General features: G+C 27.4%; 9 protein-coding genes and 3 non-coding genes across 20 annotated transcripts; 6 read left to right on the top strand and 6 right to left on the bottom strand.

Annotated features, from left to right (window-relative positions):
- Positions 1-1,790: 1,790 nt before the first annotated feature.
- LOC119681176 (transcription initiation factor TFIID subunit 9) lies at positions 1,791-2,796 on the top strand. Its single transcript, XM_038094288.1, has 3 exons — positions 1,791-2,034; positions 2,088-2,224; positions 2,283-2,796. The coding sequence occupies exons 1-3, from the start codon at positions 1,881-1,883 to the stop codon at positions 2,754-2,756; spliced, it is 765 nt and encodes a 254-aa protein (XP_037950216.1). The 5' UTR covers positions 1,791-1,880; the 3' UTR covers positions 2,757-2,796.
- A 38-nt stretch (positions 2,797-2,834) lies between these two features.
- LOC119681175 (replication factor C subunit 4) lies at positions 2,835-4,237 on the bottom strand. Its single transcript, XM_038094287.1, has 3 exons — positions 4,032-4,237; positions 3,050-3,917; positions 2,835-2,988 (listed from the first exon to the last, which is right to left on the bottom strand). The coding sequence occupies exons 1-3, from the start codon at positions 4,142-4,144 to the stop codon at positions 2,896-2,898; spliced, it is 1,074 nt and encodes a 357-aa protein (XP_037950215.1). The 5' UTR covers positions 4,145-4,237; the 3' UTR covers positions 2,835-2,895.
- Positions 4,238-5,112: 875 nt separating this feature from the next.
- LOC119684097 (syntaxin-18) lies at positions 5,113-6,530 on the top strand. Its single transcript, XM_038098046.1, has 2 exons — positions 5,113-6,156; positions 6,223-6,530. Exons 1-2 carry the CDS (start codon positions 5,227-5,229, stop codon positions 6,409-6,411), a joined length of 1,119 nt encoding a protein of 372 aa, XP_037953974.1. The 5' UTR covers positions 5,113-5,226; the 3' UTR covers positions 6,412-6,530.
- Positions 6,531-9,867: 3,337 nt separating this feature from the next.
- On the bottom strand, positions 9,868-133,493 carry LOC119684113 (serine-rich adhesin for platelets). 4 transcript variants are annotated; one of them, XM_038098067.1, is made up of 6 exons: positions 132,393-133,492; positions 23,613-29,994; positions 19,335-19,439; positions 18,752-19,245; positions 18,613-18,691; positions 9,868-10,194 (listed from the first exon to the last, which is right to left on the bottom strand). In XM_038098067.1, the coding sequence occupies exons 1-6, from the start codon at positions 133,113-133,115 to the stop codon at positions 9,965-9,967; spliced, it is 8,013 nt and encodes a 2,670-aa protein (XP_037953995.1). In that variant the 5' UTR covers positions 133,116-133,492; the 3' UTR covers positions 9,868-9,964. The 4 variants fall into 4 exon arrangements, with proteins under 4 accessions (XP_037953995.1, XP_037953994.1, XP_037953996.1 ...); XM_038098066.1 differs by having other exon boundaries at positions 18,613-19,245; XM_038098068.1 differs by lacking the exon at positions 19,335-19,439 and having other exon boundaries at positions 18,613-19,245.
- Positions 133,494-141,903: 8,410 nt separating this feature from the next.
- LOC119680485 (BUD13 homolog) lies at positions 141,904-144,685 on the top strand. The gene is made up of 2 exons (XM_038093308.1): positions 141,904-144,392; positions 144,456-144,685. Exon 1 carries the CDS (start codon positions 141,997-141,999, stop codon positions 144,379-144,381), a length of 2,385 nt encoding a protein of 794 aa, XP_037949236.1. The 5' UTR covers positions 141,904-141,996; the 3' UTR covers positions 144,382-144,392; positions 144,456-144,685.
- Positions 144,686-150,102: 5,417 nt separating this feature from the next.
- LOC119685791 lies at positions 150,103-152,713 on the top strand. Its single transcript, XM_038100171.1, has 7 exons — positions 150,103-150,181; positions 150,252-150,457; positions 150,518-150,647; positions 151,212-151,274; positions 151,344-151,549; positions 151,613-151,742; positions 151,802-152,713. The coding sequence occupies exons 1-7, from the start codon at positions 150,179-150,181 to the stop codon at positions 152,375-152,377; spliced, it is 1,314 nt and encodes a 437-aa protein (XP_037956099.1). The 5' UTR covers positions 150,103-150,178; the 3' UTR covers positions 152,378-152,713.
- A 1,394-nt stretch (positions 152,714-154,107) lies between these two features.
- On the top strand, positions 154,108-222,137 carry LOC119678466 (protein CREBRF homolog). 3 transcript variants are annotated; one of them, XM_038090304.1, is made up of 8 exons: positions 154,108-154,219; positions 178,758-178,802; positions 218,148-219,535; positions 219,597-220,134; positions 220,189-220,409; positions 220,530-220,785; positions 221,650-221,775; positions 221,845-222,137. In XM_038090304.1, exons 3-8 carry the CDS (start codon positions 218,270-218,272, stop codon positions 221,949-221,951), a joined length of 2,514 nt encoding a protein of 837 aa, XP_037946232.1. In that variant the 5' UTR covers positions 154,108-154,219; positions 178,758-178,802; positions 218,148-218,269; the 3' UTR covers positions 221,952-222,137. The 3 variants fall into 3 exon arrangements, with proteins under 3 accessions (XP_037946232.1, XP_037946231.1, XP_037946234.1); XM_038090303.1 differs by lacking the exons at positions 154,108-154,219; positions 178,758-178,802 and adding an exon at positions 192,723-192,934; XM_038090306.1 differs by lacking the exons at positions 154,108-154,219; positions 178,758-178,802 and adding an exon at positions 192,723-192,934 and having other exon boundaries at positions 220,189-220,400.
- Positions 222,138-231,890: 9,753 nt separating this feature from the next.
- Positions 231,891-231,997, bottom strand: LOC119686609. Its single transcript, XR_005253013.1, has one exon. It is a non-coding gene; the product is annotated as a U6 spliceosomal RNA (small nuclear RNA).
- Positions 231,998-233,133: 1,136 nt separating this feature from the next.
- LOC119686610 lies at positions 233,134-233,240 on the top strand. The gene has a single exon (XR_005253014.1). It is a non-coding gene; the product is annotated as a U6 spliceosomal RNA (small nuclear RNA).
- A 1,215-nt stretch (positions 233,241-234,455) lies between these two features.
- Positions 234,456-273,454, bottom strand: LOC119678120 (extended synaptotagmin-2). 4 transcript variants are annotated; one of them, XM_038089787.1, is made up of 12 exons: positions 258,714-258,747; positions 258,562-258,645; positions 254,446-254,878; positions 249,972-250,013; positions 249,351-249,902; positions 249,109-249,279; positions 248,285-248,376; positions 241,480-241,528; positions 241,153-241,329; positions 239,820-240,284; positions 239,241-239,753; positions 234,457-234,921 (listed from the first exon to the last, which is right to left on the bottom strand). In XM_038089787.1, the coding sequence occupies exons 2-12, from the start codon at positions 258,564-258,566 to the stop codon at positions 234,835-234,837; spliced, it is 2,586 nt and encodes an 861-aa protein (XP_037945715.1). In that variant the 5' UTR covers positions 258,567-258,645; positions 258,714-258,747; the 3' UTR covers positions 234,457-234,834. The 4 variants fall into 4 exon arrangements, with proteins under 4 accessions (XP_037945717.1, XP_037945715.1, XP_037945714.1 ...); XM_038089789.1 differs by lacking the exons at positions 258,562-258,645; positions 258,714-258,747 and adding an exon at positions 273,421-273,454 and having other exon boundaries at positions 234,456-234,921; XM_038089786.1 differs by lacking the exon at positions 258,714-258,747 and having other exon boundaries at positions 258,562-258,700.
- Positions 235,054-235,160, bottom strand: LOC119686611. The gene has a single exon (XR_005253015.1). It is a non-coding gene; the product is annotated as a U6 spliceosomal RNA (small nuclear RNA).
- Positions 273,455-280,418: 6,964 nt separating the features above from the next.
- On the bottom strand, positions 280,419-281,348 carry LOC119676005. The gene has a single exon (XM_038087227.1). The coding sequence runs from the start codon at positions 281,346-281,348 to the stop codon at positions 280,419-280,421; it is 930 nt and encodes a 309-aa protein (XP_037943155.1).
- Between the last annotated feature and the right edge of the window lie 7,010 nt (positions 281,349-288,358).

Below are 288,358 nucleotides of genomic sequence, written 5' to 3' on the forward strand. Positions count from 1 at the left end.
ACATATAAATATAGAAATAAATAAAAGTTCTTTTATAAGTAAATTAATCAGTTTTATATAATCTATAATATGTAAACATGAAATCAATGTATTACAATATTAAAAATTTATTTAATGTTAATAAAAACAAAAATATTTTATATATTGATTTTAATTTAAATAAACTAGTCATTAAAATATAATTATTTAAAATTTTGTTTGAAATTCGCCATGCTTAACGGAACTAGGCGATTTAGATTTGTATTCGCATTGATTTAGATTTGTATTCGCAAATTGAAAAATATATAATACTCTCTCTGTCTCTCTCTCTCTCTCTCTCTCTCTCTCTCTCTCTCTCTCTCTCTCTCTCTCTCTCTCTCCTCTCCTCTCTCTCTTCTCTCTCCTCTCTCTTTCCCCTCTCTCTCTCTCTCTCTCTCTCTCTCTCTCTCTCTCTCTCTCTCTCTCTCTCTCTCTCTTACCCTCATCTCCCAGGAACAAAGGGCTTGAAATATAAATATGTAATTACTAATTAGTCTTTTTAATTGTTTAGTTACTTTGTTCTAATGCTTAGTAAGCCGTTTTTAATAAAAAAAAAATAAGAAAGTAGCGTAAACACGTCATTAAATCAATTCTAGCAGTTAAAATGTTTTAAACCAAGATGTTTTGAAGTGTTTTTAGTACACAAATAAATAGTTCCTTAAAAGTATCTAGTTACTTAATACTGATGTTTATTTAGCTTTAAATAAGAAAATAAGTGTAATGTTGACCAGTCTTTAGAAGAATTCTAACTGTTAAAAAGTTTTAAACTAATACTTTGTTCAGACACACCTTAATTTCGCAAATATCTTATTTTTATCTTCGTTCAACGAAATTAAATTGTTTTTTTCCATACAAATTCAGTTTTAAAGTCATACTATGTTCAGACAGTCAAATTTCCTTAAATTCGAAAGTGTTATTACTGCCCCAAATTAAGGAAATCATATGTTTTTTGTTTACAAATCGAATGTTAAAAATTACATGCTCCAAACACCATTTGTAAAGGATGGCATTAAGTAGTTTTATTAGCTTTAGTAGATTTCAGGTATGTGAACTATTGTTTTAACTATATTTTAAATAAATAACAGTTACAGTTTTTCTATGTATTCGAATCTAAAAATTTGCACTGCTATCACAATATTTCCCGGTTTTATTAAACTTAACTCAATGACATTTATTTTTAAAAAAATATCCCTTTTATCTTATTTATTTTACGCATAGTTGCATTCGAAATGTCCCTTAATTTCAGCCTAAAGAATGCCACAAGCCTAAAGAATGTTTTAATAATTAAAATATAAGAATATTCCGCATAAGATACAAGAACTATAATTATGGCATTATGTGCTATAGTTTATTTAAAAACAACTTTTAATAAAATTTATTTTATTAAATTTTAATTTAGTAAATTTATTATTTAGTCACAATAAGCTTATAAGCTTCATAAGCTACTGCTTCATTTAATAATTCAATAAATTAAGGCCATTAATTCTTAAAGATCATTAAAAAACCAAATATTAGAAACTGTTAAGATAAAATCTTAATTTGCAATGTAAACATATCTTCATCGAAACGAGAAGAACATGCAAAATAACAATCAAATTTATGCTTACTTGTTCTGTCTGAGTAGAATAAAAGCATTTTTTTAAAATTTTATTTATTAAACATTTTTTGCGCAACACTTTTACTTGAAGAAACTGTCGTATCTAGTCAAACTGTAGTTGAATATACATTATAATATTTCGCAACACTAACATTTGACAGTTGTCAATCCTTGATTTACGAATTGTATTTCATATACATGCACTTCACAGTCGGTATACAATCGTTAGCTTGAAGAGTTGTTTGTTGTGAAGATATTGACCAATATGGCTGAAAAAGAAAAGGGAGTAGAAAGAGTAAAAAATACCCAAGTAAAACATGTTCCGAAAGATGCTCAGGTAATAATGTCTATGTTAAAAGAAGTCGGTATACAGGACTACGAGCCGCGGGTCATAAATCAGTTGTTGGAATTTACTTATCGTAAGTATTATTATTGATACTGGTTATGCACTTAAAAGACGCAATTTTGACAGGTTACGTTACTTGCATTCTGGACGATGCAAAAGCTTTTGCCAATCATGCACGTAAGAAGACAATTGATTTGGATGATGTTAACTTGGCAGTTGAAATGGTTAATGACAAATCATTCACAAGTCCTCCACCCAGACATGTAAGTTATTTTTGTATCTACAATTTGATGACGCATTACTTACATATTTTTTATTTAGATTTTAGCTAAATTAGCTGAAGCTCGCAATTCAATGCCTTTGCCACCTGTTAAGCCACATTGCGGTTTGCGCTTACCCCCCGACCGCTACTGTTTGTCTGGTTGTAACTATAAAGTACGCGCTGCTTGTGTTCCTAAGAAAATGACTAAATCTGCATTAGAAGGACGTTCAACTATTAAAACACAAATAAAAGCTTCAGGTTCCGGTGCCGGTGGTGGTTTAAAACGCCAACCTATGGCACCACCAAAAACGCAAGTAGTTACAATACCAAAGCCAGTAATTAAGTTCACAACTACATCTAAGACTGGTGTGCCAATTGAGAAAAAGGAAGAACTTAAGGTTGAACCTGAAGTGAAGATGGAAATTGATGATGCCGCAACTAGCGCTTCGGCTGTGGTAACAATTGGTGGCTTGGCCAGCGGTGGGCCTTTAAAGCGTGAGCGTGAAGAAGATGAGTTTGAAATGGTCCCATAATAAAACTTTTTCCATTTATAACATAATTCATTTCACCAAGTCTTTAATGATTACATTTTAAGTATTTATAAGAATTCATTTAATTTTAAAAGATTATATATTAAAAACATGTAATAAACATAAAAACAAATATTTCAAGTTACTTTTCCTTAAGTGCTAATATAATAGAACAGCCAAGGTCCATAATTTGCAAATATTCTGAACCGCCATCTTGTAGACGAAAAGAGCTTTCCTGTAAAAAAATGTATATAAAATTAAAAGGTGACTTGGCATTGTTTTTAAAGTTAACTTACACCGAGTTTATCGCAAATCAAAGCCTTTTGCATGTTTGTTAAAGTTGGACATCGTAAGACGTACTCATTAAATTGCTCCAGCATTTGACCAATACTGTAAGCTTCAAAGCCAATTTCACGTACAAAGTCCTCCAGCTTCCCGTAATTGCCAGAACGACATACCTCTAAGTAGTCTACGAGATACTTTTCTGGTATAATGCCAGACATTTCAAGCAAGTCCTCTGTAGATATTGGTTTGGACGCCCCCTTCAGACGGTAGCATGACTGTAAAGTAGTGATGGCTCTACGCATATCACCACCAGATATATCAACAATTGAATTATAAGCACTATCTTCAATTTGAACGCCTTCTATCTCACATATATGCCGCAAGCGTGCTGTAATCTGCTCTGCTCCCAATGACTTGAAGCGAAATTTGGTGCAACGTGAGGTTATGGGTTCAATTATACGTGATACATAGTTGCACACTAGACAAAAACGTGTGCTGCGGCTTTCTTTTTCCATGGTACGACGTAGAGCCGCCTGTGCAGCATGTGTCATTGAATCTGCTTCATCCAGTATTATAATTTTAAAAGGTGGACATGGACGTCCATCCGGTCGAGTGCTACTAGCTGTTAATTGCGCAAAGTTCTTAATTTTAGTACGCACAACGTTAATGCCGCGTTCGTCAGAGGCATTCAGCTCAAGTATACGTTCACGATATAGGTCTCCAAATATTTGTCTGGCAGCAGCAAGTATTGTACTGGTCTTACCTGTACCTGGTGGGCCGTATAAAAGCATGTTTGGCAAGTCTGAGCCCTCAACGCACTTGCGTAGCACGGCTACTACTTCAGACTGTTCCACCACATCATCAACGCTTTTCGGGCGGCTAAAATGGCGAAAAAATGTAAATTTTAGCTAAAGTGTAATCACTACTTAAACTTAATTTTATTTAACTTTAAATAGGAAATCAAATATAATGTATTAATAATGCATTTCTTACTATTTTTCAACCCATGGTGCTGGTGGCTTACGGCGTTCACCTGTATGCGCACCACTGGACGTGCTCTGTTGAGATTTGTCTGTTGTTTTACCAGTTTTTAAGAAAGCTTGCATTATATATTTATTAAAATTTAATCATATAAAGTTATAAACAATCATGAACTGCAGAACAAAATAACGCGCGTAATTTGACAGTTTTACAGTGTAGCATAAAAGTTTATTCACAATAGTTAAATTTGAATGAAAATTCAGAATAGTATGTAGCGAACATATTTTATGACAGGTACATATATGTTTTTTTTTGCAAAATATTCAAAACAAATTATATTTTTGTATTGTTATACCTACACAATATCTTTTTAAGTTTAATTGAATTTTTGCAGTATACTTAACAGCAACAGTTCTATGGCTTAATTATATTGTTCCAGATTATGGTAATATTGTAATGACCCAATTCTGTTTAAATGAACATAATTTTTTTCACATTAATATCCTGAAAACATAATATCGATGTCCATATCTCGTGATGAATGGTTTGCCTTGCTATTTTAACATAGATGGTAAGTAATATACCATCTAGGTTGTTATCCCACGTTTCTATAAACCGTATATTAAGCATTGTTAATTGTTAATATATGTCTATATCACGTAAAAACTAATCATATCTTGCTATATGATAGGAATCGACATGTGTGTATTCGTTACAGCTTATTAGTCCATATCTTCACAGAGCATAAATTTTTTTTTTGTTTTCCATCAATCCATGTCCAGTCGAGCCTGGTCATATCTTGCCACATTTTCTTGTTCTACCATATGTGATGTGGTTCGATATGCATGACATACCATGAAATTCACTGATTTGTTATTCAGCACTGTTATTGAGGTTTTAATAATTTTTTTTATCTTAATTTTGCATAGTTGTGATATGACTGACTACTGCTTATGTCGGTAATATAATATAAAAATTGTTAATGGAAATATGAAGCTTCAAGAAACTAATCACTTATTTGCGAATTTCCAACCGCTGTCAAACTGTCAACAAAGCAAATACATTGATGATGTTTTTATTTTCTCCGTTGTTCAACACTCATGAACAGCTGGTTTTAAATTTGTAATGATGTGTCAATAAAGTGCCGATAAATGTTTTTTTTTGCAAAGTTGTTATTAAAGTACACTTTGAGTAAACAAAATTAAATATGGATATAACCCAAAGATTCAAGGCTGGTGTTATGGCAGTAAAAGTTCATCTTAAAGGTGAATTGGATAAAAATCGCATTTTACCGAAAAAAACGGCGACGTCAGCTCCACGCGATGAATTCACCAGGCAAGCCAAAGATGTTTGCAACAAAGTAACCACATTAAAAAACGTTCTTTTAGAAAATCGATCTGCTTACATGAGAATCGGGCAGCATTTAAAAAGTGCAACACATATGAGTGACGAGCAAAGGGATTTGATTGATCGTGAGTCAGAGAAATTTGTAACGTATTATACCCAACATCTGGCAAAAATGCGTTCCGACTGGAAAGGTGCGAAGCGAAAGCACCAGGAAAATATTCACATTGAAGCAGTGTTAGAGTTGCTAGAAGAATACTTGAGGAACGTACAGCAAATATATTTGGAGCAAAAGAAGTACCGCGTGCAGCACGAGCTGGAAACGTACCGCCTTTTAAAACTGGCTGCTGATAAAAACAAAATTCCAGTACGTCCTTCAGGTGAAAGTAAAAGCAAAAAGGAAAATATAAAATCAAGTAACGCCGCAGCAGTAATTTCGAGTGATGAGGATAATTGGGACTTTGAACCTAATTGGGATAGCGATGACGAAAATAATGTGCAATTTCCTGCAACACAAGCCACAGCTACTGATTCCAATGATTCCACTAGCAGTGTAACACTTAATACAAGTGCTAAAAAAGTAGCTTTAGATGAGGATATTCAAAAATCGCAACAATTAGTTGACGAGGAAGAAGAAAATGCTGCTAAAGAACTGAGCCCAGAAGACGTGCAAGTATTTGAGCAGGAAAATATGCAGTTGTATCATGAACTTCAGGGTGTTGCGGAAGAAGTTGAACAAATAGAGAAAAATGTCGTCGATATTGCACAATTGCAGGATATTTTCACTGAAAAAGTAAGTCATTAATTATTAGTTGCTTATAGAAATTGTTCGCTATTAATACATATGTTTATCGTCTAGGTATCCTTACAACAGCACAATATAGAACGTATTACCAATGCTGTTATTGGTACTACAGAGAATGTCAAAGACGCTAACGAACAGATCAAGCAGGCGATACAACGAAATGCGGGCTTACGTGTTGGCTCCTTATTCTTCTTACTTGTTATGTCTTTTGCTTTGCTGTTTTTGGATTGGTACTACGATTAGAAACTAATATTTAAAACGCCGAACTTTTTTATACTCTAGATGGAATACAACTTTATCAAATGTTGCTTTATTTAAATGATTGTATTTTAAAAAACTTTTTGCATACTCCATATAAACAAAAATTGTTGGTAAATTTGTTTGAAATTAATTTATAAATTTTAATAGGTATTGGATGACAATAAGCGTGGTCAGGTATTTAATTTGTTGACCACTAGTGATGCCGACGATAGTGTATTTCTTGACCTCTAGTAGTGATATGTTGACTTTCTTGATCAGAAACGATGCAGTCGGTGGCGTGAAGTAAATGCTCTCTTGCGATGCAGTTGGTAGTGTAATTACCTATTTTTTTCATCCTAAGTAAATCATGGTTCAGATGCCAAACGTACATATTGTGGTTAAACTTGTAACATCAATAACAATTCAATGCTAAATTCAACAATTGATAACGTTGAAATATATTAGTGCAGTGTGTTTAATTCCCGAAACCTTAAATTTTATGCATCTTGGAGAAGCGTTAGAAGGCTTGTGTTGCCGTTGACGTAATATTGAAGAATAAAATTAATTTTTTCACAAATAAATTCTGATGGTAGTTACGAATTTTAGTAACGAGCTTGGTAACAGTAGTACCAACAGTAGTAATGATGTAAAACAGTACCTTATTCCTAAGAAGTAGTATTAGTGGGTTCAAGTCTCACACTGTGGCTTTCGATGCTTTCCACCACTGTAAAAAAAATGAAATGAGTGAAACAAAAATGTTTCTAATACAGGATTAAAATCAGCTACTGTCAACAATTTTTTTGTTCCATATAAATAAACATAACAATAGGTCGAGCTTTTCTTGAATATATCGACCTTCACCACAATGGAGATAGTATCAGTAAGGTCTAACATAGAGTAAGAATTTTTGTTCCTTTTAACCATCCCCATACGGAAACCAACTTACTCTTAATAAAGTAGTGCAATCAAATCAAGTTGATTTCTGTTTTTGTGCCATATAGCTAGACACCTAAGTGGAGCCACAATGAGTATAGCATTTTTTTCACTTTAATTACGTTGACACTTTTCCACGTATCGTCAATATATCGATCCTTACCGCAATAGATACAACATACGTAAGGTCGAATATAGACAATATCTTCTTCGAGAGCATATTTATCTCATTACGAGGTTCACAGCAGGTTTTCGTCTGATATCTCTGGAGCTAAAAGTTGTCTCGTTTATTGTTTATATAGCTACATGGACAACAGTTACTAGCTGTGTTTGTAGCTCTTTATCAAATGCAAATTTTTTAAGCCCGTACTAAAATACTTATTAATCTGAAATGATTGTTATACTGTATTGTATAAGCTCATCTACTTAAAAATTCCATAAGGATACAATGACATATTCAACAGTTAATAGCTTTCTACAATAGAATCCATTAAGGTAAATATTGTATTCTTGACGCAATTCAAAGTTATTCATCCGTTTCATCGATTTACTAGCCACAATAACCACATCGAAACCAGCTGTATTTCAGTTTTGTATCTAAAGTAATAATGACTCTGTAGGTAGAATTAAGGCTCAGTTGAATTACGTGCCTTCTTTTTTTACACTCTTTCATTCCTTTACACTCGATAAACTTCTTTACATCAGGTCGCCTGTTTTATTGTTACAAGTACATCTGTTGATTGTAGATATGCAAATTTTTTGTACTTGCCATTTGATACTTTGTGTTTCTACAAAAAAATTTGTCAAATAGAAATCATAACACTCAAATGGGTATCTATTCTGGATAGAACTATCCTTATGGAAAACTAAAAGAAAAAAAACAACAATATAATTCATATATTTTGTTTACAAACTATTTTAATTGAAACTGCTTTATTTTAATATCTCTTTTCAAATTTCAATATAATGAGATTATAATTATTAAAATTAAACATTTTTAAAAAAAAATTTTTTTTCACAATTTCTTGCAAACAATAATATAATTTTTGTATTATTGCTTTCATTTTACTGAGTTACACAGTTCAGTATTGTGCCTTTTGATTTTAGATACTTAAATTAATATAATTGGTATTAAAGAATTTGTAACATGCATATTCCTAAAATAATTACATTTTGATTTTGGAGAGAGTTTGATCAGACAAAACTATATAAATTACAATTTAGAGATTTAAGTAGCTACATTAAGACTGAAAAGTTTTCGGAAATTCTCATTTAAAATTCGCGCGCTGTATATTTTTCGATATTTTAAGTTTATGTAGTTTGGCAGCACTGTCATTAATTACTATGCCAAAAATGAGCGCGATCTGTCAGACAGTTCGTTTACGGCAGCTGTTGAAACCAGTTCACCTCAGTAGTGCGTTGCGAAATGTCTTCGACCGGCGTACGACCGTCCTGAAAGGCCTTGTACCACTCATAAACTTGAGTTTTCGATAAAACTGATTCCCCATAAGCCTTTTGTAGCATTCGCAACGATTCTGCACACGAAATTTCGTTCGAAACACAAAATTTGATGCAAACTCTTTGTTCAATATTTTTTTCCATTGTTTTTTTCGCAACGCACTACTGAGGTGAACTGGTTTCAACAGCTGCCGTAAACGAACTGTCTGACAGATCGCGCTCATTTTTGGCATAGTAATTGTCCTTAATTGCTGCCAAACTACATAAACTTAAAATATCGAAAAATATACAGCGCGCGAATTTTAAATGAGAATTTCCGAAAACTTTTCGGTCTTAATGTATAAATGTATATAGAAACTTTAAAAGCTTCTTCAAAATATATATGTAAACATATATATTTATAAACATATATTTTATAATTAACAATCCGAAATATGAGATATTTAAATATTTAATAGTAAGAATTTCTTAAGTCTAAAAATATATTCGCTTTATATATTTATATATATAGTAATATGTCAAAAGAAAAATAAATATTAAATATAAATATTAGATGATTGATGGATTTTTGTATTTGTCTCGCATTGCAACTGGAAATAGAGTATATCTTTCTTAGATTGATTTAAATCAATACAAAATTTTGGAATTCTTTATATTACATGTAGTGTGAGTTGTTTTATTTATTTATTTATTTGCTAAACGAATTTTTTAAATATAAATAAATTCAAAGAGACTGAAACTGAAGCACTAGATAATTAGTTAATCTATTTATTTTTAATTAAAAATATTATTAAAGTCTTCGTTCAACGTATTATTCTTACTTATTCTTATGTCGTATATATACTCTGTATCTTATATAAATTTACTACCTTTACAAATGTTTAACTTATAACTACAAAATATTTAAAAATATAATTAAACTAAAACACAAAAAAAAACACATTTTTTTATTTTAATAAATATTTCTAATATTAGTAATATATATTAGTTAGTTTTAGTTGCGGTAAATTTAAATTGATTTGTACAGAAAATTAAAATGTGTTTTTACATGATTTTACAATTGTAATTGTAATATCTAATTTTAAAAACTTTGTTTGCATTGAAATTTAATTTTAAAATTTGCGAAAGATTATGATTTTGTCTATTTATAGATCACGTAAAAATACTAGGATGTATAGGGTGGTATTGGAGTTACAGTTGTCTCCATAATTTGGGGAAGGTGCTGTTGGTGTTGTGTTTGAATTTGAACTTCAGCTTCATTTGTTGTATTTGTTACTGTGGCTGTGGACACAAACTGTGTCTGTTGTTGTATGTGTTCTTTTTGTTGTACGTCATTTAAAATTGGTCCAGTCTCTTCCATGTACATACCAAGTGGAGCATGAGTTTTAATGTGAGCTGGAAATAAGAAAAAAGGACACATTTTATTAATTAAAATTATTTAAAAAATTATATTTAATAAAAAATTTAAATCTTGATTTATAGAAATAATTTCTATTTTTATATTAAAATTAAGTTATTTAAAATAAAATAAATTTGTTGCAAATTATTTTAAAAAAAATATAAATTTACATATTTAAGTATAATAAGAGAATTAAAATAAATTCATATTATTGAATAATATTTGTTACTAAATAAAAAATAAAAGATAAAATAAATTTGTTTCAAATTATTGTAAAAAAAAGTAATTTAATTAAATATTATTAAAATAATAAATTAAATTTGTATATGTAAATATAATAATAGAATTAAAATTAAATTCATATTATTGAATAATATTTGTTACTAAATAAAAAACTTTAAGTTTAGATTATATTGAATAAAATAAAATAAATTTGTTGCCAATTATTATAAAAAAAAAATAAATTAATTAAATATTATTAAAATAATATATTAAATGCATACATTAAAATTTAGAAATAAATTTAAAATTAAATTCATATTATTAAATAATATTTGTTATATAAAAAAATTTGGATTTAAGCTTATATTGAACAAAAAAAAATAAATCTGTTTCAAATTAAAAAAATTATAAATAATAAAATATAAATTTATGTATTTAAATTTATTAATAAATTTAAAATTGAGTTTATTAAACTATTGATTACTACAAAAATAAAAAATGTGCAGTCTCTCAGAGAAGTCTTTTTTTTTTAATTTATATAAATCAATTTACTGAAGGACATAGCGAAAAGTATTTTGATTTGATTTCATATATTAACAATTTCAATTTCAATGGCAAACACGATTTATTGCTGAATATTTGCCCATCAGAGCTAAGACAAGCTTAACAAAACAACAATTGAATTTGATCTTAAGATAAATCCATATAGTTGATAAACAGAAGAGAAGTTGTCCTTCCTCAAGACATGTCAGGGGACACTTATTGCCTGATGACTTGCTAACAATAAAATACCTTTTTTTGGGAAGTTAACATGCATTCTTGCATTCTTAGTATGTTCAGTGATAGTGTATTCGATGATTCAGTTGCTACAGAACTACAGAACAGATTGCTGTAAACTAACTGGCTAACAACAAGGTGCAGTTATGATGCCATATAGATACAAATCTTTTTTTAACAATTTGCATTTATTAAGGTCAATTTATCCAACAAAGTCGTAAAAATATTAAAAGAAGATTTAAGTAAGAACAAGGTTTGTTTGTACTGTCCAAAACAAGTAGGAGTAGTGAAATTACCATCTGTGTTAAATCAAATCATTTGAATGAAATGCATACAATGACGAAACGATCAGACAGACGCCTTCGTAAATGTTAGATGCAAGGGTGCAACAAAGGTGTGGTAAGATGGTAAGATGCATTGTATAAAGGTGTAATAAAAATTTACTAACAAATGTAAAGATCAATCATTTATCTATATTTTTAGCTTTTAATTATTTGACCAAAAATAAAACCAAAAAGAAAAAATTTTATCTAAACTTTGTGTAAAATCAAAAGTTAATTATTTATTAATTTAAAAAAAAAAGTGTTTTTAAAAATTTTAATTTACCAAATATTCAATAATATTTCATTTAATGTACAAATAATACAATTCAATGTCAATCGACATTCTTTTTAAAGAGTTAAACAAAACATAGCAGCAGTTGAGAATGTCACAAGAACTTACTTTGCAGATGACAGCCCAGGCAGGCCAGACAATAAACGTGAAGTATTTGACAAGAACGATGGGTAACGGAGACGTGAACAAGATGGTCAGTACACTAACGTTATGCTTGACTATACTATACTTGGCTTCATCGTGCGCATGAAGCAATAAATTACAAGCCGACTGTTTTGTAGCATGGCTCTATAGAGAGTAGGTGACGCTGGACGCACCTTTTTCGTATGCAAACTGCGGGCATTTCCTCTTCAATGCAAGTTTAAAAGAAAATTAAAAAAATCTAATTAATAAAACAACTGAAGCAAACCGCAATTGGCATCTGGTAACAAAACACTTTGCTTCAACCATCTTCACAGCAGAGAAATAGAATATTCTCAAGTTAAAGTAACTTAATTATACATAGCTATCTATGCACAATAAATATATATTATTTGCTACAAATTAAAAACAGCAAATGTATGATGTTACCCATGTGATATAAATTTACAATGGACTTCACCTAACATTTTATGGTAAAGCCTTGTCTAATAAATAAAATGAGTTTTCTCAGTTTATACGGGTATATAACACAAGACAAGTTTTAGATGCATTATTAAGTTTTTATTTTAATTTCAGATAACAAAATAATTAACTGAGTTAATGCTTTAAATAAAACGTTTTCAAATAAAAAATGATAACAGAACTATTAATAAAGGTTAGAACTATGGCCCCAAGTAGTTAGAATAGAACACTTGTGCCGAATAGACCATTCTGATATTTATTTGTACTTATGTTTATCAAAATTAAACTAATACGTTAATTTTCAGAAACACTTGTACAGAATAGTCCATTCTGATATTTATTTCCACATATATCAAAATTAGACCAATTCATTAATTTGTATTAAATTTTTATTTTATGTATTATAGTATTATAGTGTAATATATATATATTCAGTGGTGGAATGCTGGATGTCGGCGACATCAGAATTGCGAGGCCTCTTTTATTACTAAATTATAAAACTTATTTACATTCACTAATACGACGAAGCTTTATTCTTAATCAAATTAAAAATAAATTATGGAGGTTAGCATTAAAAATTGAAAATAAAAGTCAATTTTTTGTTCTCTCTCCTGAGGCTATCTCTTCATATTTACAAAGATATACTTAACATTTTATCGTTATTCTTTAAATAAGACAAATTAAGTTATAAGTAGTTTCCTAGGAAATTACTCAAAATACAAGTTACCTTGAATTGTCAGTCCACACATATATAGCCAGTAGTTTACTTGGTGGACATATATAGATTTAAATCTATTTGAACTGTCATTTTAATAAATAATTTATTAATACTTTTTAATAATTGTGGTATTGTAATAATTGTTATAATTTAATTTTATATGTATATTTTATATCTAAGATTACATTATAATATAGGAATATTATCAATAAAAATTAAAATTCCTGACTATGTTATTTATAAAGCATTTCATAGTGTAGATATTTCAATTTAAATACCTTAAATTGCCAATATCATTAATCTAATGATCCTATTTGGTTAATTTCATCAAATATTTTAAGATTCATAACTCTGTTTTTGATTTTGTACCCATCACTTATATCTAAAATATTATTTTAACTACAATTAATGAATAAATAAGGTAATAATATATACTTAATAATTTCTATTATGCTATAGAACTACATATCATTGTTTAAAAAGATTTCCATAAAGATCATAGGTAAATATACTTAAAAAATTTAGATATGAAATTATTTAATATGTTATTAAAATAAATAATCAATAATGTTGTTAATCCTTTAATTAATCAAAATGTACCTAAGGAAAAGTATAAGATTCATTAGGTCTCAAGTCTGTTAAGTTATTAAGCTTTCATCAATCTTTACTGAGCTACTAACTTTATTTAAAACTTTTAATAAATCAATTCCCTCCAACTTCTTTCACTAAGTAATATTATCTTTAGAAGGCTGTCTTTTTCTCCGTATGTGTATGGAGAGATTTTATTAGTGTTATTTTTCCTTGAAATATAGCCTATTGTTTGGATAGTTTCTATTTTAGATAGAAGTGATTTGTATTTAAGTAAAATTGTCAAATATTTTTTATTTTTATTTTTTTTTTAAATTATAAACACTCACAAATGAAGACTTGACTTTTAAAAGTGTGTTAAAACTTAAAAACTAAATCTTTAGATTTACCACTTAATCGCGTATAGTGAAGGAATGAACTTGGACAAAGTGCGCATTTATAAAACCGTTCCCCAGTATGAATGCGTCGATGAATCCGAAAATCTCTTAATCGAAAAAATTTTCGATTACAAATTTCGCATTCTTTACTTTTTTCTGTAATTTTAAAGAGAATTTTTTTTATATATTTTCCAATGAATATGTACGAGTATTAAATTGAAATTTCAATACAATGCAAACACATAGAAGAAACACCAATCGCAAACCAAGGGAAAAGAAATTTAATTAAATTAAGTGGTTAGAGTGATCCGCTATAATTATTTAATTAAAAATTGAATTATTGTGGGATTATGAAATAAAATTGTTGTGTAGCTTATTTAGTGAAAAGATGTCGTCTTCCATTGTGTTGTGAGTTAAGGAACATACAATGTTTTGTATATAGATCGGTTGTAATTATATATGGATTGGGTGCACGTCATTAGCAAGAGATCATTTGTTTCTGTCTCAAGTATCGATTCGGATGGAGTGTTTATGCATTTTGATGAACACGCGACTATTTTTATTTAAATTCATTTTATGAATAATAATTGTTGTGTAGGTGGTTCAATTTTGGTTCTCAAGAAAGCTTAAAAATAAACAATACAATTTTCATGGTTAATAAAACAATTTAACACAGCTTAAAATAAATTAAGTTATAATGACAACAGAGCGATACTAAATATCTATACTAAAAAAGGTGACTATAAAAATAAACTTGGGAAATAAACACCTAAATAAACTATAAACTTATGAAACAAATAAAAAAACTCATAAACATGTAAAGATCATATAATTTTCTCTTTAGAAACTAATAAAAAAAAATCTAAATATATGTTCTATTTTAGATTAAAAATATTATTCATCAAAAATTTATTTTAAACTAAATCTTCTGAATCAGAAAAAGTTATGAGCAATAATATCTAATAATTTCAGGTGTTAGAATAGAAAATTTTAGAAATGTAAAAATATCACTCAACATAAATAAGTATATAAATGTAACAACCCGTCTCTCTAAGAAGTGAACCCATTATGATTTTAGAATTAAGTTTCAAAGCGATACCTTCATTCTAAACTGGTATATCAATTTGTAGTTTTAAAGAATCGAAGATTATTTTCAGTGTTTGACTTTTATTATTTGAAATCATTAAGAAAAAATAAATAGAAACACTCCTCTAATTCAATTAGTATAGAAAATAAATATATTTAAGATATTAGTTATGAGTCTAGGGATCACATAGGAAGATATAGATGTTTTTAATCAAAAACGGCAAACGGCATTTATTTTTAAGTTTCTTTGATTATAGGAAATAAGAGAAGTTTTAAATTGTTAACTATATTAATAAAACTGAAAGAATTATCCATCAAAATTTAAAAGATTTTCTTTTAACACTAACAATATTTACAGAAGTTTTCTTCTAAATTTTTAAGCGCAATGGTATATTTATTCACCAATATGTTTTTTTCGTCGTATTTTCTTCTTGTTCTTCGTGTTTTTATTGCTGGATCACCTTAGCTGGTGCTCCTTTTATAATATATATATATATAAGTTAAATTAAGAATTGAATGCTTAAATGAAAATATAATAAAGCAATTAAAATTAAACTTTAATTATATTAATAAATAATGTTAAAGTTTTTTTTAAATTGTCAGTGCTTACACTGCTAAGATTTGGTGCAATTTCGTAGACTACTTTTCTAAACTTCACTAGCATAACCTCTATATGATACTGTAATGAAGCTAATAATTAATTTAATTTAATTTTATTTTAGTTAATTTAATTTGTTTAAAAATATTTTTTTTAAATAATGTTTCTTTGTTAATTTTTTATTACAATTATTATTATTTAATTGATGGAATTATCTAATCCGATTGTTTATTATAATTTGAAAAATATTTTTATTGTTCAGTGATTTTTATTTTTCGTTTTTATATATAATTTAATTATATTGATACGATAACGCGTAAGATCCATATAATTAATAAAATAGATTATTACTTTTTGTTTGTACGAAATGAAATAGCTAAAATTAATAGTTTTTTTATATTTTTAAAAAACTGCGTTCATGTTCACCATCGTAAACAATTAATTTTTATTTTTATTTAAATTTCATTAATAGTAAATAACATAATTTTTAATAAATAGTAATTAATTTTTTTTTCATTTATTTTTAATTAATTAAATTGTACTTTGTATTCATTACTTTTTTCATTCTAGTAACTGCATTTAATTTATTTTTAGATTAATAAAAATATCCATTGTGGTATTAACTCTACTTTAATAATTATAGTAGTAATTTTAATTAATTCCTTCATTTTTAAATGTTTGCTATTTTAATTAAATAGTAATTATAATTTTTTTGTTATTTATTTACAACTCATTTGCATTTGATTATCAATATTATCATTACTACTTACTTAACAAACATTTTTTTAATGTTTATATTTATTAATTATTACTATTAATTACTTCTAATTAAAAGTCAGTATTTTTTATATAATATATATAATCTTATAACAACCTATTAACTACTCTGTGATCCTACATTAATGTTGAAGTTATTTATGTATCAAATAGTTTATTTCTTTATCACTTTATTTACGCCATTCGATCAATCATAATCAACATTATTTTTTCATTACTTATAATGAATATCAATATTACTTATTAGCATTATTATAGTTTTTAAGTACCCAAGACAATAATCTCATTAATGAGTGTTACTGTTCTAAATTATTTTAAATAATTTAAATCTATATATCGGTTGTTTTTATTGGAAAAATCATTTCAAATAATTTCTATTATGCACCAACTTGAAAATATTGTGAAAATAAAGAGCAATTCAATGTAGTTAATTGAATTGAATGTAGAAAATAATAGGTCATTTGTAAATGACCTTTTGAGGTGTTTTAACCAGCAAGGAGATGACTAGCTCAGATCTATATGCTCATCTTAGATAAGTAAACTTACTTGTAATATTAATTAAAAAACCTCTTGTTGTTGTTCATTTAAACTCTACATTTTGTTTAAATAAAATACACAAAAAATATATATAAAAAAAGAAAAAAATTTAATCCAAATTAAGTAAAGTCAACTGGAACTCTTTACCATTATATGCAATAAAAAAGTTTATATAGCTGTCTTTAAAATATATCGTAAAATTTCGCTTAGTTAGACTGTTCTGGACGATCAAAATCTTACGACGTACACAAAAATGCGCTTCAAACGGTATTATAGTCCATTAGATTTACACAAGAGTTTTGTTTGTAATTCTAGCTGTCAAAAAATTTTCATTTTGCTATTAAGGTTGATTTAGGTCATACCCATTTAGGTCGACAGAATTCGAATAAAGATTTCAGCATTTCTAATGTCAAGGCCTTCTTAGACTTAGACAGATTCGTAGCTGTTAATAAAATGTGAAAACATATAGCATTTGCCATATTTCAAGTTCACGATTTGCCTTTTGTATTGTTTGGTCATCCCTTTTTTTTCTAACCAGATTTAACCCTCAGTAATTATTTCTTGTTTTTGAAGTTGAAAGTTTGGCTCAAAGGGTAAAAGTTCAAAAAAAGAGTGTGTCGAGTTCAGAAGAGATTATATCAAAAAATAGACAACAAAAAATTTAAAGACATTATTTTCTATGTATGATGGATGCAAATCTTTTTGAACAGCCCTCGTAGAATGTTAATTTATGTCCTATATTATTATTAATTCAATCAGTAATTCATTTGCCTTCACTATGACAATGTCAGTTAGTGAAGTATAATTAATACAATAATTAATATTCTAAAATATTGTTCCGAATCCAGTGGATCCGAACTAAGTGTAAAATATTGTTTTGTATTGCCACTACTAAGCATAAGTAAATATTATTCTAGATTGAAACATTAATTTTTAGACAGTAGTGGTTGTAATTACTAAAAAAGCGTCGGTAACGATACAAATATATTGATTAATTTTTTTTTTGTGGAAAATTAATAATTACTCCAAAAGCTTTTAGAGTTATTCAATACTGTCACTAGTAATTCCAGTAATTTTGGGCGGTCACTTATAGACAACTATGATTAAATTGTAATTGTAGTGATTTGATGAATGGTTATTGTAGATATAATTGTATTTTAATATTCACTATTTCACTAGTTCACACATTTCGCTATCGATTATTTAGTCGAGTTTTGTAATGACCTCCAAACACATTTACCAAAACCTACCTCAACACACATTAACTGACAATTATGTTAAACGGTTCAAGTGACAATTATTACACAAATTTCTTTCATTACACTTACGATTACACTACGTTACTATATTATGTGTAGTTAAAAATAACAAAAAGAAAGTCAATACCATGCAAACAAACTAATAAGTAGTAATTATATTAAAATCCAAAAAAAAAAAATTTAATAAAAGGAAAAAATATAATCGAGACGAATGCAATACTTAAAACCCAACAACCAAGAAACCATTGAAAACTTACCTCCATGGAATTTAGTGTGCGTTTTAAGCGCACTTTCAGTGGCGAATTGCTTGCCGCACTCATTACACACGTGAGGTTTCTGCAAGAAATGCACGGTTAATTTGTGCAGCGTTAGTTGTGAACGACGTGGAAAACTTACTAAGCAGAGATTACATTCATACGGACGCCCTTCACTGTCATGACTCTCCGTATGACGTTGTAGAGCGTTTCGCATGCGAAAACCTCGCTTGGATGTAGAGCACATGGGCGGCAATACAGACTGATTACTATGCGCTAGTTGATGGTGTTTTCGCAGCGCTATATCATTAGTAAATCGCTCATCGCAGTAGATACAATTATTACTACCGCGCACAATGCGTTCTTTTTGCATTTGTTCTTTTTTCGCCGAAGAGGTCGGTGGTGAATTTGTTGATGTGGTGGGTGCAGATGGAGATGGCGAATTAACAGCATGTGAAGAAGCATAAATATCATCATTGATATAATACTTCACAGATGCACGACGTTTACGATATTGTCGCAGAGTATTAGACGTAGAATCCGGTTCGGTTTGTTCAGGTGAGGGCATTGTCAAATGCATTGTTTGAGTTGTTTGTGTATTTTGGCATTGATGATTGGCATTATGATTATCTGAAGCTACATTAAACGAAAAAAAAAGAAATTATTATTAATTAAAAAAAATAGTTAATAAATCTGTTTTTTTTTAAACAAAAGCTAAGACTTACTTTCATCGCAGTCTGGACAGCAAAGTATAAGTTGCTGTTGAGGTTTTGAACTGGACGAAGTATTTATAGCTATTTGATCGTTAGTTTTCAAAGACAAATTAACATCTATCAAAACAAAAAGAATATTATTACTTTACAACACCATTGTTTATGAAAAATTTGTATTTATATACAACTACATATGTATATACATATATATATGCATAAGCATCTACATATACATCTATATCTATATATACATATACATATTCATATACATATACATCTATATGATGTCACATACATACATCACATACATATACATCATATACATATACATCATATACATATACATCATATACATATACATCATATACATATACGTGTAAATATTTATATATTTACATATATTTATTAATATACATATTTTTCTATATACAGTCAAATTTACATAATTCGAACTTCTACAACTCGAATTTTCTATAACTCGAACTAACTAGAGTGCAACAGGGTTTAGAAAGCAAATTACATATAATTACAAAAAAATTCTTTAACTCGAAGTCTCCATAAGTCGAAATTTTTTCTTTGCAAAATGATAATTCGAGTTATGGAATTTTGACTGTATACATTTTTCTACATATATATTTTTCTATATATATATTTTTCTATATATATATTTTTCTATATATATATTTTTTTCTATATATATATATTTTTCTATATATATATTTTTCTATATAAATATTTTTCTACATATATTAACATAAATACTTATATACATATATTATTACAAATTATGTATATATTAAGATTTATATATATCTTTTACATATTTTCCTATATATAAATAACAACAAATTGATTTAATACATCAATATAATCGACTACAAAGTGTCCCTTTTAAAGTGCTAAAGGCCACTTGGTCATTGAACTCAATGACTGGTTCCGGTATCCTACCTACCCCGTAATCCATTATCACTACTAACAATATATATCAACATCAATTAAACAAGCACATATATGTGAGCTACAAAAACAACAACAACAACAACAAAGTATAATACAAAATTGAATTGTCCCAAGAATGGCTGGGTCTACATCCCAGAGCCTCGGTGTCAACGACGACCAAGTGCCCTTGGACGCCTCTTAAAAGGACTTCACAAACAGGTTCCATCGGGTTACAACAACAAAATTAAATATATTTAAATGATAAACAATAGATTTCATAATCCAAAGAAATAAATCAATATTATTTAAACCTATTGTTTACTTAGTGTGTGGAGGAGTTAAACATATCATTGATTATAATAACCAATATTCATTTCAAATTGAATATAATAAGCTCTATTATTATGACAGCCTATATTGCGTAAAAAACTATAAAAAAGGGTAACAAATTTGTAATCTACTATGAAATTATTTGACAATTGGCTGTGATTTTTGATTTAAAGGGTTAAAACCAAATATATTGTATTTCCTTCCTTTACATCGCAACTTTGAACTCATTAATAAGGCATTTAACATTGGCGTAAAACATGCGTTAAAATGTTTTCACGCTTCTCCAAGTTTTTATAAGTCATGTTAGCATGACATCACATAACACATCGAACACTAAAAGGACACAAGACTGCAAAAAAAAAAAATGGTCTTTCACCCTAAAAAAACATTATATTTTGCTTGTCCTGGCTTTCAGGAATTTTACACTAGAAGACGACATTTATATCGATCTAATCACAACAGAAAATTATGAGTCCCTTGGGAAGTGCATTCTTTTTTTTTTTTGTTTTTGTTTTTTTTTCTTTGTATAATATTATTTTTCATATAATCTATTATATTTGTGACTTTAATAGCCGGAAAATCTTTTAGTAATGGAATTTTAGTTGCACAAGTTTTTGCAAAAACTAAGTATTGATTGAATTTAAATGAGCTCAGTAGATCCATTGAGTGTTATCTTGTGTATGTAAAACGTGTGTATTTTACTAAAATATTTTTATGGTATTGCAGTTTAGTAATAGGTTGGTCAAATTTACAAATAAATAAATAGATTACTATTAGAAGGCTAGTAATAGAGCATGACGTAAAAAATAAATGATGCTATAAATATAATACATATACATATATGAAACAGAGTGGCCAAGTGGAAGTTTAACCAACATCAAACTGCTATAACATTGAACTGGTGGCAGCATAACGTCTAATATTTTTCTTAATCATAGCTGATTTTATTATATCCAAGTCTGTGGACGCGTTTACGTCTCAATTTTTTAGAACGAATTTTGTTTGTGATGGAAATCAAACGCGGAAAACCACAAGCTGGCAATACTCGAAGCAGCTGCCTGGATAGCCAAAAATTCATTTAATTAAAGTAAAATAAAAAATATTTTTGTTGTGTTTTCGAAATCTCTCTATAAGTTACTAATATTAGAGCCATCGTTCGGTTCTTGAAGCATAACACGTTAAAACAAAACTGGCACTATTACTAAATGCTGTAGTGGTGGGAAAAAACTGCATTTGTGTCAGAAGTGCCTCGGAGTGCTGACTAAAATTCAATGTAATCTGCACTACAATGAAAGACAATATGCTATTCAATGGAACATTTCGAAAAGAACTATGCAATACTTTTAAAAAGGAGCTGGTACCTTACGAGTTTCAAAAAGGAATATATATTTCATGGATATAAAAAAAAAATTAGGCGCGAACGTGCCCATTTGTCAGAGAAGACAATCTTCTCTGATTTGCCAAATCGTAAAGAAATAAAATGAATAAGGTTACTAAACAAACACATTATACGAAAATTATGACATTCCAATGGACACAGGAGTCTTTGTAATTGTTATGCGTAATTGTTATATAACTGTGCTGTGTATTGATATTTTTTGATGGAGAATTATCTTGTATATATTCTGCAAGCCTATATCATTTACAGTAGACAGTAGACATTCCAATGGACACAGGAGTCTTTGTAATTGTTTTTGGTAATTGTTATATAACTATGCTGTGTATTGATATTTTTTGATGGAGAATTATCTTGTATATATTCTGCAAGCTTATATCATTTACAGTAGACAGAACACGATCAATCGAAATGATATAACTATGCTTTGTATTGATAATTCTTTATGTAGAAATATATATATTCTGCGAAATTATTCGGCAGGGTTTAAGTTTAATCGTTTGTATTTGCAGCATACGAACAATTAAATCCAGAAAATATTTTGAAAGATCATACGATTTGGATATATGTATATCCAAAAAAAATTACATAAAATTTTTATTGTAGTATTCTATTATTCATAACCATTACTTCCGTTAAGAATGTACCATATTTATGGAATGACAGGACTAAAGTTTTAATTAGTGCCATAAAGAACGGTATAGTATGATAAAGGCATTAAGGCGAGTTCGCACCTATGAAAACTTAATGATTTGTTAGATAAAAACGAAAGTTAAGAGTGAATAAGTTATATATGCTAATTAAAAAGTATAAAACTACTAAGGAATTCAATTATGAACAAAGTACTGTCCATTAATTTTAACCAAGTGTTAAAGGTTCTTTTTTATTCTTGAGACCAACAAAGAATTTTAAATTTTATGCAACAACAATGACGTCGGTGCCTTGCATTTAAGAAGAACGAACCATACAAATAAGAGGGAAGGAAATACTTTACTTAGCTAATATTTTATCTGCAGCAAGTGCACTATGAATGCAAATCGCCAAACAAACACTTTTTCGTGACGATATTTCTAAAAAGTCTTTGTATTTTCTTTATGACAACCTCAGAGGGCAAAAACTACAACGAAAATAAATTGAAAAAATATCGCACTACAACGTTTGCTAGATAAGCTCACGATAACTGGCCTCTGTTGCTTCATTCTTTTAATTCTTGCAAAAAAAAGTACGCCCACATCATTGATAGGAGATCTGTACTGTCATCGAATTAAAGATAAGAAATATACATTCTATATGCAACCGTATTAAAATTATGCCAGTAAGTAAGTAAGTATAACCAGCAGTAATGTTGGTGGTTAAGCTAAACTCTTCTTTGTCTTCTGCAGACTTTAGCAAAAAGATCCTCGCCTCTACCGAATTCATTCAGCTGGTCACTTCGTGGGAACAATTTCAATAACCAATTACTGAAGCAGATATCGTAACTACAATAAACAGCAAAGTGGCAAAATTGTGCTGATATCAAGGGTCGATTATATCGATTACTAAATTAAAAGTTTGCCAATTATTTTTATATTCAAAAACGGTAATTTCATATTTAAGGATACAAGATACAAAAATATTGTAGGTACCTTTACTCTCTTCACTGACATGCAGATGAACATCTTCCACGTGCACTAGCGACTGTTGTGAACTTGAGGTATCTTGCTGCCACGTTGCATTCTGCTGCGTTTGTTCATACAGATGTTGTTGCTGCTGTTGTTGTTGCTGGTGTTGTTGCTGGTGTTGCTGCTGCTGTTGTTGCTGGTGTTGTGGCAATGATTCTGGCGCATGATAACGTTGCAAATGCAAATCTAATTTACGTTGAGCACAAAAGCTCTCATTACACTGAGCGCATTGGAAGCGATTCGAGCCGTGCGCTTCCCGCAAATGTTGTTGCTGTTTAGCACGTCGCGTAAAATGCATAGGACAATGGGGACAATTAAATGGATTTTCAGCGGGATGCGTGTCGATGATGTGCTTGCTGTAGTCCAGATTATTAGTAAATTTTACACGCTTATGGCAAAAACGGCACGTAAGATTAACTTTCTGTTTTTGCTCGCTTTCCTCTTTTACTTGTGTTTCTTGTTGTTGCTGCTGCTGCTGCTGTTGTTGCTGCTGTTGTTGTTGTTGTGGCTCGCAACGCATCTTTGCATTCTTTCTGGTTTGACGTTGTTTTGGTTGTTGTTGCTTTTGTGCTTTTTGTTGGCGTTGTTGTTTTGATTGTTCTAGTAAATGTTCTTGTTTTTGCTGTTGTTGTTGGTGCTGGTGCTGTTGCTGTTGCTGAATTTGTTGTTGTTGCAGTTGTATTTTTATTTGTTCTTGTAACATTTGTTGCTGTTGCATTTGTTGTTGGGACAATGTTTTCTGACTGTTGTGATTGGAGGACGGTGAGTTAACAGGCGTGGTTATGAATTGTGTAGAGTTGGTATTACGTAGCGGTGATGTCTGTAGTAAAACTGTTTGTTGCGTCTGAGGTGCTAATCTTAATGTACTTAGCTCATTATTTACCGGATATAGTTGCGTTGAGTTTGTGCCTGAGGCAGCATTGGTGTGCGGTATTACAATCATAATAGGCTGATTTTGCATGCCTTCAATGTAGTTCTCATTCGCATCAACTGAACTCTTTTCCCGTTCAGACAGCACTTGAGTACGGACTGTAGTTGCAGTACTTGTGGGTGCATTTAGAGTACTACTAAGAGGATGTTGTGTTGGTTGAGTAGCAAGTGCTGGATGTGGAGATTGTAGTAAATGTGAACCTTGTGCTAGATGTGGACCATGCACTGGGTTATGTATTGTGTTTCTGGCTATTAAATTGTGTTGATATAAATTAGCATTGATATAATATGTAGTTGTGTTGTTGCCAGTTGCTTGTCTTGCGAGTGGATTCATAGTGTTGGCAACTGCAGGTGCTGCCCATTGTATGCCATGCGGAGTTAATGTTGTATAGAGATTAAGACGTGCATTACCATTTCCAATATTCAAGGCATTTGTATTTAATTGCGTATTTTGTGTAGTATTTTGTGGTATTTGTGCGATTGCTGCGGTTGTTCCGTTGGACAAAGTAATCAGTTGTATCTTAGCGTTACTGGGCAAATTTTGCCCAACTAATTCCGTTTGTGAAGGCTGTGGCATCAATACTTTGTTCATGCCACTATTAACTAGTTGAGTCATCATTGGCTTACAAATGCCTGCCATAGAATCTGCTGATGATATTGGCACATTATCCATTTGCATTCGCAACATTGGCGGCGATGGTTGCAATTGTTGCACATTCTGAAATGGTTGATGTTGAAATTGTTGTTGCGATATTTGCCGTATGTGGTGTAGCTGCTGGTGAGGTTGCTGTTGAAGTTGCTGGTGAGGTTGATGTTGGGATTGATGTTGGGGTTGATGTTGTGGTGAATGTTGTGAATGTTGGGGTTGATGTTGTGGCGAATGTTGTGAATGTTGGGGTTGTTGTTGATGAAGAAGTGGCTGTTGTTGGTACTGCTGTTGCTCAACTTGTTGAGTCACTTGAGATTCTGGAATTCGTTGATGATCAATTTGTTGCTCTTGTGCTTCTTCCTTTGTATGTACTATTGAGTTTTTATCTGGTTGGTCAAACTCATTCAATATTTGATTCACTTGTACAGATGTATTATCTAAAACGTATTCTTTTTCTGCACCTTCAATAAAACCCGTGTTTACTTCTTGCAAACCAGGTGAGAACGCTTCTGCGCTTGTAGTACAATCTTGTTCTACATCTGAGGCAATATCTGTGCAATTTAATTCACCAGTACTGTTTAAACTTATATTTCCAATGCCATTTTCGGAATGATATAATCCATTTTTATAAACTAATTCCCTTTCCGAATTGTGAACAGGTGTATTTGTTGTAGTATTTGTATTTGATGATAATTCAATATTCTCAAAACAAGGTATATCATTTTGAAAACCAATTAACTCCGATTGGGTACTATCTTCGGTGAAGCATTCATTATAGGTAGGGAAATTGCTTTCAAAAATATTTGAACTTTTATGTTCTTCATTAGGAGTTGTTACACTCTCTACAGCTTGGGAGTTTACTGCATATGTTTCTGCAGCAGTACTACCGGTCGGACTATTCGCATATGAACTATGCGCCGGCGTAACTTGTGCATCAGATAATGGTGAATATACTGATTGATTGAAGAAGTCATCCGTATGCGATGACACAGGTGTGTATATATGCTGGTCTTGCATTTCATTTAAAATGCCATTAAGTGTGTTTTCCACGTCTTGCATTTCATTCAGATTTGTGTCACTTAGGGCCGTTGGTATATCCTGTTGTATTGAATTTGAAAATGTGACATTTTCAGTTTCGTCTCCTTTTGAATCATACAAAACATGTGTACTCAATGATTGCTCAGGTGAATCAATTTCAGACGCATCAATACAATTCGTTTGGAATTCATTAATGAAATCATGAATTTTTGAGGACGCTTTTATTGCACAAGACCCATCATTGCTAGATACATTATCAAAAGATTCCATACTATCTGCAGAAGATGTATTAATGTCTGCTTTATTACTTATACTACTCTGATATGAAACTTCAAGATCGTCACTGCTACTGCAATTACCAGGACTACAGGGTAGCGGCGAGAGCAATTCATTTGATTTTGCTGACAAATTATTAGAATCATTGGATACATGGCATTCATTGTTTAGGACTCTGCTGATTGATTTCTCTGTTGTAATATGTGCTCCAGCAGTATCGGAGCAGTCTGCTGGAGCACTTATGCAAAAATTTTCTGTTGTTGTGGTCGTTGGTTTCTCATTAGCGCTGCCATTCGACTTGCTGTTTTTAAATTGAGCTTCATGTAGATATACGTAATTTCTGCTTCCCGCAAATGATTCTGATTCATCATTATCTGAATGTCTGATTGTACAACTTCGTTGAAAATCTTCTGTTAAAACACTTAATGGTACTTTTACAATAAGTTCTTTTGGCGTTTTATTTACGTTTTGGATTTTATTGGAATCATTCGCACAATTTTCTTTATATAATTCATCAAAGGCTAATGTCTTATTACTCGGTGAGTGAATTGGAGTTACTGTAACACTACTTTCTGCTGGTACCACCATACTTTTACACGGACTTAAATTAAATTTTTTTTTAGCTTCATGTGTGTAGGTTATGGACTTCTCAACGGCAACTTCACTAGGCTGTATCAAATCTTCATATAAATCAGTTTCTTGCACTTGCTTTTTGAGTTCTTGCCTTCTACTTCTGCGAACAACAGTTTCTTTTAATATTTTTGAATCTTCTTCAACAGTACTACGACATTTGTATCGAGCTCCCCGTTTTCGTTGGAGAATTAAACGAACTTTTTGTGAAACAGGCTGTGCCACAGTGTTGTTATTATTGAGAACAATTTCGTTAGAAGTAATTAGTATACTTTCTACATTACTTTTACTTTTAACTACTTCGGGTATTTCTTTTTCGATGCATTCTGTTTTATGTTTTATTAATAGAGGTGAAGTCGACTCATGTTCATTCAATGGAACTAAATTCGCCTCATGTTCATTTAGTGGAACTAAATTCGCCTCAAGTTCGTTTACTGGAATTGTTGGCGCATATTCATTTAATGAAACTGAATTCGCCTGATGTTCTTTTAATGGTGCTGTATTTGACTGTTGTTCGTTTAATAGAACTGAATTCTCTTCGTGTTTTAAAGACACTGAACATGATTCATGTTCATTCAATGTAACCATTTTTGACTCGTGTTTGTTTAATGAATTAGAATTCGTATCTTGTTTAATCAATGAAACTAGATTTGACTCGTGTTCATCTAACAGAACTGAAGTCGTTCCTTGTTCATTTAATGAAACTAAATTCGTATCATGTTTATTTAATGGAACTGAATTTGTCTCATTTCCGTTTAATGAAATTGAATAAGCCTCAGGTCCTTTTAAAGACACTGAATGTCCATCATATTCGCTTAATATAATTGTGTTCGCGTCATGTTTATTTAATCGAACTAAATTCTCGTCATACTCGTTAAACGGAATTGAATTCGCCTCAATTTCGTTAAATGAAAGTGAATTTGACTCATGTTTGTTTAACGGAGCTGAATTTAATTTATATTCGTTTATTGGAACTGAGTTCTCCTCATGCTGATTTAATGGAACTGCATTAGACTCATGTTTGTTTAGCGGAACTGCAGGTTCTTCATGTTGTTTTAGCATATTGTTAAAACATGTTTTAACAGTACTACGTTTTTCATTATTGCCATTAATTTTATTCTCATGTGTATTTACTTCTTTTGGACATTCTCCTAACTCACTATCTTCAACATCTTCAATAGACTTGTATTTTTTACTTGGACTACATTCTTCAATTAAGTCCGATTTATTATCCAATTTCAGTTTTTCAACACCATTTACAATATTTTTCTGTAAATATTCTTCTTTACATTTTATTTCAATATTTTCATTAATTCTTAAACTAGTTTCATTTTTCAAATATGTTGTGGGTTCTGACCAGGTTTCAGTTTCAGCAATAAGTATTGATTTGTTATCCGTCTTTATTTTTTGTAAGCGCACATAACAATCTCTAATCGAATTACGCTTTTTCCCAACTTCACAACTCTTTCTTTTTGCTGGTTTTTTGCAGTTCTTTCCCACGGTTAAATTCAATTCATTATAACTTCCGTAAAAATTATTGTTTTTGGTTTCATTATCTATTGTTTCAGTCACAGTTATTGGCACTAGCTTAGAGAAATCGCTCAATGAACGTTGTATCTCTAACCGTGTGGTAGATTCTAAATTAGAATTTGTTTCCTCAAACGGATGTTTACTGCCTCTCCTGGCTCTCTTTTCATTAGTCATTTTAGTTCCCCTTGTAATTTCTTCATGTACAGTTTTTCTGCGACATCTTAAATGAAGACGTGATATAGTACATTCAGGTGAGGAGTATTCTTTAAGAGCTGCTTTTGTTAGGCAGGTTAGTGTATGTACACTTTGATTTGTTTGAGTTGAGGTTCTATTAATATTTGATTCGGTGGTATGTTGTATAGTTTTTAGTATACTTAACTCTTCGGATAATTGATTAGTCATAACTTTATTTGATGTTGGAGGCATATATTCGATAATGCTATTCAATGACTTAGCATTTTTTTTGTCATCATACCTGTGATCTTTTTTATCAATATTATCATCTACTTCATGCTCTGCTTTAAAAGTGTTTTCATGTCTTTTCACTATCTTTACGTTTTGCTGAATTTCATTAAAATCAACCTGAGTTTCTTTATTTATAATACTTGCATTTTGTTCTTGTTCAATGTCATTAATTTCTTTATTAACGTTAATTGCATTGGCGTCTGCCGATGTGGACACGCATTGCTTTTCCTGTGATATTGCATTCATTATGTTAAATTCGTTAATCTTAGTTTTCGAAGATTCAAAAGTGGTGGCTGTTGTTACAATTTCAGTTATTGCTTTTGATTGGTCAGAAGTATTATCTAATGTTTTGGCATCAATAGCCTTTTGGTAAACGTTTTGAGTGTCCAGCAATGATTCTTCATCAATATTTGACTTAATGCTTAAATCAATGTTATCTTTTGGACAAGCTTTGTTCAGTCCTTCAACAACATTAAAAGTATCTAAATAGCATTCATTATTCACCGCCACCACCACTTCCGTTTTAGAGGTATCATTATCCATCAAAGATGTATCTGACGAATTCCATGGTGTTGTTTCGAAAAGTTCCACTTCAGATAATGGCTGACCGTAATTATCGTTAATTAAATCGTTACTGATATCGAGCTCGGCTGGTATATTCAGTGGCATTTCTTTTTGTTGCAACTTTATTTGTTGTTCCTTTTCATTTTTTTTTAATTTTAAGCTTTCCTTACTCTTTAAAGATTTCAGTCGAAATTTGCGTATCATAGAAAATTTACTAGCACATAGTGAACATATGGACTGTGGAAGACCGTCTTCATATTCAACCTGAAATGAGAAGATAAAACAACAATGAATATACAAATTAGTTATAATATTCAAAAATGTATTTAGTCCGATTTGAATACAGTATAATCGTTTAAAGGTGAACAGAGAGCTTCAAAACCGAACCTAAATGACTATAAAGCACATCACCTTATGTGCGTGTGCCTTAGTTTATGATTCATTCAGTTTCAACTTGGAAATGGAAGGTATTTAGATGAAGGAGAGCAAAGCAAAGAATTAATGCGATCTTATCGAAATTATAATATAACAAACATTTGTGTAAAACAAAATTTCATCTTTTTTAGCGATTATCTTTTTCCTGTCCGCACACCGAAATAATGTAGATACAGACAAGTTATTACAAAAGAAAAATAATATTAATCGTTTAAACAAAAAATTTTAATAATAATCGTAATAATAAGTGATGAATATGAATTTTTGAATTTTATAATATTAATATAATTAATATAATATTTTCTCTATAACGAATTGCCATTTTCACATTCATCGACAAAATATGCCAGTTTTCACCATTGATGTGCAACCTTCTTGACTCGTTTATGGCTAACGTTGGTTTTCCGAAATAGTGCACCCATTACAACTCCATCACAATTGAACATTTACTAAGGAAATGGTGTACATCTTCCTTTTCTCCAGTATTGCATAGCGTGCATCTTGGGTCTAAAGAGTTCTTATGGGGTATTAGGTATAGATATAAATAATATATTTTATTTAAGGTCGAACATCAAAAATAATATTAAAGTCGATAGATATAAGAGCAATACACAAAATCATGCTGTAATTTTGCTATAGAGTGAGAAGCTGATATACTCCAGTGTCAAATAACCATTTAATTTTTAAATATAAAAGAAAAGGTAGTTATAACAGTTTAGTATTATGACGATAGATGTGAAAGCTTACTCTTGAAAAGTCTATTTGCTAAATTTTAAAGAGAGGCAAGCGATGAGATTAATTTCTTATTAGGAGCATCATTATATATGCGTAAAAAATATATAGTTCCATAGTTATGCTTTAAATATATACATATATATATGAAATGCAGATATTTTAATACCCTATACAAAGAATTTAAAATTACACAGGTTTTTGTTTTTTTATTATGTCTTAATAATAATAATAAATGTGAATAGAATGAAATTTTAAGAATTTCAAATTTTTTTTCTTTCCGTTAAATCGATTAAATATAATATGCACATTATAAACATTTCATTGACAAACTTCATTTTTAATCTGCTTTCAAGCTGTCAGATTTTTTAACATCCGATATGATAATTAATACATCTCAAATTTTGCACTTTTTTTAAATGATTTCATTTTGGAATTAAAGTAGATGACATATGAATGAATTTGTTTTTGAAATGTATACAAAGACTTTCTGAAGGCTTTTAGTTAAGAGAATATGAATTTAAATTTTTTTGTTAATTTTAAAATGTCAGTATTTATAAGTTTTGATTTTTGTTATTGAACTGTTTTTATCTGATCTGATGTGAAATCTAAATTTGGTGTTTGGTATATAAAAAAAATTTTTTTTAGTATACAAATTTATATGAATACTTTATATATATATACTTTATATATATATAAAAATTCAAATGAATACTTATAATAAGTTTCGATTTTGCCAAAGCTTTATTACTTTTTACATAGATAGTTATGTTCATCACCAACTATTACGTATTTACTTACTTCTTGTTTTCAGGCACTCAAAGAGATCTATTAGCAACTAGTGTATATAACCACAGGATTAATACATAACGCGCAATCAATGCAACTTAACCTAATCTGCAATTTGTATTAACTTCATATTTACTAAAGATCGTTTTTTGACGGGATTCTCATTACATTCACATATTAATTTATCTATAAGAACGAAGGACCTAGTAGTTCACTTTATAAACGGCAATTATTTTTTAGTGGCGCTAATTGATTTGTTGATTTAACTTGGTCGAATTCGAATTTTAATTCAATAAGCCCAGAAATTAATAGAATAAACTAAAAGACAAACTGACAATGCCCAATGACTTCGTCTAGTCAAAGTGTTCAAGAATGCATATATACAACGTTTACAAGATCTCCCATGTTTTTTTTTACGGCATTACAAACATTTTGATAAATTTTTTGTTTTTTTTCTTTATAGAGTAAAGAGTATGTTAAGCTGTTTTAAAAATATTTATATAAATCTCCCTTTGATATTACTTGCAGTTCATATTATTAAAAAAATATAAAACGTATACATAAGAGGGACGCGAAAGATTTGAATATTATTTACCGTAAGATCATATACATCATATTGCACATACTAGTAGTATATCATGCAAAGTAGTTTTTGGAAAAGTACCAGGTCATGAACATGTGTTGCAACCGCTTTAAATTATTTGTTGAATTTAACTTATTTCCGTCCAGATTTGGACAGTCATACTTAGTTTGTCACTACTCAATATGCGAAGAATATGTACCAGATGTTATTTTTATTTTATTTATAGAAAAATGGATCTTGTTGAGACAAACAAAACTGGACCCTAAAACGGTTTTTTAAATATATGTATACCAAAAGCAAACTTTAATTTCATATGTATATAATTATAATTCTACAATTTATCTTTCAATGTACGCATGACATGACAGTACAATTAAATACTGATATCAACATTTTATATTGTTATTATGGATTTTAAACTGGACAGTGATGAGTTGCTCAAAATTAGTAGCAGAAAGAGAAAATAAAAATATGTTGCATAAATAAAAAAATATTTTACAAAAATGTTTTGTACTTGAACCGATTTAAATGTTTATATATTTTCACTAATGCCACAACCACAACAACATCAATTCAAAACCGTAAAGAAAAAGAAAAAAATATATATTCTAATCCGTTGTTTGTCACGTACATTAATCAGAGATTTTACATAATATTTATTTAAGGGTTCACTTCAATTAAGAGTGATAAGGAAGAAGAGTGCGTATTTTAAATGTTTCAAGCTGTGATCGGCCAGCTTCGTTTTTAAATTAAAATATAAACACTTGAGAACATAAATTTACATATGAATTTATGCGTCTGAAGACGAAAATTATGACTCTGGCACGTTTCATTACTGCTCATATTCTAAATTGTAAATGTTATAATATTGTATTCTATACATTGTGTACGCATATGAACAGCCAAAAGAAAATTGTATTCGAATGAAGAAAATGAGGTTTTTGGTACATATTTAACTAAAACTGATAAGCGTTAAATTTATACCGAAAATATGCCACACAAATAATGAAATTAATGATGAGTAAACAAAAACATAATGCAATATATATCAAAATAATTTAATCCTTGTCAGTGCAAATTTCTTAAATCAGTTAAAAAAATTTATAATAAATAGCCTCAACAAACAGTGCCGAGGGAAACAAACAAAATGTGTTTGTTCATGCCCAAAATCGGCACATTAAGATTTTTTTAAAGGGGAAAATATTAAAAAAAATGCATTGTGTTAAAAAAATTTTATATAAAAAGCGCAGGCAAATTTTGTTTTTCTTGCACATAATGCTCAATTTTTGCAGGCATATAAGTTTGTTCAAACACATAATATCTTTTATTCTCGTACTATATACTTAGCGTTGAATTTGCATACTTCATATCAGCCACTTTGCCAATTATTTCCTTCGTTTTTACAAGGAAAATGAAAATGACATGCTTTACATACTCGAAGCACTTTTGAATATTCACTTCATTTGGAACATATTTTCGAAAGATAGCCTGTAGCTTTTAAGAAATATAAGTATGTATGGTACTTATATTTTGAAGGCATGTTTTTACCACAATAACTGAGCAAGTAAGGTGAGCAAGTAACATATCTGAGTGCACTGTTAAAAAAAAAAACAAAAAACAAAAACTGAAATGGCAAACGCGTGACACACGTGTATTTTTTTGCTTTGGGAACAAAAATGCAACACTTTATCCGGAAAAAACAATTCAGTATATAAACAATAAAACAAACAAACAAATAAAAAACTGAAAGTCACTGTTGAAGTTGAAATAGGCGATAAAAAAACAGTGGAAAGCGCGTGTCAGCGAGGATAAGGGTTGAGTAGAGCATATTTTACATTATCGTAAAAGTCCCCCCCCCTCCTCTAGAAAAACAACACAATCTTGCATTTTATATGAAATTTGTACCCATAAAATGACGGTGTAGATAATCAATTACAAGTGCTTTAACAAGCGGATATAAACAAATACTCTTTAGTATGATCAACGAGATATCATGTCTCTGAAATAGGCTTTGGCGGTCAGTGATTGTTGTTAATTCATTGGTGGGCCAATTAAACTAACTGCAATTCTTAAACATTAAAAAAATTTGATATATAAAAAATATCATATGAAACAGCTGTCCTTAGATAAAATATTATTTTACCATTAATTACTCTTCATAATAATAATTGAATGAAGGTTAGATTCCGTTGTGAACTTCAAACGATATTTGATTGTAGTAACACCCGGCAATTTAACGATACTAGTGAATTTATATTTTATATAATAAAATCGTTAAATATAAATAAAAAAATAAATTTTTTTTTAAGTTTTATAGTTTTTTAAAGCAACAAATAAATAAATAATGAAATATATGTATTATATAAAATATAATATATATATTATATAAAAAATATATTATATAATACATATATATTATAAAATATATATTTATATTATATATTACATATAATATAAATTATATGATTTACAATAATTTTATTTACTAAATTCATTAAGTTTTCTTTTTCCTACATATACGGTAACACAATGGCCTAAGTGGATCCTCCAGGGACCCCCGGTATAACCTAACCTAACATACATTAAGACCGAAAAGTTTTCGGAAATTCTCATTTAAAATTCGCGCGCTGTATATTTTTCGATATTTTAAGTTTATGTAGTTTGGCAGCACTGTCCTTAATTACTATGCCAAAAATGAGCGCGATCTGTCAGACAGTTCGTTTTCGGCAGCTGTTGAAACCAGTTCACCTCAGTAGTGCGTTGCGAAAAAAACAATGGAAAAAAATATTGAACAAAGAGTTTGCATCAAATTTTGTGTTTCGAACGAAATTTCGTGTGCAGAATCGTTGCGAATGCTACAAAAGGCTTATGGGGAATCAGTTTTATCGAAAACTCAAGTTTATGAGTGGTACAAAGCCTTTCAGGACGGTCGTACGACCGTCGAAGACATTTCGCAACGCACTACTGAGGTGAACTGGTTTCAACAGCTGCCGTAAACGAACTGTCTGACAGATCGCGCTCATTTTTTGCATAGTAATTAAGGACAGTGCTGCCAAACTACATAAACTTAAAATATCGAAAAATATACAGCGCGCGAATTTTAAATGAGAATTTCCGAAAACTTTTCAGTCTTAATGTATGAAGTTTTCAAATGTTATGACTTTTAAAAAATTTTTCATTTTTTTTTTTCAATCGTTATAGTTAATAATAAATTAACTATAGTTAAGCACCCAATTAATCAAACTCTCTTTTTTGTTGTAGTCCTTCAGATATAGCTGACAATGGATCGCACATAACTTGATGGATGTTCATTTTTAAATATTAAGGGTTTAAGAATTGTCTTAAACACGATTCTCTAAGTAGTCACACAAATTGTAAGATGTTGATGGCTAATTCACATTACCAAAATGTTATATATGTTAATGTACAAATCACGCAGAAATAAAATTTCTGTTTGGCTTGTCACACCGTCCTCTTAAAACTAGTTATTTATTTAACACATCCCCATTTTTAGTTTCACTCCAAAAAATTGGTAATCATGTGCGATCAGAATTGACGATTTATGACCCGTCGTCATCATTTGTAAATAAGTACCATACAGTACACAGTAACATTCTGTGGATGTCATGGTTTTTCGAGAGTTATGTGCGCATTTATAGCACTCGAAATGAGACAATTCTGTTTGTTTAGATATTCATTAAGCGAAAATTAAGGCTTATCACTAAAGAAAATTAACTACAAAGGATCTTCACTATGTTTGTTGTAAATTTTTATAATTTTACCACATTCATCGGTTGTTAAACGATTTAAGTTGTCAAATAGTAAAACTTAGATGAAAGAAATAATGCTTTAGATGACAGTACTGTTCAACATATGTCACTAACGTCGTGCTGAGAAATCAGGGACACGAAATGGATAAACCTTTACAATATAAAACAATAAATTTGTTGTGAAAGACTTTTTGTAAATAAAATAATGTCCTCTAGGCAGGCAACGAAATAATTTTACTCGAAACAGCTGTAAAGTCAGCCAAAAATTCAATTAATTATAAAAATAATAAAATTTTATTGTTGTAATTTACTACTGTTCGAAATACCTCTCTTTTGAAAACCATAGTTTATATTAAGAATTTAGTTTTATTCATCAAAACAAACGTTAAAAATCTATTTAATTTAAAATGTATATTAAATAGTTATTACTTATTTGTATATTGCCAAAAATTAAATTAATTTTAATTTTTCTTAAATTTTGATATAATTATCGACTTAAATTAATTTTATACAATTATAAAATATTTCAGATTCATTCCATCAATTAAAAAACATCAATTATGTCCATTCGTTTAACATTTTTTTTTTGAGAAATTATACAAAATGGGAAATTGAAACCATAATAGTAAACACAATACATGAATCAGTTTGTTTTTTTTTGTCGAATATATTCTACATAATTAACGACTAAAAGTGAAGGAGGGGAATCGCAGTAATTCATTTGAAAGGAACTCAATAGTTTAAATTAATATTGATGGCATTTTTCAGAATGATCAATATTTGTTATAACTACTAGTACAATGTTCTTACTTCATGTAACTGATCTCACATATAAAAAATACATAAACAAAAGATCATTTAGAGACCGAAATATGATACTTATCTTTAACACAAAAAAGTGGTTGCTTAGGCAGGACAATGGTGTACTTAAGTGGACGCAATATTGCATATTTTTTACTGCAAGTAAATTTTTTTTTTGTAAATGAAAGGTCAGTAAAAGACAATAACGCTCATGAACAAATAAAATACTACTATAATAACGATGATAAGATTAGATATTTAAAAAGAAATATGATAGTACAATAGTTTTAATTAATAATAATGCTATATATTCATCAAGATTATCTATTTACAGTTCATTAAATATTTTTTTCTTTAAGTATTATTATGTGTGAAAGGGACTTTTTTTATATATTGTAGATTGTATCCGAGTGTGTATCTTCTGTTCACATACGATGGAAACCATTCTCTTCACAGTTTAAATGTTACACTCGATAAGTGACAAAGTAATTTGCAAAATTGAAAAATCGATTCTCATATGTTTAACCACTGTTTTGAATACTGATTTTAAATATTCTCAAGTGAAACACATGCACGCAAACGTTTGATTTTATCAGCTGCCACATGCTGTGAATGAGATTGAAATTTTCTAATACACCAAAAATTCTGTCGGCCTTAACGAAGACAGCACGTTGCAGATATTTAGATATTCAGATGTTATGCAATAACTTCTGCGCAGATAACAATACAGGACTTAAATTAAAAAGGTGTCCTTTTCCCAGAATTAGAAAATTTGCAAACAGTTATTTGCTCAACCCCATCCCTATCAGGTAGAAAAGTGAAGAGTTTTAATATTTTTTTCGGACGAATGTTTGCGGTATAAACAATGGTACTTTTTTTTTGGCTTCTATTCAAAAAAAAAGAAGTCCGTCACAGCACATAAGTAACACAACCCTAAAAAAGAAGCCCTCTATATTGAAATCATTTGTTATATCAAATGCAAATTTATGGGACATTTCAATTTCAATCACTGCACGGCTGAAACATATGTAAAATTTTTTAGGATATGACAGAATATTTTGTTTACGAAATATCTATCCGATATTCAAAATATTCGCATTCGCATTCGTATTTTTTATTGTAACTCTCGATGACAGAACTCATTTTGCCTAGCTCGATTCGATTATTAAATGCTCAACAAAATAAAAAAGAAAAACGGTCTTGTGAAAAAATGAAAATTATTCGTGAAGGTTTTCGAAGGATGATTTTTTATGATTTTAAATATGGATTAACTCAACAACAATGCTTGGAACGACTTCGTGTGGCTTTAAGTGATAAAGCGCCATCGCTAGCTACAATTTATAATTGCTTTGCATATTTCAACTGTGGTCGTGCTACATACAGTAATAAATTTTGCGAAGGCCGTACACGAACTGCTGTTGTTGCAGACAACATCGATGCTGTTCACAACATGATTGAGACTGATCGGCATGTAACTTACAGTGAGATTGAGTCATCCTTGCACACTGGTAGGAGTCGTATACAAACAATTTTGCATGCAGATTTAGCTATAAAAAAGGTTTATGCCCGCAAGATACCACACAATTCGACGGAGGTTCAAAATATGTTCATGTCAAATGGTGTATAGTGTATATAAAGCTAAAAACATAAAAAAAAAACTCGTAATCCAGGTACTTCAAACAATATCTACAGTATCGTTGCAGGTGATGAAACTGAACTAAACGCCAATCATCTGTTTGGGTGTTCTAAAATGAACCGAAACCAACAGAAGTGTTTGAAAAGAAAATTATTGCTTTTTTATTCGCTAATTTAAGTCATGTGGCTAAAGTGACTTTTGAGTCAAAAGGTCGAAGAACTCTTAATGCTGATCGGTACATAATAATTTGTTTACCGCAAGTCATTCATGAAGAAAGAAAAAACAATCTAAATTGCCGCTTTACTTTTCATTGTGACAATGCAAGCTCTCACGCAGCTATTGACTCCAATCCTATAACTTAACAAATGATTTCATTTTATGCTTGGCTCTCAATAATAAAAATATTACTTTTATTGCCTGGAGCAGTAGCTAAAGTCCACAACTTTCAAATGTTCACAATACTCGTCCGAGTATTTACTATTTCTAGACTGAAACCATAGCTTAAATATTTGAATTGAAAAAAAAAAACAAATTATATTAAAAAGTAAAGTATATTAAACATGTAAAAGGTTATATCATTAAAGTCATTTGCGTTAAAATTCGATATAATCAATGACAGCATTTTTTCTAAACTTCAAGTGTCATCCAATGATAATAAATTTATTGACATACTGTCATAGTTCTTATCAAGTATATTTTTATATTTCATAATAATTGTCATATATTCAATGATTACTTTTAAGAAGTTCGTTTATTTTTATATAATATCATTGTGATATTAACACTTTAATAGTTTTCAAATTTAGCAGGGTATAAGTTGAACACTTGGTTATTTCTTATTAAATATAAAAAATAATTTCAAGATTACTGATGATGGGTATTTATTTGACAATACTCAAAAATGCTGTATGGTGGCCAAAAATTTAATTAATTAAAAATAACATAAAAATTTTGTTTTTACAATTCACTACTGTTCTCTACCTCTTAATTTTAATGGTTAAATAATCTGGTTCAGATCACATTGTTGTTATAAGATCTATTTAATTTTTTATTTTTTTAATATATATCTACAAAGACGCGAGTTAGACAAGTTTTTGTAAGTCAAATATTTTTATATTATTATTCTAGAAGTGACAGAGATCTACCTCTACCTCTGAAATGCATTGGGAATTGGGAAGGTATTAATTGAATGTGGATTTAAATAAATGTTCTTGATACACTTAAGTTTTCAAAATGATTTGATTTTGTAAAAACACCTAAAACACAAGCAAATAAAATAGGTGAAGACTGCACTCTATTTTTGAGTGCAAAATCTCTTCTATAGTCAGCACCTTCGAAAAAATGATACCATGTAATACATGGTAATATAGTTAATAATGTCATATAGTTAATCTAAAAAGTTTTAATGTAAAAGACAGAAAAGATGTTAAACGAACCAATATAAATTAAAGAATGGTTATCGGGAAGCATTTGAGATCAATCAAAAGGAAATCATTAAACTTGCCTTGTTAACCTTTAGTAGTTCTTGTACACATTGGTCCCCATAGCTTAAACATTAAACATTAGTTTTTTTTATATTTACATAAAAGTATTATTACTACATGATCGATTTTGTCATTATAAAATATTAATATATTATATAAAAATGGATTTCGCAATGCGTTAATGCAACTTATATTTATTTAACAATTACATTTATATTTTGTTTATTACAATGACAGATTAAATCATTTAAGGACAATAGATTATAATTGCTTTAACCACGAAGTCATACGTTTGTGACTTTATTTAAAAGCATTAAAGTACAAATTTTAGTCCACCCTCATTGCAATTCAGCGCATGCAAGCAAACTGATGAAATATTAATGGAATATTTAATGACATTTGTATTTACTTTTTTTAAATTAATATATGTTCAAGCTTTTTGAAAATTCAATTTAATAATTTCCGTTTAATCAAAAAAAATATGAAATGTAACTCTATCATTGATGATTTTACACGTTAATTTAGGGTAAGTAATGCAATAAAAATAATTATTTATCTATTATTTATTGTTTTTGGGATAAATAAAACGTTTTAGCGCAAAATAGGTTATTTTAAATATTTTAAAATAATTACATATATTTATTTAGAGGGACATCCGGAATAACTGGATTCATAAATATTATTTTGAATACATAGTAAGTACAAATATTATACCTAAAATCCTTAATATCATTTACCAAAGTAATTAAACCACATTTCCAAAATGACTTTAAAATCAAAAAAATTATAAATAATTAAATAAATAATAATTTATATACTAAAAAACTAAAAATATAAGTTGCATTATTAAAGTTAACTCAATTTTTTGAAAGTAGGTATTTAAATTCTTAGTAAATAATATTAAATTAAATATAATGTATTTATTTTTCAGCAAAATTGTTGGTTATGTTCATTTATACTATGGCATAAATGCATCCATACATTATAATAATAACAATATTATTAATCAAAAATAGGATAAAAAATAAAGATCCTCAAGTGTGTTAAATAAAATACATATAGTGTTCTTTGCAGAAAAGCTCTCATAAAAGATTTTCGATAATAAAAAATTCTTATTCGAAAAAATAAGGAAATATCTAATATATAGAATAAAAATATAAATAAAAATCTTTAACAAATGCACATACTTATGTTAGAGTAATTGGCATTAGATAACAAAAGTTATAAAAAACTGAAAGCTGAAACACAGAATAAAATCCTGCTAACTTAGTTTGAGGAGTAGAATGGATATACGTTTTAGAATATGGTTTTACCAAATTAATAAATTGAAACATGATATATACTAAAAACTAAAGTGTTTAAAAGCGTGCAATTTCGTCATATATAATATTAAAGTTCACAACTCATTCTAAGATGTAAACCTGTTGGTCGCCGAGATCATTATATTAATGATGATATATTTAAACTGCAAGCAATAACGTCTAAGCCAATGGCAATTAAAACGCAGACTCACACGTTTTTTTGACGCTTCTGAAAAATATAAACCTTTGACGCTACTGTCTGGCAGAGCTTAAATTTTTACGATTTAAACGTTTTAATTAAAATACAAAAAGATGACGTCTCTTTCTTTGTGGATTCCTTAAAAGTTAAAAAAAAAACTTTTAATGGGAACTCACGTAGTTTTGGATGTGTTAATAAAGAGTAATATGCAAAGGTGGTCGGATTAGGAAAAAATTTCTTTTTTAATGTTTATTGGGTTTGACTCAGCAAACGCATGTGGATTGGCCACAAAGACCACCAACATATTAACATGCACGCTTAATGGAAATCAACCGGTTTTACGATAACGTAATGACTGCATTAATCTATTGGAAGAATAAGATAATATTTAAATGAAAGGAATATACAAATATTAACAACTTTTCAAAATTTTTTATTCATTAACATTCATGCAGATAAAACATTCCTAAAACGACAAATTAACTAAAATTAACACTTAAGATAATTAAAATTAGTGAAGTGTAGAGAAATAAAAAATAAAATTTTCCAATAAAATATTACGCATTTGGAATTTGCATACTCGTACAAATGTATTTTTCTTCTTCTGTCTTAATTTTATAAAAATAAAACAATTATTTATTATAGTCAGAGTTTAAAAAGCGTAATTGTGTTCAACATCTTCGACATATTGTTTCATTTTATATTTGTATTTGACATCTAAAACATGGTATATTAATCAAATTAAAAATTTTATTTTTTTTTTTAATTTATTTTATTCCAATAGTTTTCTAACTAAAAATTTCATTTTATACTATTTTCATAATTTATAAACAGTATTTTATGAATATTTATTTAGCAAATTCATAGTAAGCAACAAATTTAATTTTCGCATGCTTATCAGAAATGTCTGCTTAGGGTTTCTATGGAAAAAAATTGCTGATCCGATTAGGTGGTTGGTTTGTGATGTCAATGACATTGAATATATTAACCCAAAAATTAAATAAATATTGAATATTTTCGTTTCTGTTTTGTTTAGAATTTCATTTTTTAACCTAATTTTTTTTCTTAAAAAAAAACTATTTTTGGCAAAAAAGTTTTGCATAGTTATGAAAAGTGCTTCCTTTTGAGCAACATTCTTTCTTTCTTATGACAAAAATAGCGCAAAAAATATTAACCTAAAAGGACAGATTTGCAGTTTTTAATCTTAAATCTGGGTTTGAACTAATTTTCTTGCACAGTATGCCTAACTGTGATCAGATTAAACATACTTTGTGTGTTTTGCCCTCATTTGTTATTTAATTTGTTTACCTTTCGTAACGTTTCTGTTAATCATTTGTTAACTCTACGAAAAATATACACTAAGTATTTGTTTAGTTGAGGGATATTAGGTCTCTGTAGAATAAACAGTGTCTGATTTAAAAAATGTCGGGAAAATATTAAGCAAGCGACAAGGGAAAACAAGTCTGATTTACATACTTATATATAAGCCTAAAAAAATCGTATATTAATATTATGAAGGTTTTGAGTTATATTTACTTCTGTTTTGAAAAAAATGTGTTTGTTCTCAAAAAAAAAATTATTTCGAAGTTTTCGTAATTTACAAAAACAAAATTATATTAAAAAATGGGTTTTCTTATGGGTAGATGATACCCATTGATTTATAAGTATCAATTGAAGATATTCAGGTTCACTATGAACTATGCATAAAACAAACAACTGGGATATGTGTATAATATCGTTAGAAAAAAAGAGTAAAAGGGGAAAACTATAGCCCTTTTACCCGTCGAAGCTAGGAAAAGGAAATGGCTTAAGAAAAATAAATGAACATTGTTGAGGATAATTTAATAATAGCTGAATAAACAGAATTGGAGTAACTTGATAGGGGTAAATTGTAATAGTACTAATGGAAAAAAGTATCTAAAACCAAATAGAAAAAGAATTAGACAAATACTTATTTGTAATGTATGCAAAAATTTATAACGTTTTTTAAAGATAACATATTTGTAGTAAGAATAAATATTAAAATGCTTTTAAATTCATAGTAAGTGTTGTTTATTATTTAGAAGTAAGAACTATAAATAATTAGTTACATTACATTAAATTCTTAATAATTCTTAAATAATTGTATTAAGTTGAAAAAACTAAGGCTAACTTCCCATTATCGTAATGGCTCGGATATCATTGTCCGCAGAGTTCACCTTCAGGTCAGGTTTATAATAGAAATGAATTTGATCAATTCTACTGTTAATTCTAGCACTACATGCAGTAATAAAATTATTAACAAACAGTCAATACCGTAACTAGTAAATACTATTTACCCTTCTATAAGACTTGTTATATGCTGACAACGTGTGTTAATTACGCCATAACTACTTCAGTTAATAGAATAATGTAAACTACTTTCATTCAACTAGAATTTGAGGAATAAAAATATGTGTAATAATCTATGGTCTCAAAGAAATTAAATAAAATCTATAAAAGGTACACCAAAATACAAATAGAATATGATCGATCACAGTTTTAGGGAATGAATGATAATATTGCTCGACAGTTGTTGTGGTAAAAGTCACACAGTGCACGACACCCCGGTGTTCTAGCCTGCACTTGGAGAAGGACAATAGAACACGAGTTGAAAAGAACATAATGCCTACTCTTAGGCATTGATAACATAGAGATTATCTTTAACTTAGGAGACATAAATACACTATCATTATCATATAAATTAATTTAAATAAATTATCATTATCATAAACATAAATTCATTTAAATTTAATTTATAAAATTATATTAAAATTAATTAATTTATTTGTTAAAAAGAAATTATGTTTTAAATTTGATAAACATAAATATTCTTAAGTATATTATTTTCATATTTTAATTTATTATTATATATTCTATTTATAAAATATGAAATAAGTTTAAATGATTTCATTTTATATTTATTCAGAAAAACGCATAAAAATTATTAGTTATACGCTATACAGTTGTTTATGATAATGCCAAATATCTATCATCAGTCGCTTTTATTTGAAAGTATCTAAGTTTAATTGCCCATAGATATTAGACGGTCAGTGCCAACTATAATTATGTTATCTATTCTTTTTTTTAATATAATAGTTTATTTGCTTTCTTTTCATTTTTAGCAAATTACAGAAATAGCGTAAATATGTTTATTAGTAGTTATATGTAAAGATAATTGAACTAAAATAAGTAACTAAAATTAAAAGTTGCTTGACTTAATTGTTTTATACAATGTTTTCATTTTATTTACCTTTGTATAATTTACCTACTGTCAGTAGATTGGTCATATCTCTTAAATTGTCGAAAGTTGACATAAAAATTGATTATGAAATTCCTTGATGATGATGATGAAGTCATTAAAATAGAACTCAACTAATGACAGCTTGTTTGTGAAATAATTTGACATGGTTTTGACAAAATAATTTTATTTGTACAAATATATTGTCAACCTTTTTAAAAATGGATGTATATTCATTTTATTTTTTTTATTTTATTATATTATTTTATTATTATTATGCGTCATCAAATAATTGTAGTTGCGTTTGTAACTCTGTAGTAAAAAAGAATTTTTCATAATTTATCATTATTATTAATGATACATTTAGGTTTGATCTTACTTTTTTAAATAAAGCTTTTTGACAGTTCGTCAGATTTGTCAGTGTTTAGAGTATCGTATAGTCCACATTAAATTAAAGAGAGAACAATATACCATATATGTGTAGATTCATGGTTGTAAAATATCATTCAAGTATTTTGCAAATATCGTTTATTTATACCATATATTGCGGAGTATTTAACAGTTTTATGTCAAGTAACATACATATATAAGTATTGCATTTATTTACAACTAACATTTTTTTATTAATTTAAAAATAAAAAATCTCTTTAAGTCAGTAATAACACAAAACTTTATTTTGTAGAAAAAACTATCAAATTTCAGAAATAATATAAATATTTCTGGATTTATTCCCACAATAATTTACATTGACAGATGTGATAATTACACAATAAGTCATATGTTATAATTTATGCTTGATCAATTTCGAAGCTTGATTAGTTTCGAAATGTAATATTCCACAGTTAGATTCACCAACCAACAATCTTATCACAAAAGCCGTCGAAATGACAGTCGTTTGTAGTTTTCAATTAATGAATTTATAGTTGCTTTGAAGAAGTCGAGTGGTTTCATTATCTTAAGCAGAATTTTTAATTTAAATAGTTTTTGCATGCGGTTTGGTTTTTCTACGAACACAATTTATCCGTTAAGAATACCAAGCATTTTCAATATTTAAATTAAAAGGTCATTGTGGCCACTGCATTCGTGTTATATGTAGATTTTAATATATCGGTCGGATTGCATGAGAGCCTTATGGTCTTCAAGTATTTATGGTGTAGGTTTAATAAAGGAAAATTAGAAAAAGCCGCTTTTTGCCACTCTTACCGGACGCTTTAATTTATTAAACAATACCGCGCCAATTGCGCAATGAATGTGTAATTGCACTTTACATCATATTATCACACTATGAAATTGCTATGCTTTTAACAGATATATAAAGGAATAAAGTCCTTTTACAAAATAATTCAATAGTTTATCAATTGGATATAATTATTTCGATTGCGTGCTTCAACAAGTTAACGAGTTAGCCACCTGTTAATAATGAAAACAACACACAACTGAAATGAATAAACTATTACTTTGTTTAGTAAATATCTCAATAAACCATCAACGTTTTAACTATACTAAACTTGTTCTACAGTAATTCTACATATATTCATTTAATTATTTTTAAGTGTGTGAAACATTTTTTATTGTAATGATTTTTAGTTAAACATTTTAATTCTTATATACAATATCTGAAAGTATTATTTTTTTTAATTGAATGAATTTTACTCACAAACTGTAAAAACAAATTAATTACTGAATGTGCCATAATCCTGAAATGGTACTATTAGTTTCAAACTACGCAAATATCTTAACCTCTAATAAATCTTTTCAGATAGCAATCGTTGGAATTTCCTAATTGTTTTTTTATATTTTCAGAATATTGAGAATATTTAAGAATTGAGTGACGTCAGACAAGAAAACGATTGCCTTGGCGGCAAAGATCCACATTTAAAAAAATTGTTTAGTTCCGATACCCTTCACTCAAAAATTAGGAGTCTGTTTTCTTTGTAGGCAATTTCATTTATATATACAATGTATGTACGATTTACATTTCTGTTTTTAATATTTAATTTTAAAAATTTATTTTTAATGATTTGTGGGTGTCATTGCGCAGTTCTAAAATACTTATTTCATAGAAATAATCTCTTCAACAATTTAGGTTTATTTTTTCATTTATGAGTATAATTGATTTTTTACCAAAACACACAGTTATCAAGAAAATAATAGATTAAAATTAAAATACGAAATAAAGTAAAAAATGTATATTTAGTAAAGTGATTTTTGAAAATTAAATAATTTGTTTTTATTCTACTAAGAGATACAAAACTGAATAACACTTATTTATAAAGAAATTAACTACTGTGCTGGAATTCGAAGAATATTTCTAAGAATTTGATTTAAATATATAAGAATTTGAAATATAAAGAAAATTAAAAGAAAATAAAATTGAAAAAAAAAGAAAACAAAGAATTAAAAAGAATTATAATTATTTATAAATAAAAAATATATTGTAGATAACATAAAATTTATATAACACAGCAAGTGTATTTGTTAATAAATTTTCACAGCAAATTAACAAAACTCCAGAAAAATGTGCGAACAATCAAGTCGAGTACGACTTTGGGTCAGTTGGCAGGGCACGAGTTCAATACCTTGTACTTGCAGTCTCAAAATATTATTTACGAATAATTTAATACAAGATATAATTCTACGACCACTGATGATGAGTATTTGACAATACTTGAAACAGTTATATGGTTAGCCAAAAATTTATTTAATTAAAATAATATAAAAATAATTTTTGTTGTTGTAGTTCACTACTGATCGAAACCTCTCAATAAAATTTATATAAATTTGCTGTCACATTAGGAATATATAATGATCTACCTATATCTACCTTTTTAATATCCGAAATCACTGCAAACGTTTTATTAATTAGTTTTAAAATTGCATCATATTAATATTAATTTTTTTAATCAAAGTTCGGAATATACTGATATAATGATCACTCCATCATTATAATAGTTAGTTTTTGTCATTTTCATTGTAATTTGAATTTATTAGACATTTATATTCTTTCAATATATAAAACATAAAAAAGTATACTCGTAAAATTGCTTTTCCACATAATATTAGAGTTTCTTAAGGTAATTATTATATATATGGTCAAAATTTGTAACAATAAGGAAAATGCCAAGATATACAAAAAAGTCAAAATAATATCACATTCTAATATTGATTCAGAAGTTGCTTTATATAGTTATCCGCAACTGTATATGTAAACTAAATGGAAGCTATACGTGTTTAACTTCTGACAAATTTGCAAATATATTCTATTTGTTAAAAACAAATAATAAAATTAAAAAATATAGAAGGACTATATATTTTATAATTGGTTGGACTGTATACATACATATATAATATCTAGTTAATTTTTTATTAAAACAAGCTATTATAATACTCTCTATAGTTTACTGTTCTTGTACATAAAAAAGAATAAATTTATGTATTATTTTATGCATAGAGATAAGTATCTACATAATAAAAATTGAGTAAAATGTATAAAGCACATAAATTTTTTTTTTACTAAATAAACACGATGTCTGAACAGACTGATATTCAAAAAAAAATGTTTTTTTATTGAAGTAAGTAAAGTAGTAAACCAACGATCTGAAGGAAATTTAAATAAAAAGAACCTTCAGCATTTCGAATTAGTTTTAATATTTAATACAACTGAAATGCGAAATATATTCAGTTTGTACTTTCAGTCAGATTACATGAACACCACCAATACGTGTTAATACATTTGCTCGTTTACTTGAATACATTTTTTATATTGAGCAATTTTTAGTAATGCGAAGATACATTATACCAGATACCATTCCAAAAACAAATAAAAAATTCTGCTTAGAAATGCAAATTTGTTGGACTTTTTACTGTTATATACGGCAATACGGAATCAACACGTTTAGATTAAGCAAACAAACATATTTCAAATACTAAAAAAAATAATAAAAGCAATAAATTGGCTGAAACGGAAGGCAGGCGGCAGGCATGGCAGATACAGACCAGTAAACAGCACAGCTCAATACAGTAAATATTCGGGATGTAAATTCTTATAAAATGTATAAAATTGTTGCCAATATTTTCACTCTGCACTTTGTTTCATTTTTATATTTTTTATGGTTACAAGTGTGTCTACTGTTTTAACTAGAAATCATACGTATACAAACTTTTATTAACTCTCTAGAGGGCAATGTGCACGTTCGTTTGTGCCCAGCTTAAATTAACTTGAAGCTGAATTTTTTTGCATTTTGTAGACATATATATAAAAAAAACAATAATAAACAACAATTCATAAAAATTACATGTAAATCCAATAACTATATTTATTTAATGACTGTTTATGCTGATTCCATACATTATCTACAAGACGATAACACTATATTGGCTTAAGTCGCAAGCACTTGAACACAAATGGTCAGTCGCGGCACTTTACAGACATTACATATTCTGCATATTGTGCCCTTTTTTACATTATTCTATGTAAATATTGTTTTAAATATCTTATGAGTATGAATATGTTTAATTAAAGAAATAATTTCATGATAGCACAACATTAAGTGTAAATATGTTTACTCATTTTAATATGTAATTATATCTAAACAAGGAATTCAGATAGCAACGCACAATTGCTTTCCGTTGTTGAAATTTTAATAATCTACAGACGTACTTAAGGTTTTGAAGAAACTAGTCCATAACTATATTAACTGAATATTTAGTGCGAAAACATTCGCAACTTATGCCGTAAAGACAACAAAAATTTTCAACCATATTGAGGTACTTTGTACACAACAAATTATTGTTTCAGAGGGGAAACACTTGAATCACAACACTCGTGTATTGTATCTTTTTTTTATAGACTCTTAGATATGACTAATTTAATTTTCACCTTATTGTGGTAAATAGTTTGTTTTCATAATCTAAACTATTTAAATGTATGAATATTTTATTTATTCACAATTTCAATGAAAAAAAAATATAGAAAACAATGCTATTTTTATAGAAATAATTCATAGTGTGTACAGCAATGCTACAATGATACTTTTATTTGAATCATTCAAAAATAATATACTAAAGAATTGTTTAAATTCCTTTCTTTATTTCTACATTATTTCTTAAATATAATTTAATGAATAAAATTATTTTTACACACATATAAGTATAATGTATTTTTATATGTATTTATTTCTTTTCTTAAATTTTACAAAAATTTTAAATTGGATTTGAAAGCAGCAATCTAAAGTGCCAAAAATAAATTTTTATTTGTTACTAATGTGGAATTTATGTGCGCAAAAAAGATTCGTTGCACACTTTCAGCAAAACAATTTTTCCCACAAACTAAATATATTAATTTAAAAATTATAATAGATTAAGCACTGATGTGTAGTAATATTAATTGATCGTTTTCAAAAAAAAGAAAAATAACAATAATAATAAAAGATAACCATATGCGTAACCCTATAAGAAAAACGATGACTATGATATGTGAGATATTCATTGCCCTCTCGAATCAAGCGACAGTATTTTATAATAAATAAATAAAATCTATGGTAGCGGGGTCAGTAGTGAGGGTAATATGTAATATCAAAAACAATAACTGATACATAATAATCATTTTTTATGTCCGTTCACATCATGGGATTAAAGTGAGATTAAAATATTTTCAATACTTTTTGGGGTGGTTGTTGTGCCTTTAGATCTATAAAGTTAAAAGCATGACATATACACAAACTTTTAAATTTAAAATCAATAATAATGCAAATGGTTTTGAAAAAAGAAAAAATAAATAAAAAAATATAAAGAGAGATTTGTGGGTAGTCTATATACAGTTTTTATAAAATATATGTATTACATATGCATATGATAACACTTACGAGTATAACGTGACTTAAGTATTTTGTTATGTTTAATATAATTTTCAAAACTTTTAAATGATCAATATTTTTATAACAAACGAAGTACGAATAGTCATTCATTTAATTTTCATTTAAAGCACAGAAATACTTAAACTTTAGTTTGACGTTTTGAAGAAAATATCGTACCAAACCGCTTGTATCTGGTAGACATTGTGTCTAATCAATAAATAATATTATCAAATCAAATATTTTGTTACTTTATATATGTTTCTGATAATAAAAGCTTTATGATTCATCTTTATAACCATTATAAATTTTTTTTATGGTTTTGATTATTAGTTACTGATAAACAAATCTTTGTCAAAAAATTATAAAAATAGATATAATAATTATGTTGACCGAATATATGGTCAAATATTCAAACTTTTTTTATTATTTTAAAATAACCTGCTAATTAAAAATTTGAAATTTGATTTTAAAACAAATACATGCAATTATTACTTTTTTTCTTAAAAAATAATCAACATGAAACAATAAAAGCAGACACTTATAGATAAATATAATTTTAATATCACTTTGTTACTTTGATATTATGGTATTTGTATTTGTTATGAACGTTTTCTATAAAATCAGTGCAGAAGCACTTTTTTTTTATAAATTTTTAATCTTTTTAAAAAAATAATTACAATAACAAGAAAAATATTAATAACAACAATAATAGCAGAAATTTGATATCCTCCTCAGCCAACTTAATATTTACTTGTGTTCATATTTGAATAATAATTATATTTCAAATAGTAACAAAAATACTATATAGTATGCAGCAGTGTAAAGAATAAAAAAATAGGAAGAAAAATAAAATAAAAGTACTATTAAAATTGTGACATAAAAAGAAAAAGATTTTTGTAAAAAAGAACCCATGAAATTATGCACATTTTAATACTAATAAGATGCAAATTTCTCCTCTGAAGATGGAGAATAAAACCAATGATACGTGTAGTAAAAAATTTTTATAAAATATATTATATTTAAGTTTTAAATTTAAGCCTAGAGTAGTCATGATAATTATAATTAATTTGATTGTTTTGATTAATAAAATACACAGCATTCTCTTTTTATAAAAAAAAAATTTATAAAATTAATAAACGTTACAGCTTTATGGTTTAAAAAATGGGGTGTAAAATATATTATAGTGCAATTTAAATTATAATAGTTATTAACTGATCTGGTCAATTATATTCAAAAATTTTGTGCTTGAAATTAAGAAAACGTTGAACATATTTAATGAAGCGAAAAATATATATATATTGAAAATTTGAATATAATATAAAACATTAAAGCAATATAAACACATATCTACATTATATGTCTTGGTACATAGTTATTTGGTACATAAAATAAAATAATATATATTTTATGCATACATATTTTATTTGCTTTATTTATATTTTATTTGCAAATATATTTTCTTTAAACGTTTTTTGTTTATAACATATTTAGTTTTTAAAGTTGTTTCGAAAAGTAGTGAACTACAATAACAAAAATTCTTTTTATATTATTTTTATTAATTGAATTTTTGACTGGCCATACAGCTTTGGCAGGGCACGAGTTTAACCCTTGATATTTGTAGTGTCAAAAAAGTTATTTAAAAATCATTAAATATAAGAAATAATTTCAAGACCACTGATGTGGATATATTTGGCAATACTCGAAGCAGCTATATGGTCAGCCGAAAATTCAATTAATTAAAATAATATTAAATAACTTTTGTTTTTTTGTAGTTCACTACTTTTCAAAACCTCTTTATTAAAAACAATACTTTCTATTCAGTAAAATAGTCACTTCCGTCATATTGAAGTTAAAATCAAATTTAATATATATGGTATTTAATTTTTATTACCTTAACTTAAGAGTAAACAATTTTAAAAATTATATACTTTCTTATCTGAAAACTGCTCTGTTTCTCTTAAAAGCAAGTGCGGTAGGTCATAAAGTAGAGCTGATATAAAGATTGCACACAAATGGCACGTAGATACTCATTTTAGCCCCCAGCACACATAAACCGTTTGGTTTTAGCGCTTATAATATGCAACGGATAAATAATGAAGCAATTTTGGTTTTCTTTCAATTTAATCGAAGAATTTTTTAATAAACGAATTACAAATACATTAGTGGTAAGAAAAATTTTGAATGATTTACGTTTTAATGCTCACGAAATATGCATTTGTTAAACATATTAATTTTCGTTTTTAGTGTGTATTTCATTTTTATTAACATTTATGGTTATCGTGAAATCTCTGAAAAATAAATAGTTTTGCATAGCACTTAACCTGTGTTACTCATAAAACGCATAAAATGAAAATCATATGTCTGTTGTATTACAAGGTATGGTATATTGGCTCAGAAAAGTGGGCAAAATTTAAATTTAATCTACAGTACATCAATAAATTAAAAAATAATCAAATTAATTTTGCCAAACATAAAATTATAACTATAATTCACCGATTTTTATGTAGAAATTCTGAGAGGGCGTAAAAATTGTTTTTATTAATATGATTCTGCCGTTGGTTTCTACAATAACAACATGCATTGTAAAACAAGCGATCTGAGATGAACCCGCCTTCAACTTTGTGCGGACATGCTTAATGCAAAACTAACATTCATGCAAACAAAACTGTAGCAACATAAGTTAATTGAAGAATATTTTAAGCCCTTACACGCCGACAGCCCAAGCGCAATTATTCCCTAAAAAAAAACTTAGATGGCGTCAGAAAAATTCTTAAACAGCAATGCATTAAAATATCTTTGATCTGGATATTCACTTCTTGTCGGCACGTACAGTGAGAAGAGCCAACCAAATGGGCATGAGAATGGAAATCGTAACGGAGGAATAGGAATGTGAATGGCATAATGGTATGCAAGCCACTATGCATTAATTTTGACAAAACAACATGATTCGGTATTCGAACATATTGAATAAATGACATATTATAAATGGCGCTGTATTGCAGAGCTGAAAAAAGGAGTATTAAGGAGCAACAGATCACTAGCAACTTAATTATATATTCCAGCATCCTTAGTATTGAAATATGCAATCGATACCTTGAATTCGATATGAATTACACAAAACCATTCTTTAAAAATAAATCAATAAAAATATGAACGTGTGCAATGCAAAAATAATTATCATACTGAACTTCTTGTTTTATCCACCTATTCTACATATATAATTTATTTTATACATAAAAATTATTTGTTCAGACATTTAATTAAATTGTCGTTGTTAACTTTTTACAATGCACGAGTAAATAAAGAAAAAAGTTTGCGTTTAGCCTTTCACTAAACCATAAATCTGTATGCCAAAAAGGGTCCAAGTGTGCATACATAAATGGATGTTTGGACTCTTCTGATTTGCTAGCCTTCTTACCGTTTGTTGATATGCAGCGATGTGCCCGTTGCAACAACCGGGCACATAGGTTACTATCTTTCTCTTTATTTTTTTTTAAACGTTTTTTGAGGTGGAATAGTTTATAAATAATTCGCAATTTTATGCGCAATCCCTTAGGATATCATAGCTTGAAATACGAGCAGTCAAATGAAAAAAGTTTTGCAATGAGAAAAAGAGACTAAAACTGGAAAGGAAAAATTAAAATTTGTTGCAAAGTTTATTGCTATAAATTAAGTGTTAAAATGTGGTCCATATGGTTACGCTCTTGAAGATTTAAAAATTAATTCCGGTACGTGAGAAATATAACGTTTTAATTTGTAGTTCAAGTGAATTATAAATGCATCCCTTGGGAACGTCGTAAGTGAATTAAACTACCCCGCACATTTTTAATGGCACATTAAATTGATGATCAAAATTTTACATTCTAACTGAAGCGTTAAGACGTGATTGAATACAGCCCTAAGCTGGGTGCTGTAGATTTTATATAAAATAAATTCTGTGAATTGTACAATTAATTAAATGAAAAGGTTTCCTCGGCACGCTTTTTGTAAAGGAAATGAACATTTAAGTAATTCCTCCACTTAAAAATTCATTTTTTTTTGGTTAAATAATTAATTAATTAATAAAGACGGTTTTCAAGAATTAGTTGCTATAGCAATTTCAATTGAAACTGAATGAAGTAAGGAACTGTTTGTTTAGAAAGTATCTTTGTAATAATAATAACAAGATTATTATAAAGAATAACAAATTTTGTTGATTTATTTTGTTGCAAATATATTTACTGAAATGTAGTATAGTAAAGTTAATAATTGTAAAAATTAATTCTTAATTAATAAACAAAAATTCATGACAAGGCTATATTTCATAAAATAAATTTCATACGAACAAATAAAAAAAAATTCTTTTATATTTACTAATAGAACAGTGATCTTACAGTTCACTGCAATTAATGATAAATGATTAGGGAAAAAGGTAGTCATATTTAAAATGAAAGTAAATAAAACATTTCTTTATTAAAGCCAACTATACATATGGTTAAGTTAGGTTGAAGTGGAGGTCTTGTACATTAAAACTCACTGTATACTCGTGAACATTTCTTATAGAAATTTTTTGTAATTTTTATATTATTTTCTGATTCATTATTATTTTACTTGGTCTTCTAATTGTAGCACTTTCTTATCTTTATTCAATTTTTTTAATGCTGTTAACTGATACTTTGACTCTTGTTTGTTGTAAGGTATATAATTAATTTAACTTGATTACTGACTATTTGTGTGAAGTCAAGTGAAGGGAGTTACTTTGTAATTAATACGAATTTAATCGAATAGTTTAATTCATTTAATTTTAAATGTATACCTTAATGTATAATACGTATTAATTTAATCAGCGATGTTGACGATTTTCTGTTTTCTTTAAGAAAAAACAATATTAAACAATTAAAAAATCAAACTAATATTTGAACATAAAATTGTCAATCAAAATGAGTCTATATTTTGTCTCAGTAGAAACAGTTATTTGACTTATGCTGCTAAAAATGTGAAATTAAAAGATCAAAACCACATCTTGATTTATAGAAACAAAAATAAGTTATTGAGTTATTATTTTCAATAAATATCTGATAGAAAATATTATAATAATCGTTTAATAATTGGTTATTGAATGATTAATAATTATTTATATATAAAATCATTAATTATTTAATGTAATTTAATATTATTTAATAGAAAAATAATATTTAAACATTACAGAGTACCGCAATATTTAATTTTTATTTATGTAATGGCAAAAATTTAATATCTATTATTATTTAAATATTTATAATTTTTCGCTTTAATAATTAAATTTTATTTTTATATTTTTGTACGAACTAATTGGTAAATGCCAAATAATACATTTATATTTCAGAGTATCCTGATAACAGTCGTAATATTAGTAAAAATAAAACACTTTTTAAAAATTTTTTAAAAAGTTGTGTACTATTTAACATTCACTAATTAGGTATACAAATAAAAAACATATATATATATATACATATATATATAAATATATAATAGAATATAAATTATATTTTATATAAATTACAATTATATGTTATCAATCTTTTATTATATATAAATTATTATTTTATTGATTATGAATGAAATCATAAAATGTTATTATATAGATGACTAGAAATTAGTTGAATGTAATCAAATACTACAATATTAAACGTTCAAAAAAACTGCAACATTTCAATATACCGGAAAAGTTCATTATTATATAAATTAAATAACAAAAAACTTTAATTGTGAAAACGATAAGAGTGCGTAAATGACTTATATTATCTCAATGACAATATAAAACTTAACAAATGTACGCTGAAATATTGTATGTAACTAGAATTATTTTTTGTACATTACACAATAAAGAAATCTTTTATTTAAAATGAAAAAAAATTTTTATAATCATTAACTTAAATAAATTTAGACACAATAGAGTTCTGTTTCATTTATAAACAATATGTTTATGGGATAATATAATTCATAAAAATATTTAATTGAATTTAAACTAATCAGATAGAAAGAAATATTTATTTATATTTAAAAAAAAATTTTTTTTGATGAAGTTATTTAAGTTTATTAAGTAGAATTATAAAAAAACTATATCAAAACAATATATCCATTTAAGAAGATAAATAAAAAATTTGTATATCTTCTTCATTTGTTAATAATTACTATAATTTACTTTTTGAATACCTTAATATGGCCTTAATAATCTTTTTATGTTTAGTATTTATATTTTACAACGCAAATATATTATAAAAATTTATAAAGTATCTCAAGACAGTGGCAGTGACAGTAAACAATTTAAACATATTCATTAGCAGAATAAGTTAATTAAAATGCAAACAAAATAAAATAAGAGTAGCATAATGAAAACGTTGAACAAACATACATTTAGTTTTCGTTGAGCTCAACATACAAAAAAGGGCAGACAGCACCGACTAATTAAATTATCTACACAATAACGATGGACATTTTCAAAACGTACTTCTCTGAACACTTTTCTTACTTTGTAATGGCAAAATAATGGCAACAATTTTTTTGTATTATTTATTATAATTTAATTATTCTTCAATTCAATTATTTATTTATTAATTTGCTGATACATTCATTTATCTACAATGAATATTAACAAAAAAAAAACGTTACATTAAAGAAGACTTGAATGTAAAAAGTTTAAAGAGGAGGAAAATGCAATTAGTAGAATACAGTAACATAAATAATTTTTTTATATAAATTTCATTATAAATAATTATTCTAACTCAAATTGTAGTAAATTCTGATCGTACTGTGTATCTTTATTTGTTTTGTTGGGTTTGAGTTACTCAAAATCATGCACCAAATTGAATATTGCTTCATTTTTAAACGTTTTGTAATAAACTATTTATGTTATGTATAAACTTTGATAATAATTTACTATATCAAAATAACTTTTGTAGTTAATATGACAAAAACTGTCAGTTGAAGAAATTTTTAAAACAAATAGAGTGACTAGACAAGTGTCTACGGTCATATAAATTAAAAGAAACCAAACGTTACGAAGAATAAATATAAATTATGTACATGATGATTTACGAAGATTTGATATGATAAGTTTGTCGACCATGAATCAAAAGGCATTGAGGTTATACACAAAACTTATGATTTAATTCTAACTGTTTTCTACGAAGAATATATATATATATAGCTTGCCTTGAAGTTGGAAATAATACATTGAATTAAAATAAGTATATTTATTCAAATCAATAGTCAAGCTGTCTTCAAGATTTTTTGTTGCATTTTTGGTTCAAAATATTTTTCCCTGAGTTTTTGATCAGTAACATGTCGCAGATGATTGCAAATTGCATGTGCCTCAGAAGTACATTCGACACATTTAAATAATCTGTGAGTATCGTTAGCATTATATACACTATTGTAGAAACTTTTCAGCATAGCACTATTAAATACAAAATATTAATAGAAATTTTATGTACTTCGGGTAAGGTGTTATATTTTATTATGACTCCTCTTAAATAAGGAAAGAAAAACAAGAACATCTAGTAAGTTGTGTTTTAATTCGTATTGAAAGCAACAACAATTTTGATTTTGACGTACGGGTAACACTTTACATAACATGGACCTTACCAAACTTGACTCACCCATTATATGATTCCATGATTCTTATCACAGCTGTGAGAAAATAACTACTTTGCTTCATATACGTTTCGACACTGTACAGCACACATGTGTTGTAACATATGTTAAACATAATACAGAAGTATATTAATAAACATTTTAACCTCTTAAAAGTAAGAACTTTAAAGACATAGTGAGCATTTCATGCTTTCAATCTAAGTTTCATATGGTAGCCTAATTAGATGACCTTTTATAACTCAAGAATTGACTCATTGCAATACAGTGCCAGTGCTTTAGTTAGTGTCAGTTAAATAATATAAAGTGACAAAACACTTGGAACTTGAGCATTGATTATTTGTACAGCCTTGCCTATTTGTTAAAAATTACGATTAGTCATGGTTTCTAATTTGATAGGCACGAGTTCCATGCCTGGCACTTGCAGTCCAAACAAATTATATACGGATTATAAAGTAATTAAAAAGAAATTCGAATATTTCTTATGACCACTGATGATGAGCACTTAGCAGTACTCGAAACTCGAAACATGTATGGTCAGCCAAATTTCAATAAATTAACTAAAAGTTTTTTTTTTGTCTTTTCATTTTTATTCGAACCCTGCTAACTTCTAAATAATTTGTTTTTCACTTTCGGCAAACACAATTAATATTAATATATTTATGACTAAATATTAAATATTTTTTATTAAATTTTTTATGTTATAATTTTAGTAAAAATATATAGTTTTTCATAGTCATAGTATTTTAGAAAATATAACATTTTTTATACAGAAACATATCTTTAAATGATTTTTAATTAATATTGATTGATCGTATTGTAACATATAGTGATTATTAATATTATTAATGGACTAAAATTAGAATATATACTCATACAATTATATTTACAAGTTACTCATAAACTAATTTGTCATTGCGATAATTAATTATGGTAAATATGTATTTTTCTTAAAGTGAGCAATGTATTTAGTCGGTATTCTCACGATGCGTACGGACCTAAAATTTTGTGAAACAGCAATTTATGCTTTAGTTGGCGCAAAATTTTGCAGACAAATTGGATCGTCAATTTAATACTCAAAACACCTACTCAACAGACTAATATCACAGTCCTCGAACAACCGGTAAAAGGTGCAGTAAGACATGCTAATAGAATAAATTACCACTCGTTTGTACATTAATTTTCCAATTTGATTTTTTACCATAAAATACGACTACAATTACAAACGAAAAAAAAATAACATAAAATTTTAATAAAGGGTACAGCACAAAAATGACCCAACACACTCTACTCTGTCTGCACAAACAAATGAGATATAAAAGGGCTAAGTTTTGTACCACTGAAAGGTTTGAAAGGCAAATGCTGACATTAAAGGGAATGACAGTTGTCACAAAAAAATATAAAAGATATATGTTGTTATCTCTCCTGCTGAAAATTTCTAATTTAATTAACAGGAAAAGGCTAGAAAAAATAATAATAGAATGGAAAAAAATTTTTATTTGCATGGCATAATTGTTTGTGGATATTTAAATATGTATGCGATGGATATGTGGTACAATTTGATGCTGAATATTGCAATTAATAAATAATTGAATTTCAGAAAAATAATTATTTTCCAGTAATTTCAGAAAAAATATTTATATTTTATATTTGTTTTTATTTCATTTATTGTTTATGTATGCATGTCATCTTGACAATAAGTCGAAAAAGATGTTTGTTCATATTTAATTTATTGATGCCATTTTTGATAACTGGGCATGTTCGCTGATGCATAACAATGACTTTAAGTGGAAGAAATAATGAACAAGTAACGAGAAACGCCTAGCCTTAGTGAACTCACATCACACGCATGGCAAGTTATTTTATTCATATAATCAGCAAGATAAAAGTTAGGTGCAACTACTCTGCCAGGTTCTGGCCACATCAGATCAAAACTTGAATTGTATCTCCTGACAAAAGCAGAAGCACAATTTTCATATGTCAGAAACATACAAGTATTTCTGCTTTTATCTTTAAAGACTTTTGAAATTTGTGTTTTTATAATTGACATCATTTTTCGATAATTGATAACACCTATGTGTATTATTTACAAACAATAATAAGACCTGTATGTGTATAACAAACAATATTTAGTATAATTACATATTCCCATACTATTGATTTTAATTTTCTGACCATGTATGATATGATTATTTATCTTGTACGCGTAAGTAAATTGAGGTTTATAAAACATCTTCACTCAAAACGTCATTTACTCACACTTTAAAATTAATTATTTAATTATTGCTTGAAGGTGCGATTGAAGGAATTATGGTGTTAATTGATGAATGCATTTTGTGTACCGTTGAGTCTACAGATTTCGTAAGAAAGTTTTTTTTTGATTACAAATTATATTTTTTTTAACACTTTAACACTGAAATTTTTAAGAACTCATTGTTTAATTTTTTTTTTTGAAAATGAAAAACATCGAAAATATTTACAAAGTTGTTCTTCAGAAATTTTAAGCCTAAGTTCACTTTTATTCACTTATTATTATTTTTATTTATTTATTTTTTACAGTGAAATGGTTACAGTTAAGTTGAGTTCATAAAACACTACGGAGCATACGAAAACTAATTACAAGGCAAAGCAGAGCACTAAAAATGTTGTCTTGTGTCTTACAGAAGTAAATTTGTTTATATAGTACATGCAAACTATATTTAAGGGGAAAGTAAGAAATAGTACAAATGAATTATTAAAAATTAACATTTTGTTAATTATTAATATTACTAATTTTTTTTTTAAATTATTAATTTGCAATATAACTAATTCTGTAAAGGATGATTGTATATCAACAAAAAAGTAAGTTCACTTAATAAGAACAACACTTTCAATGCCTAATTTAATTATAATTGATTTAGAATAGTAAATGACATTAAAGATTTTTATACTCATTATTTTAGTTTTTGTCAAAATATTTATAATAGAGTTAAGGCGACAATGGAGATGCAATAAAAAATATATGTACTATATACTCTTGATATATACTCACAATGTTAAAAAAAACCGATTTTGTGATGTTTGTCGAATGAAACTTGAAAATCAAGACAGAGCGAGTAAGTTAAGAGATAAAATTGATTGACTATATTATGTAATGGCTATACAAAATAATTGCGAACAAGATATACGTGATGAATATTAGATTTTAGATAAAAAATTGTAATAAAAATGGTTACAAAAAATGTACTAAACAAACAATAAACATAACTATCAAAGCCAAAGCAAATTCGATTTATTTTATTTAATTATTTTTTTTAGTTTATTCATCATTTTTAACTCAATCTTCAAAACAAGTTAAAATATTGTGAACCTTAACAAAATTTTCTATCTCAAAATTGTTTATAAAATTTATAAGTTAATTGTTTAAAAATCTTAGGTGAGCTTTAAGGTATCGTTTACAATTACTAAATTTAAGTATACACACGAGAGTGATTGGAACGCTTTATTAGCAGTAACAGGGAACGGTCATTCTAAACTCACACACACTATTGGATGATAAATTTTAATTTTATTTAAAATTTTTTGTATTAATTGAACAGGGCACGATCACAAGCCTACACATATAACGTTTCGTGCTGTATGCATAAAATGTACTGCCAATCCATCCTTAATATAATGCAGAGAAACTATAGGGTTTGTTGATGTCGTAGGTGTCATTCATGAAAACAACTTCCGCATGCTTTTTAGTATGACCAAAACGATTGCACTTAAAAGAATGAATTATTTTATTTTAATATTTATTCAATCTTACATATGTGAGTATATTTCCTTAGAACAAAAAAAAATTATTTTTTTTTAATTAACATATCAAAGCAACATATACAAACTCACCACCCGTTAATATTTTATGAATAGTTGTTGAAGTATTCAGATGTTGAGTGCACTCTTACATTTGTAGATACTTATACTTAAAATGACAATATGCAGGATGCCTGGAAGTACTTAGAAAAAAAAACAAGAAAAGTATAAAAGGATAACAAAAAAGGAATGCATTTATCCCACAACTTGTAATAGAGCACCTGCAGACTTTGTAAATGTTTTACATATGACAAAAATCAAGAAGAATGTAAAACAAGTCATAACAACTGTCTAATTCTCTACTTGGGTCAAATAAACTAAGTGCAACGATATGTGGGATATCAGTATTATCTTGATAATCTTCACTTATACACAAAGAATATTAATGAGTACGTATTAAACTGAGTTGTGAAAAAGTCGTTTCACAGTTTAAAAATTAAAATTATTGAATAACGTTATAGTATAATAAGCACCAATGCTTCACGTTATAAATTCTTTTGAAAATAACATTTAAGTATAAGCCAAGGGTTTGAAATAGGCTGAGAGTAAATAAATTATTACTTCTGATTGCAGCACACTGATATCGAGGATAAACCCCTAAATTCGTATGTAGGCGTTCTTTATCACAATTTCCTTTTAGGTAATTTTTTTTATCTAATAATTAATTTAATATTTTCTATTTCATTCACTAATTAATTGATTTAAGGTGATTATAATTATTGTTATTATAATAGATATATAAAATGTGTTAAATATTTAAGTATACTAAATGTTTAGACAATTTGATTTGATTGCCCTTTGTGAAATCATCTGGAACCCGGTGCCTTCTAAAGATTCTTTGATAATTACGCGGGTGATGAGGTCGTAATGATTTTAAATGGAAGAGTACTATTAAAAGATGTTAAGTAACATTTCAGACCGAAACACCAATTGATTCTGATAAAAATCTTTACAAACTAATGATTTCAAACATTATTTTTTATTTATTTTTTAATTAATGTATATTTTATTTATTGATGTTAATGCAGAATTGAGGCATAATACAGTATTAATTAATTTTATATTTTTTATTAGAATTATTTAAAAAAAAAAAAAACATCTATATTCCATTAAAATTCTAAACAGGTTTTAAAAACTTTCTTTTGCACCGGTCAAAAATTTAGTGACGGGAATATTACGGTCGTCAAACGGTCAAACGCGTAAATAGAACATGGAATTTTTAGCATTTGTCGCGGCACAGATGTGAATATTTAAAACAAAAAATTATATATATTATACATAGTATACAAAATATTTAAGTTTTTTATATTACAGGGACAGTGTTAATAAGCTCAAAAGAGTCTAGGAAGCACATATAATTGAAACTACAAAACGCAGTGATTCATGAATATTTACCCTTAATAATCTTTGACACTTTTAAGAGACCTTAACCGGTGTTTTTTTCACAAGTCTACCGAGGAACCCAACAAGCACATTTTTTTAACAAGTCAAGCAAAAATTACAATGGAACTAACTAAAACCATTAATATATGTATAAAAATCAAAGGGTTGAAAAATTGACAGTACCGAAAAAACGAGGTTAACATTTCTCTGCTTAATAAAATTTGTGTTATTGTTCTTTTTTTTTCATTTATTTGAAACTCCACATTTGGTTAATGTTGTATTACAACATTTAGTTTTTTTTTAAAGAACTCGTGCTTTACATAATAAAAACAAATGATTATATAGGTGACCTGTGATTTCGTATAAATGAATGTAATTCCTATTTTACATCGGGGTTACTTTAAAATCAAATTCCAGAAATGTCTCAGGTCAAACAGCTAAAATTACATGCAAATACATGTACACTCATGGTGGATACTTATATTTTTTTCATTTGATATATTTTGGCATTATGTATATACTATATTACAACTGGAACAACGAAAACTTATCTTTTTTAAAATAAAAGAAATAAATAAATTCAAGTTATTTTTTTAATTTTAATTTTTAAAAAATACTAACAATAAACCATAAAAATTATCTTTTAAAATTCAGTTATTTGGAACTAGACGTTAAGATGCACTGTATTGCGGTTACGTGATTAAAGTGACGTATTCATTTAAGGCAGGTATGATCAAGTACTTCTTGAAAAATCAGTTAGTAGTTATTTTTTACATGTGCGCAATCACATGGATACAAGATTTTTTCTTATTTACTCATGTATTATTTACCCATGTTCGCATTTTCGTGTATTTTATATTAAAATGTGTGTGGTCATATTTGATTTAGAGTGGCTCAAAACTTATTGCCTGAACACGCGATATAAAAGAAACACATTTTTTTTATTACATACATATATAATATAAAGTCTACATTGTAATGAAGAGATAGATTTAATATATAAATTGTATACCAGCAAAAAAAAATGTTACTGTTCAATATAACATGTATATTACTATGAATTTTATTCTCCGTTCATATGGTAACAAAGTAAATTCCATTCCTATAAATATATATATATATATATATTTTTTTTTTGATAAACTGTGATATAATCTTCTAATTTTTTGTTATTATATTTGTTTTTGTTTAATTTTTTTATTATGTATAAAAAATTTATAATAAATGTTTTATTCATTTTATTCTCTATGTTCTTTATTTTACTTATTTCTACTGATTTTTCTCTTTTTGCTCATATAAATGTGTATATTTAATTTGTTCTCAATTATTTTACAGGGTTTTTTATACCCTTTCCACTATTATAAAAAAAAAAGATGTATTAAGTTCGTCAAAATGTTTTTTGTTTGGATCAACAAAACCTCGAAGAACATATAGGTCATATTCTTTATCAGATTGATTAAGCGAATCGATTTAGCAATACCTGTATATCTATTTGTATATTAGTAGGCAAACCAATCTTTTGTGTCTAATCTAATCAGTTTTTACCTAGGGGTTTTTTGTAAATTCAGACGAAATAAGTTTGAATATGAATAAATATGGTTAAGACAATATAATAAAAATTAATTCTCCAAAGAGGGGACATTTTTAAAGGTTGGATATCAAAAAATTATTAATTAAAAAAAAATTTTTTACATTTGTATATTTAAAGATGATATTTATTTAATAGGAAATTATTCATTATTAACGACAGTATATTAGTTAAATGTTGTATAGTGTGATGTACTAGGTTTGCAAATAACTTTAAAACGCGGCGACAGATGTATTCAATAAACTATAAAGAACATAATTTTTTGATTAACTCAAAGAGATCAAAAAATTTAGCGACGATGTTCACCTTCATTCTTTATTTCTATTTTAAAACAAACTAGACTCTCAACTATCAAGATTTATTAACGAAAATTTCATACAGACATTTAGATATCCAAATAGCCAATAAAAAATGAACAATCGAAATTAATAAATTGTTGATATTGTACAACATGAAAAAGGTTTAATGTATTTATTTAATTTTATATGAAATGGTAAACATTTAGATTTGTTCGTCATAAAAACTTCTCTGTATTAAATAATCGCTTAAAATGTCACTACAATTACTTTGTTAGCTGTTGGGTTAGACACAAGTTCTTGTATGGGAGCATTTGAAACATATTTCTCAATGAGTCTTCAAATTTAGCACAAATATATTTTTAATTGTACTTCATAACATATTATTACCAAAAATAGAATAAGACTAGATGTTATGTTAATTGATCATATTAAACTAGTAATATTATATAAAAATGTTATAATATTATGATTTTATAGAAGCCACTAAGCATAAATAAATCCTTAGAATCATCTTAGGGTTGATTTATAAGGTTGATTTAATCAATCATAGGGTAGGGTTGAACAACTAAAATTAAATCGAACATTGTTCATAATTAGAATTCAATTTTAATAGGGTGACTACACAAGGTTAATGTTTTCATTTAAGTAATTTTTATTAGTGAAATCTAGATAATTATGTGTGAAATCTAATTTCTGCAATTGTTTAAACAAATTCTTCTTTTTTTCAGTAACAATAATTAATACTGTTAAAAGACTATCAAATGTTAAAACAATTCAAAAAATGGTGGTACTAAAGTTCTTGTGGAATAAAATTAAGCAATTGTGAGAAAATTTCAGAGTTCATGAAGTTTTATAAGCAAGTACTTAATTAAATTTTACTTAAAATATTTATACATATATATATATAACATTAAGAGTCCTGCTTGATGAGCAAACACCCGTTTCACCCTTATGACACCAATTCAAAATACACTTCTGCTATTAACCTCTTAAAAAATGAAACGAACTCTGCTTGAGGTTATAAAAATGACCTAACGCAGAAATCTTAAGATGGTTTTTATTGAAATAAACAGATTGTATGCTTATTTGTTGATGTACTTTGACAGCATTAAAATGTTTGCTTCGTATTAAATCAAATAAATTAAACAATTCTAAGCTACAAAAAAAAAGTTTTTTTAAAAACTTCAGATTCTTTAAGCATTGCTGCATCAATAATATTGTTGTTATTACATATATTTCACGCAAATGCTTCAAGAATGGTGGGAATATAAAATTACCCTGTTCTTTTATTAACTTTTAACTTAATTTTGGTGATAGTAATGTTCTCCGTTCCTTTTTCTAACTGAAACTACATATTCTAGGTCAATGTTAGTGCATTTACTCTTCAGAAGAAACTTAGCACTTCAATACCAAACGTTGCAAAAGGGTGAATCCTTATAAAAATACAAGGCATGTAACCCTTCTCTTTTTGTTCTTCAAATAATGAAGCTTTTCTTATTCCGTAAACTGATTGTTGTGGTGATATTAAGAGACGAATGGACCCTTTTTAACAAATTGTTTTATTTGCTTAGTACTTTATTTTGAAAACTTCCACACGTTTGTTTAGTCAGCGAATTAAATATTAGTTGTGGCAAATGTTTATGGATTTAAAAGAATGAAAAGTCATTGATATTAAACAAATCTTTGCATCCGCTATATGCTATATGTGTTTAAGAGCAGCTTTGTTAAAAAATCATAATTTTAATACACAATTGACTATGTCTATAAGAGATATTATTTACGAGATTTAATATTTTCCTTATTTAATAGCAAACTTGACACGCACGGCATAATTTTATGAGTTTAAACAGAACTTTGTTTTTTATAAATGATTTTTACAGTAATTTTAATAGATTATTATAATATTCTGTTTAAATAGTAAAAAAGTAATAACTTCTTTTATGTGTTTTATTTTGCTAATGCAAGAGTAATATATGTTGAATCAAAACATATTAAGACAGAAAAAAAAATTATTTTTATAGTATCAGTTTTCTTTCTAGTAAGAAAATTATATTTTTAACACACTTTTTTTTAAAAGCTAAGATTCTTCATGCTAAAAAATTCTTTTGTTAGGAACTTTGTTTGATTCGTTAGCTGTGATATATTATGACACTGCGGTTAAAAGTGCATTTTCAAGAGCCACATATCGAGTTCTTTGTGTAAGTTGTCGTTTCGTCCGACCAACGAGTTTGAGATTTTCTTAAGAAACATTTATTGCAGATGCTGAGTAAATTCGATACGCGTTGCATCTGCGTGCCTCACACTGAGAACCAATGGTCATAATCGTCTTATTGACAGCTTCATAAAGAAGTACCGTGGACAAGTTGCAGTCTTAAATATTTGTTAAGAAGGCAGCTTATTTTCTGCAACTTTACTATAATTTATGTTTGCTTAGATTCAATATGCTTTTGCTATGCAAATGGAAGATTGTTGTCAATGCTTAGGTGAATAACACTACTATTTGCGTGGGAAAAAAAACGGCTAAATAATAAAATAGGCTAAAATACAGAAATTTGCATTTCAAAGTGTTAAAGTAGCGTGTTAATATTTAGTTTTCTACTTATAAAAATTCTTTAATAAATATATTTTTTATTACATTCATAACGAATTTATGTTACATAGTATACTTTTGTGTTATAGTGTATATAATGTGTAGTATAAAATAATAGGTAACACTGTCATTTATAGTCTATAGGTACTTATCTGTTATAACAATAATTGTGTTAATGATAATGTCAGGCATAAGGTAACAATCTTGCTTCACATATATACATTCTATTTATAAATAGTATATAATAAATTCATTTAAAATTACATATAGTTATAGCTATATATAATCAAACAAAAAGAAACGATTTAGCTGTATTTTTACGTTTAATTGAACAACTTTTTTTGTTGCAATTTCTGTTTTATTGTTACATTTTTTGTTTACTATAAGATTATTTTAATAAAAAAAGATATACTTGCAATACTTCAGGCAATGAACATTTCGTCAGTTAACTTACCTAAATGAAAAGAAAAAAATATTAAAATATATTTGAAATATATAAAATTGTAATAAATTATTCAGATTAGGTTGTATTTAAATGAATAAACATAACGACGAACATCACTAGAACATTTGATCTCCCTAACCTAATGATTAATATATACACCTCTTTAACAATATCTCGGCAAACTCAATATACTTTTATAACATTATATACATAAAGGATATACAATTAGGAAACTAATTTAAAACTATTATGAATTAAAACTATGAATTATTTGGAATTTGAAAAATACCCTCTGATGTGCTGGTGTTGATACAAATACTAATTGTGAAGATTAGAATTAAAAACTTACAAATTTTTTCAATGAATTTTTGTTATTTTTATCACTATAAAAATGCACCATATTTTTTTTAAGACTATAACAATTTATTGCGCACAATTAGGAAAATTCTAATAATACCAGGGCACATCAACACAAGCTCAATTAAAAATAAATATTATCAACAAGAGCAACAATTGAGAAAAATAATATTAAAAAAATTTAAACTGATAATAAAGTAAATAAATTTAAATTTTAGTTTTTCCCCTAATATAAAATATTATCAATATTTAAAAACATCATACGTCAATTTACAGGGAAGTCTAAAATAAAAAAATAATTTTTATTTTATTTTATTTATTATTCTTTTATTTTTATTTTTCTTTTAATTATTTATTATATAAAGTGGTTTTTCGAATAGTAGTGAACTATAACAACAAAAATTCATTTTATATGATTGTAATTAATTTAATTTTTGGCTGTCCATACAGCTGTTTCGAATATTGCCAAATACCCATCCTCAATGATCTTGGAAATAATTCTTGTATTTAATTATTCGCAAATAATTTTTTGAGACTGCAAGTACCAGGAATCGAATTTATTTTATAAAAAATTACTTTTATTTTAAGCATATGTTTATAAAATAAAATAAAATAAAATAAAATAAAATAAAATAAATTAAAAGTATATTTTAAATTATTTTTATGTAACCTAGAAAGGCTTGTATTATTTGCATGAGTTATTTTAAACTAATCAAGTTTTTTTTAAGAACACTGAAATAGTAACCTTTATTATAAAGTTTTTATTGCTTGCAGTGTACTGAAATACTAAGGGTTCCTCTTAGAAAAAAAATCCTTTAGACTTATCCTCATTATGCGTATTACATTCATCCTTATCAAATACAACTTGTTTAATAAAGAAGTTTAATAGTGTTTATTAATATCCAAATACTATTTTAACCTGCAATTAATTGCACGATATAGGATTATACATTAGAAATCCAATCATCCAATAAAACTTGAATATATTTTCAGAAATAATTAATCAAATTTCAATGAAATACAGATAAGTTTAATGCTTTTATCAAGCCCCCATTACAAAATGATTACACTACGCATAGTCCTACTTATTCACAGCAAACATAAGTAATCCAACAATCACAATGTTAAACTAATTAACACATTTCCAATAAAATGAGAAGAGCAACAATAACCACACATAATATGAAGCAATTAGTCAGGAGTGGGTGAGGTGTTAAAAACCAACAAAATAATAGACAATTTCCCACAACAAAATGCAATCAAAAAATCGTTTTAACAGAAAAACACAGCAAAAAGCAAGTTTAAAATATTGTCAATCAGTGAGTTACCCAAAGTTGTTTACACAACAACAGCAGGTTGCCTGATGATTGGTGGATTTTATAGTCTATAGGCGTTACGTTTCACCCCATTGTCCGCAGTTATAAGGGGTGAAATTCACTTTAATTGCAACGCATAAACATGCAAGGGTGTCGAGACACCAACTAAAGTAGCAACGACCAACACACAGTAGAGTAGACAGTAGCGAAATAGTAAAAACGGTAGCGAAACAAAATAAACTGAAAAAATGTTTTACTTAATTCGATTGGAAACTTTATCCAAAGGGGATTATCATGCTAGAGTTGATAATACCATAGTTGGTCGGCATAAGCAGTAACATCAGTGCGGCACAAGTGTCAGTTTAGCTATTATACACGAAGTTTCAATGTCAAGTTTTCAAAGCAAATACATGTACATGTATAACTATAGCCATACTGACTATAGGTAAAACCCTACAATTAAATTTAATCTAATAATTCTATGCTTTTCCAACCGTTCATTTATTTATTTTTTTCTTTTCTTTTTTTGCAAACATTTTACGCTAAGCTGAATATGCAATTGGTGTCATGTGAAAATTACAACAGCTTCTGATACAACATTTTTTCTCATTTCACTGAAAAACAAATACAAAAATAGTTTTGCTTTCGGGGAAAGTGTCAAATATCGAGTTTCAGATTAATAGTCGATATTTGTTCTAGTAGCCAAGTACACTTCAGATACATCGCGTCAAGTATAACTGTTCAAATTTATTCATGCAAGTTGCTTGCCACTTGGAAAAGTGTAGTGAACAAGTGGGAAAAATATCTTTGATGTTATTCATAAATCTTTGGAAATGTGGCTCTGATTGACTTGACTCTCTCTGTGTGCTGTGGCCGTCAATGTATTCAGTTGCGCGTTGGTTGTTCTTCATTAATCAAACCAAAGCATAAGAAAATTATTTAAACGCTTTGCATTAATTAAAATGTAAACAAAGTTGTATTTTAGTATACAAATAAAATCCTTTGAATGAATGTAAATTGACAATGACTTTTATAAAAGACCCACCGACAGATAAACCATCGCTTAATTGTGCAAATATTTGTCTTTGTATTAAGCAAGCCTGCCTATTGCACGCATGCAAATTAGCATACAAAAGTGTACTCGCATTTTTAGTCTTTCACAATAACAACAATAACAACAAGAAAACCAGAAAACCTAAAACGAATGCATTGTAAAATTCTCTGGATTTTTGACCAATTGCATCTCATGGGAGAGTTATTTTTGCCCAGGAAATAACAAAAAAAAAAAACATAATAAATAGAAATGAAGGCATTGCGATAAAAATACGCAAAATGCAGACAACCTGCAGATACACGAACTGCATTTTAAAACAATTAAAAAAAATGTACGAAAACAAATTTGTTCTTAATACGAGTGAAACTGTTCACAAGTTAAGCCAATATGAAAATTTACACTTCTCCACAAAATTAACGTAAAAATTTACACTTCATTTTATGTATTTGCCTTTTATTTAGCACAGAAAACAGTTACCATTTGCATACTTGGTTGATGGAACTTGGCTGGTTAGGAACGTACGTCGTTCATACGCGTTGATAGGTTGGTATCAAATATTTGAAAAAAGTGAAGTGTGTACATGAAGCGTGTACGCGCGCTGCAAGCTAATTTCTCACATCGAAGAAAATGAAAATTATTTACATTTAAACAAAAAAAAAAATTATTGCATTAAAAATGCAGTTGATTTAGTGAATTAATGCCATTGTGTACACAATGTACTGGTCATTTAAATGTTAGTCACGGTCTGCTCTTATCGATGTTGCGCTAGATGGCGGCAGATGTTGAGAGAGGAAAGGTACAATTTTTTGCTCAATATTTTTTTTTTTTGTACAGGGCGTGTTAATTTCAGCTGACTTTTGCCGTGTTCCAAAAAAATAAAATAAATATTCTCAGAAATATGGATGATCATTTGCTTCCGCTCCTGTCTTAGATTGTAAAACAAACGTGACTCGATCTTCACGCATATTACCTGTGTAAGATAATGACTATAGGGCCAGTTGCAAGCGAAAAAAAATATCCACATTTGAATTTAAATACAGAAAATATTTCTTGGACTTAAACTACTTTAATTCATTAAAAAAATAAAAATCGTTTTTTTTTTTTTGAATATAGTGATAATATTAAAAAATTAAAATAATACTTTTATACTACATTTGTATGTATATTTAAATATGTTTTTCAATGTCACAGAAAATGTTATTCTATTGTTCGAAATTTCTAAATTTATGTTATTCTATAACATAAAACCCTTTCTAAAAGTATACAGGTGATAGGACAGCATATGTATAGTAGTAGTAGTAAGTTCTTTTATTTACGATTATTAAATTCTAACATATTTACCTCAGTTTTAACATTCAACTTATTTTATATTTTAATAATGTATAATATAAGAACTACAGATTATTTAAGACAATAACTATTAAGTTGTCTGTCTATAACTATTAAGTTTAAACGCGATTCGAACATAGTGCAAAAATATATAATAATAAATAATATAATGCTATAAAGACAAAAAAAATTCAGCCAATTCAGAAAAACAATAAAAGGATATGAGTATAAAATAAATAATATAATTATGTGATTACAGTATTTGTTCATTTAATGTTATAATTATATAATAATAAAAAAAAATATATATTAATAATGATGAATAATATATATATATATATAACTTTAAGAGAAGTAGTACGCTTGAATAGTATAGCTATGTATAATATATGAGATTATAACCCGTTGTCTTACAGTTAACTTAGTCAACGTAAGGGTCGGAAATATGTCATTGTTTTCATTTATTTTAACAAAGTACTAAATTTATTAAAATGTTTAAATTATGATAACTCATAAGACCGAAAAACTTTTAAAAAAATAAAAATACTTTATAGCAGAAACATATACATATTAGTTTTTAGAAACCCAAACTCTAAGTGTAGTTCACTGTACAATCTAATCATCATCAATCCGAAACTTTGAAAATAAAAAATAAATAATTAATATTAACAATATATGTATTGCACTCAAATTGACAAGTAGCTCATTTATGAAACAAATATTAAATAATATATTTTATTTTAATAGGTAAGGTATAATAAAAATATTATTTCACAAAGACAAAAACTATAGGTTTACTGCAAATGCCTTAAAGTCTTCAAATAAATTAAATTAAAGAATGAATGACAATTTATAAAATTATGATTACAATTAAGGTATAACTAATAAAAATTATGAAATATATATAGTAGATAAATTCTTTACATTAAAGAATGAATGACAATTTATAAAATTATGATTAAAATTAAGGTATAATTAATAAGAATTATGAAAAGGATGTAGTAGATAAATTCTTTAAATTAAAGAATTAATGACAATTTATAAAATTATGATTAAAATTAAGATATAACTAATAAGAATTATGATATAGATATAGTAAAAAAAAGAATTAATAAAATTCAACTACAAAATTTTGTTTAACATTTTTATACATAAGAGTATTTAATTCTAATGAAAGAATAACAGAGAAATGCATTTATACGATTAAAATTAAACAAAATTGTCCAAAAAGCAATATTGAAGTCACTAATCCTATTTCGAATAGTTTAAGGATGATTAAGTTTAATGTATTCTCATTTACTCGAAAAAAATTTCGTTAATTATTCAAACTAAAGCCAACAAAATTAACACTTTTAAAAGTAGTAAATGACATGTTGAAAATTAGATTCCAAGCGACAGTAATGTACAAAAAATGTGTTGGTTACGTCCATACAACTGTGCAAAATGTGGTATTTATTTATAACTTCAGATAAAGTTATCTCAACTGTTGGGTAAAATTTTGTAACATGACTCAACGACTCATCAATAACTATCTGTCATTAATACAATAAGCGTCAATAATTAAATGAAAGATGTATTCTGCTTATGTTAATGCAATTATAATGAAGCGGGATTTGAGGTTATGTATGTATATATATATATATAAATCAGATAATAATAATACATACTTATTTAAAACATCAAAACAAAATATAATTATTTCCTTATAATGAACTAACTGTTAGGAAGAGCAGTGAAAAACTGTTTAATTAACAATAGTTAAAGGGAAAATTTTTATATTTTTATTATATAATATTGCTAAAATATTTGTCTGTAATCGCGGTAAAAAAAAAATGTTTTACTTTTAGTATCTCTAATATTTCAATAATTGCTTAACAAAGATCACACCTAGACAGGCACTTAAATATTAAAAGAAATTTTAATCGTTGATTTAATCGTTGGAACTACAACCTTGAGCCATGCCGAGGTCAAAGGCTCAAACATGTTATATGAGCAGCTATATAATCCCTAATTATTTGGCATTGTAATTAAAATATATATGAAAGGTCTATTTTATTGTAATTCGCTTTCTTTATTTGTAGTTTTCAGTTTATAGCAGTTTTTTCAAAATATTTTTATTATTTATGGCTAAGGTTTAATTTTTCAACCAAACTTTTATAATAATTGTGTGGTGTTTTTGATTTTTTTTATGAACTTCTAAAAGTCGTATTCACGATCTTGAGTAAGGTACTTGTTTGACATTTGATACTGTTGCTATTTTAATCCTTTACCTAGCTCATTACACGAGATTGTTAATTCAAAAATATAATTATTTGCAAAAGATAGTTAATTATGTAGTCAAAATAAGGAAAATTTTATAGCTACAAAAAACTGCTAAAATAGACTAAAAAATTATTATTGTTTGATATAAATACATTAACAATAAACATGATTGAAATTTTGTATTATATTGGTTTAACATTTATATATGTTTGTAAGTCTGTAAAATTTTTTTTGAATAGTTCTAACTGGGTCTGTAACGAATTAATGCACCGAATTGTAAAGGATCAAAAAAAGGATAACAAAAGATAAAAACATTAAAAAAACTTTTTTAAAAGGATTTTGCGCACCTTTTATGTCGAAAATATCAATTATTACTGATAGGTAGAACATTTTATTTATAAATACATTTGAAACTAACAGTTTTCAACTCTTTGTGAGTATGAGTTTAAATTTAAAATTATTATCTGTTCTAATATACATATCCCTACACAATAGTTTTAAGTTATTTTAAACCTATTCAAAAAAAACTTTTGTCTGATATTTATCTTGATAAAATTACCCTAAATATATTAATGGAAGAACAATAAAAAAATTTTACCTTAAAAAAGAGATATCAAATTTTGCAAAATTTTTATGACACACTTTGGTTAATATTTACACACTCTTAAAATTATAACTCTTCAACTTGAAATTTGTACAATCGTCATTACTATAATGACGTCGACATTTCATGCTTTAATAAAACGTTAGACCTTATCAGTATAGATTGTATAAAATAACACTGCAGTATCTGCAGTGCAGATAAATATAAAAAAAGTGATAAAAACTTACATATCTAAATAAATAAAGATTATATATAAATTTTTTTCAATGATAACAGTTTTTAATGAATGAATATGAGAATGATGAGTTTTTAGTTAAAGCTAGTATGAAAGAATTATGATGTTTCGTTATATGTTTAAATATATATTATATACGTTATATATGGAACAGATACAACAAATCCGATTTAATTGAATTTTTAAATGATATTTACTTAATTCTAATTTATAAGATATGTTTAATTTTATATATATTTATTGTACATAAGTCTATATTGTAAAACAAAATGTATTAAGTTCCGTTTTTTCACATATCATTATTTGAAAGTTTGTAAAAATATTTAATTTTTTTATTTAATATGTTTAAATATTTATATTGCCATATCTCAGTTATTAAATACCATTAAATGGTGTAAATATTGGCAATTTAAGTGATATCATAAAACACTATGAAGATAGTTCTTGGTTCTATATATATTTAAATATCTATCTAAAACCTGTTGCCGGATTTTAATATCATAATACCACACCTTATGTCGGTTACATCTGTTAAATTATTCTTGGAATAGTTTATTTTTTATTTGGGATTAATGTAAGAGTTAAGAATTTTTTCTTTTTTTTTTGGGTTAATAAACAACATAATTGAATACAGGAATATTGTCGATTTTAGGTATAATTATGTTTAATTTTTTTTTGTATATAATATACATATAAGCATTATTTCATTTGCATATAAAATTTTGATATTTATTGGTGGCTATTGGTTTCCAGGTGGCCCCCAAAGTGTTTATGTACGTTGCACTCTGTTGGTTTATGTTGATTCCCTTTACTACTATATTAAACAAAACACTTTACACTTTTGTTCATCTTTTTGTTTCTCTGCTTTAAAAACCTTTATTAGTTTACACGAGACTACCACTCTAATAGCCTGCAAACTAAACGTTCCCATGCCATTAATCAACAACTTTATCATTTTTTACTACAGTTCTATATACACTTCTTTAAAATTTTGACATTTTAATTATTTTGTTTTAATTTTTATTTTTTATTTATTTTTCTCACAATGGGCTTTAAAAGCATTACACATATATGACATATATATATCGAACTTTCTCGGTGCTTTTATGACATGACCACAAAATAATAAAAAGCTGTTAAATGAAAAGTCAAATATTGTGTTTAAATAATATTTCAGTTATATATACGAAGATTTAGATATAAGGTAAAACATCTGATTTGTTTCAGTCTTTTAGCACATAACAAAAATAATAAAGCAATTAATTAGTATGAATACATCAAATATTAGTCAGAAATACGTTCAACTTTGAACATGTCAATTATGGAAATTTTATTGATAACTTAAGTAGTGATATTATAAAATCAATAAACAAAAATAATAAATACAAGATGAAAGACGAAAAACGAAAAACGAAAGAGCTAATCACAATATTGTAGTGTTGAAGTAACATCATCTGTAGTTTGTTGTGTGACTCAGTAAAATTGTGCTATAAGCATTCAAGATAAGTTTGATCTGCGGATCAACACTCAAAGCAGCTCAAATAAAAATTCAGTAACAACAAATTATTACATCTCATTTATCTGCCTTGGCTGCAAACGCAAATCGCAATATAAGGAATATTTAAGACATTTATATTTACCAGCATCTTCATCCTTTTATGTTAAACCAATTTACTGCAATTACAGATGAGCCATCATGCATTTGGTTGAGTGATTAATCTTAACGCAACAAAAATGCGAGAAAATTAGCAAAATCATTTACATTATTTTTGAAAACGCCTTCAAAAGGTGAATCCTTTTACAAATTTGCTGAAACAAATTATTAAAAATATTGCCTTTACTTAATATCCAATATATCTTTAAATGCATAATTTTCTGCATTTTGCTTAAAACGTTTAAATGCTAATTTTGTGTAAAGGCAGTTAATTGGTTTAAAGATTTTTTGCTCTGCAGTCAGCAGAAAATACTATAAATTCTTAACTTTTAGTTAATGAGATTAGATTTGCTACTAACTAAGCTGCATGAAAGATAAGCCATTCATTCATTAATGTGTATACAAATGAATTTATTATTATCAAGATTAGCGATAGTGGTCAATAAGGTTGAATACCATTACGTCCAATGCTATTAAACTTCAAGAAAAAAAGAGATTAGCGATAAATTGTTACTTTACTTTAAAATGGGAACTTAAGTTGTCAGAGACTTTGGTTCAACAATAAAATAATTTTTGTGTAAGCAAAAATTGTTGGACTGTTCTTATCACGAAGAGAAAAAATTGGTTTTTGCTTACAGTGCGAAATACTTAGGTTTGCACTTCGACAAAAGACACTTTAACAGGCAATAGGCATACCAACGAGTAGCAGCTGAACAGTGAAAATCTCGATAAATGTTGTGATTCAAAAACAAAGTTTTGTTATATATCAAACTGGTTTTAGTTTAGAATATGCAAATCTGACGAACAATCAGCAACTGCAATGTTAAAATACAAAGAAATGAAAAGAATTCAGTTTAAGATTCGCGGATTCCTCACCAATCATCATGGCATATCAAAGAAAAAACCTTTCCCAGACTTTAAAACTCTGATTGTGCAAAAGGAGATTAATTAGTAGAGCTATCGTTACATAAAATTAACTAGCTATCAGTCTGCTACACAATACTCAAGATAGATGACTTTATGACCATACCATTTACTTAATCTTATTTTGAGATAAACTTATTACATTAGGACAAGTTGCTTGCTTTAAGAGACAAGGTTAGTTGTTATAACGAATCTGCAAAGGGTATTTAATGCCTTGTGACAGGTTGTAAGTAACATATAAATAAGAAATAAAATACAAATAAAATACAAATCTATGTATAAAAGAATAAAACAAAATATATAAGATAAATAAAAATTTAAATAAGTAAAAAGCATTAAAAAAATTATAACAAGACATTTGCTTTGGTTTTGCCGAGACTGAAAAATTAAATAAACATCATCTTAATAGAATCAATACTTTTTGCTTGTCTGAAATCTGTTAGTAGAATATATCATTGGCAGAATGCATGTGACAAATTAAAAAAAAATGTTTTCTAAGATATTATATCTAACTAGTCCTAGTGGTAGTTAAAAACACTCTACTTTATAGTGGCAATCATATATGCGTATGGTGTGTAACTGTAAAACATTTGCTTCAATAAGATTCGATATACATAAAACACCAATATCTAGTACTACTGCCTCGATAATCAGAACTAATTAGCATACTTATTACTTCAGTAATCCTTACATGAAATTGTTGACTTCATTGTCAATATTTATACATGAAGCATAATGTAAGTATTTTAATTGTTTATGGTTTATGTATGCAATTACATGTCAAAAACAGGAGAGGGTTCCAAACAAAAGAAAGTAATGCAGCATAGTTAAAGATCATAAAGCGGTATCTATTGTTTGAAAAAATATACCGGAGTATAGGTATATAAGTGACTAATAAATTACGTTATGCAAAAACAAAGAAATTTTTCATTGATATTTGTTATAAGATAATAAACATATTTTATAAAAGTCAGACAGTACAAATTATGTTCTGGATTTGTGACAAAAAAGTTTAAAAATGCCTAAAGAACAATTTTTAATTGATTAAAGCATAGAAAAAAATATATAGCTGATTATGACAAAATTTTACGGGGGATTATTTTATTTAACTTATAAGTACTGGTTTATTAAGAAGGTCGGAGAAGAACAGTTTTTGGATATTATAAGCAATACTATTTTTCTTCACTAGTCATGCAACCTATTCTTTGACAAGTATCTTTCTCTTGTACTTTCTCTCAAAAAAAAAGGTTTTATAAAATTTTGATTTTCTACAATATGAAAAATTAAGTAGCTAAATAAAAAACCACAAGTTGCTTATATCAACATATTACTAAAAGTTATTATAACGTTTGTGTTTCAGGTATTCCCAAAATACAGGAAAGCTCCTGTATACCGCTTCTCAGCTATATTCATATGTTATATACAAATATAATATAGAATATAGCATGCTAAATTAGTATTTAAACTATGTTATATGTTTTTATTAAATTTTTGAGACTTTACTTTATATATCTGGTTTCAACTTAGCAGGACATTAATATAATTTCCACAACAAGGATTATGATGAACTATTTCAAAAAATCGTTTGTTATAAACAATATGAATTTTTAATAGGTAATTATAAATTTTAATCAATTTAAGGTTTGCGGTAATAATGAGTACCATTATAAGCGAAAAAAATTTCAAATTATACAACTTTACATAAATATAACTTTATTCTTAACTAAAAGTACGCAGTTGTATCTATCAAATTTATATTTCGTTATCAATAAACTGACATTGATTATAATCTATAATAACAATAATAATTATAAATTTAATACTGGCAACAAAATTACCAACCATCACTATATATAATAGTTGATGTGTCAAATTATTGTATGACATATTATTATAGTGAAAATAAGTTTATGCACAGAAACCATAAATACATTTCTCACGATAATAAAACATAACAATATAAAAAGGTATACAAATGGTAAGTTTATAAATATAAATATTTATAAACAAATAAAACATAATAAAAATATTAATGTAAGTGTATACATATAACTCTAATAAGACATATATTTACAAATATATCTAATATGCATATATTTATAAAAACCTTTAACTTCATATTAACTAAATAATCCAAAATAAATACAAAATAACAACAACAACAAAAACGAATAATATTCAAACCTCAGACTATCTTTTTCGTCTACATTTAAATGGAAATGTTAACCTTTTAAACATTTGAACACAAATACAATATTTTTTGCTTGAAGTGTAGTATGTAAATTAGACTCTAATAGTCTAATTCTTGCATGATTTATTCAAATATAAATATCAACAAATGCATTGCATTTAATTCCAGCATCGGTTACTACAAACAACTTTTACAATAAATAAATCTCTAGATTTCACAATATAGATTTCATCTCAAGGGATTTGATTGAAATGAAATCACATTTAATTGATGTATAAAAGCTTAGACGAAGCCATCGCAAGAAAGGATTTTGCCATAGCAATAATAGTATTAAATCCAATACTTAAGTATATGCAAAATCCATGCAGTTTTTTGTTCGTTTGTACACGCCACACTTAATGGATATGCGGAAGAAATGTTTATTTCCATGGAATGATGAAACCAAAAAACAAAGTTCAAACTTTTAGGAAATAAAATAATTCTTAATAAAAATGCGTCATGGAATTAAGATTAGTTACATACGCATATGTATAGATAAATTGGATAAATACGCATATTTTAGTGTATAATAAATTGAATAGTATTCTTGAAACTCATTTAAATGCAAAAAATTTCCTTAACGTTACTGTTATTTATATACGTAGTTTGACAGAATTGTAGATATTAATCAGACAATATTATCAAAAACAAAAATGTTTACTTTTTGATTTTTGAAATTTATTTATTGTTTGATCATTAAATATTTCATTTTATATATTTTTTGTTTATTTATCTATAATTTTATGTTCATTTTGTTTTCATTCATTCATTATTTTATACATTTTTTTAATTTATTCAATTTTATTTTCTTTTTACGTTTGAGTTGATTAAACATTTAAATCGAAATTATTAGTAGATTTCTTCTTATTAATAATTCAGTGAATCATAAAACTGGCCATAAATAGAGAACTATAAACTCTTAAAGTCTATTATATTCAAATATATTATTAATAAAAAATTATTTTTCTTCATATATACATATATATGTAGTACTCAAAGCATTGTTGGTAAGTTTCATTAACTAATTATTCCATTGAGATATATGTAAGTATTCATACACAATAATAATAAAGCAATTAAAAAAAATCAAGGTTAAACAAATTAATAGGTAAAATCTATGAGTAGATCTAGACATACAAAAATAAAAACATTTGATTCCATAATGCATTTTTACTGTAAATAAAGTATTTAACATTACTTTTCTATTTTGCTAGGTCATTGTAAGAACGCCTAATTGCTCTAAAACGTTATTTTTAATATAAATCCATTTAAAGATTTATCTTTTATTTCACTTTACTTAGGACGATACACAGTTTTTAATAAGAGCAATAACAGACTTATTAATTATTAGCAACAATGACAAACATGTTTATCTAATCTTCATTAAAGTTTAATGATAATTTGTAGTTGTGGCCACGCTAATTCCGGTGTCTATCTAATCGAAATCACATTTTGTCAATTATTTGGTGTCGTTAACCGTTATGACCCGGCCAGTTCCGGTGGGTGTTCAAAAAGGCACTCTACCTGATTAAGTATATCAGGTGGATGATATGTTCGATGGGACAATTATTGTGTTTGGGTTGTAGCATCAAGCGTATAAATGCTGATATAGAGAATATCAAAACTTAAATAGTTAAGGGTAAAAACCATTATTGCACATTGTTTTTTGTAAAATTGGACTCATGTTTATAAAATCTATAAGATATTTTAGTAAAAGTAATTTTTTACTTTAAGTATATAAATACTTAGTTATATTGTCACCAAATTGAATTTATGCTTAGATAAAATATTGCAGAACCTCATAAAATAATGGTAGTAACAGTAATATTAAAGAAAATGATAATGGATATAGGGCAATATTTGAAACAACTGTATGATCAAACAAAAATTCAATTAATTAAAAATAATAAAATTTTGTTGTTTTAATTCACTGCTTTTTAAAAATCCTCTATATTCAAACAATAGTTTCTATTAAGAAAATAGTTTCTTGTTCATAAGATTTGAACAAAATTATGATTGAGTTTTATAATCCTTACCCTTGGATATGAAAAACCAAATACATACAGAAAATATGATATATTTAAATATCAGTTTTAAACAAAAAATATAATATCTTGTACAGAAATATATAAATAAGATATTAATTATACTTTTAGATTGCATAGATCATTGTACTTAGTAATAAATGTTTGTAAGCATGTTGTAAGCATATCTTGAAGATAACTAATTCATAGCTTTGATATTGAGACATTATTGTTTTTTCCATATCTATTGTAATAATAAAAAAATGAGTTCATTTTATTAAGAAACCTAATCTGAAGGCAATATTATTAGATACATATATCATGTACTTTAAAAAAACATAATTTTTGAGCTCATTATTACAGTAGCGTAACAGAATGTTTAGTAATTCTAAAATTTCTGTTTTTTACGTTAAGAAGTAATTAGAACGAATAATAAATTTAACTCCGTAACTTAACTGGTTTAGATTTGTTTAAAAATGATCATACAAATTATTGGAATTAAACAACAGATGCTACCGCTGAGTTTTTGACAACAAATTGAAAAATCAGCGGCGTATTTTATAACATTCTAAATCTTAATTAAAATCGTTATTTTAAAATTGTATTGTTTGCAACAAATAATTAAGTCCTCATATTTAAAACTATTAATCGTTTACTTAGCAAGAAAAATTAAATTATTTGTACTTAAGTTCTGGTCATAAAAGCACTGAAGTTCACTTTATAGGAAATAGAATCTGAGAGTCAAAAGTATTAATTAAATAAACCTTGACATAAAAAACTGAAAAGTAAAAATAAAAACATAATTTAAAATAATGATCAAATTGAAATAACTCATACGTAATGGCAACAAATGTTAAATGTTACAAACTCACATACGAATATTAAACTTAATTAATATTAGAATTCAGCAGCCTCGAAATTATGATTATAATTATGACTGCAACATGTCTAATATATATATATAAAAAATATAAATGAAGAAAATTTAAATTTTAAGCTATATATTTAATTAAAATTATTTTAATAAATCTTAAGAAATATTTAATTTTATTTTTTTGTGATTTTTTTTGTGAGCGCAAACTTTGAAAGATTTGCTGCTAATTAGCTACTACAGTTAATAAATTTATTAGATGATATTAATAGATTAATAAGATATTTAAAAAGAACAAAAAGGGACTTTATATTTTATTATTTGAATTTAACTGTATATAAGAAATCAATATTGTGTGGAAAATAACACAATACAAAAAAGATACAAGTAACGTGCATGTACGGGATACGTAAAAATACATCATTAAAGATATGATTAATAGTCAGGGACCTTCAACTTATGATGAAAATATATGAAGAATGAAGAAAGTATTTAATATAGATTAATAAGTATTTAATGCAGAAGATCTTAGCAACATTCTATAATTTTTACGAACGCAAATCTTTCAATGGTTTCACTTGATAGTAACAACATAAAATGTATTAAGATATAAATGTTGACTAATTTGTTAAGACATGAAATTACTCAATAATTATGTAGATGAAAATACCTTGATTTTCATAAATTAAAATTATTTTCAAATTACAATATAATATTTCTTGTCATTTTTTCAAAATAATACAATTTTAGGCTGTTAAAGAGATACATATTTTTAAATAAAAACACAAAAGTTAATATCTTCAATTTTAACTTTATATTTTTTTAAAAAATATATTTTATATATATATAATATATATATAATAATTAATATATAATTAGACATAATATTAATATTAATTACATATATATAATTAATACATATAATATATATAATATAATATATATACATATATGTGTTTAATATTATATAATATATACATATATGTGTTTAATATTATACAATATAAATATATATTTTCAAAAATTGAGAATAACAAAGACAATTTCGTAAAAGTTCAGAATATCAATATAGTATGGAATAAAGACCATTTCATAAATGATAAAAATATTAAAAGAATAAGAATTATATGTATGTTATATGAGCTTAACATGCGGCTGCATATGGAAGATACACATTAAAAGTTTAAAAACATCATACGCAAAGACAATTAGGAGTCTAAAATTTCATACTAATAGTATTTAAAAATCTTTGAAATCAATAAACGCATTTAGGCCGACATCCAAACATTTATAAAATCGAAATTTATGCATCTTAACTGAAACATGAAATAAATCTCAAAGAAAAAAATAGGGGGCATTAACCCAAAATAGTAATTTAAAAGTTAATATACTTTCTTCAAATTTTTACAAGCAGAATTTTAATGAAAACTATTAATTATTATATTTTTTGTAATAATTTGTTTATCTACGTATATAACAATACGCTATAATGGTCAGTTTTACAAAAATCATATCTGTCACGGTAAAGTATTTAAAGTTCACCTTAAGTTATCCAGATACAGATATATGAATATATATAAAGATATGTATAAACAAAAATTGTGAACAGATATACTTATTATCATTGTTATTTCCCAATTGTGTTCAAATTGTATTTATTTTCATTAAGATAAGTTAATTTCACTATTGTATAAATATTATTTTTGCACATATCAAATCAAGTAACTTATTTTAAAATTGTGGCGATTTTTTATTGTTAGAATTAAAAATTTTCAAGTAATTCTCTGGGGTTCAATCTGCACACTCATAACTAATTCGAAGGTCATATAAATAAATGTCAAGAATTTTCAACCGAGGGTTAATTTTATAAGTGTAAGCCAAAGATGATACTTTGTGTTTTTTACACAAATGAAGATTTGGTGTATTTATGGATCTCTCACAAGGGTGAAACACAATGCAAACAACAAAATAAATAAAAAATTTCCCAAAAAATCGAAAAAAATATATTAGATTACATATTTGAATTGTGGTTCTTTTATTTGCTGCAAAAAAATGTAAAAATATTTACCCTAAACTGAACCTGAATCTGAACTGAACAGAACAGACAAAAGAAAGGATAAGTCGAACTCACATTTGATATCACTCCTTGGTATTATATAGACCCTCAATTAACTTTTGTAACAAAACTCTATTTCACAGAATTTAAAGAAATTTGAAACAAGAATAACATGGAGACGTGCTTGAGCTCATAATTTTTGCGTGGTAATTGATAATTAGCATTTAATTGCATACAACCAACCTGTTGTATTTCATATATAAAGCATTCGGTTATTTAATGTAATCAAAATATACAATATCTGTATATTTCATTTAGGCACAACTTTTTACATGTAAGATATTGGTTACATTACGTATTATACGTATTAACTTATTAAATATAAAATTACACCATAATTAAACTGTTATTTTTTAAAGAAAAGAAGCTTAAAAAATGTTTAACGAAATGCCGTCGGTAAAATAAAATTTTACGGATTTAAACCATAAAACAGGCATTTTAGTTTGCATGCAATATAAATTTATATTAGCAACAGAAATGTCTAGTTCAAGTCTAATATATTTATATATATATATTCTTTTATAGATCATAAAATGTTACATTACGGTGTTTTTTTTTATAAGTATAATGAACTACTTTATTCAAGAAACTGTATAATAATGAAAGCCTATCTCACGTGCTAAGCCGCACTTTAAAATTATTTTATATAACGAAGCGCTAGTAAATGCTAATATGACTAATTTATTTTAATCAATGCAAGCTATAAGCGTTTATACCTCATGTAGTTATACAAAATACTTGCAAATATAATATTTGATACTTTGACTTGAGATAATAATTATACGTCATCCGTCGAACGATAATTGATGAAACTTAAAAAACTTGTTTGTAGAAACGTGTTCTGTTGAAACTGAATAAAAACCAACAGCTTGAAAATTAATAACAAATTAAGTGCAAATAAACAAAATAAAATAAATTATACCGTAAATTAATGTAAAACTAAGCAATTAACATTGTAAAGGCACATATTGCAATGTAAAAATTAGCTAATTTATTTCTTATAATTAGTACAACATAATAGAAATTAAATAGAACACTTTGCTTGGTATTATATTGAAATAAGAATTAAAAACGAAAAAGATTTTTATTAACAATAAGTTAAATGTTTATATTTAAGAAATTGTATATATGATATGGTGAAGTCACGTGTGTGCAGAGAACTAAATTACAAAATATTTTAACCTACTGTTTTATTGTCATATGTATGATCCATGATTTATACTAAAAGGTTTTGCGAATAGATATTGATTTAAGATAATGGCAATATTATGTGTAATTTTTTGCCAAACTACGTCTATAAGTATCTAATTTGATATTTATTGCACATTCAAAGAAAATACCACAGAAATTTATGTCCATAAACCTTGGACTTGTGTAATGAAGCATGCACTAATGATATTCTTGAGATATATAGATTTTTTTATCCGACAGTTATAGATACATATGACGACATTTAATACAAAACAAATAAAAAAGAGCATTAGTTGCTCAATTTCTGGGGAGGATTGGCTATTAAAAAGCTTAAGTAAATCATATAAGAAAAAGTATGCATACTATTTGCAAAGGTTCTTTCTTATTTATTTATATGTATATACGAGTATATATAATTTTTTTTTTGAAAGATTTATTCAATTTACCGAAATATATATTGATGGTAATGCAAATGGCTTTTCTTTGTTGCCCTGTAATCAATTACAACACATCGCCAATGTTACGGAGAGGGAAAAGCATTAGAATAGAAAAATTTAAGCTTGCACGTAAAATAAAAAGGGTGGTCAAAAGTACCACAGAAAAGCAAAATGGCTATAGGCGTGCAAAAGCCATAATTATTGGGGTGCTAACAGACATTCAAATTTGGAGTACTTTCGGCATAATTTGTGATTAATTACACGGTCATAAACAAAACTGTTAGCACTTGTATGATAGCTAAAATATACTTAATAGATAGGCAAAAAAATTGAAAACAAAATTTATTGGTCTCACAAAAAATATTTTACTAGTTTAGGTAAAAATACATAGATTTTTAAAACAAAAAAGCAAAAGCAATACTGTACGATTTTAATTTTAAAAATACCTTCGAATAATAAACGAATTCCCCATAAGCTAAACCAATTTTAAACGTATTTATTCTTTAAAATATTTCAAAAAAAAAGTTTCATATATTTATTATTGATTATAACATAATAAATTACTTTGATGCCTGACTACATACTTAAATGATATTGATTAATTTTTCTATAAAAATCAATTCAAGTGATTTGTACTATTAAAGATTAATATATCTTCTTTAGAAAATATTTATTATCTTTTTGTTTTAAATGTAAAGATGCTAAAAAAAACACTAAACATCATTAACAGAACACACATTGCTTAAATCAATTTGTGCATTTGTTGGTTTTCTTAAAGTACCGAACAGATAACGCTGCATCGGACACATGGTCACATGGACACACGTGTTTTAAAGCAAAATATTTCAAAAATACTTCACAAACTTATTTAAATTTAACCAAGGGAGTTGGTTTCACTTATAGTTTATATCATAGTCAAACACAGCAATATATCGTCATCATATCATTGAGAAATTATTATTAATAATATACAAAGTGTGAAATACCCCCCACATTGTTTGAGTTATACCAGTCATTTCGTATTGAAAAATTTTAAAAGTGGAAGGTACCAGCTTAGTGTATGCGCGAATTATACGCCTACAATTTTATAATGTTCCCAGCTGTGAAAGACCTTACATCTCTTGGAGTTATAACAATCGTAATTGTCACAGCGTAAACTGCGTAACAATTTTCATTGTATTATAATTCCCTGTGGAGTTATGTCCACCAGTGGTACCACTTCTTAAAATAGTAATTTTAAGAAGTGGTTGGTAAAACAATCATTTACTATACATTTAAACAAAAACGCATATATCAAAAAATGTATATGGTGTTGTACATTTATAATTGTATAAATAATAATAATAAATAATAATTGTATAAATATGTAGTATTTATATTCTTAATATTGGTTCTTCACACAGAAAACAATTTATATAGCATTATTTTTTAAATTAATTTGTGATCGCCAAAAGTAACGCCTAAAAATAATAGGCAAATTATAGGAAATAAATTTTTATGAAGTAATAAAAAGTAAAAAATATATACTATCAAATAATACTTAAAATGTGTGATATAAAAATATAATAGATTTTTATTTTTTGCAAATTTAATAACTTCGTCTTTATTTGTAATAAATTTAGAAAATATTTTTAAGTTTTAACTAATAGATGTATAGATATTTTTTGCATTTCATTTATTTTTGTAGTCATAATAGATTTAATATAAATTATTTTTATTTTGATTTTATGTAATTTTTTTAAATAATAATATTTATTTAAAAAAACGATATATACTTATTACTTATATTATATATATAATTTTCAAAAATAATTTAAAAAGTGTTATATTTGAGCAATAGACCAATAAGCCCGTCTCAGAAATAAAAATAATATATATAATATAATATTTTACTATGAGCTTAAACTATTTTATTTTAAATTTGTTATATTACACAGAAATTTATAAATTTATAACAAAAATAATTTAATATTTTGATTTCGTCATTAAATCAATTTTTTATTTTTAATACAATATTTCAAATATGAGATCATATTCACTTGTTTTATAATAAACTTAGTTATTATAATTATTTAATAATTATTCGTTTAATTATTGATATTATTAATAATATGTTTAATATTATTTATACTATTAATAATATTATTGTATTTTATTTTTTTATTTTTTTTTTATATGTATTTATACAATTTTTTAATTACATCTAAAACAATTTTAAGAACACATTATTTTTTAACTTATTGATTTAAATATTGATGTATGACATTTTTATAATCTTATATCATTTTTTATTTATATATTCTTTGAATAGTTTTTTGAAAATTTTTTAAAAACAGAATTAATAAAATAAGTCAAAAAGTCAACTACTACAATTTTTTTTAATAGCATACACAACTTATAGAATTTTAAACTTATTAATTTTTATATAATTTTGAAATTGTGTTATTATAAGAGTTTTTAGTTCACTTGTTTAATAATATTTATTTATGTTGATTTATAACATTATTAAGTAAGTATACTGCATTTCGTCCTGAATAAGAAGTCAAATAAATTTCAAAACATTAGCGATATATTATAGATAATTAAATAAATTAAAAATAAAAAAAAAACTTTTAGTTTTTTATTTCATTATTATTTATTATTATATTTTTTTATTTTTAAATTTATGCTTCATTTTTTATATTATGTACATGTATTTTTGTTTTTATCTCTGATACGATTTACGTATGTTGTATATTATATTATATTGTAATAATACTAAAAATATTTTGGTCTAATAATATTATTAACTTAACTTTTTTTGGCAATTTAAGTATTGTTCTTTTAATGCAATTATTTTTAAAACCTCAAACTTATTATATATATAGTTTGATTTCATTTATCTTAATTTTTTTCAAATCTTATAGGATTTTTTTCATTTAAACTTTTATTTAATTAAAAAACTTCTCTAAAATGTAAATGAATTTAATGGATACCAGTTTTTTATATTTTTAATTCAATTTAGATTTGCAATGACCAGTGCCTTTGTTGTATGCACACTTCTATATCAGAATAAAATTCAAAATTAAATGTGTCATCACAAGAATGTTATTTTATTTATTTTTTTCCTCACATATGAAATTTTATCAAATGTATTCCTAAATTTCATTGTTAAATTTAAGAACAAATTCTATCGTATGAAAAACTTTTGAGAATAACTAAATGCAACTAACTTCAGGAAATAAATTGCAGCTAATGACTATTTACAGTATTAGTGTTTATACAAATATTTAAATAAGAATATTTTAAGAATTTGATATACAGATTTGGGTTGATATAATCTAAATTACAAATATTTACTTTTTTTATAAATTACATAAAATCGGCGTTAGCACAGATACAGCAGACGAAATATATTCAGTCAAAAATGTTCAAATTTGTATTTTTTTGTTTATATATTAATGGCTAAATAAATTAAAATAAAAATTTATTAAACAGGTTTTTCTTTTAAAATTATATGTATTTTTGATTTCTTTTTATTATCTGTTTACACATCGTTTTAAAAACTTTTTTTTTATATTTATATATATCATCACACATATGATAAGTATCATTTTTTGTATCTGGATTTATAAAATTATAATCACTTAATTTTTTGCAGTAAATATTAAAAAAATTACTTTAATTGCAAAGTTTCAAATGCCGGCGGCAAAAATAATTACCGAACAATATTATTAAATATTTAAATTTTTTCATGTTTTATGTTTTTGCATTTTTATAATTTCCGTTTTTGGATTTGAATATGTTGCAATAAAAGGATCATATACCAGTTCGAAGTAAGGTATGAACTGTGTATAACATAGATAAAGTAATTTTAACATAAACATTTTGTAATTATTTACAACTTTATTCAACAATTATTTAAAATATTCAAAAATTTTAAACAAATTTTTAATTAATATTTTAATATTGCATGTACATAGATACATTTTTTACAACTCACGATCGCAAGTATCAATTATTCAACGTTTCCTTATATTTTTTTTATTTTATTTTGTTTCATTCTATTATTTTTCAAATTTCTTTTAAATTTTTTTTTTATTTTTTAATATTTTTTATTTTTTAATATTTTTTATTTTTTCATGTTTTGTGTAGTTTTTTTAATTTCATATTTTTCATATTTTTTAATTTTATTTTATTATTAAATTTTTTTAATTTTTAGTTTTTCATATTTCTTAATTTAATGTTTTTATTTATTTATTTATTTATTTTCTTGAATTTACGTTCTTTTTATTTTTTATGTATTTATTTTTATTTTATCTTTTTTATTTAATGCTTATCCAATGGATTGTTAATTACTTTTATTAAATTAATATATATATTAAATTAAATTTCTTATATGCCACAAATATTTAAAATATTTTGTTTTTAAAGTTTTGATTTATTTTTTGTCGAATTTGACACGTCTTATGACGAAAAAAAACTAGGGGGGTTTGAATAGTAATGAAGAAGCAAAACCAAAAATTTGATTAAAATATGGAAATGTAGCTGACCATACAACGATGTTTCGAGTATTGCCAAGTATTCATCATCAGTAATCTTAGGATCACTCGAATATTTCCTAAACCGCGTTAACCATACTACCAAATTTCAATAAATTAATCAAATTTTTGTTATTGCTTCTTCATTATTATTCGAATATGTTTTTATCAAGAAGTTTTCTTAAATGAATTTATTTCTCAACAATAATTTTTTAACTATTTCTACATTTTGAACATTACTATATTTACTTTTCTGCTTTTAATTTCATTTAAAAATAACAAAAAGTATTTTGTATATATTTTTATATTATTCTTATATATCCTTGCCGTTTTATTTTTACCGTAGGACATATTTTTTCACTATGTTTTTTATAAGTTTTTTTATTTTTTTTTTAATTATTATATTATTTTATTAATTTTTTTAAAATTTAATTTAATTATAGTTAAAAAAATTTAATTGAATTAAAATTATTGTATATACTTGAATTATTATCATAATAATGTACTATAAAAATAACATACTTTTTATGTTTATTTTTTATGTTCATACATATTATATAAACCTTAAAACGCCAATGGTATATATCCAATGAAAATGTTTATTAAATTATTTTTAGTTAATCAGTATAAATAAATATTATTCTTATTGTTTATCACCATTTATTTATTTGCATCTATGGATATATATGCATACAATTATTTTTTTAATATGATCTTTTCACCTATATTCTATACAATTTTTATTATTATTATCATTAAATAAATTATAAAATTATTCATTTCTTTTTAATAAGTTGTGTGAATATTAATCTTTTTTACGCCTTGATAAAATGAAAAATTTGCTTGGATAATGGTTTTATTGTGATTCAATACAAAGAATTTGTGATAAATGATTTAGGGTGCCATAATATATTACTGCAGTATAGAATAAATATCTACGGCTTTGCAACTGTTGATTGTGGTAGTGTTTTACATATTTTTTTGACAAGTGTTTTCGGTAATATTTCAGTAGTTCTATTTATATGATAATTTGTATTTGCTCGCAAACAGAATTACAAAAATAAAAAGATACTCGTCGTAACTTCTTTAACACGTGAATGGGTGATAGAACGTTATAAGAATAGGAAAAAAATGGGATTATTTATTAACATACATTCATATACATACACATAATTTCACATGAAGTATTGTTAAAACTTTTTCGTGACAGTCAGCACTTTTAGTCCATTTTCAACATTATGGTTAAGTAAATGTAAAACGAGCCGAGTTGAGCTAAGTCAATTTACTAAATAGCATAAGTGCAAGAAAAAAAAATTAATAACGTAAAGTTTTCCATGAGGAAAACTTTTTAATAAAATTAAAAGATGAAATTGGCTTAATGTCCTCTAATGGTCAGTCATATATAAGAAAACTTACTTATATCACATATCATATTCGTATATTATAAATGTGGAATATATCTCATTAATACAATAGTGAAAAAATAATCAAGTAAATTGAACACGTATATACGTAACATTTTTTATGCTGAATACGATTTTGCTGAGTTGACAAATTTTCAACAAAAATATAATAAAATGTATTAATAAAATATATCAAAACCATATATGAATGAGTCTATACATACTTATGCAATATGTACAGTTAAAATGTTTAAATTGTGTTGCGGTATATGTAATAATTTCTTTGTTGTTTATATTTAAAAAATGTATTGATATATTATGTATGTAAAATACAATAATAAACAATAGTTACCATAAATATTAACAGCATGAAAAAAATGAAATTTTGTAAAAACCTTTCTAAAATTTCATCAAATGAGTATTAATTTATTTATTAATAAAAATGAATAAAAAATGAATTTTGAAATGATTTCACTAAAATATATAAAAACTAATTTAAAAATCATTTTGCGCTAACTAACTGCAGATACAAATACATATGAGTTAGAATATAACAAAATAATCGGTGAGGGACTTCCATGCTCCGTAAAAACAAATTTCTTCTCCCTTAATGTCAAATTATAAAAAATTGTAAATTATAGATCAAAAAAATAAAAAAACTGAATAACAAAATGTATCTACATTAATACGTGTAAATGTTAGGGGTTGGTCAGCCAGAATAGCCAACTTCAGTTAAATGTAATCTGTAATCACCCATAATCTATCAATACAATTCGTATATCATTTTATACTCGGAAATTTCTAAAAAAAAAAACAGATTTTAAATTTGACAAAGAAAGTGGCAAAGTTTTTCTCTTGTCCTCTTTGTTATTTATTTAAAATGTGCACATAACAAGCACTAAAAAACTTGAAACATTGGTAACCACAGATAAAAAAATGTCCATTCTTTGACTTCTGTAAATTTACATCAATATATTGGCATAGAAATAACAACCCTCCTAGGGTCAGCATAAACCACTGCGGACGTGTGAAAGGAATTTTTATGAGATAAGCACATCGAGAATTTCAAAATTAGTGCATAGAATCAAAAATCGAATTGCTAAAAAATGTAACTTTAATTTTAATTTTGCAAAATAGCCATTTAAACATGTAGATAGAAATTTCGAACTGCTGTACGAAAATATAAAAATTTGCAATATTTGCTTAAGTTCTTTTACATTGAATTTCAGTGAATTTCAGAAGGTGGAGGAAACTTTCTACTTTGTTATTGAGGTAACTGAGTTTAAAGCATTTTAAGGGGGGTGATTTATTGTCTTCAAGTATGTTTGATGGTGAGTTTACTCACACTTTTTTACAGAGTTCTTTTAAGTTATATTGTTTGAAAAGAATGTACTTTTCACATTATATTACGAAAAAGTAAAAGTTTCTAGAATGTGGCGACAAAAAACTTCTTTAAAGAAAATCGAATATCAAGAAGGGAAAGTGTTGTATATACAAAGAATAGCGACTCGGAAAAGTGACAGTTTTTAGTACTTTAAGTGACATTCAACTAAATTTAGTGAACACAAAATAAGTTATTTACTATCTACCAAAAATATTAAATTGTCTAATACAAATATTAGATTTATATATATAAATATTGTATACATAAATATTAATATATATATATAATAAATAAATAGTATATAAATAATACAAATCCTAATATATTTTTAGGGAACTGCGAGTACATTATCTTAGAAACATTTACATCACTTCATTTTTAAATCACTTCATTTAAAAACATTAAAAACTTATGTCTTTCTATCAAAAAACATGAAATAAGCATATAAGATACATTTGGTTTAAGTAAGTGGTATCAAACAAACAAAGACTTACTTAAGTAAGTAAGTCTTTCAAACACTTAAATAAGAAAGTAAAAGAAAAATTATAAAAGTAAAAAAAAACAATTTATTTAACCGCATAATGCGAAATCCATTTATAGTTGAAAGTTTTTGGGCCACAAAATAAATTGATTATTATTTAATTTAACCAAAATTTCTTTATTAGTAATTTTAGTAAAAAATTAATTTAAATTTAATGTTTTCTAGCAAGTTATTAACCTAATTCAATTTTTTTTTAAACAAAACAAATTGTTTCTATTTAATTTTAATTCATATTTATTAACAAGTCTAATATTTAACAAGTATGTATTATAGTACATTTATTTTTAATGTATACACAATCAACTCATGAATATATATACATCAGTTATGAATGTGACATACAGATTATTTGAAATAAAAACAACATATAACCAAACATATAAGCTATTTTAAGTATATTTTTTCAATTACTATTGCTGATATGTATAATGACAAAAGTGCATAATTAAATTTAAATATTAGGCATTCCAAGTCTACAAAATTAGTATATATGCATATAAATACATAACATAATGTATATTTTAGACGAATGATAACAATTAATTGTATTTTATATGTTGCAAAAGAATCAACATAAAACTTTGTTTATGTAAGGTTACTAAATATATTAACAACTCAGAATTAGAATAATTGAGATTCTGTTATAGTTGACCGATGAATCCATTCGCTACTACTACTATCAACTAATATGTATGTAAAAATAAGTGGTTAATAAAAAAGTATTAGTGACAAAATAAGACAAACTTAGATCCTGCAAATACTATCTTCCCAAGAATGATAATTAGCATGATGACTAGTGGTATAGTGTTTATAGCACAGGTCGGCACACCTATACCTTGATTATTATGGCTAAATGCGCTATGTGTACACATATATTAAAAATCTTGATGTCTTAACATGTAAGATATTACAAGATCGGGGGAACTACTTCGGTTACAACAACAATAATAACAATACAGCAGAAGCAGTAGTAACAGTAACATCAACCACAATAGCATAATGTTTTATTATTATTAATAATTATAGCAATAAGAGCTTAAGTAGGTAATCCTCAAGTGTTTTCCGTTGCAGCTGTTCGTTATTTTTAAAATAATTTAAAAATACAAACTTGGTTAAATTTTGTCAGATTGTAGACCGTAATTTTTAAAAGATTTATATTTTTATATAATAACTTATGTTATATAAATACACAAACTTAAGATTAAATAAAACTCTTACAGATGTTATGTATATCTTTTTATTTAACAGATATTGCGACCTACTTTGTAGACCATCTCCAGTGTTATACGAAGTATTTTCCTGATACTAAATAAATTAATTAAATATTATTAAAAAATATGTTTGGTGTAAATAAAATAATAATACAAAGTAGATAGATAGTTAAAACTAGTGAATATTGATTATCACTTACACCAGTTAATGAGTTTGGAATAGAGATGCACTAACTTAGTCAAACAGTGGAACTAAGATTATTTAAGTCTGTTGAAAACATTTTAATACTGAAGAGTCGACTGTTCTTATTAGATTTTAATGTTACTTTATATTCCCACTATTGAGTAATTGCCACGAACTCAGGCAATTCTTTGTCGGTTTTTAACCAAGTGATTCATTTATAACATAAAGTAAGCTATAAAAATTCAATGTAACCTTAAAAAAAACCCATAAACAAAATTTTATATGCAACCTAATAAATTTATTTGACACAATGAAGTTCCAAATACTTTTAAAAAAATTTAGAGGGTGGTACCCTAAAAGCACAGACAAGTCTAACGTTATATACAAGAATTTTAAATATTTGACACATTCCGAGTGAAGTTAAATTGCTTTCTTTCTTATTTTTAAAATGTACAAAAAGAAGTGCGGCACTGTTAAGTCTTTTTATTGACTTAATACACATTTAATACTGTCAGACAAATAAAAAAATATAACCTATTTAAATTTTTTGCGAAATGAAGTGAAATATAAACAACTGAAAATTCAGTAAAAATAAAACTAGAACGTGTGTTTTATTTGTTTCCATGCGCATAGCCAAATTTGAATAATTTAAATTGCCATATAGAGACTTCTACAATTCTTGAAAAAATTAATAAAAATGTTACATATATGGCTTTCAATACATTTGTATACGCCTATTTTTTTAATTTTAAATTTTATAGTTGGAAATATCCGTAACTAAATTAAGTTTTCTTTAATTAAGTCAAATCAGTTATATGAAACAATTTACTATACTAAGCTACACATACTACGTCTTAATAATTCGAGCAAATGTGCTTTATTTATTAAAGAACACAGATTTTTAGAACTTAGAGAACTTAGATTATGCAGAAAATGAGCAAATATATAGCAAATTTAATTACTAATGTTTTTTGATATTTATTAGAATTTATTTGATTCTATCAAGAGAATTTTTCTGAAATTTGTAGTTCCTACTAATAATTACGTTTGTAATGCAGAGTATATTTCTATATACAAAGTATATGCCTGTGTATTATATATGGTTTAACATTTTTTGTATCTGTTAAATGTGCCGTTGTAAAGTGTATATATTACACGTGTTATTGTATTAATAAAAGGGGCATACAATACTTTATCAACTGAAGAGTTTACGTACATTATCAAAGGTTAACGTTATTCATTTCATTGTGGAATACTTAATTAAATTTATGATTACAAATTGAAATAAAAATAGAAATAATAAAATACGTTTTTTGAATATAGATAAGAAGAGTTTGTCATCAAGTTATATTCTCAAAACAGGTGATTTTATTTTTGATTTTTTTATTTGTTTAGAGATAATTTATAGTCTACAGCACTAATGCACTTATACAAAAAATTTAACATTCATTTAATTATTTATTTATTCAAAATAAATTTATGCAATCAAAGAGACATTGTCATAAAAAAACTAGCAACACTTGAACGTCTGTCGTGTTATTGACTTGTATCTGTTATTGCAATATATATGTTTGTGTAGACAGATAAAAATGACTGAAAAAATTGGCAAACTAATACTCTTCGACTCGGTATACAACTAACTCGTACCAACATTTCACCATGATTCAACTGCAATACCCTTTGCAAACATTAGCTAAAAGTATAGCTATAGGCGATATATTAAGCTAAAGACCCTGTTTTTTATTGCAAAACACTTGATTTCATTTTCATCGCTATACTCCTGCTTTAGGTTAGCTACACGTGAACACCATGTATTTTAGCCTGAAGCACACCTGATTGAAAATGTTGCCATTCTCACTCATATAACCACTTTTTTGTTGCAATTCCACTGAAGAGACTTTTACATTTTTTAAATAGTTTGTTAATTATAAAATTGTGCAAAGTGATTTTATTCACTCACTTGTTAAATGTAAATTTTTATATTTCTTATAAAAAATGTAGCCTCTACGGAGTTCGCATTGTAAAATTGTTTAAATTGATTTTAATTTTTTTGTTTCGTTTCTCATGTGTTAAGCAAAATGCAATGAACTTAAAAAAAACTGCAAAAATTAATATATAAAAATTATAAAAAAAACGGTTCAAGTACATAATCGATTGTTTTAATTTAAAGTATAGCTTATTATTTATATAATATATATGAGTTTTTTAAGATAATTTTATTTACTAATTATATTAGAATAATTTTCCATATTTACGAGTATTTATTTACTTTTTCTGATAAAGGAAATAATTAATATTTTATGTAAAATATATGAACATATGTAGAAACGATATCAATCAACACTTAAAAGAAATGTCTTAGTCTTGTATGCTCTAGGCTAGCTATTTTAAATAAACGCTAACAATATGTGCTTTGCCAAAAGATTGCCTGAATAATTTCCAATAACTAATAACTTATATTGCTCTATAAAACTGTTAATGTACAAATATTAATATATAAACACCAAACAACAGTCTATTTAATAAAAGCATATGCATTTTTCTCAATATAATATAAAATAACTGTTATTACACAATATATTGTTAAAAGAGCATATTTATTAAATAACAAAGTTATTTTATATTTACATTAAGTTTCCAAGTATTAAATCAATATAAATTTGTTGTTTTATTCTTAATTGTTGAACTTATCTATGTCATACATAAATTTTTCCCTAAATATTTATTAAATTTAGTAATAAAGTGATATTCTCAGAATAAGACATAACTTTAACATTTGCTGAAACGGAAATTCTCTGAAAGCTAATCAATTTACACATTTTAAATTTTGATTAGAACAGATAAAAATGTATTCTTCACATATATAGACTTTCTGGATAAATATTTTTTGTTTATATAGGTATACTGTATAATTACAATATTTGCTTTTTTGGCGTCGTTTACCTTTGTTTATCTAAAATTGCGTTGACTAATTTACATATTTCAAAATAAATAAATAATTTATTATAACTTTTTTAACCAAATCTTATCACCGGATCGTAAGGTGCAAAAGAAGGTGAGTCAATATATTTATAGTTTCATTTTTATCAGGATAACAATTTAGCATTAAAACTTTTTATTTACGTCAATTGAATTACTAATGTTATTGACAATTCAATATTTTATCTGTAAAAGTATGTTTTTACTGGTTTTTGTCATAAAAATGTAGTTCACTCTAGCATATATCAGAGTATTCTACATAAAACCAATTACAAAAAGCTTCTGAATAGCTTCTTCTGAATTTGCTAAAAGTACTTTATTCAAAAAACTAATTACAAATCAATGAAACTTTTTTAAAAAACATCTACGTAACTACACATATATGCACATATATCTGCATAGATTTACTTGTCTATAATAGTTTACTTAAAAGTAATTTTTATACCCTTTGCATACGTACTTTCAAAAGATTATATTAAATTTGCTGAGATGGTTGTAACGTAATGAATTAGACAATATAAACCATGTAAACTATATACATATATATATGTGTTTTTGATCAGAAAACGACAAATGAACTAACGATGTACTACATGTCTGTCTACCTACTCTTGATTACCAATGCCTGTCGCAAATTATTCTCTTATTATATTAATCTGAAATTTGGCTATAACTTTCATAAACAAAAGCTAATAGAAAAAATGTAAGTTCTTTTATGTATAGTTTGTGTTCTTTTTAATATACTCCCTACAAAAATTGATTCAAGTACTATATAATTGTTAAAAATTTCGTCTATCGTTTTATATTTTATTTATAGCCGTTATACAAATTAATGGTTTAAATTCATTATTTCATAGACAAAACTTTTTAATTTTTTAATATTATTTAATTAAATTTTAATGTTGACCAAATAATAAATAAACAAATATAATTAATATTATATTAGCTGGAGTAGTTTCCTTTTATTAGTGAGATCTGTTTGTCAGCTTGCGTAGGCCAAAAATCTTAAACATTTTAACAATAATTTTTTTTTAATATAAACACATGACCTTACTGTTCTAACCCAAAAACTATTATTATTATTTTATTTTATATTATATATATTATATTATACTCTATTATATATATTATATACTATTATATATAATATATATTATATACTATTATATATAATATATATTATATACTATTATATACATTACATATTATATTTTAATAATATAACATTATTATTTAGTAAATTTTATGTATGAAGTGTATAGTCAAATTTAGGAAAACCAAAAGTCAACTTTTTTCTTGTTTACGTTATGTTGAACATTTTTTCGGGGAAAACAATTGAAATAGTTTTAATAACAATTATATATACAATGTATAAAAAAGGCACATAACATAAAGAACTGAACATTGAAATTGGCACAGATTCGTAGCTGAATTTAAAATTGTACGCTAATTTAATTTCTTTTTATAAACAATTTTATCAGGGACACAAAACAAATACAACAAAAATGTAAGAACTAAACTTAAAAAGTATCTATACAACACATCATTTATAAAACAAAAAGATTTTTAATGCACAGAAAAGGTTAAAGTAAAAACATTTCGAAGTATATTAAACCAAGAAGCAATTTAGTAAAAAATATATGAACATAAGAAAAGTGTGCTCATCATATGCACAGAAACACATGTGGCAACACAATTATGGTTAAATCTACACGGGGTAGCTGTCAAATACTGAATTTCCCTACTGTTTATAAAATTAATCTAAATAAAAAAACTATTAATGCTGAAAATTGATTCTCATTCAAACTAGCATTTATGGTAAACGAGATAAAAATGGTCTCATGTGTCCAGCATGAATTGTTCCAAGCAAATTGAATTTCCTATAAGCCATCAAATTTATGTTTACTCAAATTTTCTCTAACCCATCAACTATTCATTGTTGCGTCAAGTTAGCACATTTAAATGGGACAGTCAATTTTTATACGGATAATTGCGTGATTAATATAAGGCTATTCAATGTAAAGAACAGAAAACAACTCTTTATGTTTTTGTTGACAAAAAAAAAATCTACAAAATGTGTGTTTATTAATGGAATAAACGTCAACATTTCTTCCTAATGCAAGCCATCAAAGCAGTCAAGCACATACACTTGCCAAATTATGTTTACCCTTTATCAAAAATGCCATACGGTTGGTGTTTTTCACAAGTTCATGTGTGACTGGACTGCTGGCTTGTTGGCTTCTAAGAAAAGGTTGTACAGATAATATGACCTATGACAGAGGTTTCACACTCAATTGCACTTTACGTACAATAAACTTGAATATTTGAAGTTTGCCAACCGGCAACTGGTAAAACTAGAAAAAGGTCTAATTTTAACGCAGCTTTCGGGTTAAATCAGTAGACATGTGGGCCACGGAGTGAAACACATTTGTCAGAAGTAATTTTATAGGAAAAGTAAATAGGTTTTGTTTTAAAATTTTTTACTTAATTACATATAGACATAAAGTTTACAATTTTAACATATGTTTTTTGTGTCATTATTTACTTATTACGACCATTGCAAATATACAGAAAATTAAAAAGTTAGAGACAAAAGGAAAGAACGAAAAAAGTTCATTACAGTTATATTGAAGTATCTTTTTATTTGTTCTAGACGTATTAAAGTACGCACATGAATTAATTCATTCTTGTACGTTTAGTTACCGTCTGGATTACGTTTAAGAATTTTTCTAGAACAAAATTTTTACAAATTCAATTTAGTCATTACAGATAAAATTTGTTTTAAATCTAAAAAAAGTTTATTTCTATAATTCCTTTAAAATCCAGTAAAATTTATTATTTTTCCATGGAATATTTTTAAATATACTACTAGAAACAATAGAATATAAGTATATTAGGCGGTTTGTAAAGTTAACGAATACAAAGTACTTCAATCAATACACATAAGACTTTAATGCAGAAATAATTTAAAGAGAAAGCAAAAAATAATAATTTCTATATAAATTTATTTTACTTTTAGTAGCTTTTTTTCTGATAAAAAAAATTGTATTTAAGATTCTTCAACAATATTATTTAACAGTTGGATAAGAAATTATACACATTACAAAATTTTATCACGCTTTCGGACATTAAATTAAAATACAAATGAAAATTTTGCTTTATATAAAATATTTAAAAGTATGCAGTTGCTTTTGACACCCATTGTATATACATATGTATGTATAAATAAGGAAGTGACTTGTGACCGAGAACACCCTCAAAGACTACACTTTTATTTAATTTATAAATATTCTCTATATTGTGAAAAATTCTCAAGAACTTAAAGATAACAAGTGCGAAAAACACAAAAAAAAAATTAAAAAATTAAAAAAAATAAATACAAAAAAAAAAAAAATACATGAATATCTGAAAAGATTAACAATTAAGTGATATTGTAAATAATTTAGTTATAAATTAGCTCATAAAATTTATATAGCATAGTGGAGCAAGATGTTATTCGTAAAATGTAATATAATATATTAATCGTATATTAATAAACACTAAATTTATAAATTTATTATTTTTATATTTTAAGATATGAATATAAGAAAGTAAAAGTATTGAACACACATTAAACGCATGTTTTATATTTTTAATTATCTTATATCTTAAATTAATTTTGATTATTTTAAATTTATCCAGTTTATTAAAAACTTTAGGGCGCTTAATAGATTTTGTTTAATGTTTAAAACAACCATAATTATATGAGTACTTCAGTAAATGTATGAACACAGATATATAAGTTTATTAAAAAATAAAAAATTACAACAAAATTTTTACTTATTATAAACATAAGCTTATAAATATTAACTATTTATAAATTGTATTACAAATATAAATCAAATGCCAAAACACTAACCAACCCAATCGTTAAAATTTAGAAATAAAATCGATAAAACATTTTACGATAATTCAAACTATAGTTCTATTAATAATATAAAAATATATTTTAAAAATTATGTATTAAGAGAAAACAAATAGGGAAGAAAATCTTTGAACAATTAAAAGTGATCCATGCGAATGTCAGTTAATTAACTGAATAGCACTTATGAACACATACATAAATGTATTTAATTGTTATTAAATAAATTTAAATTGGTGCTGACAACTATTACATATTTATACAATTAGACGTGAATATATATTCAAAAGAATATCAATGATGATGGATATTTAACAGTATCCGACATGGTTTGCTCAAAAGTGCACTTAAATAATTGTCTGCTTTTTTTTTAAATAAATTACTAGGCACTCGACAAAACTAGCGCATGCCTGCAGGATGTTTCCATTAACTGATTATAATTAAAAAATACAAAAACAAAATTGTTATATTCAATAATACCAATTTAAATATTTTCATATCTAAATATAATTAGTTTTGGAAATTTGACATGTCACTGAATGCACTTTAATAAAATTTTTCTACAATATACTTAATGTGATGAGTGTACCATAATGTAGATTTCACACACTTCCTAACTTTAAGTTATTAATAATATGTATGCGGCAAAGCATACATATTACATATATATGTAGGGAAAGCGAACACTAAGCAGAAAGAAAAATTTAATTATATTATGTTTAAACTGAAATTTGTATTAGAATAAACGTCTGTCTATATTGCAATTATAAAACCATATAAAAAATTTTTATAGTAAATACTTATATATTTTAAATAAATAATAATGGTCAATAAATAATTTTATAAGTAAAAAACCATATCAAATTATTGCAGATGAGCATAAAATTACAATAATAACGCAGGATTGTATTCAAATTTACCATTGAACATCTTCAATTCAGTAGATCTAATTGATTTATGTTAAATCCAATTAAGTTTTTGAATTGTGTATTCAATAAAGTGATGATGAACAGACACATAATTATGTTATCGAAAAATTTAGTATGATACATTGGAATTACTTGCTTTGATCATCTACTTTGAAAAATAGTGATATTTGAGTAATAGTGATATAATAAGTTAGTACTTACTATTAGTTTTCTTTAGACAATAAATTATTTCATAAATACACAAAAAAATAATTGTATTATACTGTTATATAACATTAGTAGTATTTTTTCTTTTTTCTTTAATTATTTTTTCTTTTTTTAACCCATTTATTTATTTAATTCTCAAGCTTCGTTTTCAAATTTGAAGTTAAAAATTCATAAATATCTTATTATCGATTATAGCATAATTAAGTTTAATAAATTATGGTTAGTATTTGAACATTCAATTCTTCTCCTTTTTTGACTTTTATTGAACACCTATAAGACTAGTTACAGCGATATCTCTAAACTACGTTAAGACAAACTTTGTTACCATTTAATGTTTAAACAAATCATAAATTTATGTTAGTTAAAAAATCATTCCCACGTTAAATTTAACCTTAAACAAACGTCAAAATTAATTGTTAAAATAATCATTAGTTACCACAATTTATGGAAAAGTATTTTAATTATTGTCATTAATTATTATTATTAATTACGTTTTAAACTAGGAGATGTGAATATGAAAGTACAATATATATATTTTCTTTTAAGTGTACTCATAACACAAATAGATCACTTTGTTATGGCAAAGAAAATCTGATTAAATCAGAAAATCAGTAGTTCTCAATATAACGTTTAAGTAAATAGAAGTACAGGTACGTACAGTGACATATAATAATACTTTGATTTTAAAGTTAGTTGCAATACAAACTTTTAAAAGCCATTATTGAACATTACTTTTTGGTTATCTGATCTATATCTAATGGGATATTCATTTGTAACAATAATGTATCAGACATAAAAATAATATTTAGAGTTCTTTCTCTTTATTTTGTATATTTTTATTATTATTTACGCTATTTTATATTTCCTTTCATACTCTTTAATGAACACATTTAAACTAAAATACCTCCAGATTAAAAGGGGTTGTGGCTACTTCTACTTAAAAAGAACATGATAATTCTTTTTTATCTGGATCATTCTTATAGGTAGATATGTGTCAATAACTTGTCAGATAAAAAATATTAAAAACTCATCGATGCTACTCATTTTACAAGAACTAAAATAAAAATTAAAAAATCATGATTTTTGTCTTTTATATTTCTTCTAAAAGCGTAGATAATTGTTTTTTCACCTTTCTTGTAAAGTAATCAAAATGATCAATATATTTTGAGATACCAAAACAAAAAAAAAAAGGAAGATTTTAATACAATGCTTGCTTATTCGTGTCTTGTCTTATTGTGAGGTATGACTGAGTCAAATGTTTGTGAAAAAAAGCGAATTTTGCTGCCTGCATATTTGGTCCTATGTAATTGTCAGATACGTGTCAAGAACTTGTGAGAAGAAAGGATGATATTATTTCATTTAAAAATTTTTTAACATTTTTTTAATTAATATTATCATGATTGTTTTTTATTAAGCTCACGTCAAAATGATTATTAATATAAAATCATTTAAAAAACGGCTGATAATACTAAATGTTTCCGAAATATTTTGATAATCTCTTACTGTTTAAAAGGCTGATATAGGCCAAGAACTTTTAAAATAAAATAAATAAAATTAAAAGATATTATTATTTCGACAATAAAAGGAGATATGTAAAAGACTAAGCACTAAAAAAATATAAAATAAAATTAAAATAAAAAATAAATTTTAAATAAAATAAGAAGTAACAAATTTAAAATATACGTTAATAATATCTTAATTATGCAATCAAAAGAAAAAAATATTATTCAGTCACATACGTAGTTATATGTGCATCAGTTCTTCTTACTTCAATTTTTCTCAAATTATGTTAAATTTATTATCGTCCAATAAAAATATCGAACGTTCACAAGGAAAACAGTTAAGAGGATTGTGTGTTCTGTCATGATAACAAACTCTGTCCATGTTACTTGAAACGTTGTCATCATCGAGACACTTTTCAAAGCACTTGACTGCATTAAGAGTAACAGTCAAGAGTTTTCTTAAAAAAGCAGTTTAATTTTTATCTTTTTAAACTTCTGATAATTGTTTTACCAATTCTTATCAATTACTGAATTCGTGAAAAATGTTTACGGATACAAAACAGATAAGTGGTGCTCCCTTTTTCGTAAATCTTTTTAATGTGAATCTCTACTCTTGTATGTGACATTCAAAATATTTCTTAAAAATATGTCGCAGTCACCATAAATCTACTATTATTTATAAGTTTTTTAATTCTTTAAATAAAAGATTGTTTGTTGTTTTACTTGGGTTTTATTTCTTTATTGGCATTATAAAGGTTGTAGTGTCAAGAAATAATCTGAAAAATTATTCGCAAAAATAATTACTTAATGTTACTTTTGAAACCCTAAATAAGGGTGCACGAATTTTCGGGTTAGGATTTTTTTTTGCATTCAAACTGGGACGATGTCTTTTGAAGGGGTAAGATCTTAACGTTTCACTGATCTTAACATTTACAAATTTTTTAACCAAAATTTTTTTAGAACAATTTTTATTGTATGAATATTCGCTCATAGTTGCATAAAATTTTTATAATGATTTATTTATTTTTTTTTTGCTTTTATTATATATTTTAAATTTATTTTATAATAAAGACTGTGTTTTTTATTCCAAAGCTATATGGAATCCTAGCAACTGTAACACTATTTTAAGGTTAATTAATTGATTTGATTTGATGGGAAAATATTATATTTTGAGAACTGCTTATTTATTATTCGAAAGGAGAATGATTCACCGCCACCTATGAGATATTTTGTACAATCGCTTAAGACAGTTTTCTTAAGTAATCAGAACATATTAGAGCTATTAATAAATTTAACAATATTTTTTTACCAAGATTTCAATTCAATTTGGTTTAGTTAAAACTGTATAAAGATACTGAACCAGTTTCTGATAAATGCTATTAATGATATTAATATACCACCTATGTTCGGTGATACTTAATAGATCCATAAAAGTTAAGAAATATATTTCGAGAAAGGCTTTAGTTTTACCATTTTTATTATGTATGTAATAAAAATGTAGAATATGTAGAACATGTCTATAAAAAAAGAGCATCGTCAAACAAATTTGTCAATTATGTAAATAAACATACATTTAAAATCGAATATAAGTGAGTTTTATGCAAACAAATAAATTGAACTAAATTGTTCTTCTTATCAGTATTATATTTTTATTATAAGATAATTTAATGTCTAAGAACTGCATAACATTGTCAATTTTAAGACTAAACAAATATTGTCGACATTTATGCTAACTCAAAAAAGGTGAGATGGAGTAAGTGAAGGAAGCTATTGTAGCTATTTGTAATCCATGTCAAAATATAATGGAAACTTAATCTACTTCTTATATATATTATTGGCTAAAGTGAAATTAAACAAAAACAAAACCGAACCCCACAATTGGCAAATAAAAAACACGACAAATTTATTTTTGCTTATATATGTAACAAAATAAGTATATTACAACTTTTAGTAAACAACAATTTGGTAAAATACAATAAAGTTTGTAATATAGAAAATGGAAATACTAAATACTAACTCTGTTCTATACGTCCGCTTTCCTTGTATAAAAAACCTATGTAAATAAGTTCCTGAAATAAGAATTGAATTTTTGGTGGAGAGAAAAAATATATGTATCAAATATAATAGAGAATGACATAAAATAGAATGGAACGTCGCCAGCCAGCGTTAGCCAAAGAACGAATGCTACAAATCTATTTTACACATATTTAATGTTATGCATGCTTGCTTTGATAAGAAAAAATAAACATAAATATCAGAAAATTTTAACAGAATTCGGAAACAAAAGCATCACAATGAAATGCTTCGCTAGTGTCGTTTGCCAGAAGAGTAAAGCATTGAAAGAACGTGTTATCACTGTTAAACCATAAAGGGAAATACATGGTGTGCCTCTTTATTCGATGAGATATAAACTTACACAAAATAACATCAGGAACGATAATGAAGATACGAATTACATTTGAAATGACAATCTGAATCTGAACGGCGATTAACTCTCGACATACCATACTTGTACATAAACCACGTATCTCTTAAATAAACGACGAAAACGAAATTAACAGTCGAATTGTCATGTATAATTGCCACTTTAAGACTGACGACTAATTAAATAGCATATATATAGTCCATCAAATTTTAATGGAGACTGAGATAGCATGAATATCATATATTAAAACTAATACGTAGAATATCGAAGTTAATGGCCGAGACAGCGGTGCAAATTCATGGTGAATAATTTTTTAAGGCACGTACACACTTTAATGTACCGCAAAAATAATTACTAAACTATAGAGCAAAAAGAAAAAAATTAAATTAAAAGTGGGTGGTGTTTAGTGAAAAGTATGCAGTGGGTAGTCAGTTTGGGCAGCTTGCCCTCCAACAATAGGTATAGATATGGGAACTGGGTTGTTTAAGTGTTGTTTAACATTTGTTAAGGTCATATAAAAAAATACAATACAAATACGTGTATATTTTTAAAAAGAAATAAACAGAAGTTTTGGGATGTTATAAGATACACCACAGCTGCAGATGCACTAACACGCATAGAATATTAAGTGGGGTGACTGGCAGTGACTGGCGTTGTGGAACGGGCATAATAAAATTTCAATTACTTATTGCATTGTATGTTGGCTGCTACTTTGCATCTTTTTATCTCTGAAGCCGAAAAGAAATCTAAATCTCATATGCACGCAAGCTTACTTATGATAACAATAACATATACGATTTAATACACATGAAGTATGTAAGGTAAATATTTACAAATAACCTCGCAAATTTTATTTACCAAGAGAAATATTTGATACAAAATTTCACAAAAATTCCACTCAAGATATCTGAGCATAAAATAAAAATAAATCATTTAAAATACAAACGTACAGTGAAATGTTGGAATGAAATAAAATATAAATAAAATCTCAATAAAATGGATCAATGTGACCCTGCTTTGTCAGTTTATGGATTCAATTTATTTAACATGCTTTTTATTACAATTTTTAATTTACTTTGATTTCTTTCTATTCCCATACATTTTATTTGTGTGGTAAAAAATGCTCTTATGACTTAATAAAAGCGTACATAATCGATTTAAATATATTATTTTGATTAAAACACCATAGTCATACAATGTTTATGGTATATGTACGAACGATTGGTCATCTCGACAGAGCACTATATAATCTTTATGCATCAATATATAATAATAGGACATGCTTTGATATGTACTTGTACGTTTAATGGCAGGAGCAGCAGCAACAACAACAACAACTACAACTGCAATAAGAACAGCATCATCAGTAAACATTTTAGTTCGCAGTAAGGGAGCCAGAGTCAGCGCAATATACATATTCTTAAACGTATTTGCAATCAAAATAATAAATAAAACGAAACTCGCGAATCGAAACTCGCAAATCGAAAAATCGAAAATCGGAAATCGTGTAGGGTACACGATGTTATATATGGGAGGCATGTTTTACTGCCGCGCTGAGGTATCTTGACATAAAAATAAAATTATGCATGCATGCAAACGATTTCGATATTAAAATCATTATCAATATTGATAATCATAGTGTTTACGTTGTATTCAAACTACATGCATAAACACACACACACATATATATAAACACACACAGGCGTTACTGGATTGATATCTGTGTAAAAGCGAGCATTTCGGCGCGAACATCGATTAATATACAATACAATTGTTCTTAAATATAACCTAACGATTTAATTTATTACGAAGGAAATAATAACGCAACAACGTTAAAGTTGCTGCTCTTTTCCATATATACGAGGGCTGCTACTCAAAAAGTAAAGATTAAAGATTAAAGTAAAACAGATTTTCTTATTATTTATTTCGAGCGAACCACATTTTTTTTGTGGTTCGTTTTCAGCATTTAAATAAAATATAAATTTTTATTGCATATGCATATTTGCTATGTAAATAATAATAAAATATATATTTTTATTGCATATACATACTATGCACCTAACATAAATAAATACCCAAAATTTTGGTATAATCTGTGCCCTAAGTAGACTTTTTTTTTCCTTCATTAAAATTTATGTTACAATAAGCGCCATTAGTATGCCTATTCTTTAAATATTGACACAGCGGAAGGAAACAGTCCACAATGCTAACAAAATTATAATGTAAATACAGACAGTCGACTATTGATTTTTGTTTATAAAATTATTGTATACATCTGTAGTATATGGCACATTTAAATACCATAAATAGATAATTGTAAGTAAGCTAATTCGTTATGCTCATTAACATAACATAAAATAATAAAAATTATTGTCTCCCTTCAGCGCTTAAGACAATGCTTACCGAAATGAATTAATTACAATTTTTATAAAAAAAAAATATACATATGACGAAATTTATAAAGGAAATTAAGTAACTGCCTACGGACGGATATGTTAATACTATTAGTTATATAGAATTAAGAATATACTAATATTACTTTGCATTTAAAGACAAAACAAAAACAACACATTATGCTTATTTCAGTTAGATATCAGTGTAAGACTACTACACTAGGGTTAGTTTACAAAAAAAGTAAACAAATGAGGAAAAAACATCCCAACAGGATTAAAATACAAAAACTGAATTTATATAAACAACTTAAAACATTACATAAACAAATTAAAATGAAATTAACATTTAAATTGTATTTAAAAATAAAATGAAATCAAAAAAACAAAAAATGGCAAAAACAAATAAAAATATTTGATAGAATTAGCATTTAATTGATAAAACAACAAAAGTTAAGAAAATGGAAAAAACCACTTAATTCAGACACTTAACAGAATTAATATTATAATATATTTAAATTTATTATTTTATAAGCAATTTTATTGTGTAACTTATTTTCATTGATTTTATTTTTTTTGCATTATAAATGATATTGAAATTATATGAATTAAATTTCAAAAGATTTGTTGATTTTTGTTTATCAATTTAATTTTATTAAAGTTTTGTTCTTCTTATTTATAATTAATAATAATTTTATTTTATTTTACAACTTTAAAAAGGTTTTTTGAGCAATAGTGAACTACAACAACAAAAATTCATTTTATATTATTTTAATTAATTGAATTTTTAGCTGACCATACAGCTGTTTCGTGTATTGCCAAATACCCATCATCAGTGGTCTTGGAAATAATTCTTGTATTTTATTAATCGTAAATAATTATTTTTGAAACTGCAAGTACCAGAAATCGAACTGTCAAATGTGAAGCTCAGAATCAGCGCACCTTAACCCACTGATCCAAAGCCGTATTTGACTTTTTATGTTCGCAAATTTTTCTGGAGTTTTGTTACTATTACTATGAAAGTTTTTATTAACAATTTTACTTGCTGTATTTACCTATATTAGAACGAAATCATAATACAGCTTTAGGATAATTGAGTTAATTAATTATATTTATATTTTTAATTGTTAAATTTAAATACTATTCTGTTTGTAGACATTATTTGTAGCATAATCTATTATATCATAATTCTAAAACTTTAATATTTTTAAATATTTTTTTAAATAGCTGTTTTATTTAACATATGTAATGATTTTTTATTATATTTAATACATATTTTAAAAATTTAAATACATACTTTTAAATTCATTTATTTTACAAATTATAATTACAAGATATTGCTATAAATAAATACTTTATTAGAATATTTATTTTAAATGTCATATAAATATATTATATATTATATTAAATAATTTTTTTTTATCGTACAAATTAACTTGTTTAAAAATTGTTGATTAATTGACATTGTGTAACTAACTCATGTTCTTATATATTTATTAATTTAATATTTTGCATTTTAATATTTTTAAATAAAATTTTTGAAATTGCTGTTTTTTTATGTATAGCTTGTATTAGGCGAATTAGTCAATTACTTTTGACTATTAAAATTAAAAAAATAAATCATATGTATTAATTTTAATTTTTAAATTTTAAAAATATTAAATTTTTATGAATCACGTTCTATTTATTTTATAAATGTATTGAATTAGATTTAAAGTCACATTTTTTGTAATAAAGATGAAAGTTTTTTGTTATTATAAAAAAAATACAAATACGGCCAAAAATAAAAATTCATTGGCAAGTATATTATAAAAAGTGCAGTGATATATATAATATATAATGAAACCTAAATTGATGAATAACGTAATTTTTAACATAAAATATTAATCCAAATGATTATTTGCAAATTTGTAAAATTCGTCTAACAACAAATAGAGCTAATAAAACATCTGTATAGCACAATACACGAGTTGGAATTAAAACAGAAACATGCATGGACAAGGAAGCACCAGAACTAAATGTAGTTAAGTACTTAATACTAGTACATAAAAAAAATGTAACGCATTACATTTTATACAGAAATTAAAAGTATATTATATATATAAGTGGTACTAATGAAAATTTTATATTATATAAGATTTTAAAAAAATGTTATAAAACTATATCTGATTTACATTGTAACAATGGTATTAGTAAGTTTTATAATCACATTTTCAATCTCATTATCTCCACTAACAGTTCTGGGGTGTTATAGGTCTTAATGCCCTTTGTATATTCTATCTATTTAATTAAATTTTTTTAATTGTTTTATACAATTATTAGTAAACAAGTTTTTGCATCACTACAATTTAACTTATTCAAATATTTTTCGAACTTTAATGTTAACATAATTTTATACAAAAAAAACTTGTACTGATATGTTCAGTTTTTCCGGGAAATAATCATTTTTTTTGGCTGGTGCATCGTTTTGTTTTTCGATAAAAAATTCATCATTTTTTTCTAACTATTTTCATGAGCTGATATTGCATTTTTCTAAGAAACTAGAAATTTTATGATGAATACTTTTGTATTTTCACGCCATATACACACATATATACGAGTATATACGTACATACCTACTCGTATATTAAAATTACACACAATTGCGTTTTCATGAATCTTATAGCACCTTCCTTCAAACCATTTTAAATATCACAAAACTAATAAAAACTATTCTTAGTAAAAAAAAATTTTATGATATGAAGATGAACATAAATGCTAAAATTTCAATGTCTTTCAGCAACTTTCGGATTTTATGTTATATGTAAAATTTAAGTAGCATTCCCCGTGGCTACATTTGCACGTATCAGAGAATAATTAGCATTAATCTTGTACTCACGAATTTTCTAGATTGCAAATGATTGCTTAAGTTATTTTTCAATGAAATATATTGTTTAATGGTCAAACGAGCGAACTGTGTTGGACAGCTGAGCTTTGTGAAAATATGCATGAATAAAAATTTTACTGTCAAGATGGAGAACATATCACAGAAATTGCTTTTAAAATCTTTGCATATTCTTTTAGATTTTGTTGTTATTTGTTGTAAGTTAATAAGCGCACATTGACGTGGCCAAATATTCAAAAAGGCAAATTTGGAATTTAATTGCACATTGTCTGGCGGCGCGTTTTAAGGCAACCTTAGTAGCTGATATTAAAAATTTCCTTTTACGAGCATGTATATACCATACATACATTTCGGTTGAACCTTTTTAAAAATCGTCATTCCTTAGCAGAAAACATATAAACGTGATAAATCGTCTAAATGAAGTTAAAAACGCCCATCTGGCCAAAGTGTACACTATATACTCTATGGTGTACAATCAACAGTGAACAGTGAACGGTGAAAAGTGAACAATAATACAAAAGATCGAATTTTTAATCATTTACGATCGTTCAGTTCATTTTACGTTCCTTGCGTGCAGCAAGCAAATGAACAAATTTTATGCATACGTTATTCTTCATCATCGAACAATCGTAGCATAACGTTGATAATCTGTAATTCCTCACGATTTGTGAACGCTGGATTCTTTTAATTGTAGGCAAAAGCGCAACCCAGAGAAGAAGTAATAAGCAGCAAGTGAAAGACTCTTCAACTGTTGCACGCATTGGAGAAGAGAGCTTTCAACCAAAAATTTTATCTAGTATTTGCTCGTGTAGTTAGTTATGCACTACTGCAGAAGATTGTGTGTTTGCGTTTACATTAGTTGCAGTCATTTTTGCATTTATGCATTTTTGCATTATTATCGTTGTTTCGCTGAATTTGAAGTTGGAGCTAAAAATTAAAAGTTGGAGCTGGTGGCTGAAGTTTATCTACTGCGTTTTGACTGCCCTGCCTGCCTTGTTCACATAGAATTTTGATGTGTTTTTAATTATTCTTACGTCTTTCACAAGCACAAATAAAATAATATGTGAAAAAAATTTACATATGTACACATGCAAATAACCTCTTTATTATCCCATCCCGTAAATTCAAGATTGCTTGCTTGCCTGTCTTTATATGTTATATGGAAGTGTGCTTGTAAATATATTTATGTATATGAACTTGAATTTGGTTTGTCAATTTCTAGTACGGAAATACTGACGGAATACAAAACCATTCAACTTCAGCATACACGAAACCTATGCAAAATATTATTACTTAGCTGCATATATTCAAGAGAGTATTAAAAGCAAAAAGAAATTAAAATTGTTGCGCCTTTTTCAATATAAGATAGTATATAAAGTTATAATTCCCGGGAGCTCGTTTAATTTAAGCACAAAATGCATAAGATTGAAACGATAAGATAACATTTTAATTGGTTATGAGCATATTTGGGAACTTACCACGAAAGTTCAAACAAGTGGACGATTAGTTTTTAAAATTCTCAATCTTTGATGTATAAAATATTCATTTACGCGCCAAAGCCTCACTTTCTACGTACGCCTGCAATATTATTAATGCATTTACATATTTAAATTTTTCTCACAAAATTATCAGCCATCCCAGCAACAAATGTATTGAGATCACTCTGTAGGACGAGATTCACCGAAGACTCTTAATCAATAATTGCAAATTAATAGGACTGCTTGCAAAACATAGGAGTAATTTTTTCAGTATTTAATAGTTTAAAGAAAGTATTTAAAAACAAAAAATATATTTGGTATATCACTTTTACTAAATTGTACTTAATATTTAATATAATACGTATATTACATTTAGTAATATATGTAATATACAAAAAAGTAATATTTGTAATATATTTTCTAACTATGAATTTATACACTTTCCGATTTCAGGTAGAAGTCAATAATATAATCAGTATTATTAAAATTTATTTTAAAAAGATATAAAACTAAAAAATTTTCACAGCTTCCATATTTCCATTTAAATTTAGACACAACCAATTAGCACAAAAATAGTAGTAAAATTGACATTAGTAATATGACTCTGTATTAACCGGACTTATGTCATGAACAAAATAAGCGTAAAATTGACGTGAACATTCGTAATATAACTATCTGTAGAACATTGCCCATATATTCAAAAAAAAGTAGAATATTATATGTGAAATATTATGCACATTGATTTAGATGGTTTACTGTGTTAATGTTAATGGTTTTAACAGATTCCTAAGTTTTTAATAACTTCGACACATTTGATGAGTAAATAAGTAAAGTAAAATTAAAAAATAAGTAAAAATCATTAAACCATTTAGCATTTATTTGTTATAATTATAATTACAAAATATAAGATCTCGATCGAATAAAAATTTGTTGATATTATTATTACATTGTTGATATATTGCTTTTAATCCACTAGCATTGATCGACTTGTAATGATGTTTATGTGCTGATATTTAATATTAATAAATATAACAAATTCATCACTTGAATTATAAGTTATTTTTTATTTCAACGTTAATGAAATAAAAGTAACAATACTATTAAACAAAAATGAATTTTTCAACTGGATATGTGGTCATTTTTATTTCATCTGGATTATAATTAAAAGAAAAATAAATAAAAATCCGCACAGTAATTACTACAACTTAAATTATAATGCAGTAGAAATCCAAACTTTAGAACTGTAACAATATAACACCACACTATTATAGGGATGGCATTTAAAAGCAAGCATATTTAAGTCAATGACTTATGGAAACAACAAATTATGACAGAAGAGATGGACCAGTGATTTTTACAGCCATAGGCAGTAAATAACGTGAAGAAAACGTATCACGCTTACTGGTCACGCTAACTTAGCACTTAAGTTAGCGGTAAACGTGAGTGATAGAACAATGTTACAATAAATTTAACGTTGTCACAGTATTGTCATATAATTTGTAGTTTCATTTCTGTCGCCACAGCTAATTTTCCATTAAAATGCTTTGAAATAAAAAAAAAATCTATAAGCATATCTAAATATTTTTTTATTTACTACTGGGTCATTTGCATAACAAATGTGCATGACCGAAGAAAAATATTACATTTAGTTCTCATCCTTTAGATATAAGATTTTTAAGTTTATTTTTATGTTTGAATGAAGTCGTAACACCCATTTATGGAATCAGGTTAATTAATTTAATAAATCTCAGTGTTATATAGGTGCATAAAGTTAATACCCCTAAGCGTAGCTAAAGCCAACTTCACTTTAGGTTATCTATATGTACGCAATTTCAATATCAACTTAAATGCTTTCAGGCATTAAACAGGAGTTAAGACACAAAAAACGTATTAGTGAATTTAGTGATGATTTTAAATATTTCAAATCATAATGTTTATACACAGATAGGCTACAAATCAGACACCGTAGGAGAACTTTTGCTGCCTTAGGATAACGGTCAAAAGAGTTTACATAATTGATCACGAAAGCCTTAAGGGATTCAAAATACAAGGAGCACGAATATATAAGTAAGTTGTACATATGAAATGCATACAAACCATTATTCAGAAAGGATAAGTTATGGAATTTCAGTAGTTAAGCAATGCTTAACATACTTAACGAATAAATCGACACTTTTTGCAAGAGCCACATCATCGGATCTCTGAGACAACAAAAAAATAAGCACATTCTTCTGACTATTCTGCTTACTGCAATGATTTCTGTACGTTCTCTTTTAAATTATATGATTTTATTTATGCTTGCTTTAACTAAAAATAATAGCAACAATAAGGATATTTATTCAAACTGGAAATCTCAGTGCAACAGTAACAGTCTTGCACATTGCAAAAACAGGCTGAATAACAATAAATGCTTGCCAGCGTTTCGAGTCAAGCCAAGAGGAAACGCTTTAAATTTTTTTATAGCTGCTACTGACCGCTGATCGCTGCTGTTCGCTGCCGTTCGCAGCCGTTCGCTGCTGTATATGCACTAAACTAGAAAGAAGTTGACATCAAAGCATATGTCAGCTTACCGGCCGGCATGTATTAAAAAAACGATGATTTTGTATACAGAAGGTTGGAATAAATATCAGAGCCTAAGCAAATTAAATAAATATGTAGCAAAAAGTTGATGGAATGCCAAGCGATTTGAATGAAAAATTTTTTGTTTGATGGCTTCAAGTGGTCTTTACGTACAGTAAATGTACCGTAACCAATTGAGTGAAGTGACCGCGCGTTTATACCGAAATTGACGAAAGTTTATCCATTAGTTATTTATTTTTATTTTTAGTTTCGACAAATGCACACCATTTATCAACGCACAAGGACAATTTTGAAGAAAGGAACGATTTGACAACCTTTGGGAATTAAGAATATGTATCGAAAAAAACTCTATACTATATTCTTGTATGGAGTTTAGCATAATATTTTGATGAAATGCTGTCGGCTTTTTATACACTTCCCATACGGATATCTCTACACAATTGTTAAAGATGCATGCCAAATGTGGATAAGCCGCTGTTTTTATTATTGTTGTTGTTGTTGTGTTTTCTCTGCCGAATGTTTCATACTTGAACTTGTCGCAAATCTTAACATCTTAAATAACAATAAATAAGGAATAAAAGGCAGGATTTACACTAATGGTTTTTTACACATAGTAATTTTCAATTATTTTTTATTTATTAGGTAATAACAGAACACACAAATATACTTGAGAGTTTTACTAATGTAGGCCTAGCAATAATAATAATAACAGTAGTATAACCGACAAAACAGTATCACAATACTGCCAGAACTGCTCGTGCCCTTTTCATTTTTTACAATTATGGTCTACCGAACGTGTTGAGAAGTGAACAGCCAGCCACCCCTGCTGTAAAGGAACATACTTTACAATAGCAACTAAAACAAAAACAAAAAACTATGAAGATACAACAAAAACGCAAATATGTGCTATATGGATATTTATTTTGATGTGGTTGGTACCACATCATATACCAATGTGCAAAATTATAGCACGAAATAACGGGCCTACAAGTACAGGAGCACGTGCCATAGATGATTGTGATTGTAATCAGTTGCAATAGTTTTACCCCAGGCTGGTAAAAAAAAAGAAACATAAGAAATGCACGAAAAAAAAACACACCAACGCACCCAAGTGAAATTATATGTTATGGTCTGAAAATGAAGAAAGGCCAAATAAAAGAAAAAGGAAAATGAAAAGAAGAAGAAGAAGAAAAACTTAAAACGTCAGAAGTTGTTGAATTGAACTTGGCCCTGTTGTTATTTAATTACGATTTAGTTTAAAATGCTTAAATACAAGGAGTTGCATGGGGAAAATGTTTGGCATTTCGGCGGCCGCATGTTTCATGAATGAATGAAATATTTAATGCAGTTTAAACCAAACGACGCAAAGCATTGGTTGGATGGTTAAAAAAATTCCTTGACCAGATGGATGTACCATACAGTAACGCTCTCATGTATAAACAAAATATATAAAAAAAATAAGCTGACTTTTTATTTACTCATTTAATTATTTTATTGTTGTTGTAATTTTAACAACAATTTTCTCAGCGCTGTATTTTTTGTTTACTCTTTGCTAAATTGCAACGCTCAAGCAAACCATTAAATCAGTACAAAAAAAAATCTACAAATCTCAAATCAGTTCACACTGCGAATATGCCGTCCGTCCATCTTTAAATGAACTACGTACCATGATTGAAGCCTCGTTCACATCAAAAAAAAAAGCATTACTATTAATAACATTGAGGAAATTTTCACTTGCTGCCACAGAAGAAGGATGCAGCAATTCAGACAAACGTGAATTGCTGCATATTATTCAACGCAACCCTATGCAATTAATAGTTAAGGAAATCAATAATGGAAGGTGGAACTAATGTTAAAATGTATATTGTATTCGTTTTGCATTGTAAAGATTCAGATTCGGTTTATTTTATTACTTGCGCCATAAAAAAAATCCATGAAATGTACGAGTGCACGCAAATGATTTAAAAAATTCTGCTGCTCCTGCTGCTGCTCTTCCAGATAAGTACGAATGTTTGAAGACCAATCTACCAACTGAAAGTGCACAGCAGCAGGAGCTGTAGCTGGAGCAAATCGATTTGAACGTAGCTTATTACAATATCCAATATACAACAATGCACACGGGTTAAGATATATTGCAAGCAATTGCAGGCAATCTAAATTAAAATCTAAATACTGAAAATAAACTATTTAAACAAATGAGATATTTGAGGAGAAAAAACGAAATTCACATAACAAAAAAAAACAAACCAAAATCTGCTGCAGTAGATATATAATACATATAAATACATAAATAATTTAAATATAAATTTAATAGTAAAAAATTCCGTCATAAACGAGGCTGTTAAATGAGGTCAGGTCAGAGCTGTGAAAAAAATCAATATGAAACCGCAAACCGCAAACCGAACACGCAATAGTAAAGAAGAAGAAAGTTTAGGCAAATTCTATAGGAAGTCAAGGTTAACAAATGGAAGATTCGTCAAGGACAAAATATTAAAATAAGCTAATTAAAATTGTGTGCCGCGGAAGGAGCAAAAAGGAAGCAGAAATTTGTTCAATTTGTTAGATTCGCTTCTATCTTGATCAAGAATTTTCAATGAGAAAACTGTCAAAATGACTAAGCCATCGAAACATTAATGGAATGCTTTTCTGGCTTCGTTAAAATCAAAGAAGAAGGCAAAAGAATTTATGTATTCATCATTCATTTTGAATCTGAAGTCGAATCAGCAAATTAGTGTGTAAGTGTGGTTTTTTGCTTATTTTTGCAAAAGTTTAAGCATTAGCGACGAGAAAAAGACTTAAGTGGCAGTAAGCAGTCCAGATCGAAATAATCAACAAATCGATATATTTATTGAATACTGTAAATAGACGAACACTACGCACGGTGAGTAGATTATGTCGGCAATCTTAAATATCTAGTTAGACGTATTAGCCCATTATGTTATTGTATAAGAAACTCAGTGGTTTAAAAACCACTTTTGGCAAAACTTAAAATACTCTTTAAAGGGATTTCGCCAAGATCCTTAAAAAATTATACTCCTAAGATAATAAATCTTTGCCGCTAATGCGCTGGGATGACTAAAATGGAGACTCAAGCTTTTAACATAGCATCCAAGTCGACAGTTGTTAAGCCTTCGAACAACCCTGTGTGAATAAATCATTTGTGTCGTTTTAGACTATAAAAAAGACTATATCTGCGGGAGAAATCGTTCTAACAATTAACACTTTAATTGAATAAAACCTTATTCTTAGTACAAAACACAATAACAAAAAAAGAAATACCAGCGTTTGTAATATGTTAGTTTGGAATGGCTGATAGTCGCACCACGTTGGTGCTTTTTTATAGTTTCCTTCTTTTAGAGTGAGCAACGCTCATTTAACACATTTATCTACCAATAACAATGATAAGGAGCTATATTTATTTTCTATGATGTGACGCTTGTCTCTATCAACATATTACATACCTGAAACAGTAATTTATAATACCAAGAATTCAGAATATTTAAGACATTATTATCATAAAAAAAGAAATTAATCTTATTAATTCAATAAGAAATGTGCAATAACGTATAGAAATTATATATTAACTAACGTGTAAACGTGTATACTATACTCAGATAAATGTGATCTGAACATAACCAACACGCTTTAAGAGCATATAAACCTGATTTTGGAGTATATCCAGAAATGGAAAATAAAAATCAATAATAAAAAATAACTAAGGCTATGTTTATAACGCGTAAGTGGAGACAGAATCCGTCGAGAGTGAGAGTGGGTGATATGGTAATAAACTGGGAGGATAGCGTTAAATATCTCGGTATCATATATATATATCATATATTTAAAATAATTAGCTGTGCCAAAATTCTTCATCACCTCCAACCGCTATTCAGAAATGAAAATCTCAATACTAAGAACAGGAAACTGATATATAACCAAATAATTTGTCCGTCACTTTGATATGGTTGTGTAGCGTTAAGCAAAGCTTCAATCACTACTATTCTCCAGTTAGAATTTGCACAAAGTCAGGCTCTGAGAAGAATTTTCAAAGTACCATGGTACATTAGGACGAATGACATCCTCAGGGACCTCAAGATTGATCCCATCAAAAATACATACAGGATAGAGCCCTGAAATTATTTGAGAAAACTGACAGACTTACTAACACCGAAATAAATAAATAGATAAAATTAATATAATTCTAAAAATTAGAATTATATTGTAATAATTATAATTATATATTATAATTGTTATATTTTCTAGTCGTAATAAATTTTAATTAAAAGATGATTATAAGGATTATTATTGATGTACACCCTACCCAATGGTTTAAAATTTTTTAGTGGAAAGTATAAAATACCATTTTTTCATAATACAAAATAAAATATATGAGATGTGAAATCTGTTATATATGCTTATCATTATTTTCATGATAAGCATATATGTATAAAAAATATTGTTAAAAAGAGAAATTAAGCCTATTATAAATTTTCATCACTCAAATTAATTTACACAAAATGCATAATTTATTAACTTACTGCTAATCACTGAATTGAGATTCTCTGTGTGTAGTAATTGTAAAAAATTGAAGTTAATTTATTTTGATGTACACCCGTCAGATACACAGTTGCCAAATGAATTTAATGTCTATGACCGCCGCTCTCAATGAATTGGGATTTCTACGTTGCAAAACATACTTTAATCTCCACCAGTAAATAATTAACTTAATAAAGAAATTGAAATTCGATATCTTTCGCTTCTAAATATATCAACTCAACTCAAGCTGGAGCATCTTTTTGTGCACAACCAATAAAAGTTGATATTAGCATATTATGATCACCTGTAAGAAGCTTAGTGGGCAAATCGTGGCTATCGTTAACTGCTGTGAAACGTGTGTAGGACATAAAATTTATCAACTTGTCGTCGAACGAATTATTGGAATTCTAACCGCAGTCAACTTCCATAAAATGACATGAATAAATTTTGATCTACTCGCTGGTGTAGAAATTCGAAATTTATGACTATCATAAGCATTACTGCTCTCTGAGTTTTCGATTTCGATTTCAGTTTGAGTTACACTTAAGATTTTCATATCGTGGTCAACACCAGTTAGAAGGTCATTTAAATATTTCAAAAAACGCATTAAAGTCTCACGATTATCTTTTCTTCCGCTCTTTTAAGTATGGATGAGATTAAATTTATTATCACATCGTCGATATACATAATATTCGTAACGTGACATTAATATAGTTCTGTCTAATTGAAAAAAATCCATGATCATGCCTGTTATTAATGGTGTAACCGAACAGATTGTTGCAACATTGTCTGTTGCCTGACGATGTCTGGCAAATAAATATTAAACACTAAACTCAAAAGAAAGGTTAATGGTTTATAGGTATGTATGCATCTGTGCCGGAAAATGAGTAAACAAAGAACTCATATTGTTGTTGTTATTATTATTATTATCCATAAAGGCTATTAAGCAGAAAACACACAGAGTTTGTTCATCGGATAATGGATATGTTTATCGTTTATATTGGTTTTATTCATAGTTAGGATTTTAGTGTGGCTATAAGCTGTCAATTCATGCTGTGATTAAACTAAAGACCAAAATATTTCAAGAACTAAGTACACAATTCAATTGAAGTAGTTAGAGTTTGCGCAAGAGGCCCTTAGAAAACAATTTACCACACAGTTTATTTTACAATCTAGTATCAAACTGTGGCTTTATTTACACAAAATGGGAAAAAAATAACAAACTAAAAACGAAGCAAGCAATAAACATAAATAAAAGTTGTGAATTAAAAATGTGGAGGGAAAAAACAATGGGAACTCACTCCGCCAATTGAAAAGTAAAGGTACCAAAAAACAAATACAACTAAATTAGTAACTCCTTTAAACGTTTTGAAGAGTATAAATAATACTTTTGCATACAGACAACAAAACAGCATAAAATAAATGAAGATCTCTTTTCATTGCCACAATATATAGATATAGGTAATATTTTCAATAGGGCCAACTCGAGCGTATTTGATGAAACAACACTAGGAAGATATTACAAAATACAAATCGAGTGAGATTTTGAAAAATACTTTTGAAGATGCGAGAAACTCCATCTTTACGACTAATAAAACGAAAGCAAACAAATTAAACAACTTGTAGATAAATCTAGTGTGAAGACAAAACTTCAATTGTAAAATGCTCAAATATTTTAAATAAAGAATTTTCATTAACAAAGTTGGAATTAAAAGTAAACCTTTTTTTTTACTGCTTTGAACTATTGTATTAGCCACAATTTTTTGAAGTGCCAAATGCCAAATTAACACTTGAACACTAAACTAACAAGAGATACAAAATAAACATGTTGAGGTCATATTGTATTGCTCATTCACTAAAGAAAATACAAAGATATTTATAGTAAATGCCATTACATGCAAAAAGATGCATTTGTTCAAATAAAGTTCAAAAATAAATGAGGAAATTAAAATAAAAATTTTGTTGTATTATTTTCATAAGTGATTGATATAAACTGTGATTGACTGATCACTGTGCACTGAAAAATAATTGGCAAAGATTTTTATTCTACATTTTTTTTAAATACCAAAGTTGAAAATTTATGCACTTTTAATTAAAATATGAAAACATGAAAGTTGTTTTCATATTTTAATTAAAGATGCATAAATCCTCCTTCATACATAATATAATATAATGTTAGCAAAATGATGATTTAGGTAAACTAAAATTTTTACTACACCAAAAAAAAGAAACACGGCATATACTAGACATTTCAAAACTTTTGACTAGATCAATACGATGAGTCGATGATCTGTGTCTAAACGTGTGTCTGCCTTCTTCAACTTAAACAAGTATTTCAATTTATCTGTTAGATAAAATGAAATTTGATACATACAACATTTTGGGTATGGCTGTTTAATATTTACTGAATTGAAAGGTTTGTTCATTTCAAATTAAACATGTGATATACCATATATGAATAATAAACTAATATTTTTAGCAAATTTTATTAACATATAATCAGTTTTATACATAGCTTATGTATAGTTTCTATATAAGAAAATGATTGAGATACAATTTTTTTCAGAAAAAAAGTAATTGTTAAAATATTTTGTTTCGAATTTAATTTTTAGAAAACATTGTAACATACGTTAAAAAAATTAACGAATTGATTAAAAATTTAGTCATTTTATTATAAAGAGATTTTTCGAAAAGTAGTGAACTACAACAACAAAAATTCTTTTTTATATTATTTTAATTAAACGAATTTTTGGCTGACTATACAGCTATTTCGAGTACAGTCAAATACCTATTATCAGTGGTCTTGAAAATAATTCTTGTTTTTAATTATTCGTAAAAAAATTTTTTTTTTTTGAGACTGCAAGTACCAGGAATCGAACTCGTGCCCTGCCAAATTTGAAGCTTAGAGTCAGCGTTCATTAGCTAACTGACCCAAAGCTTGACTTTTATGTTCGCACATTTTTTGAATGTTTTTATTAACAAGTTGAATTGATTAATTATACTTTATTTTTTAATTGTGTTAAATTTCATTACTACTCTGTTTGTAGAGGTATTATTTGTTGCATGCTTTTATATTTTATAAGTTGATGATTGTCAAATCTTTTATTCAAATATTAAAAATTTTACTATATATAGATATAACAAAAAAATAAATTAGCTTTGGATTTATCGCGATTTAAATTAATAAGATATCTTAGTTTACATATTTATTTTAATTCAACTGGAAAGAATATAACATATTAAAAAAAAACGATAGTTTATCAATCGAAAGTTTTTATAATAAGTCAATTAATACTTGTATTTGGAATATACTAAACCAAAAAAAAAAATTTAGAGAAGAAATTATTAAGCACTACTATTAATAAAGCTTTTACCCATACAGATATTTATATTTATAATATATAAATATATTAAAATTGAACAATTCTATAATCCAATCTGTAATTGGATTATAGATAAATAGATATACAAAGTTATAAAGAAAAACAATTTTTTTATTTTTAAATGTATTTGCATTGTAGAGTAAAGGTCAATGCGAAGGATATTTAAGCTACGGTAAGGTCAAAGCTACCTTTTAACATTAAAAATAATTTATACAGATATTTCCTACAGCAATTTTTTATAAAATTATTTAATATAATTTTCTGTTTTTAATGCCGATGCCGTTGATTAACATTAGGAATTTTTCTTTAATTAAATCAGGCCCTAACTGCTTGTGTGTATGAAGTGAATTAAAGTTTACTTTGTAAGTCATATGAATACAATTAAAGAACGTAACTCATACGCAATCATTTATAGTGATATTTTTATAATATGACTTAATTACTTTACTAAATAATGTTTAATGTTTTTATTGTTATTGTTTGTTTTATTGTTGTAATATATAGTTAATGATATCGCTACTTACTTACGTCTACGAAACAATGAAAAAAAGTGAACCTCTATTCACTTTTATTTTTTAAGTTAACGCTTGAAAGAATCTCAAAACCTCCATTACAAATTATTAACTCAAGCAGAAAAACTGCAAAAATTTAATTTTTTATTATTTTTTCAAAATTAACAGACAAAAATAATATCTATTTTGTAATGGGAAAATAAATAATTTCCACACACAGATCGAACGAATGAGAAATTTATCCGAGTTTCAAATAGATTTCTATAATTTATAACCTATAAATCTATAACCCTTTTTCTCGATATTTTGTTATTTAATAATAGTAAATAACCTATAACTCTTTAACCCCTTATCGATTTCACATCAGGAGATAAACCATAAATTGTTAAAATACAACACTTTTGTTCTCAAAATTCCGTTACTAATACGACATAAATATTAAATATCGTAAAGGTGTTAATGTGCGTAGTTTAACGACTCACAATATTAACACTATTTTTTACAGCATTCCAAAATATAAATAAAAAAATAAATAAAAATAAAGAAAAATCAAAATATTAAGTGCTTTTTTTTGTTTTGCTCTCCTAATTGAAACTAAATTACACGCTAAAATCAATGGCTTGTAAAATAAATGCAGCTATGCAGAACGTGTGAAAGAGAGAAAAAATTGCCATTAATCATTTTAACTCTTGACATGATTTGTGAAAAAACAACATGATAGGATTATATTGATATATTGAAGATATCAACAGTTCGTTTCCCTTGTTTTTTGTTTGTTGTTTTTTGTTTTTTTTTTGCAAAAAAGTTTTGCTAAATAACTTAAAACAATTTTTTTTGTTAATAAAACCTTTGTCAAAAGGACATAAAGGCCATTCGTTTTTCTGACATGTAATATATATGTCAATACGTGACCATGCAGCAACCTATACCATCCTAACTCACTCCATCCATCCCAACTCATTCCATTCATTCTCATTGTTTATCACCCCATTTCGTCGTAATGTCAGCGTTGCTCCTATTTTGCTTTAAAACAGCATTTTTTATGATTTTTATTTTCTTTTGTATGAGCAAATTAAAGAAATGGAAAGCGAGGGTAAATAGTTTTTATTTTTTAGATTTCATGGGTTGTACGAAAACGGGAACAAAATACCGTAAATTGTTTGGTAAAAATTCAGTTAAAGCGTTAATATTTGGAACTGCTATTAAGGCCAACAAATTTTTTACAAACTGGTGGAAACCGCAAATATCATGTAAACACTACATAATCGTATGATGTTTCATAAATTCATAAGCTCTATAAATAATTTTGAATACTTTATCTTGGTAGATTTTAATCAGAAACTGACTTAGTTATCTTAAAGCCTGCAATTTAAAATGTCAAAAATTAAATATTATGAAAAATAATAAATTAATAAAACAAAATATGTTGAAAACTTTTTCTAAAACAAAAGCATCGACGTAATGGTGGAAATAAATAGTAACTAAGGTGACGTAATTATGCCTATCTTCAATCAATAATAAATATAGGTACTATAATGTTGATTTTAAACTTAAATGGAATTACTAAAATATGTACATATGATAGGTTTTAATTTTTTGACTAAACATCAAATATTTTTACTTTCTGGAATAGAACAATTTTATTGTTAATATTTAAAATAGAAAACTAACTACAGAAAAGCGAAAAAACGCTTTAGATTTTTTATAAAAAAGATTCTACTTCTACCCACCAACAACCCAAACAATATGCTCCACTTAGAAACAGGTAACTACAAACGCAGTTTGCAGATACAGTGCAAACTCATTTCGTTTATCTAAGAAAAATTCTTAATCTCCCTTTATTAAAACTTCCTCGAGTACTAGCTAATACTAACTAAACTTATAATTGACGAAGGCATATATTGGGCCAAAGATTGGGAAAATATGTATTTGGAACTAGGTCTTTCAGTATTCGGTAATAATCAGTAATCAGAGTATGGATCTAAAATTATTACACAATAATATATAACTTCATGCATACGGAGTGAACGTGATTCGTTTGTCGCGAATGCTAGGTCGGGATCTCATAAAATATACCCACAACTGCAATATATGACATTATGCATAGTTTTTATTAGGAAAACATTTAGCACAGATGGAACATACTTTTTAAATGTAGGGGCTTTTTTAAATGTTTAATTTAAATACCAGAGAATTTAATATATCTGAATGTGATTGTTCTTTGTGTAATCGACCAGTAATAGAAAATAAATACATGTCATATTAGTGGAATATGTTCAATATTTTCAGAGAACCCAGACATCTTATTTTCAATAAAGCACTTCTGTCCAAAGAATAACTTCTTCTTCGTCTTGTTAAATAGTAGCAATACTAATAACCAATAAAAATTTATAAAAAGTGTTTTTTTCAAGTTATAGAAAATACAATATTAAATAATTTATATAAATAACAATGTTAATAATATACACCCCTTTTTGTATACCAATCTGACACACAACAAATATGTTATTGTCGATTTAGACTTTAAGTAAAATTTTATAATTTTTTTGAATCAATAATAAATAATAATAATAATAATAACTACAAAAAATCTTTAATATTGATAATATTTTTGAAGAGATTTACTAATAAAATTTTAATTAATACGATGAATAAACGATAGAAATACATAGGTGGGCAATTTACATCCCATAATGAATTACTGAGTCAAAGTGCAATACTACAATTAATACTACAATTAATTAAAAAAATACGACTATGAAGGTACTACTAAAATTTAGGAGATACAAAGTCTAAGTTGAATACTGCAAACAATAAAGGAATTTAGACTAAGAAGATATTACTCAAATTAACTAATTAAGATTAAGAATAACTTATATCCCACTATTAATTAAGACTTCCTGAATCTAGGACCAATGCTACAATTTATTAAATAAATTGGACTAAAAAGATAGTTTAAATCCTAGAAGGATGTAGCAAATTTATTAAGGGGTATATTAATCCTTAATAATAAGTTTACTATTACTATTGTCAATTACCATAGAAATCATAAAATATACAACGAAGCAAATTAATCACACTATTTGATATCTATCAGGGGAGGGTAAAAAAGATACAGATGAAAGTTAAAACACATTAAGTTTCCAAAATTTAAATTATATATTTGAAGATATATAGTGTTATTTATAATATGTAAATATTTTTTTATTTTAAAATAAACATTTATTTAAAAACTCAAAGAATGGAAAGAGTCAATTAATTGTTTCGGATGCCATTCGTTATTAATACTACAGTGTGTTTAGGATATTGAAATACTTAAGTGAAAAAGATATTCAGTAATATAACTAATCAGACTGACGACCAAATTAAATTATCAAAAACCTTTATGTAAAATATATACACAATATGTTTATTAATTACTTAAAAAAACCTAAATAAATACTCCTAACAAACACTAACTTGATTTCTTTAATAAAAATTATTTATCTTACAAATACCAAAGTGGCTATAATCAGTCGCAAAGAAGCTGCATGACAATTGAGTTTTGAATAGAAGTATTTAGGGTTCTTCAGTATGCAATTAAAAGAATAAATAAATAAGCGCGACTCAGCAATGCAAACAATAGGCAGATTATGGGATTATAACTGACTTGGAAATAATAGTAAATAAAATGGCCATTAGACGAGGATATAGAATTTTTTGAAATTCTGTTGATTCTTTTTGAAAATGCAATAAAATTACATATAATATCACTTTTTTAATCTGATATATTCATATAAAAGAATTTGTTGGAAAGAGTAGTAGAATGTTTTTAAAAAAATTGGTTCAAATAAAACAAAAATAAAATAAATACTCAAAGCTCATAAAAGAATTTTTAACAGATTAATATCCCAAATTATTATCCAAAACAAGAATACAAGATTGAGTACAAGTTTATGTAGTACATCTTTATATTCAATTTAAATCAAAGAATAAAGATGAATTTGAAAGGGTCCCAAACTATTACAAAAGAAAACAATATAAACAATATATGTAAATAATAATGATACGTTTTTCCGGCAGGAATCACATAAAGTTTATATGCTTCCATGTGGAATTAAAATCTTTGACTTATATTTCCGTTTACTCTCTGTCATTTCACGGTTAAGTTAGTCGTATTTTACAGTTGAGAAAATTTTCTTTTAAAAAATATGTTTGAATAGATTTAGAGTTTGCTTAGACCGATAAATACCAATACCCAGGACGTTCGAAAAGTTTTTTGGTCAGTGAAACATTTCTCTGATATTATGAATAACGGTTTAGAATGCAATTCTACAAATATCAAAATTATTTTTAATAATATACTTCATTGACCGATTTCAAATGCTTGTGAAATTTTTAATAAAAAACACATCACTGTAAATTAAAATCGAATTAGTTAAAATTTATTTAGACTTTGTGCCAATGCAAAATATGTTATGTAATGGTAAAAACATGTCACCATTGAAAAAGATCAAATGAGTATCAGTTTTTTTTGCGGTAGGTGAAAAGCATCAAGAGCCAATGTATTGGATAGTTTTCTGAAGCAGTAGCTTTATCTTTAATCTTTCACCAAAATCAGTTTCGTTTGTATATATTTCAGTTTGTTAGAACGGTTTACGCAAAACAAGGTAACAGATTCGTAATTATTGATGAAACCGACCACAACACTTGAAAAACCAAAGAATAATTAAAACAGTAGATTAAAGTAGCGATTCACATCCAATTAGGATGTGGATAAGTAATGATAGTGTGAAAGAGAAGGCGATTATATAAGAGTAAGAATAAATCAATAATGAGTAGGATATAAATTGAACCAGGATCGTGTGTGCAGGAAAAGAGATGGGTTGCATTAGATAGGAAATTGCCGCAATTATATTGGTTATACTCTTTTGCATGAAACATTTCAAATTCCTTAATGAGATGGTCAACAGCGACTTCCGATTTCACCCGATCGCAATAGGTAAAATCTTGTGCTGACAGGATTGAATGATATTTTATTACGTCTCAAAGAGTTGCGCTTACTAGAGCTACATCTGCCACAATAGATTGTCCATTAAACTTTCTTCATCTTTATCCCATGAAAAATCTACGATGACATCGGTCTACGATCGGATAAGTGGCATAATTAAGTAATTAATTAAAAATATTCCATGGATTAGTTCATACTTCGGAAATTGTCTAATTTACAACTTACGTTTCAATTTCACAACTTTTCCCACTATTTACAAAACCGGACTAAGTAAGTAAGTTTTGTTCGGTGGGAAAAGTGTATCAAGTTTAAAAGAGATTTTGTCAATTAAACAATAACAATAAATATGAAAACGCTCCTTTTTATATTGAAGGCAAAACTTTCAAAACACCCTTCGTATATACATATAGCCCTTACTAATTTTTGTATCCTGTTTGAGTTAGAAGAATATTTAAGAATACAAAAGTATTGAGTAACTGTTAAGCTCAAAAACAAATTTGTCCACTCAAGAACTTTATTATTGACACATTTTAAAGTAAATAAAATCAAAATAAATAAAACTTTTCGGACCACATTTAACTCTAAACTGCTACTTCAGAGGAGGACTTGGGTTTAATAAATAGTCTAAATTGTGATTTTTATTTCTGCCAGATTAACTTATTTACACAGAAGCTGACACCGAAATCTCATGCCTTCAAGTGAAGCCAAAGGCAAAAGCGATAACGTCGCTATTAAAACACTGAGGAGGGTGAGCTTTGTTTTTTATATATCCGGTAATATATTTTGTGTATATTTTTAGAAATACATTCTCTCTATATGCTGATTTCGAAAATATTTATGAAACATTAAAATGTAATATACATATTTATGTTCATAATTTCAAGAGTACATACATCAAGTGACCGGCACGTCTTTAGTTATAATTATATATTCATTCACACATACACACACGTATCCATAAAAACGTATACATGCATACATCAATACATTTTATAAATATTTTTCATTCAAAGCAAGTGGAAACTAAAATAAAAATAAGAATAAAAATAAAAATTCAATAAAAAGTGAAAAGAAACAGTAATTTGAGTAGAGAACTACCAATCAGAATGCAGTGGAATATCAGGCACAGCATACGAAAACCCGTACTGTACCGCCTAAAGCTAAACCAGATGGTCACTTTATGAATGAGTAGTTATAAATTAAAGAATTTCCTTTTAACTTCATGGTCTAACGTTTTTCATCAAAAGAAAACAAACATAAATTTCTTGTATTAGAAAAAAAAAATCAAAAAAAAAAAGTTATCTGAAAAGAAAAGTTAAATTGGACAAAGACCATATATCGACAACAACAACAACAAAAAAAAGCTTAAAGAAAACGGTGAAAATGTGTTGTCCCTCATTTATATGCAAAAGTCTATTTGCGAAGAACACGACACAAAAGCGAAAATATAATACAAACAGACATAAGGGGGAAAACACATAGAGCACATATGTATGCAAAAGTAAGAAAATTCAATGTTACTTACCCCCAACTGAAAAATTTGCATTTCTTCCACTATATGTTCCATATTAAACAGCTCTTGGCGGGTAGTAGCGATGCTATTTGCATGCGAGGAGGAGCATGTTGTTGTTGCTGTTTTTATTGTTGTTGTTGATGCCGTTGATGCCGCGGTTGAGTTCGAAACGTTATTAATAGTAGCGGCAGCGGCAGCAGCAGCAGCAGTAGCAGCGGCAAGAGTAGAAGCATCACCATCAGTTGAACTGGTTGACGTTTTTGTAGTGGTAGTTTTTGAAATATCGCTGGAGGTAGTTTTAGCTGGTGTTACGACTGTTGTGTTTTTATTAGCGATTTTATTAATATTTGGAAAGAGATAATGTAGCTCTTGATTCGGTTTGCCGCAGTTTCGACATAAATCCAATATGTTAAAATCACAATCATACGTAGTAGCAACAGCAACAACAGCAGCAGAAGTAGTAGTAGCAACATTGGTGGTGGAGATGGTGTCGATGATGATATTCGTTGTTGAGTTTGTAATTGAGCATGCATTGCTATTGTTGTTATTTGTTGTGCTTCTGTTCTTCTTTTTGTTATATGTTTCTGTTGTTGTTGCTGATGTTGATGCTGATGCTGTTGGCGATGAAGATGGCGCTGCTTTTGCTTCTGATGCTGCTTCAGCCAACGCTGCTGTTGATTCAGTATTTGCTTGGACTACTGCTGACACTTCACACACCATATCACCCATATCCATTTTTCTTACTTTGTTGACAGCAGCAAGCTGCGGTGAAGAATAAAACGGAGACCTTTTGTAATGTTGCTGCTGTTGTTTGTTTATACGTATTCTTATGTTGATGCTTGTCTTATTTTACTTGAAAATATTCTTTTTTTTTTTTGCTTAATTCTTCTCGTGTGTACTTCTCATATGTGTGCTCCTTATTTATATAAATAAATATACGATTTGCTAGCGAACTAAAAAACAGTGTCTTTTTTCTCAGAGAGCAAAATTACAAAATTACATACAAAACAATGACAACAACAAATCATTGGAGATAGTAGTAACGCACTTTACGTGCTATGCTGTTGTTTATGTTATTTGTTTTTTTTTTGTGTTGAGTTGAGTTAAAAATTGCGATATATAATTTTTTAATTAAAATATTTTCATTTCATTACAATTTTTTTTAGTGCAATATATTTTATTTCAGCAAATTATGCTTAATTAATTTTTTTTTTTTCTGATTTTAAACGATTTTAATTTATTGTATATCCAATTGGATGCATCATTTACTGCCATTTCCAAATATATTTGACGTCCATGACGTTATGACAACTGGCGATCAAGGCCTAGAGAAAATAATTTTTACTTATTAATAGAATTTTAACAATAAGATTTTATTTGTAATTTAAAATTCCATATAAATAAACAGTGACAATAAAAATTAAAACAAAACAAAACAAAGTTTGTAAATATTTTGTAAAGGGGACACTTTTTGCCATATAAAGCGCGCAGCGAGCTGCAATAAATAATTTTCAATTATTGGCGCGCCCACTTATGTATTTAATGACGTTTTATCGTATGTATTCTCGTACATACTATCTATCTATCTATCTATCATGTCATGTTAGTTTAAAAACTATACCCTATCCACCCTAGACACTCTTCTGCAAATTGCACACCCATAATACAAAACTCTTCAACGTACAACAACAAAAAAAAAACCGCAAAACGAAATCCAACAGCGCATAGATTTCAAATTCTTTTTTCTTCTTGTTGTCGTTTGGTTTTTGTTTTTGTTTTATTTGAATTTCAGTTTTATTATGAGCACTCACGATATGCCATTTCCTCCACATCAAACAAATGTGTCATACAGCAACGTTGTGCGTACCTAATTTTTTTATTAAAGAAATCAGAACTAATTTTATTATTATTACTTTAAAAAAATGTATTTGTTTCTTTTTTAATATTTTTAATTTTATTTATGTAAAACTATTCTCACTTTTATATTTTTTTTTAAACTTAAAATTATTATTTTTATCATTCGCATTCGCATTCGAATTCACATGTTGAAATGATTAATCCTTTTCTACACTCTGAAGTGTTAAATAAGCGAGCAAACGGTAACTGTTTTTTCCACAAAGTGCCGACAAATTACCGCACACACGCACTCGCCGAAACAACCACACTGTAAGCACGTTGATTTTCGACTGGCACAGTACAAGAAAATTTGAAAACAAATTTCCGCCAGACTAGTGGATATGTAGACTTTGTTGTTATTGTTGTTGTTATTATTGGTATCGCTGGCATTGCTAGCATTGCTGTTATTGTCTTGTTGTTGTTGTCTTTCATTGTTACCGATTTTTAATTTTCTCACTCTCTTTGCTGTAGGTAGCGGTAAGATTTTTGAAAGTGACAACACACACGCACACACACATACATACACAATTCTTATGAGAATAACAATCGTAACCAAATCAGCCCCATTGCAGGAAATCATTCCGTGAAATCGTTAAGGTATGCAAAGTACGTGTAAATGCCAAATTATTTTTATTTCTTTCGTCGTTTTATTTATTTGTACATACATTTTAAATTGCCGTGATATGCAGAAAATATCACTAGCAGTGAATAAAGAAAATCGTTATTATCATTAACGATAATTGCAAGCAAGCCAGCGAGCCAACAAGCCAAAGAGCATCAGTAACTAACTGGCCACAGATATGCAAAGTGCATTTACTTACATGTGACATTCAAGTGCGCAAACTCGATTTTATAGAGACGACACACCGATAACGAATGCTCGTCCGTGCATGTGGTGTATCCAGAAAAATTTAGATATTTCGAAATTCAAATGCTCATTCTAGAAATGCAACCAACTATTACTTTACTCTACTGATAAGGGTCAACGTACAAAGTGTACGGCATTTATTTAAACCCGAGTAAAATTACAATTACAAGTACAATTATAAAAAAAGCAGCAGCAGCAGCAGCAGTAGAAACAGAAGCATAGCTTTACGCCATTTAAGTTGGCTGTGGCTACTTTTAGAATTGATGACCCTGTGTGTGCTACACAAATGTTAATATGTATTATCTTATTTTTAGAGAAAAAAACAAAATACATGTGAACGGGCATTTGCTTTTTATGAACAAATTAAAAAAGAAAAATTAATAACTAAACGTTAAACGCTAAACGTAAGTCTATTGTAAAAAATGTGAAAAAAAATTAGAACAGGAAAATAATAAATTATTTTGTGTTAAACACAAGCCAGCGAAGATAGAGGCGGGCAATGAGCGTGTAATGAGTCTTGGTGACGATTGAAAAGCTTTCGTCAACTTTTGTGCAACCCGCATTCGATTTACGGGAACATGGCCAAGATGACAGCTGTAGATAGAAAAGTTATTTTTGGATAAATTATGTTGTCTATTGGGATTAGCAGCTGTGTTCAGCGATGTTAATTGTAATGTTGTCTTGTAATATTTGAAAAAAAAAACGTTGAATAAACACTGTTAATTGCTGTTCAATTCAAGGTTAATCTACATATGCTGGTCATCTCTACAAGTCTTCGCACCGTGTTTGGAATAAAAAATTATTTGTTTTGTCATTTTCTATATTTTAGTATTTGAACACTTAACTATTTTTATCAACATAGAATAAAAAAATAAAAATGTTAATTTTGTAAAGGTGTATTTTCTCAAGATCGCAACTCTGTACTTATTATAATATTCAAAGATGGGGGCATAAAATGAAAACACTAGTCAACTGTTGTTAGTCAAGAAAATGTTTTCAAATAAAAAAAAGACTTTTTATAAAAATAAAAAAAACCATATCACTAAGACACGCTGGATAAACAAGCTAGGTTAGGTAGCGGCAATTTATCCAAACCCTATTTAAACTCAAATAATGACCCGTTGTGATACCACGATTACCGTTGTTCATACAACAGTTAGTGTAAACTAACCTGACAAATCTATAAACTTGACCAAATCTCTAATTTTGTTAGATGACAGCTCTGTTAGATCGGTAAGCAAAAGGATCGCAACGATTTTAAATCTTCTCCTACACGATGATGGACACTGGTACATAAAGTACAGTACAAATTCCTCCTTACCCGTACAGCCATTCAGGTAAACGTGTGAACTAACCTGACAAATCTATAAACTTGACCAAATCCCTAATTTTGTTAAATGACAGCTCTGTTAGGTCGGTAAGCAAAAGGGCCTAAAAAATTTTAAATTTTCTCCTACACAATGATGGACACTCACACATGAGGTAGAGTACAAATTCCTTCTCATCTGCAAAGCCAAAACCCTTGTTTGAAAGACTGAACGCTTTCAGTTTAATTAGGGTCAGTTGTTAGCAACCCCAGAAATTTATTAACCTCAATTCTATTATAGTCTAACGTTCTCAAATCAAACCTGTATATTGACGTTCATAAGCCAAAAAAAGAAATAATTTTTTTTAAATTCTAAAATATTCAATATTTAAATATTGACGTTCATAAGCAAAAAAAAAACTATTAACAAGATATGAAATATACTTTCTTATCAAACAATACTTTCTAATAATTCACTTTCAAGGTTTTTTTATATTATTTGTTTGAAAAAAAAAAAAGAAACACTTGGAAATATTATTTTCAGTTCAGACGCAAGATTTTATACAAGTTCATAATGAATCAAAGAATCGAAGATTAATTTCAAATACATAAATATGTATATATAACAAATACATATATACGTAAAAGTTATTTCAATTTTTTTTCCTTTTATTTAAATTACTTTGTCTTATTTTTACTACACAGCAATATTTACTAAAAAAATACAAATTACTTATAGCTATGAGTATATATATATATATATATAGACATCACTTCATAGACAACAGATAGTTGGTGCTAATTTATTACATTTCATTTTCAAGCATTTCAAGTGAAAAAAACGATTTTGTTATTGGTTTAATGAGTAAACAAAGTTAATTGTTGTTTGGTACACTGCTCTTCTTTTCTCATGCTACGTACAAACACGACCCCGCTGATCTTCGTTCCGCTATTCATTTTTAAAGCGCCACCTAACGAGCGGGCAACAATTTACTTTCAACAAAGCATCTATGTGTATACAATTAAACCTTAAGAAAGTGAAAGAAGGCAATATGAAACAAGCATAACAAAAAAGTTCATTATTTAAATTTTAATACCCTGCATACTAATATAGGTACATAAATAAAGGGTATATAAACTTTTTCAATATGCTTGCAAGATCACAGACCATATGTGGAAGAGCTATAAATGATACACATTTGATCTGAATAATAAGATAAATTTAGTTACAGCTCTGCTGATCGTTTAAGGTCTAAAAAGTATATCTACTGTATTACTAGAGTATATATTATGCATATTAGGTGGGAAACTGCTTTGACGTTTTAATAAAACAGGTAATGTCTTTAATAAAAATATTGATAATAACTGAAGATACTTCTGGAAGACCAAAGTTTAATTATACGCTTTGACGTTTTAATAATACAGATAATGTCGGATTAGATGTTTGATATATTCATCTGAACCATAGCTACAATGTTAATTGCTGGAAGGATCGCCTAACCTGTCGGCATGTTTGACATTAAGTTAATATCCTAACAGTATGACAACTGTAGTGAACAGTAAGGGGCAAACAAGATTCCTTTGTTCTTTTTTTTTCTTGTAAAGGCGGACCATGTGTTATATGTAGTATTTGACAAAGATTTAATTCGTGTCATCCTTTATTTTAACTCTTTTAAAGTATTCTCTACATATAGTCAATTTAACCTAAGTATTGAACCTAATACGTTTGTTATTGTAAAAATTCTTGTTAGGGAATGTAATGTGCCACTAAAAACCAGTGTTTTGACTGTAAAATAGCTAGTTCTGTTCCTATAACCCAATACCAACCTTAGTTTAACCGAGGAATGCACCAGAATCTCATTCAAAAATATAAAACAGAAAATAAGTTCGCTGACCATATAATGTTAATGGAAGTAATTAATAGCAAAACTTTGATTTTTGATAAAAATCAAAAAGTGAAGGGTATTGAAGCTTCCAGAAAGGGGAAGCCAACTTTTTGTTTAGTTTTTTTTTTTATTTCGCACAACATTTCTTTTTCATAATGTTTATAAAAAAATACACAAATTACTTGTAGTAAATATTTAAAAAAAAAAAAGTTTCATTATAACAATTTTTTTTTTATTATTTTCTGAATCACAGTACAAAAAGACAAAATATTTCGTGACGGTTTCTTTCACAAACTATTTGCCAATATGTTAAACTATATTTAAATTTTTTAAAGCGGATTTAAAATTTTCATACAAATAATTTATTGTTGAAAGTTTTGTCGTCACGTTTAAATCAAAAACAAATACAAAAATTTTAAAAATTTAAATTATAATTAATGCAAAAAAAACCATGAATACTCAAATTATAAATATTTTCTAGACGCTAGTAGAAACGCTGAAGATAGAATCTTCGTATTTATAAAAATTATAAAAAACAATTATGGAAATTAGAAAAATTTAAATTTAATATAATTAATACAAAAAAAAACAAAAAAAAACCAAGACCGTGAACACTCATAGTTGTAAACAAATTGTTGACGCGAGTAATTTTATATGTAAACAGCGTAGAAAGAATCTTTATATTCATAATTATATGTTGCTTAAGATGTTAAACAGAGATTAGGAATATTTCATTGACAAAATTAAAAATATATTCAAGAAATATTTATGAATAAAATTGAATAAAATTCACAATCAAAACAACACAAAAGAATTTTAATATAATTTTGGTAATAAGATATTCTTTGACATTAGTTGTCCCTGGCCGCAGCCGCAAACCCTCTGTTCTTGAAGTAATTACCAATTAGAAGGTAAATTAAAACTGCAATTGTAATTAATTTTGCCAAAACAAAAAAAAAAATACATCACTCCAAAGACTAAATTTACAGCAATAAAAGCCGTTTGAGCAAATTTAAATAATTTTATTTACTTAAAAATTTGATACGAAGATTCCCCAAACCGGCTGTTTTGCTCATCGTCAAATGTGCACACATAAAATTAGCATAAATTAAAATTGGTTATTTTGGATTTTTTTAAATTGTCACATTACTGCTCTATTACGTACTTAAACGCCGAAAAATGTTATTAGCAAGGGCCTTTTATAAAGAATAATTAATTTATGTAAAATTCCACGAAATTTTCATATAAAAAGTCCCACTTAAATTGATATGCAAATGATGTGGCAGCATTAATTAGACTTGTTTTGCGCTCCGTTTCTGCGCTGTACTGTACTCTTTGCAGAGCAAAATTTGCCCGCGCCGTATGGGCTGTGCTCTGCACTTCGCGAAAAGTAACTTGTTTATTTTTTATTTCTTATTTCGCACACAATTTCGCATTATTATATGCAAATTTCAACAAAACAAACAATAGCCAAACATCATATTAATCATATTTTCTAATTCATATGTAAACACCTTTTGCACACACAAATAAAAAGTTGACACAAAAAAACACCGTAAAATTGTCTATCGTTTTCGTTCATTTAATCCACTTTCACTGTTATCAATCCCTCTGTCGGCTCTTAACTGTCACACGATAATCATTCTGCATGTGCAGAATAACGAAATCGATGCAACCACATCACTTCACAAAAGACTTTTGATTAAACGACATTTATTTAATTATATTTGTCAGTCTCGAACAATATGGAAAACATTTTTAATAGATTTAAAATCTTGCATTTGTTACTTAATATTACCTTATTTTCGTAAACACAAATATCTCAATGAAAAATTCAATATGTTCTTGAAACCAAAATAAACTTATTCACGATCTCAAATGTGCGGAGCGGACTAGACGACATATACGCGACCAATCACAATTGACTACTGATTTCAAAACAAAAATATTTTTATCACTATTGTCAAACAGCACAAAAATCTGGTACAGGGTTGTTTAAGAAGTGAGCGTTGGATTGAAACCGCAATGCTCAGCTACGATTTGAAGTAAATACAACAAATATAATAATAAATGCCAAGGGACTATGAAGAAATTGTATGTACGTGTGTGAGCATTTTTATAAATATTAAATATCAACAAATTTAAATAGTTTATAATGTGAAGTTAATTATACAACAACTAAATTGAAAAACTACTTGAAAAACTTTTATTGTTTTACTCTAATTAAATTTTATTTACATATATTAATACTATGTACAGACAGCCAAATTTCCTTTATTTCGAAAGTGTTAAATTTTAGTATGAAATTAATTTATCAGGCGTCATAATTTTTCCATTGAATTTCTTCAACCGGCTAAATTTCCTATCGACCTACTTCATAAAACAAGAGAAAAGCCTCCTCAATTCCTGATTTCATATCTGAACGACATCGTCCGCATTTCTTCTGTAATATCGCCTTTTCCTCCACTCCCCACCTGTTTCCAAGTTTGGTTTACATATATTTACTGTCCAAATATCAAACTTTCTTAGAATGTCTGGGTTCAAGTTTTATACTGAAAAAAAATATCATCGCCAGGTATTCAAATTTATATTGGCGATGTTAATAATAAAATTTCTCATAGCCCAAGATATATGAATAAAAAATAAATGTAAAAAGGTGCATTTCGGTTAATTCCAGTTTTACTTTAATATAAACTCTACTTTGAGTCTATGCTTACTTCAATACCTATGGATTTAAGTTTTGTCCTACAAGTTAAGATGAGTTTCTCTTGCTAAATATCAATCTTATATGGCGTTTACACTGGTCGAAAATAGCTCATTTTGAATGAGCCCTATTTACATTCATTGTATTTCATTTGTTCTCATTTCAATCAGCTGATTTTTCAACTTGCTAAAAAAAATGTTGCATGAAGGTTAAATATGCCTTCAAACCTTACGATATGAACTTAAAACATATTTTTAACTTCGATTAATTACTTTTTGGGAAGTAGAAGTTCTAAAAAGAGTTGCATCGTTTTCAAGAAAATCCAATTACCAAATATTTGTTTACCGTTTTTTGTAAATATATCAAAAACAGCTTTCTCAAACTGTCAAAATGCATTGAACAGCTTTTATTTGGGGTATATTGAATGTATTCCTTTGTATTTGGAACATATTTGGAATGCATTCAAACTACGTTGGGACGCATTCATACAGAATGTGCTGAAGTGGATCGCATTCGCACTTGAAATTTTATATGCCAGAATGAGCCATTTGCTTCTCATTTTTTTTTGCCTATAATGAGCCATTTTTGGCCAATATAAATGCCGTATTATTGAGTTTGTTTATCAGTCCATACATATTGGAGTACGATTTTTCCAATTGGCTTAAATATTAGCGTTTATAACTTATGTTCTTATTGATTGTCGATTATTAATGTAACTTTAAAAATTACAAATGTATCATAGCGTAAACTCGATTAATTTCTAAACGGTTTTCTTGATTTGTACATACTAGATGTGACTTTTAATGAAAATTAAAATATATACAAACTTTCGCTCTCTATATATTCCGTTTACCAACACTGTCAAACAGCTGACATTTTTAGCGTCAAATGCAAGTTCACTGGTACATTTTTTAGCTAATGTGTTAAGTGAATTTTTAATAATAATAATTTAAATAATGTCCGCACATGGTGTTACAAAAATTAATCAAAAAGAATATTTGAAGAAATATTTATCGGGCGAGAAAACAAAAAAGAAAAAAAAGGATAAAAAACACAAGGTAAAACATGGCGTTAGCGTGAAAATCATTGATGATGATGTTGGCGCTTCAGGAAGTGGTATTAAAATTGACGAGGAACTGTTACTAACAGGAGAAGATGCACCGCAAATTGTGGGTGAATACGTTGAGGAGCGCACGGATGAAGGTAAAAGTAAATGGCGAAGTATAGCAGTAAAGGAGGAAAAGGATGTTGATAAACAAGCAAGAAATAAAACCGATGATGACAAATGGGGAATTAAGTCGAGAAATATTAAAACAGAAATAAAAGCAGAACCTTTATCACCTATAAGGAATAAAGGTAAAAATGCTAATGATAGAAACAGACGAAGTAAGTCTTTAGAACTATCACCACAACGCAAATGCAATTATAGGGATAAAAATGTAGAAAGACAACGTAGTAGTAACTCTGATCAGTCACCTCCGAGAAAAAAGTCATCTGATAGTCATCGCCGAAGAAATTCAAATGAACACTCATCACGCCGCCAAAATAGTGTAGCTTCAAATAGTGACCAATCTCCACCAAGAAAAAGATATGAGAGTCCAAGACGGCAAATATATGATAGTGATTATTCATCTCCAAGAAGGAGAAGAAGTTCTGATAGACTACAACGACGTGATTTACCATTGCACAAAAAAGCAGGAAGAGAACCAAATAAATCTCTTAATAGTAATCAATCGCCACCTAGACAAAGAAAAGGTAGTCTAAATAATCAACGAAGGAGTAGCAGCGATCAGTCGCCACCTAGAAATTTAAACCGAAATATAAATCGTAAGAGTGATCAATCTCCACCAAATCAAAGAAATCGTAATCCCAATAGACAATATAGAAGTGATAGCATTCCATCTCCACCTAGAAAAGGAAATCACAGTGCTCAGCAACGAAGACGTGACAGTGATCAATCACCACCAAGACGGAGAAAACATAGTCCCAATAGGCAACGTAAAAGTGATAGTGATGCATCTCCACCTAGAAAAGGAAATCAAAGTGCTCAGCAACGAAGACGTGACAGTGATCAATCACCACCAAGACGAAGAAAACATAGTCCCAATAGGCAACGTAAAAGTGATGACGATCCATCTCCACCAAGAAAAAGAAATCAAAATCCACTTCGACAACGACGTGATAATGATCAGTCACCACCAAGAAGAAGAGATTATAGTCCAGATAAACTATATAAAAATGATGGTATGCAATCCACAAAAAATTTAAGAAGCCCTCAACGACAGACACGGGACAATAATCAATCTTCGCCAAGAAGGCGAAAAGTTAGTCCCGGTAAACGTAGTAGTGATAGTGACCAATCTCCACCTAGAAAAATAAAGAGTCCTCAACGACAAAGGCGTGACAGTGACCAATCACCACCAAGAAGAAGAAATCACAGTCCTTCTAGGCAAAAATATGATAACTCAAATGATTCTTTCGCGCGCGGTAGAAATGAAGACAGTGACCAATCACCGCCACGAAGAAAAGTAGAAAATACCGCAAGAGGAAAAAGACATGATAATGACTTTTCACCAGCAAGAAGGCGATCAGAAATAAGACAACGTAGTAATTCTGCTGACCACTCGTTAAGTCGACAAAAATTAAACAAGCAATTACCATCAAGGCCAAGTCACACTCCCTCACCACCACCAACGCATAAACCCAAAGTAACAAAAACTTTAGATGGCAAGAAAGCAGGTCTACAAGATGCAAAAGCTTTGAAAAAAGAAACTGAAGAACGTCGTCGTAAGGAAGAACTTATGTATGCCAATATGTCGCATGAAGTGTCTGGACGTGACGCAGAAGTTAAAGTACGTAGTACAGGGCGACGTGGTAAACGTGCACGAGATGCTCAAGCGGAAGATCCTGAAGTTGAACGACAGAAAGCGGAAGAAAAACAAAAACTTAAAGAACAATATGAACGTTTTGGTAAAGGCCTTAAACAAATCGAGGATCATCGCCAACGCACTGAAGATCAGAAGTACGAGAGTAGTAAACCTTTAGCACGTTATGCAAACGACGAAGATTTGGATAAGTTTTTGCGTGAACAGGAACGTGTTGAGGATCCAATGTTGGAGTATATGCGTAAAAGGAAAAAGGAGCGTCAGCAAGACGACGATAAACCAAAAAGACCTATTTATGAGGGACCATATCCAGAAAATCGCTTCGGCATACGTCCCGGTCATAAGTGGGATGGCGTTGATCGCTCAAATGGTTATGAAAAGAAATGGTTTGATGTGCAAAACAGTAAACGCGCTCTACAGGATGAAGCTTACAAGTACAGCGTAGAGGACATGTGAGATGTTTGGAGGTATTAAAAAAATATATATAAATGAAATTTCCTTATATATTTTTATTTATCTTTTTATTTCAGATTTCTATTCCACCGTAGCATAACTGTTATTATGCATTATGGATTACATATTGGAATTTTAATATTAGGAAATATAAAACTAATTGTATTCTCTTATATGATAATTAAGACTAAATGGATTTAGATGAATACGTTGGATAAAATGTACATCTGTGGATATGTTTTTTCCACGCTCGTTTCTGATCAACAAAATTAAAGTGAAAAGAGAGAATCGTCACATTTAATATATTTTTTTCTGTGACTATTGAAAACATTAATTAATTAATTAATAAACTCATGAAATGTTGCAAAAGAAGTAAATTATTGTAATTATATATAGAAATATTATTTTTAAATTAATTTTTTTTCAAAATATATAAAAATTGGGAAATTAGAACCACAAAATATATTATATTTATACTTATTTCTATATATTATGTTTTAATCTTCTTCATTAGTTATATATCTTATTATTTAATATAATTTTATATACTTGTGTCATTATATTTTTTTATTTTAATTTTATTAGATTCTGTTTTATATATTGTACAAATGTTAATATATTTTTATTTGATAATATAAATAATTTGTGAATTATGCTTTAAATATCATAAATAATATAAATTACTACATAACTACATAATTTCACAATAAATAAATAATATTAAAGTAATGTATATGGTATATTGATACATCCATAATATACATTTTAATAAATTTTATAAATATTTTGTAAAAATGATATATGAGGTTTATTAAGAAATTTGTAAACTATTGCAGTATACTACAACTATATTGCAAATTTTTTATTATATACTTAAGTACATCAAGAACAATCAATGTAAAGATATGCGTTTGTCTGTCTCTAACTGCCTATGTGAAGTATATTAAAGTTTCCATTAATTCCAAACCAAAATCAATATTAATATGCTATAGCTACTTTGTGTTTAATTCAACTAATTTTTTCCTGTTTATTTTAAAGAAGTAATATATACATATATAAATTAACTAAAATAATATTAAATAGAATTTGTTTTATAAATGTGTTTATTATTTAATATAAACATATAGCATATTACAAATATATATGTGAATAAACATATATTCTCTTCTTATAACATATATATAACAATATTCTTGATATTTTAATAATACGCATACATTAGGTTCTTCTATTTTAATTTTGTTTTTAAAGCAAATAAAATCAAGAATTTAATAAAAATAATTATGTATATTAATAATTATTATTTCTTATTTACATTATTATTTCTAGAGTATTTACATATATACCACATGTCCTCTTTTTCATATTTAAGGTTAACATTATACTATTAATTCTTTTAAAAATAATAATTAATATTTTAAATAATATAAAAGATAATATTTTATTTTTTAATTGTAAATAAAATAAAATTGATAAATGTAAAACATTTCTTCATATATCTGTATATTATATATTATTATACTCATTATTTTTAGAATATTGCATTAGAAAACCTTTTCTGTTAACGAATTCTGTTTCTAAGTTTCTAAGTTCTAAGTGAGATGAAGTAATTTGAGTTTGGCAAAATAAAATGTATAAATACTTTATTATGAAAAAAAATCAATAAAGAATTTAATTTAATAAATAATGATATTTTGTAAAATTTAATGTAGCCATAAATACTAAATTTTAAATTCAATAAATGTTCTATAATTTATAATTTATACGTAATCTATTCATAATTAATAATTTATACATGTATAAATAAAATGAATTAAATACAACTATTCATATAAAAAAAATTATGAAACTTACTAATGAAATGAATATATAACTAATTAAAACAATTGAGTATTTGGATATCGAATATATGATAATAGCGTGAAAAAAAAATTGATCAATAAATACATTATTTATAGGTTAATATTATTTCATAAATAGAAATAATTTATTAATACATTATAAAAATATTTTTTTTTTTTTTTGAAATAAAAATAGTAATTTATTAATTTTTTCTATTAGTTTGGTAAATAAAGATTTACAAAATTGAGTTTAAAATTAAATAAATTTATTGTGTAAAATTAAATATTCACAAAGTTGTGTATCGATATCTTTTTAAATTAGTATTAATAATTTTTTAATAGCGCTCGATTCTTTTAAGTGACTACTTATAACGTTGAATTTGAGAAGTTTACGTCTGAATCTTAGAGATCGGAGTAAAACTACAAAAAAGTTCCAGGTATTAGATTAATAAATGTTATAATTAGATATCAGGGCCTTGAAGTAGCTCTAAATTAAATCCAAATTTTGTTTCTGTGGTAACCCGTGGTAACAAAAATGTGAGAGGCGATTGTTTGGGAAACGAGAGTGTATTGGGGACTAGTAGGCTTTTAATTGAAACTAACTTGGGTCAAAACGGTAAAACCTAAGCACTGAACTATACCAACTGGAACGTTAAACGTCTTCAATGTGGTGAAGGCGAAACACGAACGAATCGTAAGATTCAGTGGTTTACTGGTAAGCCAAATACACCGACACATAAAAATAAGCTATAATAAGTGCAATAAAGTTGGTTATGGCTATGAATGTCTATTAAAAATCCAAACGAATAACTTGGCTACTTTGTCTCAAAAGTGATATTTAATAAACTAGGACATGCAATATGAAATATCTCTTGATAAATTTCGACATCGCAGTCTTCATTGACGGTTAGTAGAGATGGCGTAGATATACATTAAAAGAGATATATAAAACATTAAAAAAGTTTGGATGTTTTATCTACTGATCTATTGTCTTTCAGGTGCAATAGATTGCAATGAGGTATAAACGCTACTAATCACAGACTATTTTATCTGGCAAGCTTTAAATTGGAATATTGTAGAAAAAGCTTAATCAGACTGAGTAAATTGCATATTGTTCTTATCAGGGTCAGTAGTTATCGCAGTATTGAGGGAAACGGAAAACATGATAAACTGGCAAAAAATAGACTTGGCATACAAGAAGCTTTTGCAGTCGCGATTCTCAAGCCATTGAGTATGCAAAAAGAGCTACTTAAATTAATTTGCTAAAACCGTAGATAGAAGGGCCTTGGAACTTAAGAGACAATTGGAATATTCTAGACTGTATGTAATCTTAAGCTGATGTTTTTGTTGATAGAATGAAACTAGAGGAATGTGTTTGATGTTGTTATTACTGGGTTCAGGTCTACTAATACATACTGTCATAGCTGCAACCTCATATACTATGTATATTCTACTCTTTAAAAGCAGAAATGAAATACAGTTTGTCAACATTGTGTTTGCAAAACGAAAAAATGTTACAAATGTTTGTTAAATGCCCAATAAAAACGATTTAATTTTGAAATAAAAAAAAATTAAAAAGTTTACAATTAATTTAAACATTTTTCTTTTTATTAAACTAAAAATTAATCAAAAATATCGTTAGAACAATAAAATAATTCACAAAAACAAAAATAACACCAAATTTGTTGTGTCAACATTGTGTTTGCAATTTTGCAATTTCTTATTTTTAACGGGACAGAATACCGTTAGATGTGTCTGGGTTTTTCTGTTTGTTATAATATTCTGCAAAAACTGTTCAATTTCTTTGTTATTTAATAAAGTAGAGTGTTTTAAGTGAAGGAATAACTAGAATACACGTGATTAAATATGGCCTGTAAAAGAACAAATTCAAATAATATTGAGTTATTATGTTATAATTACTACCTCGGTAAATCTGCTAAGGAATAAAGTCTAATGTTTAATATTAGGTTAAGAACAATTAATAATATCATAAACAAAACAGAAAATGAGAATTGCATTAGTTTAAAACCAGCAGGCCACCGTATTTAACCATTGTCAGATCGCCATATAAGAAGAGTATTGCGAATAATTGATAAAAATCCTTGAATTTCCTTACGATCATTGGCATTAGGTCTGGAGAAGCTATTTAATATTGTTGTTAGTCACAAGGCAATAAGAAAAGTGCTATTACAAAACATTTATTCTTCGTAAGTTGCACGTAATACACCGTTGTTATCTATTCAAAAAATTGAAAAACGATTTCAGTTTGCTAGCACACATTTAAAATATGTTTCAGAGTACTAAGATGATGTGATTTTCTGGGACATTATGCTTTATTATCATGTTTGTGTGGGTCATGCATTATAATAAAGCTTGATTTCCACTTCGTCCCAAGAAATCACATCATCTTAGTACTCTGAAACATATTTTAAATGTGTGCTAGCAAACTGAAATCATTTTTCATTTTTTTGAACAATTAACGACGGTGTATTACGTGCAACTTACGAAGAATAAATGTTTTGTAATAGCACTTTTCTTATTGCCTTGTGACTAACAACAATATTAAATAGCTTCTCCAGACCTAATGCCAATGATCGTAAGGAAATTCAAGGATTTTTATCAATTATTCGCAATACTCTTCTTATATGGCGATCAGACAATGGTTTAATACGGTGGCCTGCTGGTTTTAAACTAATGCAATCCTCATTTTCTGTTTTGTTTATGATATTATTAATTGTTCTTAACCTAATATTAAACATTAGACTTTATTCCTTAGCAGATTTACCGAGGTAGTAATTATAACATAATAACTCAATATTATTTGAATTTGTTCTTTTACAGGCCATATTTAATCACGTGTATTCTAGTTATTCCTTCACTTAAAACACTCTACTTTATTAAATAACAAAGAAATTGAACAGTTTTTGCAGAATATTATAACAAACAGAAAAACCCAGACACATCTAACGGTATTCTGTCCCGTTAAAAATAAGAAATTGCAAAATTGCAAACACAATGTTGACACAACAAATTTGGTGTTATTTTTGTTTTTGTGAATTATTTTATTGTTCTAACGATATTTTTGATTAATTTTTAGTTTAATAAAAAGAAAAATGTTTAAATTAATTGTAAACTTTTTAATTTTTTTTTATTTCAAAATTAAATCGTTTTTATTGGGCATTTAACAAACATTTGTAACATTTTTTCGTTTTGCAAACACAATGTTGACAAACTGTACATGAAATATATCATTATTCAATAATCTTTGGGCGCTAGCCGAAGTTAATATAAACAGTTAACCAAAATTCTTGAACCGTACGGACTAACGGAATAGGTCACAATTTGCACCAACCGTACTTTTTCCAATTTATAGAGAATGGTTGCAGGATGTTATATTACATGCATTTCAAATTTAAAAATATTTATAGTTGATGATACTATAACAAAATGAAGAAACCAAATATTGGTTTTATTAATAATATCTATTTATTATAACTGTTATTACTGGCTTCAATTTTGTATGAATGAAATATTACGCTTCTTGCTGCATTTTTGTCGAAATAATTGCGATAGTGTAAACGCGATTGCAAGCCATAAATGTAGGCAATTAACTGTTGTAAGCAAAGTAGAGCTGTCAAAAACTTGTATTGCTTCCACTTTACCTTACCGAAGAGATACTTTATGAACAGATATTTAATAACTACAATGCTATTTACTATTCAACAAATACACTATTATTGTTCATATTTTTGTTTATTTGAGTTATATTGAACCAAACAAGTTTCGAAAACTCATTCCTCTTTTCTCCTAACGCCTCCTTTGTGAGGAAGCAGTATTTTTAAAACTTTTGGTGCGGTCTGTTTTTCAGTTTCAATTCCACTTCGTTCCATACAAAAAGAAATGTCAAAATTTTATTCAGCTGGACATTGTGCGAATGTTTGCGTTGTTTATCAACTGAAATGGTGTGTGCATTTATTTATAAATTAACCGGATTTTTCAAATAAGCTGTTTAAACAAACTTTAATTACACAGGAATCGAAAAAGGCACGGTACATCTGGGGAGAAACTGAGGAAAAGCTATTGCTGGATGTATGGGAGAAGAAACTGCCTGACTTGAAGAAGACATACCGGAATGGCAATGTCCTTGTGGAAATAACAAGAATACTAGCAAGCAAAGGTGTTTTTGCAGATTCAACTGAAATTAATAATAAAATCAAAAATTTAACTGCCAAATACAGGTATTTATTTCAAACACAATTTCCAATTATGCGTTTATAACAGTATAAGCTTTTTTGTAGATCTGAAAAGAAAATAATGGATTTGAATGGTGGAGCACCGTCGACATTTAAACACTTCAACAGAGTGCATAGCATAATTGAGTCGCAACCATGCAACAATCTTACACCCAATAATGAAAGTTTTAATTTTGTAAGTTTAAGTAAAAATGGTTTCATTTATGGGATGACTTTTTGTAGATTTTTGCATTTGCAGTAAATTGGCAACTAAATACCCAACGCATAATTAAGCAACAATATTTAGCTACTTTAGTCAACAACTGCATGAGCAGAATGCAGAAGCAACTGGTGACAAGTAAATTTAAAATCATGACAATACCAACTTTTCCTGATTTATTACAACCTTAAATCAACTGGACTTGAACCATTGGCAGATCTTACCACACCTACTGCATTTTGTTCCTATAGCAAAGTTGAGATACAATAAGAGCAATCAACTGCTGAAGCCTAATCCCGTTGCTTAATCATGCGTTGGGCGTAAAATTGATTTGAGTTTACGTTAATCATAAAATAAATGCATACATATTTTTTTTATAAAAAAAACTTAAAACGTTCAGCTACATTTCATTTTCAAAGTCCATAAATAAAAAACTGAAGCCGGAAAAGGTTTAACAATCAATTCCTTAACTAATTCAATACAAATCATTACAGTTTTTATCTCGTACTTTTATAACTAACATTGTTGTTCTCTTCACAGCAAGATTCGATTCCAGATGAGATCCCCACGCCTTGTATATCAGATAGTATATCAGATGATATGGTATGCATATTAAATTATTAATTAACTGTATTTATTGAATACACTGTTAAATTATTTTCATTTACACAGGAAGCGAAAAAGGGGCGTCATCTTTGGACAGAATCTGACGAAGATGTGCTGTTGGATGTGTGGGAGTTTAAGTTGCCGGAACTGAAAAAAGCTAAAAGAAATAGTCGTGTCTATGGTGATATATCAAAAATGTTAGCAAGCAAAGGTGTTTTTGCGGATGCAACTGAAATCACTACAAAAATTAAAAATTTAACTTATAGATACAGGTGGTTATTAAAAACATAAATTACAATTATGCAGTTCTTAACTAAATAAACTTTTTTGTGCAGGTCTGAAAAGAAAAAGTTGGATTATAATAGCGGAGCTCCATCAGCATTTAGACACTTTTACAGAATTCATAATATAATTGAATCGTTTGAATGTAACAGCCACACATCCTCCAATGAAAGTTTTGTTTTTGTAAGTATAAGTAAAAAAAAAATTAAAAAAAATTGTGTCAAAATTATTTTCGAATGCAGATTAATCAATATCAAGAAACACAGTCGCAATCACCTCCTCTCATCTCGGAGCTGGATATATCACTACCACTTAAGTCGTCACCAGCTACAGTATCACCACCCATGTCACCACCACCTTTATCACCACCACCTTTATCAGCACCACTCATGTCACCAACAGATATAGCACTACCAGTCAAGTTATCACCTGCAATATCACCACCACCTTTGGCGCCATTAACTATATGGTTACCACATGCGTCACCAACGGCCATACTGCCAACAGCTATACCACAAACAGATATAATACCAACAGTTGTACCGCCAATATCTCTATCGCCAGCAATTAAATCGTCACCACCTCCGTCTCCACAAGCTCAAACGCCGCCGCAACTTCTGTCCCCAGCAGCTACGTCGTCTCCAACACAAACGTCGGTTGCAATAACAGCTGATAGGCGATTTAAAAAAAAGAAAAAGGAGAGGGATGTGTTGACGTTGATACATGAAGAGTTAAAAGAGGCAAACAGATTGGCAAGAGCGGAATTAGAAATGGATAAAAAATTTTTGGACATACTGCAAAAAATGTCCAACAGATGATAGTTTAATTCATTTGTAAAATTTATTGTTATTATATGCATAAGTATAAGATATAAGATCCTAGTGTTATGTTTAGACTTATATTTACGAACCTCTTTAGCCTATTCTTATATGGATTTTGTTTGGGAAATAGCACATATTGATGTCGAGTTAGGTAAAATAGACTAAACGTAACAGAAATCTGCGTATACACCAGTTAGATTTTGACAAAACTTTTTTGGGAGAATGCAAACTCGAATTTATATGTGTAAGCGAATAAGTGTATATGTCCAAAAATGCCTACAGAAGTTAGGCTAGTGTAGACGTGGAGTATAGAAGAATTGTAGAATTAGTTAATTGATTATAAATTAATTTTAGTTTTTTATATTATTTTAAGTTAATTTTATAAAAATAATTATTACAATGAAAAGTAAAATGTGTTAATTTTTTTTTACGGTCATAGTCAATGCTTTTTATACTACTTAAGATAATATTTAGAAAAAATCTTCATATCTTATATATAGCGGTGATCTGAATGTTATGGTTTGAAGTGAATCCTTAAGTAAACGATCAAGTCTGTTGTAAGAGAGTCTATAAAAACCTTTATAATGCCGTTTATGTTTTCTATTAAGTTTAATGTCTATAAAAATCTTACTTTTAAACGGTCTGAATATTTTAAATAACATATATATTTGTATAGTCAATTTTCTGTTAAAATTTTTTTTATGGTTTGATTGGTGGATTTGTTATGGATATGTCTTTATTGCAATTGATAAAACTGCAATCCTTTATTTCCTTTACACCAGTGATATTAAGATATTTTTGAAAAAGTTCTTGCCTTGTGCAAGATATCTCGTGATGGAAGGGTTCTCATAAAGAAATACGACATTATTGGTACCTAAAGCGCAACATTTTTATAAGTGAATCGGTTTCTGAATAGCATTAATAAATATAAAATAGACTATGAGTATAACAAAAGATATAAATTTAAGACTTTTTCTTAGAATATTATTGTTAGGCGATGTGGCAATCCGATCATCGGGCCTATTGTGCCCCCTTCTGGGCTTAGAGTAGGACTTTAAGACGTGTTGCGTCAATAAAAACTAGTATAGGATCTACTTTACAGAGTTTTATTGCCTCTTTCGTAAGAAGCAATAAAATTCTTTTCCATATTTCGAATACATTTCATATGCCATATTTGTTATTAAAAAGGAAGACTTATATTATTCACCAATATTTAATCGTTTTAGTAATCGTTTTCCTGTGTTTTTTATATTGTCAATTTAAAGCTCTTATTAACTAAGAAGATATTATTTTTTAGATAATATTTTTTCGTTTAATAACTATCTAATTAGTTATTGTTGTTACTAAATATATGTGATGTCTTAATCAATTTGGACAATATCAGTTATAAATTAAACAGAACAATGATAATAAGACGGTTTTTTTAGTAGAGAATTCAAATTTTAATATATTTTTATTACAAATAATTTCAAACTATATAATGCATCGACCTATTTAGTACAGATCTTTAATTTTAATATTTTTCTATTACAAATAATTCTACTTAAGCATATTTTTATATGAATAAGAATTATGTGCATAATTCAATTAAATAATTTTAAAATTGTTCGTTAGCAACTACAAGAACGCACCGATATTCCTGCAGCTCGTTTTTAAAGTACTTTACCATCACTAAGAATTATCGATAACAAAAGCAAAGAATGCTCAAAACAAAAACATAAAAACATGGTGCGCGAGTGTTAGCAGAACGTTTTTTAATGAAGCCAAACTTAAATATTCCAATAAAAATCTATAAGAAGAATTTTAATTGTTAATAGGGAAAAGAGAATAACAATAACTGTAAGTATATTAAAGTATAATATATATTATTCTATTACACATTGTGGGAAGAAATTATTAAAAAATAACATCAGAACATAGCAGATTCCTTCGTTGCTTCCCTTACCACAGGCAAGTGTATAATTCGCCATTTTATTTTATTATTAAATCAATTCAATTGGGACGGATTCTTTATTTTTTCTGGTTAAAATTTTGTTCATAAAACTACTTTAAAGTAAATTTATAATTTAATATGTATATGTATATATATAATTAATTGTTTTTTCGAAAACAACAAAACAAAGTGGAGAAAACGTGTTTTTAAAAAAAGTTGAAATTACAGATGATAAAAAAAACTAAAAAAGTTGTTTTCTTTTAAAAAGATTTACAAGATTTGGCGCGAAAATGAATTAGTGAAAAATAAGTTTTCTTTCCATTAAAATATACAGATATCGTATTTATTTTCTTTGCTGATGTCTGAAATACATATATAATAATATAAAACTAATATAAAAGTATCGTTAGGTAATAAATTTATTTTTATATAAGTATTAATTTCCATATACTTTTAAGTTTACTTATAAACTTTATGTTAATATTTTTTTTTGAATTTATACAACGAACATTCCTACAGTCAAGAGGATCTTGTTTTTTTTACATTTGTTTGTAAATTGAACTTCACCCAATTTTCTTTGACATCAGCAACAACTTGTTTACACAGTTTATGTTTTTTGCATTTTCGTATGCATTGTGTTTTGTTTTGTTTTGCTCATTATTCAGCGTGTGCCTGTGTATTTACTTTCATATCAGACTTTGTTGGTGTATGCCTTCGATAATGAAGCAGTATGAAAACATAGCAGAGTTGCCAAGTTTCAGATTTAATATTATGTGTTCTTAACTAAATGAAGATGATTGAGAGCTGCACTGCAAAATACTTGAAGCTCTTCGAAAATATGTTAATTAGTTATTAATATTTACTTTATTATAATTATATTTAATATATTTACTTTATTATGTTATTATAAAACAAAGATGCTTTATACTGATTTTAAAATTGAGCTTAAAAATGCTATAATTTTGGGCTATATGGTTATATAGTCATGTATATAGTCTATATACTTGTAGGCAGAAATAATATTTCCAAGCTTAATTTTATAAATAGTATACATCATTTTCATATTATATTGGCATATGAAAGTGAATATAACTAATTAATATACCTTCAAATATACCTACCAAATTTTCACCAATTACTTAGTAAGTTACTTAAGTAACTTCAAGATTTTGTCATTTCCATTGATTTTCATTCTTTCCCATGCAACGGATATGTTTCTATCAAAAATATTGGTGTTGACATTCAAAATTATAGATTTCTGGAAGTCTTCTTAGTTATAATCAGTTATTTTGCTATAATATTGTGTCATTCTTTTCTACTGGATTGATACTGAAGTAGAGTGGCCAAAGAAGTACATTTCCACGATCACATATAGCAATGTGGAAATGAGTTGATTTTTGAAGTACAATTTCTATTCTGCTCATCTGTAAGGAGCTTTAAATTGGAACCATACTTAGAGAAATATCTTTTTTACAAAGAGCACGTAAAATGACTAGATTTATAGCAAGTACTAATAGCACGAAGTAGTAAGAATTTCGATTGTCTGTGGAGTTCTTTTGGAGAACTTAGTGATTTTTTGGGATTTGTTAAAGTTTCTTTCATTTTATTGCTATTTGGTTATGATGCTAATTTAAATAAAATGAATAATTTTTACTACAACAATTTTAAACTATAGAAGCTGGGACCATCAATAATAATATTTATTACATTATAACATTTGGAATAATATATAAGCAATGCATAATTCTCTGCTGCTCTTATTGTAAAAGGCGACTCAGTAAATAAATTGCAAATAAAAAAAATTAATATTCTTAAGAAACTCTGAATAATAACTTATTTTGATGACATGTTAAGTGTATACCATTTGCCTACTGTTATTCACACATAGATGTCGCTACATAAACAATTTTGGGAGCATAAAGTAATTTATTTAAAATAATCATATAAAACAATACTAAACAAGGAGCTTTTTATTGGAATTTAGTTGTACTATTGCTAGAATTTATAGGAATTCACGTTCTGATTTAGTGACCCTTACTAAGCCGTTTATCACATTTGGCGAAAGCAATCTAAAAGGATATATACAAGCGGTTTTTCAAGATAATTACTATGCATAAAATTACAAGCTAAACATTTTTAAATCAGGGTTGTTAGATTCAATCTGATTAATCGTTGGCGGTTTAGACTAATTTATCGTCTATCTATGAACTTGAATAAATTTTTTATTTTTCTTTTCCTTTTTTAAAAATTTATTCTTAATTTGTTGCATTTGCTAATTACGTTATCATTTCAAAAAAAAAATTTATATTACCTGAGTCAGGTTTTTTAGTGGAAATTTATTTTATAATTTTTTAATTGTTCTTGATGACCATGAAAGCGTGCTTTCAACTTACGTTTTTACTCCACTTGAATCTTTTCGTCAACAATTTTGTGTTTGAATAAATTGTCTATGGCACAGCACGGCAAACATTTATTCATTCATTGCTTAAGATAAAAACAAATAAATATTCATTTTGAAAAAGTAAAGTGTGTAAAATTAAATGTCATTTTCCAAAATTGCTATCTTCAGTCGTCTACGAGTTAGCGAAGACTACTGCATCCGAATAAATCACAAGCGGTAGGAGCTTTAACACGATATTCAGATTGTTTAGCAAATTAATAGTCAAAGACTTCATTGGCTTGATCATAGCTTAAGAATATTCCCAGTAAAATGGTGTAGAAAAGCTTGGCATTCACTTGGATAGAAGACTGGTTTGCACCAAATATACTAAATAGAAGAATAACACAAACTAAATGGGTAATTGGGATATAGATCTCGATCGACAAAATTTGAGTTTTATAGGTTGGTAATACCACATGTGCTTCTGTATAGAGCACAAATATTGAACGCTATCACAGAATGATAAAGCATTACTATGTAAGAAGTGTTTGAGACAAAGTTCTTTGTTAGATTTTTGGTCTTCTATGAGTTAGAGAAGCAGTAAGAAATTTAGCACGATATTGAGATCATTCAGCGAATTCAGTGGCTACATTGTCTTGGCCATGTGCTAAAGATATAAAATATCTTGGCATTCACTTTGACATAACACTGACTTGCACTTAACTTATCGAAAATAAAAATAAAAAAAAACACGAACCAAATTAATATTACTGCAATTTTTCTAGTTTATTTTCAAGAATACCAAGCTAAGTTTGGAAAAAAGGTATTGATTATTAATTCTGTTATACGTAAAACCTTTCTAGTTTTATGGCAGAAATGATTGATTTTACCATACTCTTTTAACATCGGTAAAATACAGAGAGTTCAAGATAAGCTACTTAGACATACTATTTAACTGATGTGCAATGGTTATTCATTGGTGCTCGATAGTTACAGATGTAATACGTATATATTGAACAGTTATACATAAAAAAAATTACATCATCGCCGTAATGCTATGATCTAACTAGTACTTTATGGTTCCATGATCTTCAGATTCAAGCAAAAATGTCTGTTATTCGGGTCTAGTAATTAATTACTGTTTTAAAGCTTTTACTTTTTCAGAATGCTGATTCTACTATAAGATTTTAAACTAATTAGAAAAGTATAATTTAAAATGAAAAAAAAAATTTTTTTTCTTATATGGGAATAATTGTTGCTGTTGTCCGTCTTAAAGCTTGCGAGTTTTTGAATCTTATGGTTTCAATTTTTGTTTACTGTTTCATAAGCAGAAAACACAAGCTACCAAGTGTGATAGGCTTTCCATTTAAATACAATCAAATGTCATTTGATTGGGGTCGGTATGTCTGCGGTATCAATGCTTCAACAATGGTTCAAAGTATATCAGCCCTTCTTCATTTGCATGAAAAGATTTTTTGTTTATTGTACCCACACTCAATCTATTTTATATAATTAGGTCATGTTTAGGTTATTCAGCTAAGTTTATTACTGAGAAAAACACACCATTTCATAAAATTAAATTTTATATTAATTTTATATTAATCATAAATTAATTACATTAATTTTCACAAGTTTTAATATTCCTTTTCAGTAATATAAGTGATAAAAAATTAATTGCTGCAATAATGCATATTTATGAATTTGTAAAGCACTTTTAAAAATTAGCAATTATGTCTCTCTTACTTTCTTTTATCAGACTTCCATTTTAAGACTGAGTTTATTTTTAGGAGTAGATTAGATTTAATTCTTGTCAAGGTTTCTATGACAAAAAAAACTATTATTTCTTTAATAATTTCCTTATTTCTTCTTGAGGAATTATTATTGATTTTGTAATATTACACATCATAGTTAGAATTAATGAGATAAATCAGTTAAATAAAAAAAACAATTTTATTTTATTAATATTAAATTATAAAATATTATTATATATAAAATATTAATATATATAACATATTAATAATATAATTAATAATAAATTAAGAAAACAATTTTATTTTATTAATATTAAATTATAAAATATTAATATATATATAACATATTAATAATATGATTAATAATAAATTAAAAAAACATTTTATTTTATTAATATTAAATTATAATACATTATTATATATAACATATTAATAATATGATTAATAAAAAATTATAAAAATATTTTATTTTATTAATATTAAATTATAATATATTATTGTATACAAAATATTGCTAATAGAATTAATAAAAAATTATAAAAACATTTTATTTTATTAATATTAAATTATATAATATTAATATATATAACGTATTAATAATTCAATATACACAAATTTAATTCTTAAAGTACTGAAGAGATACCCATCTTTTTATTATTGTTAAAATGATTAAACTTTGTTAATCTAAAAATAACATATATCTAGTTGGTCAAAAATATTTTTTTGGTCAATTAATTATATAAAGTTTTAGGATAAGCAACAAATCACCAAATGCCTTGTTTCCCTATAGTTAATTAAAGAAGTGCTCATGTGGTGTTTGCAAAATCACTACATAAAATAATTAAAAATAGGTTGATGCAGAAAAGTTTGTAGGAATTCTGTCTCCGGTTTATAAAAATTCCTTTGTACCAAATGAACTAGATTACGAGAAGTCTACCCTCGATGGAAAACATAATATTGCTTGCCTTCTTAAACAAGCTCTTTCTCATTCAAGCTTGATTTGGCACGGTTCCTTAATCACTCAAACAAGAAAAAACAAGAAAAAAAAATAACAGAAGCGAAGGGTAGAGATGGAGGGGTTGCACATATTTAATGAAACCAGTAAATCATATAAATGGGATTGCTGATAAGTACAACCAGATGGGATTGGTAATAACGAATAGTTTGGTTATGCTAAGTTTACTTATATTCACTTATATGTCCAACGTTTATTTTTGTTGTAAATTATAATTATTTAATATATTATCAACTAAATATATTGATTGTTTTTTAATTGAGCATAATAATATTAGTGACCAAATGCAATGATCATCTATGTATATTTCAATCAATATGACACCAGAAAAATACTAGTTTAGACATCAAATTACTTCAATAGGTTATGTGTCCAATCGTAATAAATATTATTTCGAGAGTGTGAGTCTTTAATCCACTGAAACTATCAATAAGAAATGAATTAAGAAGATTTTCAGTACTCATTTGGAGGGCAGTTTAGAAAACTTCATTTCCGTCATTCAAAGAGAAACATGAGATAAAAAGGCTTAGTAATTAGAAGTCCATGGTTATTTAAACCAGAAAGCATGGGCGTGGTACAGAGGTAGGAGGTGGTATTGGATTGTTGTAGTAATAAGAAGTCCAGGTTTATTTAAGCTAGAAAGCATGGGCGTGGTGTAGAGGTAGAAAGTGGTATTGACGAGAGGATAGTTGTAGATTCTGTAGATAGGATAGGTGTAGATACTGTAGACCAAGGTCACTAAAATATTGTATTTAAATTATTAAACATATTTACTAGAATCATATATAATTGAATTATATAATAATTGAAGTTGTTCCATTTATTATCTGCTTGTTGGTGTACGAAGCTTTACAAAATCTAAACGTTTAATATTTTGTTTATAAATCAATCAATTTTATTTTCTCTTAAATTTCTCATCACTGCAGTTTTCCTAGTTAGCTTTTTTTATTGTAGATAATAGATTGTCAATAACAATACTGACATCCTCTTTGTCAAGTTGAACATAATTCATCAATAATAATAATTTTAAATAAAATAAAACGTTAATTCATCATTCTTCAAATTATTATTAGTTTGTTTTTCTGAAAAATCTTAGAAAATCGTTTTTCCATTTTTTTTTTGAAACCTAATATTATACATTCACTTACTCTCGTATGCTTCACTAGGAGGGAAGGACATCAGTAAATAAGTAACTCTACTACCCAATAATATCACCTAAAAACAAATAAAGAAGTAAGTAATTTTATTAAGATTTTTTAGATACTCTACGAGTGAATTAAGTACAAATAAATAAATGTATCATATATCTTATAATATAATCAGTGCATATTTATATAGGTAGGTAGCTAGATAATATATACACCTATACACATTGATGTTCCCTGTTGTTAAATATCATTCTTTCCAACTATCAGGAAAGTTAGAAGTTTTGAAGTAGGAAATAGTTATAAAGGATTAGGTATGTCAAATTTGCTTTATGGGTCTTCATAATCCTTTGTGTAAATTTCAAATCAATATTGTTTAAATATGCCACTGTAACCTCAACAACTATCGTCAATCATTCAAAAAGTATTTGAATTTATTGTTGATTACAGGAATGTCAACCTCTATTGCACCCTCAAACAAGATTAATGATTAGTGGATTTATGATCAGGTTTAAATTTATGCACCAAACGTCGCATATGAGGCTATAGATGTATTTCGAACCTTTTATAAGTAAATGCCTTAGTACTAGACGAGGTTCGATTTTTTGTCTATTCTGTAATATGTACAAAATTTGTTTACTTGTTAAAAAATAATTTGATATCTCACTGAAAGCACCTTCTGGTGAAATTTATACTAATTTATGAACCAGGATTCATTGACATATTGCTTATATTGAATATAACATAAAGTCTTTCAAATTTATTTATTTATTTGATAAATCGTTAAAAGACTTACTTTTGCAATTGTTTGAAACGTTTTGCAACTGTTTACTTCCGGAATTAAAGTCAATTTCGTTAATTGGTAGACTCTAAAGGCGTTTTTTTTAACTCAATTGAATGTTGGCACAAATCTTAGGTTAAACGTTAAGATTAAAGATCTTTGTTCCTCATCAAAGAAAAATTGTTTATTTATTAATCATATAGTATTTTATTTTGGTTTTTATTATAAAATAAAACTACCTTCTCTTAACGTAGCGTCCTTCACTCTTCTCCCCTCGGTGTAAAATTCAACTGGTTTCACGCTGTTGCTGTGGCTTCATATAGAATCGGAATTTCACATCGTGAAGCACGTGTTGAACACATCTTAAAGCATCCATTCCTTTACTTGGATTTCAGGCTGAAAGAGAGTTGAACAATAGAAAGTTACATTAAACCAGCAGGAATTAAAAATTAAAAAATCATTTTTAAAAATATTTAGTAAAGTTTTATATATTTCCCCTCGCACGTCGTTTGCTTTGTCCACCACCCTAATATTGGAATTGGCAAAGAAATTTTCTTGAAACTTAAGAGCACCCAAAGTCCTTGTTTTATGACTCAAGGCTAAGTTATGCATGCTCGCACCCTTCGAAGTTTTATTTTTTTTTTATTTTATTTTTATTTTATTTTGTTTTTATTTTATTTTAAATAGTGGAAAAGATGGAGAGGAGAAAAAGATAGTAGTGGTTGTAAGGATTCCAAGGACCAAGTGACATTGTGCTATAATTTTAATACATTTTTTCACTGCAGTTTTGAACTTTATGCTTTGGAGGGTTAAAATTACATACGCGTACCTAGACATTACCATATTTTTGGTAGTTTTAATCGTACAAAGCTGAAATAACTTTACATATCCTTTGTTTTCACATAAATATTGATTTCCTTGCCCTACACTTGGAAAGAAAGAATTAATTAAGGTTGTGCTTCTGAAATGTGAAACTTTTTGAAAATATAGGAATTTACATATATTTGCCCCGGTGTGATTTGAAACAATTTAACAATATTGTTATTAAACCAGGATCTATTATTAAGTGTAATTTAAATAGTATCCTATTTAAATATTATGCTCGTAAAATGATTTAGCATTACATAGAGATAATTACTACTACCTATGTTTACTTTTATAAATTATAAAAAATCTGCCAAGTCATCTAGTTTAATCACTAGGTGGTAAGGTGCTACTAGTATTTAATATATGCGAGTACACCTCCGTCTGAAAAGCATACGCAATCATCAAATATTATTATTATTATTATTGTTATGGGATGTGGAACTTCTGGATTTACAGTAGGACTCTAATCTACTTTACAGAGTTTTATTGCCTCCTCCGTAAGAGTATGCATAGAGTCTAGTCTTTATGTGTATTAGCGCAGGGCTGGATATATTCAGTGCATGTGTGGCTGACTCCTTATTCTCTTCACAGAATCTACAGTTTGCATCAAATATAGAACACAAAGAAATCATCAATAAATCATAGTTTATTCAAATTTAAAACAGACACCATCTAGTGCAGACAACTATGCTTGCGATTGACATAATTCCCCATTAATACTTTGTAAGCTGATGTGGGACTTGCTTTCAATTCATTAAAAAACTTTTCAATCTACGGCGGCATTCAACTCAAAATGTTGGCTTTGAAAACAGTAATGTACATGGATGTCACATATTTCATGTTATTTGAATTCCATGTTCTTATTAAGCCGTTTGCTAAAAACTATTGTAAAGCAAAGTTGCGTTGTGCAGTCACTGAACATCCAAAAGTATAAATGCAATAACAGTTGATATAAATAAAGTGAGTAACAGATTATATTTAAACTCATGGTAACAAAGTAGTGCTACCAACTAATAGTAATAAAATAGTGGTAATATCTTAGAGGTTACACAAAGAGTTCTTATAGCTTTTCAGACAGTATGCTATAGGCTTTTACTAAAGAATGAACTCTATATTCAACATAACAAAAATAACTATTTTAAAAATAAATGTGGTATAATTATAATAATAACTTATGGAATAATCATTTGATATATTTAATTAGTAATTAAATGAATTAGCAGATTCGAGAACTGATTCATTGTAATTCTGATGCCTGCTGAATTATAACTGATAAAAGCAATATACTAAGTTTAAGTTGATAGAAATAAATAGATAAATAGGTAGATAAAGTCAAAACTTTATTGAAAAAAATTATTTTGCCAATTGCAAAATTATTTAAATAAGTTTTGAAGGGAATATTGCAAAAGCATTTAAATTATCCAATATATCAAAGTATATCTGCGCAACACATGTTGAATATTAATTTTAATTATTATTATATATTATTTTAAGCATAAAAAAGTGCTTTCAAGAAACAAATTTATGCTCTATTTAATCACTTATGAATAACTATACTAAAAGATTATGTGAGCATATCAAACAGAAAATTAGAGAAAGGCTTCCAGGTTCTGTATTCAAATATTTTTAATTCATTTGTGAAACTATAGTATTCAAGGGTTATTTACACTCTTTTTTCAAGATGTTTACAAGTTCTGCAAGGCTAGAAAAACTCGTATTCGTTAATTATACTCGTTATGATAATTTAAACACGTGCAAGTATTTTTAAACAAGGATTCATAATTATATATGAAAATTCTTCAAATTTTATAAGAACTTTAAATAATTGAAATAAAAGAATAAAAATTTGTGACACATAGGGGTTGTTACAGAATTTAAAAAATAAATTGAAGCCAATTTATTTGTAGTTCATCATTGTAACAGGATTTTTTATGGGAGAAATGATGAAAAAATAGATTTTTGGCATTTGATCATAGAATTGACGTCATTAATCTTTGCCAATTAATATGAAAAAAGAAACTTTGTTTTATGAGTGGAAAAATATGAGTTCAACTTACACTTAAATCCATAGGTTAAAGTTGATAGAACTGAAACTTGACTCTTACATTACTTAGTCACTGTGAAATTTGTTATTTATAATGCAAAATCTGCATCTATATATATATATATATATACAGGGTTAGCGGTTGGCTATATTTGGTGGATTCATCTGGCACTCATCATCATTGTATTTTTGACAAGAAAGGCCAGAATGACTAATGATAACAAGTGTTTAAAATGTCAGTTTTAGAAAATTTTTTCTATTGAGGCAGTATTCACCAGTCACAAGTGCTGAAATTGTTCAGCTGTACTTTTGAGTAGTGAAAACTCAACATGCATGGAGAAAAAAAAAGTGAAGTTGAAAAATACGTCTTTAAAGTACACAATAAAGCATTTACACAAAAGATTTTCGTCTTTTTGTACTGACGGTAATCCCAGGCGTAAGTAAAAAGTCTTATCGCGTTATGTCTCGTACACAATGTGATGAAAATATCGCGGCCGTGTCGAACAGTCGTTACAAATATCAGGTTTATGTCGTTCTATGCAATTAGATATCCTTTGGATCATGTTACAGTCCACACACCTTATGCAACCATCGATTTTTTTAAACCATTGTTCCTTGGTCGCTTGATATCATATAGTTTTCAATCCTAAAAATTTACTGCTTGATTCCCGTTCTGGAGTGATTTCTGGATTAATTACTGTGTCCTCCCGTTTTAGATTAGTGATATAAAACGACTCAAAAACTCCAGGCGATTGAATAATGTTGAATAATTTTTGAGACTCGCAAAATTGCGTGACATTATTTTTGTGATATATTTTTATCACTAAAATAATTTTAAGACATTTCTTAATTATACTATATGCTTCCTGTCCCTGCAACAAGAAATACATCACTGTTATACCAGATAGTCTAAGGTGTGAAAACAATGAATACCACTATCACTACCATTGTCTAGTATACAGATATATAGATAGCTCTGCAAAATCGCCATAGGTAAGGTCTATATTCATAATTATATCAGTTTATAAATTTTTTTGTAATATAACAAATTTAAAATGAAATAATAAATAAATTTAAAAAATTTAAATTTACTACTACTACTACTACAGATGGCTCTACATTTAAACAGTGTTTGATCTTCCAACTCTACAACCTAAAAAACCAAATATAAGTCAGTGGTTCCTACACTGTGGTCTCAGAATTAAAAATTAAAATCTATGTTATTAAAATCTGCAAAAGACATCTACTATTATAAAATTTAAGACTCAAAAGAATAATCCTTATGTCAGATAGTCATGCACACATTCAAGTTTTAAGCTCGATCTCGACAAATTAGTAGTTTGTCTACTAATTTGGAATATAGTTTATATTATACAAAAACTTGCTGCTAGGAATCAATTGACTTTATATAGGGGCTTTAATGAGGTAGGTACTTGAATGCAACCATATGGAGCGAATCTAATTCTGGTTTTCAAAAATTCACTTCCAAACCATAGCTTAACTGAAATACACGAATAAAGTTAACTACCAATGGTTTAATCTGAGATGATTCGTTACCACGGAGGGAGTGAGGTTCATAATATTAAATTTATCGTTCCTTTATCATCAAATTCTAAAATACTGAGTGTTATTCTAAGTAGTGTGTGGTACTATTCTAAACACATTCCCATGCAACGTAGGACCGGTTGAGGAATCAGAATATTAAAAGTAATGCGGAAAAATACGATTACAATCGTATGATACATGGTTATCAGCTTGAGTGTAATCTAAAATGGTTATTGTAAGAAATCATCGTCTATTTTCATTCATTTACTATTTAAGCAATAACATCCGTACTTATGTATTAAGACTGGCAACAGAATTGTCCCCCTAAGACAGCATGAATTTTTAATGACTACTGTTAAACAGTCACTTATCACGTTAAGATAAATTTACTTTCTGCAGCTATACACCGTTAATCTATATAATTGTCTTATATCTTTATTGTTAACAACACAATTAATTTATGAGTCCATTCCATTGGCTTCCTGCAAGGTTTCCGCGTTTTTTGGTGTTTTAATTACTTTATTTGATTGAACTTTCACCTTTTATCTCTGCTTTCCAAGAACATGTTTTTGGCCTACTGTTTTGCCTGAAACTGACGCAGTTGTGGATATACATGTGGGAGGCCGGAGGTGATAAATTTTTTCGTGACACTAAAAAGTGGTCGTGATGAAAAGAAAAGCAATCGGTGTTATTTTTTTTAACTCCCTTTCAAGTACGTCTAAACAGCCTGGGGTGGAAATATTTGTGACCCTCTAAAAGTTAAAGAAGTAAAAAATGTCATTGCCATTTTTGTGACACCTTCAAAAGTCCACAACAACTGAAATTTTGTTAACAAATTTACGAATTTTCAAATTTTTAAAAGAACTTTACAAAATTGGGTCAACCTTTGATATGGTGCTAAGAGAAAATTAGGCTTCCGTCTGGTAATTAACAACGTAATTATTTAAGACAAAAATTAATAACCTAAACTACCTGAAAAACACACAAAGTAAAAACTTTTCCTCTGAAACCCTCCCATATTGCTGTTCAAATTTTTCCTCCTTTTTGTGGCGAAAACCAGTCAATAGAGTTGACAATGTGAATTAAAACAGAGATTTCCCAAAACAAATTGCATATTCAGTTCGGAAGTTTTTCAAAATGACGCGTGATTGTCAGAACTCGAGAGTCCTTTTTTCTGCCCAAATGAGTTCGTTAAAGAAATTAATCAAATTAGTGCCAGTATTTGAACAGCAATTATTTGAAGGATGGCGAATATTTGTAATAAACTTTTTTTATTTTATTGTAATCAATCTAAGAAATTGAATGAAATAAGTCAAAATTAAGTTATCTAATCAAATTCTTCATTATCAGAAACATTTCTTAAAGGTTGGTATAAATACTTCTCCTCAAAACTTAAGTGCATCTAATTTTTCAAATGGAAACATACCGATGGTAAGGAATTAAATACTATCCTTTTTTCAATATATTTGTTTGTTCATTTCTGACGATTGTCTGTGTATTCACATGGGACTATTCTGTTAAATATGTATTTCTACTATATTTACAAAACTGCTAATTTTGTCAATATATTATTAACTCTGAAAATGGTGAAAGTAAATAAAATAGAAAATAAATATCTTTCTTGTGGTTTACTATTGATATATAGACTGATTCACCAAATAATACGGTCAACCATTTAATCACCACTCATTTCCGCTATTCGTCTTTTATTTGCCAATATTTTAATTACTGACGACTGGGCACTAAAGGACAAGAATAATAACATAAGTGCCAATAAGTCATGGGTGAGGGATTAAATCTTAGTACATCAGAAAGTCTCAACTATTCTGAATTATTGGGAACTATTAAATATTTCAATGATATATGAAATTTATCAATCATTATTTTAACGGTTATTATTTTAAGTAGTGAAAATGAAAGCAAAGTAAAAAATTGGGGTAATTTTCGTCGAAAGTTATATATTCCGACTGAAGAATTCAAGAAATCTTTCTTAAAAGACAAAAATTAAATCAGATAAATTGTAATTTTCATAAACACATTTAGACGGGTAATACAATTCTACAATTCATTACAACAAAAAAATATTATCTTTGTGGTAATACTATTTCTAATACTATATGCGTAGAATTATCTAGTAATCTATTATAGTTACCAATATAATTTAAATCATAAAGCCAAATTTGCATTTGTATGTGGGTTAAACGAAGTTGGTGATATATTTTAAGATAACAAACCGATTATTTATTAACTGAACGATCATTGAACGAGTGTTTGTAGTATATTAGAGTAAACTGATAACTTAATATACACCAAAAAATAAAATTCAATAGAGTTATATCGTATAGTTATAGTGGTCATTTCACATCAGCATATCAGGAAATTATACGGTCATTAACTTTTCTCCAAATAAATTGATGATTTAATCCATTTATTATCAAATGGATTAAATGTTCCACTTTCTGGTTGAAATGATCCTTAAATTCTTAAAGCCCAAATCATATGATTCATATCACAAATAATCAGTAGTTTTGTTTTTGTAGTATTCTTCGTGGACTGTAATAGCAATTCCGTTTTCATTTTTAGAGATTTATGATCCAATTATATCTCCAGAGCATAAACCATAGCAAATATATTAATTTTTGTGAATACAAATGTGTTTCAAGATAACGTGTGGTGATCACTTCTTCAGTGCTATCATTTTACTTGCTTACGAAGGTCGTTACATGCCTTCGTAAGCAATAAGCAATATGTGATCTACAAATTTATATATGCTTTGAAAAACAAATCTGTAGAAAAATATTACGGGTGGTGCCATATGAATATCCAAGCTTTTGGGATAAATCTCAGTTATCATTCACAGTTTGATTGACAGCATTGATATTTCTAACAGTACATTTATGTTTTTAACGGGTTGCATTAGAAACCTTAGTTTTAGTAGCTCTTAGTATTAGAAAACCTACAAGTTGAACCGAATTTTTGATTAAAATTATTGTGAGGTCTGTAGATGAATTATATTGACCATATATTTTACATAGTGCGTTCGAATAGATTCATTGTTTCTATACGGAGGACCAGAAGACCGGCCAAGATCCTCAAAAAAGTAAGTCCCTAGCAAATGTAGTAAATATATAATATTATTTTGTTTATTATGCATATATAAAATACTTTAAAATAATATAAAAAAATTGTCGACTATGACGCGTATTATGACGAAAAGAAATTATTTATAAGTTAAAATGGTTCGTACAGTAATGAAGAAATAATAACAAAAATTTTACTTAATTTTATTGAAATTTGGCTGAAATTTCACTAAGATCACTGATAATGAGTACTTGGCAATACTCGAAACAGCGTTTTATGGTCAGCCAAATTTCAATAAAATTAATTAAAATTTTTGTTATTATTTCATCATTACTGTACGAACCCTTCTAATTTATAAATAATTTCTTTTCGTTATAATACGCGTCGCAGTTGACAAAAAATAATATAAAATATATTTCTTCATCTTCTGATATAAAATATATTTAAACTTGTGCAATTAATAAGTTTTTTAAGGAATTTTATTATATTTCGAAGCATATTCTAAAGTTGGATTTATTTTGATTACGTTATTGTTGTTATTAAAAGAAAAGTGGGGCATATACAGAGATTCTTTTAAGGGAAGCTTTTAAAATACAAAGTTTATATAAAAATATTTAATTGAAAAAAATACACAATATTTTCGAGGTGATTTTTAACTTTTTTATGTTATTGTGAGGCTATTTACCATCTCGACCTCAAACACCATTGAGCCCCGACCTCAAACACCATTGACTCTAAATTCTACTTTCTTAAGCAATTGGAATTGGGATTTGTCTTAATTTTCGAAGTTTACAGTTATCGTTGAGTGAAATATATTCATCCAGGAGTTTATGTTATGCATCAGTGCAGGTCATCTTTCTAACACGTGCAATGTCCTTTTCTTTTTTTGCCAAGTTTGCAAATTTCATTCAATACAACTCCCAGCTAAAAGCTGTGGGTTGGAAAGGGTTGGAAAACGATTGGAATAAACGTGTGGACCGAAAGACTATTACTTTAAAAAATAAATGATAAACTGTTTGTGACTTCTATTTGTAATTAATTTACCAGACAGTTTTTGTGATAAAATATGTACTTACACCAAAGACCAACTGACTTTTAATGCTTTAAAGCATCGAAGTCGAAGTCTGTTTTTGCTCCCGTAGATAATTAGTTAAGTACTTTTACGTTAGGAATTTATTACGTTTGACTAATTATTGAGCCTTTAAGTGTTAAAGAATGAAGTATGCGGTAATTACTTGTGCTTCAGTAATTGTGAATTATTTAAAATATTCAAATAAATCAATGAAGTGAATAATTTTTTAGCAACTAAGGAAATTTCAAGTATGGTTAAAATCGTTTCTAATGGAAGCTTTTATCTTTCTAAAGGATGGGCTATTATTGTGTAATTTACATAAAACTTATTTACTTGATGACTTTTTAATCAAATTCTTCCATTTTTAAGCCCCCAAGTGAGCATTTCCCTATTTTCCGTTCGCCTTTCCTTTTAGCTTTACACTCTACTTAATTTTTAATTATTCATTAGAATTTCTGCATCTGTTGTATAGAAATCCAAATGATTTACAACTTGTGAATGTTCACGAAGTTGTTAAAATGATTAATCCGAATATTCGGAGGCACCAGATACTCGTTGACTTAATTTCAATTGTGTCGTCGTGGTATCGCTTTCAGATATTATTCAGACCAAAAAGTACGGAATTTTATTTAATCTCAATCTGCAGGAATTTCAAAAATTCGAGTTTATTAAAAGTTTTCTAGGTATTGCTATGTGAATTTCTAACACACATTCGGACCCTCGCACCGGAAAGAAATTAATTTTTTCAATTTGAATAATTTTATTTACATTTCAATTGATATGAATTGCTTCGCCGTAGGAAGAACATTCATTTCGGCAGGGTAAGAACGCATTGTAAAGACTCACAGTGTGTGAAGGTATTTGATTTTGCATAAAGGAATTAAAATATAAGATACTGCGGTAATAGTTCTGCCATCGTTAATCTTGGTACTGATTTCTCCGTAAATGGAATTTCTTTGAGTAACAAATTTTTATTAGAACGCTGAAAACTGTAAAACCGAGCGCGGAGTTGCCATAAATCTTCTTTTATTGAACTTACAACAAAAGTAAAGTAAATTCGCTGTGGAACATAAAAATCGAATCATAAAAATTATAAAGAAATTTACAACATTCAACACATTCAGTCCAGGAGCAAATATGCTTTTTTATCTGTGACATGTATGCTCTTTGCGACTTCCATTTGCTGTATCTTTCTTTACACTTTGTGAACATAAAACTTACAAAAATCCACGGAGGGTTAATTTTTTTTGTGCTTTACAATGGCACATTTCAGTTAAGTTCATGTTTTCATCGAATTGTTCTCATCTGAAAGGAATTAAGTAAAAAATATAAAAGATAGTAAAATATTAAAAGAGAGGTGATAATCTAAGAAATAGGTAATGTACTGCAGACCTACTTTTTCAATTTTTTCATAGAGATTCGCTTTTTTTATTGCAAGACATAAAAGTTTTTATTATAAAAGCATTTTATTTATATGAGGAACAATAGGGAGAAACTAAGTAAATGGACTCTATTTACTACTAACATAATTTAGACATTTTGTTCACTTAATAAAATTTGTATTTTGTATTTTGTATTTATTTATGTATCAATTTTCGTTTTATGCCTCATAAAATATGTTTTAACAAGCAGCTTAAGGGAATGGGATCATATCGATAACAATTTATTAACAAATGTGTAGTACTGCACTTCCACTAAAATTACAATAATATAGTTTATACGAGTATATATAGAGAAAAACTCGACAAACTTAAACTTAAATATAGATTCTTCTTATACTAACTATGAATTGTCATACTGTCTTCTTTGGGGAGTGAGTTCTAAGACGATTGTTATTATAAAAACACAATTCTCAGAAAAACTTAAAGGTTACACCTCGAACTTGCTTACTCTAGCAAGATTTAAATTACAATAATACTATAGTTTATATGAGTATAGGTATATATGGTAGAGAAAAATCGACAAAATTAAACTTTAACTTAGATTATTCTTATACTAACGATGAGTTGTCATACTGTCATACTGTACTGTGCGTCTTCAAGTTCCTGGTCCACGATTCTTCGCCATGTATTAGCTTTAAGCCGGCGGCTACTTTGTGGATTTCAGTGTACGGCTTGGTTTATTACATAGGATACTGGTTTCCTAAGCATTTTTAGCTAGCCAATCCACTTCCATTTACTTCTTTTGATTTTAGTCGAAGCTTGCAATTGTTTCATGCGTTCCTATAGATCGGTATTGGATATGCGCTCCGGCCACTTTATTTATACTTAGATGCGCAAATACTTAGCGGTGTTTTTCTACGGTTCGCATCCGCAATACAAAGTTGATTTCATGTTCGAGTTAGTACGAGTGCTTATTTGATTAAATGTCCACATATTGTTTAACTGCCCAAAAGCTGTCTTGACTTTACTCAGTCGACCTGAAAAGCCTACCCAAATATGTAAATGATTTTACGTGCTCAACTACGTCATTACTAATTCTGATGGATGGAGAATACGAGATAGTGTAGCTACTGCATATTACTTTTGTTTTTTCATGACTTATGTACAGGCCAGAATTGAATGCACAGGAACTAAGTTTGTTTTATAACTCACTCTGAACTTTTATGGTTTAAGATACAGACATCGTCTGCATACTTAACATGTCAAGGGTATCTATAATATTCCGATGCTATCGCTTCGTGCAGAACACATGATGTTGTCCAATGCCAATATTAAGGGTATTGGGGTCAGTATCCAACCTTGCATTACGCCCGTACTGATTCCAAAGAATTCGGATAACTTTCCACCATAACTAAAGCTACAATTGAATTTGTTGTACAATGCTTTGATGATGTTTAAAAGTTCACTTCGATCACCCCACAAAAAATGCATACCATAAAGGGTCATATCTATGTCATATCTATGTCATCAACTATGTCAGACCATAGTTGTGTTGTACTTGATAGAGTTTGTAAAGGCGACAAAAAAAAATTTTATTGATTGATGTTTATAAAAAGTATCGCGTTTAAACTTGCCCCTAACAATCATCAATAATATTTGGCTCAGTGCCATAAACTCCAAGTAAGATAAAGATTTGAAGTTTTAGTGGCACATACTATACATTCTCTGTAAAAAGTATCCCAAATATATTATTTAAAAAACAGGTCTAAAACAAATTGCTAAAAATTTTTTGTCTTTAAGTTCATAGCACAGTCCTATGTTTCTATGCAAGCTTTGAGAGCAGTCTGCCTATTTTAGTTGTGTTTGCAATTATTCTTATTTAGCTGACAAGGCGCCGTGAGATTCATGTCTATTCCCGAAGGTAAAATTAACACTGCGGGGAATGAGTCTCAATATTATTAGTTTTATTTTAACTATACACTTGTATAATATAAAATATAATACGTAAACCTTATATTACGGGCCTCACTTAGATCAATGGATTAAATTTCATTGGAATGAATATTAAGTGGTTTATTAAGAAAACAATTAAACTTCATTAGATCATTAAGAAAGCAGTCGGGTTTTTACTTGTACCTATTGAATTTTTATTAATGTCGGGATGATCAGCTCTTTTTAGACGGGAAGTAGTGGTTAGATGTGCGAGATTCCTCACTAATTGTTCTCAACAATTTTGACTAAGCTCTTTGGATAATTTCATTATTTAAAGCAGAAGCATTACTAATTACAGGCACAGGCAGAATCTGTTATTAATGAGTCAATGCAAGTTAGATGTTTGGAGCTTCATTTGCAGTTTTTTGGCTTCAATGTGCCAAGTTAGTCTCCTGTCTATGTGAATACCTAAGTACGTTATATTATATGTTTGTGGTATAGGAATGTTATTTAGTAAAATTGTTAGAGATATACTCCGATTAAAGGTAAAAATGACGTGCCTACATTTTAGTTCATTAATTTTTATTCACCATTTTGACAACCATATCAATATCAATATCACCCAAAATAAGTGATATTGACGTTGGTTTGAAGCTAATACAACGTTCTTGTTAAAGCACAAAATTTCTGTATCATCGCTAAACGTTGTGGTGACAACTAAATTATTTATTGGGTTAGCAGATGTGTGAAGTACATACGAGATAGAGCCAAGGACATTTCCTTGTGGAACTCCAGCTTCTATTGGGAAATTAGTAGAAGTAAATGATTTACACTTGACTTTAGAGCTTCTGTTCTGGCGATACAATTCTTTTTGCAGCCCTTCCCTTAACTAGTCCAATTCCAAACTATTGAAGAATTTCGTAAAAACTGTAGAGCGTATTTTAACTAGCTGTTTAGGCTCTAAAATTGTATGCCTAGATAGTTATGTCTGCGTCTTGCCACGGCTTGGCAGGCGCATAGAACGTAAATATGTTACTTTCTAGATGGTTTTAGCCCATGGGTTCTCAATAATACGGTATCACAATGGGCCTATAGGCCTAAGTGGATCCCCCTGGGATCGCCGGTACAACCTAACCTAAATATGTTACTTGGCAATGCAATTTAATTTATATTTCCACTATTAAGGAAAAATTGGTCTCATTGCTCTGTTGTCTACTGTACTGTACTTACTCTTACTCTTAAAAGAGAACAGTTTGCGTTGACATTTTTTTAAATTAATAATTTGTCTTAATTCGTGCAATCTCTACATTAATAATTAAAAACCTTTTTTCATCCAATTTGCTTATTATTAGTTCACAGAATTTTGATTTATAATTAGTGAATGAAGCGATATTTCATCCTGGACTGCGATTCTATGATAATTAAGTTGGCTCAGTAAATAAGTTTCGGTCAAAATAATCCCAGATTTTAATTAGTGAACGAGCGATATTTTATTCCGATTGTGCGCTACGATGATTCAGTATAAAACCATCGGTCAAAATAATTCAGTGCTATTAACTTCATCATTCAATGGCTCCTTTTAATTGTTTATAAAATTATTATAGCCTATAATTTATAATATTTATTTCTTAATAGAGGTAAGTAAGATTTATGTTAATATTCTTATCTTCTACAGACCTTTAAAATATAATTGCGACCATATTTTCAATTTTGGGTCGATCCTTTGCAGTTTGGTACAGTTATTAGGTCAACAAAAAGGGTTTACAAATTATTAATTGTCAATATTTTACGGTGTTATTATCAAATTAAAGGAGCTATTTATTTTGTGGATTGGAAAAAGGAAACGAGTTGGATGTGATGTATGCAAATCGTGTACTTAATTTCCTTTTAACAAATTGAAATTAAATTAATAAATTACTTTCCTCATTAAATTATTAGCTAAATTCTCTTGGGTACGCTAATGTAAATTGAGATTTTTTTTACATTCACGATATCCTTGTAATTATATTTCATACGGTTTACGGTGACCCAATTGAGTTTCTCATTATTGTTAAAGCTTGGAAATAAATAAAAAAGATTGTAAAAATTTTGTGCTTTACTGTACTTGTTGAGCTAGTAAAAAATATCCTTGAAGTAATAGCTAGAAAAATTGGCATTGGGATAGTTGAAAAAAGTGGAAATACTAGTAAAATTGTTTGGTAAATTTGTTGAATGTGAAACCTTGTCCTGTTGCTATGCATTCCCCAGCACCAAAGTTTCCACCCTGCGCGTACATCTTCGCGATACATGAACAGCTAAATAACTTCGAAGGATAACGAGCACGCTAAGCATAGCTTAAAGACGCACCAACAAACACAACAGCGCGAGGGTTAGTTTTACTTGATTTTCTGATTTTTTTCCTGTTGTTTGTGAAGTCCTTTCTGCTATTACAGCAGCAGCAGCAGGAAACATCGTGTTCTTACTCACTGCTATTCCCTGCAATTCCCTGCTATTCCCTGCCATTCCCTGTTATTGTAAAATAAGGGTTTCTTTTGATTTATCTTCTTCGATTTCTCGTGAAAGAAGAACTTGTTCGTATTAATTGTGTATGTGCTCTCCCGCTCCCGCTGCCGCTAACCGCTGTACGTTCCTTGAATCTCAATCAGAGTTTTTGTTTTTGTCTCCCCTTCAACGATGCGTACTGCTATGTGCATCAAAACTAACCTGAATTATATTTTGTCTTTGATTGTTATTGATGTTTTTGTAGCTACTTTTGTTGTTGTTTTTGTTTTTGTTGTTTTTACTTCTGTTGCTTGCTTGTTCTGGCTCTAGCATTATTTTTTTTTATTTTGCTATTTGAACGGCACAAATATGGGTTTGTTGGGAATTCCTTTGCGACTCTTTGACACAGTTTTTGAGTGCAATTCAAAGGAGTCGGTTGTTATTTTTTAGCGCGCGGATGTTTTTGTTTACGGTTTTTTTCGGGTTGTAGTTAGAAAAAAAATTCCTAGTCGCGTTTGTTAAAATTGTTGTTCTACCTCTTTTTGAATTGTTCAGTTTTATTCTCGTTATATCCTTTTTATTATATTATAACTCCTTGCCATTGTTTCGTTGCTTGCGGCTACTTGCATCAGTTCAGGTTAATTTCAAATTTGTTGAAGAAGCTGGGAAAATAAACAATTTTGTGAATGAAATAATTTTTAAAAGGTAAAAGGATAAAAAAATAATAATAAATAATTTTTTAATATTAATTTTTTTGTCGAGAGTGACGCGTCTTATGACGAAAAGAATTTATTTGAAAGTTGGAAGGGTTCGAATAGAAATGAAAGACAACAACTAAAATTAACTAAAATTTTTTAATTTTAATTTTTTTGTTAAAAGTGATGCTTCTGATGACGAAAATAAACTATTTAAAAATTAGAAGGATTCGAATAGAAACGAAAGATAACAACTAAGATTGACTAAAATTTTTGTTGTTGTCTTTTTTTTCTATTCGAACCCTTATAATAATAAGTCATATTTATTTAAACAAATAAATTAAAAATAAATGTTAGAATTTAAAAATTAAAATGTTTATTAAATTTTTTTTATTATCTTTTAAAATATGTGAAATTTAAAAATAATTGTTATACATATTTTTAGATTTAAAAATAAATACAAAATATTATTGTAAAAATTTTTTTTGACTAAATAAATGATTTTCTAAACAAATTGCACTGATTTTAAAATAACTTATTATTATTGAAAATGAATAGATACTATAATTTATTTGTAAGTTTATCAGTTAATTTAATTTTAATTAATTTTATTTATTTGTTGTATTTAAAGTGGAAAGCATCGAAAACTACACTTTCAGACTTCAACTCACTATAATCATATTTATCTAAAAATATTTACAGCACTAAAAAATTACCGAACCATCGTCCATAGTCATTAATTGATGAAAATAATTGTTTTTTTTTCCAAAAAGTAGAGAATATTTAAGAGAAATAGAAAGCAAAGATGTGTTTCACACAAACATCATGTCCAAAGCACAATTAAGCAACTGTCGTTGGCTACAGTAGCTGACGACACTCACTTATAGTTAAGTGACTTAACTCACTTAAGTTGTTTATATTGAATACTTAAGCCAGTGATTGTTGCTTAAGTGTGCGTTGGGGATTAGATGGGGATTAGAATCCAATGTTTTAAAAGTTTATTTAACTATTTGCAGAGAGTAGCTAAAAATATCATCCTTCACTAACTAAAGTACTATAATATTATTGTCCATGGCTCAGATGTAGGTAGGTAGTTGGCGTTTGTAGGTAGTTCCTTCACCACAAAATTTAATGATAGAACGTAGCAATGTAGAATGTAGTGTCATTTAGTGTAGAGCGTAATATTTCACAGGAGCAGATTTTCGCTGCTGGTAAAATATACTAAGTAATCATATACTTCTTTGTACTTTGGATATGAATATTTCTAAATTTTGTTCATTATATCATATACACTTCCGATATAAAATATAATATGGTTTTTATAATTCAAGTTTTAAAATTTTAGATAAATTTGACTTATGGCACATTAGGTTCTAGACATACTCGTACATAGTACTAGTAATGAAGTTGAATAATGAATAAATCCACATTTTATGAAAAAATCGACATTAATGTTAATTTTTTTTATTAATGTTATTTGTTAAGTACATTATAAAAATAATTAATTTTTATTTTGTCAATTTTAAATGTTCTCGGAAATTATACTGTATAAGTAACAGCAATGGCAACTTCTCTCAGGAACATATAATTGCCTGGTGGTCCTAAAAGAAGAAAGTGTAATAACTTAAAAAGAAATTTTCCAAAAATAATAATTTGTAATTTTCCTGTTTTTTTTACTGATTCTTAAATTAATTGAATTCCAATGTACGAAATATTTTCTTTGTTAACTTATTCATAGATTTGCACAATATATTTCTATATATAGAGTCGAATGTACCAATTTACACCAAATGGAAAAAATAATAAATTTTTAGTGCTGACATTTGTGCAGAATTCTTCCGTTCAAGAGGTCTTCATAGTCTTCATAGTCTTTGTGTCTGCCTGAATACTTGCAGCAGATTCATTTAATTTTTATTTATTTATTTTTGTTTTATTTTGTTGAAACAAAGAAATTTAAAATTATTTCAAATATATACAATTTTCAATTTTAAAATAATTTTTTTATTAGCTGCTATTATTTTACTATATACAAAGGCCAATATACGGAGACAATCTCAACTGATGTTGCCGTCACCAGTTATATATTATATATATAAGTATGAGTAGTCGATAAAATGTTTAAATTTATATTTAATAAATCCTGAACTCAATATATTGATAATATATTTCTGGTTTATCAATTTTAATTATTATAAATATAATTTTTGAAATTCAGTTTAAGAAAAAAAAATCTAATTACAATTTATGCAATAATCAAAAATTTTTATTTTTAGATACGCGTTTCTAATTTGTACAATGTCGTTTGAAATTTATTAAAGGTGAGTTCTGAAATTTTTATATTGTGTTAATTTAATATATTTTACTCCATACCAAAAAAATTGATTTACATTTTATTTTTAATCATTTTAAATATTTAGCTTATTAATAGTAAATTACATCGATTTTTAAGATTCAAAAATGATTTGTAATATACTCACTTCATATAGAAAATTTCTGACATATTCTGCATAATTGCAAAAAGAATGTTGGTCCAATAGATAGATGATGAACAAGATGAACAATAGATGATGATGATCGTACGATGAAAAAAATTTTAATTAAAAGAATTGTCTATATCTAAAAAATATATTCACTTAAATCAGTGGTTCCCAACCGTTTTTTAATCAAGGATCACTTTGGAATTTTTGTTTTTAGTAGGGACCACACAAACTTGAAGAATAATAAACTGTATGATTATTTTAATATACTTAATGCATTGCTGGTATAATGTATAATGAATTCCATAGGTAAGTGCATAGGTATGTAAAATGGGCTATAAAATAGGAAATTTTTTGTACTTATTTTCTAATAAGTGAGATCTAAGCGGACAATCTACAAGCTATATATCCAAACCATTTAAATTTGATTCATGGTCTATTTTCAACCATCTCGCGGATCTACGATTGGTGACCACTGATTTAATTACTTTAAAGTAATATGCCAATTTTGTTCAGACACTTAATTCCAATTGAAAGACAATAAAAAATTTTATATAACATTTTACATAAAATTCTTTTTAAAAAATTCTTTTTATATGATATAAATCATATATATATTTAATGTGTCAGAAACGTATCTGATACGGCTATAAATATTTTCTAAAATTTAGAAAAAATTAAAAACTTTGAACAGTTCTATTGTTTTGTGCTTTAATTTTGGTAGGTAATTCTATCTTCAATATAGATTTACAAGTTGAGAATCTTCAGATATCCCATAATGATATATTCAAATAGTTAAGATGGTATATTTATTTTTAGTGCGTTAAGTATATTCGATTTTGTTACCTATATGTGTTTGTACTATTCTGTTTTATCAACCTTGTACCTTAGTAAAATCTTATATATTAATTTAATTACATTTACAAAAACAGCTTCAAAAGCGGTTGAACATTTCAATCCTTATTTTCTTATAAAAACCACTCTTAATTAATAGACTAGTGTCTAGTGACTGTTGGGATATTAATCAAATTAATAAAGCTTGTAAGAAAACAGGACTTTCAATCTTTAAATAAACATTAGACTTCCGGACAATGCAATGATAGATTCCATATTGTCGCCAATTGTTTTGATGGATACGTGAGTATCGGACCACTTAGTTTAAACTTGCCTCTAAATGTTAAATGCTTATTGAATATAAGAGTGCATGTATTTGCTAATTTATAAATAATAAATAATAATTCGTTATTTACAAATTATTTTAAATTTATTTAATTAATATTAATTTTTAATATTAATTCCAAATATTTATTATGTCTATGTAATTTAAAAACGACCTCTCCTTATAATATTAATTTCAATGTCAATATTTTTATTTATATATTTTTGTTCACAACAGTTTTGAAAACATGTTCAATTAAAACAAATTTTAAAAAAATATTCTTGAAAATGAAAAAAATTAAAATTTTGTACTTTCAACAATATGTGAAATATCCAAAAATTGAAAAACCATTTTGCCTAAATTGCGGTCAAAAGTATTCCAAAAATAAATCAGTTTACTAATAAAATAAATTGAAAAATATGTAAAAAGTTTAAAAAATTAAAAAATGTTTAAAAAAAAATATATATATATGTATAAATTTTTTTATTTTTAAGCAATTAAAAGTTCATGGACGAGTTGAACAAATGAAGTCGTTGAAAAAAATTGAACATGCAGTTTTCTGAATATTGAAATTTATAATTAAAAAAAATAAATAAATTAAAAACAAGTTAAAACCAATTTTTTGGTCTGTATAAACTACTCCAATACCCTACTTACTTACGAAACTATATTAAAAGGAATAACTCTTTCTTAACTTGACGTATTTTCAAAACCCCTCTTTACGCCTTGACTGGATTATTGTTTATCACTTCATCAGACTAAAGAATAATTGACCACAGATCTGCATACCTCCACGAGGAGCCTGTAACAGTTCTGAGATTTAATAACACGGTGTTGGTCTGTCAGTAACACGGTCTGTCAGTTTTCGCAAATAATTTCAAGGCTCTATCCTTCATGTGTTTTTTAATGGGATCAATTTTGAGGTCCCTGAAGATCTCATTCGTCTTAATGTACTATTCTATCTTAAAGAGTCTTCTTAAAGACTGGGTTTGTGCAATTTCTAGCTGGCGAATAGTAGTGTAAGAAGCTTTGCTAAATGCTAAAAGTCCATATGTATATCTCCCACATTTATATAGAAGTGACGGCGAATTATTTGGTTATATTTCAGTTTCCTATTCTTAGCATTGAGAATTTCATTTCTGAATGGCGGTTGGAGGGGATGAAGAACTTTTGGACAGCTACTTCTTTTCAGTTGAATATATTTGTGAATCGTTTAACCAAAGTGATGCCGAGATATTTAACGCTATCCTCCCAGTTTATTAACATATCACCCACTCTCACTATCGACGGATTCTGTCTCCACTTAACCGTTATAAAGAGAGCCTTAGTTTTGTCATGATTGAGTTTTATTTTCCATTTCTGAAAATACTCCAGAATGAGGTTTATATGCTCTTGAAATGTGTTGGTTATGTTCAGAGCACATTTATCTGAGTATAGCATATACGTATCCTCAGCATATCCAGAGTCGAGGGACCTAACATTGGAATATCAGATATATAAATGTTGGAGACAGTGGGGGAAAGTGGCGACCCCTGAGGAACCCCTGCTTCTATAGATCGGACTAACGAGAGAGTGCTGTTGATTTGCGTGCGAAAGGACCTTCCACGTAGGAAACTGCCGATGATCTTAGTTAGTCTGCCTAGAACATCTAAATGAGATATTTTTACTATCAGGCCATCATGCCAGACCTTGTCAAAAGCTTTAGAAATATCAAAAATGATTATTCCAGTCGACTCTCTTCTACTAAGGGCTGTTTGGATCATTTGGGCCGTTCTAGCCAGTTGAAGCTTCGTGGACAGATCATTCCTAAAGCCAAATTATTCGACAGGGAGTATATTGCGTGAAGCCACTACTGCATTTAATCTGCCAAAAATTATCCTGTCGGCTAGCTTTCCTATAGTTGATAGCAGGGCCTCAGTTCTATGGGAATTGTGGATTTTTATCCGGTTTGGGTAAGACAATGACTGTGGCCAGCTTCCAGGACTTAGGAATTTCACCTTGCTTGAGCATTGATTATACTAGTGATAAGCTAGATTGCATTCTCCGGCAGGTTACGTAGGCATCTCTTGTTAATTACATCATGACCAGGTGCCGATCTTATCTTTAGTCTCGATATAATTTGGGAGATTTCTTCGTCAGTGTATGGTGTAATGCTATCATTTGGCTCCTGATCCAGAATATTATTTGCCTCCTCGGAGATGCGTTGTTCTTCCTCTGAGTCATATTCTAAGTCTTCATAGGGCTGGAACTGAAGTTCAAGGGTGTCTGCAAAGGCCTCAGCTTTTTCTAGATCTGGATATACAAAGCCTGTTCTTCCAGGAGTTTATGAAATTATTAGTTATTGTTGTATAGTGTCAGGTTTTAAGAGTTGAGGTTCTGAGATTTCGGATTTGAATATTATCCACAACTCCCAGAGCTGCTTTTGTGTCTTAAAAGAATTGTAAAAATATTAATGCACATTTATGGTGTCTTAAAATAGATAAGTGTATATGAAAGTCAAATTTATGTTATCAAAAATTGATCCATAGGTTCTCGTTTTTGAGATTTGCGGACTTTAATGTGTATACGAAAAAAATTATATGTCTTTTCTTCTTTTATTTTTCTGTATTTTTATTTATGTTTCAAGGTTTTGAGGTAAACTAGATCTTAAAAGAATTCATAGAAAAATATACTAAATGGACAGAGAAGTGTGTCAAAAATGAATTTGTAAAAAAATGAAATGTAATGGGAAAACAATATGGATGAGGCAACTATTAATAAATATCCTTCACAGATATGAACATTGATCACACTCTTGTTGATGACACGTTCGCATTTAGACATTAGAGAGCTCTAGGTTAACCCAAAGAAAAATTTAAAAACCATTGCATTTATTTTGTCACCGTTAGTCGAGAAAATATAATATTCATAATAATTAAGTTTATTATAATTTAACTAGTTCACTTAAAATTAATAATTAAAAAAATATTTTTTTAAATAAATTAATTTATTTTTTTATGAAATTAAAAAAATAGCTATTATTTTCTTTCTAAAAACAATTTTATGTTTTATAAAGAAATTTAATATTTTCTATTTTATTTTTAATTATCTTAAAATAAAAACCTTAATTGTTATAATCAAGTTGTTAATTAAAGATTAAAAAACTTATATAAATTAAAATATGAAACAGGTACTATTGTATCAATGTAAGTGTACTAAGCAGTCTTGAAGTATTAGTGTATATATACATATATAATATATGAAAAAAGGTATTTGGTGCCACTCAATCAAATAATAGCACTTTTTTTCATATACTATAAATAATTTTTTTTACTGTTTAAAAAAAATTGTGATATTTTGGCTAAAATAAGTCAATACTTTTTACTTTTTACATGAATTAATATTGTATTTTTTTTCAAATAGATACATAATAGTAAAATAGTAAGACTGCTTCTTAAACGTGAGTTAATTGGATAAACCCAGTCTATTGAAAACACCCACCACATGTGGTGTACCGTATAATGAAAGTATAAATTTTTTTTAATTTCATAACGATGTGAAATATCTTCCGGCATATATTGTCTTTAAATCACTTCAACTGCGAAAAGAATTTGTCATTAGATTTAATATATTATGACAGAAACAATTCTCAAATCATATGTATTGTGACAATTGTGAAATTTTTTATATTTCTAAGCAACAAATCTTTCTTTGTTTTATTATATAGGAATATCTTTCATTATGAAAATTAGTGATTGTAGAATTCCATATTTGTATGTAAAATATTTATAATAGTAAAAATATTAAGCTTTTACTATATGCTTAAATGTTTATTATATATTTATTAAAGTCATTTTCATCATCTATCATAATAATTTTTTATTATCTGTTATGAGACTGTTACAGACTATTCTTCAGAGCTATTTTAGAATAGTTGTTATATTTAATTGACAATATTACTTTCTTTATTAAATGAAAAAATTGATATTTGTATTTTTATTATTTTATTTTACATTTACTTGTGACAATTTACAATGAATATTTTATCTGCTGCTAAGAGAATGGCTTTTATCCTTTTAATAAAAAGATGAAGACTAATCTGAAATGTAAAATAAATACTATATAATATATGAATCAGAAACTATTTCTCCGTACTTATTTAGTTGACCATTACAGTCGTGAGACATCATTGAATACATCCAGTCTGCCTGATTTACTATCGCCAGTTGGTAGAGTTTAGTACCTTCCTGTCGTTGGTCTCTTAGTTCTTTCAAAAATTGTTCTCTATTCTGCACCTCACAACAGGAAAAGCATTATAAGACTAATAGAAAGTGATTTGATTTGTCGAAAGAGGGCTTTATTTCTTACTTGGCTGCCTAGTCTGAAGTAACAAATGTTGGCAACAGTATTTCTTCATTAAAGCTAGGCTGACGTTATTTTTTATGGCTATGCTGCTTTCTAAATAAATAAAGTCTTACACAACTTCGAGTTATCAACAGTGGTTCCCAAGGTGCTCAGGAAATTTGTTACTGAACAAAAGGTACTTTGTTTTTTTTTTACTCATTTCTCACAAGATTCATTTGAATCGTTTGTATTTGTAAGTTGGAGAAAACCGCACTGAAGCTGAGGGTGTGAGGTCAACAATATTAATATTGTATACACAAGCAACATCACAGTTTTGTAAAATATATTATTACAAACGTTTATTACATTTAATTGTTTAACCTTTTAACTAACCTTTTACGAAGATATCCATACAAAATTATATATAATTATTTCAGGCAACGTAAGAGGTGGTAAGAGACTGTTAATATCGCGAACTTACGAAAGGGTTGATGAAAGTAGCACAACTAAGTTTATCCTATAATATTTATGTAGTGAAAGACAAGGTTTTAATCATACATTCAGGGCGAAGGACCTAATAGTCCAGTTCCTTACTCTTAGTTACGTTTAAAATTTGTTTTAGTGTTAACTCACAAATAAATAAATCGTATATTAAAAAAACGTACACTTTCCACTGATAGTTGTCGTAAGAATAAATATAAATCCCATTTCTCTATTTACAAAAAGAATATTAATAATAAATTAATAAGCGTGTACAATATTATTACATTATTGTTTTTATTTGTTTAAGTATTTAGTAAAAAAAAATGGAATCTAATCTGGTTTGTAAGCAAACAGATTTAATATGTCAACAAATCGATACCCGGCACAACACTCACTTTCTTAAATTTATTCTAATAAAATAACCACCTACAACTTAATTTCCTCCTTGCACACCTATTCTAAGAAGAAAATATTGCGACGCAAAACAATGTTTATATATGAGTATATGAATATGTATTGTAACATATATATAATAATAAAGTATCTATAGAACACCTCCGCATCTAGACAATGTAAATATACATGCGATTTTATGGGCGGCATTTCCTACGCATGTCCCTTTAGTAGGACTTGTTTATTTTGTTTATGTTCCCAATTTCACAACAATAACAAGTCAACTTCTTACCTCAACGCTTTTCGGCTTTTTTGTAGGGCTCGTCTCAAATTCTGTATTTTCAACCACCGATGCATACAGGAACTTGAAAAATATATTTAAATAAAAAGTTTAAAAACACATAATTTTATGGTAATTACTTTAAGGCTTCCCTTTTGTTATTACCGTTTTCCTTTATTACACAACACGCGAAACAAAGGATACGAGTATTTTAATAGGCGTCTACTATGACTTCAATATTAGGCTGGAATTAGCATTTACATATTTACCTTATAGCACTGGTATTTTGTGTTAAACGCCTATTTACTTTCCTACGTAATTGCTTGCATAAGTGGTGTGGCACCAAACCCTTAAGCCGCTCGAAAATATGCTTTGCTCCAAACTCCTCTTAATAAAGTGAAAATTTCAAGGACTCAGCCGTCGCCTACAATGAACCCGAAAATATAGTATACATAGTATAGTATATGCATAATAAATACTATTATGAATCTGTGTGTACGGGGAATTGCGGAAAATATAATTTTTTGCACACGATATCAATAAAAACCATAAAAGGGAAATTGTGAAAGTAGTAAAAAGCTTTTACTTCTCAATGAATTTTTGTACTCTCTTTTCCAAGGTTTCATGCATTTGTTTTTGTATCAACTTTCCTTTTGGGTTTCTTCGTATTCAGTGTTTGAGTTGTAAATAATGTAGTATAAGATACACATTTTGTTCTGTGCAGCCGCACTCATACTTATGCGGCAGCATGGCGTATCGATCCACTTGTAGCACGCCTACATTAATGCCAATTTAAGTAGTCCCGAAGCTCGTGGGAGTAATATTAATTTGCGACGTATGATGTCCTGGGTTATGCTATTTACGTGTAATTGAGAGCTTACTCTTGAAGTTCATTTAAACTTTTTTTTCTTCCTTTAACCTCTTCAACTTGTAACGACAAGAAGATTATTTTATAACTATTTTTGCTTGCACAATTAACTTTTAATTGGTCAACATAAAATACAAATATATCTTTATAACCGTATAAAATCTAGATTTTCTAGTTATGAGAAAAGGAAAAAATATTTGTATTTGTGTCTATGCATAATGTAAGTTCCTTGTTTTTTATAAACAGTTTTATAAACTATTGGACGGATGCAAAATATATAGTAGTCGCTAAGCAACACACCATTGTCATCTAAAAAAACTTGAAGCTTCTATTTTCTTCTGTCTCTGTTTCGTTCTTCAATATTAATCTTCGAAGTCCCTCTCTTTGAAGTCTCTTTCTTTGAAGTCTCTCTCCCTCTCTCTTGTAAGTCTCTCTCTATTCCTGTCATATGTCTCTCTTTTCTGTCCTCTGTCTCTCTCTTCGTTCTATTTCCATCTCTCTCCTATCTCTCTCTTTCTATCTATCTCTTTTTTTTGGTATCTCTATCTTTATCTTTCTATCTCCATCTCTCTCACTATCTTTCTCTTTCTATCTCCATCACTCTTTCGCTCTCTCTCTCTCTATCTCTCTATTGTAAGTCTCAATCTTCTGTCTCTTCGTTTTCTTTTCTTCTCTTTGTTTATCTTCTATTTTTCTCTCTTTTATCTTTTTCTTCTACTTGTCTTTTTTCTCTTTTTTTAAATTTTTCTTTCTTTATTTACTCTCTATCTCTGAGTTTTCTTTCTCCCTCCTTGAGTTTACTTTTGTTTTTTTCATTTTCTCTCTTGCTTTTTCTCTTGATCTTTACTTTTGTCTCTATTCTTTGTACTTTTTTTATAATATATATTTTTATCTCTATTCTCTGTACTTCTTTTATCATATATTTCTATATTTTCCTATCTCCTTTTTCCTAATTTTCCCTTTTCCCCTTTTTTTTCGGTCTCTCTCACTCTTTAATTTCCTGTGTTTTTCTCTATTTTATCAAATCGCGGTTAAGCTTTTATATTATACATTAAATCTAAGTTTAATTGACCGTAAAATTCATGTATCTTAATTAATCTAGTTCATTAATTATATTATAGTTTATAATTGTTTTTTTATTGTCTTTCACACTTTTTAACATCGCACCTTTTGAATGTACAAATAATACCTACCTATCATAAATTAGCCTCGCTTAATTTTCCCTTAATTTTTGAGTTTATATTTATATTTATGTTTTGGTTTTTATTAACAAATAACAAAAAATCTGATTTAAGTTATAGCAGATATACGTCATACTTTCAGTAAATAAATAAATAAATAATTAATAAAATTGAAACAAAAACAAATAGAAGCAAATAAAAATAAAAATTAAAAAAACGCTATTCTATTAAGTCTCAAACGTCATCCGATGTTTACTCTGTGCGCTACTAATTAACAAAATATGGGCGGAAGGGAGAGGGCAGTCGTATGAATAATATAGTTTTATAATAGTGATTCGCAGAAGAGGCCAGAAAAAAAATGAATACAATTTAAAATGGATTAAAAACAAGAATATTAAAATGTAAACAAGAAAATAAAAACAAAAACAAGAAAACAAAAAAACAGAAAAAGAATTATAGACCAACAATACGAAAGCTAAAAGTGAAGTAAACAAATGGGGAAAACACAACAAAATCGTTCACTCGACGAGAGAACAACAATTGCTTAACTTTAAAGTTTTGAAGTGACGTCAAACAGAATTTAAATGCATAAAAAATAATAAATGTTTGATTTTGTCTTGTCAGTATGAGTTTGTAGATTGCAAAAAAAAAAAATTGAATAAATGTGCTTTAAACCCATAGGTAAACAAAATGCTAAAAATTGTTGCACATGTAAAGGACAAAAGAAAAATTAATATACAAAATTTATAAAATTAATGAATTTTTAATTTATTTTTCTAAGTATAAACTGTACTTTGGTCTTTATGAATGTGCAATGTGAATCTTAATTTCACAAGAAAAGTAAAGTTATTGTAAAGAATTTCAATTGGAAAATTTCCAACCCCAATTAAAGCCAAACGTATAAAAAAAATAAAAAACGAACACCAACGACTTCATGCCCCTTTCACATTTCACATTCAAACCACATACAGACGCCAACTTCGTTTTTTTTTTTTTTTGCAGCCATTTACACAACAGGAATTTTTACACATATAGAGATGACTGGTCTGGTCTGCATATCATATGTTTTGCAGGCACGCACTACTACCAAACAGTTCCACAATATGGCGTGTATGCACTCTCTCCTACCACTGTAGGTTAACTCCGGCAATTTGTAATATTTACACAATAACTTAGTTTGGGACGCTTATATTGGCTTTATATATATTTTTTTTATTTTTTTGTTTTGTTCTTTTCTTTGGCATTTCTGCATTTTAGATTGTATATGCAAATTAGTATTGGGGAAAATGTAAAAACAACAAAAGTAGCCACAGTTTGAAAACAAACTTTGTAACAAAACAAAGTTGTAAAAATCGTTATGGCAAATAGCAAAACCGAAAGAGCGAAAGCTTTTTGGTCTGTGTATAAAAAAGAGAGTTAAGTTAGCATGTTTATAAGACAGATAACTCGTGGGTGAACATGTAAGACCCAATTGGAATAATTTGATATGGTGTCAAATTTAGAAACTAATTGACTTCGAAAGTACGATGAGCTCAAATTAAAATTTGTATATACCTTAATAGATTTTATGTAATTGCAGACACTCTAATTAAAATTAAAATACAATTAAATATAATTTATATTAATGTATGTAGTAATATATACATAAAAAATTAATTAAAATAAATGTTTTAATTAAATTAAAAATTAATTAAAAGAAATTAATTTGTAACACTCTAAATAAAATACTATTAAAAATAATTTATTAATTAGTATATATCTGGTCTTCTGAATATATTCTTAAAAAAAAATTAACAAAAAAGTATAATAAATTTTGTTTTCAAAACTTTGGTTTAAAACAAATAGTATATTAGCTATATCAAAATCTGAAGCGATTGTGTAAAATTTAATAAATATTAATATTAAGTTCTATCCACGCTTGTAATGTACCTAATTTCCTTTGTCAAACAATTTTAAATCAATTTTAAATCAATTTTCATTGTATAGCTTATTTAGCCGACATATATACTAGTCTAAGACAGACAAATATCATGTTCATAGTTGATTTTTCTTTTCAAGCTGATCCATAATTTAAATACATTATAGGGTACCCGATGTCTCCTTTATTGTTTTACCTACATACATATAAATTAGGAAATTTAATAAACCATATTTACTATGTATGTATGTACTGTGATATGTATATTCACCTTTTTTGTTTGAACATAGTGTTCTATATTCACAAAATGCTAATTAGTTTCGTTAAACGATATTAATGTCATCATTAAGCACATATTCATTAATTACCACCTATATATAAGCAAACATCTCTCTACGAGTTGTATTCTACAAGAGAACCAAAGATCACACAAAAAACTTCTTTCTAGAACACTCCTAAAAAAATTTATAAATTTTGTGACGTCATTCATATTTTTACGTCACAGCAAAATCATACGAAGAATTTCTTCCTAAAACACTTTCAAAGTTACATCATTATTTTGGGATATTATTTTTACTTCTGCGTCAAATATATAGAAATAAAAGTAGATTGAGTGACCTATAATCTAATTACAATCTAATTGTTCAGATTCTTCTTCATTATTATTCAAAAGAACTGCTTTATATTCATTAATTATACAAGTTTTTAGCTGGAATAAGATAGATGATAAACATGTTGAATGGATTCAATATTCAATACCGTTACCATAACTAATAGGTATTGGTGACAGCATGTTGCAAAAGAGACGTCAGCTATCTAGAGTGCGAAGATTGTAATACTCAAGTTTCAAAGCAAGTGATGTGCTTTAAATTATTTTAAAGATAGTGTCATTACGAATATATTTTGTCCTTTTAATAAAATGAGCAATGTTTTTAATACCTACATTAGTTATATCAGATAGATTTAAACAAACATCTGTACAAGCAAGTGATTTTTTGAGAACTCCAATTTCCGAATTAAAGTGTCATACGAAAGGAAGACCCAATTTGGTATACATTTACTACTTCTTATTTCGTATCAAATGCAAAAATGGACAATTTTAATTAATTATTTATTATTTAAATATTAATTTAGTAAATATTAATATTTATTTAGTTAAAATTGATCAAATCATTATACACTAAAATAATTATTTAAAATTAATTAACTAATTGCCTGAGGGGATGGATCTTCTTATACACAAATTTTTACTTTGTGATCAGATGACTAAATTTCGGTTACATTATAATTAATTAAATTCAGTCAATTAGTCAATTAATTAAGGTTAATTAATTAAAATTAATTAATTATTTTGTGATTTTTTATATCAACTAAAATGTGTGTGGTCATAATCTGATCACACAGTGAAAATTTTTATACAAAAAGATTAATCCACTCAGGCACAACCATAATTCCCTATTCGCAACATACAACAACAAATCTTAAGAATTTTCTTTCACTTCGAAATAATTTTCTATAATTTGGAATTTTTACGCTGAAAGCATTTGTATTTCCGTTTTGTTGCACAAACAGCTGAGTCAAAGTCTAAAAACATTTCACAACAAAATTGTAAATAAGTTGAAGACAAAGAGCAATGAAAATAAAACCAAAGTAAATATTGTACATCACACATACAGCGTTAATATAGGAAAAGAGAGAAGAACAAGCAGCAGGCAAAGGCAAGCGAAGTGTAGGAAATATATGTTATGTTAGTTAGTTAGTTAATTGTTGTAAAAAAGCTTCACATTGGATAGGTGTATGGGTGAGTGTGTTTGTGTTTGGCAAAATCGCGCCACAAAATTGTATCAATTGAGAGACTTTTCAAAAAGTTTATATCAATCGGTCAAGAACGTTTGTCGAAGTTTAACGCGGATCGCGTTTTAAAGAAATTTTCATTGTTCCAGTACTTTTTGCTTTTATAATAAAGTCTCTATATAATTACTTTACATTCTGTCATACTTAAATACGATGAATAAAACAATAAAAACAATAACAATAACAAAACAGTTGAGAATTGTACAAAGTGTAAAACTTTTATACGAAAAGTGTAAATAAATAAATAACGAGCAAAGTTAGATAGATTAATTTGAAACAAAAAACAAGAAAAAAAATATAAATAAAAAATATTTTTTTCTTTGTTAAACAATTTCACAACAAAGACCAGAAAAAAAACGTGTTTAAATAAAATTTCACATAGAAATTAAAAATTAATTTTTGAATTTTTAAAAATACTAATTAATAGAATTGTACACACATAAAGTAACGTTCATACATATACATATATATATATATATTTATATATATGTGTAAAATAATATGCATATTATCATCAATACCTGATGTGGTAACTGCAGAATATACACACAAAAAGTGGTTCATGTTCGCATACTAGTTTTGTCGTTCAATAAAATTAAGTAAAATAAATATAAAATAAAAATAAAATTTTATAATTCGTTATTTGCATAAATAACAACAAAAACAAATGTTTTATGCTCAGGAATGTGTAGTTTTGAAGTGTAGCAGCGCATAAAAATGCTCACTTCACGTAAAGGTTGAAAAAATCTATATAAATTGTGAAATTTGCATTAAACGTTAAATTAACGTGAAACTTATTTCAATATATAATTTATTTAATTATAGTACTTGTTTCTTCTTATGTCAAAAGTGGCGTTTGACATTTGTGTATGTGTATGAAATTCTAGAGAAGTGCTTGGGCTGCCACCCGTGTGCCCCCGTGGCACGGCAATTTGCCAAATTTTGATAAGCCAAATTTGTTTTCAAAATATTGACAACAAAAACAAAAAAGAAACAATATTAATAATAATCAAAGTTTAGTAAATATGAACCGAAATACATAAAAAAATTAAATTAAAAATTTTCAAAAATATTTTATATATAATATATATGGTATATATAACAACAAATACAATAGATTAATGCAAATAATCGCAACATGCGTGACACACTTTTCGAACGTTTGAGCGATATGGCATAACTTATAACTACATTATCTTCAACAACAAAAAAAAAATACAAAAACACACACACAACAACAAATATCAAAAATAAATATCTAACAAATATATATAGTATAGATAAAAATACAAGATAATAAAATCCAAATATTTATAATTCTTTTGTGTTAAAACGAAGAAAAAAAATAGTGATTATTAATAATAATTTAAGTTGTCTACACAGCAGAGCAGCAGAGGAGCAGCGGCGCGGCGCGACGCTCAACTTGAGAATTGCCAAAATATTTGCCATTTCCATTTTTTGTGGAATTTGCCAGAATTAAGTTTATTCATCATAATTTCTGGTAAATAAGAAAGGTTAGTTACCTTTATATTATATATTATGTATTATATATATGAAATTATTCTTATGTGTCGCCTTTTCTTATTTTTGGCAACTTTTCGAAAATATTTTTAACTATTATTAAGCCATAAAGTAAAATGGCAAAGCTAAAGAAGTTGAAATGAAAAAGATTGTGTTTGGCCATTCTTCTATTTGTGGCTTATATATAATATATTATATATAAGCTGAATAGATATGTACGAAATCACTATCCAACGTATAGATAAGTACTAAAAATAAATACTTTATCTGCAGATTGTTAAAAAAATTAAAGTAAAAATCTTTAGATAGTCTTTTTTCATAGTTAAAAATTGCAAAAAATAAAAGAAAGTCATATTTGGCAGCATTGCATAAAGTTATTATAATATTATTTATAATTAATATTTTTATTAAATTTTTTTTAATAAAAAGATGAAGATGACATTCGAAGATAGTCGAAATATTGGAATAGTACTTCAATAAAATATAATTTGTTTAAATAAAATAATAAATTATAGTTTTTATTTAAATGACCAATTAACCCGCTCAAAAAATAATATAATTTTTTTAAATATTTTTATTAATATTAAATATATATTATTCTTAAGTTTTTCGAAATTTAGTGAAATAAATTTTTAAATTAAAATAAATTATAATTTTAAATAATTCAAATATTTTTTTTCTAGTTCAACAACAAATTATATTATTTAAATTGTTTTTAAACTTAAGAAAAAAAAATTTTTATAAAAAAAAATTATTTTGGACAATTAAATAAAATTATTAAATAAAAATTTTATCATGAATTTAAATAATTGTTGTAGTATTGATATTGGGTTCTAGAAATTCTGCTGCATTTTAAGCTACAGGTCATTTAAAGAATACATTAAGACCGAAAAGTTTTCGGAAATTCTCATTTAAAATTCGCGCGCTGTATATTTTTCGATATTTTAAGTTTATGTAGTTTGGCAGCAATTAAGGACAATTACTATGCCAAAAATGAGCGCGATCTGTCAGACAGTTCGTTTACGGCAGCTGGTGAAACCAGTTCACCTCAGTAGTGCGTTGCGAAAAAGACAATGGAAAAAAATATTGAACAAAGAGTTTGCATCAAATTTTGTGTTTCGAACGAAATTTCGTGTGCAGAATCGTTGCGAATGCTACAAAAGGCTTATTGGGAATCAGTTTTATCGAAAACTCAAGTTTATGAGTGGTACAAAGCCTTTCAGGACGGTCGTACGACCGTCGAAGACATTTCGCAACGCACTACTGAGGTGAACTGGGTTCAACAGCTGCCGTAAACGAACTGTCTGACAGATCGCGCTCATTTTTGGCATAGTAATTAAGGACAGTGCTGCCAAACTACATAAACTTAAAATATCGAAAAATATACAGCGCGCGAATTTTAAATGAGAATTTCCGAAAACTTTTCAGTCTTAATGTATTTGCTATTGCTAATGCTGAGTGATACTGAGACATTAAACAGATATTATATACTTTTATCACATATTCATATTATATATTTATATTATGTATTTATATTATATATTTATATTATATATTTATATTATATATTTATATTATATACTTATATTATATATTTATATTATATATCTGTAGACGTCGATATTCTCAATAATCACAGTAAGCTGGATTACAATTACAAAAAAAATATATTGACAATACAAAATTTGGAAAATTTTAATAAGAAAAAAGAAAATTGTTTTCCAAGAAGAAGTTTCTAGTTTCCTGATTAAGGAAATAAATAGAACACAATAAATAATTTTCAAATTTAAATATAGCCTCTGTGTTTTTAATTCCGTTCAAGTACAGAAACCACGCTATATATCTATAGTGTTATAATTTGTATTATAAACTTATTCCGAACGCATAAAATACCAAAAGATCTGGATTGAATCAAAGTTGAATTAATTAAAATACTATTGTGCCTTTTAAAGTGTCTATATATAGTATACTAAAAGCTCTTTACATATACTGAAGAATTGAATTAAACTATAGGATATATACAAATATTAAATTTTTTATATAAAAATTTTTATAAATATAAATATTTTTTTTACATTTATTTATATGTAATATTTATTTATATATTTTGTATACATATGTTATACAAAAGTATGTATACTAAGCTAAGGAATTTAAATATACTAATTTATCTAAAGTATTGAAATATACTAAAGTATATACTTTATGAAGTTCCCAGTCTGTCCACATGTACTTTTTAAACATTTTTAAAAATTAAGTTTCTTTTTGCATAATAGCTTATTGGGTATAGGTAATATAAATTAATAATTAATTGTTTTAATGACCAAATATTTTTCATAATGATTTTGTTTTTTAACGGGTTAATTTGTATTATAAATTGTGATAATGCAGTATATTATTTACACCTAATATATACAATTTAATATATACATACTTTATAGCTTTATTAGATTTGATTTGGCACAAACCTTTAACTATTCAATGTATAGGCTTAGAAATATTTAAATAAACAAACCTTTTATCATAAATTTTTGTAATATTTTTATTTTTTACGTTATCGAATCTTTTTCGTATCTTTTCCATGGTTGTCTGTTCTTACAAGTTCACTGTCATTTTAGCAAAAATATACAAGATACAAGGCTAAAAGCCAATTTAATGAAATAACAGAAAGTGGTTATAATTTTATTTCTTTATATTTTTTTTGGTTTTTACAAATTCCATTTTATTTGTTTTTTCTTTATTTTCAGTTTTATTTTATTCTTTTTTGTACTTTGGCTAAGTTGCATGTTCAAATATATTTTAGATTAATTATATAAAATAGATTTAAACATTGAACTGGAAATGTTTATGTTTATGTCAAAAATAACTCAACAAATATATTTGCAATTAAATAAGTAATATAATTAAATCAATAAAGTAATAATTAAATTATTACAACTAGTATTAATAATTGTAATATATGAAATGCTGTTTTTGTCACAATAAACTTCACTCTATATTCATGCCACTCCAGTATTTTTATATTACAATATTATAGTATTACAGTCCATAAATCATTTAATTATAAATTTCCTTATTCTTTCACTTATTTAGTAGTGCATTTTGTTTATAAAATAATGAATAGCAACACGAATACAGATACTTTTATACAAATGTATACAATATGTATTGTATAGATACATATAGATTACTTTTTCTAATTAATTTGTTAAACGTTTTGACGTCAGTATCAATTCCACATTGTCGTTCTATTCTATTCAAATGATTGTCAATGTTTTGATTATTGCATCATCATTTTCATAAATAAATGTTGAGATTATAAAAGAGATGAAAAAGTAGAGTAAATACTCTGAATTAAATAAATATATGAATATATATTAATATACGAATGGTATTGTAAATATCTTATCAACTAGTTTATTTAAATTGTCACACAGATTGACCTGAAATGCAAATATTGCAAGAGTTTCCACTTTGTGAGCTTTCAGAATTTCAATTATATATATTTTTTTTTTATTATGGCACCTATTGAATAACTTAATAGCAAGTCAAAAAGTTAAACTTAATAATTTGTACTTTCAAGAACGTCATATAAAAATTAAAGGCTCTTAGTGTATTTAACTAAATATACTAAAAGGTAGATCCGTGTAAATAGCACTATTATTATTTTAATATTTAAAGGGAAATAGATTATTTAACGTATAAAAGCCTTATTATGTTACTCCAGAGTATTAAAGAAACTTTAAGTCTCTTGCTAATATTTTGACATAAACTTTGATAGATAAGTAGAATTTTAGTTAAAATAATTAAAATTCAGAATAGTTTTGGTCATTGGTAAGTTTTAATTTCAATTCAGAATAGATTTCTTATTGCATTGGTAAAGTTTCTTAAGTATTTAGATACTTTATGAGTAAGCGAATATTGTTGCTCTTTTAATTGGTGTTTTAAAGACTTTAACAAGAGACTTTAACAAGAGACTTTAACAAGAGACTTTAACAAGAGACTTTAACAAGAGACTTTAACAAGAGACTTTAACAAGAGGCTTTAACCAGAGACTTTAACAAGAGACTTTAACAAGAGGCTTTAACCAGAGACTTTAACAAGAGACTTTAACAAGAGACTTTAACAAGAGACTTTAACAAGAGACTTTAACAAGAGACTTTAACAAGAGACTTTAACAAGAGACTTTAACAAGAGACTTTAACAAGAGACTTTAACAAGAGACTTTAACAAGAGACTTGAAAAAGAGACTTGAACAAGAGACGTTAAGAATAGACTTTAACAAGAGACTTTTTGTTTATGTGCTTACTTAAGAGGGAAAGAAAATTACTATAATAATAAGTCTTCATATAGTCAATAGTCACAATAAAGTTAACCATATGTTTCCATATTTGTACTGCAAATAGAGAACCCGTTATATTGTATAAATCTGTTAAATATTAAGTAGATATGTAAATATAAATTAATACAAACATTAATTTCTTGTATACCTTGAACAAGTTAATATCAATATAAGATTGTTTTTCTGAATTCTCAAAAAGCTTTCTTTACCAAAAAAAAAAATTTAATTTATATAATGTATTTCCCCTATACACTTTACTTTCTTGCAAATTATTTTCTTTCTTTTTTTAGTTATTAAATTGCAAAATTATTTTTCTCGGAAAACGTTGAAATTGTTAAAAAGTAAATATTATTATTGTTTTTGTTTGTGCTTTAAATAAAATAATTTTGCACAGTTCGTTAAAAAACCAATTTTTGCGTATATCCATATATACATACACATTTGCCCAAGTAAATAATAATATTTTTTGAGTTTAGGTGTTGATATAAATTTTAAATAAAATTATTGTGGAAAATACATTTCATAATAAATATATATAACTTTAAAAACCTTTTAGCAATTTCTTCTTGTAAAAATAAAAAAACCAAAAAAAGGAAATAGAGATGATATCACCCTTTTGGTTATTTTAATTTGTGGTCAATAATTGCCTCAAGTGTTTTAAAATTGCTTTCCTTAATAACACAATATATAATTATTTGAGCAGTTCCCCAACCTTAATTTGGGTCTTTCTAATCAACCCTTCTAATGTTGGAATTTTTAATGTCGAACTAATTTAAAATTTATTCAAATTGCTCGGAAAAGGCTTATGAATTGGTAGCTGTCATTATAGTCAATAAAATTAAAGGTCACGAAATGTCGTGCCAAAAATGACAGCTCTTATCACACGAATTGAATGGAATTATTTCCTTAAGGGTTTAGAGTCATGCTATAGTCCTGCAATCGAGTTTATCGATTTTTTTTATACAAATTCTTTTATACGCTTTTTCTAATACAAATTTTGTTTATACAAACTTTCAAAATTTTATTAATAAAAATTTAATAATTAAAAAATATATTTAACATAAATTAAGTATTTTAATTTAAAAGCATGTTAATGGTTTTTTGTATTCGTTATATTATTGAGAATGTTATAAATTGTAGTAAGTGTATCGTAATCATCATAAACATATCCGTTCAGTTCATTTAGAACTTGCACTTATATCACAACATCCTTTTATTTCCCTCTGTTTTTTATCATTGCCTTTCCTTTTCAGTTACTAATACTCATCACTCTTAGATCTTGCGAAAATACTTTTTAAAGTGATCCTACAATAGTTATAGTGTTCATTCTATTGGCATACGTATAATGTGTCCTATCCACTCCGAGCGTTGTTTTTTATACATCGTATAATTGTATCATCTTCTAATAGTTGATTAACTTCATTGTATGATTAACTTCGTATACTGTATCGGCCCAATTATTTTCCATATAGTCTCAAATACTTCAGAAACTTTTGAGGAATATAAAAATGAGTCAGTGAGAAGGGACTCTGTAGTAACCCCTCAGCTATCAAAAAGTAAAAGTACCCCGATGCACTAACTCCGAAAATACTCAACAAATACTGCTAATTTGTTTTCTTCTGATTCTAATGATCTCCAGGCTTCATACCCATACGTTTTTCATAATATTTGCAGTACCAATAGATCATACTTGTGGGTTAAGGTGAGCTTAGCAATGACCAAATATTAAGGACTTGACTTTATACACGTAATTAGTTCGGGCATATCGTGTTACCTAAAAATTTTCGTATGTAGTGTGATTCTGAGTATAAATAACAATGATATATTCTTTTGTTATACTTTTCAGTTTAAGCAGTTATATTATACGAGTATCATATTTTGTATTCCCCTTCTAGATAGGGTTGTACCATCTTGTGGGTATGTAATTAGATTATGTCCTGTTAGGTGTCACTTATTATTGGGTAGATATTATTTAATAGCTTAATGGTTGTGGTTAGGAACCATTCAACCTGATGAAGCTGCATCAAATAGTGATAAAACTTTCGTCACCTACCCAATAGCTGCAACAAGAACTATTAAGAAATAATATTAATATTAATAAAAAATGGAATATTAAGGAATATTAATGAATATTAAGTTTCCTAGTTTAGTTTTCTCAGTTACAGTGATCCATAAATATTAAGACTAATATTTTTGCAGAATTTCTGAAAGGAGTCGCTTGATGCCAGATTTTTTATACTCTGTTTTTATTTTCCTAACTTAAGGCCAACTTACACACAGATATCTACACATACTGTCAACAGATATCGTTGACAGTATCTTAAACAGCTGCATGGCTGACCTAAAAATGTATTCCACCAATATTTTCAGTAACTTTTTTTAACTAAAAAATTACATAAAGAAAAAAGTTTAGTTTAATATAAAATACATAGGAATTATATTAATTCATCTCCATTAATATTTGATTTGTTTTTAATTACATAGACTGAGCCTAAATAATAATACTTTTGATAATATTCTTAACCTCAAAGTTATTAAAATGAATCCGAACCAACTCACTCATAACTCCAAATACAATACCTTCCTTTTTTCCCCACATATTTAAAAAAAACTTTTGTTTAAATCTTTTAAATATTATCTTGAAATAATAATCTCTTAGCGTTTTGAGATGTTTTATAACCTTTGACCTAATTTTTTAATTTGTCTGATCGAGATACATTTTTTATTTTAAAGTTTTTGTGCATAAATTATGTCAGTTCAGTAAATTAACTTTGTTTTCTCTTAATTTTTAGGCCGAAAAGTAAAATTACTTTTGTGAAGATTTTGTTTGTTGATTTATTTTGAATTTTCACAGACAAACTATATAGTTTTTTTTTGTGTTAAGATTTAAAGTTTATTAAATTCGTTGAAAGGAACCCATATTTTAAATAGCAATTTATTTGCCATTTTTTCTTATTAAATAAATCGGAAATTAAATTAAATTGAATATGATGAAAATTTGCTGTACCGAATGCGCTTCATTTAGCTGATATTTGTTATATACAAACATATCTGTATCTTATGTATAAAGTATCTTTGCTGTCTGCGGTCTATTTGTGTAGATGTGTTAATAAATTTTTGATTTGTTACTTGTGCTAAAGTGATAATACATCACGTGAGGTTTCTTTTTCTTTTAATTTACTTTATTAAATTTTTATTGATTTTTGTATTTTTTTATTATAATTTTAAATATAGTAAAAAATTTGCAAATTATAAATAAAAACTTTACAATTAGGCAAGAATCACGATTCTGTTAAATATTTGTTTAAAATAAACTTATGTATATATTTAATTAGTTCGATTTAAAAAAAAATCAATATTTGGAATTTTACTAAAAGATTTTATATTCCTATAATAGGCATAGTCGTCCATATTCTGGTTTTACAAGTCTAGTCATTTTCTTAAAGTTATTTAATATTTTAACAGAATTAATTAATTCTAAATATATTTTAATCTTATATTTGAATATTTTATAATTATCAGGATGACAAATCAATTTATGCAATTATTTAAACTGTTAATTTTTTATCATAATTAATTAGTTGATTAATTAATTATTAATTTGTAATACATATGTATACATATATTACTGACGCTTCATTTAACATTTCTGAGTTATTTTTTTATTGTAAAGTTGTGTCAGATCCACATAATTTATTAATTAAATTGTATTATTTTTTTCATGACTTTTTATATATTTATTTAATTATTCATTAATATTAGTAACCACATTGATTATGTGCAATTGAAATAGAGAATGCCAATGTTGTCTGTTTTGAAAGGATAATTTTATATCATTATTATTTGAATACGATTTCGGGCATTTGAGGAGGACACAACCATCACGAACTATATGCGAATTACTTAAATGCAGAAGGAGTTACAAAAAGTAAGTTCAGAAGACTCCAAAGAGCGATCACATAGCTCGTATGAATAAAGAAGTGCATATTCGAAAATCGATTAGAGGCAGATTTAATGGTATGCGGCAATGAAACAGGAAGGAATGTGTAGAACGAAACTTTTAGACTTAAAGGTACTCTATTTCATGACATTAGTAGACAGATTTATTGAAGATTGCCAAGGCCGGACACTGTTTATAGTGCCAGTGATGATGATGATTTCAAGTATATGCACGTCACAGTTCGTTCTAATAAAAAGTAGGGTGACGTGGTTGTCAAGTTTTTGAGCTACTAAAACTGTATACAAAGAATACCTCTAGAAATGTTGGCTGTGAAGTGGTGTAATGGGTTTAGTTTAACGAAGTAGATCATCGACTTTACTTATCTCTCTAAAAAAAATCCGGAAGGTTCAGAATTAATGTTAGTGGAGGCTGACTCACAGGCTCATTACGTTCAAATTCAATTATTGAATTTTGCTGCATTAACCGGATTGTGTTATTGTGTAACATGCTACGATGTCTTATTAAAACAAGGCCAACTTGGGTTGCTATTTAATTGAGAGGAAAAAATGATATACATTAACTTCTCCGTTGATCGTGTTATTGCAACTGGCAGCTTTTTTAAAAACTTGGGCTATTGGTTTTACACCAAAGTCTGTGTACATATGTTGAAATATTGAAATCTATTGAATATAAATTAGTTCTCAATTATTAAAATGGTTGTCATTATAAGTAGTATTGCCTACTTAAAGAATAAAAAATTTATGAGTCCATTGGACCTTCATTTTGTTGTAACTTTCTCGTTACCAATTGATTGTCCGATTATTTGTGTACACAGCACGGTCCAGTATATGCGATTTAAGAATGAAGGTCGTTGATATTTACTTATTCTAGCTACCCACGATTATTGAAGAATGGCGTTTCTAGCGTGTATACAATGATCAAATAATGTATTTATTTATTATAATTAATTACAAAATATAAAATCTTATAACTAAGGTAAGAAAAAAAAACGAGCGCTAGAAGCCAGGGCCTTCAGCTCGGATATTATAAATTAAATTTTATTTACTAGATTACAAGCTTTAATATATTTATATATTAAAAGTATATTTTCAACAGTAATTGTTTTTAATAGGCTGGTAGGTAAGATATTAGGAAAGATATTACTACGAATAGAATTAAAAGAAGGGCAATTGTTAAGTATATGATCTATGGATGGTGTGCTATTACAGAATGGACAGTTTAATGGCTGATCGCCACTTAAAAGATGTTCATGAAAAAGCTTTGAATGTCCCATTCGCAATCGGATAAAAATCTTACATTGTTGACGAGTGCATAATAGTGGATATGTAGCTTTTAAACCACTGATATTGATCGATTTGTAGCGATGGTTGTACTTTGCCCATTCGTCTTCCATATGTTTGTTTATACATTTTAAAACGTCTTTTCTTTCGGCTGTCTTGAATAAGAACAAGGGAGAGCAAATAATGTAAACGTTAACTTTAAATAAATAAATAAAAGTGAGAAATAGTTTCTTTGCTTTGTTTAGTTGTAGCTATGAGAGATTCTAATTCTGGCTTAGATCAACACAGCATTTTAATCTTAAATTTTAATTTATCAAACAATCCGTTTTTCTGTTCATTTTCTGACTAATTTTATATATATTTTTTGGAATCTAAAGTCTTTAATATCCGACTTAATTTCTTTAGCAAATAATGTTGAGAGTTTTTATAATATTTCTCGCTACATTTTTCACTTACACACACTGTCTTTAAGCCTATTATCCAGACACGTTCCGTGTGTTTATATGCATGTTTAGGAAAAAATTAATATTTTTTCCTAAGAATTAGGTACTTAACTTTAAAAATAGTCTTACAAAAGATCTAATACTCTCGACTTATTACATTTACATTTTATTACTATAATAAAATTATTTAATATTTAATTGGCTGTACCTAATTAATTATTTTAAAATGTTAATAAATTAAAAATTCATTGAAGTCGTATTATATTAAATTCTGTAAGAACTGTATAAGTTTCTTGGAAAAGTAACACGTGTTACTTTACTTCAAATGGGTTCGCAAGGTTTTCCAATCTATAAAAATATTTATAATTATTGTTTATGTTAATATTTTTATTAAATTGATTAGATTTTATTAATATATTTAGTATAAATATTGTTTAATGGTTTCTTGGTAAACATTTCTAGAACTTATATATACATATATGCATTTGGGTGCACTGGCACATTCTTGAGAATTCTCTATACAAAATAGAGATTTTCCTACTTATCTGACGCAATTCAAAACAATAATAATGACTTGCACAAACGGAAACGCCATATGCAACTGCAGTACTCGTACGATGCAAAAATATAAATAAAATTGAACGTGTATATACTTGCATACATACAACGCCGCCACCCAAACACAAATGTATGTTGAGTGTGTGAGCAAATTAATGGCATGCGGTAGCGTGCAAACGTAAAAATGGCGCCAGTTTCACACTTAATTGCCGTGCTGAACTGTTGATGTAAAAATAATTCACAGAAATCACAATAAATAAATTTGTGAAATTGTTGTAAATAATAAAATTAAGTCAAACTGTCAACATATATAAAAATACAATAATAAGAAATATACATACATACATACATCTTAATCATAGATTAACGTGATGATAGTATTGAATCAATTAAAATTAGAATATATATTCCGATCTACTGCAGTTCTATTAATATTGCATTTAATTCAGAGTTGCTGAGTTATTGAATCCAATATCACATTCAAGTTTGAATACGATTATTCAAAGATTGACAATTTAACAATAAATATTTATTCAATTAATTATTGAATTAAATTTTTGAATGAATAAATAATGAATTAATTGATTAGAGTCTAGTCTACTGCAACAAATTTATACGACTCTTATTAACTTTACAATATATAAATATATACATATACATATATAAGTAGACAAATCATTTTCTGATAAGAATATTTTAAAATAAATCTGAATATGTGATATAGACATATGTACTCCTATTAATTAATATACAAAGTACCTATACAATAAAATGGGTCAATTTACAGTGATAATCATTTAATCGGTTGAACTTAAGTAACCCTAAGTAGTACCTCATTTGCAACTAAATTCTATTAAATGAATAAGTAGTTGAAAAACGAATGTTATTTTTGTAAAATTTATTATCATAATCTTTTATAAGTTTATGTCAGTTACATTACTGAATACTTTAACACATCACTCAATAAGTCGTTTGACTGATACATAGATGGCGCTGCCATTGTCAAATCCATATGACGTTTATGAAGTACCAACCTTCAAAAGACTATGTGTAAAATTTAATGACATTTCGATTAGTGACAGCTATTAGTGAAGCTACTTTTGTTATTTTCAAAACAATGGATTCAAACCAATTTTGTGTGTAAATTTATCATTGCTTCTTGATGAAAAAAATATTGAACAAGCTCAGCAATGGCTTCAAAAGTGTTATCCAGATTCTGCGAGAAGTTGAAGAAGCATTGGAATGATTGTATTGTCCTTGAAGGAAATTATATTGATGAGTAAAATCGATTTTTGGCAGAATAGTCTAGCTGATGTTTGTTGTAAAAATGGGTGAATAAAACGAGTTAAAGGTGCTCCCATGATTTTTGTTTTCGGAAAAAGGAACCAATCTCTACGCATACAATAAAGAAATTCATGATAGCGACATATATAGGAAATGTAAGAAGTGAGCAACAAAAGAGATTTTGAAACAATTCTGTTTGTTTTCTGCATTGTAAGATTTTGAATGCGTTTGTATTCCTTACATACAAAGGAAATTTTGAAATAACTTTTATGCTAATATCCAGCAATGTCAAGAACACGCTTAAAATAGTTGGAAAACTCACAATTTTGAAAGTAGAAAAACGTTTCAGAAATGTGTCTTTAAGCACTTTTTAGATTTGCTGATGTCGTTGAGATCTTACTTAATGTAGTATTATAAGGAATCCATAGGTATAATTTTGGCCAGATTATGATCAGCCAGATTAATCTCACTTAAACTAAACTAAACAAATAATAATGGTGACCGACATTTAACTAGTGATCAGTCCTGGTATCTGTTTTTGATGATCTTTAAAGTTATAAGATTATGCATAGATCTTTTCTTAAGATTATGCATAGTGGCTCCGTAAGAAATTGTTCTCTGTTGCTTTTGTTGTAACCCGGAGGGTTTTGCTTGATCTCCTTTTAGGTGTGGCAAGCTGCACTTGGTCAACGAATTAGACGAGTGACTACAAGACGTACATCCGGCCGTTTTTAAAATTGTTTTTTCATATGCTGTGCTATATTCGTCAGATTTAGGTCCTAACTACTTACGATTAATCTGCAGATTTCAAAATAATAAGTAATTATTTAAAATAATATTTTCTTTGATGAATGACTTTATATCAGAAATAAATTCTTTTTGACGATGAAGATAAATTGTTCTACTGCAGAGGTTTATAAATACTAGAGAGAAGTTAAAATAATTGATCTACTGTTGAGATAGATCATTGTGTTTTTTTTGTATTGATTAATAATATCGATCTCAGTAAAAAAAAAAACAGTTTTTTTTAATAGTTCCTTTTGATATGTGTGAAAAAGTAAAATATTTACAGGGTATGTGTAGAATATGAAAGTAGGAAGGATAAATCAGGACATGTAGCGAAACAACTCGCTGATGACTGTTGCGAAAAATTGTGTTCTTCGAGTAGGGCGGTTCACCTTTCTCAATAATTGGCGAAATGAAAGAAATTAAGTGAAACGAAATTAGTGCTTTCGGTTAGCTTGGCTGGGGTCTTGACTCGTCTAAAATAATGGCTTTTTTCGACAGGACATTTAACTTTCACAGTAAGTGAACTATTGAGAGTGAAAAATAAACAAGAGTAGATGCAACAAGCGGTAGGTGGTAGGTTTATGTAGCGAAATCATGTACTAATGCTGTTTGACTATATCGAAAGAGAGGATTCACGTGTCAGATTTGCTATAAAAGCATTATTGACAAAAGTTTTTCGTATTGCAGCTACAATACTATAGTCCAAACACAGATACCTTCTGCACAAAAAGTACTTGGATTTTGTAAATAAAACACACATATTTAAATTTTATTCCAAATCTATTTTATCTCCTTCAAAATATGCTCCTTCTGAAGCGATACACATATGTCAACGCTTAACCCAATCTTTCATACACTTTTCGTAGGCTCGTAAAGGTATGGCTTTTAGTTTCTTCAGCGAATTCTCTTTTACCGATCAATCGACTCAAAACAATTACCACGAAGGGGCAAGTGTTTGAGTTTCGGGAACAGGAAAAAGTCGCACTGATCCAGATCTGGCGAATATGGTGCCTGAGCGATGACAGTGGTGTTGACAGCCGTTTTTGGTCAAAAAATCGCGTACAACAAGAATTTTCCATAGTAAAAATCGCTAAATGCACTTGAGGTAGTCTCACATTAAGAAAGGGTGTACTAACATAACAAAAAAAAATTTTTTGAAAAAGGTCTATTACTTAAGGAGTAGTTAACGAACAACAAAATCCGGATACTTTTTGAGCAGAAGGTATACACCCGGTGGGAAATATAGTCTGTCACCATTTTTTGTTATAATAAATTTTTTTATTAATAAATTTTTTTATTAATAATTTTTTTTGTAAATAAAAAGATAACTAAATGTAGTAATTGAAGATGGATTGTCAAGTACGTTTTGCGGCACACATGTTGAACTGCTGACAAAATAACAAGAAATTAGCGGGCAGTGTGAACTCAATTTAATTGTCCTATATCCATCCAATACCTACTCACATAGCGTACAACAGATACAAATGAACGACAATGCGATGTATCTATATAAATACACAATTCACCATATTTGCTGTAGAATTATTTTTGATTTTTCGCGAGTCACTGTACTTAACCAAAATAAACTAATAAAAATTTAAGTAAAATGTATAGTATATATATAAATAACACTTAAAAACATTGAAACATTGAATCAGAACAAAGAACATAAAGAAAATAAAATATCTGTATGTGAGTACATGACAATCTTCTAGAAAAAGCTCTGAATTTCAAATTGTATTTAAATACCAAAATAGAGCAAACGACAACAAAACAAATTCATGTGAAAGCTTTTGTGCTTACGGCAAAAGAAAACATATGTTTGAGTATTGGAATAGCAAAATCAAAATCAAAATAAAAAAAAAATTGTCTAGTAAGCTTAGAATTAGCTTTACTCAACAACACTGTTTGTTAGTGTGAGTTTACGTTGAGTATGAGAAGAAACTGTAAGTTCTCACTAACACAATTGAGTGTGCTTACATTTTGTTATTTGTTTTTGTTTTTGTTATATTTATTATTGTGCTTTACATGCTCTTTTATTTATTAATTAAAAAACGAATGATAGGAACTGCTGAGAGCTGTGATAAATTATAAATTCAAAACAAAATATAAAAAATAAACAGTGCTGACCTTGAGTGTGGTTAATAACTGTATAGCGTTTAAGTGCTCGTGTAGATAGATACATTTACAAAGCTGTGTATACCCACGAAAAAAAATGTACTGTGTAGATAGGTAGGTTGTTAGGTTGTTAGGCAGTACATTAGATTCGCGTTTTCGTTACAATGTGTAAAAAACTGACTGAATCTGCCCCTTGCGCACACTACTTGTCCGTACTCTAAATTGTAAACACAAACAATTTAGTTAATTTCGAAGTTAATGGCACAGATGTTATTTAGTAGATGAAATTGAAAAAATTGTACCTAATATAATTGTCATAAATAATGAAGTTCATGAACAAAATTTGAGTAATTGTATAGTTAATTAAATTAGTTAGCTCTATATTCGAACTAAATTATCAATTATAAATCATACGTTGGGTGCACAACTTGGGTTTATTCCTCCATATCTCTTAATGAATATTCATGATTATAATGATAAGCATTATCAAATACTCTATATATTTCTGTATACTTCTTTACATGTACATATTGACTGTAATTATTACAACATTCTTGTGAGTGACCCTGACAAATTCCGGAACTTTTACAAAAATGACAAAAAATTTGCTTTAAAAATAATATTATTTTATAAGTTAGACGGATTATTTTATTTTAAAATATTTGCTTTTACATGTATAAACCGTTCATATTATTATTTACACTATTAAAGAATACTTACCTTCTTATTTACTCAGATGGACATAATAATCCATTGCTGGATTCGGCCTGATACAACATGTGTCTATAGGCTCGCGCGTCTTGTCCAATATTGTATATTAAGTTTTGTTAGGGTTTCCTTAATTTGACTCCATCATAAACACGATCTACCTCTACGTCCAATATCCTCAATTAACGCTTTAAATACCTTTTTTGCTAGAGCGGCGTCATCGATTATCACGATATGACCAATACAGCAAAGCAAAGCTATTAAAGAAAAGCTATTTCAAAAATGTTTCTTTAACGCTCCCTTAAGGACCAGGGAAAAAATAAACAATGATATATCACTTTATACTATTCGATATAAGGATGAAAACTTTTCAAGTTACCGATAATTTCCGATAAACAAATTATTGAATATCATTTTTAGGTGTAATGGGCAGTGAGGGTCTCATGCATAATAGCTAATAAGATTAATTTTTGAGAAGAATGTGTTACATTCATTTTTAAATACTAGAAATAGTTGAGAAGTTGATGTCAATGCACCTATAGTATCATAAAAGGGCTCTATGTAACTCCCAATATCTTTTGTAGTCAGGACTATTATAATAATAATGAAAATATATAAATATTATATAAATGCAAGAAAGTAAGCATTGTTTGCTTGTGTGAATATAGTGAATGGGTTTTCTATTCATATGCAGTGTGACATTTTCCTTCTATAATTTGATTGCTTTAGAAAATACTTTCAGAAATTTTTTTGATTATAATTATATTTATACTATCTAAATTTAAAATATTTAACCATACATCTGACTTATTTAAGAAATATAAGAATTCTTAAATAAATGTAAAAATTTAAGAATTTTTAAATAAATGTAAGAATTCTTGAAGGTTTTTGAGAACACCTATTGATATATGCATATTTTTATTTACTATAGTTAGTGGAATTTCTAATAGCTTTTGTCAGGTCAATATGTTAGAAACTAAATTATTTAAAGTGTTGTAATATCGTATAAAAAATATTAATATAAATTTATTTATTTATTTTTTGTTTTACCCTTTTTAAGCTGGAATTGAGGTCGTTATTTTAATAATCAATCTAATATTATTTCATTGTATCTAGATACAATGTGTGTAGATGTAGTGAAAGAATGTTCCCATAAGATTCTTATTTTTCGTTACTTATTTCAATTTTTTCCATCTATTGTAAAAATAAAATATACTCACATGAGAAGAGTTTTATTAAAATGAAATAGTAACATTTACGGCCATCATTATAGTACGATTTAATAAAAATCATGAGTTTAGTTATGTTTCTGCTAAAAGACGTGTGCAAAACCACCATATGTAATATTGGTAGGTGGATGATTAATTTTCATAATATTTTTGACTTCTGTTATCATGCCAATAAAATTTACTGATAACAAAAGTGTGCCGAGAATGTTTATTAATATTTTATTTTTAATGTTTTGTAATGAAGACTTTAATGATTTGAATAATAATGAATTTGTTCAAGTATAAAAACTCATATATCCGAAGATCTTATATATTTACTATAAGATCTCATTTAAAGTTTTGGAAATTCGTATGATTCTAGTATCCTTTTTCTAAAATGTTTAATCTAATACATTTAATTGTTATAAATGGAAATGTTTTTACAGGAAGAATTGATATATATAGCATTATATGATATCGTTTGTTCATTGGAAGTAGTTTTTATAGTTCTTACACAAACTAAATACACAGTTTCTATATAGTAATAGGAGAGCATATATTATTTATTGATTTAGTTCGATGTGAGAATGGCGTAAGCTGTTTCAAATTCAATATATTTCATCTAATGGTTTTCCAAATTTTTTAACCCGTCTAAATTCAATAAATTTATTTTTTCCAAATGATTACGTCGCTAAATAACTGTTCCCTAATAGTAAATTTAGTTTCAACTAACCATATTTGTAGATTTGGAAAAAGAAAATGGGTTAATAAATGATAAATTTGCAGAATTTGGTACTTGAGTAACTAATTAATAGATTAATTAATGATGCTTCCTTATATCACACTTATACATCTATACATTGTCTTTATGTCTATACTTCTATACTTCTCTATTATGTGAGGTCAGTAAATGTTTAAGGGTGATACAACAAATAGATTGCCTATTTTTCTTGGTTTCATAAAAATTGTTTTCCATAAAAAATGATTAATTTGCAGTAGTACACATCCGTTTCAAAAAAACTGTTGATATCACCTTGTCTGCCAAGCTGCTTTGAAATTGTTACCCGATATATATATAATCTGCAGTGAGCAAAACTGACACTTACGTTGACCGTATGACTGTAAGGAGACCCATGCTCCAGATGGAGGAAATCAGTAATAATAGTATGACTGTGACTACAACAGACGTCCACATATAATATTATAGATTCTATGAATAATTTCTGGCGTAGCAGTCCCACCTCAGTTAGATGTACAGAACGAGATGCATCAGAATTGTATGTACGACCTAATTGCACACTGTCACAATGCTCATTATTATGATCATTTTCTGATATCACTTAAATATTTAAAACTAATATTTCTTAATACAAAACTATAAATTAAAAATAATTAAAAATAAATTTTATTATAGACATAATATTAAGGCAACAAAAATTCTTACAAATTTCTAAATTCTAAATTAAATTATTATTCTAAATTATTTTTGTTATTCTCTCATTAAATTAAATTTGTTTTTGTGATTATTTATTTTTATGTATTTGTTTCATACCAAAATATATGCTATTTATTTCCGTAATATCGTCTTCATTTTACCTCATCTAGTATTGGTATTCTATATATGAGAAATAGATATAAAAATTTATATGTAGATGTTTGTATATCTTTCGATTTCAAGTACTTGTTTAAAATTATACAAAAAATATATTTAGACATCATATGTTCTGTTCAGATACAGATTGTTGTCGTTTATTCGCGGCAGCAATATGACAGTTTGTTATTCGCATACTTTTATCTTCATTTCATATAACTACTATCTTTTTCATACACAGTTACATATTATAGGTACGTGTATATACGTATATTCGCGTATATCAGCGTTTGAAAACAAAATGTTTGTCGGTATCTAAACAAGCATTGTTTAATATTTTGATATTCTAAATATTCTATATATGTAAGTACATATGTATTTATATGTCCATAAATATATACAAAACATATATTATTTTGTTTGCTTTTAGCTATTATAATTCATTGTTAGCTCTGTCTGTTAGTAGTCAGGGGAGATCTCTTCAGTATACTTCACATAAATATATATATAAATATAAATATATATTTATTATATATATATATTTATTATATATATATATGTATATATATAAATATTTTACTTTGAATTGTTCTACTATTTTTGCACAATCGTTTGATTTTTACATTCTATTATACACAATTTATATTTAAGTATTATCGTATATAGAAAATGTTTGGCCTTCAGGGAGTTCATTTGCCCCGCAATCAATTTATAAAATCGTTTCACATAAATTTGTATAAATACTTCTTATATATTTAATAAAACAAATATATTTTTTATATATACATATTTATTAAATTTTTATTTTCAATTTGCTTACAAAGAATCGCAACAATTTCAATCAAAATGATTATATGATAGATTTGCATTCCCTATTGTTTCTCCATTTTTTTCAATTAATTTTATTAAAAATAATAATATTAAATAATGACGTCTTTACCTAATAACTTCAAATATTATATATTTACAGTGATAATTATTTTATTGCAAATAATGATTTTTAATAATTGCTTCAATTATTTGAGGCGTTTCAAACAAATGGAGTTCATTTTTACGGATATGGAATTGTGCATTTTTTAGATTAAAAATATTTTTTTTTTATAAAGATTTTTTCAAACATTTTTGATTATCTCATATCTCACGTAATATTAACACAGAACTTCTTCAGTTTCAGTTTATTTCTTGAACAGGGAGTCACCGTCGACATTACTACATTTTGATAGACATTATCCTATATATGTATGCACATTGCAGTTTGGATTGTAGCAGTTTGCGAGATTTACTTTATATTCACTAACCCTAGAATTCCTACGTAATAGCCTTCCAATATATCCAATGTTCCAATATCTCCAATGTTCCAATATGAACCAACTACTCTGATACAAAACTAAATCATATTCGTTTGAGATATTTAAGCACCTATTACATTAAGACCGAAAAGTTTTCGGAAATTCTCATTTAAAATTCGCGCGCTGTATATTTTTCGATATTTTAAGTTTATGTAGTTTGGCAGCAATTAACGACAATTACTATGCCAAAAATGAGCGCGATCTGTCAGACAGTTCGTTTACGGCAGCTGTTGAAACCAGTTCACCTCAGTAGTGCGTTGCGAAAAAACAATGGAAAAAAATATTGAACAAAGAGTTTGCATCAAATTTTGTGTTTCGAACGAAATTTCGTGTGCAGAATCGTTGCGAATGCTACAAAAGGCTTATGGGGAATCAGTTTTATCGAAAACTCAAGTTTATGAGTGGTACAAAGCCTTTCAGGACGGTCGTACGACCGTCGAAGACATTTCGCAACGCACTACTGAGGTGAACTGGTTTCAACAGCTGCCGTAAACGAACTGTCTGACAGATCGCGCTCATTTTTGGCATAGTAATTAAGGACAGTGCTGCCAAACTACATAAACTTAAAATATCGAAAAATATACAGCGCGCGAATTTTAAATGAGAATTTCCGAAAACTTTTCAGTCTTAATGTATATATGTTGGATATGTATAATCATTATTGAAGAGTAGACTACTCATAATTAATCACAATGTGTAAAAACTTGTATTTGACATATTATAAATCAATATACTCATTTATTCATTGATTTCAGGTGTAGACTGTAAATCGAGCATACAATAATAAAGTTAATGTTATTTATCAAACAAAAATAAAATAAAATAAAAATAAAAAAATATATTGCATATACATAATATGTTGAAAATATATTTATTGAGTTGAGCGCTCTACACTTTAATTTAAATAATTATTTATTTTAATTTTATTAATTAATTTTTAATAGTTTTCACATAATAAGAGATATTTATAATTAGTTTTTTTATATAAATAAAATTTTAATATATTATCCTTATATTATCCTTAGCAATACTATTCCTTTGTAATTAAAAATTTTTATTTTTATTTTACTTTCACTTTATAATAAAAGTTTTTTATTTATTATTCTTTTCTTTAATTGATAACAAATGACACACCCATTTTTAATAGATATTTTTAGCACTCATTGACCAAAACAATTGTTCGCCATGTCAGAGTATTTGAACAACAATATCAATCAATTGCGTATATACATATATACAGATACATATAAAATATATGTATATTTATTTTTGTTTACAAAACATGAACTATCCAATCTTGCATGTTTTGTGTTTAAATATTACTAAGAAAGTGTATTAATAAATAATATAATATGTATGTATTTCAAATTTACAAATTGTCATAGAAACTACATATTTTAAAATAATCAAAAAAAATATGTATTTTTGTTTTGAAATTGTTAAAATACAATAATAATTTTAGTTATAATATTTAAAGTGAAAGCTCTTACAAATTTTTTTCTTCGATTTTCATTTTCAAGCCAGCCTCATGTCCCCACACTTCGTTTACGTTTGCACTTCTGATTTGTATCTATATACATTTCGTAGATTGGACACAAACAAGAATGAAGTATAATAAATTTTTATATAATCATTAATATACGATATTTGTTATTTTTGTTGATAGTATGTCTGTCCAAAATACACTATTGTTATTGTTTATTATTTTTGCGTATTTTCTTTTATTTTTTTTTCCCCTTTTTTTAATTTTAAGTTGTTTACGTCGTTAATGTGTTTTGATATTATTCCTTCGTAAAACTATTATAATCTATATATAAACTCTTGTTTTTATTTGCTTTTTTTTTATTAATCATATAGTAATTTGTGTTTTATGATTATGTCATTTATTATAAATCCTATGACCAATTGAAGTAATCCGGTATATTGGAACAATTTGAACAGAATTGATGAAATTTGAGTTCAGAGTCACAACCGCGAACTATGTGAGGACATCTACAGACACTATTATTTTTAAGTTTTATAGTTCAGAGTATACGGTTTCTACATTTTAGTATTTCATTTTGTTTTGAGTTTCATTGTTCAATGTATAAAGTTTAAACAACTATTTCTTTTGTTTTTCATCATCATCAGTTGTTGTATCTCCCACTTGAGCATAGTGTCTCAATAAAGCACTACCATCTGGTTCTGCTTGCCGCCAAAATCTTCAGCTCGTTTCACGTTTTTCCGGACTTCTCGATTTCGTTTTGCAATGTTCTTCTCCATATGTTTTTGTTTTTTATTGCTTTCTTTTAAATCTGTTACTACACATACTCAATGCATCTCTCATATATCGTAGCTATAGATTTTATAAATAAGGACGGTTTTCTGAGTAAAATAAATTCAAGATGTCATAGTTTGCTAGTAGAAAGAATCATATGAAAGGGTGGTCTGTATTTAGTATTATATATATTAAGTATTAAATATAGACTATTCGAGTCTATGTTTATAACATACATTGTATACCCGAGATAAAAGGTGCTAAAGAAAGGTTTTTTGAGGAGAAGAATATTCAAGAATAAACCTTAATAATATAAAAGAAAAATCTGACAAAACCACTGCAAATTTGTGAGGTTAATATTGAAAACAGATTATAAATTTATATCATCTAACTTGAAAATACCTTTTAAATATATATATAATAGTGGTTCTTTTTATATATTGTAGAATTAATTATTATATATACGTCATATATTAATTGCTATTTTTATGATTTTACTTATATACACTTTTCTAATTATTTAAAAACCTTTTAAAATAAATAGATAAAAAATTAATCTTTTGTGTATATTGCATTTTATGAATATGTTTAACCTTTCACGAAACGAATCTCTAGCATAAATTTTTATTCTTCTAATGTTATTGAAATTTAATTATTATTTTTTTATAGATAATAACTGACAATTCTTTATGAAGAAATTTTGCAATAAATATAAACAAATCATTATTTTGAAAAATATTTATTGTTTGCGTTTTCTAAGTGGTTGGTCGGTTCTAAGAGTTATGATTGATTCTATAGAATTTCATTCAACGATTCATATTTAATACGAGTGTAGCTATAATTATGAGTAAACAGTGCAAAACGGTTAGAAATAAAAATTTTACGAGGGTAGTGTTATAGGCGGCAATAATTATTAAGTTTTTTTTTTATTACATATGACATTGAATTTAATTTGATCAATGTTGTCATTATATAATATGATTGATAATACTATTTAAAGAAGTATCTATTATTTGAAATAGTTGGAACCCAATATCGTACAATTTGATATAATATTTCATAATACTTTGTTTATGAATTTATTCATTGAAACATTTGTAAATGCTAACAAAGTTTATAGTTTATAGTATAGTATCTATTTTAGATATTTTTCTTCTACTTCTGTGGAACACATTTAAGTTTTTATTTAGTACATTGAGAAAGCAATAGTATTTCTATTGTTAGTCTGTTTCATTTTGAATTTTAATTGCATCAAGAGTATGGATATATACTTGTACTTTTGGATATATATAAAATGCAACATAAAGAGACTTTTCTTTTTGCAAATTAGTTTAATGGCTAATATAAAAATCATTTATTAGTTCTAACAGTAAAAGAACTCAATCTCTCTCTAGCACTTGTTTTCTGTATTCCTCTCGAATTTTTACTTTCTTTCTCATTATTTCTTTCTCGCTTACTTGTTCTTTCTCCCTCACTTGTTCTTTCTTCCACATTTGTTTCATTTTCTCTTTCTCTCTCATGTTTTCTCTCTCATGTTTTCTTTCTCATATTTACTTTTTTCTTTCTTTCTCATTTTTTTCTTGCTAATTTTTTTGCCTTTTTTTCTCTAATACTGGACTGTGCCTTAATTTAACTTAGGTTTTCAAAAAACCCTTTATACATCATATAACATTTTGTGCTTACAGTCTAAGGTATCAATTAGTGAAGACATTTCTTTAAATGGCTCGATATAAACAGTAATGGTGATACACTGTCTACTGAGAAAACTATTTTCTCTTTAAAAGAAATTAGAATGTTCGATATGGGTGTTATAGGGAATGCTAAGTAGATATAGAAACTTCCACTAGAGGGATTCTTTTCCCTCTAACTGAGTATAGAACTCAGTTAAAACTTATACTTTGTACTATTGTAGGTGAACGGCTTAAGTTCATTGTAAGGTTTTCGTTATCGTTTTTTCTTAATGATTTTTAAGCCATATATTTCACAAAATTTCTAAAGTTTCTACTATAAGTATTACTGACATATTTCTTTTCTAGTATTTGCATATTTTTTTATACCCATTTTGCTTGTTCTATAAATTACCATGTATTAAATATTTTGAAGTTGCATTGTCTTTTAGTTATATGTTTATAATTTAAGTACTTAAAAGTAGTCAAAAATGACCACAATACTCTCTTTACTGACCTCTGAAAACAATCATGAATTCCCCTGTGTACGAAAACATACAAAGCACTACCCTCGTATTTTGTTAAGAGTGTATATTATGAATTTTATATATAGTACGGATGTATGTTAAGGGAAATGAATCGCTTGTCTGGCACACGTTACAAACACGTTCCAAGTTCATTGTTTGTGGGGATTTATTTATTTATTTTCATTAAAAAATATATATAATAAAAACAAATAAAAAACAGTGGCCGACAATTTATTGATAAGAATTTTAGGTTTTTGTTGCAAATATTTACAGTGGTGACCTAAAAAAAATACATTTAATTACTGTAATATACAGTTTTTTTTATTATAATTATATATCTATTTCCTATAAGTTAATGCTTGTATAGTGTATATCATTTATATACACATATATTTTTAATAAATATATGCTATTAAATAGATTGCTTTTTTCAATATATGTCTGTACTGTAATAAGTGAAGTATTGCAATGTACTTTAATTTCATATTAATAATAGTTTTTTTCTTGGCCGCGACTGTGGTTCTGTTGTGGTTTGGGCTTTATTTTGCTTGCATTTGCAAATGGATACAGTGTTTGACTTCCTCTTGAGTGCACACATATACGCTCATGGATGTTTATTTAGTTATGAGTACGCGAACAGACAAACATGCACCCCTCGCAATCTCCGCCCGCCCACACGCTATATTATCAGTTTGAAGTGCTTAGCAAGCACTGGCTGAGCGAGATTAACGGTTTAGTTATGTTAATTGTCAGTCGTCTGACATATTTTCAGACAATTTCAGACAAAGCGCAACTGGCCATATCCAGTACAGTTGCAGAATTCTTAGTGACATTGAGTGTCCGCCTGCTTTTTGTCAGTCAGTCCGATAACTAAACGCTGTATGTTTAGTTTATTTGCTCATTAATGCAATATTGTGTAAAAATGCAAATAAGTTAACAGTAAAATTGAATTACGAACGAAGTTAGTCTCGATAAGTGCCGCACGGAGCTCCCTACTGGGTGCTGATCATGAGTGCTGGTGTAAATAGTTATTAATTGATTGTCATTAATATTGATTGTATTTGCACAACAAATTAATTCATAATTATTTATAATAATTTTTTTTTTTTTTGTTTTTTTTTCAGATATTGACATTGTATTATTAATTTTGTGTTTCGTGTGGCTTTGAGAGCTATTGGAGCTCTTAGTAACCCGAGCAACGCCACGGACCAACAGCGTTAAGGATACAAAGATTTTGTTACATAAAATGACAGAAAATCAATTGTTTCCCATGTCGGCAGATCTTTTCGACAGTTCCTCAAATAGCAGCAACCCATTGAAATACGATTTGTATGCTTCACTGGGTTTAAGTAATAGCAACAGTTCAAGTGCAATCTTTGGCACTTCATTGCACACGTTTAGTCCACCACTGCAAATATCTGTAAATACTTCTAACTCAAACGTTATTACTGGAAATAACTTACAAAATAGTAATAGTAATAATATCCACAATGTTGTTGGCAGTATTGGTAGTAGTAATGTTATGTTGACAAATGCTATAACAATACCGCGTAGTAACAATCCAAATCAAAGCCATAATCCTTACAGAGACGACGCACATCATCATCCAAGTCCAAGTCCTTTACACCATCAAATGATGTCTTCACACCAAAATCAACAACAAAACCAGCAGACCACACGTCTGCTGGCCGATCTTTCCGACTATGCACTGGATGCTTTGGATGCCTCTTCCTTATCGCCAACACTTTTACAAGATGTTAGTTTAAGTGCTGCGTCTCCTTTGAATTCATCTTTGCATAGTATTACGCCTAATAGCAATGTATCAACAGGTTTCTATGCGCAGGACGCTTCACCTGTTAGTCACAGTGGCAACAATAGCGCTGTGGGTAGTATAAACGCTGACAATACTACATTGCTATCATTGAATACCAGCGGTAACGGTGCTGATGATGTAAATAACTCTTTAATATTTGAAGTTGCTCCAAATTCCAATACAATGTGGAGTGATATTGGTAGCGCTATTATTACAACAAAAAATGAACCATTCAACATTGAAGATGATTATATTTTCTCTATTGAAAAAACTGAAATACAATCTGCAGATTTTTCCGATATAAATGATGATCAATTTCTCGAAGTGATTGGCAATTTCGAAGATCTTTTGCCAGCTGCCACAACTGTAGATGGTTACTTTCAAATTAATAATAATGTACAGCAATTAAATAGTCCAGAAGCTTCACCTGGCGGACCGCCATTAGAACTTTTGCAACAACATTTGCAACATCAACAACAATTAACTCAATTGCATTCACAACAGCAACATCAACAACAACATCAGCAGCAACAACAGAACCAACATTTACAACACAGCAACAGTGCTGGTGGTGCCGTTCATCAACATTCACAGCATAATCACAATAGTTCCTCTAGTCCATACGATATCTATCATAGTACACCAAATAAGCAGAACCAATTGAATACTTCTTCAAATATATTTTCACCAGGCAGCCAAGTAATTATTGAAATTTATTTAATTTTTTTGATTATTATTAATTAAACTCATTTATTCGTAGTCTTCGAATTCACCACTACAAATTAGTTCTATAACTCCACCGCCACCACATGCCAATCGTTCACAGTATCAACAACATCTGGTAAAATCGCACAATATGCAAGAACTGATTAAAAAGAGCTTTGCTTTGTCGCCAGATAGTAGCGCGGCATTGCTGGGTCAATCGGTGCCAAGTTCCCATATGTTACTTTCTGGAAATGCATTAAGCCCAAGCAGTGGCAGTAGTGGTTTTGGTAGCTCTACAGGCGGCAGTACTGGTGTTAGTGTACGAAAATCATTTGCTTACCAAAATGATGCATCCATATCGCGTTTATCATCTTCGGCTCCCACTCATCTTGGATTTGATCATATTTGGACGCGACGTGAACCAAGGCAGCATTTACTCTCAACTGGTTCTCTAGCCGAAACAGAATCTTATTCTTCATTAAGCACTGGCAGTGTGCTGTCCCCTGAGGGTATCGATTTCTCACAAGATGATGATGATGACGGTTCAACAGATTACAATAGCGATCACTACGATGACTTTTCTAGTGACAATGGTAAATATTAATCAAATTTCAATAGTTTTGAATATAATTTCAATAATTGAATAGGTTCAGATAACGAAGATGACGCACGCACTACTACCTCAGGTCAATTATCTTCAAGCAAAGGCAAAGAACGTTATTTCTGGCAATATAATGTACAAGCAAAAGGACCAAAAGGCAAACGACTTGTATTTCAATCGAAACTGGAAGATCCGCATGTGCTAAATGAAGTCACAGATCCTGTCTTCAGTCCAAATTGCACTGTGCGCGGTATTAAGGTATTTAAAGTAAATACAACCAATTTCGCGGCATTTCAACACAATTCAATAATTCGTTCGCGAAGAGTTGATTGCAGTTGATTTAAATCAGAACAATGTTTTAACGAAATTTCTGTTTTTAACTTACAGCACAGCGGTAAAGCACGTAAAGGAGATGGCAATGACTTAACACCAAATCCACGTAAATTACACAGCATTGGAAAAGAATTAGATAAGCTCAGTCGTACAATCAATGATATGACACCAGTTTCTGAATTGCCATTTAACGTACGCCCAAAGTCACGCAAGGAGAAGAATAAACTCGCTTCTCGTGCTTGCCGTCTTAAGAAGAAAGCACAACATGAAGCAAATAAAATTAAACTTTTTGGACTGGAAATTGAACACAGTAAGTTTAGATCTATTGGAATAGATTATAGATATATGTAAGGAATGACCAACATAAAAAAAACTTTGCCAATTGCTAAGAAAAACAATTCCGCTATCTAGTTTTGTATGGATCATTAAATAAATTTGGAATTGCTAATTGTTTTTAAAATATTAAAATATATTGTAATTTTAAACCAAGTATCTTTCTCTGCTTTTTAATCTGGCTATAAAAAATGGTTACTGATGGCTGTAGTTAGTGCATGGGAATATTACTCATAAAAACATTTCATCGAGATTAACCAGGGTGAACTTTTTTTTTACATTAAAAACAAATAAAAATAAATTATTAGACTGTCAATTTAACGAAAGATTTAATGTATTTTGAATACATTTTATTAACAATAACAGCGTTAAAGAGTACTGAATCTGAGCTTTAAATTTGGCAGGGCACGAGTTCGATTCCTGGTACTTGCAGTCTCAAAAAATTATTTACAAATAATTAAATACAAGACTTATTTTCAACACTACTGATGATGGGTATTTGGCAATACTCGAAACAGATGTATGGTCAGCCAAAAATTTAATTAATTAAAATAATATAAAAATAATTTTTGTTGTTGTCGCTCATTACTGTTCGAAACTTCTCTATTAAATAGTAATATTATAATATTAATGTTATATTTATTATTATTATTATTATATTATTATTATTATATTATTATTATTATATTATTATTATTATATTATTATTATTATATTATTATTATTATATTATTATTATACTATTATTATTATATTATTATTATTATTATTATTATATTATGATTATATTATTAATATTATTATATATAACCATATTAAATGAAACTATTTTTTGCAACAGAGAGACTACTGAAAGGTATATCAGATATGAAACAAGCACTTGCAATTAAATATCGTAATCAAAACGTTGGCGAATCAAACGAAGAGATGGATCAGCAAATTGAAAGAATATATAAGATAGCTACAAGTGAGTTAAGCAATTAATTATATATAAATATTTTTTTAATACAACATAAATTTTTTTATATAATTTTAGCTGGCTTATGTATTGCTGGTGGTACGACAGATTTTGTAAATAAAGTTTTGGATAATGTTAAGAGCGGTGTTTCCACTGGTGGACTTGAGGAGTTACGAAATTCATAGGGATGATTAAGAGTGCCAGCAACAACTGCGGCCATGGAGAAAGTTAAAGAAGAAGATGATGAATAATGTTGGAAAATTGTCAAAGAATATGTAACGAAAAAAAAACAAAACAAAAATACTAAAGATGAATTGTGATGGCTTCATTGAACCTAAATGAAAAGAAAGAGGCAAAGTACAGATTTAAGTTTTAAATTAAAAAAACGAATGGAAAAGTTATATATGATAAGTTAAAAATTAAAAGAAATTATTGAGCTACCCGTTTTACCTGCATAATTTATAAGAAATGAGTATGGAAGAGAAAAGCAGAAGTGTTAAAATTGTTTTCATGAATTTTGGCTTAAAACATGTTGAGCACAATGTAATTTATGTTTTTGTTTATTACATGTATTTTTGAATACATACTATTGCTTTTATTATACATATATTTTATAATGTGGTTATGTAGAAACTGTTTTACTGCTCGCTTTGTTTCAAAGTTTAAAAATGTTTTATTTATCTTTTCTTTAAATGGTTATAAATACATATTATTTTAATATATTTGTTTATTGTCCATAAAGTAACATTAATATATATTTTTAACTACTTTTAATATATTTGTTTTGATATATAATACTAAAGCTTTTAATATAAAATTATAAATAATTTGTACATATTAAAAAGTCTTTATGTAAATTTTGTAAGAAAGCATAAATACAACAATATACAAGGTGATATATTTCTAATTATTTAAATTTACATACATTTATATACAACAAATGTCTAAATATTTATTTTAGTTGCTTATATTTGATTTATTATTTTTAAAAATGAAAAATATATTTTTAATGAAAAGAAAAAAAATTATTTTATTTTTACTACAACACAATTAAAACAAGAGAAAAAAAAAACATAAAACTTTTAGATCATAAGCCAATGTACAAAAACTATATATTCATGTATATATACATATATAAATATTATATTTTCTATAAACAACATAATTTTCAAATACATGTAAAAATATTTTTTTAAGCAACAAAAAATAATGATAAAATATTGAATTAAAAAATACTACAATTTTATTATCTAATATATATTTGAACTTTACTACTTCAAATATTTAATGATATATTATATAAAAATTAAATAAATAGAAATGTTTTTATAATAAGTACATAAAAGGGTTTCAAGAAACAAAACTTTAATAAAAATACAATATATTTAATTAATGGAATATGTTTAATTATAAAGTAAAATACACAGTGAAAACTATTCTTTAATATTTAGGTTCTATGTGTATATTTTTAAAATACTAAGCATATATGCTGTAACTAAATAATTTTTAAATATTTCCTATATGTATTTAAAAAAATTGTTTGTGATATGTTGCACTTTTTTTTATTAATGGTAAATGTAACTTGGAAGTTGTTCAGTTCGATGAGATGCCTTTTTTTATTATAAGAATAAAAATTTCAACATATTTAAATCTCTTTTTTGTTTTAATATTTTATTTACACAGTCATAGTTTCTGTTAGGTTATTATTTTAATTTAATTTGAAATTAACAAAATCTTATATAATACCTTTATAATAATAATTTGTAATTAACTTTCTTGTTTTGTATTGATATATTATTTTTATTTCAATAAATTTATTTTATAAAAATTATAAAACTTTTTAAAATTAATTTTGTTATTATTTTTTATATTTTTTTATATTTTTGCTTATATTTCATTTCAATAAAAATTTCTGTAAAATGGATATTTAAAACAATGTTTCTGTTTTCTATTATTGCTTCTGTTATTATTTATTGTTTTTATTTTACTTTGAAACCAACCAAATTTTTTAAAATGTGTAAAAAATTTTATTTTTAAATTTATTGTTATTTTTTGTTTCTATTTTAATAAATATTTTGTATAAAATTTATAAATAGTTTTTTTATTAATAATTTCTTTTTAATATTAAATTAATTTAATTTGAACATTTTTTTCAATTAATATTACATTTTTCAAATTAATTTTCTCATTTTTTATATTTGTATTTAAATTTAATTCCTCTAAATTTATTTTATACAATTGACAATAATTTTTTTTATTAATACTGTTTTTGTTTTTACATAAACTTCGATTAAATTCGATTTTAACACTTTTTATATAATTTTTTTTTTTTTAAATTAACTTAATTTTTTTATTTTTATTTTAATTTCATTTCAAGAAAATATATAATAATTTCCTTAATTAAAGTTATTATTGGTTTCATATTTTTATTTAAAATTAATTTCAACAAATGTTTGTATAGAATTCATAATTTGTTTGGCAATTTTTTTAATTATTGTTTTTTACATTTTACTTTAATTTATTTTTGGCTACTTTTAAAATAATTAATAATAATAATTTTTAATTATTTTTTTTTTATTTTTTAATTAGTTTTTTTTTTATTTTTAATTAAACTTTAACTTGAATTTCGTCGGTTTGTGAATTTTTGAATTATTATAAATTAATTTAATATAATATAATTATAATGACATTAATATAATTGATTTCAATTAATTTTGTTATTACATTTTTCTTTTAAATTTTTAAATTTTGAATACTAAAAGTATTCAAAAGTAGTATGATAATTATTGCAATTATTATATTAATTTGTTTAGAAATTTGCCTTAATTTTTGTATTTTATATTTTATATTAATTTATTTAAACTACTTTTAACGTGATTTATAAAAATTGTTAATTATTTTTTTTTAAATTTTTGTTTTTTAACTTTTACTTAAATTTCACTTGTTTATAAATTTGTAATAATTTTTTTATTAATTATAATAATTTAAATAAATTTCTTTATATTATTTCAATTCATTATGTTATTACATTCTTCTTCAAAAGTTCGAAATTTTTGACATTTATATTATTTCAACTCATTATGTTATTATATTCTTCTCTAAAATTTCAAAATTTTTGACATATTGAAAGTATATTTCTGATCTTTTTTCGCAATTATTATGTAATATAATATTATTCTTTGTTTTTAAATGTTTTTTTTTTAAATCTGATTTCCACTTTTTTTTAAATTATAATAAAACTCTTGTAGCTTTATTCATAATAATAAACATTCTACATTAACATGAACGTAATGTTTTTGTTTTAATTTTAGTTATATCAATATTTTTTTTGTTATTATAATTTAATTTTAAATACTATTTAATACAATTTATTTAGTTAATTATATATACATATTTATTTATATAGTTAACTATATATATATAGTTAACTATATATTATAATTTTAACTAAAAATTTATTTTAAATAAGTTTTTTTAGTTCAATTTGAAATCTATTTATGCGTTATAATTTATTTAATTATAACACAATATTATTTAAAATCAGTTTTGTCTATTTTTTGAACTGTATTTGTTTATAAATTTTTTTTTATATATGTTATCATTTACAACAATAATAATTTTATATTTTGATGAATATTTCATATTAATAAATTTTTATTATATTTTCCAAAAATTTTTTTATATTAAAATGATTATAAAATTTTTTTATTAATAATAATATACTTTTCAATATTTTAAAAATTATAAAAATGTGATTAGTAAATAATTTGAATGTAATTAAATGAAAATATATGTTACTATCTAATATTTTGAAATGCTGATAAGTGGTATTTTTTTAAAATAATTTTTAACATAGATTTAAAAGTTTTTAGTTATAATTTGAGTGTAAGAAATATTTACACACAAATTATTTTTATGTGTTTATTTATTTTATTAATGAATTTATTTATTTCTTATATATATATATATATATATATATATATATATATTATATGTATATGTGTAAGAAATATTTATAATTTTAATTCTAATTAATTCAATAATATAATAATATAAGTGGTATTCACACTCTAGAGTAACGAGTTCGCTAATCAACTAACATCGTAACAGTTCAGAGCATCAATAATTAAATTATATTAATTCGAATAGTGTTTTATATATCCTACTCTGATTTTTATTATGTTATTTGGTTAAGTATCTCGTTATTTAAAATTGTGGATACTAACAATATTATCTCTGCGGGTGAAGTGTTGCATATGGTTAACATACACATATAAAGGAATATCTGATTTGTTGTTAATTTATTAATAATTTAAGTATTATTATTTTTTTTTGAATTCTGTTTTCATACTCACTTTCCTTTTTATGTTTTATTATATATTGCATATTATTTTATTTTACATAAACATTTTCTACATTTTTAAATGTAGTGTTTTATATAGTTCTGCGGACATTTTAATTTTTTTTATTTATAAAGTGAAATTTATAGTTAAAGTATACTAGCATTATATTGTAATAATTTTTTTAATTATGTTTATTAATTATTTTTAATTAATGATTATTTAAGTAATTTATTTCAATTTCAAATAAAATTTAATTTTACGGCTGATAGTATATTTAAGAGAAATTACTAACTGTATAGTTATCAACTTTTAATCAATTATTAAAAATATATGTTAGCTTTCAAAAGTGTGCTTTACATCTCTGCATAACAGTTAATTCTTACAGATGTGAGGTTATGAACTCATTAAATATATATTTGATGGAAATGCAACAATTTTAAAAGAAGCAAATATTTAATTTTCCTCAAATGGTTAAATTTTTTTAGATGAAAATATGTTTAAAAACTTATAATTATTAAAAGTTCCAACGAATGCATAATTTAATAGAAATGCTACAATTTACAAAAAAAACAAACATTTAATTTTTTAACATGGTTATATTTTTTAGATACAAATATGTTGAAAAACTTAAAATTATTTTGTCTTTTCTTAAGTAAATAAGTTTGCGATTAATATTACATTTTATTGGCACTAAATATTATATAGTTATCGGTTTTAAATAATACACAAAAATATGGTAAGAATTTTTTTAAATATTTTTAATATTTTTTTTTATATATATTTAAAATAGTTTTTTATATTTTTAATATTATTTTTATATTATTAATTTTTGTTTCATATGTATATTTAATATATTTCGTAAAGTGCATCTCATCGCGTTTGTACATTATGAGTAAAGGAGTCAAGTGCTTTTTAAAATTTGATGTGTTCATAATATATCAAAATTAATTATATTTTGTTGCTTTTAGTCTTTCGGTTAGTAAACACAAAATGTATACTTTAGTTTAATTAATATTAAGTAACTCTATTGTTCAATTAAAACAGTTATATTAATGTATATATTTTCATATGGTACGCATTTTCTGTGGTTTTTATTGGTACAAGAAATTTGAAACGAAATTTACACGTAACTTATATATAAAAATAATATATGTATACAAAATAATAATAGGTGATTAAAGTTAAAAACTTACTTTAAGATCATTATATTATATTATATTATATTATACGTAAAAATTTTAGTAAGCCTGGTTTGCGAACAATTTAAAATGGTTTATTAAGTTTTAGGTTAGTTAGGCTTTAATAAATTTTTGTAAATTATAAAGTAACGTCTGGAGAAGGCGTTTACTTGTTAAAGTTTTTAGGGTTTTCAAATATGACAAGAATAAAACTTAAATTTAAAAATAAACAGAAATAAGTGATAAGAATTTAAAATTTTACGCTGCTTAATGTTAGGCTTAAAAAGTAATCAAATCATTTGAAATTTAAAAATCAATTTAAGGGCTTAAGGACTACATAATAAGCACTGTTGTTGTATGTTGTACGTGTATACATTATATAAATAACAATAATAGTATATACAAAAATAAACAAAACAAGTTGCTTATAATACATTGATCAAATAACAATTACAAGAAATTTGTGACTACAGTACAAGTAATTAATTTTAGGATGCTGGAGCTTCATATATATATTTATATATCAATATATGACATAAAACTTATATATATATAACTAGTTATAAATATATATAAAAATGTGTGTACTATATATATATGTATAAAAATGTTCAGATATTATTAAAAAAATTTCCTAGTGTTCTTGGGTACAAATCTTTACATTTACTTTGATCAAGCACATATGTTCCTTTGTAAAATTAAACGCCATTTAGACATAAAAATTTAAAAAATAATTTATTTGCTTATATTTTGAATCAATACCAAAAACTAAAAATGTGTATTTTTTTATTTAATTTTCTATTCGCAAGAAATAAATATATAAATCGTTTTTTAATTTTTTTTGTGTTCCAACAGTTAATTTAAATGTCAAAATGTTTAATATTACCATAAGTTAAATTTGTAGTACAAATGGAAATATTTTATTTTATTTTTTAACATAAAAATTATTTTTAAAATAAATTTAATTTTAAAAGTTAAGAAATTAATACTATTAAAATTGAAACAACAAATTTGAAAAAAACTACCTCAACATATAAGTAAGAAACAAACTCATATATAATATATATATATATACAAAACAAATATTTATAATTAAGCAAATATATGCATAATAAATTTATGTGAAGAACATTATATAAAATATCATTTTATATATATAAGAATTAAAAATTATAAGAAGTTACTATAAAAAAAAATTATGAAGGCTTATAATAATTAATGAAAATCATTTTATACTTTATATCTCTAATTTATTTTTCTTAAAAGCTTACTAACAATAATAAGTAATAATTATAAAAATTTATTTCATTACTCTGACTTTTAATAATTATATTATTATAATCGTATTATTATAACTTATAATAATATTATAATAATATAATAATTATAATAATGTAATAGTTAATTATAATTATCATAATTATAAAAATTTGTTTTATTATTCTGACTTTTATAATAATATAATTATTATAATTATATTATTATAAATTATAATAATATTATAATAATTATAATAATATAATTATTAATCATAATTATAATAATTATGGTATTATAATAATTATAAAACTATTTTATTAATCTGACTTTTACATATTATATATTACTATTATTTCAAAATTTCGATTATAATGCATAATATTCATTTTTTATGTATAAAAACCATTTTCGAAAATCATATTAGAAATAAAGAAAAAAAAATAAATAATTGAAATTAATTTTTATTAATAACATATTTTGTTTATTTTGAATATTTTCACCTTTTAAGTTTGAGTTTAAATACAACTAAAAATTTTTACATTGAAAGATTTGTGTTTTTTAAAGTATTTTCCAAAAAATAAATTTTTAAGTAATATTTTATTATTTAAAATTTATGAACGTGTTGTTATTATTACACAGTTTTATAATTATTTGTTGTTTAAATGAAATTATTGGTCAATTGTTCAATATGCGTACACACTTTAAATTATTTTTAAAAATTATATTTTATTATAATAAGACAATTTTATAATAAAAAATTAATAAAACGGTATATACACAGTCGATCAAAATTTTATTATGTCAATTTATGATTTGTAATGTTAGATATGTATATAAATATATATATTTATATCTAATAAATTATTATTATTACGACCAATATTCAATTAGTTTTTATATTTTTTACTGGGGTTTGGTTGTTTATTTAACACATGAATTAATAAAAATGTTTTTTTAAACAAAATAAAAAATTACACTTTTTAAACTGTGTTGAATATTTAGTTATATTTTAATTTTTATACAAAATTATTTATATTACAAATATTTCGGTCTACTTCGACCATCTTCAGTGTATAATTCAGTGTATATTTATATATCATATTTAATAAATTTTAGAGATTCGAATTATTTGACATTTTCTGTTTTTTTTTTGGTATTGTTTAAATAAGTTCTATTTCATTAAACAAAAAATTTTTTTTACTTAATATTTTATATAATTTTTGTTTAATTAATGCTTATGCTTTACTTTACTTTTACATTTTTAAAAAATATGTTAAAATTTTCATAACTTACATTACTTTTATTTATTATATACTCAGCCTTCTAATTTTATAATTCTTAATTTGTTGTATAGAATTAATAAAGAATTTAATTATAAATAAAAATATATAATATAAAAATATCATTTTGAACGTAAACACAAATTTAGTTAAAATGATTTAATAAATATTTTTTATACAATTTAAATTGTTTAATTGCAATTTATAAATTATTTATAGCCTGAAAAGTCCATTTTAATTGTTATTTGTGTAACAATTTTTTTTATAAACATTATTAAACAAATACATAAAACTTCAATTTATGGAATAAATAATTTATTAATTAAGCATTCATGTAATTATATAAAAATTTAAGATTAAAAACCAAATCTGTGTTTAAAATTAAAAATTTATCATATAAAATTAAAAATGAATAAATATAAAAATAATATTTTTACACATTTGCATATATAAGAATTATAACATTATTTATTAAAAATTTAATATATATTTCTTAGTATAGTTTTCACATACATATGTAAAGATAATATATGTAAAATATGTTAATTATAAATTGTTCATATAAGAGAAGGTACCAAATTAAACGAAAAATAACAATAAAATACTTTTATGAAATGATTAATATCATATAATATATATGTATAAGCATATTTAAATAGTTATTTCTTCAAATGTTATACATATACATTCATTCATATACATCTATAGGTGTAAATAAATATTTATTGTATCTTTATTTATATTACAATAAAAAGCCACAAAACTGAAATTCTATTTTAATTATATATTGGATTAGGCAAGCTTTATAATATAATCCCAAAAATTACAGTCTTCTCAGCATAAAATTATATCGTTTATAATTTCTTATTTTTATAGTAAAAATTAAGGAAGGGACTTGGTAAATCCCTTCCTTACAGGAACACATTAAAAAAAATTTTCGATAATAATGCCCCGGTACAATCTTGGCCGCACCATTGCACTTTATATAAATATTTATATTTTTATATTTATAGCAGGAAGAGACTAAAATTAATGATCAATAGTGTTCAAGTAATAAATAGTTCGGTCTTGGTGCAAAAAAAATGTTATCATTGCTTGTTAAAGAAGATAACTCAAATATACTTGCAACTTCTGAATATGTCTATATATATATATATATACTAGCTGACCCGGCGAACGTTGTTTCCCTTTGCAATAAATTTTCCTGGCGATCGCTGCGTTGCTCTTGACTTTCATTAGCACGTGTGATTGTATCCTGGTTTCTTACATCTTCATTGTTTTCTGCCGATCTATTTAACCGACGGTTCTGGAGTAATTGTGAATTCCGAGTCCGTCGAAGACGTGGCATTGTTTTTTGTACGATATTTATATCTTTATATATATAATTCTTCTTTTTTGTGTTGAATTTTTGAATTCGCTGGATTTACCAGGAACACCACCACATAACTTAAGATTAAAAATTGGCTCACCTATAATTATGCTGCGGAATTTAAATGCACTTAAGCTATGCAACGGCAGTTTTACGATTCATTTTAGAGATTTTAAAGTTTTTAAACAAATCAAAGTAAGCATGAATAAATTTTAAATTTTTAATATAAATGTATATGGATACCAAAAAATAAAAAATTGATTAAAAAGACATTATCCAGTGGGCCAAATTGTGAATCTAAACCTTCCTTGAATCCACTTGAACACACACAAAAAATTTCATCAAAATCGGTTCAGCCGTTTAGGAGGAGTTCACTGTCAACACACGTACAGAAGAATTATATATATAAGATTTATAATTGATGTAAACATTTATCTGTCGAATATGTTTTATTGTTGTAATATGTCGAAGTGTCCTGTCGGCTCGAAAAGCTATTACGTAAAAATTACTTTCAATCAATCTACTATTTATTCGGATATATTCGATATTTGAAATTTTTTCACTTCATTGGAAAATATTGTATTTATCAAAATTAAAAAAAAAAACTATGATTTGCTTGGTATATATTTTAAATAGTATTTAATTTTTTAAGTAAAAATGTTTCAAATTTTTACAATAAAAAAAAATATTACAAAAAAATGTGGAACGCTTCACGATTTTGCGTGTCATCCTTGCGCAGGGGCCATGCTAATCTTCTCTGTATCGTTCCAATTTTAGTATATGTTCTGCCGAAGCAAGAACAATTACGTGATTTTAAAACTGATATATATATTCAAATTTTTTCTGAAAATGCATACAAGAATTATAAATCGTTTTATGATAACACATTAATACTGAGTGCATTTGGATGTGTATGTAATGTACAAGCTATTTTTAGACTAAAACAGGGTTGCCAAGTCTATATTTGAATGGATACGTCGCTTTATGTTTATATGATAAGATTTGATTACGTATTCCAAATAATATATTCGAAACTATATATGTATGTATGATATATTTTGAAATGTAAAAACTGTTAACCGATAAAATAATATTCATACCATTTTAGGAAGATATATATTAAAAATACTAAAAATATGTACTTTCTGGTGTATCACTAATTTTTGGCTTGTTTTCAGTAATGTTTTTATTAAAGTAAACTGAGGAAAAATAGATTTAGTGGTTACTTTAAAATCTACAATTAGGTTATATTATGTAAACTAGTTAATTACTTAAAAAAAACATTTTTGCTTCAATCATGTAGGTATGAAATTACTCTAAGTAGATACCAGTTGCTAGCTTAACCTCTAATGAGACTACATTCACTTAGGGTTTAAGAAGAACCAGTACGATATTGATGTAAAATTTAAGGACGTGATTTTTTCAATGGAAATAATTTTTAAGATAAATATGTTACTCGCATATAAGAAATCAAAATATTAGGAAAGAACATATATGCGTATATTGTGATACTTCAGTTCGATATTCTTTTATATTACAGATGACATCCAATAATAAAATGTTTGTTGTTGTGATTATGATAGTGTATATAAAATATTTTTTTTATTGCTCATAAAAAAATTAATAGAGAACACCAGTAAACTGTAGTTGAAAATTCTTAAGCTCTTTTCATACAAATAATATATTGTTAAAGTTGGTATCGACATAGTGTCGAAATAACAGGGGTAGTAGTTTGTCTTTAAATCAAAATTGGAATCCTTTTCTACCTGTAGTGTTAGAGTTTCAAGAGATAAATTGCACGAAGCATGCTTTTAGTTCAACCCTAAAATTTATTTTCATAAAAATTGTAGTTTATTGTTGTACTTAGAAAAATTATAATTCTCAATGTTATTTTTTGCAAATTTTAGTTTAAATACGATTTGAATAGAAAAGATTTTGTTCTTGCTTCGGCAGAACATATACTAAAATTGGAACGATACAGAGAAGATTAGCATGGCCCCTGCGCAAGGATGACACGCAAAATCGTGAAGCGTTCCACATTTTTTTTCAAAATTCTTTTATTTTTTATTTTAAAAATTAAATATTCATCATCCGATTTATATAATACATTATATTCATATTACGAAAATGTTAAACCAATGCAAAAATATGAAAAGTGCGTAAAGTATATAACACACAGTTATTATTAAAAAATTAATATGAATTTTTAATTATGTTTATATCAAAATTGAAAGATATTATTCAGTTTTTCTTAAACTCCTATTGTGAGAAATTGTATTAGTAATATCAATAAAATACTATTAAAAATATAATAATTATTTAATATAACGTAATAAGTAATGCTAGTGTCATATGTATTCTAAGGTAGTAGAGATTTGATTTATTGTTTTTTATTTCTTTGTTGTGGTTCTCTGACTTTTGATTTATTGATAACTAATTACCCGTTGTTTAAAGATGCTAGCTATAGGTCAGTAATTACTATGTCAACTAAAGCTATTATCTATACTTATTATAGAATAGTAGCATTATTTAGCTTATAGCTATGACATTTTAGCCATTTTCCGTATATATGTATATCTTCTAGTTTATTCTAGATTATAGAATAATTACCTCCTGTATTAACTGCATATTGTTTGAAAGTAGGGGTGAAAATAAACACTAGAGTAATTTTTTAAAATTTGTAAAACTTTTTTAAACTATATCAAAACTATTCTTTTTGGTGTCCCATACTTTAGAATATGGATATGGGTCATATGGGTCATATATAATCTTCCAAAAATGAAAGATTGTGACTGGTTGATTCTCTTTTCTACAACAACGAGTCTTTCAAACTTAATTAGTTTTTGAGTACTTAATTTAATAATTCTGAATACTTTTCTGTATTCAGAAAATATTTGGTTCAAATAATTCCGGATGATTTGATATCTCCCTGTTCGGATTATCGGATTAGTTTGTTCACTTAGTCCATAAATTGTTGTGTTGTTGTTAATTTCATAAACATTTCATTAATTTTTCGTTAGTTTCCAAACATAAAATAGGAAAGTATATTCAATAAGTTGTGCTCTTTTTAAAAAAGCATTCTTGGCACTTTTTTAAAAATAAAAAAGGTATTATAAATTTCTGAGATACAAACACTTTATTACATATATTTCAGTAAATATGTAGAATCTTAAATAAATATATTCACAATGTAAATAGTTAATTTATTTCAATTGTTGTGCAGATTTTAATAAAATTTTTAATTACCATAGCTCACAACAATCATTACAAAGAAGGATTAGAAAGAAAATTTTAAAAATTTAATTTGATGATGATTATACCTTCGCATTTAATAAGGAATTTTTACGACAAATTACAAAAAGCCAAATATAAAGGCACATAATTCTAAAAAAAATATTATTTAAAATATTTCTAAATATTTGATTAAAAGACAATTTAGAATAGGCACAGTTTTAGTTACATAAAATAAATAATTTAACAAAAAATTTATATATATTTAAAAAAGGTTTCCGCCTTGAGAATTGGTAGACAGCACAGCTCCTCAAATTAAAGCAGTGCAATTTAACATGAAGAGTTGCATGAGAGATTCAAAAAGTTGCTTTAACCGATTTCAAAAATTCCTTCACGTGTACATCCGTTCAGTCATGTTTCATTTCGGGAACCAAATCAAACCAAGAGTTAACACCATTACCGGAGATTTCGGCTTCATTGAGAGATAGTTTAAGCTGCAAAAGAAAAATTTTATTTAATTATGTGTTATTTTAAAAACATGTTATTGTAATAGTTGAATATAGTTTATAAATATATTAGTAATAATCTCATATAAATTAATTTTTTATGTTATTTTAATTCTACAAAAAAATGTGGAACGCTTCACGATTTTGCGTGTCATCCTTGCGCAGGGGCCATGCTAATCTTCTCTGTATCGTTCCAATTTTAGTATATGTTCTGCCGAAGCAAGAACAAAGTCTTTTCCATTCAAATCGTATTTAAACTAACATTTGCCAAAAATACACATGAGAATTATAAATTATAAAAGAAATATATGAAACGAACAATAGTGGTTGAAAATTTTCTATCTCTTTGAAATGCAGGCATCTGTTTTATTCAGGTAAGAATTGTGTTTGCAACTTGTTGATAGCTAAACATTGCTATATAGTATTTTTGTAGTAGGTATACCTACATTTTGAGAAAGGATGCTGTTAAGGGAGATTCAAAATAACGTGCTGCATATACGACTAAAAATGCTTGAAATCAGAGTACTGAAAAGAAGAATATAATCACTTAAATCAAGTACATGGAGTACTTTTGCTATGTTAAAACGAATACAACTTATACTCTTTAAATACATTTGTTATGAATGATTGAAATGATAAGCGGTGGCGATGACAAATCAAAAGAGATGGAAAAATTTTCTGTTATTAATTAAATTGCTTACTTATAAGTATACTTTCTTAAGGTACTTAAAAGAATTATATGACTCCCGCTGTGGTAGAATTTTACTACCATAGTCCATAGTCCGTGCGTATGGAAGATGGACCAATATCGGATTAGTTCTTGTTCACTAAAAACTGATCTCAGAGTCATTTAACTTTTTACATAGTATTAATAAGTGTTTTGGGCAGTTTTAATATTTATTTATTAACAGACCTCTGTAAGAATTCCGTAATAATAATGAGTAGAATAAAGACGATGACTTCGCATAGTCGCCAAAAATCACTAGTAATGAACTAAACGCCGAAACGCCCGACATATCTACGAAAAATATCGAAGAAATCGATAGGATACCGAAAAGTATAGCCAATTGAATTTTGATCAAAAATTTTGATAAACGGAAGATTTGTTCCCGATTTGTTTGTTACATACTCTCATGAACGACCAAAAAGTCTAAACTATTTAAAATTGCAAAAACAAGTTTATAAAGTTTTAAAGCAATCTGTCAACCATGTCGGCTATTGTAACTGGTAATGAAATGTTGCAGATCCAAATATTAAATTATCGATCAAAGTGCGGCAGAACCAAAAGGGGAATAATTCGCTTGTAAAAAAAGGATTGGTGACAGTGAATTTATTCCTAAAGTTCAGGCGGTAAATGCAGCATATTATCTAGGAAGAATTTTAACGATTATGGGTAAGAAATTGACGAGTACAATCGAAATATTGTAATTCATCGCACGAAGTCATTCTCCAAAATGAAACTGACAACGGAAATCATTTAGATACCTCTCGGTCATAATTTCGACCGAAGTATAAAAAAATGCAAAAAATTCTTCATGTCTTCAGCACTTTGCTGAACTGGAACGAAATCACTTTTTAATAGTCAAAAGTAATAAGTTTCTTTTCTTCGACTAGCTTTATCGGATTTGAAATAAGCTAAGTATATCAAAACGTGATTTTAAATAAAAACATATTTTTTATTAATATTATTTTATAAGTACTGTTTATTAAAATTTAAAAAAATTGTGTTTCATGAATGCAATAATATAGGTATATAATGTAGACTAATATATATACATTAATGCCAACTTCAAGCAAATTTTTGAACTATATATGTTAATTGTGTTAAATTATTTCTTAAAAGTTTTTGATAACGAATTTAAAAGCAAAATGTTGCTTAAACTGGTAGGTTCCAAACAGTTCAATTCTTCCATCATATTTTTACTTAAAGAAAACACTCTTTCAGATGCTGCACTGGTTGCGGGGATAGATAACACGCTGAGAGCGATTTTATATAAATTTGGATAGATGTCTCTGTAGCGCTCCCACCATTCATAAGCGTCAAAATCTTTAGTATTTTTGATCTGCCTCATTGCATAGCTTTCAACTTCTTCCATTGCATCCTCTTGGGTGTACATTAAGGATTCGTTTATTAAGTTTGGAAAGAAAAACTCAAATTCATTATCAGAAGTAATTGCAGCAGTACTTGATTTGTCAGTTACTTTTAGCGGTAATGGTAATTTTGACGGTGACGTAGATAACGAAGTAACCTCAGAAGATCGGTTGTGTTGCTCCATAATTTTTTTCACACAAAATTCTTTGACGGCAGCCGAATCATACTTGCGATTTGTTGGTGGATATAAAAACAGTGCTGCATGATGAATGATGGTTAGGTTTGGTCTAAAGTTTTCTTCAATGCTTTCAATTATTTTGTTTTTAAAAGCCAAAACTACTGAACCATCATTTTCGTTTGGTTTACAATTTCGTATTAACTTTTCTAAAGATAGTATTACGAAAATAATCGTAAGTGAAGTACAATCTTGTAATTTTTTATATATGATGTCGAAATCAGTGCATAGAACGACGAGGGATTTTACTATAGTTATATCCAGGTGATTTGTTAAATTTACTTCTCCGTGTTGCAAAAGAATTTCTTTAATCCTCGACCAGTTATTTTTTATAAACTTAAGCATTGTAAAATGTGCGTACCATCCAGTTATGCAATCCTTTTTCACCGATGTCTCAGACATGTGCTGCAAATTTGCTGTTTTGAAATAGTTTACAAGTCGCTTGCAGCTCTCAATTATATCCTGCAATTCCAAAGTTTCATTGAAGGCAATATTAATGGTATTAGACAGTAACTGGTTAGCGCAGAATATTACTTTCGTTGGAAACGCATTTTCAATATTACTGTCCTTAGTAACAAAAATAATTGGTTCAGAGTCCTTTATGCCAAACTCATTGAATAGTTCGGATATTTTAGTGTATATATTGATTTCCTTTGGGCATATGCAATCCATTGATTTTATTCCTAGAACAATATTCTGCATTTCAAAATTTTTGGGAAAGTGCAATATTGCACATAAATAACTCTTCTCCATAGAATCGTCTGTCCATAAATCAATCGTAGCTGATGCATATTCTTTTGCAATCTTTGTTTTCGTTACGTTTTTCATTTCGGCTTTTTTTTCTTCTGCTAACGTACTAAGGCGTTTAGATATTGTCGTTAAGTTCGGCAGTATATCCGCTACTTCCACATTTTCGCCAACCTTTGCACCGATTTTGATAAAAATTTTTATCATTTCTTGGAATCCTTTTCCATGTAACTTACTTAATGGCTGACAATCTTCCACTATCCAAGCAGTACAAGCATCAACTACTGCTAAATATGATTTATAGCACTCATGACAATCAAGATTTGATAATTGATTTCTTCCGTAATATGGAAGTACAGTTTTGCATATGCAGCAACAAACTGCCTCTTTAGAAATTGAACCATCACTTTCTTTAATTTTGGCAAATATTGCCCAAATGGTGCTAGTATTTTTCTTTGCAGTAGATAACCTATAAGTACCAGTGTTGATTAGCTGCTTTATTCTGCTGTAATAATCATTATTCGTATCCATTTGGCTTTTCAGTTATTTTAATTAAACACTTTTTTCAAAAATTTGACTTTAATTTAAATTTTGAAATATCCTTTCTATATATTTTAATTGTTTTTTAATTAAGCGTAAGCACGTCTTTCCGCAATGAAGTATTATCCTTTTTTGTTCATGTTCGAATTTATCCTTTACTTAAATACCCGTACTGAAAAATACTCAGAAATCACTGCACTATTGACCTGTGGAGTTGTACTCAATGCTGTTAGTATTAACAATGAGTAAAAATTTTTACTCAAGGGTATTAATAATTCAAGGACATAGGCACGGACCATTCAATATTTAATGCTCTTTGATATTAAAATGCAAGAGATTTTTAACCCTTAATACTTTTTGATACATTTTTACTAAAGATGTTAATGATTCATATAGCAACAACTTTGAGTCAAAAAAATGAAACTAAATACATGAATCTTGTGTACTTTTGAGATTTGAGGCTCAAGTATTTACTGTAGTACTCTAATGGAATTAGTAAAGTTATTAATATACACCTAGTAACTATTCCTTTGTTCAATCGATTTCTTAATCTTAATTTTAGGTACAGAACCGTCAGAAGTAGTATAATAAATTTACCTAAATGTGTTCTCTATTTATGTTTATTATTACAGATTAAATAGAGTTTTTTATACTTTTTGTTATTATACAGGTAATAATATTACTTTTACTTACCATTCCAATAATTGGACTTCCGCCTTTGAGGAACCCTTTTTGTGTACAGACGGTAACTTCCAATTCTGTTTGCATAAGTTCGGCTGTAGAAATTAAATATTCGAATGTAGCATCATATACCGGATTACAATTATCCTTCACGACACTAGTTTTTCGTTTAGATTCCTTGCTACGTCCGGGCAGTAAATATAATTTTACATAAGGATCTGGTATATTTGATGGATCATCAAGAGGTATGTGCATTATTTTGTGTATTGTAACCACTAATCGTTGACGTTGTACACTGTAGCGTATAGACAATTGTATGCGGCCAAGACCATATTCACCTGCGGTTGAAGTCGTATCAGGCATACGATGAGTTAGTACAGCCTCACCAGCTGCTAATGCAGCACTATAAGGTGTACGCGGTGGTGAAGGTGAAATCGAAGATGAAGTCGAAGAAACTTTTAAAGTATTGTCTTCTTCAATAATTGGCGTATCCATTGAAGTGCGACTAGCTTGAGATTGTAAGTCCTGAAATTAGTATTTGAAAATATAAAAAATCTATAATAAATGTATATATATAATAGAATTAATTACCTTGTTTGAAATGCTTTCTGGTGTAGTAGATTTTACAGAACTAGAACGTGTAATATTTGTATTGGTTGCAGCAGGTGTAGCTGCAGGTGGTGTGGTTCCGATTCCGATTTCGTTAACATCATTTTCCTCAACTGGGTTAGCATATTTTAAAATTCTAAGTGCAAGTGACATGATTATCTTAGATTCGGGGCCTGATTTTTGTAACTGGAATGGCTGTGATTCTATTTCCATATTCTTCTTTGTTAACAAAGCACCCAATATATAAGCAAATTGACCGATTTCGCTACCGGTCTTTTGATCGAAAATCTTAATTTGCAATGTATCATTTTCTGGATTTGCCACTAGGAAAGTAAAACCTTGCTCCCAAACTGGTGAATCATCTCGCATAATCATAGCCGTTTGTTCTTTGTGTTTACCAACACTGCACACAAGATAAGGATCAGGTCGTGAATTGGAACGAGCTTGCTATATTGAAAAACAGAACATTTTTTATCGCTAATGAAATACTGATTTTATTTTAAATGATATACATATATTTAACACATATATTTAATACGAGTATTAGGTGTCAAGGAAAACTTTATCAAAAGTAATTTGTAGTCAAAAAATTAAAACAAAAAAAAAAAAAAGAGAAAGAAACGCCTATCTCCATTGTGGGTCCCATTTTAAAGAAAATATATGTATGTGATTAGCACAAAATTACCAGACGAGAAGTATTTCTAAAATAATAAGGTGTCGATATATGAAAACTAAAGACAAATAATTTTACAAAAATTTTATTATTGAATAATATATTAAACAATAAAAATTTTGCAAAAAAGTGTGAAAATAATTTTAAAATTTATTTAATTACATAAAATCTGTTCTTCATCTATATTATTTAAAACAGTTTTTTTATAGAAGGTTTCGAACAGTAATGGTGAACTTAAACCTTTTTTATAATTTTTTAAACATTAGATTAAATTTTAACATATAGAAATATTATATGCCTATCACCCCTTCTCCTTAACTGATGACCTTGCTTTTTGGCTTAGATGAATCTAGTTCACTAGGTATTAAGTCCATCTACTATCATTTCTCTCCCCTGATAACTGGAATGAAGTTTCCTCAAAATGCCTAAAGGTTTCTTTTGGACATAGTTTTGTTTGATAATCTATATTTTGGATAATACGAAAAATAAATCTGACACTTTTTAATATACTAATCATATCTTAAATTTTTACCAATTTCATAGAAAATGTTTCTTAAGAATATTGAATAATTGAATGTATATATTTTTAAAATAAATTTATTATACTTGCAATTACTTTGCACATAAAAGGGGTCTACTTGCCTTAAGATTTTTGGCCGAATCTATGAAGACTGTAACCAGTGCGGTACTCATTGAAGTCACACGTAAGAGTTGAGTTTCTTGTAGAGCCAATTTCAAATCAGCTGGATCAGAAGTTAATGAATACCATTGCACACGTATATGTAGTAAACCGTGTTTAGCGTCCTCCAATGTGAGCCACTAATGGAATAAATTGTGTATAAGTATAATAAAATATTATAATATAGCGTTTTTATATATATAACTTATAAGCTAAAACTGAAAATATAACCTTATGAAACTTAAAAAGGTTTTTACTAAACCCTAGGTAGGTTTTAAGTAAGTACTTACTGTATCAAGGACACCTCTCTTGACGATATTCGCAACTTCTACGGTAGCTCTAAAATATATAATTATATAATTAATAAAATATAAATAAAATCAGATTAGATTTTAGGCTTTTTAAGGCTATATAAGTATGTAAATAATTTTTAAAGCCAATTTTTTTATTTTTTGCATAAAATGTCTCGTTACTTTTACTTAGAAACAAAGCATTAATTCCAATGATTTTTCTTCGTAAATGTGAATTTCCTAGAGCAATATACATATATAATATATGCGTGTAAATTTGTTTGCAAAAGCCATTGTAAATTTGCAGGAATATGTGGACAATATGTTTTTGCTTTATGTAAACCGAAATTTTTCAAAAATGTACATACAAATTATTATACGCACTCTAAATGTATTAGAAATCAGGCAAGGTGAATTAAAAATTTAAATCTTCCTGAAATATAGGCATTGCTTTACACATCTTTATTAACCAGGTAGTCGATAATTGAATATTTTGAAAGTCTTTTCTATTTCCAGGTAAGAGTTATGAGTATAAAAATGAAGTAAAGTTGCTATGACGGTACGATCAATATTGTGTATGTGTTGTATATATGGATATATAACAGATATAGGTAATTCCAAAAAGAGTCCTTGAGAAAGATATTACCTCAAGAACATTATTAGTAATATATTTTACACTTTATCTAACGAAACAACAGAAACAACAAATTATGTGTCTTTTTTGCACAAAGCTCCCACTCTAGTTTAACTGAAATGAAACATTTAAAACATTTATTAATCCAAAATTTTTTAATGAAATTTAACTCCTAGTTCGAGAGAACTGTGTAATTTGGCTTTAGTAGTTTTAAGTTTAAGAAGGTGTTTACAACTGTTGATGTAAATTTTCAGAAATCAAAGAATTAGTATATTAAAATTAATTAATAGTGCATATGTTACATATCAAAGGTTTAGTACCCGTATTTAGAAAGGTCCACCCAACTGTCTTTTTTCAAAAGATTTTTAATATGGTAAAATAATACTGTTGGAGAAGCGTACATATTGATTGTAGGAGAGGGAACGAACCCTGTAAGAGGAAAATATTTTGCGCACTAAACTAAAAGCCAATAGACCTTCCATGTGAATTTCAGAGTATGCACGTGATTTGTAAGTGTTCATGACAGATTGTGTGGACTCGCCAAACCATATGAGAGAGATCTATGCTTTCTCAGATAGAAGCTTCAATTCTATAGCATAGAGCATTACAAAAACAAACAAGCAACGCGTGTATACGGTCACCGCATCACTGGTTTAGCTGTATGAACGCAGCGTAGATATATTAAACTGGATATTCTTCAAACCTCACAGCACTCACATGTGATAAGTATTTATAAATTGAAAAGCTTATAGCAGAAAGTGCAGATTAATACTAATTAGTGTTTTGTGTGTAATTTATGTGCCCACAAAATCTAAGTCAACAGCGAAATGCATTTATTGTTTTTTTTATTGAAGTAATTATAAAATATTTTGTTTTTATTGAGAAGCATAAGTTAAAGTAAAAGATTTTATATTTTATTTTATATATTTGACTAGATTGAAATTATTATTGTATTTTTAATTATTTTTGACAATTTCTAACCTTCCAAGTGATTCATCATCACCGGTGCGATCCCAGTCAAAAAGTCTAAGAACTAAGATCATATGTTGCTTAACTTCCACAACCGCCTGTTCACAGGTTGAGAGGTGTTATCGTTAGTGGCAAATTAGTATAGAATTTCGTAAAGGCATGTAAATATACATAGGTTTTTAAATACCTTATTAGCTCTAAATAATATTTTAGAATTATTCAGGATGTGTGTATTTGAAATAAATTAAATTTTACTTAACATGCATTGAGACACTAAAGGATTGTAAGAAGTTCATGCTGTGTTTCTTAAACATGCAAAGTGAAGTACACAAAATTAATTAAAGATAAGTTGTTAACATATATGGGATAGCGAAAGTTAAAAAAGTTTTAAATAATTGGAAAGTGAGTTTAAGACACCTATAGTTTTATATATTTATAAGTAGAATTGAGACGCATTATAAAGTGAGAGATCTATAGTTATGTATATTTATATTTGGTTTTAGAATACGGACGAACGATTAAGGTGTTTTTCAAGAACCGCCGGATCTACGTTCCAGAGTTACTCGTCAAGTTTGACGATTAAGTGCCGTTGGCCACACCTAAACGGGACTACATAAGTAGATTCCTGCAGGCTACGACAACAAGAACAACATTAAGGTGCATTAATAAATATAATTTTTCGATAACCTTAAATAATATTTTAGGTTTAAAGTATAAAAGTGCAAAGTATATATGACAAAAGAATACTTTTAGTATAAAGTTTTTAGGTATATATTTTTATTAAGCAGCCAGCTACAAATATAACACAAATATTATAATGTAAAGACATTTAAAAAGTAGACTTAAAAATATGTTCAATGTAGTATGTCTATTCTAAATATAGTATGTATATGTAGTAGTAATAAAGTAATTTAACGTAATAATACTATGAAAACTCCATCAACTTAATTTTTGAATCTTCCAACAGCGATGTCCCTTTTAACCATCCATAAACCAAAATAAAGTATACTTATTGCAAAAATGATCTTATTAGGCAGGTGCTATCTTAAGCAAAGCCATAGCTGGGGGAAATTGAATCAGTAGATTTCTTCTGGAGACAGAAAAGTATTCAAAATATGTATTTATGTATGGAATTCGGTATAAAGCATCCGTTAATTAATATTTTTTTAAAATTTTTATTTATAATTAAATCTGCCTTAAAAGAAAGTAATTGGAAGAATTTTAGTATAAAATGATATAATTAATATGGAATGAGAAAATACGCTCTATTAAATCTTGAAAAAGAAATTAGACGTAATTATCAAAGCGAAGACGGCATCAGAAGAGAGGACTGATATTTTTGTTCTTTTCAATTATTATTCATTGAAAAAGTCGGAATTTAAATGAATATATTTATAGCTTACAAAGTTTTCTTTGTATAATAACCAAAAAACACATCTTTACAAATGAGATTAACTCTAGGGACTAATACGGTTAAGAAGATATCCTCTATTTTTGAGTCGTAATACTTTACGTGAGTTGCAAAATAGACTCGATTTTCAATAAATGGGAAAAATATACAGTTATCTTGGCAAAATCAATATATTGAATCAGACTTGTTATTCCTCCTAATTTTGTGCAGTGCTTTGTTGGTCTAAAAAGATAAGTTATATGAGATATAAAGCGAAATTAGTACAGGAGAGAAGACGCACTGATGTACTGATGTACCAGATAAAGTTCATTTTCCTGTGTGCGATCACAAATGTGTAATGAATTAATAAAAATATGAATAAAAGAAAAAATGCAAGCATTGCAACTTACTTAGCAAGCTTGTCTCCCTCTGAGGCCACTGAGTACTCCTTGTGGAAAGCCACACGCATACTTAATGCACCAACATCGCATATACCACCAATAAAGATGAGTAATGGGCAATGGGCTAAAACTGATGCTGATAAAGCGAAAACTTTTGCAGTGCATCTTGGTAAAGTCTTTCAGCCACGCTGCTCAAAAAATAATCTGAAAGACTCTGAAGTTGAAGCTTTTCTTCACACACCGCATCAATTAGACTTTCCTATTCCTAGGTCATTGACTCGTGAATTAAAGTGGGTCATAAAAAACAAAATTAAAACCAGAAAAGCTCCAGGATATGATCTGATAACCGGAAAGGTGCTACATGAGCTACCAGATGTGGGTTTTAAATTCATAAACCAATTGTTCAATGCAATTTGCACCTGTGAACACTACCCAGCTCAATGGAAAGTCGCTCAAATTATATTAATTCCAAAACCCGGTAAGCCCGTCGAACTTGCAACATCTTACAGACCGATCAGCTTACTTCCGGTGTTGTCAAAAGTATTTGAGAGAGTATTCCTAAAACGTCTAAAGCCAGTTATCGAAAATAGATGTCTGATTCCCAACCACCAATTCGGGTTTCGCGAACATCACTTTACTATTGAACAAGTAAATAGAGTATACAACTTTGCAAGACTTGCATTGGAAAATAAAGAATACTGCACAGCAGCCTTTATCGACATAACACAAGCATTCGATAAAGTATGGCACACTGGACTTCTCTACAAATTAAAGTTACAACTCCCGCATAGCTACTTCTCCGTCTTAAAATCATATATACTAGATCGGCACTTTATGGTTAAAATGAATAGCTGTCACACTGAACTTTTTCAAATAGAGGCTGGAGTTCCCCAAGGAAGTGTGTTGGGTCCTACTCTATATACTCTGTTCACAGCAGATCTCCCACTCAGCGATAAAACATACACTGCAACATTTGCGGATGATACTGTAGTGATGGCGAAACACGCAGATCCTGTAGTAGCTTCACAACTTTTGCAAAGTAATCTGTACGATGTCAACGCATGGCTAGACATTTGGCACATTGAAGCTAACGATAACAAATCAGTTCAAACTACTTTTACACTCCGCCACGGTACCTGCCCTTCCGTTAGACTGAATGGCCGTGAATTGCCGCAAGCTGAAAACGCCAAATATCTAGGTGTACATTTTGATCGCCGTCTAAATTGGCGTCACCACATCTTTACAAAACGGAAGCAGTTAGGACTAAAGCTACGCTCACTTTACTGGCTACTTAATCCCAAATCCAAATAATCGCTACAAAATAAAATACTTTTATACAAGGTCGTCTTAAAGCCAATCTGGACGTACGGTATACCCATCTGGGGTATAGCAGCGAAGTCAAACCTAGATATGATTCAGAGGTTTCAATCAAAAATACTACGTATCTGCGCCAACGCCCCATGGTTTATCCCGAATAACGTCCTACATCATGATCTTGGCATCCCTACTGTGTACGAGTCAATACAGCAGATAAGCAGCAACTATCACTCACGACTGGTAGTTCATCCTAACCCCCTTGCCGCAGGCCTAACGAGGGATGCTTTTAACATTCGTAGATTAATACGCTATGCAACTTCGGATTTGCCGAGCAGATTCTAAAAATTGTAATTCTTCATAAGGCGGTGATTACCACTGGGTAGTCCCGTACATGCCAATCATATATTGTTATTGCCATAAGTAGTACTTATTATTCATGAATAGAATAGATTGTATTTAATAAAATGAAGTTTAAACAAAAAAAAAAAAAAAAAAAAAAAAAATTTAATTTTTTTGCTAAGGTGCAAACTATTAAGATAAAGGGGGTGAGTGCGGTGTGCCAGTGCCTACCTGTGAACGCCCATCCCTTTTGAGAAATCCTGTCTACACCACTCAGTCAACATTATTTATATGCTTATATGCTATTGTGATAGTTTTGAATATTACAATTATGTACTTTAAAAATGATAATCGTATATGAAGTTACTTTATGTTATATTATTAGTAATGCTATGGGCAATTCGCAAGATAAACTTTATTGAAGCTATACTGCTTTTTATGCCAGCTTATAATTATAATATTTTAATATATATATTAGTTATTGAAATAATTATTATAATTAAAATTTATTATTGAAGTTATAAAAACAATGACAACATTACAAAAGTAGAGTTTACTTAAGTAAATGGATCAGCGAGTTTCATCATAGGGTTGTATGGTTTTTATGGTAGGTAAAAAATAAAACAAAAAATTATTAGGAATTATTAAGAATCTACTTTTTATGAAAACCGCACTTAACTCAAAAATGATTTATCCAAAAGTTGAACTTTAATTAAAGATGGAAAAAATGATATTTTTAATATTTTATATATTATTAGCGCATATTACAATATATAGATTCTATTGGATAAATTTCGGAATATGAGATAAAGTTTATAAAAACAAAGAAAAAATTATTAAAAAATAACTAATAATTTGAGGAAGTAATTCCCTTAATCCTTTGTTTACATCGCTTAAGAGCATTATTGAAATATATTATATATAAATCTCTAGAAGAAAATTACAAAACAATGACGTTAGAAAAAAGCGATACTTTTTCTTTTACATCAAGGAATCGAATGTGAATAATGTCTAAATTTTTATACTGCTTCGACTTGAGAACATAAGATTACTTTATTGAAATTTTTGACCGTTTATTTTGGAGAAAATTTAGTAGTACTTTTTTTTAAATATTAGTTGCTTACTAGGCTTTATGTTTGCCATTTTATTTAAGTTTAGTTCCTTAGCGATTTCAAGATAACTTCTGCGACCGTCTTTTAACATTTAATCGAATTTCTGCAATCATATCTAGTCGATGTTCAATCGAAAGGTTTTACAAATTAACGATATCAAAAAATCAAGAGCAGGATCATATATGCGCTTTTTTAAGTAGTTTCACATTCGTACATACAATTTACATACAAACTGGTAAACTTAATTAATTAATTTAATTTAACAGACATTTATTTCTTCAGTTTATTTGGGTAGCTCTTCAAGGGATGAAGCTATTTCAAAAATCAAGGATTTGGTATAAATTGAAATTAGAGAAATTTTATTGATATGATATTAGGGCATTTGTTTATTTAAGGTCACTTTTAATTTATTATAGCTTTTATCTCATAAATTTTAGACATATCGAACTTGAAAGATAGTCACGGCAATTAATTGAGCTTGAACATAGAACAAAGCAGGCATTAGACAATATCGGTTAGATTTGCAGAAATTATTTTCAGAACAAATGCTTTTATTAAATGCATTTAACAATAACATAATAATAAGATCTTCATTGAAAATTAAAGAAACTAATGTAACACTTTAATACAAACGGGTTACAACCTGCCCAAAAAGTCATCTTCGTTTCCTTGATCAGAGTCCCAAATTCTAAAGCAGATTTCTTGCTTTAAGGTGGCATTAACAAGTACCGCAGTCTAAAATTATGTGTTGAAAGGATACATTGAGTGAATAACATATGTAAATTGTAGATTAAATATATAGTTTTAGTAGAAAATAAACAACAGGAAAACAAAGGCGTCATGCGAGAGTACAATTATTACAGGAAAAATACTAGTTCCATTCAAATTTTTAAAAAGACGATCTACTCACGTTAGCTATTATAAATCTACGAACATCGATCTCATACATTATAGCTGGGAGACATTTTACATTGTTTTTTTTACCAATTTTGAAACCACTACTCTTTATTTAATAATATTTAGTAAGAAATTAATTGACACTTACCTGCCCAAAATTTCATCATCACTGGTCTCATCTTTATCGTATATAAAAATCTCTATATTTTGACCCAGTTCGACAAATATTCTAGCCTTTTGAGTTGATAGGTATTTAAAGTGTTTCACAGAGTTTTAGTGAGAAAACAATTCGTTTCAAACATAAAATAAAGTAAACGGAACTCAATCAAATTAAATAAATTCATTAAAAAACAAAACTGGAAATAAAAATTTTTTATAGAGTTGAGCATGCGACTGTTCTTATCTTTTAAGAAAAGAAGTTGGAAAAAACTGTTCGATAATGACTAAAAGGAGTGCATATTAATTATTTAATAAAACTATAAATGAAATAAAGTCTTAAAATAAATTCCAATTAATCATGAATGCAAAAAAATGTCAAGCTCTTGCTGCTCATTGGAGCGGTTAGCTTACCTCACACCAATAGTCCCATTTGGGATTGACGTTGTTCTCAATTATCTGTGTCTTGAATTCTTGTGCTCCAACATTAATAAGCGCATAAGGATCAGATTTGCCTTTACCTAAGACACCGATATCCTTTTTCATCAAATTCTTTGCTTCGACTACGTGTATACGTAAAACACCCTTGAAATCACAAAACCAGGTTAATTATAAAATATCTGCATTAATATATAATTGAAAATAAAAAAAATTACTTCAGGTTGTGGCATTTTAAGCGTTGTAGCTGGGACCTCATCACTCATCGCAATTGCCAATTTATTTGGCAGCACCATAACAGCACCAATCTGCTCAACTATTATGCGTCTCAACAGATCACTTAGACCTGGCATATCCATAAAATCAAGTGCACCAACCAAATTGAAATCAATGTTGGGATTATTAAGGAAAAATATTTGTAGGCCTCCTACCAATGGCATTGATCTAATTAGTGGTTTCATTACCACACGTACCCAGCCATGAATTTGGAAATCTTTTATTCCTCCTTTTACGCCGCTAATATAGAAGTTAATATCGCAATCACTGGCATAAAACAAGTCTAAATCCATAATTATTTCATTGCGATCGACGTTCTTATCATAAACCTTGACACCGCCAATGCGAGGTGGGATTGTTCCCAAAATTATGCGATCGAACCGGAAACCATTTATTTTTCTGTACGCCAAGGCGGCGGCTACATTGGGTTCAATTGTCTCCTTGACTAAGGTTCGGGCATAATGGTTGGCATTTGGCCATACTTGCTTCAGAATCTAATTACAGTAGAAGATTTATGCTATGAAGGTATAATAATAATGACAAAAATGTTAAGTATTACTTACTTTATTTACCCATTCACAACGTTCAACATCGGGGAAGTAAACCTATAATAAAGATAAAAATAAATGGTCTGCCATATTTCAATAAATTAGTTAAATTTTTTTGGTTGTCTTTTAACTTTCAGATAGTTTCTTTTCTTTTTTGTGCTTATTTTCTAATAAGTGAGGTATCAGTGAACAGTGATTAAATTTGATTTATGTTCCATTTTTAACTATCTCGCAGACCACCTATGGTCGACGGACTAATTGAGAACCACTGACATGGAGATATAAACTCAATTTATAAGAAAAAGAAGATTTTTAACCTTTAAGCAGGATTTATTCTCATCATATTCTTTTATATACTTCACTATGCGCGATGACAGTAGCATTTGAATGCAAAACATTATATTTAGCAATATTGAACGTCTTAACAAACATTCTTTCATTGTTCTTTAAAGTAGCTATGAAGAATGTAAACATTAATTATAATGAACTAGTAAAATATATTAGAAATATATACAAAGTGAATAGAATCTTTAATTTTTTTATAATTTAGGAAATTGTGATAGTTTTGATGACTGACAATAGTATAGTACGTATCCGTAATTGTAGAATAGTTTCAATATAGTATATGAAATCAAATGTTAAGCCATAATTATATCAAAATCAGATATGGTTTTAAAATAGAATCAAAATTATTTATAAAAATAATGGTGTTAGCTGAATAAAAGATAAAACTTAGATAACTAAAGGAATCAAATACGAATTCTAAAATAATTGATATTTATAAGGTATATGGTAATTCTTGCTGCGTAAAATACACAAAGAATATATATGTTTTATAATGTAATAAATCTCGAATAAATAATGTTGTAAAAATATATAACTTATTTGTTTGCAATAAGTCATGTTCACAGTACATGTGATATTGAAGTGAGTAATCATCGTTCTATTGTAAATATGAATACGAGAACATACATTAAGACCGAAAAGTTTTCGGAAATTCTCATTTAAAATTCGCGCGCTGTATATTTTTCGATATTTTAAGTTTATGTAGTTTTGCAGCAATTAAGGACAATTACTATGCCAAAAATGAGCGCGATCTGTCAGACAGTTCGTTTACGGCAGCTGTTGAAACCAGTTCACCTCAGTAGTGCGTTGCGGAAAAAACAATGGAAAAAAATATTGAACAAAGAGTTTGCATCAAATTTTGTGTTTCGAACGAAATTTCGTGTGCAGAATCGTTGCGAATGCTACAAAAGGCTTATGGGAAATCAGTTTTATCGAAAACTCAAGTTTATGAGTGGTACAAAGCCTTTCAGGACGGGCGTACGACCGTCGAAGACATTTCGCAACGCACTACTGAGGTGAACTGGTTTCAACAGCTGCCGTAAACGAACTGTCTGACAGATCGCGCTCATTTTTGGCATAGTAATTAATGACAGTGCTGCCAAACTACATAAACTTAAAATATCGAAAAATATACAGCGCGCGAATTTTAAATGAGAATTTCCGAAAACTTTTCAGTCTTAATGTAAATAGAAATGCTTAGCAATCATAAAGAGAATTTTTTTTCTGAGACAACGACAAAATTTTTAATTATGTCTATTAAAGCAAATAAAAAGCAAATAAAAAAAAAAAAAAATTAAAATAAATACTAATCTATATTATTCCAACAAAAAAAAGAAAACAAAAGTACATACAAAAACAAAATTCAAACTAATTACGTAGGGTGTACGAAAAGTTCCTAGTTCTTATATGAAGTAATCGAAAATCGAAATCTCTCTTAGAGATGTCCCGTAGATATATCAGTCTTGTAGTAGGTTTACTAATAGGTTATGCTAGGAGACTGAATCTACCGTTCAACCATTTTTGCCGCAGTCGTGGTGAAGATGACGAAAGTGCCTCCCACCTACTTTATTTCTGTCCAGCAAATGCGCGGCGTCGCCTTAAATTTTTGGGGGCTTTCTTTTTTGAGGATCTTGACGAACTTCGAGACCTCCATCTATATAGCATCATAAGCTTTATTAAAGGTTCTAGATGGTTTGAGTCCATGTGTTCTCAATAATACGGTATTACAATGGGCCTATAGGCCTAAGTGGATCCCCCTGTGATCGTCGGTATAACCTAAGCTAATATATATGAAGTAGATGTTAGATACTTTTCGGATTTTTTTTGTAAGCATTCCTTTGAAAAACAAACTATGGCCAACTATACTAGCTAACAAGGTTATTGCTAGCATAAATTATTCCTAAAATATTTTTAGTAGACCTATTAGATATATTAGAAATATTAGGTATAGCAAGGAGCAGAAGTGTATCTCTCAATAAGAGAGTGATGCAAATACACAGCCTAGCCGCTTCAGCAGCCAATCTCACCTACACGTGGTCCATTCCGTTCTCGCATACGAGACTCTGGCGACTGAGCACAAGCGGTATAACCTAAAAACACCTAACAGAGTGGAAACTATCTAGCTACAAAACACTAATTTTATCCCCAGATTTGCAAATGAGGGGATTTGGTTCTCCAGGTTGGGGATTAAACGCAAGGTCAGCAGCCTCGCATCGAAAAAAACACCCGTTACGCAACCTTGTAATGTTAAGCAGGTCAAGGTTCATACTGGAATGTAGTGTCAAATAAGAAGAATAATTTTTATATATTTTATATATATTTAAGATGTCCTACAATTTTCAGCAAATTTATTAAAACAACGATTCCTTTCCTTTCATTTGTGGTTTGATATATACACATCAAGCTTTACTCCAGGAAATAAAAGCATGTAGACATACGAACATACTTTAAATACCTGGGGGCAATTTATAAGATATTAAAAAAATTTTTTAAATTTTTACTCTAAAAATCAAAACTTAACTCCCACATAACTGAGATAAACCAGTTTGTAGTGGAAACTATGTATGTTGCTAATATTTATATTTGTCAACTTCAAGTACTCATAAAAATGCAGATACAGAAGTATCGCCTTAAGTGAACTTTTGTAAGACTTTTTAAAATATTAAACGAAAATGCAAACTAGATCTAGATTATATTTGCGGTCTCTGCAACCTCGTATGCAATAGTAAAAGTATCGGTGACTTACTTTAAACGAAGCACAAGTTAAGGTGATGCAAATCATTCTGTAAACTCAAAATCTACCGTCACTACGAAAAACATTGAAAATATTCATAAAATGGTATTGGATGATTATTAAATATATATTAGAGAGCTTGTTGAGGCTGTGGATGTTTCCTCCAACCGTCTTTGAAAAAACATGCAGGAATATTTATTTATGTATAAGAAAACTTTTTATGCTTTGGTTGCTATGTTTGTTGAACTTGAATAAGAAAAGCAACTGTCTTAACGTTCTTTATTGAAATAGTTTAGGTAAAACAAGGTAAAGTCTTTAACAGGTTGATACATAAGAGGCGTTAAAACTTAGATCCATCGTCACATAATTACGATCGGGAACCAAACAGCAATGGATTGAAAATGGTAAAAGAGCTTTTAAGAAGAAAAAGAGGAAGGTAAAAAATGTGCGAGATAGTATGTTAAAGTTGAATTATAAAGTCAATTATGATGAAGGAACCTTTTTTAACTCGAAACTAGTTTCTAGTACTTAGTGATATTGAATCTAATTGAAATAGTGATATTTTCTAGCGAAATAAATACACAAATTATGTTTTTAATCAATTTAATTTTTGACTGACTATATATTGACTATATATGTTATTGACCATATCATTGAATGACTTTATATGTTTCCAATAATGCCAAATACCCATCATTTCTGGTCTTTTTGGAAATATTTCTAATATTCAATTATTCGTCGATTGTTCAATTACCATTTAATTGAACTAGGTCTATGCTTGTAAAATCAATTGATTATATAAAATATATTGCAAAAAAAGAATCACAAAACCCATTTCTTATTTAAATGCTCACAAAAGCCTTTGAACGACAAAGGAAACATTTTACTAATATTGTATAAAAGTATAAAATATTGTATAAAGGTTGTATAAAAGTGGAAACGTTGATGGTTTTAAATAGGTAGTTCAGATCTATAAAAATACAAAAACAAAAAAAAACAGTATAAATTTCTTATAATCTAAATAAATTAAAACATCTAAAGAAATGCTATGTATATTATATGAAATTTACATCATTATTGAATTCAATTGCTGTTAAATATAAAAACAGTTAATAACCTTCGAAGACTAAATTAAATATCATTAAACTTAAAGACAGTTCATTTAAAGTGAGATATCAATAGATGTAATATGTAGAGAATTAGGTATTTGATCTACAATATTGAGATGCAATTATAACCATTGAAACTAAAAAACCTTTTTCCTTCGCTCAGTGTAAATTATAATGGGATTAAATAGATCGAAAACAAAACATAATCGATTTGGTGATCAAGACGACCAAGAAGGTATTAATAAAAACAATAACATATATATAAATATGATACTAAATTTATACTATACTTTTTACTTACCCATGCGGGGAGCTCATCAATACGTGCCAAAATTACATCTTTTTCATTAGCTAAGGCTGAAGCCTTGGCAATATTGCGTTTATGTTCGGTAGTTTTTCGGAACTGATCGCGTGCTACTGAAAATATTACTGGTGCAATCAGCCATGCCACAGACCAACCCATACGTCCAACCAGATATATTGAACCCACTATAGCGACTTTCTTGCATATGGTATACATAATGGAAAAGATACCATCTTCCGATGTAGTCGCAGGCTTATCCTTTACATCTGAATTGGTGGCTAATTCTTTGCTAGCAGCAGCCATATTTTCATCACTCTCTTCCTTAATAGGAGGTGGTGGAGGAGTTATATAAGGTGCAAGTGGTGTCACTAAAATACTCGGCTCAGGCTCAAGCTCAACCTCACCGGTAAGATCTGGATTTTCTTCTAAACTAAGAATAGAAAAAAATAAATTATTAACAAATTAGTTAATAGATATTAAATAAATTTTTATTTTTTTTATTTTAATTATTATTATTATTGTATTAGTGCTTGAGCACACTAATATATTACCATTTTTTAAAAAAATTAAAACAATCGAAAATATAAATAATTTTTAAAATGTTTTTTGCAAATTTTGATGTTTATTCTTCTTTGGTTTAATTTGCTTAATTTTCTTTACTTGTTTTGCAAAATCTTTTGCTGAAACTCTTGAATAATAAACTGATGCTTTCCAGATACATTTCATAATAATTTTTATTTAGAACACGATAAGAGATAAATGTGAAAATGTAATGCTTAGCCGAGAGAAGAAAAGGAAGAAATGTGCTAAAAAGATGAAACATTTGCATGATGTCATCTTCGTTATTTTATATCAAATATTGAAAAATTTTATTTATTGGTAAATAAACTAAGGCGTTACAATAATTTAATTTAATTAACAGAATTTTTAGAAAAAATAAAATCATTGACTTCATAAAATTATTGCTTAAGATTTTCATTATTTGATGCAGTTATGATAACAAATAGTAAAATTTTAATATATGTATTATATATATAGTAATATGTACCTATATACATTTTCATTTCGTTACCGACACCTTTAATTTTATATTTTATTTTATATATGATTTTTTATTAACTTATATCGGATGATTGAAAGGCAGCTATTGAATATCGTGTCTTGTATTTTAAAATTGTAAATGTTGTTTAAATTAATAATTAAATTAATTCTTAAGTTTAAATTGATATGAATAATAGATTATCTTAAATCAAAAATATAATGAAAAAGTAATGAGTAGTAAAATATATTTCCCCCGAAGTATAACCCTCACTAACTTCTATCTAAGACAAAGAAGTAAATATTGCTGTCATTATAAAATAAAGTACATGAAAATTAATAAATACATTAAATTTTATTAAATTTATTATATCAATATATAAGCATATATATATATACATATGTATATGTATGTACTGTAATATAGCTCTCTGATTTAATGTAGAGGTAAATCAGAGCTAAGTCAAGGAAAACAAGTTGTTTTATATAAAATCTTTTTAAAACCGCTTTAAAAAAATTTCTTAATAATTGTAGTGAACTAGAATGTTTATAAGTCTACTGAATATATAATGGTCCATTTTAATATATATTATTACTTTTATAGTATATATATAAAAGGATCTATTAACCCTAACCACGGGTTAATTGCTTCTATGATTATAGTCCCACAATTTTAAAATCTCAGTATATATATTAATTGATAAAGGACTTTAATATCATAATATACACTTGGGACAACATTTTGTTATCGATTTTAAGGTGATTTTAAGGACACTATAAGGAACATATAATATATACATTATTGCCCTAACTAGGCAAATCTATCTGACAACGATTTCTACCTATTTTCAAGATTGTTCATCTGTATATGTATCTATATATTTATGCCGCCAGGGATATAATGATTGGCAAACTCAGATTTTATACATGTTATTAGTTTTTTAACTACATAAACGATTAAAGAATAATTTTTAGCCGATTTCGACTTCTCAACTGCCTAGTAAGCCCATAGTACTACTCGTTGCCAAGAGTGATCAGAGGATCTACTAGGCAGTTGAGAAGTAGAAATCGGCTAAAAATTACTCTTTAATCGTTTATTTTACTCGTCCTATTATGTGATGAATGAAAAACGTGGATGATGAAGAACAATGTTAAGTGTTTCACAAGAGTCTTTCAGAAGAAAATTTTCATCTTTCATCAGTCTATATCAGTGGTTCCCAAAAAAACGTATAAAACAATATGATAAGAAGAAAGTCGTTGAAGAAAAAAGCCTCTGTTACAATTGATAAGTTTGACTCGCATGATACGGAAAAATCGTCGAAGTCGTCGAAAAACTGCTTAAAGATGGACAAATCAAACGCTGGGTAACCTAATAATACTAGATATATTAAGTTACAGTTACTGTATGATTAGAAAAAAATCTCGAAGGAAAAATACTTCTATACGATGAAAAGTTTAAGCACTGGGTAACCTGTTAAAGCTTGATATGTTTAGTTGGCGTCAGTATTTTAAATATGACTGGATGACTGGATGAGATTGTAATACGTGTCCAACACCGACGTTTAGTTGTAATCATTATTTAAGTAAATAATTAAGTTTTATGGTATGATATGAAAAAAGGAAAATTTAAAAATTTACTTTCAATTTATTGAATTTGTGTTTTCAAATAAAGCTATAGTTTATATGTGACACTTTGAAAAAAAAAACCTGGAACTTGAGCATTGAAAGTTTGTGCAGCTTTGGCTACTTTTAGAAAAAAACGATTAGTCACCGCTTGTAATTTGACAGGCACGAGTTCTAAGCCGGACACTTGCAGTCCAAACAAATTATATATGGACTATAAAGTAATTAAAAAGAAATTCATATATTTCCTAAGACCATTGATGATGAGTACTTGGCAATACTCGAAACAGCGTTATATGGTCAGCCAAATTTTAATAAATTAATTAAAGTTTTTGTTCTTGTCCTTTCTTTGCTATTCGACTCCTTTTAAATAGTTGCTTTTCGTTAACAATTAACATTAGTAATTCTCAATGTTTGCATTGTATTCTTAAGATCATCTGTTTCTGATTAAAAAAGAAGTATAAATACAGTATTTTTCTAAATACTGCATTTGGAGCAGTCGATCTTCTCAAAGCTTTATAAATTTCAATGTAATTGTAGAGATTTAATATAATATTTGTTATTGTATCTTCTAAGTAGTAGACATTGAAACAAAAGGTATTAAAAGGTCTTTTAAAAAAAATATATATTAATAAAATAATTGCGATACAACTGTTAATATTGTATAGACCTAATAATAATAAATTAAAACTTGGTTCAACTTTGTTCCTGATTTGTAATACGAAGTAGAAATTTTCTGCATTTCAAGAATACTTATTTGTATAAAATATATTTTATTTTAATATTATATATTGTATTTCAGTATATATAATATACTGAAAAGTACTCATAGATTAAAGTTTAATAGAGTATCTACAAGAAGTGAACACCTGTTGTTTGTGCTGCAAGAGTAAGAACCGCCAGTTAAATCGAGTAATTTTTATAGAAAAATATTTAGCACTCAAAATTGAGTTTATAAAATGTTAGCAGATGGATGTAAACATAGCTCATTGTATCTGAAATATTTATGCACACAGCGAATAGTTTTGAAATTAGTAATCAACGCTGAACGCAGTTTATCATGAGCTTAAAACTTACTTATGAATCATAAAAATAATTATAATTATATTTTTATATATATTTTTTCTTAGTAAATTTTATAAATTTTTAATTCTAAACAATAACAAAATTGTTAGCCTTTGAATACTTAAACATGTCAGGAATTACAATGAAGGCTGTCGGCACAGCTGATGACAATGTGCTTTACAAATTGTATCTCAAGAAACCTTGAACTTGAGCCAAACGCAAACAAAATGTCTTTTATTTCAAAATGATGAGCAACTAGAATTCATATAAAAATTATAAATGTGTATAAAAATGTAGATGTATGTAGTGAGATGTGTGAAAACATTACAAAACTTGTAAGACATGTTTATTTGTAAGTATCTACGCACATTCGGTGTGGTTGCTTACCTCATAGTTTGAAAATATTTCTAGTTCTTTTCAATATTTCGTTGAAATTCGATTTGTGTACTGCAATTGCTTTCAATTAAGACACTGCCAGTCGGAAAGAATAAAATTTATAAGTATTATTTTATAAATTCAAATACATCAAATGCGCCTACATAAGCAAAAATATTATTTATTTATTTATTTATTTATCTGAGATATTTTCGCAATTCTTTTTATTTATGTTTCTTTTGATTTTTTCTTATTTTAATTAAGTATTTTGCGTAGTTGCCGGTAGCAAAAGCAAATCTTAACAACTTCTTGCATTTATCTTTTTATTATTTATTTTTTGTAATATAACTAGTAATTAATTACAGTTTTAAGACTTATGAACCGGATTTATAAGAAGTTGTTTACTTCTACTCAAAAATACGAAAATATAAGATACTTTAACTACTTCTTAAATGCAAGAACCACACCACTGTTCAGAACGACGACGTCAAACAACTGAAACTGAAAACAAAAATTTCGACTAGAAGTGTATTTGGCCGGCTGGCCATCTATCTCAGAGTCTCTGAGAAAAAGATGCACGAGCGAAAAGAGTTTGCACTCAAGATTAAAGTTTTCAATCTTTTGCGAAACAAAATATTATCTGAGTGAGTGAGTATCTGTTGTAGCTCTTTCCGAAAGCTTTTTAATGTTTTCATTTGTTTTTGTTTACATTATGGTTTCATTTGTACATTATGGTTTCATTATCGTCCGAATGCATTAATTTATTTTCCAAATTTTCTGGGAGTACCTCATAGTAACTGCTGGAATTACGCAATTAACCCGTATTCCACCACAATTACAAGTTTAATTAAACTGACGATGATGGGTGTGAATTACCTTCTGACGATTGTATTTACTTTCCTGAACTACTGATATTCAGATTATAATGGAATTTGTTATTTGATTGCTTTTCAAGTATCTGTCAATTTCCATTAGGTTTTGTGTTGTAATTATTATTAAATTGCGTTCAGTTTTCAATTTGTACTGTTTAGGTATAGCTAAGGTAAAAAGTAATGATAGAAATGCTTTTTTTTATTGGAAACAAAAAATAGTTAGGATTAATTCAGTTCAATAAAATAATATTGACTTTTTACATCAATTTAAATTAAAACGACTTTAGAAGTAAGTAAATGAAAAAGTTGAACCATCAGGAGCGGATATTGGGTTCTATTTTCTCCTTTTATTCATTTAGAAACCAAGAAACTGTAATACAATGTATACAATCTAAAATATATCTTTGAAGCAATATAAGTAATTAGAGAAAAAATCTTATTAACCAAAAATAATAAGATTAAAGATTCTGTTATACAATTTAAAAGAATATGGAACCCCACACTCAGAAAAATAATTTGGTTAATTTAACCAAATTAAAACTACATCTCAAGTCAAAATATTCCTGCTGTACGCATCAAGTTGGTTCAACCGTACAACATATTGGTTTTCATACCTTCTTCACCACATGAGATACAATTTCTCTAACAAAATGATCAGATCAATTTAACTAGTATGTGGTTAGAGAATATTTTTTGAGTTTGGCAGTCAATTTCTCTAGTTTCTACCTTAACATAATTCTTTAAAGAATGAACCTCTTCATTAAATTTATTTCTGAAAGTAAAATAGTGAAATGAACAAGAATATAGACGAACTGTCCAAATCTTCATTCCACTTTGTATAAAATTATTTATGAAGACAATTTAACAAAAATCAGAGTAAATGTTCGAATGTGACATCTTATACTGTAGGTATGCATGATATGGACAACTATATATAATTAGAACAGTTTATTGGTTTTAACAAGTGTTTGATTTCCAATATAATTTAAATAGTTACGGGACTTATATACCAATCAGTCTATAATGTCCATAAAATAAAAAATCTTTGAGTGAGAAAACAATTCTCTTCTAACAGTGTACCTTTCCCAAACGTATTTTGTATCTTTTATAAATACGAGTATGTAAATAAACGCAAAAGTATTATTTTGCCAATATGCATAATTTATACAATCTCAATATAATATCTTAGTAATAAGAACTAATGAAAATTTGATTTTCTGAAATAAGTTTTACGCATTGAGTTCTAATTTATTTCGGTCAAAATTTTGTTGCACTTTAGTTGGAATCAAAATTTGATGACTTATAATGCAGAACTAATTAATATTTGATTTTCTAAAATAAGTTTTAGGCAATGAGTTCTAATTTACTTCGGCTTTATACTTGCTAATTTTTGTGATACTTAGTGCTTTTAATTTAGTTAGTGCTTCAAATTTTATAAATAATGTATAATTCTCATGAAGTTTAAATGAATTTAAGTATGTATTAATTGAATATATTTGAACTCAGTAAGTTTAACAATAATTTTAATATAAATTTTAGTTATGTTTTTATCAATGCTCGAATTTGTAAATTGGTTTTGAATTGTCGTTGATATGTAAGCTATTTAATAGAATAACTATGATACGCTGTCATTGAAAATCTTAATTTTATGTACAGCTAGTAGATATAGCTATATACTGGACAAATTTATTCATTAGATTCAAATATAAACCGTAAGGTCTGACATTTCGTGGTTGTCCAATGATATCTTAGAAAAAGAAACAGAAATTAGCAGGGTACTCGTTGACGGCTGAATGGATTACTGTAACTATTATTAAAGTTGAATAATATTTTTTTACTTCTAAAAACTTCATATTTGAAAGTCTGATAGTTATAATCGAACACTTTAAAATTCATTTAATTTTAACTTAATTTTTGTTATTCTGTTTTGTATGTCCTGTTTGCTGTTGCCTTTTTTTGATATACAATAGTTACAGCTACCTGTTTAAAATAAATTATCCCCGATGCATGAGTTTACTGATTCCAAGTTTAATGAGTTACAGCTATTTAGTCGCGTTGATGTGACTTTTAACTTTTTGTTAGCTTTGATATTATCTCATTTTGCTTATAGATTGAGATTGATTATGATCCTTAATTAAGCTGTGAGAGTTCTGGCAAATGTCGTATGCATAATCTATATTGCTTAGCTTGTTATATTACCCGAATGTGATTTAATGGCCTTTGGCTGTTTTTTCTGATATAATAATATCAAGAATAACATTGAATAATAGCGGAAAAAGTAAACTTCCATGTCTGACCATGGAATTTACTTCGATACATCTGCTGGTGCATGTCACATGCATGGCTGAACTGTGCACACCTGACAAGAGACACTTTATCAAATAAATTAAGGATACAGTTGCATTCAAGTGCTGTCCATATGATCTTATAAAGAAATGTGTCGAACACTTGTTCAATGGCGATAGGAATGAAATGTTGGGGGCAGGGGGTGGGGAGAGCTAGTTACTTCACTATATGGTAAACAATTATTTGGAGATTCTTAATATGATCTTCCTACAAACAATTGGGTCTGAGTTCTGCTTGCTCTTTGCGTGCCACATGCTTGACAATGAGTGATAGAAGATGTTTAAAGTTTAAAAAACTTAAGATTTTTATGTCTATATGATTACTATTTTCAGTTTATTTATTAAGGACAATAAAGATAAACCAAAAAGTTTTTTCTAAAAAAAACTTTTTTTTTTTAGTTTTAATAGTTTAATAAAAACATTGGTCTTGTAAATCAAAAATAAGAATAATCTTTTAAAACTCTCAAGAAAAAAGAAATAATTCTTTATCATAAATTCCCAAAATTTATATTTTAATTAAACTATTTCTTGAAATCTTACATATATTAATCTTATCTATAATACTAATTTCAAGTATTACATTTTTATTTTTAAATCACCCATTATCTATTGGATTAATATTATTAATTCAAACCATTTTAATTTCAATAATTTCAGGATTAATCTCAAAAACATTTTGATTCTCCTATATTTTATTTTTGATTTTTTTAGGAGGGATATTAGTTTTATTTATTTATGTAACAGCAATCGCCTCAAATGAAATATTTTCATTTTCAATTAAAACACTTATATGAACATTAACACTAAAGCCGCTAAGACTAAAGCCATTAACGATACGGCTTAGTAAAGTTGGTCCACGGTTACGAAATTGGCAAGTCCACTTTATCGGTTCGTCAGCATATCAGAACGATATATAATGCAATTTTATTTATTTTATTTGATCTATATTGCCATTTTAAGACTAGGCGATCTAAAATATTTAAGAAACAGCTTAGTATGGTATTTGTCAAAAATCTCATCGGTTATTGTTATTAAACAATATTTGTATGCTTAAGTAGTTTTCTATTATTCTAAGCACTGATAATACCCGCAGTTCTAAGTGTGTACATTTCTTTATGATTTAAATAGTCAAATTTTTTTTTTATTGAAACAATTATTACAAGAGGTGCTGAGATAAAAGTTTCTATCATTGCAACTAGCCATTGTTGACCAACGTGCCGTTTACATTGATTGACATATAAATAGATATCAATACATTCTATTGAACATTATTGAGCGTGCGCCATCAGTTCAAAAGGTTTTCTACGTTTCAATTGTGTTCTTAAGGTGCTAGTGTCAAGCAATTTGATGGGTTCTTTATTTGTATGCTAGCGAAGTTTTTCATGATGAGATCATTGCCACTTTACTTATATCTACAGTGGCAGTTGATACATTTAGATCGCGGTGAAGGTCGCTGTTTCTAATGTACCATGATGTACTAATAGTCGAATAAGATTAGTGGAAATAATATAATAAAATCTTTGCATTATTATTATTGTTAGGAGATGTGACACTGCGACCTTCGGGTCTATTGTGCTCCCTTCTGGATTTAGAGTAGGTCTTTAAGCTCTGTTGCGTCAATAAAAAGTAATATGGAACCTACTTTACAGAGTTTTATTGACTAATACGTAAGAATATACATTCCCAGGCATTCTAATAGCATTTGTGTGGCCGACTCCTAGTTTTCTTTATAGAATCTACAGTTTGCATCCGTATGTGTACCCAGTCTCATAAGGTGGTGTTTTAGTTTAAAGTGCAACTAATTTATTTCTATAAAAAAGTAATTTGAACAACGTTAAGCCTTTAAGTTTCTCTTAAAAAGTATTATCAAAAATTAATTATTTTTTGAGCGAGTTCGTGGTTGCTGATTTAATTGTATTTTAATACCTAAAGTTTAATTTTTTTTAATAAGTTTTTTTTTAATAACCACATTTTATTTTTCATACATTTACTTATTTAAAAAAAATAAAAATGTGTGAATTATTCTCAGTACATAAAGTCATTTTTATTGATACAAAAAGTTTAGTTCACTGAATTCAATAAATGTACCATATGTCATAAATCTCTATGGAAGTTAGAATAACCAATAGCAACAGGCGACCCACACATGTTTCGAAAATCAAAAAGTCATTGGATTTCGTATATAAAATATATATGGTATATATGTACACAAATACGTTTTATATGCTCAGTAACTAACAAAACGCAATTTGTTTTCATAAAAAAAATAATAAAAATAAAATTTTCCGGTATTAACGGATTTATCCTTGGAAAATATTCAATACAAATCGTTGCGTTTGATAAAAGCTCAATTTTTATATGTGGAAACATTTGCTAAAAATAATAAAAAATTTTATAAACAAATACTTCTGAAATATTTACATAAAAATTAAGTAATCATGAATTTATTTACAAACAATACCAAAATAAAAAACTCTTTCTTTTGCAATGCCGCATCGAAAGTCATGCATAAATAATGTTACTCATACGCCCACGCGTAACGAAATTTGTTAATACCCACGAATTGCTTGAAAAAAAAAAACAATGGTGAGAAAAAATTTTATTTATATGCAGTAATAATACTACAAGCAATAAAAAACCGAATAAGTACAGGAAAATTTCACCTTTGCAGGTAATTTTAATATATTATAAGGATACATTAAAGGATTTATGAAGAAAATAACTGCCGATGTGCGAGGTAATAGAATATTTACTCAATTGTTTTTTGGAAATGTTAACCTTTAATATAATATGTATTCTTCTTCTTCTTGTTGAAACGCGATTTAGTGTTTAAAGCACTTTTATTCTATAGTACCTGTGACTACGTGGGTGATCCACTGTAATAGGTACTCCATTGAATTATGATAATAAGTTATTCAAGTGATTTTATGTATTGTAAACATTTATAAACAAATATTATTAAATATTGAATTCAGTTTGATTTTTATTTATTTTATTTAATAAAGGTATACATGCGTTTTGGGAATTAAATTACTGTGTTTAGTTTTACATGATATTTTCTTAACACGCATTTAAAGGATATACTATACAAATTATTATATAGTACATATTACAATAAAAGTGGCGGAAATCTAGATTATGTTAATAATCATTGACTTAATTTATATAATAATATGTACACATGGTACTGATTCATTTGGAGATTAGAGAAAATTACTAATTATATCTTACAGAATACGGAATAATACCATACTATAATTTTAGTTATAAAACTAAATATAACTATGATGTTGACATTAGTGAAATAGTAGATAAGTGATACTTACTATTAATAAAAAATATTGTCATTGACTTTGTCTTAGTTTGAATATTATTTATACAAACTATTATATTAAGTTCAAAATATACAAGTAACCAAAAAATCTGCTACATATATATATATATAGCAGCCCTCGTAATATTTACTAATAGCTTCCTTCAAGCCATAATAAGAGTTTTCCTGACGTCATGATTTGATGATCAATTTTGATGAATTTCGATTTTTTCAGTTACTTTATTTCCCAAACCACGTGTCGATAGAGTTTGGTTCTATAATTTTCGGGTATTAAAGTTGCAAATACTTAAGCCGATAATAAAAAGAAAAGGTAGTAACATCACTTACTAGCAATTAGTAACTCAAAATTTTAGATTGATTACACAAACAGCGATTACCCCTCATCAGAATGTAGAGCTAGATAAAAAAATAACACTATCAATTCCTTTGCCATCACTGGTAGATTTGCTGGACGCAATGTCTGATATCATAAAATAACCATTTTTATATAGTCAACATAATCAAAATTATATCTACACTTAATAGTGGACTACTTAAAAAAATGACTACTTTATTATAGTCAATATAATCAAAATAAAGTCTAAATTTACTAATGAATTATTCGAGTTTTCACCTTTAAAAGTGTGAAAAAGTGGATTGAACATGAACAGTATGATGAAAACACAATAAGACGAGCCAAAAAGCGATTAATAATAATATCCTTTTGTTTATGTTTCTGATGTTAATATTTCCAGCTTTAAATTTAAATATCTCTAGAATCAAGCTATGTAGACATACTATGAAGGGTGGTAAAAATAGCTACTTAGAATACACGATTTAATCATCGTTAAATTTTAAGCGAATAAATTTGACCTAGAAAGAAAAACCAGAAACTGGACTAATAAATAGTGCAGACACCAAGAAAATGCTTTGAAAAAATGGAGACCTGGACGCAGATCGAAAATGACAATACATTTTAGGCTTGAAATGCTAACAAAAAAAGGCATAAGTCTCGTCAAAGAGGGGGTGTTTTAGTTCGTATTTACAATAAATGTTAAGGAGTTGGGCAGATTATTCCGATGACGGTCGGTCTGACGGTGCCTAAAGCATTCCACCTCCTCAAATTTTAAGTTTTTTTTATTTTATTTTTTATTGCTACAACTATTTAGATTATAAATAACGAGTACCTTGAATTTGATAAATACTATATATATATAAATAAGTAATAAATAATAATAAATTTTCTACACACATTACTTTACGTTCGAATTCAATACCATGTCAGCGATATTTCGCCGTTTTAGTCGTCTTTGTTATCCATACGAGGTTATGATGTTAACAGCTTCTGTGTTAACATGTTGTTGCAACCTCAGTTTGTGACTTGTTGCTTTCTTTTTTATTTCTTTAGCGACTGTGAACAATTTTAGATTGCGGTGTATATCGCTGTTCCTAATGTACCATGGCGCTTTTAAAATGTTCCGTAGAACCTTGTTCTGGAAACGTTGGATTATTTCGACGTTACTTTGGCTAGCGCTTTCCCATAGTTCAGCGCCATACGATCATACAGGTTTTAAAATTTGATTGTTTAGCAGAATCTTATTTTGTAGAATCTTGTGTGGATTTACGGCCAATCAACTATTCCATTTTTCGCAACTTCATATCAAGTTCGTCTCGTTTCTTTTTTATGTGTTCCTTCCATCGAAGTTTTGCATCCAACGTCTTATCAAGATATTTTGCAGTGTTGGCATATGGTATCTGAGTACATTGAATCGAAATAGGAAAGTACTGTATTTTTTTATTTGTAAAATCCACATGAACAGATTTAGCAGAATTCAGTTTCATACGCCATCTTTTTGTCCAATTGTCTATCGAATCTGTAGCTGTTTGAAATTTGGCTATTTAAAACATTGTTTCTGAAAGAGTAAATAATAAAGGATTCATAATCTAATTGGATTTTAAATAGTCTTAATTATTCAATTCATTTACGATTTGGTGTATGAATTAAAATGAACTGCAGTTGTCAAAATATCACATTGACTGATATGCTAGAAATTATCGTCAAACTATGTGATATGTTTTGATATATATCAAAATTGATTGTTTGACAAATTAAGGTGCACGAGAATGTTGATACCATGGAGTGCATCATAATGATTTTTCAATTCTGCATAAGCACTTTCATATAAAAAATCTACAACTAGAATGAATTTAAAGTTTATTCACTATGCTCCAGAAATCGTGTAGCACTTTTAAAATAATACTTTAAGATTATTTAATACAATATAAACAAAACATGGGTCTATTAGCTTATATTTAAGATAAAAGAAGGGTTAATATATTCAATTTTACTAAGCAAAACAGTTCCTTAGAAAATTCCTTAAGTTAGATTAAAACGTCATGGATACTGTTTTGTTTGTAATGCACTTGATATAACTATTATTATTACGTTAGGGGGACTTACCTTGCAAATTAGAGATTTATTGTGTCCCTTTATGAACTTAGAATATTTCTCCAAGTCCAATTTCCTTCATAAATTGTATTGTATTGAACCTAAGGAGCTTAAGGAGTTTTATTTCTGCTTGCGATATGAGATATCCATTTAAATACTTTTTTTGTTTCTGCAGCAGCGCCGAACATTGATTACTGATTAATAGCTGTCATAGGTAGCCTCAATGGGTCATTGTGTATGTTGAAGCAGATACATGCATAACTGCCATAATAAAATTGCTTGAATTTGCTTTTCAATGCAGCATATGGAATTTGCTTACCTGAAGAAGTGGTTACAAGAGTAATGAAAACAGAGAACAGCTAATGTACAACACTGGGGCATACATATGTTATAGGATTAAACACACCATAACTTGATGACTTGATAAAATTAAATAAATTGAGATTAAAGGTATGAGCTGATGAAGGGTTATGTTAAGATATTGATACGAATTGATTTAAAAAATGCTTAATTATGCTTTTCTTATAACTTAAAGACTTGTCGGCGTATTTATGTAAAAATGTCTTATTTATATATTATTACTTTATGATGTTAGATTAAACTTTTATATGCATAAACTGATATACTTATTTACGACACTTATGTGACGTAGCAACACTTATGGGTGTGAAATAAGGATTGATAAAATATTTAAATTTTCTTTAAATTATTTTCACCATTAATATTAGTCTAATTTTCCCTTGAGTAACGAATCATCTTGTTTTTGTCCTCCAACATTGTTTGAAAGAATTATTTTTTTTTGGGTTTTTTCATCTAATTTTAACGAGTCCTATAAGAAGTTTTCAAGTGTTTCTTGTGCCAGTGGAACTGAGTGTGAATAATGTATGTGAATGCACATTCGCTACACTTAAACGCAGAGCTTTTCTTTTCCATAATAAGCAGAAAGTACATGAGCGCAACAAATCCTTGAGTAAAGTACAAAGCCTTCACATTATTGGATGTACAATGAAAATTCTAAATTCTTTAAGCAAAATTTTTAGTGGTTTTAAAATTTAAATGAATTTTTAAGTTTAATAGCTACTTTAATATTACATGTGCAATTAAGCAAGTAAGTCTTTGTAAGCTACAATAGGTAAATATATGTTAATGCATTGTCGAAACGATATTATCCTTCACGCAAAATTTATTAAGCATTCATTAATTTCAAAACCGAATAGAGAAAGCTATGCTGGCTTATCTATAATACCAGAAGAAAGCTAATCATTACAATGAATTAAAAAAAATTTCTTCATGTTCACTTTCCTCTATAATTGTATAATTGAACCAATTTTATTGAGTTCTTTTTATTTATCCCATAAAACATGCCCGCCAATGATTTTTTTGGCTTATGTTTTAGCGCTGGGAAATCCCACAGCAAGTGTTGTAAGATTTTATTCTCTTTCTACAAATACTGCCTGTTACATAAGCTTAAGTTTCCAGTTTCGTAAGGACCTGCAGCGTCCTTTCTGAATTCCTGTGATAGCTCTTAAATTGCATAAAGCTTTTAAATTATTTTAAGTTCAAAATTTCTATAAGCGAACCTCTGTTAAATTGTCTCAATATATTTTTCCTGCTTCTTTTCATCTCTATTAATCAATTAAAAAAATTATCAGCACCCAAGCCATAATACGATTTCGAAGCGACAAGTAGTGATGCTAATCAAGTGTTTCCTGCAAGTTCGTTGTTGTAACCCATATGATTCATATCTAATTATTTTGACCAAGGAGGTTACGGCGTCTCAAGATACTCCACCAGCAGTCCTAATATCACCTGATGAGAATTAAGAGCCTGTACTGCCTCCTGGCTATCAGGTAGGATGCCCTTTCTATGGTTCTGATAGTAACGTTTAAGGTTCTGGTAGTTATGTTTAATCTTTGCATCCTGCTCTAGTTCTAGTTTCTTCTACAATGTGGAAATTGTTCGCACACCATGCGAACATGTTTTAGTTTCTTTTGGAGGTTTTAGATGTATCATCCTAACACTTTTTATTACTGAGATCTTAGGGTTTGTCTTGCAGCAGAAATCATCAAATAAAAATTATTTCTTTTTTTTTTCGATTCTTTATGCCACAATAGTTTAAGCATGGTATTAGTACTAAGCTCTGCTAAGTACTTTGTCTATATTTATCTTTAACGATTAGAAGTTTATATGTATGATTACATATAATATTTTCTTTATAACTAAATAATGAAGATTTCTTTTTCACAAGTCTTCCATTAAAATCACATAAATTGAAAACTGAATTATTAATTTATTTAAAAGCAGAAGATAAAAATTTATATTTTCAAATGATTTTTTGTTTTTCGAGTTATGTTTTTAGTAAATTTGCATAATAAAATAAAAACACGTAGAAATCTTGTTAACAAATCCATACAATAAGTGAAATTATAAACAAACAACACGAACGAAAGCAATGAACTTTTCTCTTATAAATTTAATTTCTGCCTGGGGAATGCCTTCACGAAAATTAAATAAACCTTAAACCATTTTAGAAATGACGTCATTTTGATTAGAAGTGCTTTTTTTGGTATGTTATGCAGTCATACGAAGGAAAATCCAAGGGACATCCATGAATAAAACACGAACCAAAACAAATTTGTAATAAAAGCCTTATTTCATTTTTAATGGCTAATATAAATAAAAACGACTTGCCATTTGCTATAAATATATCACATATATTAGAATTATTGTATGTGCATATATTTTAGTGTTTGCATTAGAGAGGATTAAATTAAAAATGTATTTTACTTCTGTTTTCCAATTGTTTCAAGTGTTTCTAATAAAGTAACGTATAGAAATTTATTATAACATAGGCATTTATAAGGTAATGGGTATTTTGTATTCGAAAATTTTTCGATTGTAATTATTAAAAAATAACAACATTGCACCTACTACACCAAACATAAACTTGATCTGTCATATAACCTGTTTTGCAGATAACCCTAATTTCAGAATCAGGTTCTTCAGTTCTATTCGGGCACTATATTTTTTCAATGAAATAATTACTAAATACAAGACACTTTTGCATTTCGAAAGTAGTGAAAGTCATCTCAGGAGACGTCGACTATCACAATGTTTATCAAATTTGAAGACACTATTCTAAACCGCAACGAAATTATTGGCCAAATTATTCTTCCCCCAACTTTTACAATCAATATAACGTTTACACCAATATCTTCAAACTAGATAACAAGGTTGGGCTTGGAATTTACTCTGTAATGAACATACCTAACGCATTACACAGAATACTAGAGTATATCATTGTATTTCAAGCGGAGTTGATGGCACTTGCTCCTGATATATTATTGGAAAAATAGATATCAAAAACTAATATTAGATTATTTACTGATAACAAAGCAGCTATAAAAGCTTTACATTCTTAAATCTAAATCTATATTAAATCGTAGTCTTCTATATCATACTCCATAGAAGATTACGATATTAGCAGACAGAACAACATGTTCATCATCTTGAAACTGGAGCAGGGTATACAATTCTTGGGAAATTTAAGGATTTCGAAGAAATGTAACAAACTTGTATTGGTAGCGCTACTAAATAAATGGGTTAAAACAATTACCAACCTCTAAAATTAAGAATACACGTATCATAAAAGTTATTTAGAAAACCAAATCATTAGAAGTGAGGATATATAAAAACAATAGGCGTAGGATAACACATTGGACTCATAGACTGTCTACATTTAGTCTGTCAAAAATTAGCCGGTAAGTCCAAGCTAACCTAAATCTTTTAGTTTAAAACGCTGTTAAACTTAATTAAATTATTATCAACTAGTAGTTGTTGTTGTTGGAGCCTGCAAGAATCTATATATGTAGACCGTTTTAGATATGCTAAATGGTACTCGGTCATTCAACTCGATGGTGGTTTTGGAACGTAAAACCAGCCATTATTGACCCCATCAACTAGTAGTTTCAATCTCGGTTAATTTCTTTAGAAGCAACTTTGTGTTTATTCAGATCACGTTTCGATCTCGTTTAATATTATATACTACGGTTCCAAAAACTTATATAATAAATCTCAGGAAGCCAATATTAAGAGGTTATTGGAAATGTTTAAAATCAAATATCATAATCATATTATATCATCTTATATAAAATATGCTAATATGTATGTGAGTAAAGAAATATTTATTGAAATAGTTAAGCGGAATAACCTTAAAGCCAGCGGATAAATTATCTACGAAAAGACACATCAATTCTTTCAAAAGAACATTACAATATAAAATTAACTACTTTTTCTGAAATTTAATTATTAATAATATGATAAATAGCATTTTATCGCATTTGTAAAGAAGAGCAAAGTAGTCTTCACCCTTTCTCCTACCGATTTTTACGAAAAAAATCGCAATAGTGAAAGATTAAAGCACATTTTTTTATTTTTTTTTGCTTGTTTTTATACATAATAATATGTGACCTTATATAACATCCTTGTATTTTGTACTTTTTAATCCGTTTTATATAATATATTGTACTTAAAAATAATAAATAAAATTTTTAGTTGTTGGAATTTAGTTAAAATAAAAGAAATAAAAATGTTATACATACTTATATAGTTTATATATAAAAATTATATTTCTTTTATAATTTTGATAACTACATAAACAGTATAGTTTTTTAAATTATATATTGGAAGGTCATATAATGAAAGAATATAAGTCGGATTTTTTGAGATAAAAAATATTACTCAAAATATTCTCAAATTAAAGGAAGTACCAAATGATACACTTAATTAAATATTTTATTATTAAGAAAAACTTACTAGTCGTAAGCTCATTCCATTCCACATTAATTTCTAATTAAAAGCACAAATTAATATGTTTGAATATTTGAATAAATATTTAAATTGTATTAATTTCATATTTATTGTTATAACAACCAATTTTCAATAAGTTTTTTGATTATTACCGGGCTTAGGTCGTTTATTTAACACATAAAATTATAATTTGTGTTATATATTTTAAAATTTATTAAATATAAATATAAATATAATATATAAATGTAAATATAAATATATAAGTATTTAAATATATTATATTTTAATAAGTATGTAAATATATGCTTAAATATAAATAAGATATATATATATATATATATTATATATATATATTATAAAATATTAGAAATATTTTGGTCCATTTCAGTGTACAAACAATAAAAAAAAATTTTATTAATGTAATTTAATTAAATTTATATTAATAATAAAATATAAATAAAATATTTAAATTTAAACAATCTATACTATGAGTTATAGAGTTATATAGTTATGAGTTATAGTTATATAGTTATAGATGTCTACTAATCTAAAAACCGAATCGAAGTACTTCTTCTTACATAACTCTTTATATTTATTTTTAGTACATTACTTACATGCTTTATACCTATTTCCATATTTATATTTCAGTACTCAGAGGAAGTAATATACTCATTATTTATAAGGAATACATCAGTTAGTTTCTTAAATATATATATTTTAAATATAGTTTTTGGTGTTAATAGAGAAAACTATTAAATTCTTCATACATTTTACATATGTTATATATTACATTAAAGTCAGATTTAACATCTAACCAAGTAGTTTTATGTCATTTATAGCATTAGTTATAAATAGAAGCTTTGTAAACTTTCTGTGCAGCCCCCGTACTTTAAAGAACGTAATTCGTTATATGGCGCTAATGCATTGCAACAATTTCTGCGTTTAATTTTTAATTTTAGTCAAACAGGTGGCTCTAATGGAAAACATGATGCTGAAACGCATACATAAAAGTCAAGAGGAAATTTTATGATACTTTAAATATTTTGCTCAAAATATAATATAAAAATAAAATTTTATACTCACTTCTTAATTTCTAAAAAAAATAACGAAAATAATGTTTAAAATATGTTAGAACTTTTTCCTGTGCTAATTATATTTTATCATAAAATTGAGTTAGTTAGTCGCTTTAATAAAGTATTTTTTTTTTTTTTTTTTGAAACGTACACTTTTTTTTGGCTAATATTTTTTTTATTTTTATATTTTGCTTGGAATTTAGAATATAATTTGTTGTTATTTTTGTTTAGTGAATTTTTATTTTATTTTTTTTATCGATTCACTTAAAGCAAGTTCCGCGTTTTTACAAACGCCACGATACGCACAACCCAATACAATCAACTGAAAGTGAAATCGCATAACAAAGCTTTTGAAGGCGCCCTGACCTACATCCTGCCATCTCGCCGATTTCAAAGTCAAATTCATCATCATCGCGGGTAACTTTTGTAGTGAAAGCTTTTTCTCACTCTCTTTCTCTCCGAGGAATATTTGAGCAGCTTTTTTACAATGCATTTGACTTTGATGAATTCTGTTTACATATTTTGGCGCCAACTCGAAGCTGAAGCTTTTTTTATTCGGTTTTCTTTGTTTACATCAATTTTATGACTTGCCTCCGCTTATTTGTTATTTGCTTCTTTTGTGGATTAATTATATTTTAATGATGTTGTAAGCTGAGAATTGCTTACTCAATTTGTTTGTGGGTGCGAAGTAAAAGAGGTTGACGATAAGAGAGGAGTAATGTTTATTTTTAGATGGAAAATATTAAATGAAGCTTAATTAGTTCTTTTAATGTACATTAACTTATGTGTCACCTAGAAAGTGAAAGGTGTAATTGTAATCAATTATCTCTCTTCACAATTATAATTACACTTGTTTCCAATTATCAGTAATTCATTGTGAAGGAGTTTGGCTGTAATTGTTTGTGGCAAAGAATAAATAATAATTGTTTTACTAAATAATGTTAAACATTAAATTAAAAAAACATGTATGTTAAATTAAGTTCATATTATTATTAATAAATTTATATATGTAAATAATAATATATGATGAAGTTATATACAATCCAATATATACAATATATAAAACACATTTAACTGGATTTTTCCAGTTAAATTGATCATAATATCTGCGTTAATACATTATATTAATATCTTTTAATTAGCAACAAAATAATAAATAAATAATATTCAATTAATTGTTTGTAACATCATCTAAGTGTAGTATATTAAATGAAAACTTGAGAGGAGCCATAATTTTTTCCTTCATATATTTTATATATAAATTTACTTATTTCTTATTCATTATATAAAAGTACAAAACGTAAAATTACAGTTTATGTTTAGAAATTTGTTCTACACACAAAGTAAAGCTTGCTGTTTACACACTTACTTATACAAGCTAACTTATTGTTTGTGCTGATACAATTATAGTCAAGTTGAACACAGCATTTTTTGTTTAGTTGATGAAAAAGTTGCGCTTATAATTCCTCTTATAGAAATCAACTCACTACACTTTTTACAAGATAAACACCCCCACACTTATCACAAGAATGCAAATATGAACATAATTGGCATGGCTGGGCACTTTCAATTCACTTCTAGTCAGTGAATTAGAACGTTATCTGCTACAAACAAAAGTTTAAAAAATGTAAAATGATGATCCAAAACTAAATTATTGCATTAAGAAACACAAAAATATTTTATATGCAAAATATCAAATAGATCAATATAAAACCAATAAGTTTTTGGCATATGTCAGAAAGAGAAAGAAACGTCAAATTCTTGCGGATGTAAATAATTTTACATCCATAAAACATTGTAGCACCGATTAATTCTGGTTTATAAAGTGTTTATAAGGTGTTTGATGTAGACAGAATTAACTTTGAGAAAAATGTAACACTCTAAGTTCAAATACGGTCACACCAACAAATTTTTGACAAGTTTAAGCTACGTTTATACTTTTTTTATTAAAAGTTAAAATTTCAAATCAGATTAAAACTTTCAGATTAGGAAATCAAAGAAATAAATAAAGAAAAGCAAAGTACAGTGATATTGCTAAAAACTTACCGGTGTGGCCGCAGGGTAAGCTAACATAATATTTGAAAATCAAAATAATTATTACGTTATCATTAGAGAGAAATTATTTATAGCATATAGAGAGATTTGTGGAGAGACAAGTTGCGTATGTTGTATTTTAATAGAGCCTTGTCATAAAATATCCGCTTTAGATGCAGTGATCAGACCAAAGACTCTGACTTTAGTTAGCTCTTTATTAAGATAATTTATATTCATTCATATTACAATTTCATAATTATTATAAGCTAAGATGTTTAAGCGAAGATTAGTATAATGTTCTGTCGGGACTCAATTGTTATAATCAAATAATCATAGCGTTTACTAGATTAAGTCACCTGAAGCATTTTTCAATTTCAGAATTTAAATCACAAAATAGCTTTGACGCAAAAGATAAAAAGAAAAATTTTATATTTTTCTTTTTTTTATATTAATTTGAAATAACACAAGTTTAGGTTTATTCAGGATTAACTATAGAATGTTTTATTAATAGTATATAATTACTTTTTGAGTAGTATTATAATATATTACTGAAGAGTGGTAAGGAATTGTAATAAAAGTATGTAAATTTATCCCAATAATGAGCTTTTATTGTAAAATTTGTAATTTTATTACTTTACTGGACACTATGCAACCGTATAAAAATAAATATTCAAATCAATTAATAAGCAAAATTCTTGTGTTGACTTCACCTTTTTGATTTATTCCATCAAAAATGTATAAAAGCTTTTTATAGCTTTTGCACTGTTTTAAAGTCACTGTTGTATTCAAAATGTACAGTACAATATTTTCTTGTGATTTACGGTTTAAAATGCATTCGTTGCATAAATCGGTTATAAAATTTCATTCCTGCTAATTATTTTTCATATTAGAAATAGCATGGAAGATTAAGTAGTGATGTCTCGTTAATATATTTAAAAGTAACTTTTTTGCATGGAGAAAGGAAGCATATTTGTTGATAGTTAGAAGCTAGAATAGACTAATGTAAAAAAGTTTCGTTAATATATTTAAAAGTAACTTTTTTGCATGGAGAAAGGAAGCATATTTGTTGATAGTTAGAAGCTAGAATAGACTAATGTAAAAAAGTTTAAAAACTGACATTGATTGTTAGCAGTTCAATTATACATAAAAAGTTATATCAACATAATATTTGACTCTTTGGATCCACTAATTTTTTCATGTCACAACTGTTTTCCACCTAAACATGCAATGTTATGACAATATCATGTCATAGTTGTTATCATGTAAAGACAAGCAGTAGAAATAATAATAGCAGAATTTAGTAATAGGAATACTGGGAAGAGAAGTCATTGTACAAATCTTACTCCCATAATGTTTTGAAAGTCGTATGTAAAACTTGATGTCTATGAAAACTATATATATACCGCGCTAGACGATTCAACTTACATCGGAAGAAAATTGGGATTTTATTTGTATAAAAAATAATAAATTATTAAAATTGTTACTAGTTAATACGAAATAAAAGATTAACTACAATATTAATAAATTATTTTTTTAATATTAATATTTTTTTTTATTTAATTTTTCATGTCAAATTAGGAGAAACAATATATTTTCTGGTTGGATTGCAATATGCCTGGTGAACCTTAGTCGTCGGATTTGTATTACTACTTAACTTGTTGTTGTATAGGCGTGTCCAATTTCGGTCAACAATTACTGGACCACATAATATATTCTTCTAAGAACTTTTCTTTCAAAAATATTTTACTTTCTTCTGCCTGTCTTTCTCAGAAATCTCGCAGCAATTAGTATAATGGTAGGAATTTTTATGACTGAATTCGACTTATTAGAATTGTTCAGGGGACATGATGGAGTAATTTTCGGAGTAACTTTTCCGAAATCTAGAAAAAATATTAATAAAAGTAGTGAGTCAATTTTTATATAGTATATAGTCTTATTTTAGTTACTAAAATTATGCAAATCATTATTTCTAAGTAGTCCAGTCAACGGAAATGGTAAGCAGCAGCTATTCGTTGATAACGAGGTGCTTTAGAATATAAACCCGGTAACTCTTGAATCCCTTGACTAGTGTATGGGAATAAACGCATATAAAAGTGTTTACTCTATAAATATAATTTATGAATTTTTTATAGTAATCATATTAAGAAGCAAGGATGAAGATGTTAAATGTTTTAATCAGTAACCAAGATCTATTTCATGTTTTCAGAAATCATTCTAATCATTCCGTTTAGAGGAAATAAAATGTTAAATTCAGAATGATGCATTTTTTTTAGTTTGTAATCGATTTTGTTGCTCATTAAGTAGAATTTTCATTTCTGCCGAAAAACCTATAATGAACATTTTGCAAACTTTGTGACAAGCATAAATTTTGCTTAATTAAACGTACGTTGACCCACTTTTGTTGTATAGTTTCGAAATAATAATTTTCATTTCAAATATCATTAAAAAATAATTAAACAAATTTGCAGTGAAAAGCATCTGTTGGTAAAACAAAATAATATTTATTTAAAATTTTAAAGAAATTAATCATGCAGGGCAATAGAAATAAAGACGCACAGGATATGAGACACAAATTTTTGCATAAAGACTTTTGTCATTCACATTAAAATTAAGAAGATTTTTAATATTTTTTGTAGAGTGTACGTAAATATAATGGTGGTAACCTAATTAAGTCTTCCAGAAGTGCCAGAAATTGACGAAATACAAGAGGAAATCCCTAACCATTGAGATGATGTTTGTACTGCAATGAAAGTACATTAAAGCAGTAATTACGATAACTGTACTGAACATAAAGAAAATGGATTAATGTAAACTGTTAAAATTACACAGCATGAAAACTATTTATGAACACAAACAAACAATATAATGGTTTATTAGGAGAGAATCAGATTAGGAACCAAATAATCAACGATTGACGAATAAATTAGCATGCGCTAATTAACAGAGAAAGGGAAAAATATATATGCTATCTATTTCTTAATCCAAAGCAAATACATTACCAAGCCGGAGATTAATGTGGAACGTAATCAGATTAACCAAATAACGGTGGAAGACTTTAACAATGTATTATAAGTCCAATATGATTTTTTGGAACTAGTTTTCACGAACAAAGAGGTGCTTTATAGAAATTGACTGAAATTTAATAAACACTTTAGTTTAACAGTGACAGTCATCATTCGAAAAATTGTAGCATTCCAAATATTTACTGCTCCTCTACATAAAGATTCCACCTTGCATTATTGATTGTTTTGTGGGTATAATGAAAAACATAAACTCAGCACAAAAATATCTTTTAATACACTGTCAATGTATTTTAGATCATATCCCCTTGACTGTGATTTCGAAAAATAAATATGTATAATGTTCTTTTTTGGTCATTTTTAACATAACGGTACTGAGAAAGATAGGTACTAATGTCTTCTGTGTAACTAAGTAAAAATTTACACAAGATGAACTTAGATTAGGAATTATAGATATCACATTTACTACATATGTAAAATTAAAGCATATATGATGGATTGACCATGATGCGAAGATAAATAAAAATACAACTATTGTTTTAATAGATTTGTTGAAATACCAAAATCGTGATGATATTAATACTGGTTTGCGGAAAAAACCGAGTATAAGGTGCCAATTACCGTATTCCGGAGAAAAATGTTTAAAAAGTTCAATAACTTTTCTGATAATTGTGTTATATTCGACTTAGAATAGTCAGAAAAAATTTCACGTTCATAATTTTTAATTATCTGGGGAAGATTCAAGCCTTTATAATAATTTTATCATTCTTTGTATGAGCATACGTCAAATTTTCACTGTCTTTTGGATCTTTAATTTGTGTTGAGATCCTTTAACGTGCTATTTATCAGATTGCTTATGTATTCATTGGTTGACTTTCTTCAAATTTGTATACTTATAATAATTTGTATAATTACAGGAAAGCATGCTTAAATTGAACAAATATTTATGACAGATGCAGCGGCCCTATGTTCCTCCTATATGTTAGGTTATGATGTCATAATATATATCACAAAGGGTTGAAAAACCATTTCGAACTTTGATTTGATAGTCTTAAAAGGTCTTGCAACTGACTAAGCTTCAAAAAAATGTTAAATAATTTAAATAGTGCACCTTGGTGTTTTTTAATAAAATGGAAAAAAATTGAATATCATTACACCATCATTAACAACAATAAAATATTAGGAAGCTGAATTTAAAGGTGATCGTACGAGTGTTTTTGATGAAGCCAGAGAATAGGCCGCGGGTAGAGCTTCCAAACATCATTGAACTCAACAATCGGCTGAATAAGTTTCTACTTCCATATTTTGGGACTCAATTGGAATAATTTTCATAGACAATAATAACAAAGAAAAACAATTTTTCAAAGAAAAACAATAATATTAGACTACTATTGCATATTATTGTATGGATTAAATGACGAAATCAAGAAAAAAACGATTACATTTGTAAAAAAAAAATTTTATTTTTGCAGGATAAGCAAGGTATTCTCCAGATTTGGCTTCCAGTGACTGATAACTGTTTCCAAACTTGAAAAGATGTCTCCAGGGAAAGAGATTTTCATCTAATGATGAAGTAGAATGGGAAACTGAATTATGTTTTGAAGGACTTGATAAATCGCATTACTAAAAAGGTATCCAATTATTGCTGCGAGTACAGATTATTGAAAGGACTTGATGTGTCGAGCTGAAAAAGGACTACATTGAAACAAAAAATATAATTTTCCAAAAAAATGAGTTTTTATTGTTTAGGCCGGGTATTTATCATTTCTACAATTTTATATTAAATTTTTCGTGTAAAAAATTTCATACACCCAAAAACATAAATTCTTCAAATATATTCCACTTGATTAAAAATTTATTTAGTGTATAATGCTAGGAATAAATTATTTATAGAATATACTCGTACAATGCATTTAAAACTTCTAGCATTCTTAAATACTTCTTCTTATATTGTTCATTTAGCTAAATATCGCTTTATTCCATGAAAAGCTTTATAAAGGAGCACATCCAATATTATACCAACAACTGAGCCTGCTATAATTGCTTCGTTATTTTTACATAAAGAACACAAATTTTTCCAAATTGTGCCCAATAGTCCAGAATTATCAGTTTTATAAACCATTACGAAACTTAAAGTGGCTAAATTATTATCGTATATTTCGACACCGCTATCATTAATACTACCAGTGAATTCCATCCTTTCAACGTGTCTAATGTAATTAACAAACCCAACGCAGCGTATTTGTGTGCCCAACATAGAATTTTTCCAAAGGTTTTCACCCGCACTTAGAACATTCTGCAGATCATCTTTCAAAATAATGGTATCGAAATTCTTGAAATCATTTGAAAAAACTTCTTGAAAAGTTTCCATTTGCGGAACAAAGAGTGCAGATTCGATCATCAGGTCGTGATACTTCTTAATATTTTCAAAGAATTTATTATTTGTCGGTACTATCTCAAAAACATAATCTGGTCTTTTTATCGCAGTTTGTAGAATTGTTCTTATCAAGTTTATTACATTATCAACATCATATTCAATAATATTGGCACACTTATTTTCTAATAACACCCAAAAGAGCAATCTTATTGTGCCTAATTCCAAACGATCGATTTCATTTTGTTCGATCATATTCCAAACCTTTTCCAATGGCGGTATCTTTGCTATGTAACTTCGGAGGGCTTCGATGTTGTAGTCACCACGCAAATTCCTGAAATAAGGAGGAAAAGTATCTATGTATTGCTGAAAGTTTTTACTTTGTACACATTTAATAAAAAGCGACATCTTTAAATCCAGTGCTCTGATATCGAGTTGAAAGAGCGAACACAACATATTGAGTTTTTCAGTTGCGGTCATTCCCGCAATATCCGCTAAACCCCTTGACATTTTTGAATTTATAATGTATTTGAGCGAAAATACATACAAATTGATATAATATTATCAATGTTATTAAAATATAAATTGATAATTCAATTGAATACAAATAAATTCAATTGAAAAGTTAATAACAACTGTAACAACTTTCCAAAATAAATTTTTTTTATAAGAAAAGATAAAAATAATATTTGGAGTTGAAAATGCAAGGTTTACTTTTTTATAATTTTAACAAAATTAACAAAAAATCAGTTGGCAAATCATGTATTTATTATCAAATCATTATCTACTGCTTTGCTCAATAGGGAATTATTATGGAGAATCGATCAACATAAAAATAAGTCAATATAGAGAATTGGAAGATTTAAGTTATGCCGAAGATGTCGTTCATATGCAAAGTGTTCGTTAAATTTACAATGCCGATATATAGTCCAAGGTGTGGGGAGTACACGGTCAATATCTGTCTCAGAGCAAATATTTATTACTTGCAATATTTCTATAATATAGTACATTAATATTTTCACCTCAATAGAAACTATCATCTATCTCTACTGACGGTGGTGTAGGTAACGAAGCATGGAACATAATCCAAAAAGCACGAGTTCGCTTTGTATGGAATATAAGCTTCCTTTTATATTTACAATCATAGCTGTAGACAAGGAGAAGAGAAGTTATAAAAAATGTGAAGTTAGATTTCATAGTAGTCCACAAAAATAACTGGATCTAAGTAGTTAATATCATCGCAACCCTTCTTTAAAACAGATTCACAATTTAATATTTTTTTAGTAAATTTTATTATAAAAGATATTAAAACGAAGCTCATTGCTTTTTTTATTTAAATAAAATATTTTGTACAAATGGAAATTCTACATAGCTGTGGCCCCTTTCTCTCTCTAACTTCTTTACTTGCTGTGTCTGCTTTCACAACATCTATGTAAAATAAATACTGTTCCATTCTTTGGAAAAGTCACTGGAAAAATAATATATCACACATAAAATGTAGAGTTTTACCAACCGTTGCGTAGGTGATATATTGTGTATAATATATACACAATAAAATAAATATAATATAATAAAACTATATATAAGTGTAATAAAACTATATTAATGAAAAGTTGATATGAAAAAAAAAATTAAAAGATTACTAACATTCTAAAGTAAATACAATAATTTTGTTCGGTTAACCGCACCTTAAAAGAACTTTATAATAAAATAATTTACACAACATTATAATGGAACTTCTGAAGCAATAGGCATAACTGAAGATCGGAAAAATTAACTAGTTATGACACTTTGAAAGAAATTTAGAAGAATGGAGTTCTATGTTAGCAGTACTTGTCCATGATGCAAAACATCTACATACATATATAAATATATAATTACACAATGCTTACGATCTGCCAAATCGGCACGATTTTCGCTACCAAAAGGTGTAATTCTCAGGCAAACTGATTCCTATCGAGATCATAAACAACCATTTTGTTACTGAAATAAGTTGTAAATACTGCGTTTTATTCTTTCATCAATACATTGTCCATGCATTTATAAAGAATTTTTGGTATAAACCTCTCAGTTGAAAATGAACCAAACTGTCCTTGAAGACATCTTAGCAGATATGTCGAACTCAATTTTGAAATAATTGCAACTATTTATAACTTGTAGTATTGGAATTCCAAGAAACTTCACAGGTACCAATTGAAGTTATACATTTGGTTATGGTTTCCTTCTTCGAAGAGAGCGAGTCCTATCCAACACCTCTTCTAAACCTTGCTGCACAGCACCCGGTTCAATCGGTCAAAGCTATGAGCCCTGAAACTTACTTACTACAATTTATACTCTAAATAATATACTGCTTTCTAGTCACCTCTTACGACAGACATTCCTTACCTCGTGAATATTTTAACCCCTTTTCCGCAAGATATTAGAAAACAAAAATCAATAATTAATTAGTTTTCTTAATATTTCAGTTTTCTCTGGTAGAAAAAATGTAACTGATGGAAATACACAAAGAGCATAATCATAACGATCAAACGTTAATATCGTTACCCGTATTGCTATTGGGTCTGAAAGAATAAGGACAATATTATCATCACTGAACTTTTCAAAAAAACACCCTATCTTTCACTAATATCATTACGAAAGTCAACAGTAGCGTCCACATCTTCATCACCAGCGTCTAAAAGAAAAAAATTAATGGTAAGCAGTTTATAAACATCATCCAATTAAATTTGGTTTTATTTCGATCAATGTAACAAACAGAAAAAAATAAGCTTCAAGAAGCTAAATATAAATCTGAGCAATGCATGAATTTTTTAAAGACTCAAAATAATTGTAGAATTGTTTATTTCTTTTTTTGTTTGTTTTGTAGTAGGTGGAAAGCCACAGTTTGAGATTTGAACCCACTAAAATCACCTCTTTAGAATTTATCTAAGATTTGGTAGCTATCTAAGCTAGAGATGAAGACGCCTAGCGTAATTGCCTAGGGAGCTACCTAGGGGAGGGTAATACTAACGGTATACTCGATGATAAGGGTTACGATATCAGCGATTGTACAATGAAATGGATTGGTGGAGAATGCTTTATTATAATATTTAAATAAAATGTAGCAATAATTAAGTTTAGATTATTTAAGGAGAATATAGTTTCAGTTTAGTGACTTAAAAAATACAAACTAATTTTAAGTTTAATATGTAAATTACTTGAAATTAAGTTGTTTAACATTAATTATTAATAATTTGTGATTATTTTCTTTCCTTAACAAATAGGACCAACTGCTTGTGTTGTTACTTCTACATTACGTTCAATATCAATATGACTAATTCTCATTTGGAGCAGTATGAACAGTTTCTAGGTGCCTTAATCACATTTATCTCTTAATGAAGGCATTTGCTCTGTCTGAACGTATTATGAAGTAGAAAGATGTTTATTTGCAATACATTTAGGTCTCATATATTTCATTGTGAAATGTCCTATTAGAGTTTTTTGTGAAATTAAATATATTTAAACATTAAATATACCATAAAGAATTTAATATAAAAAGTAAACATAAAAATGTAATAAAACATTGATTTCAGTGTTGTTATTTTATGAAACATTAAAGAATCTTAATTAAATTTACTGAGGTTTTTTGATTTATACCAAAAAAAAAAAAGCAATAGAAACGCAAGAACAAAAAGTCATTACTAAGAATGAGTAATGGAATGGAAACCCTAAGAAAATAATGGAAACGAAAAGGTCGCAAGTAATAACATTAATTACGCAAAATTAAATTTCATTTCAGAGCATTAAAAAGCGGACGAACTCCAACTACATCAACTCATTTAATACTTTGTTGATTATATTTCGAATTTGTCGTCCTTTTGATGGCTTTTGGAATTTTATCAAACTGTGAAATTTTCATAAATAATAAATTCACTGAGAATTCGCTTAGTGCACTTATATACATTTATATATATGTATATATTTGTGTGCATATAAATTACATATTTATAAGTTAGTTTGTATGTCATTGTTATATTTAATTTAGTGTGGTTTTGCTCATTACCACAACGCCAGTTGTCATCTTTCGCTTTTGCAGCTCAAATTTTGCTTTATTGCACTTTCCACAGGAGCTAACGTTTCACACGCAACGTTGCATTGTTGCTCGTTGTTGTGTACAGAGTTGCCATTTTTAATTTATTATTTACATTCGAGTGAATGGATGCTCTTTGTGCTGAAAGTTTTGTGGTTTAGTTTCAAAAATAACTCGGAAAGCATAGCTCCGCATAGAGTTGCCATATTTTATGCTTTGCAGCTATTTATCAGCTTATTTATGTGAAAGACTGCCTGACCATATTTAATGAAATTTGCACTTTGCTTTTTTCAATTTTTTCCAAAAAACAAAAAAGCATTGCTCCAATTTTGTGTTATTATATTTCAATTTTATTTAAAGTTCATTACATCTGAAATAATTTTTTATTTCCATTTCATTTAATGGGAAAAAAATAAGAAAAGCCAACACAAGGAAAAATAAAATAGGAAATTGTTTATTATTTTTAGTTTATTAAAAATTTTAGTCAGGTATAATCAAATAATGGTAGAATTACAGTTTTCTAAATACTGCGATTTGACAATAATGACTGCTTCAACATACTACATATAAGAATTTGTCAAAATATTGATATACAAATATCAACAAATATATGAGAAACACTAACAATTAGATGAACGTTTATATTACATCACTCAATAAGTCGTACGACTAACACACAGATGACGCTGCCATTGCCAAATCCATATGACTTTTCTGAAGTACCAACCTTCAAAAGACTATGTGTAAAATTTCATGACATTTCGATTAGTCAGGAAAAAGTGACAGCCATTTAAGTGAAGCTACTTTTGTTATTTTCAAAACAATGGATTCAAAACAATTTCGTGTTTTAATTTATCATTGCTTCTTGATTGAAAAAAATAGTGTACAGGCTCAGCAATGACTTCAAAAGTGTTATCCTGATTCTGCTCCATCGAAAAGAACCATTTGTTATTGGTTTACTGAATTTAAACGTGGTCGTACAGACAGCGATGATGGTGAATGTTCTGGTCGTCCAATTGATCACTTCATTCCGGAATCAAAACGACTGCAGCCGGTGAACCATGTCCGAAGCGTCCATAGGCATAACAGTCAGCTGGGAAGGTTATGGCTTCAGTATTTTGGGATGTACATGGTATAATCTTCATTGACTATCTCGAAAAGAGAAAGACCATCAATAGTAACTCCTACTCCTACGCGGCATTACTGGATCGTTTGAAAGCAGAAATTGTGAGAAAACGACAGCATATGACGAACGAAAAAATTTTGTTTCACCAAGACAATGCACCATGTCACAAGTCAATAAAAATGATGGCAAAATTGCACGAATTACACTTCGAATTGCTTCCTCATCCAACATATAGTCCAGATCTGGCCCCCAGCGACTACTGGCTATTCGCCGATCTCAAAAAAATGTTCGCCGGTAAGAAATTCATCTCAAATGAAGAAGTAATTGCTGAAACAAAAGCCTATTTTGAGGTAAAAGACAAGAAGTTAGAGAAGCGTTGGAATGATTGTATTGCCCTTGAAGGAGATTATATTGATGAGTAAAATCGATTTTTGGCATAAAAAATTTGTTTTCCTTAGTTAGTCAGACGATTTATTGAGTGATATGTTATGTTAATTGTAGTTTATATAATTAATCTGAAATATGATATACTGCTTTTATATTTCCAGTTTTAAAGCATTATATCGGGAAAGTAAAACTACATCGACTTAAGGCGTAACAAAAATTTAACAAAAATGTGTTCTTAAATAGTTGAACCTAAAAATTGTAATCGTGCCAGACTAATTCTTCAAATTAATTATTTGAAAATATATGAATTAACAAGAGTTTTTAATTATATTTCGAGCTTTTTAAAAATAATAGTATACATAGGAAAATTCTAAAAATTAAAATCGAAGATTCAGTTGAAAAGAATCGGCAATACAGAATATTAGTATTGCCCTGTGTGCTTCGGTATACTTTATATGCAAATTTATATCCTGCATTTATCCGACATTTTTACGTTTAGCCTCTTTTATAAAAGACGCTTATTTTCTAAGAATGCTAAAGATATTTCGTTTAATATCAAAAACATGCTATTCAAATGCAGGCCTTGGTATTGTGTGATAAAATGTTTTAAAATATAAAAAATGCTTTGAAGTGTTAAAGTAAAGTTTGTCGAAATATAGGTGGCTAAATCTGATCGATTTAGTATTCATCAAAACCATTTAATCAATTAAATTATTTGAGTAGAAATAAAATCGGTGATTTTATCCCTTATTTATTCGGATATGCACAGAGATTTGGGTTTGTAACTAAATAACTGGATATGTATTTATTAGTATATATACGTATATAAGCATGTCTATTAGGGCCATAGTTTGTTAGTTAATACTAAAATTAATTTCTAGCTTAAACTTAAAAATTCAAAATCTTAACAGTTTTATGATTAGTGTGCGTTAATGCCTTTGGATTTTTTGCTTTATTTGAATCAGAAATGTAAAAAAAAATCAAGCAACAACAAAATAATGAATTTGCCATTGTTTAAGTTAATGTGGAAGATCGAATTCGATAAGACTTTACGTTTATTTGTATGTGTAGGCGTAAACTACAGCGGCCTAAATAAATAGTGGTACAAATTTAATAAAAAATTTTTGTGTAATAGTTAAATAAATAATCGCGATGACAACAATGTTAAACTTATCTTCATAATGCATTTTATATGTATATTACCTGCTCAAAGAAGGAAATTTTTACAAAAAAATACAAATACAATTTAAAACCAAACAGTAAGTTGTCATAATTTATAATGAAATACCTTAAAAATATAACTTGATATGATTGAAGAATTATTGCAATGCAATATAAATAATATAATTTAAATTTATTTATTTACTTTATTTTACACTTAAGTTTATAAAAAAATAATGTTATAACTTCTTATTTATCCAGGGATAATTTTCAATATAATGAATTTTAAAATAATAATTCTTCATTCTTTGGCGTTAAATATTATATAAACGTTCGTCTTCTTAAACAATAGTCATTACTTTCTCGACTGACTGTAATTTATTTATTTGTTTACTCTTAGATTTTAATGTTTTTCAAATAATGAAAATGAGTGAAAAAATACCGATACAGAACAAATACAGAGGACTTAAAAAAGTGTGTATGCTTCATTTGTTTATAACATTGTAGTAATGTTGACTCTTAATATGAGTTTTTAAAAATTTATTTAGAGTTTTTTATTACTAACAATTATTTTTTGCTCTGTTAAAAAATCTAAAATTTTCTAAATCAAAATGTATATGCCTGAAAATTTGATTGTCAATTTCTATTTTTCAAAGTAAACTTCTCTTTTTAATAATGCCACATGAGCGCTACAACATCATAAGCAAATGTAAAAGGAGACATTTTCGGTTTTCATAAAGCAAATAGAGACGAAAATTTTTAATGTTAAGTGGAATA

This window comes from Teleopsis dalmanni, chromosome 2 (genome assembly GCF_002237135.1).
Source record: "Teleopsis dalmanni isolate 2A chromosome 2, ASM223713v2, whole genome shotgun sequence".
Classification (NCBI taxonomy): Eukaryota; Metazoa; Arthropoda; class Insecta; order Diptera; family Diopsidae; genus Teleopsis; species Teleopsis dalmanni.

What these genes read in the sequence shown, in the direction of transcription:
- LOC119681176 (XM_038094288.1), top strand. Translation starts at nt 1,881, where the DNA reads ATGGCTGAAAAAGAAAAGGGAGTAGAAAGAGTAAAAAATACCCAAGTA. An exon ending in GTTGTTGGAATTTACTTATC is followed by an intron (nt 2,035 to 2,087) that starts GTAAGTATTATT and finishes CAATTTTGACAG; the next exon opens with GTTACGTTACTTGCATTCTG. An exon ending in CAAGTCCTCCACCCAGACAT is followed by an intron (nt 2,225 to 2,282) that starts GTAAGTTATTTT and finishes TTTTTTATTTAG; the next exon opens with ATTTTAGCTAAATTAGCTGA.
- LOC119681175 (XM_038094287.1), bottom strand. Translation starts at nt 4,144, where the DNA reads ATGCAAGCTTTCTTAAAAACTGGTAAAACAACAGACAAATCTCAACAG. An exon ending in GCACCATGGGTTGAAAAATA is followed by an intron (nt 3,918 to 4,031) that starts GTAAGAAATGCA and finishes TCGCCATTTTAG; the next exon opens with CCGCCCGAAAAGCGTTGATG. An exon ending in TGATTTGCGATAAACTCGGT is followed by an intron (nt 2,989 to 3,049) that starts GTAAGTTAACTT and finishes ATTTTTTTACAG; the next exon opens with GAAAGCTCTTTTCGTCTACA.
- LOC119684097 (XM_038098046.1), top strand. Translation starts at nt 5,227, where the DNA reads ATGGATATAACCCAAAGATTCAAGGCTGGTGTTATGGCAGTAAAAGTT. An exon ending in AGGATATTTTCACTGAAAAA is followed by an intron (nt 6,157 to 6,222) that starts GTAAGTCATTAA and finishes TTTATCGTCTAG; the next exon opens with GTATCCTTACAACAGCACAA.
- LOC119684113 (XM_038098066.1), bottom strand. Translation starts at nt 133,115, where the DNA reads ATGGATATGGGTGATATGGTGTGTGAAGTGTCAGCAGTAGTCCAAGCA. An exon ending in CTGTCCAGACTGCGATGAAA is followed by an intron (nt 19,246 to 19,334) that starts GTAAGTCTTAGC and finishes CGTTTAATGTAG; the next exon opens with CTTCAGATAATCATAATGCC. An exon ending in GCACACTAAATTCCATGGAG is followed by an intron (nt 10,195 to 18,612) that starts GTAAGTTTTCAA and finishes TCTTATTTCCAG; the next exon opens with CTCACATTAAAACTCATGCT.
- LOC119680485 (XM_038093308.1), top strand. Translation starts at nt 141,997, where the DNA reads ATGTCCGCACATGGTGTTACAAAAATTAATCAAAAAGAATATTTGAAG.
- LOC119685791 (XM_038100171.1), top strand. An exon ending in ATAGTATATCAGATGATATG is followed by an intron (nt 151,275 to 151,343) that starts GTATGCATATTA and finishes TCATTTACACAG; the next exon opens with GAAGCGAAAAAGGGGCGTCA. An exon ending in CCAATGAAAGTTTTGTTTTT is followed by an intron (nt 151,743 to 151,801) that starts GTAAGTATAAGT and finishes TTTCGAATGCAG; the next exon opens with ATTAATCAATATCAAGAAAC.
- LOC119678466 (XM_038090304.1), top strand. Translation starts at nt 218,270, where the DNA reads ATGACAGAAAATCAATTGTTTCCCATGTCGGCAGATCTTTTCGACAGT. An exon ending in GCGGTATTAAGGTATTTAAA is followed by an intron (nt 220,410 to 220,529) that starts GTAAATACAACC and finishes TTTAACTTACAG; the next exon opens with CACAGCGGTAAAGCACGTAA. An exon ending in AATATATAAGATAGCTACAA is followed by an intron (nt 221,776 to 221,844) that starts GTGAGTTAAGCA and finishes ATATAATTTTAG; the next exon opens with CTGGCTTATGTATTGCTGGT.
- LOC119678120 (XM_038089787.1), bottom strand. An exon ending in TTGATGAGCTCCCCGCATGG is followed by an intron (nt 250,014 to 254,445) that starts GTAAGTAAAAAG and finishes TCTTTATTATAG; the next exon opens with GTTTACTTCCCCGATGTTGA. An exon ending in GAAGATGACTTTTTGGGCAG is followed by an intron (nt 241,529 to 248,284) that starts GTTGTAACCCGT and finishes TATATATTTTAG; the next exon opens with AGCTACCGTAGAAGTTGCGA.
- LOC119676005 (XM_038087227.1), bottom strand. Translation starts at nt 281,348, where the DNA reads ATGTCAAGGGGTTTAGCGGATATTGCGGGAATGACCGCAACTGAAAAA.